Here is a 288358-nt window from a genome sequence, read left to right as displayed (position 1 = left end):
AAGAATATAACTACTATAATACTGCCCCCTATGTGCAAGAATATAACTACTATAATACTGCTCCCTATCTACAAGAATATAACTAATACTGCTCCTATGTACTAGAATATAACTGCTATAATACTGCTCCTATGTACAAGAATATAACTACTATAATACTGCCTCTAAGTACAAGAATATAACTACTATAATACTGCCCCTATGTACAAGAATATAACTACTATGATACTGCCTCTATGTACAAGAATATAGCTACTATAATACAGTCCTCTATGTACAAGAATATAACTACTATAATACTGCCTCTATGTACAAGAATATAACTACTATAATACTGCCCCTATGTACAAGAATATAACTACTATAATACTGTCTCCTATATACCGGAATATAACTACTATAATACTGCTCCCTATGTACAAGAATATAACTACTATAATACTGCCTCTACGTACAAGAATATAACTACTATAATACTGCTCCTATGTACAAGAATATAACTACTATAATACTGCTACTATATACATGAATATAACTACTATAATACTGCCCCTATATACAAGAATATAACTACTATAATACTGCTCCTAAGTACAAGAATATAACTACTATAATACTGCTCCTATGTACAAGAATATAACTACTATAATGCTGCTCCTATGTACAAGAATATAACTACTATAATATTGCTCCTATGTACAAGAATATAACTACTATAATACTGCCCCTATGTACAAGAAAAAAACTACTACAATTCTGCTCCTATGTACAAGAATATAACTACTATAATACTGCCCCTATGTACAAGAATATAAGAACTATAATACTGTCCCCTATATACAAGAATATAACTACTATAATACTGCCTCTATGTACAAGAATATAGCTACTATAATGCAGTCCTCTATGTACAAGAATATAACTACTATAATACTGCCCCTATGTACAAGAATATAACTACTATAATACTGCCTCTATGTACAAGAATATAACTACTATAATACTGCCCCTATGTACAAGAATATAACTACTATAATACTGTCTCCTATATACAGGAATATAACTACTATAATACTGCCCCTATGTACAAGAATATAACTACTATAATACTGCCTCTATGTACAAGAATATAACTACTATAATACTGCCCCCTATGTACAAGAATATAACTACTATAATACTGCTCCTATGTAGAGGAATATAACTACTATAATACTGCTCCTATGTACAAGAATATAACTACTATAATACTGCTCCCTATGTACAAGTATATAACTACTATAATACTGCCCCTATGTACAGGAATATAACAACTATACTGCTGCCCCTATGTACAGGAATATAACTACTATAATACTGCCTCTATGTACAAGAATATAACTACTATAATGCTGCTCCTATGTACAAGAATATAACTACTATAATACTGCCCCTATGTACAGGAATATAACTACTATACTGCTGCCCCTATGTACAGGAATATAACTACTATAATACTGCCTCTATGTACAAGAATATAACTACTATAATACTGCTCCCTATGTACAAGAATATAACTACTATAATACTGCCCCTATGTACCGGAATATAACTACTATACTACTGCCCCTATGTACAGGAATATAACTACTATAATACTGCTCCTTTGTAGAGGAATATAACTACTATAATACCGCCCCTATGTACAAGAATATAACTACTATAATACTGCCTCTATGTACAAGAATATAACTACTATAAAACTGCCCCTATGTACAAGAATATAACTACTATAATACTGCTCCTATGTAGAGGAATATAACTACTATAATACTGCCCCTATGTACAAGAATATAACTACTATAATACTGCTCTTATGTAGAGGAATATAACTACTATAATACTGCTCCTATGTACAAGAATATAACTACTATAATACTGCTCTTATGTAGAGGAATATAACTACTATAACACTGCACCTATGTACAAGAATATAACTACTATAATACTGCTCCCTATGTACAAGAATATAACTACTATAATACTGCTCCTATGTACAGGAATATAACTACTATACTACTGCCCCTATGTACAGGAATATAACTACTATAATACTGCTCCTATGTACAGGAATATAACTACTATACTACTGCCCCTATGTACAAGAATATAACTACTATAATACTGCTCCTATGTACAGGAATATAACTACTATACTACTGCCCCCTATGTACAAGAATATAACTACTATAATACTGCTCCTATGTACAAGAATATAACTACTATAATACTGCTCCTATGTACAGGAATATAACTACTATACTACTGCCCCTATGTACAGGAATATAACTACTATAATACTGCTCCTATGTACAGGAATATAACTACTATACTACTGCCCCTATGTACAAGAATATAACTACTATAATACTGCTCCTATGTACAGGAATATAACTACTATACTACTGCCCCCTATGTACAAGAATATAACTACTATAATACTGCCCCTATGTACAAGAATATAACTACTATACTACTGCCCCTATGTACAGGAATATAACTACTATAATACTGCCCCTATGTACAAGAATATAACTACTATAATACTGCTCCTATGTACAGGAATATAACTACTATACTACTGCCCCTATGTACAGGAATATAACTACTATAATACTGCTCCTATGTACAGGAATATAACTACTATACTACTGCCCCTATGTACAAGAATATAACTACTATAATACTGCTCCTATGTACAGGAATATAACTACTATACTACTGCCCCCTATGTACAAGAATATAACTACTATAATACTGCCCCTATGTACAAGAATATAACTACTATACTACTGCCCCTATGTACAGGAATATAACTACTATAATACTGCCCCTATGTACAAGAATATAACTACTATAATACTGCTCCTATGTACAGGAATATAACTACTATAATACTGCCCCTATGTACAAGAATATAACTACTATAATACTGCTCCTATGTACAGGAATATAACTACTATAATACTGCCCCTATGTACAAGAATATAACTACTATAATACTGCCCCTATGTACAAGAATATAACTACTATACTACTGCCCCTATGTACAGGAATATAACTACTATAATACTGCCCCTATGTACAGGAATATAACTACTATAATACTGCTCCTATGTACAAGAATATAACTACTATAATACTGCCCCCTATGTACAAGAATATAACTACTATAATACTGCCCCTATGTACAAGAATATAACTACTATAATGCTGCTCCTATGTACTAGAATATAACTACTATAATACTGCCCCTATTTACAAGAATATAACTACTATAATACTGCCCCTATTTACAAGAATATAACTACTATAATGCTGCCCCTATGTACAAGAATATAACTAGTATAATACTGCCCCTATGTAGAGGAATATAATTATTACCGAGAGACGTTATCCTGAAGGTTCCGTATGGATCTCTGTGGCTGCAGCTTCACGTCAGCTCTTTATAACAATCATAGACACAATTGCTAAATGTCATTGAATGGAAATTATCCTCTTGGGTCATCAGTGTTTTACTTGGCATCAAATAATTGTAAAATAAGCCGGATCCTGTTGTCGCCGGCCGCTGCTAATTAGTCGGAATTGTAGTGATGTTTAATGATCTTCTCTCACTGGTTTATAAAATAAATGAATATAATTAGCTTTCCCGATATTTGTCTGCCGCTTTCTTCCACCATATTCAGGTCTATAGTGAGATCGGGATTAGATTAGGTTGTAAATAATCGTAGATGCGAGGACCGAGGTCACAGCTTCTGCCCCTTTATTTGCTGCATCTCAGCTACAAAATATCAGCGAGATGAATGATACATGTTACAGCCTGTGCGGGCGACATGACGGACATTGTGTTTCAGGTCATGTTCACTAGGGACTGGGGGCTGGAAAGATATTTTTTGAGCTTTGTGTTTAGTAGTGAGTGACAAGTACTACATCACCTATCATCAGGCAGAATCTCTGGGAATGTAGTTACACTTTACAAAGTCATAATCTGTAAGTGGAGCAACAAGGGGTTTTCTCACGAGGGTCTGTGACTTATACATCCTGTGAGAGACTAAAAATTGCCTGGACCCTCAGACAGAGAAAGACATGGGCATTAAGAGATTTTGATAGTCATATAGATAATAGGTCTATCTATTATCTATCTATCTATCTATTATCTATCTATTATCTATTATCTATCTATCTATTATATATCTATTATCAATCTATCTATCTATTATCTATCTATTATCTATCTATTATCTATTATCTATCTATCTATTATCTATCTATCTATCTATCTATTATCTATCTATCTATTATCTATTATCTATCTATTATATATCTATTATCAATCTATCTATCTATCTATCTATCTATTATCTATCTATTATCTATTATCTATCTATCTATTATCTATCTATTATCTATCTATCTATCTATCTATCTATCTATCTATCTATCTATCTATCTATCTATCTATCTATTATCTATCTATTATATATCTATTATCAATCTATCTATCTATCTATCTATCTATCTATCTATCTATCTATCTATCTATTATCTATCTATTATCTATCTATCTATCTATCTATTATCTATCTATTATCTATTATCTATCTATCTATTATATATTATCAATCTATCTATCTATCTATCTATTATCTATCTATCTATCTATCTATTATCTATCGGTCTATTATCTATCTGTCTATTATCTATCTATCATCTATCTATCTATTATCTATCTATTATCTATCTATCTATTATCTATCTATCATCTATCTATCTAGAATTAAAAAACAGTACCGTATAGATGAATTCAGGGTGCAGGGCCCTCCAAACAAATATCTATTTGTATAAATAAGAAAAAATAAAAAAGGAAGCAGCACTCCAATAAATGATGAAAAAAGTGGACTTTATTAGCCCTTATGGTGTGGTATCTATCTATCTATTATCTATCTATTTATCTATTATCTATCTATCGATCTATCTATTCTCTATCTTATCTATTATCTATCTATTATCTATCATCTATCTAATCTCTATCTATTATCTATCTATTATCTATCACAATATCTGTTATCTATATATGTATTTAATAAATATCTTTCATAGCTTCATAGTGATAAGGTTGATGGAAGACTTAAAGGTGTTTTCTCACAAAGTTAATTTTAAAGTTCATTTTAATCAATGCATCTTGGAATAGTAATTTCCACAACTGGATGTGTTTATATAACATGTTCCTCTGCTGAGATAATCTTATAAATGTGCCCCTGCTGTACTGTGTAATGGTTGTGTCTGACCGTGCAGTACACGGGGCATATTTATAATATCTCAGCACAGAAATATTTTATTTAAGCACATCTAATTGTGGAAATTATTATTATTCCAAGATCTATTGGTTAAAATGAACTTTGTTCATGGGAGAACCCATGTACTGTAAATCAACCATTACAACATCATGTGGCAGAGGGTTCCATAGTCTCACTGCTCTTACAGTAAAGAATCCATAGTCTCACTGCTCTTACAGTAAAGAATCCATAGTCTCACTGCCCTTACAGTAAAGAATCCATAGTCTCACTGCCCTTAACAGTAAAGAATCCATTGTCTCACTGCTCTTACAGTAAAAAATCCATAGTCTCACTGCTCTTACAGTAAAGAATCCATTGTCTCACTGCCCTTACAGTAAAGAATCCATAGTCTCACTGCCCTTACAGTAAAGAATCCATAGTCTCACTGCCCTTACAGTAAAGAATCCATTGTCTCACTGCTCTTACAGTAAAGAATCCATAGTCTCACTGCTCTTACAGTGAAGAATCCATAGTCTCACTGCCCTTACAGTAAAGAATCCATTGTCTCACTGCCCTTACAGTAAAGAATCCATAGTCTCACTGCCCTTACAGTAAAGAATCCATAACCTCACTGATCTTACAGTAAAGAATCCATAGTCTCACTGGTCTTACAGTAAAGAATCCATAGTCTCACTGCTCTTACAGTAAAGAATCCATAACCTCACTGATTTTACAGTAAAGAATCCATAGTCTCACTGCTCTTACATAAAGAACCCATAGTCTCACTGCCCTTACAGTAAAGAATCCACAGTCTCACTGTTCTTACAGTAAATAATCCATAGTCTCACTGCTCTTACAGTAAATAATCCATAGTCTCACTGCTCTTACAGTAAAGAATCCACAGTCTCACTGCTCTTACAGTAAAGAATCCATAGTCTTACTGCTCTTACGGTAAAGAATCCGTAGTCTCACTGCTCTTACAGTGAATAATATATAGGCTAACTGCTCTTACAGTGAATAATCGATAGTCTCACTGCTCTTACAGTAAAGAATCCATAATCTCACTGCTCTTACAGTAAAGAATCCATGGTCTCACTGCTCTTACAGTAAAGAATCCATGGTCTCACTGCTCATACAGTAAAGAATCCATAGTCTCACTGCTCTTACAGTAAATAATCTGTTGTGAACTCTATTTTTGGGCTCCCTCTAGTGGTCACAAGCGGTACTGTGTAGTGTTGTCTTTCTGCAGGTTGGCTGCATCAGCTGGTTCGTTATCCTTGGTTGGTTTCCTATTTAGCTCATCTGGATACTCAGTTCCTTGCCTGCTATCAATGTATTCAGTGCTCTTCAGATTCCTTGTGTCTACCTTGCTCCCAGTCTCTCCAAGACAAGCTAAGTTTTTGTTTGATCATTTTTTGATTATCAGCGTTCATTATGTTTTTAGTCCAGCTCGCTAAAATGTGATTTCCTCGCTTGCTGGTTGCTCTAGGGGACTGAGTTTCTCCCCCCACACCGTTAGTTGGTGTGGGGGTTCTTGAAATCTCAGAGTGGATATTTTGTAAGGGTTTTTTACTGACCGCATAGATTCCCTTTTCTATTTTCTGCTATCTAGTATTAGTGGGCCTCATTTGCTGTATCTGCTTTAACCCCTGTGTATGTGCCTTCCTCTTACCTCACCGTTATTATTTGTTGGGGGCTTCTATATCTTTGGGGATTATTTCTCTGGAGGCAAGAGAGGTCTTTCTTTCTCTCTAGGGGTAGTTAGTTCCTCAGGCTGGCTCGAGACGTCTAGGATTTTTAGGCACGTTCACCGGCTACTTCTAGTGTGTTTGGATAGGTTCAGATTTGCGGTCAGTCCAGTTTGCCACCTCCCTAGAGCTTGTCCTATGTTTGTTACTTAGCTGGAGTAATTTGTGATCTTCAACCACTAAGGATCATAACAATAATCCATAGTGTCACTGCTCTTACAGTAAATAATCCATAGTCTCACTGCTCTGACAGTAAAGAATCCATGGTCTCACTGCTCTGACAGTAAAGAATCCACAGTCTCACTGCTCTGACAGTAAAGAATCCATGGTCTCACTGCTCTGACAGTAATGAATCCGTAGTCTCACTGCTCTGACAGTAAAGAATCCATGGTCTCACTGCTCTGACAGTAAAGAATCCACAGTCTCACTGCTCTGACAGTAAAGAATCCATGGTCTCACTGCTCTGACAGTAAAGAATCCACAGTCTCACTGCTCTGACAGTAAAGAATCCGTAGTCTCACTGCTCTTACAGTAAAGAATCCGTAGTCTCACTGCTCTTACAGTAAAGAATCCATAGTCTCACTGCTCTTACAGTAAAGAATCCACAGTCTCACTGCTCTGACAGTAAAGAATCTGTAGTCTCACTGCTCTTACAGTAAAGAATCCATAGTCTCACTGCTCTTACAGTGAAGAATCCATAGTCTCACTGCTCTTACAGTAAAGAATCTGCGTCTGTGATTATGACTAACCCTTCTTTCCTCTAGAAGTAAAGGATGACCCTCTTATCCCCGTCACAGGTGTAAGTTTCCTCCGGTTTCTTCCCACACACCAAAGACTGATAGATAATGTAGATTGTGAGCCCTAGTGGGGATCTGGAGAATTAATGGCGCTATATAAGCAATGCACAATAAATAATACAGATCATCCAGCATTACATCTCGTCCAGGACACCGCAGAGAAGCCGAAGGGGAAGAATAAGAACAGAAGTGAGGAGCACGTGGGTAGGACATGAACGTGAACGTGAAAGTGAACGTCCCCCCATGAATCTATGTTATTGTCGTCCTCATTGTAGCCGATTGTCACCAGTTTACTTTCGCACAGTTTATTCGGGTTGAAAACTTTGTGCTCTTGTTGGGGTTTATCGAGCCATTAGAGCGGCAGCATCCACCGGGGACCACTGTGGATCACCACCGGCCGCAGGGGACTGCAGAGCAATCCGGAAAATCAATCAGCACAATAGAAATCTATTGATTTGAATGAATGTCTTGTAATATCACATTCTCCCAGTGACTCAGCAGGAAAGTCAGCAGATTATGTGGATGGAGAGCACTTTTCCTCCCCTCCACCATCAATGCATGTCTAAATGTTTTCATAGGTATTTAGGGTCCTAATCCAAAGACTGTGGAACAATGGTTCACCTCAGCTATGACCTAGGGGCCCATTAGGGCCCCAACTGTCCATTCATTAAGAATGCAAGTAAGGAGTATGGGGGGACTCCATTCTAGGACCCTGTATTACCTTTGAGCACAGAGGTGTGGTTAACACTTACCTTCAGCTGGGGCAATGATTTCTTTTTACATCCCGACTCTTGTAAAGCGCTGCGGAATATGTTGGCGCTATATAAATAAAAATTATTATTATTATTATTATTTGCAACCAAATCTTTTCTAGTTTGTAGTTGAGAGAAGGAGAATTTACATTGATCTACGTAGGTTTGCTCACCACTGACCCAACATTAAATTATTTACAAGTGGTGTGAAAACAGCCATAGAAGGAAGGGTTCTTTACAGTAAGAGCAGTGAAATTGTGACTGTAACAAACAGCGATGGCAAAGGAGTAACAGAACTTAAAACATTTTAGACCTTTATCGCATAACAAATGGCATTGTGAGATCTAATTAATAAATGTTGCCATAGGGAAAGGGATCTTTAATGTAAGAGCAGTCAGACTGCGGAATCCAGACAACAAGAAGCAGTGATGGCAGATTCAATATCAGAAATGAAAAACACTTTACACCGGCATCTAAAGGCATTGACATTAGGACCTATACTTTATAAGAAGGTTCTTTCTGGATTGATGGCAAATACACTATCAGAATTAAAAGAAAAAGATTTAGAGCTTATCTCATGACGGTTGATATTGGGATCTATAATTTATAAGGGGGGATAATAAAATGAAAGGGTCTTTAATAATTGAACATAATATATTAGAACTTAGCTACTGTACCGTTTTGTCATTGAGAGCCATACTTTATAAGGAGGGTCTCTTTATAGTAAGAGCAGGCAAACTCTGGAATCCTGTATAAGAAACACTGGTGGAAATGTGTACAACATCAGAATGTAGAAATTGTTCCAGCCCTTTCTGTACGTCATAAATGTAGTGGCCACATCTGTTAAGCCATCTCTTGAGAGGGGATGTGTCTCCCTCATACTGAGCTCTGAAGCATCATTATCATTTGTAAATTCAAAAAGTGCTTACACTCTATTGACCCCTTTGTTCTGTGACCCCCTGTTGTGATCAGGTAATTGAAGAAGGTTATCTGATGGAGAGCAGACATGGAGTCTGCACAGAGAGTAAACCAACAGGCTGTGGGGTGATACTTTTCTCTCTTTGGTAAATAAGTCTTCCTGGTTTTGTTTGACCGGTCTAGGTCCTATAGATATGGAATACTAAATATAATAATAATAATAATTTTATTTATATAGCGCCAACATATTCCGCAGCGCTTTACAACTTATAGAGGGGACTTATACAGACAATAGACATTACAGCATAACAGAAATCACAGTTCAAAACAGATACCAGTAGGAATGAGGGCCCTGCTCGCAAGCTTACAATCTATGAGGAAAAGGGGAGACACGAGAGGTGGATGGTAACAATTGCTTTAGTTATTTGGACCAGCCATAGTGTAAGGCTCGGGTGTTCATGTAAAGCTGCATGAACCAGTTAACTGCCTAAGTATGTAACAGTACAGACACAGAGGCTATTAACTGCATAAAGTGTATGAGAACATGATGGAGGAACGTGATTATGTTTTTTTTTTTTTTTTTTTTTATTAATAGGCCACACAGGGATAATTAGGTTAATGCGTTGAGGCGGTAGGCCAATCTGAACAAATGAGTTTTTAGGGCACGCTTAAAACTGTGGGGATTGGGGATTAATTGTATTAACCTAGGTAGTGCATTCCAAAGAATCGGCGCCGCACGTGTAAAGTCTTGGAGACGGGAGTGGGAGGTTCTGATTATTGAGGATGCTAACCTGAGGTCATTAGCAGAGCGGAGGGCACGGGTAGGTTGGTAGACTGAGACCAGAGAGGAGATGTAGGGTGGTGCTGAGCCATGGAGTGCTTTGTGGATGAGGGTAGTAGTTTTGTACTGGATTCTGGAGTGGATGGGTAGCCAGTGTAATGACTGGCACAAGGTAGAGGCATCGGTGTAACGGTTGGCGAGGAATATGATCCTGGCAGCAGCATTCAGGACAGATTGGAGCGGGGAGAGTCTGGTAAAAGGTAGGCCAATTAGTAGAGAGTTACAATAGTCCAGACGAGAATGAATAAGTGAGACAGTAAGAGTTTTTGCAGAGTCGAAAGTAAGAAAAGGGCGAATTCTGGAAATGTTTTTGAGATGCAGATAAGAAGAGCGAGCCAGTGATCGGATGTGGGGGGTGAATGAAAGCTCGGAATCAAGGATGACTCCAAGGCAGCGGGCATGTTGCTTTGGAGTAATGGTGGAACCGCACACAGAGATGGCAATGTCAGGCAAAGGTAGGTTTGTAGAGGGAGAGAACACGAGGAGTTCAGTTTTTGACAGGTTCAGTTTCAGATAGAGGGAGGACATGATGTTAGAGACAGCGGTAAGACAATCACTGGTGTTTTCTAAAAAGGTCGGCGTGATAACAGGAGAAGAGGTATATAATTGGGTGTCGTCAGCATAGAGATGGTACTGGAAACCAAATCTACTGATTGTTTGTCCAATAGGGGCAGTATACAAAGAGAAGAGGAGGGGGCCTAGGACTGATCCTTGAGGAACCCCAACAGTAAGGGGAAGGTGAGAGGAGGAGGAACCAGCAAAACAAACAGTGAAGGATCGGCCAGAGAGATAGGAGGAGAACCAAGAGAGAACGGTGTCCTTGAGGCCGATGGAGCGGAGCATAGTGAGGAGGAGCTGATGATCCACAGTGTCAAATGCTGCAGAGAGATCCAAGAGAATTAGCATGGAGTAGTGACCATTAGATTTAGCTGTTAGTAGGTCATTAGAGACTTTAGTGAGGGCAGTTTCAGTAGAGTGTAAAGAGCGGAAACCAGATTGAAGAGGGTCGAGAAGAGAATTATCTGAGAGATAGCGGGTAAGACGGGAGTGGACCAGGCGTTCCAGGAGTTTAGAGATGAAGGGAAGATTAGAGACAGGTCTATAATTAGCGGCACAATTTTGATCGAGGGAGGGCTTTTTAAGTAGTGGATGTATGATGGCATGCTTAAATGAGGAGGGAAAAATACCGGAAGTGAGGGAAAGGTTGAATATTTTTGTTAGGTGAGAGGTGACAGCCGGGGAAAGGGACTGGAGGAGATGCGACGGAATGGGGTCGCTGGTGCAAGTGGTCGGGCGAGAAGATGCAAGGAGCCTGCTTACTTCTTCTTCTGTAACTGGTTCAAAGTCAGAGAGTGAACTAGATGCAGTGGGGGAGGGAGGACAGTGCTTGGTATGAAGAGATTGGGAAATGATTTCCTGTCGAATGTGGTCAATTTTTTCTTTGAAGTAATTGGCCAGATCTTCAGCGCGGAGATCTGTGGTTGGGGCCTGCTCTCTTGGGTTGAGTAGGGACCGGAAAGTGTCAAAGAGACGTTTAGGGTTATTGGACAGCGAGGTGATGAGGGTGTTGAAATAGGTTTGTTTGGAGAGGTGAAGGGCAGAGTTGTATGTTTTTAACATGAACTTATAATGGACGAAATCTTCGGGCAGATTAGATTTTCTCCACAGACGTTCGGCGCACCTGGAGCACCGCTGCAGGAAACGTGTTTGCAGCGTGTGCCACGGTTGTCGCTGTCTGTGCCGAGTTGTTCTATGTATAGGAGGTGCAGCTTCTTCCAGGGCACTTTGCAGGGTTTCATTGTAATGCTTCAGAGCAGAATCAGGACAAGAGATGGAGGAGATTGGGGCCAATGAAGACTGCAAGTTCTTCATAAGTTTCTGGGTGTTAATGGCCTGTATGTTTCTATAAGTGTGGAAAGTGGGGGTGACCTGAGCGGGATGGCAGTTCTTGATAGAGAATGAAAGAAGGTTGTGGTCAGAGAGCGGGAGAGGGGAGTTTGTGAAATCATCCAGTGAGCAAAGCCGGGAGACGACCAAATCAAGGGAGTTTCCATCATCATGTGTTGGAGAGTTAGTATGCTGCGAGAGGCCGAAAGAGGAGGTTAGAGATAAAAGGTGTTACAAGGAGATACATATTTTCTGCATCGTCGCCAGGGACGAGGACAATACATTTACTTGTATCACCGTGTGGTTTGTGCATCCACCCAGGAGCGGATTATAATAGGATCAATCTGGGCGGTAGCCCAGGGCCCAGCGGTGTGGGGGGGCCCTCAGCTACCGCTCAGATTGCCCACCGCCAGTCAGGGCATTACTGCCCTGACTGGCGTATAGGCCCGGTGGGCAGAGAGGGGGCCCCTACCGGCGCTGCGGCAGTTTCAGTATTGACGTGCGGGCGCGCGCCCACACGTCAATAGTTAACAACAGCCGCCAGCCAATTGGAGGCTGGCAGCTGAAGTCTGCCGCAGGCGCAGCGCACACGTCGCCGGCGTCTGACGTCATTGTCAGTCGCCGGCGAGTGTGCGCTGCAGGAGGGAGCTCGCCGATGGAGCGCACAGGACAGGTGAGGAGAATTCGTTTTTTTTTTTCTTTGCGAATGGCCAGATTGCTGGACACACTGGGGATGCTGGAGAGAAGACACTGGGGCAGATTGGAGACACTGACTGGGGCAGAATGCTGGACAGACTGGGGGCAGATTGCTGGTGACACTGGGGGCAGATTGCTAGAGACACTGGGGCAGATTGCTGGAGACACTGGGGCAGATTGCTGGAGACACTGGGGATGCTGGAGAGAAGACACTGGGGCAGATTGGAGACACTGACTGGGGCAGAATGCTGGACAGACTGGGGGCAGATTGCTGGTGACACTGGGTGCAGATTGCTAGTGACACTGGGGCAGATTGCTGGAGACACTGGGGCAGATTGCTGGAGACACTGGGGGCAATTGCTGGAGACATTGGGGGCAATAAGCTGGAGACATTGGGGGCAATATGCTGGAGACACTGGGGGTGGGGGCAATATTGGAGACACTGGGGCAATATGCTGGACACACTGGGGCAGATTGCTGGAGACACTGGGGCAGATTGCTGGAGACACTGGGGGCAGATTGCTGGAGACACTGGGGGCAGATTGCTGGAGACACTGGGGGCAATATGCTGGAGACACTGGGGGCAATATTGGAGACACTGGGGCAGATTGCTGGAGACACTGGGGGCAGATTGCTGGAGACACTGGGGGCAGTATGCTGGACACACTGGGGGCAGTATGCTGGACACACTGGGGGCAGTATGCTGGACACATTGGGGGCAGTATGCTGGACACACTGGGGGCAGTATGCTGGATACATTGGGGGCAGTATGCTGGACACATTGGGGGCAGTATGCTGGACACACTGGGGGCAGTATGCTGGACACACTGGGGGCAGTGCTGGACATACTGGGGCAGATTGCTGGACACACTGGGGGCAGTATGCTGGACACACTGGGGGCAGGACTGGAGGCATGGGCAGAATGTAGATATGGGGCATGATTGGAGACATGGGGCAGGATAGGATCATGGGTCAGGATGGATACGATGGGGATAGATGGGGCAGGATGGGGAGATCATATGGGGCAGGATGGATACTCATGAAGGTAGGATGCGAGAACATATGGCTGGAGCCAGGAATGAGACACACGGGGCCAGGATGGGGGATATTATTATCATAGGGGCTAATTAAGGGATATTATTACTGCAGTGATGTATTTATTTTATTTTTTGAGTATACTGTTTTAAATGGTGGGGCGGTCCTATTACTGTGCAGAGTGACACTATGTCGCCTTCTTCATGTGGTGTAATGTAGAAGTTGGGAAAATTAAGTAATGTGTTCTGTAAGCGGAGCTCGAGATAACTGTTATTTCCTGCAGAGACGAGCCCTGGCTGCAAGAAATGATGGCGGTCTGTGCTGGATGAAAGATGAAGGACTTCACCTAGAGACGTCACTGGTGAGTCAGTGTTACCTACACACTGACACTATACACTGTATACTATATACAGAGGTCCTGTGTACAATGTCACCAGTGATCACTGTATTACCTATACACTATATACAGAGCTCCTGTGTATAATGTCACCGTTGATCACTGTATAACCTCTACACAGACACTGCATACTAAGTATAGATCTCCTGTGAATACTGGCACTTATGGTGATAGTATTGTGTTTTTTTGGGGTTTTTTTTATCACTGATCAGTATTGTAGTATTCAGTCACTATGTGGTGGTAACGTGGTCTTGACATGGTGTAGCGGTATTTGTTCCTTGTATGTGATATTATTCAATCACTGTAGTTGTAATATGTGGTCTGGTCATGGTGCGGTGGTATTTGTTCCTTGTATGTGATATTATTGGTCATTTTAAAAATTGAAAAATAAATCAAAATATACCTAAATTATATTGCATATTTTAATAAATATTTAATAGGTTACAGTAGAGTAGGGCCCGGCCAAAAGTGTCTACCGTGTTATGGTGGCAGCTTACAAAATCTTTGTCACATGACCCTCCCGTCACATGACCCCCCCATCACATGACCCCCCCCCCGTCACATGACCCCCCGTCACATGACCCCCCTGTCACATGACCGGGGGGGGCCCACAGTGTCTGAACAGCCCGGGGCCCTAGCTACCCTTAATCCACCCCTGCATCCACCCCAAATTAATATCGGCCAGATGGATAACATTGTATATGCCATGTTTCCTATCTATAGAAAGATAAACTTATGATAGGATATATGGCGCTAAAATCTCCCGCTTGGGACCTACAGGGGGGCAAATATCCTTAAGATCGGGGATCTCCTAATTTTTGATGCCTGAGCCGCATCTCATTTACTGGCCTGGTTACCTGTACCTTGTCCCTGCTAAAAGCCGTATGTGACCTACAACCATTGTTCGGGACAGGGAGACACAGCTCGCTATGGGACTGCACAATTTCCTAATCGGAGTGCTCCCCTCCACCAGATCTACACCATTCCAATGACAACAGTTCAGTTAATTTTTTTGTTAATCCTTTTTATTTTTATGTGACTGTATATCCTGTATTGTCTTGTCACCTTTTGTAATATCTTTTGTATGTTTTTATAAACACTGCCTAATTGTTAGATTAAATATATCAAATTTAATAGCTTTGTTCTTGTTGTTCTATAAACCGCACCCTTGAATCCTCATGAGGCCCCACTGTACCAGTAAAGGGTGTCCAATGTACGAGTATTAAAACGATTGGTGGTGGCAAGTAGTTTTTCTTGGGTTTTTGCAGAGCTTGGTAGTGACTGTCCAGAAGTTTATATACGGTACCTACCCGTGTGTCGGAATCGGATGTGTATACACTGGGAAGCGTCCAATAACTTGCATAGTAGCGAAAGCAACTGTTGCGGCATCCATCAATCGCCAGTCAATTCTGTGATTGTCCTTACAATTGGGGGCTGCTCGTGAGTCATGACAATGTATAATTTATAAAGAAAGGGGTTTTTATAGTAACAGCAGTCAAATTCTGAATTCATGACCCAAAGATGCAGTGATAGGAATACAATATCTGGATTCTAAACTGTTTTAGACTTTTTTTCACATGATTACATGCACTGAAGAGGTAAGTTGGATCTAGAAACGGATCTAACTGCAGTTGTGCTGTCAGGATTCAATGTTTCTACTACAAATAAGTCCTCATTCCAATGTGGATCTTCACAAAATATTGTTAAATTCTGGTAATTGCTTTAAAACTTTAGCAAGTTCACCCATAGCGGCCGGTGGTAGAAAGTGTCACTGTCATCATGGGGGACAAGGAGGTACAAGACCGACATAAAGTCTGCAGCACAAGGATGAAAATGATGGGACAAGTAAACAGATACCGGTCAAATGTGTGGAGCGGATGCAACGAGAATTCAGTGAATGAACCAAAAACTTGAAAACGCTCCAGAAAAATCCCTTTTGTGTACAATTTAAGCTCACGAATGTCTAACAACTGAGTTACAGGTGACCTAATTCCCACATTCCATTAGACGTGGGCTCCATGCCAGCCTCACCCCGAGTAACCCAAACTGGCAAATCTATATGATAAGAATTACTATTCCCTCAATTATAGCTATTAAAAGCACGTGCACAGACATCCCGGCCAGGTAGAAACACAAAACTGTCACGAAAGCTCACTATTACCCTACTGCCGGTCTCCAGATCACATGACACAACTGCAACAAGAACTACAAGTGCTTCCCAAAAAATGTAAATATCATCAAAAAGTTAATTTATTTCCGTTCTTCAATACAATAAGTGAATCTCCTATATTCTATAGAGTCATTACACACAGAGTGATCTATTTCATGTTTATTTCTGTTAATGTTGATGATTATGGCTTACAGCCAATGACAACCCAAAAGTCATTATCTCAGTAAATTAGAATAATTAACAATAAACACCTGTAAAGGCTCCTAAGTGTTTATAAAGTTCCCTTAGTCTGTAATCAGTAGCTCCACAATCATGGGGAAGACTGCTGACTGACAGATGTCCAGAAGGCAGTCACTGACACACTCCACAAGGAGGGGAAGCCACAAAAGGTCATTGGTAAAGAAGCCGGCTGTTCACACAGTGCTGTATCCAAGAATATTAGTGGAAAGTTGAGTGGAAGGAACAAGTGTGGTAGAAAAAGGTGCACAAGCAACCGGGACAACCGCAGCCTGGAAAGGATTGTTAAGAAAAGGCCATTCAGAAATGTGGGGGAGATTCACAAGGAGTGGACTGCTGCTGGAGTCATTGCTTCACCACACACAGAGGTATCCAGGACATGGACTACAAGTGTCACATTCCTTGTGTCAGCCACTCATGACCAGTAGACAACGCCAGAAGCGTCTTACCTGGGCCAAGGAGGAAAAGACCCGGACTGTTGTCAGTGGTCCAAGGTCCCAGAGTCTGGAGGAAGAGTGGAGAGGCCACAATCCAAGCTGCTGGAGGTCTAGTGTGAAGTCTCCACAATCAGTGATGGTTTGGGGGCCATGTCATCTGCTGGTGTAGGTCCACTGTGTTTTATCAAGACCAAAGTCAGCGCAGCCGTCTACCAGGACATTGTAGAGCACTTCATGCTTCCCTCTGCCGACAAGCTTTATGGAGATGGAAATGTCATTCTCCAGCAGGACTTGGCCCCTGTCCACTCCACACTGCCAAAAGTACCAATACCTGGTGTAAAAACAACAGTATCACTGGGCTAGATTGGCAGCAAACTCGCCTGACCTTAACCCTATAGAGAATCTATGGAGTATTGTCAAGAGGAAGATGAGGCACCAGACCCAACAATGCAGACGAGCTGAAGGCTGCTATCAAAGCAACCTGGGCTTCCATAACCCCTCAGCAGTGCCACAGGCTGATCGCCTCCATGCCACGCCGCATTGATGCAGTAATTGATGCAAAAGGACCAAGTACTGAGTGCATTTACTGAACACACATTTCAGTAGGGGAACATTTCGGATTTTTGTAATCATTTATCAACCTGGTGTTATAAAGTATTCTAATTTACTGCGATAATGAGTTTTGGGTTTTCATTGGCTGTAAGCCATAATCATTAACATTAAGAGAAATAAAGACGTGAAATCGGTCACTCTGTGTGTAATGACTGATATAGAATACTGTATATGAGATCCAGTTTTTGTATTGAAGAACTGAAGTAAATTAAGTTTTTGATGATATTCTAATTTAGTGAAGGGGGCAGTATTATAGTAGTTATATTCTTGTACATAGGGTCAGTATTATAGTAGTTATATTCTTGTACATAGGGGCAGTATTATAGTAGTTATATTCTTGTACATAGGAGCAGTATTATAGTAGTTATATTCTTGTACATAGGGGCAGTATTATAGTAGTTATATTCTTGTACATAGGAGCAGTATTATAGTAGTTATATTCTTGTACATAGGAGCAGTATTATAATAGTTATATTCTTGTACATAGGGGCAGTATCATAGTAGTTATATTCTTGTACATAGGAGCAGTATTATAATAGTTATATTCTTGTACATAGGGGCAGTATTATAGTAGTTATATTCTTGTACATAGGGGCAGTATTATAGTAGTTATATTCTTGTACATAGGAGCAGTATTATAATAGTTATATTCTTGTACATAGGGGCAGTATTATAGTAGTTATATTCTTGTACATAGGAGCAGTATTATAGTAGTTATATTCTTGTACATAGGAGCAGTATTATAATAGTTATATTCTTGTACATAGGAGCAGTATTATAATAGCTATATTCTTGTACAGAGGGGCAGTATCATAGTAGTTATATTCTTGTACATAGGAGCAGTATTATAATAGTTATATTCTTGTACATAGGGGCAGTATTATAGTAGTTATAGTCTTGTACATAGGGGCAGTATTATAGTAGTTATATTCTTGTACATAGGAGCAGTATTATAGTAGTTATATTCTTGTACATAGGGGCAGTATTATAGTAGTTATAATCTTGTACATAGGAGCAGTATTATAGTAGTTATATTCTTGTACATAGGGGCAGTATTATAGTAGTTATATTCTTGTACATAGGAGCAGTATTATAGTAGTTATATTCTTGTACATAGGGGCAGTATCATAGTAGTTATATTCTTGTACATAGGAGCAGTATTATAATAGTTATATTCTTGTACATAGGGGCAGTATTATAGTAGTTATAGTCTTGTACATAGGGGCAGTATTATAGTAGTTATATTCTTGTACATAGGAGCAGTATTATAGTAGTTATATTCTTGTACATAGGGGCAGTATTATAGTAGTTATATTCTTGTACATAGGAGCAGTATTATAGTAGTTATATTCTTGTACATAGGGGCAGTATTATAGTAGTTATATTCTTGTACATAGGGGCAGTATTATAGTAGTTATATTCTTGTACATAGGAGCAGTATTATAATAGTTATATTCTTGTACATAGGGGCAGTATTATAGTAGTTATAGTCTTGTACATAGGGGCAGTATTATAGTAGTTATATTCTTGTACATAGGAGCAGTATTATAGTAGTTATATTCTTGTACATAGGGGCAGTATTATAGTAGTTATAGTCTTGTACATAGGAGCAGTATTATAGTAGTTATAGTCTTGTACATAGGGGCAGTATTATAGTAGTTATATTCTTGTACATAGGAGCAGTATTATAGTAGTTATATTCTTGTACATAGGGGCAGTATTATAGTAGTTATAGTCTTGTACATAGGAGCAGTATTATAGTAGTTATATTCTTGTACATAGAGGCAGTATTATAGTAGTTATAGTCTTGTACATAGGGGCAGTATTATAGTAGTTATATTCTTGTACATAGGAGCAGTATTATAGTAGTAATATTCTTTCACATTGGGGCAGTATTATAGTAGTTATATTCTTGTGCATAGGAGCAGTATTATAGTAGTTATATTCTTGTACATAGGAGAAGTATTATAGTAGTTATATTCTTGTATATAGGAGCAATATTATAGTAGTTATATTCTTGTACATAGAGGCAGTATTATAGTAGTTATATTCTTGTACATAAGAGCAGTAATATAGTAGTTATATTCCTGTACATAGGAGCAGTATTATGGTAGTTATATTCTTGTACATAGGGGCAGTATTATAGAAGTTATATTCTTGTACATAGAGGCCATATTATAGTAGTTATATTTTTGTACATAGAGGCAGTATTATAGTAGTTATATTGTTGTACATAGGGAGCAGCATTATAGTAGTTATATTCTTTTACATAGGAGCAGTATTATAGTAGTTATATTCTTTTACATAGAAGCATTATTATAGTAGTCAAATTCCTGTACATAGGGGCAGTATTATAGTAGTTATATTCTTGTACATAGGGGCAGTATTATAGTAGTTCTATTCTTGTACATAGGGGCAGTATTATAGTAGTTATATTCTTGTATATAGGGGGCCGTATTATAGTAGTTATATTCTTGTACATGGGGCAGTATTATAATAGTTATATTCTTGTACATAGGGGGCAGTATTATAGTAGTTATATTCTTGTAAATGGGGCAGTATTATAGCAGTTATATTCTTGTACATAGTGAGCAGTATTATAGTAGTTATATTCTTGTACATAGGGGGCAGTATTATAGTAGTTATATTCTTGTACATAGGGGCAGTATTATAGTAGTTATATTCTTGTACATAGGGGCAGTATTATAGTAGTTATATTCTTGTACAGAGGAGCAGTATCATAGTAGTTATATTCTTGTACATAGGGGCAGTATTATAGTAGTTATATTCTTGTACATAGAGGCAGTATTATAGTAGTTATATTCTTGTACATAGGAGGCAGTATTATAGTAGTTATATTCTTGTACATAGGAGGCAGTATTATAGTAGTTATATTCTTGTATATAGGGAGCAGTATTATAGTAGTTATATTCTTGTACATAGGAGCAGTATTATAGTAGTTATATTCTTGTACATAGGAGGCAGTATTATAGTAGTTATATTCTTGTATATAGGGGGCAGTATTATAGTAGTTATATTCTTGTACATGGGGCAGTATTATAATAGTTATATTCTTGTACATAGGGGGCAGTATTATAGTAGTTATATTCTTGTACATGGGGCAGTATTATAGTAGTTATATTCTTGTACATAGTGAGCAGTATTATAGTAGTTATATTCTTGTACATAGGGGCAGTATTATAGTAGTTATATTCTTGTACATAGGGGCAGTATTATAGTAGTTATATTCTTGTACATAGGGGCAGTATTATAGTAGTTATATTCTTGTACATAGGGGCAGTATTATAGTAGTTATATTCTTGTACATAGGAGCAGTATTATAGTAGTTATATTCTTGTACATACGAGGCAGTATTATAGTAGTTATATTCTTGTACATAGGAGGCAGTATTATAGTAGTTATATTCTTGTACATAGGGAGCAGTATTATAGTAGTTATATTCTTGTACAGAGGAGCAGTATCATAGTAGTTATATTCTTGTACATAGGGACAGTATTATAGTAGTTATATTTTTGTACATAGGGAGCAGTACTATAGTAGTTATATTCTTGTACATAGGGGCAGTATTATAGTAGTTATATTACTGTACATAGGAGCAGTATTATAGTAGTTATATTCTTGTACATAGGGGCAGTATTATAGTAGTTATATTCTTGTACATAGGTGCAGTATTATAGTAGTTATATTCTTGTACATAGGGGCAGTATTATAGTAGTTATATTCTTGTACATACGAGGCAGTATTATAGTAGTTATATTCTTGTACATAGGAGGCAGTATCATAGTAGTTATATTCTTGTACATAGGGACAGTATTATAGTAGTTATATTTTTGTACATAGGGAGCAGTACTATAGTAGTTATATTCTTATACATAGGGGCAGTATTATAGTAGTTATATTCTTGTACATAGGAGGCAGTATTTTAGTAGTCATATTATGCATAGGGTGATGTACAAATACATTGTGGACAAATCAGCTTCGTGGGAACATTTTGGGCAAGGTCCTTTTCTATGCTCAGTGAACAATGTCCTTACATACATGGAATGCAGAGTTTGGTGCAAGGCTACTTTCACACTTCCATCTTCCAAATCTGCACAGGATCCTTCAAGACGTTGAAATGACGGATTCTGTGCAGATTGTGGAAAACGTGTGCACTGGCCCTGTCTTTCTGACGGACCCGTCGAGGCTATGTGCACCTGTTGTGTATGTGTTTTTGCAGCGGTTTTCCGCTGCGAAAACGCATGCACAACACAAACCAGGTTATAAAAAAATAAAAAATTGCAATATTCTCACCTCCCGACGTCCCGCGCAGCGATGCTCCCGGCAGCTAGCGTTCCTAGTACTACATTGCAAAATTTCACGAGAAGTCGCGGTCTTGTGAGACTGCGACTTCTCGTGAGATTTCGCAATGTATTACTAGGAAGTAACACTAGCTGCCGGGAGCATCGGTGACGCTGCGCGGGATGTCGGTAGGTGAGAATATTGCGATTTTTTTTTTTAAATTATTTTTCACATTCTATCTTGTTACTATTGATGCTGCATAGGCAGCATCAATAGTAAAAAGAGAAAGAGAACGAGCCTGACGGGAAATTCTTCCACGCATGCTCTCTTTGAAAAGACGGGACCCGTCGCTGGGTTCCTGCTTTTCACAGGCAGCGACGCATCCTGCGCCCATAGTCTTTTCCATTGTAGCCAGTGACGGACAGCGCAGGATGCGTCGCTGACCGATTTTCCGACGTGCAGAAAAAATGTTCCTCTGAACGTTTTCTCTGCCCGACGGACCGTTTTTTATGCAGGATCTAGTGAAAGATGGATGAAACGGACGGCCATCCGTCACAATCCGTCGCTAATACAAGTCTATGAGAAAATACAGGATCCTGCATTCTCAAAAAACGACGGATTGTGACGGCAGCTGAAAGACGGAAGTGTGAAAGAGGCCTAAGAAACCCCAAAAGTTCTAACCTCAACCCCAGCCGCTACTTTTCTGTTGAACTATGAGATTGTGAGCCCGGTTTCTCCTCCAACATCAGTGTCTGACTTCTCAAATGATAGGCTGGATGTATTTTGCACCTTGAGGAATAACGTTTGTTGTTCTCGTTTGCTGCCTGACATAAAACTGCAATTCAAAAAACATTTAGACAAGAAAATTAAGACCTTTACTTTTTTGAACATCGTAGTTGATAAATGTCTCATCGTCACCTTTTTTGGGCCCAGAGAAGAATCTCAGCCAGAGACCTTCCATAACGAGTGTGATATTGGGGTTAATCGCTCGGCCCGGGTGCTTTTTCCCTGATAATCCCAAGTAAGAGATTTCCTGTTCCAGCTGAAGAAAGTGCAAAATCGTCTTTCAGCTTCTCACACTGAGCAGCGGGAACTCACCAGGGAGGTGAGAAATGGAGTCTGAGAGCTAATAATAAGGTCTGGGCCTCATCTTTCTTCTCTCTTATTCGCCAGACCCTGATCATTTACTTTAGTGCGCAATTAGCCTAAAAGTAACAGTATCTTACTCCATTCAGGCATTAATAGTAACATCATGGGAGTTACATAGGATTATGGATTTTTTTTTAAAGACAATGGTTATGACCCTGTGAGTGGTCGCCTCTGTTTTTAGTACAGAACTGGATGTAAGTGGAGATCCCATAATCCAGACAGGGAACTCTGAGCTCTGTGGTGTTCTATTGTCGTTCTGGATTGTCATATAGGCCCTGGTGGCCCAGTGGTAAAGGAGGCAGGGAGGTGAGTTTAATTAATTAGTGGCAGAGAATGAAGGTTGGCTGTAGACTATATATTGGGGCACCCTAATAGACCAGTAGAAAGCAATACTAGTGCTCGGAGTTGGATAGGTTGCCTATTGTCCCTGGTGTCTCGGTGGCATCAGGGGTATCATCTTTGTCAGTGGCACCTCATTAGCATTGTTGGTAGAGATGAAAGCATGCCTGAAATCTATATTATTGGGATAATAAACCTATAGGGCAAAAAAAACTGAAAAATGTTAAGTCTAAAGGCATATATATTAAAGAAAAAAAAGAAAAAAAAGGTGAATGTGAGACAAAAAACCCCCAAACATATCCTTTATTAAATGTAACAGTAAAAGTCAAAAAGGCACATTATTAAATGCCCCTGACAAAGCCTTAGCGAAACACGTCTCGGGTGTGTTCTCCCCAGGATGGGTATTTTCATCACCTCCTTAGATGGCGCATGACTTGGCCAATATGATTATGTTTTCACTTTGTTGCTTCTGAGTTATCTATCATTCCACTGGTTATACTTTATTGGTTTCCCCTCTTATCGGTCTGTGTATCCTTAGTTACATTCCTCTTATTACTTTACAATTTGTCAACACTTTCTACATTTATTATTACTCCATTATTTTTATGGACTGACATTTTCTCACTTTTTCTCTTTCCTCTGGAGTCCTACCTAACATGGCTTCTTTATACTTTGCACTTTATAGTTAAATTACAGACATATTTTATTATCGTATAATTATCAGATTAAATGATTCAGTTTTGCTTGGCCTTCTCCTTGTCCTAAAATGAATGTAGAGAGCAAAGGTAAAAAATCACAACAATAGTGAAGTTCTGCGATACAGAGCTTCCTTCCGCAAGGTACTTACAAAATATCTATGAAAATCAGAGTGAAAAGCATGAAGTAAACCCCGATTCGAGTTTCACCACTGCGGCTTCTTCTGGGGCACGCTTGCTTTCTTTGGATCTTTTGTAAGAAGAATAAAATACCTTGTGGAAGGAAGCTCTGTATCATAGGTGTCATGCCCTCAGCCGCAGGTCCAGTCTCCGCTGTGCAGGGAGACCGGCGCCTATCACACAGCCTTACTCACCCTGTCCGTGGCTCCAGACGATCAGTGGCTTCTTTCTCTGCTAGGAACCTGCATCCTCTTGGCAGGTATCCTGGAAATGCTCTTAGGAGCCGCGCCCGGCTTCCTGCACATACTTGAAACAGCAGGACACCTGTTCGTTAATAGGGCTGTCTGTGTTGTGATGCTCTGTGTATAAAAAGCACCCTCCCCTTAAGGGAGGTGCCTGGGCAATGTGTTCATTCCATTGTTTGTGGCCTTCTGCTCAGGCCACACTCTGCTGTGCTCTGCTCTGTATAGTTTTAATTTTGGTTGCTAATCCCTCTGTCTCCTCAGTATCCTCCGCTGGCAGTTCTCTATTCTGGATCCTCCTGGACTCTCCGGTTTCCACTTCAGGCTGGCTAAGCTGCTCCTCACTGAATCATCCCGATTTGGCTGCCGGCTGGATCAGCCTTTCCAAAAACTTCACAGAGCTTCCAGGATCCTCTTCATTGACTGAGCCTGAGTTCCACCATCTTGTTTATACGGTCTGTACGGGTCGTCCCTCTGGTCCGGGTACTGCGGCATTTTGGCCATCTGGTGTTGTGACGGGGGAATCCCTGTATAGGGGTACACCTTGCCCGGTGCTCCACTACATGGTTCTGTGTTGTGGTCCAGAGGGTTCTTCTCTCAGGCAGCTATTTCTGTTTGTTTTTCATTTAAATAAATACCTTTGCTTTTTGGAAGCACATTCTCCTGTCTCTTGTGTACCGGGTATACAGCTACCACTGCTCCATCAGTGGTCTAATGAGTCCACTATATTTCCCCACGCCCTGTGGGCGTTACAATAGGACTTCACTATTGTTTGTTTTTGACTCACTTGACTATTGGATCCAAATCTCTGAATCCATTTGTTTTTTTTGCTGCAACTTGGGAAACTTTTCTTATTTTGTTGGACAGATTGGTGGAAAAGAGGTGGAGGAGGTTATAGTTCCTGATGTCTAAGTGGTAATAAGCTGGGGGAGTAAGTTACAGTTCCTGATGGTTAATGGTAGGGAGGTGGAGGGCTAAGATATAATCCCTAATGTCTAGGTGGTAGTGAGGTGGGGGATAAAGTTATACTCCCTGGTATACCAGTATTAGGGAGGTGGGGGAGTAAGTTATAGTTCCTGATGTCTACGTGGTAGGAAGTTGGGGGAGTAAGTTATAGCCCCTGATGTCTAAATGGTAGGGAGGTAGGGGAGTAAGTTATAGTTCCTGATGTCTACGTGGTAGGAAGTTGGGGGAGTAAGTTATAGCCCCTGATGTCTAAATGGTAGGGAGGTAGGGGAGTAAGTTATAGTCCCTGATATTTACATGGTAGGAAGGTGGGGGAGTAAGTTATAGTCCCTGATATTTACATGATAGGAGGGTGGGGGAGTAAGTTATAGTCCCTGATATCTACGTGGTAGGAGGGTGGGGGAGTAAGTTATAGTCCCTGATATCCACATAGTAGGAAGGTGGGGGAGTAAGTTATAGATAGTCCCTGATGTCTACATGGTAGGAAGGTGGGGGAGTAAGTTGTAGTCCCTGATGTCTATGTGGTAGAGAGGTAGAGGAGTAAGTTATAATCCCTGATCTCTACGTGGTAGAGAGGGAGGTGGGGGAGTAGGTTACAGTTCCTGATGTCTATGTGGTAGAGAAGTAGGGGAGTAAGTTATAGTCGCTGATGTCTACATGGTAGGAAGGTGGGGGAGTAAGTTATAGTCCCTGATGTCTACGTGGTAGGAAGGTAGGGTAGTAAGTTATAGTCCCTGATCTCTACGTGGTAGGGAGGGAGGTGGGGGAGTAAGTTACAGTTCCTGATGTCTATGTGGTAGAGAAGTAGGGGAGTAAGTTATAGTCGCTGATGTCTACATGGTAGGAAGGTGGGGGAGTAAGTTATAGTCGCTGATGTCTACGTGGTAGGGAGGTGGGGGAGTAAGTTACAGTTCCTCATGTGGGGAAGTAGGTTATTGTCCTTTGAATCTAGGTAGTAGGAAGTTGGAGGAGTAAGTTGTTGTCCCTGGAGTTTTGTTGGTAAGGAGATAGAAGAGGAGGTTATGATCCCTGCTGTCTAGATGGTAAGGAGGAGAGGTAGCAGGTTTTATATCACTGGTATCTTCTTAGTACTTAGAGGAGGGAGCAGATTATGGTCCGCTGTGACTAGTTGACGATGAAGTGCGAGAATTTGTCATAGTCCCTGGTGATGTAGAGGCAGAGCAGTATTTTTCATAGCCCTGTTATCTAGGAGGTCGGCAGCCGCAGTTTAGTGATAATTTTTAGGAGTAAAGTTAAATGATTTGATTGAGAGAGTCGGGATGTATTGGACCTCACAACCACTGGACATCTGGTAAGAATTATTTGGCTTTTTATTGACTGTCCCTTTATGTAGTAACTGCCATGTTATGGGATTTATGAGTAAAACAATCCCCAGACTCATCTAGAAGCGACCGTGTGACGTTCTTGTGCTGCGTCACCCCCTCGTTACACCAGCACGCGATCTATTCATCTGCTCCTGATCACCATAGGTCACCATTGACCCTTTCGTCACCAGGGACGTGCCTTCGTTCGCACGTCGAGCCTTCTCTGACGGATCAGCGCAGTCTCCCGCCTGGTTCCGGACCTCCCCCCACGTAAAGCTTTATCGCCCTCCGTCTCGCTCTCACCTCTCCTGCGTACTCTGAAATTTACATCATGACAAAATCACCATGGAAACCAGAGTGCGAGCGGCTGCCTGGTAACTCGGATGCTCGCCAGGAATGCGCTTACCACTATCGAGCAAACTTACAGAAAAGAGTCCCCTTAAAGGAGCCATGTTAGGAAAGACGGGCAGACAGTGGATGGAGCGCAGAGGACGGGTTCCTCTATCTCTGAACGTACGTGAATAATTGTTAGAATGTAATTAATTAATCAACAAAGTATACAGATGTGTGGGGTCCCCTGTTATCAGTGCCACATGATGCCCAAATGATATGGTCTCTACTCCTGGGTGTAAGCAAAGACATAGCTATAGAGGGTGCAGAGGTACCCGGGCCCCGGTACTGGGGGTCTGGCAGGGGCCCCTCCCAGACAAGAGAGAAGACCACTATCACATTGAAGACCAGGTTATTCCTCTGGGTAACCACAGGTCAGTACTGAAATTTAATCCGGCCTCATTACCCCCCTGCCCCATGGATGACATGCGGCCTCATTACCCCCCCCCCCCCCCCCGATGTATAACATCCGGCCTCATTACCCCCCCGATGTATAACATCCAGCCTCATTACCCCCCCGATGTATAACATCCGGCCTCATTACCCCCCCGATGTATAACATCCAGCCTCATTACCCCCCCGATGTATAACATCTGGCCTCGTTACCCCCTTGGTGTATAACATCTGTCCTCATTACCCCCCGTGTATAACATCTGGCCTCATTACCCCCCCAGTGCATAACATCCGGCCTCATTACCCCCCGGTGTATAACATTCTGCCTCATTACCCCACTGTATAAAATCTGGCCTCATTACTCCCGATGTATAAAATCCGACCTCATTACCCCCGCTGTATAACATTCTGCCTCATTACCCCCGATGTAAAAAATCCGGCCTCATTACCCCCCACCCATTGTATACCATCCTGCCTCATTACCCCCAGGTGTATAACATCTAGCCGCATTACCCCCCAGTGTATAACATCTGGCCTTGTTAACTCCCCCCTCATGGTGTATAGCATCCAGCCCCATTTGGTGAATATATGTCCTTTTTCCTCCTATGTTCCCCTCTTTTTTCCAAATATCCTTTTGTAAATGTTTTTTGGATATTTCCTTTTTAAATGAATAAGAACAAATCTTGGATTTTATCTGTAACGTATCAGGAGCTGGATCAAATTTTTTTTCTCCTGCCTCAAACTGAGCGCTCGCAGCAGCGCTGATCACGGACTCCAGAACCTGCTGCTGCTGGTGGAGGGAGAGCTGGTTTATTGCCTTGCATTCATGCACAAGCTCCATACAGACATGGAGGGGGGAGAACAAGAGTGGCCTCAAAGACCCCGAACCTTAGCCTCACCTAGACCGAAGATCGTGAGCCCGGCCTCCCCCAACATCAAGATCTGACCTCACAAATGCTTTTCTGGATGAAGGGGCAAGTATTCCCATAGACGCTTCCAAAATCTTGTAGGAATCCTTCTCTGAAGAGCAGAAGCCGTTATAGCTGCCGAGATGAGGAAAGCTATAACGTTGAGCTAATAAAAAGCAGTAGTCGGGTTTGGGTCCTTTTTTTTGTCAGTCCTTGGAACACAAAGTTTGCTGTGGGTTCTGTCCATTGTCCCAATCGGAGTGCTTCCCTCCGCTAAGCTCTGAGCCTTTCTGTGACCAGGTTTATTAGTTTTCTTTCAGTATTCCTTTTTATTTCACGTAATTGTATATATTTATTTTATTCACTTATATAGTACCATTAATTCCACGGGGCTTTAGAGACATTATCATCACTGTCCCCATTGGGGCTCGCAATCTATTTTCCCTATCAGTATGTCTTTGGAATGTGGGAGGAAACCGGAGAACCCGGAGGAAACCCACACAAACATGGGGAGAACACACAAATATATCGTACTGTTTTGTTCCCATTTTGTAACATCTTTGTATATTTTTTATAAACACTGCCTACCTTTCTAGATTAAATATATAATTTAATAGCTCTGTTCCTCTTACTCTGTAAACCGCACCCCTGAAGCCATACGCTACCTGTAACGGACATCCAGTCGGCCTGTATAAACGATTGGTGGTGGCAGTGAGTGGTGTTTCCTTTTCTTTGTGTTATTGTGGAGCTGGCAGTGACCGTATTGGGGTATATATATATATTTTCCATGCTTTGGAATTCGAGGTGTATATACAATACGCTCACTGTTATTTCCCCAATAACCAACCTAGCAGCCACGGGCGCGTCCATCACTCGGCAGCCAATTGTGTATTTGTCTTGATGATTGGAGGCAGCAGAGTGACATAATAGTGACAGCAGTGGGATCTGTGTGACCTCTCCAATGATATCTGTGACAAAGTGGTAACAGTGATTCAATCTGCGTACCCCACCATCCCCCCAGCTGTTTTTCTGCAACATCCATTGGATACACAAGATGACCCTCTCATATAAGATATCTGAATGTTATAGCGAGGGTCTCCTAGTTAGTGTATAGGGGGCGCTATGCAAAAACAAGTTTATGCCAGAGGAGTTGACTAATTTGGGAATGGCGGGTAACTGATGGGGGTTTCAGGTTCAGAACCAGTGGCATCACATAATGTATATCATGGACCCCACCTATCATGTGTCATTTATAATACCATATTTCCCCGAAATTAGGACCTACCTCAAAAATAAACCCTAGCATAATTTTTATAGGAATTTCTAAGTTTGTTTGAAATATAAACCCTACTCCAAAAATAATCCCTAGTTACAGTCAGGACCGATGTTTGGGAGGTTGTGAGGGTGGGCAAACTGGTCAGTTGCTTAAGGCTTCCACTCTCTTAAGGGGTCCCCAGCATTCGTATTACAAAGTTAAAACTGCTTAAAGGGAACAGAGGCGTCAGGAGACAATGTAATCATTTGTGAAATGCATATCAACAGCAGAAAAAGGTAGTGGCATTTATTGCGATACTAAAAAACTGATGACAGGTTCCCTCTAAGGACATTTGGTGACTTAAGAGTGGGTACGGAAAGTATTCAGACCCCTTTAAATTTTTCACTCTTTGTTTCATTGCAGCCATTTGGTAAATTCAGAACAGTTCATTTTTCCCTCATTAATGTATACTCTGCACCCCATCTTCACTGAAAAAAAAAACAGAAATGTAGAAATTTTTGCAAATTTATTAAATAAGAAAATCTGAAATCTCCCATGGCCATAAGTATTCAGCCCCTTTGCTCAGTATTCAGTAGAAGCCCCTTTTGAGCTAGTACAGCCAGGAGTCTTCTTGGGAATGATGCAACAAGTTTTTCACCCCTGGATTTGGGGATCCTCGGCCATTCTTCCTTGCAGATCCTCTCCAGTTCCGTCAGGTTGGATGGTGAACGTTGGTGGACGCCATTTTCAGGTCTCTCCAGAGATGCTCCATTGGGTTTAGGTCAGGACTCTGGCTGGGCCGGTCAAGAATGGTCACAGAGTTGTTCTGAAGCCACTCCTTTGTTATTTTAGCTGTGTGCTTAGGGTCATTGTCTTGTTGGAAGATGAACCTTCGGCCAAGTCTGAGGTCCAGAGCACTCTGGAAGAGGTTTTCATCCAGGATCTCTCTGTAATTGGCCACATTCATGTTTCCTTCAATGACAACAAGTCGCCCTGCCCCTGCAGCTGAAAAACACCCCCATAGCATGATGCTGCCACCACCATGTTTCACTGTTGGGATTGTATTGGGCAGGTGATGAGCAGTGCCTGGTTTTCTCCACACATACCGCTTAGAATTATCACCAAAAAGGTCTATCTTTGTCTCATCAGACCAGAGAATCTTATTTCTCATAGTCTGGGAGTCCTTCATGTGTTTTTTAGCAAACTCTATGCGGCTTTCATATGTCTTGCACTGAGGAGAGGCTTCCGTCTGGCCACTCTGCCATAAAGGCCTGACTGGTGGAGGGCTGCAGTGATAGATGACTTTGTGGGACTTTCTCCCATCTCCCTACTGCATCTCTGGAGCTCAGCCACAGTGATCTTGGGGTTCTTCTTTACCGCTCTCACCAAGGCTCTTCTCCCACGATTACTCAGTTTGGCTGGACGGCCAGGTCTAGGAAGACTTCTGGGGGTCCCAAACTTCTTCCATGTAAGGATTATGGAGGCCACTGTGCTCTTAGGAATCTTGAGTACTGCAGAAATCCTGTTGTAACCTTGGCCAGATCTGTGCCTTGCCACAATTCTGTCTCTGAGCTCCTTGGCCAGTTCCTTTGGCCTCATGATTCTCACATGCACTGTGAGCGGTGAGGTCTTATATAGACAGGTGTGCGCCTTTCCAAAACAAGTCCTATCAGTTTAATTACACACAGCTGGACTCCAATGAATGAGTAGAACCATCTCAGGGAGGATCACAAGGAAATGGGCAGCATGGGACTTACATATGAGTGTCTGAGCAAAGGGTCTGAAGACTTATGACCATGGGATATATCAATTTTTATTTTTTTAATAAATATACAAAAATTTCTACATTTCTGTTTCAGTCAGGATGGGGTGCAGAGTACATTAATGAGAAAAAATGAACTTTTTTGAATTTACCAAATGGCTGCAATGAAACAGAGTGAAAAATGTAAAGAGTCTGAATACTTTCCGCACCCACTGTACATATATGTGTGCAGTGTGTATAAACATGTGTATGTATGTGCAGTCTGTATAAACATGTGTATGTGCAGTGTGTATAAACATGTGTATGTGCAGTGTGTATAAACATGTGTATGTGCAGTGTGTGTAAACATGTGTATGTATGTGCAGAGTGTATAAAGATGTGTATGTGCAGTGTGTATAAACATGTGTATGTGCAGTGTGTATAAACGTGTATGCGCATTGTGCATAAACATGTGTATGTATGTGCAGTGTGTATAAACATGTGTATGTGCAGTGTGTATAAACATGTGTATGTGCAGTGTGTATAAACATGTGTATGTATGTGCAGCGTGTGTATAAACATGTGTATGTGCAGTGTGTATAGACATGTGTATGAGCAGTGTGTATAGACATGTGTATGTGCAGTGTGTATAAACATGTGTATGTATGTGCAGCGTGTGTATAAACATGTGTATGTGCAGTCTGTATATATATATATATGTATGTATGTGCACTGTGTATAAACGTGTATGTATGTGCAGCGTGTGTATAAACATGTGTATGTGCAGTGTGTATAAACATGTGTATGTGCATTTTGTATAAACATGTGTATGTGCAGTGTGTATAAACATGTTTATGTGCAGTGTGTATAAACATGTGTATGTGCAGTGTGTATAAACATGTGTATGTGCAGCGTGTGTATAAACATGTGTATGTGCAATTTGTATAAACATGTGTATGTGCAGTGTGTATAAACATGTTTATGTGCAGTGTGTATAAACATGTGTATGTGCAATTTGTATAAACATGTGTATGTGCAATTTGTATAAACATGTGTATGTGCTGTGTGTATAAACATGTGTATGTGCAGTTTGTATAAACATGTGTATGTGTAGTGTGTATAAACATGTGTATGTGCAGTGTGTATAAGCATGTGTATGTGCAGTGTGTATAAGCATGTGTATGTGCAGTGTGTATAGACATGTGTATGTGCAGTGTGTATAGACATGTGTATGTGCAGTGTGTATAAACATGTGTATGTGCAGTGTGTATAAACATGTGTATGTGCAGTGTGTATAAACATGTGTATGTGGAGTGTGTATAAACATGTGTATGTGTAGTGTGTATAAACATGTGTATGTGCAGTGTGTATAAACATGTGTATGTGTAGTGTGTATAAACATGTGCATGTGCAGTGTGTATAAACATGTGTATGTGCAATTTGTATAAACATGTGTATGTGCAGTGTGTATAAACATGTGTATGTGTAGTGTGTATAAACATGTGTATGTGCAGTGTGTATAAACATGTGCATGTGCAGTGTGTATAAACATGTGTATGTGCAGTGTGTATAAACATGTGTATGTGCAGTGTGTATAAACATGTGTATGTGCAGTGTGTATAAACATGTGTATGTGCAGTGTGTATAAAAATGTGTATGTGTAGTGTGTATAAACATGTGTATGTGCAGTGTGTATAAACATGTGTATGTGCAGTGTGTATAAACTTGTGTATGTGTAGTGTGTATAAACATGTGTATGTGCAGTGTGTATAAACATGTGTATGTGCAGTGTATATAAACATGTGTATGTGCAGTGTGTATAAACATGTGTATGTGCAGTGTGTATAAACATGTGTATGTGTAGTGTGTATAAACATGTGTATGTGCAGTGTGTATAAACATGTGTATGTGTAGTGTGTATAAACATGTGTATGTGCAGTGTGTATAAACTTGTGTATGTGCAGTGTGTATAAACATGTGTATGTGTAGTGTGTATAAACATGTGTATGTGCAGTGTATATAAACATGTGTATGTGCAGTGTGTATAAACATGTGCATGTGCAGTGTGTATAAACATGTGTATGTGCAGTGTGTATAAACATGTGTATGTGTAGTGTGTATAAACATGTGTATGTGCAGTGTGTATAAACATGTGTATGTGCAGTGTGTATAAACATGTGTATGTGCAGTGTGTATAAACATGTGTATGTGCAGTGTGTATAAACATGTGTATGTGTAGTGTGTATAAACATGTGTATGTGCAGTGTATATAAACATGTGTATGTGCAGTGTGTATAAACATGTGTATGTGTAGTGTGTATAAACATGTGTATGTGCAGTGTGTATAAACATGTGTATGTGCAGTGTGTATAAACTTGTGTATGTGCAGTGTGTATAGACATGTGTATGTGCAGTGTGTATAAACATGTGTATGTGCAGTGTGTATAAACATGTGTATGTGCAGTGTGTATAAACATGTGTATGTGCAGTGTATATAAACATGTGTATGTGCAGTGTGTATAAACATGTGTATGTGCAGTGTGTATAAACATGTGTATGTGCAGTGTGTATAAACATGTGTATGTGTAGTGTGTATAAACATGTGTATGTGCAGTGTGTATAAACATGTGTATGTGCAGTGTGTATAAACATGTGTATGTGCAGTGTGTATAAACATGTGTATGTGCAGTGTGTATAAACATGTGTATGTGGAGTGTGTATAGACATGTGTATGTGCAGTGTGTATAAACATGTGTATGTGCAGTGTGTATAAACATGTGTATGTGGAGTGTGTATAAACATGTGTATGTGCAGTGTGTATAAACATGTGTATGTGCAGTGTGTATAAACATGTGTATGTGTAGTGTGTATAAACATGTGTATGTGCAGTGTATATAAACATGTGTATGTGCAGTGCGTATAAACATGTGTATGTGCAGTGTGTATAAACATGTGTATGTGCAGTGTGTATAAACATGTGTATGTGCAGTGTGTATAAACTTGTGTATGTGCAGTGTGTATAGACATGTGTATGTGCAGTGTGTATAAACATGTGTATGTGCAGTGTGTATAAACATGTGTATGTGCAGTGTGTATAAACATGTGTATGTGCAGTGTGTATAAACATGTGTATGTGCAGTGTGTATAAACATGTGTATGTGCAGTGTGTATAAACATGTGTATGTGCAGTGTGTATAAACATGTGTATGTGCAGTGTGTATAAACATGTGTATGTGTAGTGTGTATAAACATGTGTATGTGCAGTGTGTATAAACATGTGTATGTGTAGTGTGTATAAACATGTGTATGTGCAGTGTATATAAACATGTGTATGTGCAGTGTGTATAAACATGTGTATGTGCAGTGTGTATAAACTTGTGTATGTGCAGTGTGTATAAACATGTGTATGTGTAGTGTGTATAAACATGTGTATGTGCAGTGTGTATAAACATGTGTATGTGCAGTGTGTATAAACATGTGCATGTGCAGTGTGTATAAACATGTGTATGTGCAGTGTGTATAAACATGTGTATGTGCAGTGTGTATAAACATGTGTATGTGTAGTGTGTATAAACATGTGTATGTGCAGTGTGTATAAACATGTGTATGTGCAGTGTGTATAAACATGTGTATGTGCAGTGTGTATAAACATGTGTATGTGCAGTGTGTATAAACATGTGTATGTGCAGTGTGTATAAACATGTGTATGTGTAGTGTGTATAAACATGTGTATGTGCAGTGTATATAAACATGTGTATGTGCAGTGTGTATAAACATGTGTATGTGTAGTGTGTATAAACATGTGTATGTGCAGTGTGTATAAACATGTGTATGTGCAGTGTGTATAAACTTGTGTATGTGCAGTGTGTATAGACATGTGTATGTGCAGTGTGTATAAACATGTGTATGTGCAGTGTGTATAAACATGTGTATGTGCAGTGTGTATAAACATGTGTATGTGCAGTGTATATAAACATGTGTATGTGGAGTGTGTATAAACATGTGTATTTGCAGTGTGTATAAACTTGTGTATGTGCAGTGTGTATAAACATGTGTATGTGTAGTGTGTATAAACATGTGTATGTGCAGTGTGTATAAACATGTGTATGTGCAGTGTGTATAAACATGTGTATGTGCAGTGTGTATAAACATGTGTATGTGCAGTGTGTATAAACATGTGTATGTGCAGTGTGTATAAACATGTGTATGTGCAGTGTATATAAACATGTGTATGTGGAGTGTGTATAAACATGTGTATGTGCAGTGTGTATAAACATGTGTATGTGCAGTGTGTATAAACATGTGTATGTGTAGTGTGTATAAACATGTGTATGTGCAGTGTGTATAGACATGTGTATGTGCAGTGTGTATAAACTTGTGTATGTGCAGTGTGTATAAACATGTGTATGTGGAGTGTGTATAAACATGTGTATGTGCAGTGTGTATAAACATGTGTATGTGTAGTGTGTATAAACATGTGTATGTGCAGTGTGTATAGACATGTGTATGTGCAGTGTGTATAAACATGTGTATGTGTAGTGTGTATAAACATGTGTATGTGCAGTGTGTATAAACATGTGTATGTGCAGTGTATATAAACATGTGTATGTGCAGTGTGTATAGACATGTGTATGTGCAGTGTGTATAAACATGTGTATGTGCAGTGTGTATAAACATGTGTATGTGCAGTGTATATAAACATGTGTATGTGGAGTGTGTATAAACATGTGTATGTGCAGTGTGTATAAACATGTGTATGTGCAGTGTGTATAAACTTGTGTATGTGCAGTGTGTATAGACATGTGTATGTGCACTGTGTATAAACATGTGTATGTGCAGTGTGTATAAACATGTGTATGTGAAGTGTGTATAAACATGTGTATGTGGAGTGTGTATAAACATGTGTATGTGCAGTGTGTATAAACATGTGTATGTGTAGTGTGTATAGACATGTGTATGTGCAGTGTGTATAAACATGTGTATGTGCCGTGTGTATAGACATGTGTATGTGCAGTGTGTATATACATGTGTATGTGCAGTGTGTATATACATGTGAATGTGCAGTGTGTATAGACATGTGTATGTGCAGCGTGTATAAACATGTGTATGTGCAGTGTGTATAAACATGTGTATGTGCAGTGTGTATAAACATGTGTATGTGGAGTGTGTATAAACATGTGTATGTGCAGTGTGTATAAACATGTGTATGTGTAGTGTGTATAAACATGTGTATGTGCAGTGTGTATAAACATGTGTATGTGTAGTGTGTATAAACATGTGTATGTGCAGTGTGTATAAACATGTGTATGTGCAATTTGTATAAACATGTGTATGTGTAGTGTATATAAACATGTGCATGTGCAGTGTGTATAAACATGTGCATGTGCAGTGTGTATAAACATGTGTATGTGGAGTGTGTATAAACATGTGTATGTGCAGTGTGTATAAACTTGTGTATGTGCAGTGTGTATAAACATGTGTATGTGCAGTGTGTATAAACATGTGTATGTGCAGTGTGTATAAACATGTGTATGTGCAGTTTGTATAAACATGTGTATGTGCAGTGTGTATAAACATGTGTATGTGCAGTGTGTATAAACATGTGTATGTGCAGTGTATATAAACATGTGTATGTGCAGTGTGTATAAACATGTGTATGTGCAGTGTGTATAAACATGTGTATGTGCAGTGTGTATAAACATGTGTATGTGCAGTGTGTATAAACATGTGTATGTGCAGTGTGTATAAACTTGTGTATGTGCAGTGTGTATAGACATGTGTATGTGCAGTGTGTATAAACATGTGTATGTGCAGTGTGTATAAACTTGTGTATGTGCAGTGTGTATAAACATGTGTATGTGCAGTGTGTATAAACATGTGTATGTGCAGTGTGTATAAACATGTGTATGTGCAGTGTGTATAAACATGTGCATGTGCAGTGTGTATAAACATGTGTATGTGCAGTGTGTATAAACATGTGTATGTGCAGTGTATATAAACATGTGTATGTGCAGTGTGTATAAACATGTGTATGTGCAGTGTGTATAAACATGTGTATGTGCAGTGTGTATAAACATGTGTATGTGCAGTGTGTATAAACATGTGTATGTGTAGTGTGTATAAACATGTGTATGTGCAGTGTATATAAACATGTGTATGTGCAGTGTGTATAAACATGTGTATGTGCAGTGTGTATAAACTTGTGTATGTGCAGTGTGTATAAACATGTGTATGTGTAGTGTGTATAAACATGTGTATGTGCAGTGTATATAAACATGTGTATGTGCAGTGTGTATAAACATGTGCATGTGCAGTGTGTATAAACATGTGTATGTGCAGTGTGTATAAACATGTGTATGTGCAGTGTGTATAAACATGTGTATGTGTAGTGTGTATAAACATGTGTATGTGCAGTGTGTATAAACATGTGTATGTGCAGTGTGTATAAACATGTGTATGTGCAGTGTGTATAAACATGTGTATGTGCAGTGTGTATAAACATGTGTATGTGTAGTGTATAAACATGTGTATGTGCAGTGTATATAAACATGTGTATGTGCAGTGTGTATAAACATGTGTATGTGTAGTGTGTATAAACATGTGTATGTGCAGTGTGTATAAACATGTGTATGTGCAGTGTGTATAAACTTGTGTATGTGCAGTGTGTATAGACATGTGTATGTGCAGTGTGTATAAACATGTGTATGTGCAGTGTGTATAAACATGTGTATGTGCAGTGTGTATAAACATGTGTATGTGTAGTGTGTATAAACATGTGTATGTGCAGTGTGTATAAACATGTGTATGTGCAGTGTGTATAAACATGTGTATGTGCAGTGTGTATAAACATGTGTATGTGCAGTGTGTATAAACATGTGTATGTGCAGTGTGTATAGACATGTGTATGTGCAGTGTGTATAAACATGTGTATGTGCAGTGTGTATAAACATGTGTATGTGCAGTGTGTATAAACATGTGTATGTGCAGTGTGTATAAACATGTGTATGTGCAGTGTATATAAACATGTGTATGTGGAGTGTGTATAAACATGTGTATGTGTAGTGTGTATAAACATGTGTATGTGCAGTGTGTATAGACATGTGTATGGGCAGTGTGTATAAACTTGTGTATGTGCAGTGTGTATAAACATGTGTATGTGCAGTGTGTATAAACATGTGTATGTGCAGTGTGTATAAACATGTGTATGTGTAGTGTGTATTAACATGTGTATGTGCAGTGTGTATAGACATGTGTATGTGCAGTGTGTATAAACATGTGTATGTGTAGTGTGTATAAACATGTGTATGTGCAGTGTGTATAAACATGTGTATGTGCAGTGTGTATAAACATGTGTATGTGGAGTGTGTATAAACATGTGTATGTGCAGTTTGTATAAACATGTGTATGTGCAGTGTGTATAAACATGTGTATGTGGAGTGTGTATAAACATGTGTATGTGCAGTGTATATAAACATGTGTATGTGCAGTGTGTATAAACATGTGTATGTGCAGTGTGTATAAACATGTGTATGTGCAGTGTGTATAAACATGTGTATGTGCAGTGTGTATAAACTTGTGTATGTGCAGTGTGTATAGACATGTGTATGTGCAGTGTGTATAAACATGTGTATGTGCAGTGTGTATAAACTTGTGTATGTGCAGTGTGTATAAACATGTGTATGTGCAGTGTGTATAAACATGTGTATGTGCAGTGTGTATAAACATGTGTATGTGCAGTGTGTATAAACATGTGTATGTGCAGTGTGTATAAACATGTGTATGTGCAGTGTGTATAAACATGTGTATGTGCAGTGTGTATAAACATGTGTATGTGTAGTGTGTATAAACATGTGTATGTGCAGTGTGTATAAACATGTGTATGTGCAGTGTGTATAAACATGTGTATGTGTAGTGTGTATAAACATGTGTATGTGCAGTGTGTATAAACATGTGTATGTGCAGTGTGTATAAACTTGTGTATGTGCAGTGTGTATAGACATGTGTATGTGCAGTGTGTATAAACATGTGTATGTGCAGTGTGTATAAACATGTGTATGTGCAGTGTGTATAAACATGTGTATGTGCAGTGTATATAAACATGTGTATGTGGAGTGTGTATAAACATGTGTATGTGCAGTGTGTATAAACATGTGTATGTGCAGTGTGTATAGACATGTGTATGTGCAGTGTGTATAAACATGTGTATGTGCAGTGTGTATAAACATGTGTATGTGAAGTGTGTATAAACATGTGTATGTGGAGTGTGTATAAACATGTGTATGTACAGTGTGTATAAACATGTGTATGTGTAGTGTGTATATACATGTGTATGTGCCGTGTGTATATACATGTGTATGTGCAGTGTGTATATACATGTGTATGTGCAGTGTGTATAGACATGTGTATGTGCCGTGTGTATAGACATGTGTATGTGCAGTGTGTATAGACATGTGTATGTGCAGTGTGTATAAACATGTGTATGTGCAGTGTGTATAAACATGTGTATGTGGAGTGTGTATAAACATGTGTATGTGCAGTGTGTATAAACATGTGTATGTGTAGTGTGTATAAACATGTGTATGTGCAGTGTGTATAAACATGTGTATGTGTAGTGTGTATAAACATGTGTATGTGCAGTGTGTATAAACATGTGTATGTGCAATTTGTATAAACATGTGTATGTGCAGTGTATATAAACATGTGTATGTGCAGTGTGTATAAACATGTGTATGTGAAGTGTGTATAAACATGTGTATGTGTAGTGTGTATAAACATGTGTATGTGCAGTGTGTATAAACATGTGCATGTGCAGTGTGTATAAACATGTGTATGTGCAGTGTGTATAAACATGTGTATGTGGAGTGTGTATAAACATGTGTATGTGCAGTGTGTATAAACTTGTGTATGTGCAGTGTGTATAAACATGTGTATGTGCAGTGTGTATAAACATGTGTATGTGGAGTGTGTATAAACATGTGTATGTGCAGTGTGTATAAACATTTGTATGTGCAGTGTGTATAAACATGTGTATGTGCAGTGTGTATAAACATGTGTATGTGCAGTGTATATAAACATGTGTATGTGCAGTGTGTATAAACATGTGTATGTGCAGTGTGTATAAACATGTGTATGTGCAGTGTGTATAAACATGTGTATGTGCAGTGTGTATAAACATGTGTATGTGTAGTGTGTATAAACATGTGTATGTGCAGTGTGTATAGACATGTGTATGTGCAGTGTGTATAAACTTGTGTATGTGCAGTGTGTATAAACATGTGTATGTGGAGTGTGTATAAACATGTGTATGTGCAGTGTGTATAAACATGTGTATGTGTAGTGTGTATAAACATGTGTATGTGCAGTGTGTATAGACATGTGTATGTGCAGTGTGTATAAACATGTGTATGTGTAGTGTGTATAAACATGTGTATGTGCAGTGTGTATAAACATGTGTATGTGCAGTGTGTATAAACATGTGTATGTGGAGTGTGTATAAACATGTGTATGTGCAGTTTGTATAAACATGTGTATGTGCAGTGTGTATAAACATGTGTATGTGTAGTGTGTATAAACATGTGTATGTGCAGTGTATATAAACATGTGTATGTGCAGTGTGTATAAACATGTGTATGTGCAGTGTGTATAAACATGTGTATGTGCAGTGTGTATAAACATGTGTATGTGCAGTGTGTATAAACTTGTGTATGTGCAGTGTGTATAAACTTGTGTATGTGCAGTGTGTATAGACATGTGTATGTGCAGTGTGTATAAACATGTGTATGTGCAGTGTGTATAAACATGTGTATGTGCAGTGTATATAAACATGTGTATGTGGAGTGTGTATAAACATGTGTATGTGCAGTGTGTATAAACATGTGTATGTGCAGTGTGTATAAACTTGTGTATGTGCAGTGTGTATAGACATGTGTATGTGCACTGTGTATAAACATGTGTATGTGCAGTGTGTATAAACATGTGTATGTGAAGTGTGTATAAACATGTGTATGTGGAGTGTGTATAAACATGTGTATGTGCAGTGTGTATAAACATGTGTATGTGTAGTGTGTATAGACATGTGTATGTGCAGTGTGTATAAACATGTGTATGTGCCGTGTGTATAGACATGTGTATGTGCAGTGTGTATAGACATGTGTATGTGCCGTGTGTATAGACATGTGAATGTGCAGTGTGTATAGACATGTGTATGTGCAGCGTGTATAAACATGTGTATGTGGAGTGTGTATAAACATGTGTATGTGCAGTGTGTATAAACATGTGTATGTGTAGTGTGTATAAACATGTGTATGTGCAGTGTGTATAAACATGTGTATGTGTAGTGTGTATAAACATGTGTATGTGCAGTGTGTATAAACATGTGTATGTGCAATTTGTATAAACATGTGTATGTGTAGTGTATATAAACATGTGTATGTGCAGTGTGTATAAACATGTGCATGTGCAGTGTGTATAAACATGTGCATGTGCAGTGTGTATAAACATGTGTATGTGGAGTGTGTATAAACATGTGTATGTGCAGTGTGTATAAACTTGTGTATGTGCAGTGTGTATAAACATGTGTATGTGCAGTGTGTATAAACATGTGTATGTGCAGTGTGTATAAACATGTGTATGTGCAGTGTGTATAAACATGTGTATGTGCAGTGTGTATAAACATGTGTATGTGCAGTGTGTATAAACATGTGTATGTGCAGTGTATATAAACATGTGTATGTGCAGTGTGTATAAACATGTGTATGTGCAGTGTGTATAAACATGTGTATGTGCAGTGTGTATAAACATGTGTATGTGCAGTGTGTATAAACATGTGTATGTGCAGTGTGTATAAACTTGTGTATGTGCAGTGTGTATAGACATGTGTATGTGCAGTGTGTATAAACATGTGTATGTGCAGTGTGTATAAACATGTGTATGTGCAGTGTGTATAAACATGTGTATGTGCAGTGTGTATAAACATGTGTATGTGCAGTGTGTATAAACATGTGTATGTGCAGTGTGTATAAACATGTGCATGTGCAGTGTGTATAAACATGTGTATGTGCAGTGTGTATAAACATGTGTATGTGCAGTGTGTATAAACATGTGCATGTGCAGTGTGTATAAACATGTGTATGTGCAGTGTATATAAACATGTGTATGTGCAGTGTGTATAAACATGTGTATGTGCAGTGTGTATAAACATGTGTATGTGTAGTGTGTATAAACATGTGTATGTGCAGTGTGTATAAACATGTGTATGTGTAGTGTGTATAAACATGTGTATGTGCAGTGTGTATAAACATGTGTATGTGTAGTGTGTATAAACATGTGTATGTGCAGTGTGTATAAACATGTGTATGTGCAATTTGTATAAACATGTGTATGTGTAGTGTATATAAACATGTGTATGTGCAGTGTGTATAAACATGTGCATGTGCAGTGTGTATAAACATGTGCATGTGCAGTGTGTATAAACATGTGTATGTGGAGTGTGTATAAACATGTGTATGTGCAGTGTGTATAAACTTGTGTATGTGCAGTGTGTATAAACATGTGTATGTGCAGTGTGTATAAACATGTGTATGTGCAGTGTGTATAAACATGTGTATGTGCAGTGTGTATAAACATGTGTATGTGCAGTGTGTATAAACATGTGTATGTGCAGTGTGTATAAACATGTGTATGTGCAGTGTATATAAACATGTGTATGTGCAGTGTGTATAAACATGTGTATGTGCAGTGTGTATAAACATGTGTATGTGCAGTGTGTATAAACATGTGTATGTGCAGTGTGTATAAACATGTGTATGTGCAGTGTGTATAAACTTGTGTATGTGCAGTGTGTATAGACATGTGTATGTGCAGTGTGTATAAACATGTGTATGTGCAGTGTGTATAAACATGTGTATGTGCAGTGTGTATAAACATGTGTATGTGCAGTGTGTATAAACATGTGTATGTGCAGTGTGTATAAACATGTGTATGTGCAGTGTGTATAAACATGTGCATGTGCAGTGTGTATAAACATGTGTATGTGCAGTGTGTATAAACATGTGTATGTGCAGTGTGTATAAACATGTGCATGTGCAGTGTGTATAAACATGTGTATGTGCAGTGTATATAAACATGTGTATGTGCAGTGTGTATAAACATGTGTATGTGCAGTGTGTATAAACATGTGTATGTGTAGTGTGTATAAACATGTGTATGTGCAGTGTGTATAAACATGTGTATGTGTAGTGTGTATAAACATGTGTATGTGCAGTGTATATAAACATGTGTATGTGCAGTGTGTATAAACATGTGTATGTGCAGTGTGTATAAACTTGTGTATGTGCAGTGTGTATAAACATGTGTATGTGTAGTGTGTATAAACATGTGTATGTGCAGTGTATATAAACATGTGTATGTGCAGTGTGTATAAACATGTGCATGTGCAGTGTGTATAAACATGTGTATGTGCAGTGTGTATAAACATGTGTATGTGCAGTGTGTATAAACATGTGTATGTGTAGTGTGTATAAACATGTGTATGTGCAGTGTGTATAAACATGTGTATGTGCAGTGTGTATAAACATGTGTATGTGCAGTGTGTATAAACATGTGTATGTGCAGTGTGTATAAACATGTGTATGTGTAGTGTATAAACATGTGTATGTGCAGTGTATATAAACATGTGTATGTGCAGTGTGTATAAACATGTGTATGTGTAGTGTGTATAAACATGTGTATGTGCAGTGTGTATAAACATGTGTATGTGCAGTGTGTATAAACTTGTGTATGTGCAGTGTGTATAGACATGTGTATGTGCAGTGTGTATAAACATGTGTATGTGCAGTGTGTATAAACATGTGTATGTGCAGTGTGTATAAACATGTGTATGTGTAGTGTGTATAAACATGTGTATGTGCAGTGTGTATAAACATGTGTATGTGCAGTGTGTATAAACATGTGTATGTGCAGTGTGTATAAACATGTGTATGTGCAGTGTGTATAAACATGTGTATGTGCAGTGTGTATAGACATGTGTATGTGCAGTGTGTATAAACATGTGTATGTGCAGTGTGTATAAACATGTGTATGTGCAGTGTGTATAAACATGTGTATGTGCAGTGTGTATAAACATGTGTATGTGCAGTGTATATAAACATGTGTATGTGGAGTGTGTATAAACATGTGTATGTGTAGTGTGTATAAACATGTGTATGTGCAGTGTGTATAGACATGTGTATGGGCAGTGTGTATAAACTTGTGTATGTGCAGTGTGTATAAACATGTGTATGTGCAGTGTGTATAAACATGTGTATGTGCAGTGTGTATAAACATGTGTATGTGTAGTGTGTATTAACATGTGTATGTGCAGTGTGTATAGACATGTGTATGTGCAGTGTGTATAAACATGTGTATGTGTAGTGTGTATAAACATGTGTATGTGCAGTGTGTATAAACATGTGTATGTGCAGTGTGTATAAACATGTGTATGTGGAGTGTGTATAAACATGTGTATGTGCAGTGTGTATAAACATGTGTATGTGCAGTGTGTATAAACATGTGTATGTGGAGTGTGTATAAACATGTGTATGTGCAGTGTATATAAACATGTGTATGTGCAGTGTGTATAAACATGTGTATGTGCAGTGTGTATAAACATGTGTATGTGCAGTGTGTATAAACATGTGTATGTGCAGTGTGTATAAACTTGTGTATGTGCAGTGTGTATAGACATGTGTATGTGCAGTGTGTATAAACATGTGTATGTGCAGTGTGTATAAACTTGTGTATGTGCAGTGTGTATAAACATGTGTATGTGCAGTGTGTATAAACATGTGTATGTGCAGTGTGTATAAACATGTGTATGTGCAGTGTGTATAAACATGTGTATGTGCAGTGTGTATAAACATGTGTATGTGCAGTGTGTATAAACATGTGTATGTGCAGTGTGTATAAACATGTGTATGTGCAGTGTGTATAAACATGTGTATGTGTAGTGTGTATAAACATGTGTATGTGCAGTGTGTATAAACATGTGTATGTGCAGTGTGTATAAACATGTGTATGTGTAGTGTGTATAAACATGTGTATGTGCAGTGTGTATAAACATGTGTATGTGCAGTGTGTATAAACTTGTGTATGTGCAGTGTGTATAGACATGTGTATGTGCAGTGTGTATAAACATGTGTATGTGCAGTGTGTATAAACATGTGTATGTGCAGTGTGTATAAACATGTGTATGTGCAGTGTATATAAACATGTGTATGTGGAGTGTGTATAAACATGTGTATGTGCAGTGTGTATAAACATGTGTATGTGCAGTGTGTATAGACATGTGTATGTGCAGTGTGTATAAACATGTGTATGTGCAGTGTGTATAAACATGTGTATGTGAAGTGTGTATAAACATGTGTATGTGGAGTGTGTATAAACATGTGTATGTACAGTGTGTATAAACATGTGTATGTGTAGTGTGTATATACATGTGTATGTGCCGTGTGTATATACATGTGTATGTGCAGTGTGTATATACATGTGTATGTGCAGTGTGTATAGACATGTGTATGTGCAGTGTGTATAGACATGTGTATGTGCAGTGTGTATAGACATGTGTATGTGCAGTGTGTATAAACATGTGTATGTGCAGTGTGTATAAACATGTGTATGTGGAGTGTGTATAAACATGTGTATGTGCAGTGTGTATAAACATGTGTATGTGTAGTGTGTATAAACATGTGTATGTGCAGTGTGTATAAACATGTGTATGTGTAGTGTGTATAAACATGTGTATGTGCAGTGTGTATAAACATGTGTATGTGCAATTTGTATAAACATGTGTATGTGCAGTATATATAAAAATGTGTATGTGCAGTGTGTATAAACATGTGTATGTGAAGTGTGTATAAACATGTGTATGTGTAGTGTGTATAAACATGTGTATGTGCAGTGTGTATAAACATGTGCATGTGCAGTGTGTATAAACATGTGTATGTGCAGTGTGTATAAACATGTGTATGTGGAGTGTGTATAAACATGTGTATGTGCAGTGTGTATAAACTTGTGTATGTGCAGTGTGTATAAACATGTGTATGTGCAGTGTGTATAAACATGTGTATGTGCAGTGTGTATAAACATGTGTATGTGCAGTGTATATAAACATGTGTATGTGCAGTGTGTATAAACATGTGTATGTGCAGTGTGTATAAACATGTGTATGTGCAGTGTGTATAAACATGTGTATGTGCAGTGTGTATAAACTTGTGTATGTGCAGTGTGTATAGACATGTGTATGTGCAGTGTGTATAAACATGTGTATGTGCAGTGTGTATAAACATGTGTATGTGCAGTGTGTATAAACATGTGTATGTGGAGTGTGTACAAACATGTGTATGTGCAGTGTGTATAAACATGTGTATGTGCAGTGTCTATATACATGTGTATGTGCAGTGTGTATAAACATGTGTATGTGTAGTGTGTATAAACATGTGTATGTGCAGTGTGTATAAACATGTGTATGTGCAGTGTGTATAGACGTGTATGTGCAGTGTGTATAAACATGTGTATGTGCAGTGTGTATAAACATGCGTATGTGCAGTGTGTATAAACGTGTGTATGTGCAGTGTGTATAAACATGTGTATGTATGTGCAGTGTGTATAAACATGTGTATGTGGAGTGTGTATAAACATGTGTATGTGCAGTGTGTATAAACATGTGTATGTGCAGTGTGTATAAACAAGTGTATGTGTAGTGTGTATAAACATGTGTATGTGCAGTGTGTATAAACATGTGTATGTGCAGTGTGTATAAACGTGTGTATGTGCAGTGTGTATAAACATGTGTATGTATGTGCAGTGTGTATAAACATGTGTATGTGGAGTGTGTATAAACAAGTGTATGTGTAGTGTGTATAAACATGTGTATGTGCAGTGTGTATAAACATGTGTATGTGCAGTGTGTATATACATGTGTTTGTGCAGTGTGTATAAACATGTGTATGTGCAGTGTGTATAAACATGTGTATGTGCAGTGTGTATAAACATGTGTATGTGGAGTGTGTATAAACATGTGTATGTGCAGTGTGTATAAACTTGTGTATGTGCAGTGTGTATAGACATGTGTATGTGCAGTGTGTATAAACATGTGTATGTGCAGTGTGTATATACATGTGTTTGTGCAGTGTGTATAAACATGTGTATGTGCAGTGTGTATAAACATGTGTATGTGCAGTGTGTATAAACATGTGTATGTGGAGTGTGTATAAACATGTGTATGTGCAGTGTGTATAAACTTGTGTATGTGCAGTGTGTATAGACATGTGTATGTGCAGTGTGTATAAACATGTGTATGTGCAGTGTGTATAAACATGTGTATGTGCAGTGTGTATATACATGTGTATGTGCAGTGTGTATAAACATGTGTATGTGCAGTGTGTATAAACATGTGTATGTGCAGTGTGTATAAACATGTGTATGTGCAGTGTGTATAAACATGTGTATGTGCAGTGTGTATAAACTTGTGTATGTGCAGTGTGTATAGACATGTGTATGTGCAGTGTGTATAAACATGTGTATGTGCAGTGTGTATAAACATGTGTATGTGCAGTGTGTATATACATGTGTATGTGCAGTGTGTATAAACATGTGTATGTGGAGTGTGTATAGACATGTGTATGTGCAGTGTGTATAGACATGTGTATGTGTAGTGTGTATAAACATGTGTATGTGCAGTGTGTATAAACATGTGTATGTGCAGTGTGTATAGACATGTGTATGTGTAGTGTGTATAAACATGTGTATGTGCAGTGTGTATAAACATGTGTATGTGCAGTGTGTATAAACATGTGTATGTGGAGTGTGTATAAACATGTGTATGTGCAGTGTGTATAAACATGTGTATGTGCAGTGTGTATAAACATGTGTATGTGTAGTGTGTATAAACATGTGTATGTGCAGTGTATATAAACATGTGTATGTGCAGTGCGTATAAACATGTGTATGTGCAGTGTGTATAAACATGTGTATGTGCAGTGTGTATAAACATGTGTATGTGCAGTGTGTATAAACTTGTGTATGTGCAGTGTGTATAGACATGTGTATGTGCAGTGTGTATAAACATGTGTATGTGCAGTGTGTATAAACATGTGTATGTGCAGTGTGTATAAACATGTGTATGTGCAGTGTATAAACATGTGTATGTGCAGTGTGTATAAACATGTGTATGTGCAGTGTGTATAAACATGTGTATGTGCAGTGTGTATAAACATGTGCATGTGCAGTGTGTATAAACATGTGTATGTGCAGTGTGTATAAACATGTGTATGTGCAGTGTGTATAAACATGTGTATGTGCAGTGTGTATAAACATGTGTATGTGCAGTGTATATAAACATGTGCATGTGCAGTGTACATAAACATGTGTATGTGCAGTGTGTATAAACATGTGTATGTGCAGTGTGTATAAACATGTGTATGTGTAGTGTGTATAAACATGTGTATGTGCAGTGTGTATAAACATGTGTATGTGTAGTGTGTATAAACATGTGTATGTGCAGTGTATATAAACATGTGTATGTGCAGTGTGTATAAACATGTGTATGTGCAGTGTGTATAAACATGTGTATGTGCAGTGTGTATAAACATGTGTATGTGCAGTGTGTATAAACTTGTGTATGTGCAGTGTGTATAGACATGTGTATGTGCAGTGTGTATAAACATGTGTATGTGCAGTGTGTATAAACATGTGTATGTGCAGTGTGTATAAACATGTGTATGTGCAGTGTATATAAACATGTGTATGTGGAGTGTGTATAAACATGTGTATTTGCAGTGTGTATAAACTTGTGTATGTGCAGTGTGTATAAACATCTGTATGTGTAGTGTGTATAAACATGTGTATGTGCAGTGTGTATAAACATGTGTATGTGCAGTGTGTATAAACATGTGTATGTGCAGTGTGTATAGACATGTGTATGTGCAGTGTGTATAAACATGTGTATGTGCAGTGTGTATAAACATGTGTATGTGCAGTGTATATAAACATGTGTATGTGGAGTGTGTATAAACATGTGTATGTGCAGTGTGTATAAACATGTGTATGTGCAGTGTGTATAAACTTGTGTATGTGCAGTGTGTATAGACATGTGTATGTGCACTGTGTATAAACATGTGTATGTGCAGTGTGTATAAACATGTGTATGTGAAGTGTGTATAAACATGTGTATGTGGAGTGTGTATAAACATGTGTATGTGCAGTGTGTATAAACATGTGTATGTGTAGTGTGTATAGACATGTGTATGTGCAGTGTGTATAAACATGTGTATGTGCCGTGTGTATAGACATGTGTATGTGCAGTGTGTATATACATGTGTATGTGCAGTGTGTATATACATGTGAATGTGCAGTGTGTATAGACATGTGTATGTGCAGCGTGTATAAACATGTGTATGTGCAGTGTGTATAAACATGTGTATGTGCAGTGTGTATAAACATGTGTATGTGGAGTGTGTATAAACATGTGTATGTGCAGTGTGTATAAACATGTGTATGTGTAGTGTGTATAAACATGTGTATGTGCAGTGTGTATAAACATGTGTATGTGTAGTGTGTATAAACATGTGTATGTGCAGTGTGTATAAACATGTGTATGTGCAATTTGTATAAACATGTGTATGTGTAGTGTATATAAACATGTGTATGTGCAGTGTGTATAAACATGTGCATGTGCAGTGTGTATAAACATGTGCATGTGCAGTGTGTATAAACATGTGTATGTGGAGTGTGTATAAACATGTGTATGTGCAGTGTGTATAAACTTGTGTATGTGCAGTGTGTATAAACATGTGTATGTGCAGTGTGTATAAACATGTGTATGTGCAGTGTGTATAAACATGTGTATGTGCAGTTTGTATAAACATGTGTATGTGCAGTGTGTATAAACATGTGTATGTGCAGTGTGTATAAACATGTGTATGTGCAGTGTGTATAAACATGTGTATGTGCAGTGTATATAAACATGTGTATGTGCAGTGTGTATAAACATGTGTATGTGCAGTGTGTATAAACATGTGTATGTGCAGTGTGTATAAACATGTGTATGTGCAGTGTGTATAAACTTGTGTATGTGCAGTGTGTATAGACATGTGTATGTGCAGTGTGTATAAACATGTGTATGTGCAGTGTGTATAAACTTGTGTATGTGCAGTGTGTATAAACATGTGTATGTGCAGTGTGTATAAACATGTGTATGTGCAGTGTGTATAAACATGTGTATGTGCAGTGTGTATAAACATGTGCATGTGCAGTGTGTATAAACATGTGTATGTGCAGTGTGTATAAACATGTGTATGTGCAGTGTGTATAAACATGTGCATGTGCAGTGTGTATAAACATGTGTATGTGCAGTGTATATAAACATGTGTATGTGCAGTGTGTATAAACATGTGTATGTGCAGTGTGTATAAACATGTGTATGTGTAGTGTGTATAAACATGTGTATGTGCAGTGTGTATAAACATGTGTATGTGTAGTGTGTATAAACATGTGTATGTGCAGTGTATATAAACATGTGTATGTGCAGTGTGTATAAACATGTGTATGTGCAGTGTGTATAAACTTGTGTATGTGCAGTGTGTATAAACATGTGTATGTGTAGTGTGTATAAACATGTGTATGTGCAGTGTATATAAACATGTGTATGTGCAGTGTGTATAAACATGTGCATGTGCAGTGTGTATAAACATGTGTATGTGCAGTGTGTATAAACATGTGTATGTGCAGTGTGTATAAACATGTGTATGTGTAGTGTGTATAAACATGTGTATGTGCAGTGTGTATAAACATGTGTATGTGCAGTGTGTATAAACATGTGTATGTGCAGTGTGTATAAACATGTGTATGTGCAGTGTGTATAAACATGTGTATGTGTAGTGTATAAACATGTGTATGTGCAGTGTATATAAACATGTGTATGTGCAGTGTGTATAAACATGTGTATGTGTAGTGTGTATAAACATGTGTATGTGCAGTGTGTATAAACATGTGTATGTGCAGTGTGTATAAACTTGTGTATGTGCAGTGTGTATAGACATGTGTATGTGCAGTGTGTATAAACATGTGTATGTGCAGTGTGTATAAACATGTGTATGTGCAGTGTGTATAAACATGTGTATGTGTAGTGTGTATAAACATGTGTATGTGCAGTGTGTATAAACATGTGTATGTGCAGTGTGTATAAACATGTGTATGTGCAGTGTGTATAAACATGTGTATGTGCAGTGTGTATAAACATGTGTATGTGCAGTGTGTATAGACATGTGTATGTGCAGTGTGTATAAACATGTGTATGTGCAGTGTGTATAAACATGTGTATGTGCAGTGTGTATAAACATGTGTATGTGCAGTGTGTATAAACATGTGTATGTGCAGTGTATATAAACATGTGTATGTGGAGTGTGTATAAACATGTGTATGTGTAGTGTGTATAAACATGTGTATGTGCAGTGTGTATAGACATGTGTATGGGCAGTGTGTATAAACTTGTGTATGTGCAGTGTGTATAAACATGTGTATGTGCAGTGTGTATAAACATGTGTATGTGCAGTGTGTATAAACATGTGTATGTGTAGTGTGTATTAACATGTGTATGTGCAGTGTGTATAGACATGTGTATGTGCAGTGTGTATAAACATGTGTATGTGTAGTGTGTATAAACATGTGTATGTGCAGTGTGTATAAACATGTGTATGTGCAGTGTGTATAAACATGTGTATGTGGAGTGTGTATAAACATGTGTATGTGCAGTTTGTATAAACATGTGTATGTGCAGTGTGTATAAACATGTGTATGTGGAGTGTGTATAAACATGTGTATGTGCAGTGTATATAAACATGTGTATGTGCAGTGTGTATAAACATGTGTATGTGCAGTGTGTATAAACATGTGTATGTGCAGTGTGTATAAACATGTGTATGTGCAGTGTGTATAAACTTGTGTATGTGCAGTGTGTATAGACATGTGTATGTGCAGTGTGTATAAACATGTGTATGTGCAGTGTGTATAAACTTGTGTATGTGCAGTGTGTATAAACATGTGTATGTACAGTGTGTATAAACATGTGTATGTGCAGTGTGTATAAACATGTGTATGTGCAGTGTGTATAAACATGTGTATGTGCAGTGTGTATAAACATGTGTATGTGCAGTGTGTATAAACATGTGTATGTGCAGTGTGTATAAACATGTGTATGTGCAGTGTGTATAAACATGTGTATGTGTAGTGTGTATAAACATGTGTATGTGCAGTGTGTATAAACATGTGTATGTGCAGTGTGTATAAACATGTGTATGTGTAGTGTGTATAAACATGTGTATGTGCAGTGTGTATAAACATGTGTATGTGCAGTGTGTATAAACTTGTGTATGTGCAGTGTGTATAGACATGTGTATGTGCAGTGTGTATAAACATGTGTATGTGCAGTGTGTATAAACATGTGTATGTGCAGTGTGTATAAACATGTGTATGTGCAGTGTATATAAACATGTGTATGTGGAGTGTGTATAAACATGTGTATGTGCAGTGTGTATAAACATGTGTATGTGCAGTGTGTATAGACATGTGTATGTGCAGTGTGTATAAACATGTGTATGTGCAGTGTGTATAAACATGTGTATGTGAAGTGTGTATAAACATGTGTATGTGGAGTGTGTATAAACATGTGTATGTACAGTGTGTATAAACATGTGTATGTGTAGTGTGTATATACATGTGTATGTGCCGTGTGTATATACATGTGTATGTGCAGTGTGTATATACATGTGTATGTGCAGTGTGTATAGACATGTGTATGTGCAGTGTGTATAGACATGTGTATGTGCAGTGTGTATAGACATGTGTATGTGCAGTGTGTATAAACATGTGTATGTGCAGTGTGTATAAACATGTGTATGTGGAGTGTGTATAAACATGTGTATGTGCAGTGTGTATAAACATGTGTATGTGTAGTGTGTATAAACATGTGTATGTGCAGTGTGTATAAACATGTGTATGTGTAGTGTGTATAAACATGTGTATGTGCAGTGTGTATAAACATGTGTATGTGCAATTTGTATAAACATGTGTATGTGCAGTGTATATAAACATGTGTATGTGCAGTGTGTATAAACATGTGTATGTGAAGTGTGTATAAACATGTGTATGTGTAGTGTGTATAAACATGTGTATGTGCAGTGTGTATAAACATGTGCATGTGCAGTGTGTATAAACATGTGTATGTGCAGTGTGTATAAACATGTGTATGTGGAGTGTGTATAAACATGTGTATGTGCAGTGTGTATAAACTTGTGTATGTGCAGTGTGTATAAACATGTGTATGTGCAGTGTGTATAAACATGTGTATGTGGAGTGTGTATAAACATGTGTATGTGCAGTGTGTATAAACATTTGTATGTGCAGTGTGTATAAACATGTGTATGTGCAGTGTGTATAAACATGTGTATGTGCAGTGTATATAAACATGTGTATGTGCAGTGTGTATAAACATGTGTATGTGCAGTGTGTATAAACATGTGTATGTGCAGTGTGTATAAACATGTGTATGTGCAGTGTGTATAAACATGTGTATGTGTAGTGTGTATAAACATGTGTATGTGCAGTGTGTATAGACATGTGTATGTGCAGTGTGTATAAACTTGTGTATGTGCAGTGTGTATAAACATGTGTATGTGGAGTGTGTATAAACATGTGTATGTGCAGTGTGTATAAACATGTGTATGTGTAGTGTGTATAAACATGTGTATGTGCAGTGTGTATAGACATGTGTATGTGCAGTGTGTATAAACATGTGTATGTGTAGTGTGTATAAACATGTGTATGTGCAGTGTGTATAAACATGTGTATGTGCAGTGTGTATAAACATGTGTATGTGGAGTGTGTATAAACATGTGTATGTGCAGTTTGTATAAACATGTGTATGTGCAGTGTGTATAAACATGTGTATGTGTAGTGTGTATAAACATGTGTATGTGCAGTGTATATAAACATGTGTATGTGCAGTGTGTATAAACATGTGTATGTGCAGTGTGTATAAACATGTGTATGTGCAGTGTGTATAAACATGTGTATGTGCAGTGTGTATAAACTTGTGTATGTGCAGTGTGTATAAACTTGTGTATGTGCAGTGTGTATATACATGTGTATGTGCAGTGTGTATAAACATGTGTATGTGCAGTGTGTATAAACATGTGTATGTGCAGTGTATATAAACATGTGTATGTGGAGTGTGTATAAACATGTGTATGTGCAGTGTGTATAAACATGTGTATGTGCAGTGTGTATAAACTTGTGTATGTGCAGTGTGTATAGACATGTGTATGTGCACTGTGTATAAACATGTGTATGTGCAGTGTGTATAAACATGTGTATGTGAAGTGTGTATAAACATGTGTATGTGGAGTGTGTATAAACATGTGTATGTGCAGTGTGTATAAACATGTGTATGTGTAGTGTGTATAAACATGTGTATGTGCAGTGTGTATAAACATGTGTATGTGTAGTGTGTATAAACATGTGTATGTGCAGTGTGTATAAACATGTGTAAGTGCAATTTGTATAAACATGTGTATGTGTAGTGTATATAAACATGTGTATGTGCAGTGTGTATAAACATGTGTATGTGCAGTGTATATAAACATGTGTATGTGCAGTGTGTATAAACATGTGTATGTGCAGTGTGTATAAACATGTGTATGTGCAGTGTGTATAAACATGTGTATGTGCAGTGTGTATAAACATGTGTATGTGTAGTGTGTATAAACATGTGTATGTGCAGTGTGTATAGACATGTGTATGTGCAGTGTGTATAAACTTGTGTATGTGCAGTGTGTATAAACATGTGTATGTGGAGTGTGTATAAACATGTGTATGTGCAGTGTGTATAAACATGTGTATGTGTAGTGTGTATAAACATGTGTATGTGCAGTGTGTATAGACATGTGTATGTGCAGTGTGTATAAACATGTGTATGTGTAGTGTGTATAAACATGTGTATGTGCAGTGTGTATAAACATGTGTATGTGCAGTGTGTATAAACATGTGTATGTGGAGTGTGTATAAACATGTGTATGTGCAGTTTGTATAAACATGTGTATGTGCAGTGTGTATAAACATGTGTATGTGTAGTGTGTATAAACATGTGTATGTGCAGTGTATATAAACATGTGTATGTGCAGTGTGTATAAACATGTGTATGTGCAGTGTGTATAAACATGTGTATGTGCAGTGTGTATAAACATGTGTATGTGCAGTGTGTATAAACTTGTGTATGTGCAGTGTGTATAAACTTGTGTATGTGCAGTGTGTATATACATGTGTATGTGCAGTGTGTATAAACATGTGTATGTGCAGTGTGTATAAACATGTGTATGTGCAGTGTATATAAACATGTGTATGTGGAGTGTGTATAAACATGTGTATGTGCAGTGTGTATAAACATGTGTATGTGCAGTGTGTATAAACTTGTGTATGTGCAGTGTGTATAGACATGTGTATGTGCACTGTGTATAAACATGTGTATGTGCAGTGTGTATAAACATGTGTATGTGAAGTGTGTATAAACATGTGTATGTGGAGTGTGTATAAACATGTGTATGTGCAGTGTGTATAAACATGTGTATGTGTAGTGTGTATAAACATGTGTATGTGCAGTGTGTATAAACATGTGTATGTGTAGTGTGTATAAACATGTGTATGTGCAGTGTGTATAAACATGTGTAAGTGCAATTTGTATAAACATGTGTATGTGTAGTGTATATAAACATGTGTATGTGCAGTGTGTATAAACATGTGCATGTGCAGTGTGTATAAACATGTGCATGTGCAGTGTGTATAAACATGTGTATGTGGAGTGTGTATAAACATGTGTATGTGCAGTGTGTATAAACTTGTGTATGTGCAGTGTGTATAAACATGTGTATGTGCAGTGTGTATAAACATGTGTATGTGCAGTGTGTATAAACATGTGTATGTGCAGTTTGTATAAACATGTGTATGTGCAGTGTGTATAAACATGTGTATGTGCAGTGTGTATAAACATGTGTATGTGCAGTGTATATAAACATGTGTATGTGCAGTGTGTATAAACATGTGTATGTGCAGTGTGTATAAACATGTGTATGTGCAGTGTGTATAAACATGTGTATGTGCAGTGTGTATAAACATGTGTATGTGCAGTGTGTATAAACTTGTGTATGTGCAGTGTGTATAGACATGTGTATGTGCAGTGTGTATAAACATGTGTATGTGCAGTGTGTATAAACTTGTGTATGTGCAGTGTGTATAAACATGTGTATGTGCAGTGTGTATAAACATGTGTATGTGCAGTGTGTATAAACATGTGTATGTGCAGTGTGTATAAACATGTGCATGTGCAGTGTGTATAAACATGTGTATGTGCAGTGTGTATAAACATGTGTATGTGCAGTGTGTATAAACATGTGCATGTGCAGTGTGTATAAACATGTGTATGTGCAGTGTATATAAACATGTGTATGTGCAGTGTGCATAAACATGTGTATGTGCAGTGTGTATAAACATGTGTATGTGTAGTGTGTATAAACATGTGTATGTGCAGTGTGTATAAACATGTGTATGTGTAGTGTGTATAAACATGTGTATGTGCAGTGTATATAAACATGTGTATGTGCAGTGTGTATAAACATGTGTATGTGCAGTGTGTATAAACTTGTGTATGTGCAGTGTGTATAAACATGTGTATGTGTAGTGTGTATAAACATGTGTATGTGCAGTGTATATAAACATGTGTATGTGCAGTGTGTATAAACATGTGCATGTGCAGTGTGTATAAACATGTGTATGTGCAGTGTGTATAAACATGTGTATGTGCAGTGTGTATAAACATGTGTATGTGTAGTGTGTATAAACATGTGTATGTGCAGTGTGTATAAACATGTGTATGTGCAGTGTGTATAAACATGTGTATGTGCAGTGTGTATAAACATGTGTATGTGCAGTGTGTATAAACATGTGTATGTGTAGTGTATAAACATGTGTATGTGCAGTGTATATAAACTTGTGTATGTGCAGTGTGTATAAACATGTGTATGTGTAGTGTGTATAAACATGTGTATGTGCAGTGTGTATAAACATGTGTATGTGCAGTGTGTATAAACTTGTGTATGTGCAGTGTGTATAGACATGTGTATGTGCAGTGTGTATAAACATGTGTATGTGCAGTGTGTATAAACATGTGTATGTGCAGTGTGTATAAACATGTGTATGTGTAGTGTGTATAAACATGTGTATGTGCAGTGTGTATAAACATGTGTATGTGCAGTGTGTATAAACATGTGTATGTGCAGTGTGTATAAACATGTGTATGTGCAGTGTGTATAAACATGTGTATGTGCAGTGTGTATAGACATGTGTATGTGCAGTGTGTATAAACATGTGTATGTGCAGTGTGTATAAACATGTGTATGTGCAGTGTGTATAAACATGTGTATGTGCAGTGTGTATAAACATGTGTATGTGCAGTGTGTATAAACTTGTGTATGTGCAGTGTGTATAGACATGTGTATGTGCAGTGTGTATAAACATGTGTATGTGCAGTGTGTATAAACATGTGTATGTGAAGTGTGTATAAACATGTGTATGTGGAGTGTGTATAAACATGTGTATGTGCAGTGTGTATAAACATGTGTATGTGTAGTGTGTATAGACATGTGTATGTGCAGTGTGTATAAACATGTGTATGTGCCGTGTGTATAGACATGTGTATGTGCAGTGTGTATATACATGTGTATGTGCAGTGTGTATATACATGTGAATGTGCAGTGTGTATAGACATGTGTATGTGCAGCGTGTATAAACATGTGTATGTGGAGTGTGTATAAACATGTGTATGTGCAGTGTGTATAAACATGTGTATGTGTAGTGTGTATAAACATGTGTATGTGCAGTGTGTATAAACATGTGTATGTGTAGTGTGTATAAACATGTGTATGTGCAGTGTGTATAAACATGTGTATGTGCAATTTGTATAAACATGTGTATGTGTAGTGTATATAAACATGTGTATGTGCAGTGTGTATAAACATGTGCATGTGCAGTGTGTATAAACATGTGCATGTGCAGTGTGTATAAACATGTGTATGTGGAGTGTGTATAAACATGTGTATGTGCAGTGTGTATAAACTTGTGTATGTGCAGTGTGTATAAACATGTGTATGTGCAGTGTGTATAAACATGTGTATGTGCAGTGTGTATAAACATGTGTATGTGCAGTTTGTATAAACATGTGTATGTGCAGTGTGTATAAACATGTGTATGTGCAGTGTGTATAAACATGTGTATGTGCAGTGTGTATAAACATGTGTATGTGCAGTGTGTATAAACATGTGTATGTGCAGTGTGTATAAACATGTGTATGTGCAGTGTGTATAAACATGTGTATGTGCAGTGTGTATAAACATGTGTATGTGCAGTGTGTATAAACTTGTGTATGTGCAGTGTGTATAGACATGTGTATGTGCAGTGTGTATAAACATGTGTATGTGCAGTGTGTATAAACATGTGTATGTGCAGTGTGTATAAACATGTGTATGTGCAGTGTGTATAAACATGTGTATGTGCAGTGTGTATAAACATGTGTATGTGCAGTGTGTATAAACATGTGCATGTGCAGTGTGTATAAACATGTGTATGTGCAGTGTGTATAAACATGTGCATGTGCAGTGTGTATAAACATGTGCATGTGCAGTGTGTATAAACATGTGTATGTGCAGTGTATATAAACATGTGTATGTGCAGTGTGTATAAACATGTGTATGTGCAGTGTGTATAAACATGTGTATGTGTAGTGTGTATAAACATGTGTATGTGCAGTGTGTATAAACATGTGTATGTGTAGTGTGTATAAACATGTGTATGTGCAGTGTATATAAACATGTGTATGTGCAGTGTGTATAAACATGTGTATGTGCAGTGTGTATAAACTTGTGTATGTGCAGTGTGTATAAACATGTGTATGTGTAGTGTGTATAAACATGTGTATGTGCAGTGTATATAAACATGTGTATGTGCAGTGTGTATAAACATGTGCATGTGCAGTGTGTATAAACATGTGTATGTGCAGTGTGTATAAACATGTGTATGTGCAGTGTGTATAAACATGTGTATGTGTAGTGTGTATAAACATGTGTATGTGCAGTGTGTATAAACATGTGTATGTGCAGTGTGTATAAACATGTGTATGTGCAGTGTGTATAAACATGTGTATGTGCAGTGTGTATAAACATGTGTATGTGTAGTGTATAAACATGTGTATGTGCAGTGTATATAAACATGTGTATGTGCAGTGTGTATAAACATGTGTATGTGTAGTGTGTATAAACATGTGTATGTGCAGTGTGTATAAACATGTGTATGTGCAGTGTGTATAAACTTGTGTATGTGCAGTGTGTATAGACATGTGTATGTGCAGTGTGTATAAACATGTGTATGTGCAGTGTGTATAAACATGTGTATGTGCAGTGTGTATAAACATGTGTATGTGTAGTGTGTATAAACATGTGTATGTGCAGTGTGTATAAACATGTGTATGTGCAGTGTGTATAAACATGTGTATGTGCAGTGTGTATAAACATGTGTATGTGCAGTGTGTATAAACATGTGTATGTGCAGTGTGTATAGACATGTGTATGTGCAGTGTGTATAAACATGTGTATGTGCAGTGTGTATAAACATGTGTATGTGCAGTGTGTATAAACATGTGTATGTGCAGTGTGTATAAACATGTGTATGTGCAGTGTATATAAACATGTGTATGTGGAGTGTGTATAAACATGTGTATGTGTAGTGTGTATAAACATGTGTATGTGCAGTGTGTATAGACATGTGTATGGGCAGTGTGTATAAACTTGTGTATGTGCAGTGTGTATAAACATGTGTATGTGCAGTGTGTATAAACATGTGTATGTGCAGTGTGTATAAACATGTGTATGTGTAGTGTGTATTAACATGTGTATGTGCAGTGTGTATAGACATGTGTATGTGCAGTGTGTATAAACATGTGTATGTGTAGTGTGTATAAACATGTGTATGTGCAGTGTGTATAAACATGTGTATGTGCAGTGTGTATAAACATGTGTATGTGGAGTGTGTATAAACATGTGTATGTGCAGTGTGTATAAACATGTGTATGTGTAGTGTGTATAAACATGTGTATGTGCAGTGTGTATAAACATGTGTATGTGCAGTGTGTATAAACATGTGTATGTGCAGTGTGTATAAACATGTGTATGTGCAGTGTGTATAAACATGTGTATGTGTAGTGTATAAACATGTGTATGTGCAGTGTATATAAACATGTGTATGTGCAGTGTGTATAAACATGTGTATGTGTAGTGTGTATAAACATGTGTATGTGCAGTGTGTATAAACATGTGTATGTGCAGTGTGTATAAACTTGTGTATGTGCAGTGTGTATAGACATGTGTATGTGCAGTGTGTATAAACATGTGTATGTGCAGTGTGTATAAACATGTGTATGTGCAGTGTGTATAAACATGTGTATGTGTAGTGTGTATAAACATGTGTATGTGCAGTGTGTATAAACATGTGTATGTGCAGTGTGTATAAACATGTGTATGTGCAGTGTGTATAAACATGTGTATGTGCAGTGTGTATAAACATGTGTATGTGCAGTGTGTATAGACATGTGTATGTGCAGTGTGTATAAACATGTGTATGTGCAGTGTGTATAAACATGTGTATGTGCAGTGTGTATAAACATGTGTATGTGCAGTGTGTATAAACATGTGTATGTGCAGTGTATATAAACATGTGTATGTGGAGTGTGTATAAACATGTGTATGTGTAGTGTGTATAAACATGTGTATGTGCAGTGTGTATAGACATGTGTATGGGCAGTGTGTATAAACTTGTGTATGTGCAGTGTGTATAAACATGTGTATGTGCAGTGTGTATAAACATGTGTATGTGCAGTGTGTATAAACATGTGTATGTGTAGTGTGTATTAACATGTGTATGTGCAGTGTGTATAGACATGTGTATGTGCAGTGTGTATAAACATGTGTATGTGTAGTGTGTATAAACATGTGTATGTGCAGTGTGTATAAACATGTGTATGTGCAGTGTGTATAAACATGTGTATGTGGAGTGTGTATAAACATGTGTATGTGCAGTGTGTATAAACATGTGTATGTGCAGTGTGTATAAACATGTGTATGTGGAGTGTGTATAAACATGTGTATGTGCAGTGTATATAAACATGTGTATGTGCAGTGTGTATAAACATGTGTATGTGCAGTGTGTATAAACATGTGTATGTGCAGTGTGTATAAACATGTGTATGTGCAGTGTGTATAAACTTGTGTATGTGCAGTGTGTATAGACATGTGTATGTGCAGTGTGTATAAACATGTGTATGTGCAGTGTGTATAAACTTGTGTATGTGCAGTGTGTATAAACATGTGTATGTGCAGTGTGTATAAACATGTGTATGTGCAGTGTGTATAAACATGTGTATGTGCAGTGTGTATAAACATGTGTATGTGCAGTGTGTATAAACATGTGTATGTGCAGTGTGTATAAACATGTGTATGTGCAGTGTGTATAAACATGTGTATGTGCAGTGTGTATAAACATGTGTATGTGTAGTGTGTATAAACATGTGTATGTGCAGTGTGTATAAACATGTGTATGTGCAGTGTGTATAAACATGTGTATGTGTAGTGTGTATAAACATGTGTATGTGCAGTGTGTATAAACATGTGTATGTGCAGTGTGTATAAACTTGTGTATGTGCAGTGTGTATAGACATGTGTATGTGCAGTGTGTATAAACATGTGTATGTGCAGTGTGTATAAACATGTGTATGTGCAGTGTGTATAAACATGTGTATGTGCAGTGTATATAAACATGTGTATGTGGAGTGTGTATAAACATGTGTATGTGCAGTGTGTATAAACATGTGTATGTGCAGTGTGTATAGACATGTGTATGTGCAGTGTGTATAAACATGTGTATGTGCAGTGTGTATAAACATGTGTATGTGAAGTGTGTATAAACATGTGTATGTGGAGTGTGTATAAACATGTGTATGTACAGTGTGTATAAACATGTGTATGTGTAGTGTGTATATACATGTGTATGTGCCGTGTGTATATACATGTGTATGTGCAGTGTGTATATACATGTGTATGTGCAGTGTGTATAGACATGTGTATGTGCAGTGTGTATAGACATGTGTATGTGCAGTGTGTATAGACATGTGTATGTGCAGTGTGTATAAACATGTGTATGTGCAGTGTGTATAAACATGTGTATGTGGAGTGTGTATAAACATGTGTATGTGCAGTGTGTATAAACATGTGTATGTGTAGTGTGTATAAACATGTGTATGTGCAGTGTGTATAAACATGTGTATGTGTAGTGTGTATAAACATGTGTATGTGCAGTGTGTATAAACATGTGTATGTGCAATTTGTATAAACATGTGTATGTGCAGTGTATATAAACATGTGTATGTGCAGTGTGTATAAACATGTGTATGTGAAGTGTGTATAAACATGTGTATGTGTAGTGTGTATAAACATGTGTATGTGCAGTGTGTATAAACATGTGCATGTGCAGTGTGTATAAACATGTGTATGTGCAGTGTGTATAAACATGTGTATGTGGAGTGTGTATAAACATGTGTATGTGCAGTGTGTATAAACTTGTGTATGTGCAGTGTGTATAAACATGTGTATGTGCAGTGTGTATAAACATGTGTATGTGGAGTGTGTATAAACATGTGTATGTGCAGTGTGTATAAACATTTGTATGTGCAGTGTGTATAAACATGTGTATGTGCAGTGTGTATAAACATGTGTATGTGCAGTGTATATAAACATGTGTATGTGCAGTGTGTATAAACATGTGTATGTGCAGTGTGTATAAACATGTGTATGTGCAGTGTGTATAAACATGTGTATGTGCAGTGTGTATAAACTTGTGTATGTGCAGTGTGTATAGACATGTGTATGTGCAGTGTGTATAAACATGTGTATGTGCAGTGTGTATAAACATGTGTATGTGCAGTGTGTATAAACATGTGTATGTGGAGTGTGTACAAACATGTGTATGTGCAGTGTGTATAAACATGTGTATGTGCAGTGTCTATATACATGTGTATGTGCAGTGTGTATAAACATGTGTATGTGTAGTGTGTATAAACATGTGTATGTGCAGTGTGTATAAACATGTGTATGTGCAGTGTGTATAGACATGTGTATGTGCAGTGTGTATAAACATGTGTATGTGCAGTGTGTATAAACATGCGTATGTGCAGTGTGTATAAACGTGTGTATGTGCAGTGTGTATAAACATGTGTATGTATGTGCAGTGTGTATAAACATGTGTATGTGGAGTGTGTATAAACATGTGTATGTGCAGTGTGTATAAACATGTGTATGTGCAGTGTGTATAAACAAGTGTATGTGTAGTGTGTATAAACATGTGTATGTGCAGTGTGTATAAACATGTGTATGTGCAGTGTGTATAAACGTGTGTATGTGCAGTGTGTATAAACATGTGTATGTATGTGCAGTGTGTATAAACATGTGTATGTGGAGTGTGTATAAACAAGTGTATGTGTAGTGTGTATAAACATGTGTATGTGCAGTGTGTATAAACATGTGTATGTGCAGTGTGTATATACATGTGTTTGTGCAGTGTGTATAAACATGTGTATGTGCAGTGTGTATAAACATGTGTATGTGCAGTGTGTATAAACATGTGTATGTGGAGTGTGTATAAACATGTGTATGTGCAGTGTGTATAAACTTGTGTATGTGCAGTGTGTATAGACATGTGTATGTGCAGTGTGTATAAACATGTGTATGTGCAGTGTGTATATACATGTGTTTGTGCAGTGTGTATAAACATGTGTATGTGCAGTGTGTATAAACATGTGTATGTGGAGTGTGTATAAACATGTGTATGTGGAGTGTGTATAAACATGTGTATGTGCAGTGTGTATAAACTTGTGTATGTGCAGTGTGTATAGACATGTGTATGTGCAGTGTGTATAAACATGTGTATGTGCAGTGTGTATAAACATGTGTATGTGCAGTGTGTATATACATGTGTATGTGCAGTGTGTATAAACATGTGTATGTGCAGTGTGTATAAACATGTGTATGTGCAGTGTGTATAAACATGTGTATGTGCAGTGTGTATAAACATGTGTATGTGCAGTGTGTATAAACTTGTGTATGTGCAGTGTGTATAGACATGTGTATGTGCAGTGTGTATAAACATGTGTATGTGCAGTGTGTATAAACATGTGTATGTGCAGTGTGTATATACATGTGTATGTGCAGTGTGTATAAACATGTGTATGTGGAGTGTGTATAGACATGTGTATGTGCAGTGTGTATAGACATGTGTATGTGTAGTGTGTATAAACATGTGTATGTGCAGTGTGTATAAACATGTGTATGTGCAGTGTGTATAGACATGTGTATGTGTAGTGTGTATAAACATGTGTATGTGCAGTGTGTATAAACATGTGTATGTGCAGTGTGTATAAACATGTGTATGTGGAGTGTGTATAAACATGTGTATGTGCAGTGTGTATAAACATGTGTATGTGCAGTGTGTATAAACATGTGTATGTGTAGTGTGTATAAACATGTGTATGTGCAGTGTATATAAACATGTGTATGTGCAGTGCGTATAAACATGTGTATGTGCAGTGTGTATAAACATGTGTATGTGCAGTGTGTATAAACATGTGTATGTGCAGTGTGTATAAACTTGTGTATGTGCAGTGTGTATAGACATGTGTATGTGCAGTGTGTATAAACATGTGTATGTGCAGTGTGTATAAACATGTGTATGTGCAGTGTGTATAAACATGTGTATGTGCAGTGTATAAACATGTGTATGTGCAGTGTGTATAAACATGTGTATGTGCAGTGTGTATAAACATGTGTATGTGCAGTGTGTATAAACATGTGCATGTGCAGTGTGTATAAACATGTGTATGTGCAGTGTGTATAAACATGTGTATGTGCAGTGTGTATAAACATGTGTATGTGCAGTGTGTATAAACATGTGTATGTGCAGTGTATATAAACATGTGCATGTGCAGTGTACATAAACATGTGTATGTGCAGTGTGTATAAACATGTGTATGTGCAGTGTGTATAAACATGTGTATGTGTAGTGTGTATAAACATGTGTATGTGCAGTGTGTATAAACATGTGTATGTGTAGTGTGTATAAACATGTGTATGTGCAGTGTATATAAACATGTGTATGTGCAGTGTGTATAAACATGTGTATGTGCAGTGTGTATAAACTTGTGTATGTGCAGTGTGTATAAACATGTGTATGTGTAGTGTGTATAAACATGTGTATGTGCAGTGTGTATAAACATGTGTATGTGCAGTGTGTATAAACATGTGCATGTGCAGTGTGTATAAACATGTGTATGTGCAGTGTGTATAAACATGTGTATGTGCAGTGTGTATAAACATGTGTATGTGTAGTGTGTATAAACATGTGTATGTGCAGTGTGTATAAACATGTGTATGTGCAGTGTGTATAAACATGTGTATGTGCAGTGTGTATAAACATGTGTATGTGCAGTGTGTATAAACATGTGTATGTGTAGTGTGTATAAACATGTGTATGTGCAGTGTATATAAACATGTGTATGTGCAGTGTGTATAAACATGTGTATGTGCAGTGTGTATAAACATGTGTATGTGCAGTGTGTATAAACATGTGTATGTGCAGTGTGTATAAACTTGTGTATGTGCAGTGTGTATAGACATGTGTATGTGCAGTGTGTATAAACATGTGTATGTGCAGTGTGTATAAACATGTGTATGTGCAGTGTGTATAAACATGTGTATGTGCAGTGTATATAAACATGTGTATGTGGAGTGTGTATAAACATGTGTATTTGCAGTGTGTATAAACTTGTGTATGTGCAGTGTGTATAAACATCTGTATGTGTAGTGTGTATAAACATGTGTATGTGCAGTGTGTATAAACATGTGTATGTGCAGTGTGTATAAACATGTGTATGTGCAGTGTGTATAGACATGTGTATGTGCAGTGTGTATAAACATGTGTATGTGCAGTGTGTATAAACATGTGTATGTGCAGTGTATATAAACATGTGTATGTGGAGTGTGTATAAACATGTGTATGTGCAGTGTGTATAAACATGTGTATGTGCAGTGTGTATAAACTTGTGTATGTGCAGTGTGTATAGACATGTGTATGTGCACTGTGTATAAACATGTGTATGTGCAGTGTGTATAAACATGTGTATGTGAAGTGTGTATAAACATGTGTATGTGGAGTGTGTATAAACATGTGTATGTGCAGTGTGTATAAACATGTGTATGTGTAGTGTGTATAGACATGTGTATGTGCAGTGTGTATAAACATGTGTATGTGCCGTGTGTATAGACATGTGTATGTGCAGTGTGTATATACATGTGTATGTGCAGTGTGTATATACATGTGAATGTGCAGTGTGTATAGACATGTGTATGTGCAGCGTGTATAAACATGTGTATGTGCAGTGTGTATAAACATGTGTATGTGCAGTGTGTATAAACATGTGTATGTGGAGTGTGTATAAACATGTGTATGTGCAGTGTGTATAAACATGTGTATGTGTAGTGTGTATAAACATGTGTATGTGCAGTGTGTATAAACATGTGTATGTGTAGTGTGTATAAACATGTGTATGTGCAGTGTGTATAAACATGTGTATGTGCAATTTGTATAAACATGTGTATGTGTAGTGTATATAAACATGTGTATGTGCAGTGTGTATAAACATGTGCATGTGCAGTGTGTATAAACATGTGCATGTGCAGTGTGTATAAACATGTGTATGTGGAGTGTGTATAAACATGTGTATGTGCAGTGTGTATAAACTTGTGTATGTGCAGTGTGTATAAACATGTGTATGTGCAGTGTGTATAAACATGTGTATGTGCAGTGTGTATAAACATGTGTATGTGCAGTTTGTATAAACATGTGTATGTGCAGTGTGTATAAACATGTGTATGTGCAGTGTGTATAAACATGTGTATGTGCAGTGTATATAAACATGTGTATGTGCAGTGTATATAAACATGTGTATGTGCAGTGTGTATAAACATGTGTATGTGCAGTGTGTATAAACATGTGTATGTGCAGTGTGTATAAACATGTGTATGTGCAGTGTGTATAAACTTGTGTATGTGCAGTGTGTATAGACATGTGTATGTGCAGTGTGTATAAACATGTGTATGTGCAGTGTGTATAAACTTGTGTATGTGCAGTGTGTATAAACATGTGTATGTGCAGTGTGTATAAACATGTGTATGTGCAGTGTGTATAAACATGTGTATGTGCAGTGTGTATAAACATGTGCATGTGCAGTGTGTATAAACATGTGTATGTGCAGTGTGTATAAACATGTGTATGTGCAGTGTGTATAAACATGTGCATGTGCAGTGTGTATAAACATGTGTATGTGCAGTGTATATAAACATGTGTATGTGCAGTGTGTATAAACATGTGTATGTGCAGTGTGTATAAACATGTGTATGTGTAGTGTGTATAAACATGTGTATGTGCAGTGTGTATAAACATGTGTATGTGTAGTGTGTATAAACATGTGTATGTGCAGTGTATATAAACATGTGTATGTGCAGTGTGTATAAACATGTGTATGTGCAGTGTGTATAAACTTGTGTATGTGCAGTGTGTATAAACATGTGTATGTGTAGTGTGTATAAACATGTGTATGTGCAGTGTATATAAACATGTGTATGTGCAGTGTGTATAAACATGTGCATGTGCAGTGTGTATAAACATGTGTATGTGCAGTGTGTATAAACATGTGTATGTGCAGTGTGTATAAACATGTGTATGTGTAGTGTGTATAAACATGTGTATGTGCAGTGTGTATAAACATGTGTATGTGCAGTGTGTATAAACATGTGTATGTGCAGTGTGTATAAACATGTGTATGTGCAGTGTGTATAAACATGTGTATGTGTAGTGTATAAACATGTGTATGTGCAGTGTATATAAACATGTGTATGTGCAGTGTGTATAAACATGTGTATGTGTAGTGTGTATAAACATGTGTATGTGCAGTGTGTATAAACATGTGTATGTGCAGTGTGTATAAACTTGTGTATGTGCAGTGTGTATAGACATGTGTATGTGCAGTGTGTATAAACATGTGTATGTGCAGTGTGTATAAACATGTGTATGTGCAGTGTGTATAAACATGTGTATGTGTAGTGTGTATAAACATGTGTATGTGCAGTGTGTATAAACATGTGTATGTGCAGTGTGTATAAACATGTGTATGTGCAGTGTGTATAAACATGTGTATGTGCAGTGTGTATAAACATGTGTATGTGCAGTGTGTATAGACATGTGTATGTGCAGTGTGTATAAACATGTGTATGTGCAGTGTGTATAAACATGTGTATGTGCAGTGTGTATAAACATGTGTATGTGCAGTGTGTATAAACATGTGTATGTGCAGTGTATATAAACATGTGTATGTGGAGTGTGTATAAACATGTGTATGTGTAGTGTGTATAAACATGTGTATGTGCAGTGTGTATAGACATGTGTATGGGCAGTGTGTATAAACTTGTGTATGTGCAGTGTGTATAAACATGTGTATGTGCAGTGTGTATAAACATGTGTATGTGCAGTGTGTATAAACATGTGTATGTGTAGTGTGTATTAACATGTGTATGTGCAGTGTGTATAGACATGTGTATGTGCAGTGTGTATAAACATGTGTATGTGTAGTGTGTATAAACATGTGTATGTGCAGTGTGTATAAACATGTGTATGTGCAGTGTGTATAAACATGTGTATGTGGAGTGTGTATAAACATGTGTATGTGCAGTTTGTATAAACATGTGTATGTGCAGTGTGTATAAACATGTGTATGTGGAGTGTGTATAAACATGTGTATGTGCAGTGTATATAAACATGTGTATGTGCAGTGTGTATAAACATGTGTATGTGCAGTGTGTATAAACATGTGTATGTGCAGTGTGTATAAACATGTGTATGTGCAGTGTGTATAAACTTGTGTATGTGCAGTGTGTATAGACATGTGTATGTGCAGTGTGTATAAACATGTGTATGTGCAGTGTGTATAAACTTGTGTATGTGCAGTGTGTATAAACATGTGTATGTGCAGTGTGTATAAACATGTGTATGTGCAGTGTGTATAAACATGTGTATGTGCAGTGTGTATAAACATGTGTATGTGCAGTGTGTATAAACATGTGTATGTGCAGTGTGTATAAACATGTGTATGTGCAGTGTGTATAAACATGTGTATGTGCAGTGTGTATAAACATGTGTATGTGTAGTGTGTATAAACATGTGTATGTGCAGTGTGTATAAACATGTGTATGTGCAGTGTGTATAAACATGTGTATGTGTAGTGTGTATAAACATGTGTATGTGCAGTGTGTATAAACATGTGTATGTGCAGTGTGTATAAACTTGTGTATGTGCAGTGTGTATAGACATGTGTATGTGCAGTGTGTATAAACATGTGTATGTGCAGTGTGTATAAACATGTGTATGTGCAGTGTGTATAAACATGTGTATGTGCAGTGTATATAAACATGTGTATGTGGAGTGTGTATAAACATGTGTATGTGCAGTGTGTATAAACATGTGTATGTGCAGTGTGTATAGACATGTGTATGTGCAGTGTGTATAAACATGTGTATGTGCAGTGTGTATAAACATGTGTATGTGAAGTGTGTATAAACATGTGTATGTGGAGTGTGTATAAACATGTGTATGTACAGTGTGTATAAACATGTGTATGTGTAGTGTGTATATACATGTGTATGTGCCGTGTGTATATACATGTGTATGTGCAGTGTGTATATACATGTGTATGTGCAGTGTGTATAGACATGTGTATGTGCAGTGTGTATAGACATGTGTATGTGCAGTGTGTATAGACATGTGTATGTGCAGTGTGTATAAACATGTGTATGTGCAGTGTGTATAAACATGTGTATGTGGAGTGTGTATAAACATGTGTATGTGCAGTGTGTATAAACATGTGTATGTGTAGTGTGTATAAACATGTGTATGTGCAGTGTGTATAAACATGTGTATGTGTAGTGTGTATAAACATGTGTATGTGCAGTGTGTATAAACATGTGTATGTGCAATTTGTATAAACATGTGTATGTGCAGTGTATATAAACATGTGTATGTGCAGTGTGTATAAACATGTGTATGTGAAGTGTGTATAAACATGTGTATGTGTAGTGTGTATAAACATGTGTATGTGCAGTGTGTATAAACATGTGCATGTGCAGTGTGTATAAACATGTGTATGTGCAGTGTGTATAAACATGTGTATGTGGAGTGTGTATAAACATGTGTATGTGCAGTGTGTATAAACTTGTGTATGTGCAGTGTGTATAAACATGTGTATGTGCAGTGTGTATAAACATGTGTATGTGGAGTGTGTATAAACATGTGTATGTGCAGTGTGTATAAACATTTGTATGTGCAGTGTGTATAAACATGTGTATGTGCAGTGTGTATAAACATGTGTATGTGCAGTGTATATAAACATGTGTATGTGCAGTGTGTATAAACATGTGTATGTGCAGTGTGTATAAACATGTGTATGTGCAGTGTGTATAAACATGTGTATGTGCAGTGTGTATAAACATGTGTATGTGTAGTGTGTATAAACATGTGTATGTGCAGTGTGTATAGACATGTGTATGTGCAGTGTGTATAAACTTGTGTATGTGCAGTGTGTATAAACATGTGTATGTGGAGTGTGTATAAACATGTGTATGTGCAGTGTGTATAAACATGTGTATGTGTAGTGTGTATAAACATGTGTATGTGCAGTGTGTATAGACATGTGTATGTGCAGTGTGTATAAACATGTGTATGTGTAGTGTGTATAAACATGTGTATGTGCAGTGTGTATAAACATGTGTATGTGCAGTGTGTATAAACATGTGTATGTGGAGTGTGTATAAACATGTGTATGTGCAGTTTGTATAAACATGTGTATGTGCAGTGTGTATAAACATGTGTATGTGTAGTGTGTATAAACATGTGTATGTGCAGTGTATATAAACATGTGTATGTGCAGTGTGTATAAACATGTGTATGTGCAGTGTGTATAAACATGTGTATGTGCAGTGTGTATAAACATGTGTATGTGCAGTGTGTATAAACTTGTGTATGTGCAGTGTGTATAAACTTGTGTATGTGCAGTGTGTATATACATGTGTATGTGCAGTGTGTATAAACATGTGTATGTGCAGTGTGTATAAACATGTGTATGTGCAGTGTATATAAACATGTGTATGTGGAGTGTGTATAAACATGTGTATGTGCAGTGTGTATAAACATGTGTATGTGCAGTGTGTATAAACTTGTGTATGTGCAGTGTGTATAGACATGTGTATGTGCACTGTGTATAAACATGTGTATGTGCAGTGTGTATAAACATGTGTATGTGAAGTGTGTATAAACATGTGTATGTGGAGTGTGTATAAACATGTGTATGTGCAGTGTGTATAAACATGTGTATGTGTAGTGTGTATAAACATGTGTATGTGCAGTGTGTATAAACATGTGTATGTGTAGTGTGTATAAACATGTGTATGTGCAGTGTGTATAAACATGTGTAAGTGCAATTTGTATAAACATGTGTATGTGTAGTGTATATAAACATGTGTATGTGCAGTGTGTATAAACATGTGCAGTGTGTATAAACATGTGCATGTGCAGTGTGTATAAACATGTGTATGTGGAGTGTGTATAAACATGTGTATGTGCAGTGTGTATAAACTTGTGTATGTGCAGTGTGTATAAACATGTGTATGTGCAGTGTGTATAAACATGTGTATGTGCAGTGTGTATAAACATGTGTATGTGCAGTTTGTATAAACATGTGTATGTGCAGTGTGTATAAACATGTGTATGTGCAGTGTGTATAAACATGTGTATGTGCAGTGTGTATAAACATGTGTATGTGCAGTGTGTATAAACATGTGTATGTGCAGTGTGTATAAACTTGTGTATGTGCAGTGTGTATAGACATGTGTATGTGCAGTGTGTATAAACATGTGTATGTGCAGTGTGTATAAACTTGTGTATGTGCAGTGTGTATAAACATGTGTATGTGCAGTGTGTATAAACATGTGTATGTGCAGTGTGTATAAACATGTGTATGTGCAGTGTGTATAAACATGTGCATGTGCAGTGTGTATAAACATGTGTATGTGCAGTGTGTATAAACATGTGTATGTGCAGTGTGTATAAACATGTGCATGTGCAGTGTGTATAAACATGTGTATGTGCAGTGTATATAAACATGTGTATGTGCAGTGTGCATAAACATGTGTATGTGCAGTGTGTATAAACATGAGTATGTGTAGTGTGTATAAACATGTGTATGTGCAGTGTGTATAAACATGTGTATGTGTAGTGTGTATAAACATGTGTATGTGCAGTGTATATAAACATGTGTATGTGCAGTGTGTATAAACATGTGTATGTGCAGTGTGTATAAACTTGTGTATGTGCAGTGTGTATAAACATGTGTATGTGTAGTGTGTATAAACATGTGTATGTGCAGTGTATATAAACATGTGTATGTGCAGTGTGTATAAACATGTGCATGTGCAGTGTGTATAAACATGTGTATGTGCAGTGTGTATAAACATGTGTATGTGCAGTGTGTATAAACATGTGTATGTGTAGTGTGTATAAACATGTGTATGTGCAGTGTGTATAAACATGTGTATGTGCAGTGTGTATAAACATGTGTATGTGCAGTGTGTATAAACATGTGTATGTGCAGTGTGTATAAACATGTGTATGTGTAGTGTATAAACATGTGTATGTGCAGTGTATATAAACTTGTGTATGTGCAGTGTGTATAAACATGTGTATGTGTAGTGTGTATAAACATGTGTATGTGCAGTGTGTATAAACATGTGTATGTGCAGTGTGTATAAACTTGTGTATGTGCAGTGTGTATAGACATGTGTATGTGCAGTGTGTATAAACATGTGTATGTGCAGTGTGTATAAACATGTGTATGTGCAGTGTGTATAAACATGTGTATGTGTAGTGTGTATAAACATGTGTATGTGCAGTGTGTATAAACATGTGTATGTGCAGTGTGTATAAACATGTGTATGTGCAGTGTGTATAAACATGTGTATGTGCAGTGTGTATAAACATGTGTATGTGCAGTGTGTATAGACATGTGTATGTGCAGTGTGTATAAACATGTGTATGTGCAGTGTGTATAAACATGTGTATGTGCAGTGTGTATAAACATGTGTATGTGCAGTGTGTATAAACATGTGTATGTGCAGTGTATATAAACATGTGTATGTGGAGTGTGTATAAACATGTGTATGTGTAGTGTGTATAAACATGTGTATGTGCAGTGTGTATAAACATGTGTATGTGTAGTGTGTATAAACATGTGTATGTGCAGTGTGTATAAACATGTGTATGTGCAGTGTGTATAAACATGTGTATGTGCAGTGTGTATAAACATGTGTATGTGGAGTGTGTATAAACATGTGTATGTGCAGTTTGTATAAACATGTGTATGTGCAGTGTGTATAAACATGTGTATGTGGAGTGTGTATAAACATGTGTATGTGCAGTGTATATAAACATGTGTATGTGCAGTGTGTATAAACATGTGTATGTGCAGTGTGTATAAACATGTGTATGTGCAGTGTGTATAAACATGTGTATGTGCAGTGTGTATAAACTTGTGTATGTGCAGTGTGTATAGACATGTGTATGTGCAGTGTGTATAAACATGTGTATGTGCAGTGTGTATAAACTTGTGTATGTGCAGTGTGTATAAACATGTGTATGTGCAGTGTGTATAAACATGTGTATGTGCAGTGTGTATAAACATGTGTATGTGCAGTGTGTATAAACATGTGTATGTGCAGTGTGTATAAACATGTGTATGTGCAGTGTGTGTATAAACATGTGTATGTGCAGTGTGTATAAACATGTGTATGTGCAGTGTGTATAAACATGTGTATGTGTAGTGTGTATAAACATGTGTATGTGCAGTGTGTATAAACATGTGTATGTGCAGTGTGTATAAACATGTGTATGTGTAGTGTGTATAAACATGTGTATGTGCAGTGTGTATAAACATGTGTATGTGCAGTGTGTATAAACTTGTGTATGTGCAGTGTGTATAGACATGTGTATGTGCAGTGTGTATAAACATGTGTATGTGCAGTGTGTATAAACATGTGTATGTGCAGTGTGTATAAACATGTGTATGTGCAGTGTATATAAACATGTGTATGTGGAGTGTGTATAAACATGTGTATGTGCAGTGTGTATAAACATGTGTATGTGCAGTGTGTATAGACATGTGTATGTGCAGTGTGTATAAACATGTGTATGTGCAGTGTGTATAAACATGTGTATGTGAAGTGTGTATAAACATGTGTATGTGGAGTGTGTATAAACATGTGTATGTGCCGTGTGTATATACATGTGTATGTGCAGTGTGTATATACATGTGTATGTGCAGTGTGTATAGACATGTGTATGTGCAGTGTGTATAGACATGTGTATGTGCAGTGTGTATAGACATGTGTATGTGCAGTGTGTATAAACATGTGTATGTGCAGTGTGTATAAACATGTGTATGTGGAGTGTGTATAAACATGTGTATGTGCAGTGTGTATAAACATGTGTATGTGTAGTGTGTATAAACATGTGTATGTGCAGTGTGTATAAACATGTGTATGTGTAGTGTGTATAAACATGTGTATGTGCAGTGTGTATAAACATGTGTATGTGCAATTTGTATAAACATGTGTATGTGCAGTGTATATAAACATGTGTATGTGCAGTGTGTATAAACATGTGTATGTGAAGTGTGTATAAACATGTGTATGTGTAGTGTGTATAAACATGTGTATGTGCAGTGTGTATAAACATGTGCATGTGCAGTGTGTATAAACATGTGTATGTGCAGTGTGTATAAACATGTGTATGTGGAGTGTGTATAAACATGTGTATGTGCAGTGTGTATAAACTTGTGTATGTGCAGTGTGTATAAACATGTGTATGTGCAGTGTGTATAAACATGTGTATGTGGAGTGTGTATAAACATGTGTATGTGCAGTGTGTATAAACATTTGTATGTGCAGTGTGTATAAACATGTGTATGTGCAGTGTGTATAAACATGTGTATGTGCAGTGTATATAAACATGTGTATGTGCAGTGTGTATAAACATGTGTATGTGCAGTGTGTATAAACATGTGTATGTGCAGTGTGTATAAACATGTGTATGTGCAGTGTGTATAAACTTGTGTATGTGCAGTGTGTATAGACATGTGTATGTGCAGTGTGTATAAACATGTGTATGTGCAGTGTGTATAAACATGTGTATGTGCAGTGTGTATAAACATGTGTATGTGGAGTGTGTACAAACATGTGTATGTGCAGTGTGTATAAACATGTGTATGTGCAGTGTCTATATACATGTGTATGTGCAGTGTGTATAAACATGTGTATGTGTAGTGTGTATAAACATGTGTATGTGCAGTGTGTATAAACATGTGTATGTGCAGTGTGTATAGACATGTGTATGTGCAGTGTGTATAAACATGTGTATGTGCAGTGTGTATAAACATGCGTATGTGCAGTGTGTATAAACGTGTGTATGTGCAGTGTGTATAAACATGTGTATGTATGTGCAGTGTGTATAAACATGTGTATGTGGAGTGTGTATAAACATGTGTATGTGCAGTGTGTATAAACATGTGTATGTGCAGTGTGTATAAACAAGTGTATGTGTAGTGTGTATAAACATGTGTATGTGCAGTGTGTATAAACATGTGTATGTGCAGTGTGTATAAACGTGTGTATGTGCAGTGTGTATAAACATGTGTATGTATGTGCAGTGTGTATAAACATGTGTATGTGGAGTGTGTATAAACATGTGTATGTGCAGTGTGTATAAACATGTGTATGTGCAGTGTGTATAAACAAGTGTATGTGTAGTGTGTATAAACATGTGTATGTGCAGTGTGTATAAACATGTGTATGTGCAGTGTGTATATACATGTGTTTGTGCAGTGTGTATAAACATGTGTATGTGCAGTGTGTATAAACATGTGTATGTGCAGTGTGTATAAACATGTGTATGTGGAGTGTGTATAAACATGTGTATGTGCAGTGTGTATAAACTTGTGTATGTGCAGTGTGTATAGACATGTGTATGTGCAGTGTGTATAAACATGTGTATGTGCAGTGTGTATAAACATGTGTATGTGCAGTGTGTATATACATGTGTATGTGCAGTGTGTATAAACATGTGTATGTGCAGTGTGTATAAACATGTGTATGTGCAGTGTGTATAAACATGTGTATGTGCAGTGTGTATAAACATGTGTATGTGCAGTGTGTATAAACTTGTGTATGTGCAGTGTGTATAGACATGTGTATGTGCAGTGTGTATAAACATGTGTATGTGCAGTGTGTATAAACATGTGTATGTGCAGTGTGTATAAACATGTGTATGTATGTGCAGTGTGTGTATATATATGTATGTATGTGCACAGTGTATAAACATGTGTATGTATGTACAGCATGTGTATAAACATGTGTATGTGCAGTGTGTATATATATGTATGTATGTGCAGTGTGTGTATATATGTATGTATGTGCAGTGTGTGTATATTCATGTGTATGTATGTGCGGTGTGTATAAACATGTGTATGTATGTGCAGTGTGTGTATATATGTATGTATGTGCGGTGTGTATAAACATGTGTATGTGCAGCGTCTGTATATACAGGTCCTTCTCTAAAAATTAGCATATAGTGGTAAATTTCATTATTTACCATAATGTAATGATTACAATTAAACTTTCATATATTATAGATTCATTATCCACCAACTGAAATTTGTCAGGTCTTTTATTGTTTTAATACTGATGATTTTGGCATACAACTCCTGATAACCCAAAAAACCTGTCTCAATAAATTAGCATATTTCACCCGTCCAATCAAATAAGTGTTTTTTAATAACAAACAAAAAAACCATCAAATAATAATGTTCAGTTATGCACTCAATACTTGGTCGGGAATCCTTTGGCAGAAATGACTGCTTCAATGCGGCGTGGCATGGAGGCAATCAGCCTGTGACACTGCTGAGATGTTATGGAGGCCCAGGATGCTTCAATAGCGGCCTTAAGCTCATCCAGAGTGTTGGGTCTCGCGTCTCTCAACTTTCTCTTCACAATATCCCACAGATTCTCTATGGGGTTCAGGTCAGGAGAGTTGGCAGGCCAATTGAGCACAGTAATACCATGGTCAGTAAACCATTTACCAGTGGTTTTGGCACTGTGAGCAGGTGCCAGGTCGTGCTGAAAAATGAAATCTTCATCTCCATAAAGCATTTCAGCCGATGGAAGCATGAAGTGCTCCAAAATCTCCTGATAGCTAGCTGCATTGACCCTGCCCTTGATGAAACACAGTGGACCAACACCAGCAGCTGACATGGCACCCAACACCATCACTGACTGTGGGTACTTGACACTGGACTTCAGGCATTTTGGCATTTCCTTCTCCCCAGTCTTCCTCCAGACTCTGGCACCTTGATTTCCGAATGACATGCAAAATTTGCTTTCATCAGAAAAAAGTACTTGGGACCACTTAGCAACAGTCCAGTGCTGCTTCTCTGTAGCCCAGGTCAGGCGCTTCTGCCGCTGTTTACCTGGGGAATGCGGCACCTGTAGCCCATTTCCTGCACACGCCTGTGCACGGTGGCTCTGGATGTTTCCACACCAGACTCAGTCCACTGCTTCCTCAGGTTCCCCAAGGTCTGGAATCGGTCCTTCTCCACAATCTTCCTCAGGGTCCGGTCACCTCTTCTCGTTGTACAGCGTTTTCTGCCACATTGTTTCCTTCCAACAGACTTACCATTGAGGTGCCTTGATACAGCACTCTGGGAACAGCCTATTTGTTGAGAAATTTCTTTCTGGGTCTTACCCTCTTGCTTGAGGGTGTCAATGATGGCCTTCTTGACATCTGTCAGGTCGCTAGTCTTACCCATGATGGGGGTTTTGAGTAATGAACCAGGCAGGGAGTTTTTAAAAGCCTCAGGTATCTTTTGCATGTGTTTAGAGTTAATTAGTTGATTCAGAAGATTAGGGTAATAGGTCGTTTAGAGAACCTTTTCTTGATATGCTAATTTATTGAGACAGGTTTTTTGGGTTATCAGGAGTTGTAGGCCAAAATCATCAGTATTAAAACAATAAAAGACCTGACAAATTACAGTTGGTGGATAATGAATCTATAATATATGAAAGTTTAATTGTAATCATTACATTATGGTAAATAATGAAATTTAACACTATATGCTAATTTTTTGAGAAGGACCTGTACATGTGTATGTGCAGTGTGTGTATATATGTATGTATGTGCAGTGTGTGTATATAAATGCATATGTGCAGTCTGCATGTCATGATTATATTTGAATAAATGTTGATTTTTTTTGTTCAAGAATAAATGTGGATTGTTGTTTATGGAAAAAATAAGACATCCCCTGAAAATAAGCCTTAACCCATCTTTTGGAGCAAAAAATAATTTGGCCCTGTCTTATTTTTGGAGAAACATTGGTACTAGTGTTTTCCATGTGCATGGGTGACCAATGGGATCCCTCAAGCACCAAGACCCGGGTGCAACTGTTACCTCTGCAAACTCTGAAATCTTCTCCTATTTTGGATTTGCAGCAGCCGCCCCCTCCTTCCCTCCAGTGTTTGTACTATAAGCCAAATGGCAACAATAAGCTTCTAGGATCCAGTGATACATTGTAACTAGTGTTGAGCATTCCGATGCTGCAAGTATCGGGTATCGGCCGATACTTGCTGTATCGGAATTCCGATACCGGGATTCCGATACTCTTGTGGTATCGGGTATCGGGTATCGGAACAACATTAATGTTAAAATGTGTAAAATAGAGAATTAAAATAAAAAATATCGCTATACTCACCTGTCCGACGCAGCCGGGACCTCAGCGCAGGAACCGGCAGCGTTGTTTGTTTAAAATTCCCGCTTTTACATGGTTACGCGAAGTCCCGGCTTGTGATTGGTCAGGGCGGCCATGTTGCCGGGCCGCGGACCAATCACAGCAAGCCGTGACGAAAATACGTCACGGCTTGCTGTGATTGGTCCGCGTCCCGGCAACATGGCCGCCATTAACCAATCACAAGCCGTGACGTCACGGGAGGCTGGAAACGCGCTCATTTTAAAAAGGGCGCGTGTCCAGCCTCCCGTGACGTCACGGCTTGTGATTGGTTGCGTCGCGGTCAACCAATCACAAGCCGGGAGGCTGGACACGCGCCCATTTCAAAATGAGCGCGTCCAGCCTCCCGGCTTGTGATTGGTTGATCGCGGCGCAACCAATCACAAGCCGTGACGTCACGGGAGGCTGGACACGCGCCCATTTCAAAATGAGCGCGTCCAGCCTCCCGGCTTGTGATTGGTTGATCGCGGCGCAACCAATCACAAGCCGTGACGTCACGGGAGGCTGGACACGCGCCCATTTTAAAATGAGCGCGTGTCCAGCCTCCCGTGACGTCCCGGCTTGTGATTGGTCAGGGCGGCCATATTGCCGGGACGCGGACCAATCACAGCAAGCCGTGACGTAATTTCGTCACGGCTTGCTGTGATTGGTCCGCGTCCCGGCAACATGGCCGACCTGACCAATCACAAGCCGGGAATTCACGTAACCAAGTAATAGCGCGATTTTTAAACAAACAACGCTGCCGGTTCCCTCGCTGAAGTCCCGGCTGCGTTGGACAGGTGAGTATAGCGATATTTTTTATTTTAATTCTTTCTTTTACACATTTATATGGTTCCCAGGGCCTGAAGGAGAGTTTCCTCTCCTTCAGACCCTGGGAACCATCAGGAATACCGTCCGATACATGAGTCCCATTGACTTGTATTGGTATCGGGTATCGGTATCGGATTGGATTCCGATACTGTGACGGTATCGGCCGATACTTTCCGATACCAATACTTTCAAGTATCGGACGGTATCGCTCAACACTAATTGTAACATAACGTAGAGGGGGATTGTTGACACAACACAGGAAGGCAAAGGAGTATAAAATATTTAGGAAATGTGTCAGCTAATGAATATGCATCTACGTAGTAGCAATGTGTACAAGGCTGGATTTGGCAGTAATTTAGGCTGCTATCGGTCCAGAATAAAAGGGAGACATTCTCCTATTTCTACAGTAGCTGTGCTTGTTACTTCTCCCCAGGGTAGGTGCATAGCACAGAACATGCAATCTTTCTTCCTTCTGTGATTTCCCCTCTTTTTGTGAAACTTGTAATCCTTAACCTTCCTGACTTTGTGTCCTTCTCCATATTGCTGTGCCGAAGGGACCTAAACAACCCTGTGCACCATGAAGGGGCAGTCTGCTGTACAGCAGATAGAACTTCATATGTCTACTTCACTGCATGAACACAGAGAAGTCACTCATAGAAGCTTCCCCCTGACAAATTTACATTAAAAGGTATCAACCACTGAGGACTCTCAATTATAAATATTTTTCTATCTACTGGCTAACACGGTACCAAGATATGTATCTTTCCTGTATACACAAATAAGCACTATATTGCCGGTAACAGTAACACGGTTAATACAGTATATTATGACACAGCAATGTGACTAAACACAATATCCATGCGACGTTCTATTACACACACCGTTCTTGTTATCTGGCTGTTTAATGACTGTTAGTGCCTTTATGGCGCAGGGTACGGATCTTCTACAGGTGCAGGGTAGAGATCTTCTGCTGGTACAGGGTACAAATCTTTTACTGGCGCAAGGTACAAATGTTCTACTGGTGCAAGGTACAAATGTTCTACTGGTGCGGGGTACAAATGTTCTACTGGTGCGGGGTACAAATGTTCTACTGGTGCGGGGTACAAATGTTCTAATGGTGCGGGGTACAAATCTTTTACTGGTGCGGGGTACAAATGTTCTAATGGTGCGGGGTACAAATCTTCTACTGGTGCGGGGTACAAATGTTCTAATGGTGCGGGGTACAAATCTTCTACTGGTGCGGGGTACAATTGTTCTACTGGTGCGGGGTACAAATGTTCTACTGGTGCGGGGTACAAATATTCTACTGGCGCGGGGTACAAATGTTCTACTGGAGCGGGGTACAAATGTTCTACTGGAGCGGGGTACAAATGTTCTACTGGCGCGGGGTACAAATGTTCTACTGGCGCGGGGTACAAATGTTCTACTGGTGCGGGGTACAAATGTTCTACTGGCACAGGATACGGATCTTCTACTGGAGCGGGGTACAAATCTTCTGGCACGGGGTACGAATCTTAAACTGGCTTTCATCAGAAAAAAGTACTTGGGACCACTTAGCAACAGTCCAGTGCTGCTTCTCTGTAGCCCAGGTCAGGTACGAATCTTAAACTGGCGCAAGGTAAAAATCTTCTAATGGCACAGGGTATAAATGTTATACTGGTGCGGTGTACGAATTTTCTACTGGTGCAGGTTACGAATCTTCTGGTGCAGGGTGCAAATGTTCTATTGGTGCAGGGTACAGATCTAATAGCACAGGGTACGGATCTTCTACTGGCGCGAGGTACAGATCATCTACTGGCACAGTGTATGGATCCTCTACTGATGTGGGGTACGGATCTTCTAATGGTGCAGGGTACGGATCTTCTTCTGGCGTGGGGTATGGATTTTTTTTACTGATTCTGCTTATGGTCACTGATCTTCCTATCACTCAGGTCAACGATCTCCCGCATAGCTTCCTCTCAGCTCAGCCCTTCTCTGGCATTTGACCACTACTGGGCCCTTCTGTGGCAATGGTGGCTGTAAGCCCACCTACCAACCACACGACCTGTCCTGGTACAGTTTCTGGCGCCAGCTGCCTTTTTTAGCCTGGCCATGCCTTTTATAATTAGCAACTCCGACACAGGTGTCACCTGACCTGGTGTCGTCTTTAAACCCTTCCTATCGGAAAATAGGTTCCAACTATTAGGTTCCTACTGTTGTAATTATTCCTTTACTTTCACTTTTGCCTTTGACCAGCAGATGGTGCTGTTCACTTGCAGTTACTCAGCTTGGCATCAACTATGCTCATCTTCTCTCTTGTCCCCTTCCTTACAAAGGTTCAGAAGGCAGCAGGCAGAGGACTCAGGAGCACTAAAAGTATCAATATCAAGAAACAGGTGTGTGTCTTGGTATGCCTTATTTAGCTCCAGGCAGATGATCATATGGGATCACGCAGGGCTGCCTGCAAAGCCCAATGTGGAACACAATCAAGCCTTCCTCCAGGGAATTACACCACCCCTATAGTATTAAAACAGAATCAAAGACAGAATTGCTGCAGCATCTTCTCCCTCCTCGTGCCTATCTCTATGGACTTCACATTAACAGGCTTCATTTAAGTGCAAGGGAAGTGGATCAAGATCTGGAATATTTGAATGGGCTGACCAGAATTAGAAAAATATACCTACCTTCATGCACAAAAGTGCCCCCACTTGTCCCCAATTTGTGGGTGTTATTGCAGATTTTCACTTCAATAGCACTGAGGCATAAGCAGTAAAAAGCTACAGGTGAAATTTTATTAAGTGAGAATGTATAGGAGGAACAACGCTTGGAAAAATAGATGTAGCAGAGCTGAATTTGTCATTTTCAGTTTCTTTTGAGCACCTTTGTAACTTTTCCTGCAGCTCAATTGAGAGCCTGCAGAAGCAAACTCAGCTCTGCTATGTCATCAGAGTAACCTCATCCAAACAGCAGCCGTCTCCCTTCACTATCACAGTGAAATTTCCATACAGAGATATTCATTATTCACAGCAGCTGATCCTTGTGTTATGGGGATTTTACTGATAAATTACATCCCCGCTATTTCTAATACCCAGCTCATCAACATGACACAAATCAAATATGGACTCATCTTCACTAAACTCCCACATCTCCACCCACACGCTCCTAGAGAAAGGATGCGAGAAAACTCCACGCTCTCCCCACCGTGGGCGCCACAATATTTAGACAGCTTCACTTAATATTTCTAAAGCGTTTCACGGAAGACGCCTGATATTTCATCTGATTATTATCCTGCTATTCCGAAAAGGCAAAAGTTATTTTCAGTGTAAGGAAAACCCTGCTCACATTGTAAAGGAACACAGAATAGAATGTTCTAATAATCTGCAACATTGTAAGATTTGTTATATAAACACAGCAGAGAAGTTACATTGTATCAGCTCCCTGTGTCCAGACACTCCCACCCTCCAGGAAGAAATACATTCATATAATTCCAGTAGCGACTTGTTGCTACATTTTAACAGTTTACAATCACAGGAGACAGAGTTTCCAATAAATAAGTGAGAATTAAAGGGTGCTTGTTTGTCTTTATTTAGGGGGTCTGATATGGGGTGAAAATTTATTTTGAGGGTCCATTCTGGTGTTCATTCCTGTTATGGTTTGTAGCTTGTGTTCATTCAGGGGTTCTGGAGTCTGTGTTTATTTAGGGGGTCTTTATTTTGTATTTAGTGGTTGTAGTCTGGAGTCTTTATTTAGGGGGTCTGCATTTAACTGAAGGGTCAGTATTTTTTATTTAGTGGTTTTAGTCTGAGGTCTTTATTTAGGGCGTCTGTATTCAGGGGCTGGCTGGCAATTTTCAGCCTGGGGGGCAATCACAAGGCAGTGGCCCTCGAGTTGCGGTGGCCCTCCTTTTCCCTGCTTATATCTGGCCACTGCATTAGGGTACTGTCACACAGTGGCACTTTAATCGCTACGACGGTACGATCCGTGACGTTCCAGCGATATCCATATGATATCGCTGTGTCTGACACGCAGCAGCGATCAGGGACCCTGCTGAGAATCGTACGTCGTAGCAGATTGTTTGGAACTTTCTTTCGTCGCTGGATCTCCCGCTGTCATCGCTGGATCGTTGTGTGTGACAGCGATCCAGCGATGCGTTCGCTTGTAACCTGGGTAAACATTGGGTTACTAAGCGCAGGGCCGCGCTTAGTAACCCGATGTTTACCCTGGTTACCAGCGTAAAAGTAAAAAAAAAAAAAAAAAAAGTACATACTCACATTCCGGTGTCCGTCAGGTCCCTTGCCGTCTGCTTCCCGCTCTGACTGACTCCCGGCGGTAAGGCAGTACAGAGCACAGCGGTGACGTCACCGCTGTGATCTGCTTTCACTTTATGGCGGCACTCAGTCAGAGCGGGAAGCAGACGGCAAGGGACCTGAAGGACACCGGAATGTGAGTATGTTTGTTTGTTTTTTACTTTTACGCTAGTAACCAGGGTAAACATCGGGTTACTAAGTGCGACCCTGCGCTTAGTAACCCGATGTTTACCTGGTTACCCGGGGCCTTCGGCATCGTTGGTCGCTGGAGAGCAGTCTGTGTGACAGCTCCCCAGCGACCACACAACGACTTTCCAATGATCACGGCCAGGTCGTATCGCTGGTCGTGATCGTTGGAAAGTTGCAGAGTGTGACAGTACCCTTAAAGTAGCAGAGATAACAGGCTTTAAAAACAGGCTGGTACACAGATATGGGAACTGAACGGAGCTTGCTGCATAGATATGGGAGCAGAATCGAGCTTACTCCAGAGATATGGGAACAGAACGGCGCATACTACAGAGATATGTGAGCAGAACAGAGCTTACTACAGAGATATGGGAGCAGAACCGAGCTTACTCCAGAGATATGGGAGCAAAACCGAGCTTACTACAGAGATATGGGAGCAGAACAGAGCTTATTATAGAGATATGGGAGCAAAACCGAACTTACTAGATTCAGAGATATGGGAGCCGAACCGAGCTTACTGCAAAGATATGGGAGCAGAGCCGAACTTACTACAGAGATATGGGAGCAGAACCAAGCTAAAGGCAAGGATATGGGAGCAGAACCAAGCTTACTGCAGAGATATGGGAGCAGAACGGGGCTTACTACAGAGATATGGCAGCAGAAACGAGCTTACTACAGAGATAAGGGAGCAGAACCAATCTTACTACAGAGATAGGGGAACAGAACCGCGATTACTACAGAGATATGGGAGCAGAAACAAGCTTACTACAGAGATAAGGAAGCAGAAACGAGCTTACTACAGAGATATGGGAACAGAACCGCGCTTACTACAGAGATATGGACGCAGAACCGAGCTTACTGCAAAGATATGGGAGCAGAACCAAGCTTACTACAGAGATATGGGAGCAGAACCGAGCTTAGTGCAGAGAAATGGGAGCAGAACCGAGCTTACTGCAGAGATATGGGAACAGAATCGACCTTACTACAGAGATATGGGAGCAGAACCAAACTTACTACAGAGATATGGGAGCAGAACCTAGCATACTACAGACATAAGGGAGCAGAACCGAGCTTACTAGAGAGATAAGGGAGCAGAACCGAGCTTACTACAGAGATATGGGAGCAGAACCGAGCTTACTGCAGAGAGATGGGAGCAGAACCGAGCTTAATAAGTCTACTACATGGAACCAAGTCCGCTACATAGAAACTGGAGCAGAACTGAGATTACGACATACATACAGTACCATAATCTAGATTACTACATTGATAGAGTACCAGAACCAAGCTTACTGCTTAGATATGGTGCCATAACGGAGCTTACTTACAAACATACACACAATACAGCTACACAGTGCCTAGTACTATCACCACTACAGAGAATACATAATATTATAATATCACCATTACCTCTACATGAAACTACATTCTATACAAAGACCAATGATGCCACCATACACTCCCTGACAGAAGTTATGTCGCTTATCCATGTTATGTAAATAAAAGCTTATAACCTGATGTTACATTCATCCATTGGTTGTATGAGTTATTCTTTTGAAAGCTGGAACCCTCCAAAATGTGATTTAGGTTAAGAAAATAAATTGTTATCAAAGCAGAAATATTGATCAGTTAATGGACACAGAATGGTCAGATTTTGGCAAGACAATTTTTGTTGCCCACAGACAAATAATTAACTTAAAATACAAATATATGTTGCATAACATTGGTGAATGAAGTTGTGGTGCTCATCTAGATTCTTTGGTTTTGTCTTCCAAGCTTCCTCTTTCATCCTTCCCCAAACATGCTCAATGATGTTCATGTCTGGTGACTGGGCTGGCCAGTCCTTGAGCACTTTGATCTTTTTTGCCTGGAGGAACTTTGTGGTAGAGATGGATGTATGAGATGGAGCACCATCCTGCTGCAGAATTTGACCCCTTTTATGATTTGGAATATAAGCGGTAGCTAATACTTCTTGATATTTTAGGCTATTGATATTGCCTTCCACCTTGCAAATGTTTCGCACACCCCCATACTGAATGTAACCCCAGACCATGATCTTTCAACCACCAAATTTAACTGTCTTCTGGGTGTATTTTGGATCCATACTGGCTCCAGTAAGTCTCCTGCAGTGTTTGTGGCAGCTGTGGTGTAATTCTATTGAAGAGAAATCCACCTTCTGCCACTTTTCCAGCGTCCATCTGTTCAGCAGGCTGTGGGAGTTTGCAAATGCCACACGGTTTTTTATTTGCCTTTTGTTTAGTGCTGGCTTCTGGGCACTGATTCGACCATGGAGGCCATTTTGAGACAGAATCCTACAAACTGTTCTAGTTGACACAGGTAAAGGTTTAGGTGTGCACTCAGCCTTAATATGGCGAGGTGCTGGTGTAACGGACCAATGGCCCAGAATAACAGTAAAAGTTAAATTCACTGCACTCTCTCTAGGTTTCTTATGCAAAGTCTGGTATAAATTTATTATACATAAACTGGGAGCGTAACAGAATATTACAGCATCTGTGATTTTTTATATACAATGTTTCGGCTCAACCAGAGCCTTTGTCACGTAATCGCTTGTTCCAGCTAAGATAGTGATATACAGAGAAGGCGGAAAGTCCCAGCGGTGCAATATAAGCTCTATTGTAATCTAAATGTCTGCCTATGGAAGATCCTGTCCAGTAGTGTGGACCTGCAGTGTCTGTTATGACAAGCGGCGCTCCCGCGCCTTGCTAACGATCGGCGTGTCACGTGCGGTGAATTTAACTTTTACTAGTTGACACAGGGACTTGAGGTGACCAGACCTGTTGGAGCTCTGCTGCTGTGGAAGAGGGGCTTGCTTTGGATTTTCTAACCAACAAACATTCCTCCTGAGCAGTTGTCTTGTGGGGTCTGCCGGACCTGGGCTAGTCAAACACATCTCCAGTCTCTTCAAATCTTTTTTTTAATTCTTTGTACTTGACACTGAGACACATTAAAGGTGGCCGCCACCTCTGCAGTGGATCTGGTCTTCAGCCTCTTGATAATCCAGGCTTTGGTCACAGGGTGGATTTTTGGCATGTTGTCAAGAGCTCAAGTTGCAGTTCAAGTGAAGGTCTGGGGTGCTGGGTTTCTTTTTATACACACACACTAAATAACCGATCATTTACTGAGCACAGGTGAGGATGTAAACTAGGATTGGGTGCATTATGTGACCAGGCGACAAAACTTTTGTCTTGCTAAAATCTGACCATTCTGTGTTCATTAACTGATCAATATTTCTGCATTAATGTCAATTTATTTTCTTAACCTAAACCACATTTTGGAAGGTTTCAGCTTTCAAAAGAATAATTTATACAACCAATGGATGAATTTAACCTCAGGTTATAAGCTTTTATTTACATAACATGGATAAGCGACATTACTTCTGTCAGGGAATGTACAACTTTTGCTACTAGTATACTACAATACCGATCATTAATTTTAAAAAAGCACAACACTAAGTGCCATTGTATACAGGAACTCTGTATTTACGGTCAGTGTAAAGATACTACAGTGATCACTGGTGACATTATACACAGGAGATCTGTATAAGGTGTCAGTGTACAGGTAATACAGTGATCACCACTGCCAGTGACATTATACACAGGAGCTTTGTATATAGTATACAGTGTATAGTGTCAGTGTACAGGTAATACACTGACTCACTAGTGACGTCTCTAGCTGAAGTCCTTCATCTTTGCTTTTCATTTTCATCCAGCACAGACTGCCATCACTTCTTCCAGCCAGGACTCGTCTCTGCATAAAATAACAGTTACCTAGAGCACGGCTTCCAGACCACATTCCCCACTTTTTCCCTTTCTTCTACACCATGTTCCAAATTATTATGCAAATTATATTTTTCTCGGATTTTCCTAAATGGTCGGTGCAAATGACAGTCAGTCTAATAAAAGTCATCACCCGTTAGAGTATACATCGAATTTTATTGGAGAAACCTCCCAATGATAACAGTATAATCTCCAAAATGAGTAAAAACTCAAAATGCACTGTTCCAAATTATTAGTCACAGTAGAATTTCTAAACATTTGATCTGTTTTAAAGAACTGAAAATGCTAATTTGTGGAATTTGCAGCATTAGGAGGTCACATTCACTGAACAAAAAAGCTATTTAACTCCAAAACATCCTAACAGGCCAAGTCATATGTTACCATAGGAACCCTTCTTTGTTATCACCTTCACAATTCTCGCCTCCATTGAACTTGTGAGTATTTGGAGAGTTTCTGCTTGTATTTCTTTGCATGAAGTCAGAATCGCCTTCCAGAGCTGCTGTTTTGATGTGAACTGCCTCCCACCCTCATAGATCTTTTGCTTGATGATACTCCAAAGATTCTGTATAGGGTTGAGGTCAGGGGAAGATGGTGGAAACACCATGAGTTTATCTCCTTTTATGCCCATAGCAGCCAATGACTCAGAGGTTTTCTTTGCAGCATGAGATGGCGCATTGACATGCATGAAGATGATTTTGCTCCTGAAGGCACAATTCTGATTTTTATACCATGGAAGAAAGTTGTCAGTCAGAAACTCTATATACTTTGCCGAGGTCATTTTCACACCTTCAGGTACCTTAAAGGGCCCTTCCAGCTGTTTCTCCATGATTCCAGCCCAAAACATTACTCCTCCATCTCCTTGCTGACGTTGCAGCCTTGTTGGGACATGGTGGCCATCCACCAACCATCCATCTGGACCATCCAGGGTTGCTCGACACTTATCAGTAAACAAGACTGTTTGGAAATCAGTCTTCATGTGTGTCTGGGCCCACTGCAACCGTTTCTGCTTGTGAACACTGTTTAGGGGTGGCCGAATAGTAGGTTTATGCACTACAGCAAGCCTTTGAAGGATCCTACACCTTGAGGTTCGAGGGACTCCAGAGGCACCAGCAGCTTCAAATAACTGTTTGCTGCTTTGTAATGGTATTTTGGCAGCTGCTCTCTTTATCCAATGAATTTGTCTGGGAGAAACCTTCCTCATTATGCCTTTATCAGCATGAACTCTGTCTGTGCTCTGTTTCAGTCACAAATCTCTTCACAGTATGATGATCACTCTTAAGTTTTCGTGAAATATCTAATGTTTTCATACTTTGACCAAGGCATTGCACTATTTAATGCTTTTCAGCAGCAGAGAGATCCTTTTTATTTCCCATATTGCTTGAAACCTGTGGTCTGCTTTATAATTTAATTCTTTAATTAGAATCACCTGGAAAACTAATGATCATATGTGTTTAAGATTGATTTCAGTGATCTATTGAGCCCTGAGACACAATACCATCCACGAGTTTATTTGAAAAACAAAACAATTAAATCTTTATGACACTTAAATCCAATTTGCATAATAATTTGGAACATGGTGTACACTAGACATCTGAATACAGAGGTGCACCCACAAACAATATATAATTGGTTATTATGCAACCTCATAGATTGTAAGCTTGCGAGCAGGGCCCTCATTCCTTTTGGTATCTGTTGATCTATGTGTTTATTGTTATGCTTAATGTCCATTGTCTGTACAAGTCCCCTCTAAAATGTAAAGTGTTGGCACTATAGAAATAAAATTATTATAATTATTATTATTAACCGACCATTCCAAATATAAATTATAATCCACCACTGTGCACCCACTAACTATAAATAGCCACTTTCCCCATTTAATATATAAATTAATTAGCACCTGTACTCTTTCCCCCAATTCATTACCAGTCACTTCATCCTCAACGCCCACCACTATGTACCTACCACTCTAACCCTAACCGCGATTCATTATAGTTACATGCCCCTCCCGCCCCAATTCATTGTCATGTCTTTCTCTCTCACCCTCTATTCATTATCAACTGCTCTACCCCACATTCAATACATCATTTACTCCCCCACCCTTAAAATTCATTATTTGTTCTTCCCCTAGATCATCATTTGCTCTCCCCACCCCCTCTTCAATTGATAATTTGCTCTCCCCACCCCCACCTTCAATTAAATTGCTGTCTCCTGTCCCTCACACTGAATTTATCATTTTGCAGTCCCCCCACTTTAATTTGAAGTCCCCTTACACCCCCTCACTTCATCTGCAGTGCCCCTTCATCATTTGCAGCCCCCTATCCCCCTTCCATTTCATCATGAGCAGTCCCACATCAGACACACTTCATCATGTGCAGTCCTGCAGTCCCCTTCTCCCACTTCATCATGTGCAGTCCCCTTACCCCCCCACTTCTTCATGTGCAGTCTCCTTACCCCCCACTTCATCATGTGCAGTCACCCTTACCCCCCACTTCATGTGCAGTCCATCTTACACTCCACTTTATCATGTGCAGTCCCCATTACCCCCCACTTCATGTGCAGATCACCTTACCCCCACTTCATCATGTGCAGTCCCCTTTAACCCCCAATTCATCATGTGCAGTCCCCCTTACCCCCCACTTCATCATGTGCAGTCCCTCTTACCCCCCACTTCATGTGCAGCCCCACTCCCCCTTCATCATGCGCAATCCCCCTTACCCCACATCATCATGTGCTGCCCCATTCCATCATGTACAGCCCCACTCTCCCCACTTCATCATGTGCAGTCTCCTTTATCCACTAAACTATCATGTGCAGCCCCACTCCCCCTTCATCATGTGCAGCCCCACTCCATCATGTACAGCCCCACTCAACCTTCATCATGTGCAGCCCCACTTACCCCTTCACTCCATCATGTGCAGTCTCCTTTAACCCCCAAATTCCATCATGTGCAGCCTCCTTACACCCCCCACTTCATAACTTGCAGTTACCCACCATTACATTTATTTTATAAAGAAAACAAAAAAGTTCTTCATACTTACCTCACCAGTCGCTCCCCTGCAGTGCCTCTCTGCTTCTAGCATCCGGGTCATGTTGGCGTGTGGGTGAGGACACCGTCGCGCATGCCCAACACCTAACCTGGAAGTATAGAGAGCATGAAGGGAGCAGTATCTGTGCAGCCGTCAAGGTGACAGCCAAGCATAGCTCCTGGCCCCAGCGCAGGCGTGTGCGCTGACTGTGATGCGGCTGTGTCTGCTGCCGGCCGCGTCACAGTACAGCAGACATGGCTGCGCACAATTTGCTGTGTGGCTGTAGCCACCACCAGGCAGCCGGCCCTGAACAGCTGCTGGGGGAGCGGCCCGGGGGGCATTTGCCTCTTTGCCACCTGGGCCAGTCAGCCCCTGTCTGTATTTATGGTGGCTGTGGTCCGGGTTCTGTATTCTGTCTAGGGGACTGATATCTTTATTTATTTAGAGGGTCTGGTCGCGGTTCTGTACTTGTTTGGGGTCTATTCTATAGTCTGAATTCAGTGTCGATATATTTTTAAAGGGTCTCTATTTTGTATTTAGCAGGTCTAGCTTGGGGTCTTTGGATTTTTTTTAGTTAGTATGATCTGGGCTCTGTTTTCATTCAGGGCATCTGAATATAATCTATAATTATTTAGGGGTCTGAAGTTTGTATTTGGGGGTCTATTTTGCAGTCTATAGTCTGGCATCTATATTTAATTGTTGGGTTTGGTCTGTGGTATATACTAATTTTCGTGTCTCATGTGCAGTGTCGGCATGCATTGGGGACAGGCAAAGTAGGTATTTGCCTAGGGCTTCAACTCTTCCAGGGGTCCACGGGCAATGGCTTGCTGCTAATAGCGACAGACCACAAAGCTGCTGTGGGGCCTGTGAGTAGGCTGATGTTCCCTCTCCCATCATTCCCAGTCTGCGTGTGACGTCTCAGCCAATGGGCAAAATGACATCACCTCATCGCGAGCCAGTCTGTTCTGGGCAGTAGAGCTACTTAGGAGGCTCGCTGCATAGACCAGAGCAGCGGGGGAACTGGGAGAGGTGAGTATGTTTTTTTTTTAAATCAGTGAGTACGTGTTGGGGCATAATACTGAAGGAATATGGGGGCTGCATTATACTATATGGGGGCTGCATTATATTATATTGGTCTGCATTATATTATATATTATACGGGGTGTGCATTATACTATCTGGGGGTTGCATTATATTATATGGGGCTGCATTATATTATATATTATACAGGGTTTGCATTATACTATATGGAGGCTGCATTATACTATATGAGGGTGGCATTATACCATATGGTGGCTGCATTATACTATATGGAAGCTGCATTATACCATATGGAGGCTGCAGTATACCATATGGAGGCTGCATTATACCATATGGGGCTGGATTCTACTATATGGGGGCTGCATTATACTATATGGGGGCTGCATTATACTATTTGGAGACTGCATTATACTATATGGGGGCTGCATTATATTATATGGGGCTACATTATATTATATGGGGGCTGCATTATACTACATGGGGGCTGCATTATATTATATGGGTGCTATGAAGGACTATGGGGTGTGCATTATACTATATTGAGGAATATAGCATGCATTATACCATGTGGAGCACTATGGGGAGTGCATTATACTATATGGAAGACTATAGGGTGCACATTCTATTATATGGAGGACTGTGATGCACAGTATACTATATGAAGGACTGTGGGGGTGCATTATACTAAATGAGCAAACGGTTGCTGATAACATGATACTGTATGGGGACAGATTGAGCTATTAGTGATTGTTCTGACCCTATCATTGTTCCTCAGCCGGTGTAGAGAGTCCGGTAAACAAGTGTCGAACAACTTCAATATTGTTGATCTCACTCGTCTAACGGCCTGAGATCAGCGGATGTAAATACAAACAAAATGATTCTGTGTGATGGAGCAATATGTGAGCATTTGGGGCCCCACTCTAAACTTTTGCTCAGGGCCCCACTTTAGCAAATACCTTAATTCATTTATTGATGAAAATGATAAAAAACTTACAAATTTTATTATTCCTCAGCATCTATACATCATGGCCTCCTGACGATCCGCTTTGGTGAAACGCGTAGAGGCGTTTAGTCTATCTACTTTTGATAAGTATCGTTTCTGATTCCCTACCCATATAATCGTTATTTTTGCTGTGAAGTCCTCGGCTGAGGGTCACGGTTTTTGAATTGTTGAGTTTCTGTCTTGCCTGCGGTGTATCAGGCACAGGTTGATGGCATTTCCTATTAGCCCATTATCATTAGGGCAATTCTAGGGCGAGCCGTCGGTGAGTGGGGGTGCCATATCCGCTGCACAGTAGGGTGCCAACCCCCACAGTCAGGCAGGATTGATATCAATAGGGGTCAGGTTGAGTGAGAAGTTTTCTTTTTTGAGCACGAGCACATTTTTCTTTTGATTTTTCACTTATTGTCTTAGTCCGTGTCTCTCACCCCATATGTGCAATATATATATTTAATCAGCTCCTCTATTTGTTCTATTATCTTCTTGTCGGTTACATGTGAGAGTGAGCCTGAAGCACTTTATCTAGGGCCATATGCAGGAGTACTAGGGTCAGCCGCCGACGAGCGGGGGCGCCAGTCTCGTTTTTATGTTTAGGGTGCCAACCTCCGCTGTCAGGTAGTGCGTGACATAGAAGCCCCATCGCAGGGTCATAGTAGAGAGCACGGTTATGTGTTATATGTGTTTATCTGTTGTAGTTGTGTCATGGTTTTAACCGAGGAATAATAAAATTTGTAAGTTTTTTATCATTTTCATCAATAAATGAATTAAGGTATTTGCTATACTAGATTTAATTTTTGACCTTTTTGCTGTTTATCAGCAATTGTTTACTCAGGGCCCCACTTTGTCTAATACCGGCCCTGCCCGTGTGCACTGTGGTACATGATATAGCCCCTGTGTGTGTGTCTTAGTACATCGCCTCTCTCCATAGCCCCTTGATGCCGCTCCTCACAAGTTGTCCGGTATAAGGGGAATAAAGGCTTTAGAATGTCCGGGGCAGGAGCGCATGTTGCGCCCTAGAACGCTGATTTTACATTTCTCAGTTCACTTTCATTTACTTTTAAGAGCATGTGAGCGTGACGTGCGGTCGAGTAATTGCTCTATAGACATCTCGGCACAGGTTCAGGGATCGGTAACCCGGTATAACCCCAGCCTTTATATCTCGCTGTTTTCATTACTCCAGCCCTCGATCACATTGCAGCCGCTGCATTTTCGGGCATTTTTCTGACCGCGCCGTCGCTCCAGGGAAAGTTAGAAGATATTAAATGATTGTTTAGGAAGACTGAGATCGGGATAGAAGAACATGAATTATGGTGGAGGGGCGCGGACCCTTCTAAGTACAGGGCACTGATATTACAGAACGGACACTTTACTGTCTTTCTTTTCACATTGCTTTGTCCTGTTTGACCTACAGAAATATCAGGTCTTATTCTTCACCCTCCGGCACCTGCAGAAGGAGCGATCGCCCTCCGGTCCCGGGACCTGACACGAGCGGCACGATGAGGCTTAGGGGCTATAAGTTGCATCAGAATATTAGGGGTCCCTGACACAGACAAACTGTGCAACATGTTTAATGGAACCCAATTACAAAAAAATAATAATTTTAGCCAAAAATAATTGCATGTAAGTAAAATAAATTAAATGTTCTTAAAGGTGTCACAATCTCACTGTAAGAATATTTAGTGTTTAGACTTTCTTTTCTTTGATATTCCTCCATGTTGTTGCCAGATGTGGCTCAGTGGTTAAGGGTCCTGTTTATAAAGCAATAAATGGTAGTCAAGCGAATGCTAAGCTTGGAAAGTATAACATCCCCTCCAATAAAGCCTGTCATGGGAAGTCGTAGCCACTGAGCCATGCTCTGCACAATCACACCAGCCTTGCGTATTCATGAACACTTCTGCCCAATAAATCTCTTCCTTTTCCTTAGTGATGGTGGTTACAGTCCCTCTTGCCATGCGCCTTCATCTTGAGAATTGCTGCTCCTACAGTAATGTGGCCCCGTGACCCGGGTCAGGACGTTATTGGCAGAGTAACCAGTGTTGTAAATCTCGCCAGCAGCTCCATCACAAACCTCTAAGACCTTTTCTTCCATTTTGTCCTTTATGTCCCTCGTGGAAAGAAACCATGAATTGCGCTCCCGTAAATAGCGCCGTCTCCTCAATACCGAGATCCCCTAAAAGTTTATTGCACTTATAAAACACGAGAAAGGAAAAGCTTTCAGGCCCGGATTTACGCCTCCCCCCGGAGCGGCCACAAGATATACACAGCTTATTTGGTAGAGTAGTTTTCTTCGGCACGTTCCAGCTGGTGTTCCCCTTATTGCTTCTGTTTTCCATCATTTCTATCTCTGGTGAAAACTCCGGAGACGTCATTCTACAGACTGAAGCCGGCGCGGTGGTTACATCAGCTCATCCCCGGCCCAGGTCTGTAGTGTCCATATACAAGTGTGACACCCGGCACCGTCACATGGTCACTTTGTATCTGCTCGGGGCTTCCTGTTCTGCTTCTTTATTTCTCTTTATCCCTCCTGCTGCTTCTCTTCTCTAAAGGCTCATTCATATCATAGTTACATAGTTACATAGTTACATAGTTATTAAGGTTGAAGGAAGACTGTAAGTCCATCTCGTTCAACCCATAGCCTAACCTAACATGCCCTAACATGTTGATCCAGAGGAAGGCAAAAAAAACCCATGTGGCAAAGAGTAACTCCACCATGGGGAAAAAAATTCCTTCCCGACCCCACATACGGCAATCAGACTAGTTCCCTGGATCAACGCCCTATCAAGGAATCTAGTGTATATACCCTGTAACATTATACTTTTCCAGAAAGGTATCCAGTCCCCTCTTAAATTTAATTAATGAGTCACTCATTACAACATCATACGGCAGAGAGTTCCATAGTCTCACTGCTCTTACAGTAAAGAACCCGCGTCTGTTATTATGCTTAAACCTTCTTTCCTCCAGACGTAGAGGATGCCCCCTTGTCCCTGTCTCAGGTCTATGATTAAAAAGATCATCAGAAAGGTCTTTGTACTGTCCCCTCATATATTTATACATTAACATAAGATCACCCCTTAGTCTTCGTTTTTCCAAGTGTAATAACCTATCTTGGTATTGCAGACCCCCCAGTCCTCTAATAACCTTGGTCGCTCTTCTCTGCACCCGCTCCAGTTCAGCTATGTCTTTCTTATACACCGGAGACCAGAACTGTGCACAGTATTCTAAGTGTGGTCGCACTAGTGACTTGTATAGAGGTAAAATTATGTTCTCCTCATGAGCATCTATGCCTCTTTTAATACATCCCATTATTTTATTTGCCTTTGTAGCAGCTGCCTGACACTGGCCACTGAATATGAGTTTGTCATCCACCCATACACCCAGGTCTTTTTCATTGACGGTTTTGCCCAGAGTTTTAGAATTAAGCACATAGTTATACATCTTATTACTTCTACCCAAGTGCATGACCTTACATTTATCCCCATTAAAGCTCATTTGCCATTTATCAGCCCAAGCTTCTAGTTTACATAAATCATCCTGTAATATAAAATTGTCCTCCCCTGTATTGATTACCCTGCAGAGTTTAGTGTCATCTGCAAATATTGAAATTCTACTCTGAATGCCCCCTACAAGGTCATTAATAAATATGTTAAAAAGAAGAGGGCCCAATACTGACCCCTGTGGTACCCCACTGCTAACCGTGACCCAGTCCGAGTGTGCTCCATTAATAACCACCCTTTGTTTCCTATCCCTGAGCCAGCTCTCAACCCACTTACACATATTTTCCCCTATCCCCATTACTCTCATTTTATGTAACAACCTTTTGTGTGGCACCGTATCAAAAGCTTTGGAAAAGTCCATATATACTACGTCCACTGGGTTCCCTTGGTCCAGTCCGGAACTTACCTCTTCATAGAAGCTGATCAAATTAGTCTGACATGAGCGGTCCCTAGTAAACCCGTGCTGATACTGGGTCATGAGGTTATTCCTCTTCAGATACTCCAGTATAGCATCCCTTAGAATGCCCTCCAGGATTTTACCCACAGTAGAGGTTAAACTTACTGGCCTATAATTACCGACTTCAGTTTTTGCCCCTTTTTTGAATATTGGCACCACATTTGCTATACGCCAGTCCTGTGGTACAGACCCTGTTATTATGGAGTCTTTAAAGATTAAAAATAATGGTCTATCAATGACTGTACTTAGTTCCTGCAGTACTCGGGGGTGGATCCCATCCGGGCCCGGAGATTTGTCAATTTTAGTTATTTTTAGACACCGCTGTACTTCCTGCTGGGTTAAGCAGGTGACATTTAATGGGGAATTATTATCACTAGTCATATTTGGCTGCCATGGGATTTTCTTTTGTAAATACTGATGAAAAAAAGTCATTTAGCATATTGGCTTTTTCCTCATCCTCATCCACCATTTCACCCAGACTATTTTTAAGGGGGCCAACACTGTCATTTTTTAGTTTCTTACTATTTATATAGTTAAAGAATATTTTGGGATTATTTTTGCTCTCTCTAGCAATGAGTCTCTCTGTCTCAATCTTTGCTGCCTTGATTTGGTTTTTACAGAATTTATTTAATTTTCTGTATTTATTTAATGCCTCCTCACTACCTACTTCCTTTAATTCTCTAAATGCTTTCTTTTTGTCCCTTATTGCCCCTTACAGCTCTATTTAGCCATATTGGTTTCCTCCTATTTCTAGTATGTTTATTCCCATACGGTATATACTGTGCACAGGTCCTATCCAGGATGCTAATAAATGTCTCCCATTTTCTTTGTGTATTTTTGTGTCTCAGGATATCGTCCCAGTTAATTGCACCAAGATCCTCTCTCATCCGTTGGAAATTTGCCCTCCTGAAGTTTAGTGTCCTTGTCACCCCTCTACTACCCATCTTATTAAAGGTTACATGAAAACTTATTATTTTGTGATCACTATTCCCCAAGTGACCCCCAACCCTTATATTTGATATGCGGTCTGGCTTGTTGGTATCAGCGCATTTTTGATCCGAGCGCTGTTTCAGTGTGTGCTGGACAGCACCAGGGCCGCACATGGACAGCACCAGGGCCGCACATGGACAGCACCAGGGCCGCACACGGACAGCACCAGGGCCGCACATGGACAGCACCAGGGCCGCACACGGACAGCACCAGGGCCGCACATGGACAGCACCAGGGCCGCACACTGACAGGATACGGACCTCACACAGAGAGCACACAGACAGCATATGGACAACACATGGACAACACATGGACCGCACACTGACAACACACGGACAGCACATAGACAGCACATGGACCACGCACAGATGACACATGGACAGCACATGGACAACACATGGACAACACACAGACAACATACGGGCAACACACAGACAGCACATGGACAACACATGGACCACACACTGAGAGCACACGGACAGCACATGGACAACACACGGACAGCACACGGACAGCAAGTGGACAACACATGGACCGCACACTGACAACACACGGACAGCACATGGACCACGCATGGATGACACATGGACAACACATGGACAACACACAGACAGCACATGGACAACACATGGACCGCACACTGAGAGCACACGGACAGCACATGGACAGCACATGGACCACGCACGGACAGCACATGGACAACACTCGGACAACACATGAACCACGCACGGACAACACATGGACAACACACAGACAGCACATGGACAACACACGGACAGCACATGGACGACGCACGGACAACACATGGACAACACACGGACAACACATGGACAGCACATGGACAGCACATGGACAGCACACGGACAGCATACGGACATCACACAGACAGCATATGGACAACACACAGACAGCACATGGACAACACACAGACAGCATATGGACAACACACAGACAGCACATGGACAACACATGGACTGCACACTGAGAGCACACGGACAGCACATGGACAACACACGGACAGCACACGGACAGCAAATGGACAACACATGGACCGCACACTGACAACACACGGACAGCACATGGACCACGCATGGATGACACATGGACAACACATGGACAACACACAGACAGCACATGGACAACACACAGACAGCATATGGACAACACACAGACAGCACATGGACAACACATGGACCGCACACTGAGAGCACACGGACAGCACATGGACAGCACATGGACCACGCACGGACAGCACATGGACAACACTCGGACAACACATGAACCACGCACGGACAACACATGGACAACACACAGACAGCACATGGACAACACACGGACAGCACATGGACGACGCACGGACAACACATGGACAACACACGGACAACACATGGACAGCACATGGACAGCACATGGACAGCACACGGACAGCACACGGACAGCACACGGACAACACACAGACAGCATACGGACATCACATGGACCACGCACGGACAGCACATGGACAACACACGGACAGCACATGGACAATACATAGACCGCACACTGAGAGCACATAGACAGCACATGGACCGCACACGGACAGCACATGGACAGCACATGGACAGCACACGGACAACACACAGACAGCACATGGACAGCACACAGACAGCACATGGACAGCACACAGACAGCACATGGACAGCACATAGAAAGCATATGGGCAGCACACAGGCCGCACACAGACAACACATGGACCACGCACGGACAGCACATGGGGCCCAGCACCAGCTGTTTGTGCCCCGGTGCCCAGCATCAGCTGTTTGTGCCCCGGTGCCCAGCACCAGCTGTTTGTGCCCTGGTGCCCAGCATCAGCTGTTTGTGCCCCGATGCCTATCACCAGCTGTTTGTGCCCGGTGCCCAGCACCAGCTGTTTGTGCCCCGATGCCTATCACCAGCTGTTTGTGCCCGGTGCCCAGCACCAGCTGTATGTGCCCCAGTGCCCAGCACCATCTATTCGTGCCCCGGTGCCCAGCACCAGCTGTATTTGCCCCAGTGCCCAGCACCAGCTGTTTGCACACATAGGGCAGATCAATGAAATGATTTGTGATATATTGTATCACTAAACGTTACATGGAGCATGCAGCAGTATTGTCCTCTGACACCTCCAGCTGATGCAAAACCCTGTGCCAGTGAGATCTCCATCTGTGAGCAGCGGACATGTGTGACCGTGTCTGCAGCTGGCGATGCCTCATTTATGCAGGAGGGTTCTGGTCCAGTTTGGAGCCAGTGATAAAAGTAAAAAGCAACATTGATCCAGATGAGGCCAAATGTGTAACCTCACATCAAGATTTACAATTCAATTAGATAAAGGGCTCAGGAGATGAGACTGGTGTCACCTAAGGCCTGGAGGACCACGGGGCGGAGGAGAGGAGGGGGTTTATAGGGCTCATAAAGCTTTGTGCTCCAGACAAGCCACAGATCAGCAGCCAAGACTGGATCTGATAAAAGAGACAAAAGCCGTCAGCCATGACACCGAATATATGAAATATGGAGGGAGATCCAGGATAAAGCTTGGAAGGAGGCAGCGATGGTCACCACCACTCTGTAATGTTGTTCCTTATCTGGGCACTGATGATGATGATTTATCTTCTATCTACAGTTCTATCTGAACTTCCTCGCATCCCCAGTCTCCATTGTAAACTTGGTTCATTTGTAAAATGTACAAACTTCCTGCTGTTTTCAATAAACCAATAAAACAATAATAATAATAAGATGAGTCGCCCGCCAGGGCTGTGGGGTACTCGGTACCGGGTCCTGAGTTCACAGGGGGATGGCACGGTGGCTGCGACCCGGTCCGTGGCCCTGGGCGCCCATGTAAAAGGGAAAGGTCTTTAAAGGGAATAAAGTTTGTGTTCGTGACGCCACCTGTGGTATTCGGTCAGTGGGGACCGGCGCTGCTTTAAGGGGTCCTGTGGGGTGATGTTATGGCTAGATGGTATACCTTTCCACAGGTGAAGTGTGTCCCCAGGGCTCCCGTTGTGTTGATGGAAGATGGTGAATGGCGCAGTGAAGAACGAGGACACAAGGTTGCAGTCTCTTTACCTTTACTGAAGACTTCAGCATCCACAGTCCAGGGCACCAGACCACAGGGCAGGCAGGGTCAGGCCGACTTGAAGGCAAGTTAGGAGTCCCCTTACCCAGGTGGAAATCAAAAGCCTTCCTCTAGCGCCGTGGTGGTTCCTTACTGCTTAAAGCTTCACATAAGGTCCTCACAGATGTTATCTCTCTCTTTCTCTGTCCCCCAGATAGGATAGGACATAACCCGTATGACTGGTGGCTTGAGGCTGTTTATAGGGACTCTAGCACGCCCCGGCCTCGGAGGGGTGCCACCGTGCCTCCTGGGTGTTAGGTCGGACAGGTAACTTAAAGTTCGGCTGTCCTGCCGGTCTCTGATGTAAGTCATAGAGGTCCTTACAACCTCGGTGTTCCGGTTACCGGTCTCTGCGCCTCAGAAGGAGGCAGCCTGCTCGGGGCTGGTCTCCCCCTGGTATTCTCTCCTGTGCTTTGCTCTCCTGCACGTTCGCTGCAATCAATTCGGCCTTCTAAATGTCTCTTTCCAGGAACTGCTGCACTGCAGCGGCACAGCTCCGTAAAACCTTCCTCTGCCTCAGACTGATCCAGTCTGTTTCCTGACTAACTGACTGACTTTCCCTACAGACTACCATATACAGTATATATGGGGAGTCACCTAGTGAATAGGATCAAAAGCTCCCCCTGGTGGCCTGGAGTGTGAATGCGTTGCATGTTTGTGGTACCTGGTTGCAGTTATCCCTTCTTGCCTTCAAGCGTATCATCACTCTCACCGTGAGGAAAGCAATGCTACTGTGACGACCAGGACCCTGGGGCGCCACAAATACTGAGAGTAATAATAATAAAACAAGAACAATGTAACTATTTAAACAAAACTAATATTACAAATGATTTCTCCAAACTCACCACAAAATGACGCTTTTACTGACTCCTGCAGTCACAGGGTTATTCAACCCCTTCATGATCAGTGTCGGAGCAACAGGCCTGCCAGAATTGTTGTGCAAGGCCAGATTAAAGGAGTTCTGATGAATGACCTCAGAGAATCAATACTGTAGGCACTTGTAGTGTCCAGCATAAGATTCCACTTTAATTAAATGCGGGCGGTGTTTATATAACCCTGTTAGAAAGGGCTTTATGCCAACAAACAAAAAACTGCTTTGTGGGATTCAGAGATAGTTCTAGTATCTGGTTCGATCCAGAATGTCAGGGACCTGGAATGTGTAGGGGGAAAGGATTCTGTGTAAAAGTTCTGAGTGATAGATTTACAGCATAAAATGGAGGTAGAGAAGACAAAATTGACTCTGGTTTCCCACACCAGCTTCTTTGCTACTTAGTAGAATCCCACTGGCTGTTATGACCTGGTACACCTCTGGCTGCTATGACTTGCTCTATAAGTGACGCATAGCCAGACATCAGCTTCTGGCAGCATATCTGAATAATCTTTGCCAAATCCTTACTGAGCCCCTGCCATGCTTCACTATAGACACCACTGAGCCCCTGCCATGTTTCACTGTAGACATCACAGAACCCCCACCTTCCTCCCCTGTAGACTTCACCAAGCCCCCACTGTACTTCACTGTAGACATCACCGAGCCCACCGTGCTTCATTGTAGACACCACTGATCCCCCACCATGCTTCACTGTAGACATCACTCAGCCCCTGCCGTGCTTCACTGTAGACATCACTCAGCCCCTGCCGTGCTTCACTGTAGACATCACTCAGCCCCTGCCGTGCTTCACTGTAGACATCACTCAGCCCCTGCCGTGCTTCACTGTAGACATCACTCAGCCCCTGCCGTGCTTCACTGTAGACATCACTCAGCCCCTGCCGTGCTTCACTGTAGACATCACCGAGCCCCTGCCGTGCTTCACTGTAGACATCACTCAGCCCCTGCCGTGCTTTACTGTAGACATCACTCAGCCCCTGCCGTGCTTCACTGTAGACATCACCGAGCCCCTGCCATGCTTCACTGTAGACATCACTCAGCCCCTGCCGTGCTTCACTGTAGACATCACTCAGCCCCTGCCGTGCTTCACTGTAGACATCACTCAGCCCCTGCCGTGCTTCACTGTAGACATCACCGAGCCCCTGCCATGCTTCACTGTAGACATCACTCAGCCCCTGTCGTGCTTCACTGTAGACATCACTCAGCCCCTGCCATGCTTCACTGTAGACATCACTCAGCCCCTGCCGTGCTTCACTGTAGACATCACTCAGCCCCTGCCGTGCTTCACTGTAGACATCACCGAGACCCTGCCATGCTTCACTGTAGACATCACTCAGCCCCTGTCGTGCTTCACTGTAGACATCACTCAGCCCCTGCCATGCTTCACTGTAGACATCACTCAGCCCCTGCCGTGCTTCACTGTAGACATCACCGAGCCCCTGCCGTGCTTCACTGTAGACATCACTCAGCCCCTGCCATGCTTCACTGTAGACATCACCGAGCCATCGCCGTGCTGCACTATAGGCATCACCGAGCCCCTGCTGTGATTCATTGTAGGCATCACCGAGCCCCTGCTGTGCTTCACTGTAGGCATCACCGAGCCCATGCCATGCTTCACTGTAGAATAGACATCACCAGCCCCACCGTGCTTCACTGTAGGCATCACCGAGCCCCCACTGTGCTTCACTGTAGGCATCACCGAGCCCCCGCTGTGCTTCACTGTAGGCATCACCGAGCCCCCGCTGTGCTTCACTGTAGGCATCACCGAGCCCCCGCTGTGCTTCACTGTAGGCATCACCGAGCCCCCGCTGTGCTTTACTGTAGGCATCACTCAGCCCCTGCCTTGCTTCACTGTAGACTAGACATCACTGAGTACTGCCGTATTTCACTGTAGACATCACCGAGCCCCTGCCGTGCTTCACTGTAGACATCACTCAGCCCCCGCCGTGCTTCACTGTAGAGTAGTTGTAGCGCCCCCACTGCCGCAGGGCCGAGGGGTACCCGGTACTGGGCCTCTGAGTCTCTGCTCTGGGGTTGTCACGGTGGCGAGGCTCCGGTCCGTGACCCTGCCGAAGGGCGCACAGTATCTGATAGATGTAGATGGTGGTGGTGGTGCGGTGCAGTAAATAACGAGGACACCAGGTTGCAGTCTCTTTACCTCTTTACTGAAGATCTCTGGGTCCTCAGTCCAGAATACGGTTCACCAGGCTACGCAAGTCCGGCCGGCCCAATGGCACCTCCAGAGTTCTCTTTGCAGGTGGAAATCTGTGCCTTCCCGCTAGCGCTATGTGTTGTGGTCCTCCCCTGCTGTGCTTACGGGATAGTACCCCACAACTGTTGTGTCTGTTTCTGATGTTCCCTCACAACTCGTTCGGATGATGTTCTTCTCCTCCGTCCCTCCCTGATGTTCTGGTTAGGACGGCACCCGTATGACGAGTAGGCTCGGAGCTCTTCCGGGACCCTAGAGTCGCCCCTCTCCTAGTGCGCCCCCCATGTCTTCATAGGGGTCCTGCCGTTGGTTTGAAGTATTGCTTGGAGCTAGATATATAAATACTTCCTCGGCGTTCCGGCCGCCGGTTGTGCGCCTCAGTAGGATGTTGCCTCGGTCTTACAGAACGACTCCTACTGGTATTCTCCTTCTTGCTTTGATCTCGTTTCTCACTCAGCACAATATATCTCGCTTCTGTTCCTTTCTTAGGGCACCGCCGCTATACTGAGCAGGCACGGTCCCGTGACGTTCTTTCTTGTAGCCAGGCCTCTGTCAGGGTCCCAAACCTGACAGGGACCCTACCGAATCTTCCCCCACAACACCCTCTGCCACAAGGTGTTGCCTGGTTCCAACCCAGTCAGCTTCTCTCTAACTTCCTGCCTGACCCCCAGTTTACCCACACGGTGAGGAGTGGCCTAATGAATAGAACCCTTAGCTCCCCCTGGAGGCCGACTGTGAAATGTATTGGTGTATGTGATACCTGGTCAGATGAACTCCTTCAGTGCCATCAGACGTACCATAGCCCCCCTTAGCGGCGGAGCCACAGTACTGCAACGACCAGGACTCTGGGGCGTTGCACTCCCCCCCGGTTAAATCCAGTACTCCGGGACTGGGAAGAAAACAACAATACATGTCAGCAAAAAGACATACAATTTCTGTGAGTGCAATAACAATAAGCATATTTAAACAGAGCTTCCCTTTATGGGAGGTGAGGACACTTAAACGTTACAAACATGGTTAAATATTATAGCAACATGCTATAACTAACTTTCCTTTACCCAACCGGGTATTCTACTAAGTGCAAAATTGTTGAACAATAATTTAACATTGCCTTTAAGGATGTACACTCTAAATCCACTAAAGACCTTCTTATAACACATTATAAGGCAATTAACTTCATACTCCTTCTTTAAATCTGCAGGACCGCCTGTCCGAGATGCTCCAGACCTGCTGCCTCTCCTTTCTTTACAGGACCGCCCTTTTCAGCCCGGGCCTACTGTCCTTCCACTACTATACACAGTATAGAACATAACATTTACTTTCAGTTTGAAATCACTGAGCCATCCCTACATGACTCCTAAGAGGACTCACTGATTAACCCCATATGGGTTCACTTTCTGTCCTCATTTTTCGTTCAACATTATTGAACCTTTCTTACAATTAACTAGTTAGTTACATTTAACTCTTACATATCAGCATTATTACTTTCTCTTTTCAAGACATTATTGCCACCCAACTGTCTTAAGGCAATGCGGTTCATCAGCGCAATACGTGAACATCCCCTTTAAGAGGGGATCAAGTCTCTATGAGGTAGCACATCTTCTCAAGCTACCAGTCCGTACTCAGCAAAGGCTCCGGTGCGGTATCTTCGCAAAGAGTCTTTCTTTAAGTAAAACCAGTAGGGAGCACCTTTAAGAAGGTGCAAACTATTTACAAGCAGTTCGTATCATGTACTGTTCATGATCCCAGCAGTTCTTGATAATGGAATGAAAAGGTAGAAAAACAAAACCAAACAGAAACAATAGGGATCCCGGGTCAACAAAGGGATCCCTTTAAGAGTTAACCCTGGATGGGTTTTAGCAGCAAAACAGCAGGAAACAAACAGTTAACTATTTACAGTTTCAGGTTTCCGAGGTTTAGTTGGACGGCTTCCAGGGCTGCACCTGGCACTTAACCCCTCTTGGCCCGGGAAGGGTGGAGTCCAGGGTTGCACCCAGTGCTGGAGAAACGCCGTTAATCCGTCTTTCATGTACGGTTAGGTCATGCACAGCGATGGAGGTCTGCGCAGCTTGAGTAGGGGCATTTGCTGCAGCAGAGGTAGCGGCTGCTGCAAGATCAGTCACTGGAACGGAGTCAGCAGCTGTGGCACTAGCAGTCGCGGGAGTGGTGTCAGTCATCAGGGCAGGGTCGTCCTTCATACCTGCTTCAGATGCGGTCCCTCCGGTGCCGGTCTGCTCTGCCTCCGCTGGGGTCTGGAATGCTGGCTGCAGGGCCTCGTGCTGCGACGTTGTCATCTCTGCTCGCAGCATCTCGCTTTCCGGCAGGGCCTTGCTTTCTGGCTTTGGAGCACTGGAACTTCTTTCTTGCTCCGGACCAGACGAGACTGCCGACAGATGTCTGGTGAGGCTCCCGATGATGGTCTTCTTCCACCCGGCCTCAGTGCTCAGCTGCGTCTGCGGGAGTTGGTGGATCAGCTCGTCCGCTCCGGTCTGCAGGAGGTTAGCGTCAACTATGGAGGTCTGGCTGCGGTGCCTCTCCGGGTAGCTGGGGGAGTCCTCGGCTCCGACCCCACGCTCCGGCTCCGGGCGGCTGGCCATGGCGTCCTCCATGTCGCTGAATTCTTCTTCCTGGTCCTTTTCCCGCTCTCTCCTTCGTGGGCGGTTTCGCTTTCGTTGTCTCCGCCCCCCATTGAGGATCAGTAGGCGGATCTCGGCTGCTGACGGACACGTCCTCAAGGGGCAGAAATATTTAGACTGGGCGGCCATTGTCTTTCACGCTCTCCAGCTTCTTCACGCCCACTTCCACGCCCTTCGTCTTCTCCTGCGCTCTCCTTAGCGCTGTAATGGCGGCGGTTTTGGCAGGAACTTTTGGCGGCAAGTGGCAATCCACAGTCTTTGCAATAAGTCACAGTCCAAGCACAATAAATGACAGTTCCAAGGCACACATGACCCGATTCCTCAGGCTTAAGTAGATCCTGTTCGTGACGCCAAGTTGTAGCACCCCCACTGCCGCAGGGCCGAGGGGTACCCGGTACCGGGCCTCTGAGTCTCTGCTCTGGGGTTGTCACGGTGGCGAGGCCCCGGTCCGTGACCCTGCTGAAGGGCGCACAGTATCTGATAGATGTAGATGGTGGTGGTGGTGCGGTGCAGTAAATAACGAGGACACCAGGTTGCAGTCTCTTTACCTCTTTACTGAAGATCTCTGGGTCCTCAGTCCGGAATACGGTTCACCAGGCTACGCAAGTCCGGCCGGCCCATGGCACCTCCAGAGTTCTCTTTGCAGGTGGAAATCTGTACCTTCCCGCTAGCGCTATGTGTTGTGGTCCTCCCCTGCTGTGCTTACGGGATAGTACCCCACAACTGTTGTGTCTGTTTCTGATGTTCCCTCACAACTCGTTCGGATGATGTTCTTCTCCTCCGTCCCTCCCTGATGTTCTGGTTAGGACGGCACCCGTATGACGAGTAGGCTCGGAGCTCTTCCGGGACCCTAGAGTCGCCCCTCTCCTAGTGCGCCCCCCATGTCTTCATAGGTGATGTATGTGAGACAGCCCGCCTGAGACTGACTGTCCTGCCGTTGGTTTGAAGTATTGCTTGGAGCTAGATATCTAAATACTTCCTCGGTGTTCCGGCCGCCGGTTGTGCGCCTCAGTAGGATGTTGCCTCGGTCTTACAGCACGACTCCTACTGGTATTTCTCCTCTTGCTTTGATCTCGTTTCTCACTCAGCACAATATATCTCGCTTCTGTTCCTTTCTTAGGGCACCGCCGCTATGCTGAGCAGGCACGGTCCCGTGACGTTCTCTCTTGTAGCCAGGCCTCTGTCAGGGTCCCAAACCTGACAGGGACCCTACCGAATCTTCCCCCACAACACCCCCTGCCAGAAGGTGTTGCCTGGTTCCAACCCAGTCAGCTTCTCTCTAACTTCCTGCCTAACCCCCAGTTTTACCAGATTGTGAGGAGTGGCCTAATACATAGCACCCTTAGCTCCCCCTGGAGGCCAGACTGTGAAATGTATTGGTGTCTGTGATACCTGGTCAGATGAACTCCTTCAGTGCCATCAGACGTACCATAGCCCCCCTTAGCGGCGGAGCCGCAGTACTGCTAGTATTTTAATGTGCCTGCGTAATGTTTGGTATAATTCATTGGTTGTATTGTAGGATGTACTCACTGTTAGATGTATATCAATTACTGTGGCCACTCTAGATACAATCAGGTGAAGGTGTTATAGCATGTTGCCAGCCACAATGCCTTTGATCATTTAACCACCCCCTGGTGTGCTGGCCCCAGCTGCCAAATTATCCCCACCCTGGTCCCATAATCCATCTCTTCTGACCCATCACTGGACTATAAATGTAGAACCATCCTTAGGGGGGCACGCTAGTGGGGGTGCACGCGTCACATAAGCAAAGCGTCACGGAAGATAAGCGTCGTGATACCGCAGTTATTCCATGGCAGTTAGTCAGGGCAGGAGTCAGGTAACCCACACTCTGTTTTCCCTTCTCACCATGTGCTTTATTCCTATCCTCCTATGCTCCCTTGCAATCCACATTCACCGCCCAATCCCCCCTCCACCACGACTCATACACATCAGCTCCTCACTGCTTCCATCTCCCATGTACAGCTCCCATGCACTTCTCACCTTCCTGAAAAACCTCAGCCCATCTTACCCAAACACACTGCACAAAAAAACTACAAACACTTCAAAAAACTACTTGCTTTTTATCTTGTTACTCCTACTGATTTCAGGGGACATATCCCCCAACCCCGGTCCCCCATCCCCCAACCTCAACTGCTACCCTATCTCATATCAAAACCATACTAACCTTATTAATATTACTTGCACTCCCTCACCTCTCCTTTTCAATTGTGCCCTTTGGAATCCACGGTCTGTATGTAACAAGCTCCCTTTCCTGCACAACTACTTTCTGAACAACTCTCTCAATCTGTTGGCCCTCACTGAAACCTGGATCCAAGACTCTGACACTGTCTCCCCTGCTGCCATTTCCCATGGTGGCTTACAATTCTCCCATTCCCCAAGACCCACTAACAGACCTGGTGGTGGAGTCGGCATACTCTTGTCCCCCCAATGCACGTTCCAGGTTATACCCCCAGTTGTTTCACTTTCATTCCCTTCTTTTGAGGTCCACACCGTCAGGCTCTTCCGTCCCCTCTCCCTCAGAGTAGCGGTCATATACCGGCCCCCAGGCTCACCCACCCACTTCCTGGACGACTTCTCAGCCTGGCTGCCGCACTTCATGTCCTCAGAACTCCCAACCCTTATCCTGGGAGACTTCAACATTCCCATTAACAGCCCCACTTCCACATCTGCATCCCAGCTTCTATCACTAACCACTTCTCTCGGCCTCTCACAGCTCTCAACCTCTGAAACACACAAAGACAGTAACACCCTGGACCTGGTCTTTGTCCGGCTCTGTTCAATTCCCCACCTCGATAACTCACCGCTTCCCCTCTCTGACCACAACATTCTCTCCTTCACACTCACAATTCCTCGCCCACCCCAGCACTCTCCTACCTACCACACATTCAGAAATCTACATGCTATTAATCCTCACACACTTTCAGACTCCTTACACTCATCACTGTCCCCAGTCTCCTCTTGTCCCTGTCCTGATCTGGCTGTACATTACTTCAATGACACTCTTAGAAGCACCCTAGACCAAGTAGCTCCCCTCACCCTCAGAACCTCCAAACACAGAGTGAAACAGCCCTGGCTCACATCGCAAACCCGATTTCTCCAGCGATGCTCTAGGTGTGCTGAACGCTTATGGAGGAAAACTCGCACACCAGAAGACTTCTTGCACTTCAAATTTATGTTAAGGACCTATAACTCTGCCCTTCACCTTGCCAAACAGACCTACTTCACCACCCTGATCTCCTCACTATCCAACAACCCCAAGAAACTTTTTGACACATTTCACTCCCTCCTCAGGCCAAAAGCACAAGACCCTATCACAGACATTTGTGCTGATGACCTGGCCTCCCACTTTATAGAGAAAATAGATAACATCCGTCAGGAAATCCGCTCCCAGACACCAAGTGCAATGACTCCCATTCCTCCCTGCATCTCCCCTGGCTCACTCTCCACATTCGATCCCATCACAGAAGAAGAAGTCTCCAAGCTCCTCTCCTCTTCTCGTCCGACTACATGCACCACCGACCCCATTCCCTCACACCTCCTCCAGTCTCTCTCTCCAGTCGTCACAACTCACCTAACTGCAATCTTTAATCTCTCCCTCTCCTCTGGCATTTTCCCCTCCTCCTTCAAACACTCTATCATTACTCCATTACTAAAAAAACCCACCCTTGACCCATCATGTGCAAACAACTACAGACCGGTCTCCAATCTACCCTTCATCTCAAAACTCCTGGAGCGCCTAGTCTACTCCCGCCTTACCCGTTACCTTTCCACTCATTCCCTCCTAGACCCTTCACAGTCCGGTTTCCGCCCCCTACATTCAACAGAAACTGCACTCATCAAGGTGACCAATGACCTTCTGACAGCAAAATGTAACGGTGACCACTCTCTGCTCATTCTCCTCGACCTTTCTGCAGCTTTCGACACTGTTGACCACCCTCTCCTACTCTCTAGGCTCCAGTCTCTAGGCATTAAGAACACTGCTCTCTCCTGGTTCTCTTCCTATCTTTCTGAACGCTCCTTCAGTGTTCTGTTCTCCGGCTCCACTTCATCTCCTCTTCCTCTCACTGTCGGGGTACCTCAGGGCTCAGTCCTTGGCCCCCTTCTCTTCTCCCTCTACACGGCCCCAATTGGACAGACCATCAGCAGATTTGGCTTTCAGTACCATCTTTATGCTGATGACACACAACTATACACATCAGCCCCTGACCTTACCCCCGCTGTACTACAGAACGCCACTGACTGTCTGTCTGCAGTCTCTAACATCATGTCCGCTCTCTATCTGAAGCTCAACCTCTCCAAAACTGAACTTCTTCTGCTCCCGCCTTCTACTAACCTCTCTAAATCTGACATTTCCCTCTCCGTGGGTGGCACCATAATAACACCCCGGCAGCAGGCACGCTGTCTGGGTGTCATGTTTGACTCCGATCTCTCCTTCACCTCCCACATACAATCTCTTGCCCGCTCGTGCCGCTTACACCTAAAGAACATCTCTAGAATCCGCCCTTTTCTCACCATGGAGACAACAAAAACTCTCACTGTCGCCCTAATCCACTCCCGTCTGGACTACTGTAACTCTCTTTTAATTGGCCTCCCCCTCACGCGACTTTCCCCTCTCCAGTCTATCCTTAATGCAGCAGCCAGGGTCGTCCATCTGGCTAATCGTTACTCGGACGTGTCCGCTCTTCGCCAGTCATTACACTGGCTGCCCATTCATTACAGGATACAATTCAAAGTACTTGTTCTCACCCACAAAGCTCTCCACAGTGCGGCACCCCCTTACATCTCCTCCCTCATTTCTGTCTATCGGCCTAACCGACCTCTGCGCTCTGCAAACGACTTTCGACTAACCTCTGCACTAATCCGTACCTCCCACTCCCGACTCCAAGACTTCTCCCGTGCTGCACCAATCCTCTGGAATGCTCTACCCCAAGATATTAGGACCATCCACAACTTGCATAGCTTTAGGCGCTCACTCAAAACTCATTTGTTCAGAGCGGCCTATCACGTTCCCTAATCAGTCATTTTATGTTTGTGTGTGTGTAGCCCATTCGCTATCTCCATCTACCCCCCACCCCCTGAAGATGGCTGGACCATCATTGTAAATACATCATTGTAAATACACACCTGTACTTTGTATCTCCCCACCTCATTGTAGATTGTAAGCTCTCACGAGCAGGGTCGTCTTATTTTGCTTTATTGCTGTATTGTTAACATTGTTACCTATGACTGTTGTGTTTGAAACTGTTAAACTGTAAAGCGCTGCGGAATATGTTGGCGCTATATAAATAAAGATTATTATTATTATTATTATTATTACTGCAACGACCAGGACTCTGGGGTGCTGCATAGACATCACTCAGCCCCCGCCGTGCTTCACTGTGGAGTAGACATCACTGAGCCCCCACCATGCTTCACTGTAGAGTAGACATACCTGAGCACTGCCGTATTTCACTTTAGACATCACCCAGCCACCAGCTGTCTGGCCTCAGCCTCTAGTGAATGAGACATAAAAGTCAGAGAATTGAGGAAGTGCGAGTCCTGATGTGAGAAGAGGGAAAGTTCATTTACATCTATCTACTATATCTACATGAGTTGGTCGCAGAGTGAAGACAAAGCAGCTGACAAGTGTTCAGACTCAACACCTCTGGGAACTCCTTCACGACTGCTGGAGCCATTCCAGGTGATGACATGATGAAGCTGCTGGAGAGAACCCAAGGGGGTGTAAAGCCGTCATCAGAGTAACAGAGGGGGCACCAGGAGGAGTCTAAGGTGTAACACACAATGTGTCACTCAGTGGGATGATCCCTTGTCCCTGCGGTCTCGGGCCACCGGACTAGAGCACCCACTGACTCCCTGTGTCTCCACAACTGGTTACACAGGATTGGCTACATTGGACTGGTTACACAGGACTGGTTACACAGGACCAGTTACATAAGACTGGTTACACAAGGCTAGTTACATAGGACTGGAATACAGGAGTGGTTACACAGGGATGGTTAAATAAGACTGATACATGGGACTGGTTGCACAGGACTGATTACACATGATCAGTTACATAAGACTGGTTATATAGGACTGGTTGTTATATAACCGGTTACATAGGACTCGTTATACAGGGCCAGTTACATAGGAATGGTTACTTAGGACTTTTTACGTAGTTCTAGTTAATAGGTCTGGTTACTAGAAGATTGGTTAGGACTGGCATAGGATAGGCATAGGACTGATTCATAGGACTGGTGACATAGAACCTGCTAGCTAGGACTGGTTGTTATGTAACCGGTTACATAGGACTTGTTGTTACACAGGACTGCACGGACACCTGCTGAAAGTGTAGATGACACAGTGTAACGCCAGACTCAGCTCTGCTACATCAGTAATGTACTCCGCAGCCGCCCGTGTGTGTAATCTCAGGCAGTCATTGCACTAGATAGTGTTGGTGTTTGCGGCTCCATCTCCCCGGGGCCGTCATTTCCACGCTCCTTGCAGGCGTCATGTACACCCAGAAGGCTTTTGTTATGTCTGAGACAACCTGCACACGAGTGGTTAATTATCGATGTCTCCTCCGTCAGATCACATCCATTCACTGACTACACAAAGCTTCTGTGTAAGAATAGCGAGAGGGACGGATAACACAAGATCTGTGCCGCCACAAAGTGCTGTCAGGTGGAGGGATGTGTAATAATGGCTACGAAGGGTCTGGTTATTCCTCTCCTCCTTTAGGAACCAAGTATTAAGAGATCCGGTGCCGGGTGACCAATTAGGCACCAGCCTATGGACCATGCCGCTTTTGGGGGCTTCGAGCAATGGATGAAAAACAATGTTGATTGGACATTGAAAACATTTTTACAATAAGTATTTTGGCTGGCTGACATTGGAGGCGAGCTGGAGAACGTATGTATAGGCCTACACCCGAGGTCCACAAGTATATATAGGCCTACACCCGAGGTTCACAAGTGCATATAGGCCTACACCCGAGGTCCACAAGTGCATATAGGCCTACACCCAAGGTCCACAAGTATATACAGGCCTACGCCTGAGGTCCACAAGTGCATAGAGGCCTACACCCGAGGTCCACAAGTGTATGTAGACCTACACCCAAGGTCCACAGGTGCATATAGGCCTACACCAGAGGTCCACAAGTATATATAGGCCTATACCCAAGATTCCTCCAGTATATATAGGCCTACACCCGAGGTCCACAAGTATATATTCACCTACACCCGAGGTCCACAAGTGTATATAGGCCTACACCCGAGGTCCACAAGTATATATAATCACTTACACTCGAGGTCCATATTAGTTAAAGGGAATCTGTCACCTCATTTTTCGCATATAAGCTGCGGCCACCACCATCGGGGCTTATCTACAGCATTCTGTAATGCATTCTGTAATTCTGTAGATAAGCCACCGATGTAACCTGAAATAAGAAAAACAGGTTATATTATACTCACCCAGTGGTGGTCCCAGTGCGGTCCGGTCCGATGGGCGTTGCGGTCCAGGTCCGGCGCCTCCCATCTTCATACAATGGCGTCCTCTTCTTTTCTTCCTGCCGCTGCTCCGGCGCAGGCATACTTTATCTGTCCTGTTGAGGGCAGAGCACAGTACTGCAGTGCGCAGGCGCCGGGAAAGGTCAGAGAGGCCCGGCACCTGCGCACTGCAGTACTTCGCCCTCACCAGGGCAAATAAAGTACGCCTGCGCCGGAGCAGCGGCAGGAAGAAAAGAAGAGGACGCCATTGTATGAAGATGGGAGGCCCCGGACCGCGACGCCCATCGGACCGGACCGGCCCTGGGTGGGTATAATCTATCCTGTTTTTCTTATCTTTCAGGATACATTGGGGGTTATCTACAGCATTACAGAATGCATTACAGAATGCTGGAGATAAGCCCCTGATGGTGGTGGCCGCAGCTTATATACGAAAAATGAGGTGACAGATTCCCTTTAATTGTCTTTTCTGGGTTATAATGAATTTGTGTAACTTAATTTTTGATGTCACAGGTACAAGTGGTGATGCCACAGGTAGAGGTGGTGATGTCGCAGGTACAAGAGATGATGTCACAGGCACACGTGGTGATGTCACAGGTACACGTGGTGATGTCACAGGTACACGTGGTGATGTCACAGGTACAGCTGGAGATGTCACAGGTACACGTGATGTCACAGGTACACGTGGTGATGTCACAGGTACACGTGGTGATGTCACAGGTACACGTGGTGATGTCACAGGTGCACGTGGTGATGTCACAGGTGCACGTGGTGATGTCACAGGTACACGTGGTGATGTCACAGGTGCACGTGGTGATGTCACAGGTGCATGTGGTGATGTCACAGGAACAGGACGTGATGTCACGGGTACAGGAGATGATTTCATAGATGCAGGAGATGATGTCACAGGTACAGGTGGTGATGCCACAGGTACAGGTCATGATGTCACAGGTACAAGAGATGATGTTACATGTACAGATGATGTCACAGCTACAGGTGGTGATGTCACAGGTACAGATGATGATATCACAGGTACAGCTGGTGATGTCACAGCTACAGGAGGTGATATACATGTGATAATGTCACAGGTCCTAAAACTTACTAATAGTTCTCTGTTTGCGGTCAGTGAATTTGAACACTCTTGTTTGTATTATCAGCAAGTAGAGATCTTGAAAATAGTGCAAAATGGAAACAAAGATGATTAGAAAGTTGTAGCGCTTTTAATTATGTGATTAAGCTTCATTTAGGTGAAAACCAGGTTAGAGTTCACTTTTAGGAACATTGTAACTGAAGCTTCCATATAATTCATGAGCCTCTTCCCCTGAGTGGAGAATTTCCAGCTCTCTATATGGTGACAAGTGACTAATTATATAGATCGAGGTGCTGATAACAACCTGATGCAAGGAGAAGGTAGCGAAGACCATGATGCAACTTCTGTGAAAGGCAGCTCCCGCCACCTCTGAGGGGCACCAGGTGGCATCAGAGCCATGTTGGGTTTTTCTTCCTTCTTTTTCTTTTATGAAACCTCTGTACAATTCTTTTCAGGATATTTCTATTTCACATGAGTAATGGTTACACCTAGATTTTGCAGTGTCCATTTTCAGCAAAAGTCTGCATTGAAGTGACTGATGTTCCCTATTACACCTTGCTTCTGTTTTTGGCTCAGTTTGTCCCTTCAGACATAAAGTAATAGCTGTAATAATGTGTCATCCATTGATCCTTACTATATAGGATATCGCTGCATCTCTTCGGTATTCTTATTGTCAGTCAGCAGGGTTGTAGTTGCCATTGCTGGACCCAGGCATGTACATATAAATCATGGGCCTCATAGAAGAAATTTTAATTGCATACCTCTCCCCTCCAAAAAACCCCCAAAAAACTAATAATATTCGGTGGGCTCACACAAGAGCCCTCCATATTGTATAATGGCCCCCACATAGCCATCCAAACAGTATAATGTCCCCCATATAGCCATCCAATTATTAGAATTGTACCCACATAACTCTTTGAATATTATAATGGCCCCCCTATACCCATCCAAATAGTATAATGGTGCCTACATAGCCTTCCATATAGTATAGTGGACCCCACACAGCTTTCCATATAGTAAAGTGAGCACAACATAGCCTCCAATATAGTATAAAGGTCCCTACTAGTGTTGAGCGATACCTTCCGATATCAAGAAGTATCGGTATCGGATTGGATCGGCCGATATCCAAAAAATATCGGATATTGCCGATACCGATACCCGATACCAATGCAAGTCAATGGGACACAAATATCGGAATGTAAATAAGCCCTTTCTGTCCTTCTACATCCTGTTCCGGAGGGGGGAAGAGTGTGGGCGGTGCGTGGGTGGACACTGTGCGTGTCTATGTGTGCGGGCGGGGTCTGTTCGGCCTGCCGGGGATCTGTACGGGCGTCTCGGGGGTCTGTGCGTGCCTGCCGGGGCTCTGTGCGTGCCTGTCGGGGCTCTGTGCGTGCCTGTCGGGGCTCTGTGCGGCGTGCCGGGGCTCTATGCGGCGTGCCGGGGCTCTGTGCGGCGTGCCAGGGCTCTATGCGGCGTGCCGGGGCTCTGTGCGGCGTGCCGGGGCTCTGTGCAGCGTGCCGGGGCTCTGTGCATCGTGTCGGGACTCTGTGCGGCGTGTCGGGGCTCTGTGCGGGGCTCTGTGCGGCGTGCCGGGGCTCTGTGCGGCGAGTCGGGGCTCTGTGTGGGGCTCTGTGCGGCGTGCCGGGGCTCTGTGCGGCATGCCGGGGCTCTGCGCGGCATGTCGGGGCTCTGTGTGGCATGTCGGGGCTCTGTGCGGCGTCCTGGGCTCTGTGCGGGGCTCTGTGCGGTGTGCCGGGGCTCTGTGCGACGTGCCAGGGCTCTGTGCAGCGTGCCGGGGCTCTGTGCGTGTGTGCAGGCATCGTCCGATGGGACTTGTAGTCCCATCGGACGATGCCTGCAACAGTGACAGTGATTGACACATTAGCCAATGATGGGACAGTAGTAGTCCCATCATCCGGCTAATGTGTTGAATGTAAAAAAAACCAAAAACATACATACTACATACATACTACATACATACATATTACATACAATACATTCATGCATTACATACAATTCATACATACAGACATACAGTACATTAAACATAGAGTACATACTCACCATTACTTGTCACTTTGTTGCCCGAAGCCAGTGCCATCTGTAAAAAAGATTAAAGTAACAAACAACCAATATACTCCCTGTCCGCAGAAATCCACGAGTGTCCCATGACGATCTCCCATGGAGAAGGGCAGCATCAGCTGATGCGACCGATCTCTAGGGGCTTCAGGAATACAATGACGGGAGGAATGTATTCCTCCGCCGCTGAAAAAAAATAGTCCCTAGTCTCACTTTTGGCATTGCTGTGTGTCAATAAGACGCCTATCCATTATTAATCCAATAGTAAGAAAGGGTTAATAAAACACACACACACATTAGAAAAAAGTATTTTAATATTCTACATTTAACCATACTTACCATACTTCAGCGCCTGCAAAAAACATAAAATAATAAACCGTATACTACCTGTCCTCCATAGTCCAATTAATAACGAGTGTCCCACGACAATCTCCCCTATAGAACAGTGACATCGGGTGATGTCACTGCTCTATAGGACCCTCAGTGACACACTGACAGGAGACAATGGCTCCTGCAGTGCATCACTGAGAGGTCACCTTAGGACAAAGTCTCACTTTATGGCAATTGCTGCCTGGGAAAATTTCTCACACAGCAATGCCAAAAGTGAGACTAGGGACTATTTGTTTTACAGCGGCGGAGGAATACAGTGCGGAAGGATACCTTCCTCCCGTCATTGTATTCCTCGAGCCCCTAGAGAGCGGTCGCATCAGCTGATGCTGCCGTTCTCCACGGGAGATCGTCGTGGGACACTCGTGGATTTCTGCGGACAGGGAGTATATTGGTTGTTTGTTATTTTAATCTTTTTTACAGATGACACTGGCTTCGGGGAACAAAGTGACAAGTGATGGTGAGTATGAAATCTACAGTATGTTTAATGTACTGTATGTCTATATGTATGTATTGTATGTAATGTATGAATGTATTGTATGTATGTAGTATGTATGTAATATGTATGTAGTATGTATGTCGTATGTATGTAGTATGTATGTATGTAGTATGTATGTATGTAGTATGTATGTATGTAGTATGTATGTAGTATGTATGTATGTAGTATGTATGTTGTATGTATGTAGTATGTATTTAGTATGTATGTAGTATGTATGTATGTATGTAGTATGTATGAAGTATGTATGTAGTATGTATGTAGTATGAATGTATGTATATAGTATGTAGTATGTATGTAGTATGTATCTATATAGTATGTAGTACGTATGTAGTATGTATGTATGTAGTATGTGTGTAGTATTTTTTTTTTACATTCAACACATTAGCCGGATGATGGGACTACTACTGTCCCATTGGACGATGCCTGCACACACGCACAGAGCCCCGGCAGCCTGCACAGAGCCCCGGCACGCCGCACAGAGCCCTGGCACGCCACACAGACCCCCGCACAGATCCCCGGCATGCCGCACAGAGCCCCGGAACGCTGCACAGAGCCCTGACACGCCGCACAGAGCCCCGGCACGCCGCACAGAGCCCCGGCACGCCGCACAGAGCCCCGACACGCCGCACAGAGCCCTGGAAGGCCGCACAGAGCCCAGGCACACCGCACAGAGCCCCGGCAGGCCGTACAGAGCCCCGGCAGGCCCGCACAGAGTCCCTGCAGGCCGCACAGAGCCCCGGCAGGCACGCACAGACCCCGCCTGCACACACACGCAGTCTCCGCCCACGCACCGCCCACACTCCATTATAGTGCATAATTGCACTATGGGAACTTCCGATTCCGGTATCCGATATCGCAAAAATATTGGAACTCAGTATCGGAATTCCGATACAGCGAATATCGGCCGATACCCGATATTTGCAGTATCGGAATGCTCAACACTAGTCCGTACATAAACTTCCATATAGTATAATGGCCCCCACATAGCCCTCCATATAGTAAAATGGCCCCCACATAGGCCTCCATATAGTATAATGGGCACAATATAGCCTTCATATAGTATGGTGACCCCCACATTGCCTGCCATATAGTATAATACACCCCTATAATAGGACTCTATATAGTATATTGGCTCCCACATAACCTTCCACATAATATAATGGCCCACAGATGCACAAAGAGGACTCAAAAATCCTCCAGAAAATTGACAAAAAAAAAATCACAGAGAAAAAAGCAGAGATGGTTACCTGCTGAAGCCTCCAAACAAATGCACCAGCAGGGCGCATCGGACCCGATAAATGATGGCAACAACACAGGTGCAAAAAATACCGATGAAACAACCACTTTCAATCCAGTATTGGTTGTTTGGCATTAGTGCACAAAAGGATAAACGATAATAGTCTGTATGTGGCATTGTTCACACAGGCAATGCAGAGCAATCTGGTCTACAGCCTATTACTGACGCACATACAGGCGGGCTGCCCAGTGCTACAAAATGCATGCTGTGTGAATAGAGGCCTACAGTTTCCAGAGCCATCTTGGTCCGACTGCGCCCTGCAAGATAATTTATCGGGTCCGCTGCGCCCTGCTGGTGCATTTGTTTGGAGGCTTCAGCAGGTAACCATCTCTGCTTTTTTCTCTGTGATTTTTTTTTTGTAAATTTTCTGGAGGATTTTTAAGTCCTCTTTGTGCGTCTGTGAGCTTTTACTCAATGTTTAGTGTTAGGACCGGCAAAAATGTAAGGACCCTTGACGTGGGTTGCCGGCTTACGTATTGAGGCCCCAATATAAACTAATACCTTACATACATTGATATGTGGTTTTTTTTGCACTTTATCTTGCAGGGCGCAGTCGGACCAAGATGGCTCTGTAAACTGTAGGCCTCTATTCACACAGCATGCATTTTGTAGCACTGGGCGGCCCGCCTGTATGTGCGTTAGTAATAGGCTGTAGACCAGATGCTCTGCATTGCCTGTGTGAACAATGCCACATACAGACTATTATCGTTTATCTTTTTGTGCACTAATGCCAAACAACCAATACTGGATTGAAAGTGGTTGTTTCATCGGTATTTTTTGCACCTGTGTTGTTGCCATCATTTATCGGGTCCGATGCGCCCTGCTGGTGCATTTGTTTGGAGGCTTCAGCAGGTAATCATCTCTGCTTTTTTCTCTGTGATAATATAATGGCCCCCAACATAACCTTCCATATAATATAATGCACCCCTCCACACACCTAACCCTCCAAACAGTACAATGGCCCCCACAATGCAAGTGCAATGCTGGGTGGGAGGGTCGATGTCTGCACTAGAACTGGGTCCCCCTCAACTCACTGGCCCCATGGCAGCTGAGTAGTCTGATGCTATTGGCGGTACACCACTAGCTGGGCACAGGTTCAGATGCAAAATGGGTGTGAATGTTCCTGGAGAGTCAATCACCTTCTGCTAGTGCAGCAGTCTGCATTTTGTTGCTTTCCAGCTACACTGCATTCTGAGAGTAATAGTTTTGCAGCAACTGGGGAGCCCTAGGTTGGTGACTATTGAGCCTGGGAAATTTAGTCTTACATTTAGTAATATGGGCCAAAGATGAAAAATTTGCAAAACCATTTTCCTCAACACACTTCAGCATGATAGTAAAGGGTGCCTGTCATTTCAGGTGACTGTTCAGAATGAGCTGACCTATGTGTGTGCACGAGGAATATCACTATTTCTTGCCCTTGTAAGACTTATATCCGTAATTTTTACCAGTTTTCTCCTCTGTGTATTCTATCCCCAATTTTCAGTTGACTCTTAGCTAGTGGGTGTAGACTTACTGCTATGATGCTTCCCATTCACAGTACATACAGACATGTGGGATTCCTGCTCTCCTGTTTCTGTGTAGTAAATGTTCAGAAAGAGCAGCACCATGGAGGACATTACAAACCAGTGCTCCAAAACGTGAGACCAAAGATGAAGTCAAGATACAAGACAGAAGTCAAAGCCGGTCGGGGAACGAGGTATCAGAGACGGAAAGCAAGACGTGGGGTTCAGAGATCAGGCTGGGTCAGGGATAGGGAATGGGTCTCACACAAATATGGGATGTCAGAGGCTGAAGGATCACCAGGGTATACGGGTCAGCTGCTCTTGCCGGGAAGCATGAACTATCACTGTCGCTGGCCAGCAGACTGCAGAGGACTGAAAAAGCACAGCTAGCTCCAAAACAAGGCAGAGGGGGGTTAACCCCTGCATGACCAGTCCAGAGAGAGGATAGCAGAAAACAAACTCAGGACTGGATCATGACACCTATCTTTCCTGTTTCGATAGACTTTAATAGGCAGCTTTAATCTGATCTCTCAGATACATCTTTAAAAATCATACACTATGAGGGTAGAATAAGTACCCTGAAATTTGTCACCAAATTTTTCATTTTGAACTGGACACGAGATGTAAAAGTGGTTGTAGAGCAGAATGAAACTTGTATTTACTGTTGCAGTTAACTTTTGTTGAGTCCAAGTGGGTATTATCTGAATCTTTTCACTTAGGCTGTGGCCTTTTTCTCCCAGTACGAATGGACCAATTATAAGCAGGCAACAACACAGCAGAAAAAGTCACGCCCCCAACATAGATTAAGTCTCTCAGCATGTGAGATGAAAATATACAGAGCTGATCTCCTGGTTTCACCTCCTGTAGAATTAGAATGTGACTCACACTTTGTAGATAAGGTCACTGTTGGGGAAGGGGCAGCACAGCTGAGTTTAGCTATGTCACATTACGAACCAGTCTATCAGCTCTCCTCATAGCACTGTCAGCTCTGCTGTACTGCTCCCACACTGCCTGTCCGGAGATGAGTCGCACTTATGTCTGTTGGTCTAAGGGCAAGTTCTAATAACTTCAGTGAGACAAACTGCTCCTAAGTGAGATGTAATTTGTAATGTTTGTTTGTAATGTTACACAGCTAAGCTCAGCTGCACTGTCTAACCATGCAGGAAGTGAGGCCAGGAGATAAGCTCTGTATCTTTACTTCTCACACACTGATAAACCTAAGCTATGGTGGGGGCATGTTCTTTTTCTGCTGGTTTGCTGCCTGCTTATGATTGATCACCATCATACAAGGAGGAAATGTAGACGCCCAAGTGAAAAATATCTAACAAAAGTTAACTTATTAGATTCCAAATACTTGGATTGCCAATATTTATCTCTGCTGCCACTGCCGCTCTGCAGCCACTTCTGCATCTTGTGTCCAGTTCAACATGAACATTTTGGTGAAAGGTCCTCTTTAATGCACTTCAGTCAAAGCAACTTAAACTCCATTAATGGTGATAAATTTCAGCGAGGTTAGATAACGAGCTAGATGCACAACAAGTGGCACAGAAATACCAAAGCTTGCTGCAGCCACTTGATGCTGAGTATACAAGGAGGAAGAGATGTTCTTTGGGCTCTTCGGTGATACAACGGAATACAAATCTTTTATTCGTTAGAGCAAGTTTTACAAAAGAGAAGGTGGAAATCTGTAATTCACTTTGTAATAACGCCCCGCAGGTCCCTTCACATGAATACTTAATATGTAATAAAATGCAAGAGGCGGGAGAACGGAGGGCATCTCAGGATCTCTGGCTAAGGATGACTCGGAAATGCAAATCCAATTCTCTAATTATTGGGAGAATGAGCAGTCAGTGCTGCTACAGTGTCTCACATCAAGTGATGTAAGACCAGACATCTCTTCAGATGGAAACTCTCCAGGAACATTAAACTTTGCCCAGATTTAACAAACAGATAGGTTTTCTTTACCATCCATTTTGACTCCATATAGTCTGGGGTGTGTTTGGCATGAGATAATTAGCCTCGAAAAAATAACAGATTTTGTGATATTCTGTCTGGAGATGTTTATGTTGTATGTATCATTATGTGGCCATCTAGTGATTGTGCTGCAAATTACATTTCGGTCACTGAATGAGGCCCATCCAACAACTGTGCTCAATAAAGAGAGTTCCTGTAGAAGTGAAGTAGAAATTGTATGTACCAACCATGGCTATCTGCAAGTATGGCCGTGCAGTAAGTTTTATGTGTATGGTCCAGGGCACATGGAAGATAAGACATTCTGATGCTTGTTTAATTATTACTAGTGATGGGCGAGCACTAAAATGCTCAGGTGCTCGCTGCTTGGGTTGAGCAGATTGGAATACTTGGGTACTCAGCCAGAACAACGAGCCCAATGGAAGTCTATGGGAGACCCGAGTATTTTTACCGCGATCCCCCCCGGGGGCCCTTTTAAGGTCTAAAAACATCTGAAAATGATGGAAACACAGCCCAAATGACACGGGAACATCATAGGGATCGCCCCTGACTCCTAGGTCACAGCTTTAATCATTTTTTCTGAGATTCATGCCATTTTTTCCGATGCCGCAAAAAACACATTAAAAAGAAACGAAAACGGGTTTTGCTTGGAAATATGTCACGGTCCATCCTTTGCAGGTTAATGACTTGCCTGTAAGGCCAAATATTTAACCCCAGACCGAAAATTTCCTCTCCCCCTTAGGCTTAGTTCAGACGCAGCGTTTTTGAAGCGTTTTTCAACTTTAACATTGCTTTCAACCACTACAAATGCATTCACTGGGAAATGTCATTGTAACATGTAACCCCCCTAGCTGGCCATGAGGTGTGTGACACATAAGCAGACCCATCTTGTTTCATTTACGAAGGAGGGACTCTTAAAGTCACAGAGCCTACTTTTACTGGTGCATCAGGCGGCATTAATCTCCTTAAAGGGCTATTATGAAACTGTGGGTCTCCTAAGATGTTGTAGCCGATGCTGTGAGTGGATGGGCTGCCAAGAGTTACGATGCACCACAATACCCCTGTCATAAGATGTCCAGGGGGGACTCCTGAAAAAGTGTTGCATTGAATGCAAGGCCTGCCCTGCTACCAATTCATATGCACCGCAATAAGCCTTGGAACCCACATACTGGATGGGCCCATGAAAATCCACTTCACAATATGCATTGTGTACTCCGTACGCCTTTGTTTTATACATTGGCAGGAAGGCGAGCCCTGCTGCATAGTCATATGCACCCCATTAGGCCTTGGAACCCACATACTGGATAGGCCCATGAAAATCCACTCGTATTTTGTAATGGTATGATGGTTCCTTCTTTGCACAATTATTTACAGGAGAATTTTGCAATTTTATTTGACATGTTTTTAACACTAAGGATCAGATACGGCTTTAAAAAAGGCAAATACTTGCAATACAAGGCAATTTTATTGCTAACAACAAAATTAAAGGAATAGTATGATTGAATAGTGTTAGTGCGTACACTTTTGTATATGCTAACATACAAAGGTTAATAAATACATATAAGGATTAAATAAATATAGTGATTACGTATATATGAAGATTAACTACATACAGTATAGTTAGATCATCCACAAGAGGCTTTTAAACATCATCCATCTGGAATATCAGAGAAGCAACACCAAGACAGAGAACCCCTGGGAGATTACCTACACTGCATGGGCATCCCCAATTATGCAGGTATCAGCACACTGTACATGTACAGGTACCCCGGTTTTGGCATCTGTCTTAGTCATGTTTCTCTGGTCTTATATAGTGATTTACACTATGCAGTAACTCTAGTTTCACCCAGACCTTCAAGTGGCCACTTTTCAAGGTTGGATTAAACTGAGATATCATGGAGTCATCAGACAAGGGGCCATAAACCCCTAGAAAATAAAAGCCACAAGGATTTAGATCAAACCACCACCGGCAAAGTTTCAGCAAACCTTAATGTTTTACAATGACAAACAGCAAACATATAGAGGCTTAGAACGGTTTGTGATGTGAATAAACAAAAATTTATCAAGATTGTGTCACTATGAGCATTGTCTGTCACATCTGCAGGGGCGGGCTAGGCCGGGTGGCAGGAATGCATATGCCCCCCAGGCCGGTGCCTAAGCAGCTGGTGAGGGCTGCTGGAGGACCTGCAGTGCAGTGTGTGATGAGCAGGAACGGGGGGGCGGGACACGCAGTGTGCACCTGTGGCCGGAGCCATAGCCGGCTTCAGTGATGTGCAGGCTGTGGTGAGAGGGGGCAGCTCCTGGCACACAAGAAGAGGAGGGTGCAATACTTACATAGTGATCCCATGCAGCCTCCTCCTCTTCTGTGTGCAGATCTGTCTCCATGTCCAATCAGCCAGGACCTGGAGGGAGAGGAGCTACAGTGTGCAAAGCAGCAGCACAGGACAGCAGCACAAGATGAGAGGTAGGCAGCTCTGTGTGCCCACTGCCCAGCACATTCCAGCTAACCTCTCCAGCTGCCCATTTCAAGGTTTGCTGTGCTAAGTAGCAGGGGGAGGGGGGCATTTGATAAATTAAATATGGCAGGTTAGAGTATGTGGGGTTTTTTCTGAGTACGTGTGGTTTCCTATGTGTGTGTGTGTGTGTGTGTGTGTGTGTGTGTGTGTGTGCAGGGGTGTAACTACCCCAGTTGCAGCGGTCGCCACTGCGACCGGGCCTGGCAGGTCAGGGGCCCGGCACGTCAGAGGCACCCGACTCCCCCAGCCGCTGCTGCCGCATTGAACTATACTGGTGTCTATGACGCTGGTACAGTTCAAAGCAATGATGGAGGAGAGAGCGTCAGCTGATGCTCCCTCTCCCATCATTCCCCTCTGCCTCTGACACTGCAGGTGCGCGATGACGTCACTTCATCGCGCACCCGCTGAGTGCGGGGCCCAGGCAGAGCCTGTGGCGGCTGCTGGGACCGGGAACAGGCAGCTCCAGGGCTGGCGGGTGGCGCATGGACCGAGTCGCCCAGGAGGGGGATGCCGCAGCAGCTCAGCCATGTGGAGGATCCGGGGATGAACATGGAGGTGTATGGGACTGGTCCCCAGATTCAGGTCATTGTGCTCCTCCGGGCTCCCGAACACGCCTTGTCCCTCCTCCCCTGGTCCCCTAATAATAATGATAATTTGAAACTTTCACCCTAATCAATTTTCTGAGTCTTAACATTTAAATATAATTCACTGATATTTTACGCTTAAACCTTTAATTTATAGTGAGGTGTGAATTGATTCCTATATAGGAAATGTTTAATTATGAAATATTTACTTTGAAAAAAATGGTTGGACTGTGAACCAAAATATTGGCATGTGAGCCAATAAAGTCCTATAATTTAGCACTTTACATACAGCATGATTGAAAGTGTTGTCACCCTTGAAATTGTTAAAGAAAATGAGGTCTTTCTTCGTGAAAATTATTACAATTACACATGTTTTGTTATATACATGTTTATTACTTTTGTGCACATTGGAACAACACAGAAAAAAAAACAGAAAAAAAGGAAAATTGGACATAATTTGTGGGTAAACAGCTTTGTTTCAAGCATGTGATGCTCGTTCACACTCTCCTGTGGCAAGTAACAGGTGTGGACAATATGAAAATCCCACCTGATACCAGATAAAAAGGGGAGAAGTTGACTAAATCTTTGCATTGTGTGTCTGTGTGTGCCACACTAAGCATGGAGAACAGAAAGAAGAGAAGAGAATCAGAACTTGAGAAACAACACTGTTAAACAATATTAACAATCTCAAGTTTACAAGTCCATCTTCAGAGATCTGGATGTTCCTTTGTCCACGGTGCGCAACATAAAGTTTATAACCCATGGCACTGTAGCTAATCTCCCTGAATGTGGACGGCAGAGAAAAATTGATGAAAGGTTGCAACACAGGATAGTCTGGATGGTGGATAAGCAGTCCCAATGAAGGTCCAAAGAAATGTAAGCTGCCCTGCAGGCTCAGGGGGCATCAATGTCAGTACCAAATATCTGTCCACATGTGAATGAAATGAAATGTTATGGCAAGAGACCCAGGAGGACCCCACTGCTGACACAGAGACATAAAAAAGCTGGACTGCAGTTTCCTAAAATGTATGTGAGTAAGCCAAAATCCTTCTGGGAAAGTGTCTTTTGGACAGATGAGACCAGGATGGAGCTTTTTGGTAAAGCACATCATTCGACTGTTTACTGAAAATGAAATGAGGCCTACAAATAAAAGAGCACAGTACCTACAGTCAAATATAGTGGAGGTTCAAAGATGTTTAACGGTTGTTTTGCTGCCTCTGGCACTGGGTGCCTTGACTGTGTGCAAGGCATCATAAAATCTGAAGCTTACCAAAGGATTTCAGGTGGTAATGTATTTCCCTGTGTCAGACAGTTGGGTTTGCGTCCTGGGTCATGGGTCTTCCAGCAGAACAATGACCCAAAACATACTTCAAGAATCTCCCAGAAATGGATGGAAAAAAAGCGCTTGAGAGTTTTGAAATGACAGCAATGAGTCCAGATCTAATCCCATTGATCGCCTGTGGAGAGATTGTAAAATTGCTGTTGGGAGAAGACATCTTAAGATATGAGAGACCTGAAGCAGTCTGCAAAGAAGAGTCATCCGAAATTCCAGCTGAGAGGTGACAGAAGCTTGTGGATGGTTATAGGAAGCGATTGATTGCAGTTATTTACTCCAAAGGGTGTGCAACTAAATATAAAGTTGAGGGTGCCAACAATTTTGTCATGCTCATTTTGGGGGTTTTGTGTGAAATTATATCCAATTTGCGTTTTTCAGTTTTTTTGCGTTGTTCCAGTACACACAAAGTAATAAACATGTGTATAGCAAAACGTGGAATTGTAATAATTTTATAGGAGATATACTTCATTTTCTGGAATAATTTAAAAGGTGCCAACACTTTTGGCCATGACTATATACCCTGTAGATAGACAGATGATCGACATATAGATAATAGATATAAGATAGATAGATAATAGATGATAGATAGATATAAGATAGATAGATAATAGATGATAGATAATAGATAGATAATAGATATAAGATAGATAGATAATAGATGATAGATAGATAGATAGATAGATAGATAGATAATAGTCAAATAATGGAAAGATAATAGGTAGATAAAGTAGATAATAGATAGATAATAGATATATAATAGACTAGATGGTGGCCCGATTCTAACGTATCGGGTATTCTAGAATATGTAGGTAGTATACAGTATAGCACAGGCTACATACTATATTGCACAGTGACGTAGTATATAACACAACCGACGTATATAACATAGCTACGTAGTATATAACAGAGCTACGTAGTATGTAACACAGCGTACGTAGTATATAGCAGAGCAACATAGTATATAACACAGCCATGTAGTATATAACATAGCCACGTAATGTATTGCACAGGTATGTAGTATATTGGTCAGCCACGTAGTATATAACATAGCCACATAGTATGTTGCACAGGCACATAGTATATTGCATAGCCATGTAGTATATAGCACAGTCACGTAGTATGTAACACAGCCACGTAGTGTATTGCACAGCTATGTAGTATATTAGTCAGCGATGTAGTATATAACAGAGCCACGTAGTATATAACAGAGCCACGTAGTATATTGCACAGTCGACGTAGTATATAACAGAACCGACACAGCCACATATTATATTGCACAGCTATGTAGTATATAACACAGAGCACGTAGTATATTGCACAGCCAGGTAGTATATTGGACAGTCACATTGTATATTGCACAGTCATGTTGTATATTGCCCAGCTACATAGTATATAGCACAGAGATGTAGTATATAACAGAGCCCATGCAGTTTGTAACACAGCCCACGTAGTATATAGCAATGTAGGCACTATATGCATGGTTAAAAAAGACCTAAAATAAAAAATAAACATATACTCACCTTCCGAAGGCCCCATGAAGTCCTGGCGCCTGTGTGCGGTGCACGCAGCAGCTTCCGGTCCCAGGGTTGGTATGAGCGCAGGACCTGTGATGACATCGCGGTCACATAACTGTGACGTCATGGCAGGTCCTTCTCGCATAGCATTCTTGGCACCGGAACCTGCCGCTTGCACTGCTGAGGACAGCGCGCAACGTCGGAAAGGGGAGAATAACCTTTTTTTATTATTATTATTATTATTATTATTACTATTTGTATTATTAGATCTTTTTACTATTGATGCTGCATATGCTGCATCAATAGTAAAAAGTTGGTCACACAGGGTTAATAGCAGCGTTAACGGAGTGCGTTACACCGCGGTCCGTTAACGCTGGCATTAACCCTGTGTGAGCGCTCAGCGCTGACTGCAGGGCAGTAAAGCAGCGGCCATTTCGCTGCCAGACTTTGGCCGTCGCTGATTGGTTGTGGCAATGGTCGTGGGTGTTTTGCCACGACCAATCAGTGACTTGGATTTCCATGACAGACAGAGGCCGCGACCAATGAATATCCGTGACAGACAGACAGACGGAAAGACGGAAGTGACCCTTAGACAATAATATAGTAGATAATAGATAGATAAAAAAATAGACAATAAATAGATAATAAATAGATAATAGATAGATAATAGATAAAAGATAGATAATACATAGATAATAGATATATAGATGATAGATGACAGATAGATAATAGATAGATAATAGATTATGGATAGATAATAGATAGATGATAGATAGATAGATAGATAGATAGATAGATAGATAGATAGATAGATAGATAGATAGACAGAAAGGGATGTATTTTATATTTCCCTGTAGATGCAGTGAAGTTCGATCACTGGACACCAGAATAGAGCAGGTTTTCAGGAAGTGAATCTGTCAGGAATCGGATGATTAATCTATTAATTGATCCTGAATCCCCCATGTTCACAGTTATGGGAAGTTGTTGCTGGGGGTCTGCAGTGCTCATTTGTTACATATATCATTAAGTAAGTAAATGTAAGGAATGATTTCCATGTTATTAAGGCTTCTTCGGACAAGAGGAGAACCATGACTAAAGTCGGTGCTACCAAATCTCTGCTTGAGGACCTAGCCAGTGTACATGAAACCTCTCCTAGAACTTTGGGTTATACTCAGTTCTTACCTTAGATGAGGTCAGTTTTAAAAATGTACAAACTAGGTTAAAAATAATTCCTCAAGGTCAAGTAAATTTTTAAGAATTTTCCAATTTGCTATCTAGACAAAGAATCAATGACAAATGTATCCATGCAGCTCTGATTAGTAACATTCCCCAAAACGTGCATTTGTATCGTTTTACTTGTCACTTCCTGATCTGAGGATTCATTGTGACATCTACTCTGATCACATCCATAGATGTATGCTGTAGTGTATCAACTCAAAACCTACGGTAACTTAGAAAAAATGATATTTTTCCCTAAATTTATAGCCTCAGTGCTAAGGGGAACCAGCAGAATTTTGTACATTGTTTGGTGCTTTGGATATGACTGGAGTATAAAGACATTAGTAGAATAATATCACAGAAAGAAGAACAATTGAATTATCTACATGATTTGAGGAACCGTTTAACTCTTCTTTTTTCCTTCCTGCTCCTCGTGCAGGTTTTGCCTCTTTTACTATTGCAGTCTTGTATACTGCCCATGTTGCTATTTTGAAGTAAGTTTGCTGCTTGACATCTGATGCACCAGTAATCACAGATAACACTGGAGTGATGCTCTCCACTTAGTGATGATTGTGGCCCCTGGGGACCGGAGAAGCATCTGCTGAGCTCTCACACGTCCTTTCCAGACTGTCTAATGCTTGTGCTCCACGTTATTGGTCTATGAGGCTCCAGGAGTTGTAATCACATCTCGAGGGAATGGTCTTGCTCTTCTGAAAAGGCATGTAGTAGCCATAAAGAATAAAAGAAGAGAGAGCAGAAACATTGGTATTAAAGGGAATTATCGTCATGCATATGAATGACATAGGAAGAAATGAAATTCCAGGTGTTATACTAGACACTAAAGATCATGCAATAAACTGGCATTTCCTACTTTTCAGTTTTGCTGATTAGACTGGGACAGAAACCACAGAGTCGCCTCACGCTGTTATTTTTATTAGCAGGTGGCATCAGTAGAGTCATCTCATCATTTTTAGTCAAAGGAGTCAACCGAGTCATTTCATTATCATTAGAGGATGGGGTTGGCAAAGTCATCTCATTACTATTAGAGAGCAGAGTCATCTCAGTATTGTTTGGGTGCACAATTATCAGTCATCTCATTATCGTTAAAGGGTGGAGTCTGCGATGTAATTCAGTATAATTAGGGGGCCGGTCAGTAGTCATCTCATTATCATTATATCATCTCATGAACATTATTTTGTGCAGTCAACAGTCATCTGTTTATCATTAGAGGGGTAGGTCATCTCATCATTGTAAGGGCTCGTTCACATGACCATATTTTTGGTCCACATGCTTTCCGCAAAAAAAAGAGTGCACTCAGTCCAATGTTATACAATGGGGCAGTGAAGAGCAATTTTTTTCACTGACCGAATCTGCGTGTGGACAAAAAAAAATCACAGCATGCACAAGTTTCTTCCGTAACTCAGGTTGGACTCCCCCCCATTCAAGTCTATGGATGTGCAAAAAAAAATCAGATGCCACTTGAAGCCACTGTCATAAGTTCCTTCTCCGGTATCACACAATCAACAGAGCGAGAGAATAGTGAACAATTCCAGAACCTTTATTTAGGCAAAACACGAAAGGTCCATATAACCCACCACACTGAGGATACAACAGTCCAACAATCCAGCACAGAGGATAACAGTCCATATTCCCATCTTTCTCTCTCTGACCTGCTGTCTTCACATCATGGGTCCACACAGGATTTAAATTCCCCCCAGCTCCTGTCCTCTCCTTATGTCCAGGAGTAGTCAGACAGGTTGGGGTGGTTTTCAGGCCTCCCACACCTGACAAAGGTGCCTGGTGGATTAAGGCACTACAGGGGGTAATTCTTTCAACAAGCTAGTTCAATATGTCATTAGCATATTAGCAAACAGGTTTATTCACTGACCCTGTGGAGAGATAACAGTACAGGAATGTGGGGGCTGATGTCAGATGGCAAATAACAGCCATTCATCAATTGGCAAATAACTCATACTACAAGAGAACACCATGATAATCAGTAAAATATAACTATACACAAAATGATACCCACATAACATATCACACCATCACAGCCACCATATAGCATCCATTTTTAATGGATACAATGCAATTCTGTTACATAGTAACCTGTAAATTATTAATGACTGCTGCGCTAAAAAATGGATTGTACATAGATGATAAACGAGTGAAAAAATAGTTTCCGTTTTCTGGATAAAACTCTGACTGATTTTTCATACGCTCGTATAACGACTTGGCATGGGTGAATTATTCTCAATTATACCAGACATAGTGTTCCTTTGTTCAATAAGTCAAGATACCTAAGCCATTGTTTCATGTAAGACTGTCCAACGATTCTTTTCATGTTAATTTGTGGAATGCCTGCTGATTACGGATGGCATCAGCTCCCCCATGTTGTACTAACCTGCTGCTCTACTTTAAGGACAATTATGCAGTCTAATTGAACAACTTAATTTGAAGGGTATAAAAGGGCTCTGCTCCACTGCCCAACACTGAGCCCACAAAGTCGTTTGGATAACCCAGGTTGGAACAATCAGGTCACCTGCCAACATATCTAGCTGTGCTTGGTCAGCTCACTAAGCTTGATGCTACCTACTCTCTGTGGGTGCCCAACAAAAGTGGGATGATGCTGGTTGGCGTAGTTGCCCTGGATGCTCCGAAGTCACGGAGGTTTTAATCCCTGGTGAGCCAGCAGAACGGTGAAACTTAAAACTGTTGGTGACCCAATAAATTCTTACTGGAGTGTGGTACACTCTCTGTGTTGCCTGAGTAGTGTTCTGCCTACGGGGAAGGAGTACAAGCGTTTAGTGGGATGAGCCCTGGTGGTCTTTCTAAAGGCAGCCAGACCAGCGGACGAGAGCGCACATTGACCCTTGTGTCTCCACAATTGGTGGCAGCAACGGGATTCTACTCAGCCCAGCTGATCTGAGGGAGCTGCTGGGGACTGGTGTATGTAGACAATGTCCAAGAGCTCCACAAACTGGGAGGCTATAGGCATCCCCAGCAGGCCATAGATTAAGCATACAGAGCAGGTTTTGTACACCACCATGTCCAAGCCTACCTGCTTGGCCCTGGGAAGAGGACTGGAGTTGATATACAGCCGCAACAGGGAATGGCAACTACAGATGATGTGCCAGTTTCGACGGATCGAATGCTGGGCCACGGACAATCGGTCGAATTTGATCCAGAAATTGGTCCTTTGGGAAGCGCTGATCGCCATAGAGAATGACAAAAATGATGCAGAGGTAGATACAGAGGAATTAAACTGCTTGCTAAATCAAGGATCCAGTGACAGTCTAGAATCAACATCCCAGTCCCAAGCAGCCCGAATCCAGAAGTTGTTGGTCGCATTGGGGCCTGGAGCCTCAAGCGAAGAGAGGGCTTGTGTTAAGGAATCAGTTCTGAGAGTCCAAGTTTCCCCCCTACCACAAGCTCCAGTACCTACCTCCATAATGGCACACCGCCAAAGAAATCATCACAGCTACAGAGACAGTCTTTAATTAGCCCAATTGTTGATGAAAACCTGCAAAGTTTTGAGACCTGATGCTAATGCACCAAGTGCCCTCAGTTGATAAGGCCAAATTACCTGTGGAGTAGTTTGACTGGCCAGGCATCTTGTTGACCCTTTTTACCATCATCCTCAAAAGATATTGCACCGAGTTCTAAATGCTGTCTTGCCAGGTGGCTCCTAGGTAGAATTTGGCAGTTAACTCAACCAGCACTGCAACCATGGCTCAATGGACAGGCTGCCCACTCCACTGCTGCCCTGCAGATCGTGAACATGGCTGAACAAATTATGGAGAATATGGCTCCTGAAATATGAGAGTGGGTAGCCAAAGGGAAGCCCAACACTCCAGAGCAAGCAGCCCAATTGGCCGCCGAGTTTACAGCCAATCGACCCTGCAGGAGACTCGATATGCCCACCAAGGAGACTTCTCAACAAAGGACTCGAGCGGCCACTAGCCACTCGAGCAGGACTATCCCGCTACCCAGCAGAAGCCTTCCCATGACAAAGGTTTAGAAACAGAGCCTGTGATTGGCCCAATCCACGGCACTATTATATGTTTGGGCACCTTGGGCACATGGCCAAAGATTGCCACCAGGGTCAGTGCCCCATGACTGGGTGCCGCCAGTCATCGTCTACCGAGATGAGCCATCAGGGTCTGAGAGACATTATTCCCGGTATACACCAGCAGCAGAGGTAGTAATGTCCGCACTCTACGGCAGGTTGGCCACTATACACTAGCCAACCTTCATCGCAACGTCGAGCCCGTCAAAATCGGTGACATCCAGTCACAGGGACTTCACTACAGTGGGTCTTCTGGCACCATGGTCAGCCCAGATATTGTCCTCCCAGAAAACCATTTACCAGGCCACCAAGTGGCCATCTCCCTGGCAGGAGGTTAGCACCCAGACATTCCTTTGGCACATGTACAGCTGGACTGGGGGGCTGATCAGTGAGTGGGAATCACGGATGGCTTCCCCACACCTGTTATTTTGAGAAACGACGTAGGACAAGGGCTGTACAGTCAGTTTGTCACAGTCATCACTGGCAACCAAGCCAAGCTGCACCCTGATACAGATCCTTCTACAATCCCTTCCGAGGATTACCCACACTCCAAGCCTCCATCATCCTCCTCTGAGTGATGCTGACCAGACTGTGGCAATTGACTGGGGGAGATAGATAATGAGTTTAGGGAAGCCCAACTCATGGACACCACCTTAGAGCTTGTCTGCAGTACGGCTGTTTGACCTAGGGAAACAAATCAGTGGGAGGTTTATAGATGGGGCTCTTATATTGCATCCTGCCTAGAGAAACTCTGGATATATATCCATCAGCTTGTGGTACCCCAACAGTACCAACACCATCTTCTGCGCTTGGCCCATGATGACCCTGCAGCTGGGCACATGGGGGTCAAAAGTATCCAAGACCATATGATGCATAGTTTCTTTTGTTCGAGGGTCACTCAAGAGGTGCAGAAATACCGAGTCTCTTGTCCGGTATGGGGAGCACCCTGTCATGCCTTTGATAGAGCCATTACAGAGGTTTGCCATTGATTTAGTATACTCCTAAGCCAACCCCTGTTGCAGAGAAAGAGGTTTATCCTCACCCTGGTCAATTTTGCTACCTTGTACCCAGAGGTCGTTGCCCTGTCACCCATAGATGCGGTGCACATGGCTCAAGCACTATTGGACATCTTAGGTGAGTAGGGTTTCCGCAGAAAGTATTGACTGACCAGGGGGCCCAGTTCCAAAGTGAGCTGATTCAGACCTTTTGGGAGAAACATGGTGTCTGCCCCATGCGCACCACCTCCTACCACTCTGAAACTAATAGGTTGTGTGAGCGCTTCAACGGAATGCTCAAACAGCAAATTAGCCAGTATGTGGAGTTTGAGGGGGGGACTGGAAGAAAAACCTGCAGCAGCATCTCTTCACCTACCGGGAGATACCGCAGGATTCTATTGTGTTCTCTCACTTCAAATTACTGTACGGCCAAAAAGTACGAGGGCCCATGAAGCTGCTATGAGAGAGTTGGGAGCGCAGCTTCCCCACAGAAGAAGTTCCCAATCTAGATTATGGCCAGTAGTTTAGGGAAAAGATGAGGTATCTTATAGTCTTAGCACACAGTCATTTATAAGTAGCTCAGGAAAGGCAGCAACATGATACAATTGTGCTGTCAGATTCAAAGAATTTGCCTGTGGACAGAAGGTTATAGTACTGGTACCAGTACACAAAAACAAACCGCAAGCCTTTGTCACGGGGAGACTAGGTGAGCGAGAGCTAATAACCCGGGCCCCTGCAATTTCCCTCAGACTAGGGAAATCCTGACTGACCCTCTACCTGGAGTTTACACTGATGGTGTGCATGTCCAGGCCTCGAACCTCGCCCTGCCTCCTGTTTCAACCCTAGGCTGAAACCTCCACCCACCACCCAGTGAATGCAATACACCAATACCCACAGTTAGCACAGACAAGGATAAAGGAAAATATACACCACGCCGCAGTTACTCAGGAATTCACTATAAATGTGCAGGGCAAAATAAATACAAATATAGGAAGGAGTAAATAAGACAAAGGAATATACACCACCAGCAACGAATCTCCAACAACCAGCTCTCCTCACCAGACCGAGATAACAACGCACAAGACAGAAGCTATAATCGGCGACGCCCAATGATCAGGAGAACTATTTAAAGGCAGTGGGCATGGCCCAGCTTCCAATCTGAGGATCAGGTAAATTAACCCCAGAACAGCTAGATAAAATCTAGCCGACGCCAATGAGCAAATAGTGGTCAAAAGCGGAACTACCGCTGTCTGTCGGACGACCTGGTCTGAACAGCGTCCGACATGACAGCCTTGTGGTCGGGTCCTTTCTTCATTACCAGGAAATGCAGGAATACTGACTACACCGTGGCCTTGGATTGGCAGGTGTTCATGAACGGACCTATCATGTCAACAGTCTAAAAGCTTATGAGGAAAGGGAGGTCAACAACTTAGCAGTTTGTTGTCCTCCTTTAGATGACCCAGATATGGACCAGATCTTGGACTTATTGGTGGAATCCAAAAGAGGAATGGGGGTAAAAGATATCCCACTGGGGGACCGGCTGTAACAGTTAACAGACCTGCTCAGAACATATGGACCTCTTTTCATGTGAAAACAGAGGTAGCCACTCTCTCTCAGACAACCCCCCTACTAGTTGATACCTTCAATGTTTGAAACGATGAAGGCTGAGGTGGATGACAAGTTAAAAATGGGGGTCATAGTTCCTTCACATAGCCCATGGGCTGCCAATGTAGTGTTTGTGCCCAAGAAAGACAAGAGCGCTCACTTCTTTGTGGACTATAGGCAACTCAATGGGGTCACCATTACAGATGCCTACCCTATGCCTCAGGTGGATGAACTACTGGACAGGTTAGGAGGGTCTCGGCTCATATCTACCCCCAATCTGAGCAAGGTATACTGGCAGACCCAAATCACGAAATAGGCTCAAGTGAAGTCCATGTTCATCAATTCCTCTGGCATGTATGAGTTCACCAGCATGCCACTCATAGTGAAGAACTCCACAGCTACCTTCCAAAGGATGGTGGACCAGTTACAAGAGGGATGTCAGAGGTATGCCCGGCCCGACTTGTATGATGTCACTATCTGAAAAGAGCATCTTCAGCATATGTCCCAGGTACTGCAGAGGGTAGCAAAAGCTCAGCTCACCATCCAACTCGACAAGTGCCAGATAGGGTTGGTCGAGGTGCTATACCTGGGACATCGGGTGTGCATTGGGTACATTCATACAGAAGCCGCAAAAGTAGAAGCCATGGCATAATCCAGTGAACCAAAAACTGGTCAGCGCAATTTTAGGGACCGCTATTTATCATTGAAAATTATCCCCAATTACAGTACAGTACCCAAGTCCCTCACTGACCTCACCACTAAAAGATTTGCCTGCAACCTCATCTGGACCCTAGAGTACGAGTCCACATTTTAATAGTTAAAAACCCAGCTAGTACAGAGCCCAGCCCTGACTGCTCCAAACTTCTGCCGCCAGTTCATTATACATATAGATGCATCAGATAGAGGACTGGGAACCATACTCCACCAATTGGGTGACGACGTTGAGGAACACCTGATAGCCTGTGTCTCCCGGAAGCTGCTTGACCATGAGAGGGAATATGCACAATAGAAAAAGAATACCTGACCATATTTTGAGTCCTGAAACTATTGCAGTCGTACCTCTACAGCAAGGAGTTCACTGGCATAAGCGACCACAATCCCTTAAGTTGGCTAAATCAGACTGCCGGAGACAGCAGATGTTTACTAAGATGGAGTTTGAACTTACAGTCGTATAATTTTTCTATCTCACATAAAAAGGGCAAGACCATGGAAATGCCGACTATCCCAACAAGTGGAGAGGGATGATCAGAAGCCTATCACATCTGGCAACCCCGTGAACAAGGACCCACGACAGGATCCAAAAGTCTCCAGGACTAATTAAAAAGGGGGAGGAATGTGACAACTCAGCATCTGGCCACTTATGCAGGGGTGAATAATTCTTAGTTATGCCAGATATCCTATTCCTTTGTTCAGAAAGCCATGGAACACAAACTGTTGTTTCATGTGAGATTTTCCTATGACTCTTTTTGTATGTTAATTTGTTGAATGCCTGCTGATTACAGATTGCATGAACTCCTTGCTTTGTACTAGTCTACACCACTTGGAGGACAATTATGCAGTCTAATTGAACAATTGAACAATGAAGGAACAGCCATGACTACTCCCCCCCAATCCTGTGGGACAATGCCCTGAAATGGAAGCTGAGGATTACAGAAATGCTCCACTGCCCAACACTGAGCCCACAAAGTCATTTGGATAACCCAGGTTGGGACAATCAGGTCACTTGTCCATATACCTTGCTGTGCTCAGTCAGTTTCCTAAGCTTGCCGATACCTCCTCTCAGTGGGTGCCTGACAAAAGTGGAGTGCTGCTGGTTGGGAGCCAGGGAAAAGACTGTCATTGTCTGAGTAGTGTTCTGCCCACGGGGAAGGGGTTCAGGTGTTCACTGAGCTCCACTCCCTTCCGTCTTTCAAAAGACAGCTGGACCAGCGGACGAGAGCACCCACTGACCCTTCTGTCTCCACAGCAGGTGTGAACCTGGCTTTGTACTTAGATTAGCATCGTCTCATTTTCATTTTGACCACAGTCAAAAGGTCATATAAATCGGGCCGAGATCAGAACATAGTGCACAGACTGGCTGGCGGATCCTCTGACCCAAGCGTAACAGCTACAAAGAAATACATGAAACAGAAGGAGAGGTGCACAGAAGTTGTAATCTTGATTAGCTCTGCACTATGTGGAGAAGGAAGTATAGTAAGAACATAAAACAAAGAAGTCTGCCTTCTCAGAGAATAGAAGTACTACCAATTGTGAAGATCATTTTTTTTATCGCTTTACTGTGTAGAACTTGCTCTAGGAATTTAATTACCACCTTTTCCTATTAATTACTGTTTTTCCTTACAGCAATTTTGAAAACAAAAGTCAAATACAAGAAATCCTCTTCACGATAAAATACGGAATGATTATGATAATGCCAATCTCCCACTGATAGATATGTATGATGGGGCCGGAGGTGGACAAATTAGTCGAGGTTTGTGTCACTGAAACATTGGCAGCAATTGGGGAGTTCTAGCGCAGCAGCTGGCGGATTGTCAGCTTGTATCGGCAGATTTTACTGCCTGACAAGGAAAGCATTTCCCTCTCCGTCATTGATCGTTCTCCATGTGGCCTATGTGACGATATGGACCAAGAGTTCTATGTGGGAAGATTCCACTTGCAAAACGTATCAAGCACATTCTCTTAGAACTTCATTTTGCTACATTGTAAATGAAAATGAAAAATGTTTCACATTTCAGTTTTACTTAGGATCATTTCATGATTATTCTACAGAGGATAGTACATGGACATTTCTATGAAGTTTCATTATACCGAATTTTGTACATTCACATACTAGATAGAAAAAGATTACACAGCACAAAAACATCCATAGTATCTATAATATATATCTCTATGTACACAGTGCAAAAATATAGAAAGCAAGACTTAAAAATAAAAGGAGCATGCACAAAAACCAACAACATTACAGAGAACTAAACTAATCAACAGTACAAAACAGATCACTATACAAGGAATGACATGCTGAATTATACTACTTATGTTCTTGAACATAGGAGAAGCTTTATATTAATTATATTCTTGCACATAGGGGCAGTATTATAGTAGTTATATTCTTGTACATAGGGGCAGTATTATAGTAGTTATATTCTTGTACATAGGAGCAGTATTATAGTAGTTATATTCTTGTACATAGGGGCAGTATTATAGTAGTTATATTCTTGTACACAGGGGCAGTATTATAGTAGTTATATTCTTGTATATAGGAGCAGTATTATAGTAGTTATATTCTTGTACATAGGGACAGTATTATAGTAGTTATATTCTTGTATATAGGAGCAGTATTATAGTAGTTATATTCTTGTACATAGGGGCAGTATTATAGAAGTTATATTCTTGTACATAGGGGCAGTATTATAGTAGTTATATTCTTGTACATAGGGGCAGTATTATAGAAGTTATATTCTTGTACATAGGGACAGTATTATAGTAGTTATATTCTTGCACATAGGGGCAGTATTATAGTAGTTATATTCCTGTACATAGGGGGCAGTATTATAGTAGTTATATTCTTGTACATAGGTGCAGTATTATAGTAGTTATATTCTTGTACATAGGAGCAGTATTATAGTAGTTATATTCTTGTACATAGGGGCAGTATTATAGTAGTTATATTCTTGTACATAGGGGCAGTATTATAGTAGTTATATTCTTGTACATAGGGGCAGTATTATAGTAGTTATATTCTTGTACATAGGAGCAGTATTATAGTAGTTATATTCTTGTACATAGGGGCAGTATTATAGAAGTTATATTCTTGTACATAGGGGCAGTATTATAGTAGTTATATTCTTCTACATAGGAGCAGTATTATAGTAGTTATATTCTTGTACCTAGGGGGCAGTATTATAGTAGTTATATTCTTGTACCTAGGGGGGAGGAATTAAATTAGTAGTTATATTCTTGTACATAGGAGCAGTATTATAGTAGTTATATTCTTGTACATAGGGGCAGTATTATAGTAGTTATATTCTTGTACATAGGAGCAGTATTATAGTAGTTATATTCTTGTACATAGGGGCAGTATTATAGAAGTTATATTCTTGTACATAGGGGCAGTATTATAGTAGTTATATTCTTCTACATAGGAGCAGTATTATAGTAGTTATATTCTTGTACCTAGGGGGCAGTATTATAGTAGTTATATTCTTGTACCTAGGGGGCAGTATTATAGTAGTTATATTCTTGTACATAGGATCAGTATTATAGTAGTTATATTCTTGTACATAGGAGGCAGTATTATAGTAGTTATATTCTTTTACCTAGGGGGCAGTATTATAGTAGTTATATTCTTGTACCTAGGGGGCAGTATTATAGTAGTTATATTCTTCTACATAGGAGCAGTATTATAGTAGTTATATTCTTGTACCTAGGGGGCAGTATTATAGTAGTTATATTCTTGTACCTAGGGGGCAGTATTATAGTAGTTATATTCTTGTACATAGGAGCAGTATTATAGTAGTTATATTCTTGTACCTAGGGGGCAGTATTATAGTAGTTATATTCTTGTACATAGGAGCAGTATTATAGTAGTTATATTCTTGTACATAGGAGGCAGTATTATAGTAGTTATATTCTTTTACCTAGGGGGCAGTATTATAGTAGTTATATTCTTGTACCTAGGGGGCAGTATTATAGTAGTTATATTCTTCTACATAGGAGCAGTATTATAGTAGTTATATTCTTGTACCTAGGGGGCAGTATTATAGTAGTTATATTCTTGTACCTAGGGGGCAGTATTATAGTAGTTATATTCTTGTACATAGGGAGCAGTTTTATAGTAGTTATATTCTTGTACATAGGAGCAGTATTATAGTAGTTATATTCTTGTACATAGGGGCAGTATTATAGTAGTTATATTCTTTTACATAGGGGCAGTATTATAGTAGTTATATTCTTGTACATAGGAGCAGTATTATAGTAGTTATATTCTTGTACATAGGAGCAGTATAATAGTAGTAATATTCTTTTACATAGGGGCAGTATTATAGTAGTTATATTCTTGTACATAGGAGCAGTATTATAATAGTTATATTCTTGTACATAGGGAGCAGTTTTATAGTAGTTATATTCTTGTACATAGGAGCAGTGTTATAGTAGTTATATTCTTGTACATAGGAGCAGTATTATAGTACTAATATTCTTTTACATAGGGGCAGTATTATAGTAGTTATATTCTTGTACATAGGAGCAGTATTATAGTAGTAATATTCTTTTACATAGGGGCAGTATTATAGTAGTTATATTCTTGTACATAGGAGTAGTATTATAATAGTTATATTCTTGTACATAGGAGCAGTATTATAGTAGTTATATTCTTGTACATAGGAGCAGTATTATAGTAGTAATATTCTTTTACATAGGAGCAGTATTATAATAGTTATATTCTTGTACATAGGGAGCAGTTTTATAGTAGTTATATTCTTGTACATAGGAGCAGTACTATAGTAGTTATATTCTTGTACATGGGAGCAGTATTATAGTAGTAATATTCTTTTACATAGGGGCAGTATTATAGTAGTTATATTCTTGTACATAGGAGTAGTATTATAATAGTTATATTCTTGTACATAGGAGCAGTATTATAGTAGTTATATTCTTGTACATAGGAGCAGTATTATAGTAGTTATAGTCTTGTACATAGGGGGCAGTATTATAGTAGTTATATTCTTGTACATAGGGGGCAGTATTTTAGTAGATATATTCTTGTACATAGGAGCAGTACTATAGTAGTTATATTCTTGTACATGGGAGCAGTATTATAGTAGTAATATTCTTTTACATAGGAGCAGTATTATAGTAGTTATATTCTTGTACATAAGAGCAGTATTATAATAGTTATATTCTTGTACATAGGGAGCAGTTTTATAGTAGTTATATTCTTGTACATAGGGGCAGTATTATAGTAGTTATAGTCTTGCACATAGGGGGCAGTATTATAGTAGTTATATTCTTGTACATAGGGGGCAGTATTTTAGTAGTTATATTCTTGTACATAGGAGCAGTATTATAGTAGTTATATTCTTGTACATGGGGGCAGTATTATAGTAGTTATATTCTTGTACATAGGAGCAGTATTATAGTGGTTATATTCTTGTACATAGGGGCAGTATTATAGTAGTTATATTCTTGTACATAGGAGCAGTATTATAGTAGTAATATTCTTTTACATAGGGGCAGTATTATAGTAGTTATATTCTTGTACATAGGAGTAGTATTATAATAGTTATATTCTTGTACATAGGAGCAGTATTATAGTAGTTATATTCTTGTACATAGGAGCAGTTTTATAGTAGTAATATTCTTTTACATAGGAGCAGTATTATAATAGTTATATTCTTGTACATAGGGAGCAGTTTTATAGTAGTTATATTCTTGTACATAGGAGCAGTACTATAGTAGTTATATTCTTGTACATGGGAGCAGTATTATAGTAGTAATATTCTTTTACATAGGGGCAGTATTATAGTAGTTATATTCTTGTACATAGGAGTAGTATTATAATAGTTATATTCTTGTACATAGGAGCAGTATTATAGTAGTTATATTCTTGTACATAGGAGCAGTATTATAGTAGTTATAGTCTTGTACATAGGGGGCAGTATTATAGTAGTTATATTCTTGTACATAGGGGGCAGTATTTTAGTAGTTATATTCTTGTACATAGGAGCAGTACTATAGTAGTTATATTCTTGTACATGGGAGCAGTATTATAGTAGTAATATTCTTTTACATAGGAGCAGTATTATAGTAGTTATATTCTTGTACATAGGAGCAGTATTATAATAGTAATATTCTTGTACATAGGGAGCAGTTTTATAGTAGTTATATTCTTGTACATAGGGGCAGTATTATAGTAGTTATAGTCTTGTACATAGGGGGCAGTATTATAGTAGTTATATTCTTGTACATAGGGGGCAGTATTTTAGTAGTTATATTCTTGTACATAGGAGCAGTATTATAGTAGTTATATTCTTGTACATGGGGGCAGTATTATAGTAGTTATATTCTTGTACATAGGAGCAGTATTATAGTGGTTATATTCTTGTACATAGGAGCAGTATTATAGTAGTTATATTCTTGTTCATAGGGGCAGTGTTATATTAGCTACAGTATATTCTTGTACATAGGGGCAGTGTTATAGTAGATATATTCTTGTACATAGGAGAAGTAGTATAGTAGTTACATTTTTGTACATAGAGGGCAGTATTATAGTAGTTATATTCTTGTACATAGGAGAAGTAATATAGTAGTTATATTCTTGTACATAGAGGGCAGTGTTATAGTAGTTATATTCATGAACACAGGAGCAGTATTATAGTAGTTATAGTCTTGTACATAGGGGCGGTATTATAGTAGTTATATTCATGTACACAGGAGCAGTATTATAGTAGTTATATTCTTGTGCATACTGGCAGTATTATAGTAGTTATATTCTTGTACATAGGAGAAGTAGTATAGTAGTTATATTCGTATACACAGGAGCAGTATTATAGTAGTTATAGTCTTGTACATAGGGGCGGTATTATAGTAGTTATATTCTTGTACACAGGAGCAGTATTATAGTAGTTATATTCTTGTGCATACTGGCAGTATTATAGTAGTTATATTCTTGTACATAGGGACAGTATTATAGTAGTTATATTTGTGTACACAGGAGCAGTATTATAGTAGTTATAGTCTTGTACATAGGGGCGGTATTATAGTAGTTATATTCTTGTACATAGGGGGCAGTATTACAGTAATTATATGTTATGATCCTAGTGGCAAGGATCGCAGGTCGGACTAGCTAAGTAACTGAACAGACTACTAGCTCTGGGGAAGTGGTAACTAGATTGACCGCAACCTGATCCTATCCGCAAACAGCTATAGGCAGCCGTGGAACGTTACCTAAAAATCCTAGATGTCTCGTCACGGCCTGAGAAACTGACTATTCCTGGAGGGAAAGTAAGTCCTCACTTGCCTCAGTGGAATGACCCCAAATATATAGAATAGCCCCCCACAAATATTAACGGTGAGTTAAGGGGAAAGCACAAATGCAGAGATGAAATCAGATTTAGCAAATGAGGCCCGCTAATACTAGATAGCAGAAAATAGGAAGGAAACTGTGCGGTCAATAAAAAACCCTATTCAAAATATCCACGCAGAGATTGCTCGAGCCCCCGCACCAACTAACGGTGCGGGGGAAGCAACTCCGTACCCCAGAGCTTACCAGCAAAAAGAAATCACATATTAGCAAGCTGGACTAGACTCATCATACACAGAAATCATATTGCAGGCAGATGAGCAAAAAATATTCAAACAGAACTTAGCTTATCCTGAAGAGGCAGAAAACGAGATAATCAGGAGTAATCAGAATAGCACTGAATACATTGACAGCCGGCAACAAGTGGAAGTGAAGCAGAGCTAAATAGGAGCCTCCCTGGTGAATAACGAGGCAGCTGATCCAGCAGACCCGCAGGATAATAAACCAAACCACCAGGGGGAGCCAAAAAACCAAAGTCACAAAATACCATCTGTGACCACAAGAGGGAGCCTGAAAACGGAGTTCACAACAGTTATATTCGTGTACACAGGAGCAGTATTATAGTAGTTATATTCTTGTGCATAGTGGCAGTATTATAGTAGTTATATTCTTATACATAAGGGAAAGTATTATAGTAGTTATATTCTTGTATATAGGGAGCAGTATTATAGTAGTTATATTTGTGTACATAGGGGCAGTATTTTAGTAGTTATAGTCTTGTGCATAGGAGGCAGTATTATAGTAGTTATATTCTTGTACATAGGAGCAGTATTATAATAGTCATATTCTTGTACATAGGAGCAGTATTGTAGTAGTTATAATCTTGTACATAGGAGCAGTATTATAGTAGTTATATTCTTGTACATAGGGGCAGTATTATAGTAGTTATAATCTAGTACATAGGAGCAGTATTATAGTAGTTATATTCTTGTACATAGGAGCAGTATTATAATAGTCATATTCTTGTACATAGGAGCAGTATTGTAGTAGTTATATTCTTGTACATAGGGGCTGTATTATAGTAGTTATATTCTTGTACATAGGAGCAGTATTATAGTAGTTATATTCTTGTACATAGGGGCTGTATTATAGTAGTTATATTCTTGTACATAGGAGCAGTATTATAGTAGTTATATTCTTGTACATAGGAGCAGTATTATAGTAGTTATATTCTTGTACATAGGAGCAGTATTATAGTAGTTATATTCTTGTACATAGGGGCTGTATTATAGTAGTTATATTCTTGTACATAGGGGCAGTATTATAGTAGTTATATTCTTGTACATAGGTGCAGTATTATAGTAGTTATATTCTTGTACATAGAGGTCGATATTATAGTAGTTATGTTTGTGTACATAGGGGCAGTATTATAGTAGTTATATTCTTGTACATAGGGGCTGTATTATAGTAGTTATATTCTTGTACATAGGAGGCAGTATTATAGTAGTTATATTCTTGTACATAGGAGCAGTATTATAGTAGTTATATTCTTGTACATAGGGACAGTATTATAGTAGTTATATTTGTGTACACAGGAGCAGTATTATAGTAGTTATAGTCTTGTACATAGGGGCGGTATTATAGTAGTTATATTCTTGTACATAGGGGGCAGTATTACAGTAATTATATGTTATGATCCTAGTGGCAAGGATCGCAGGTCGGACTAGCTAAGTAACTGAACAGACTACTAGCTCTGGGGAAGTGGTAACTAGATTGACCGCAACCTGATCCTATCCGCAAACAGCTATAGGCAGCCGTGGAACGTTACCTAAAAATCCTAGATGTCTCGTCACGGCCTGAGAAACTGACTATTCCTGGAGGGAAAGTAAGTCCTCACTTGCCTCAGTGGAATGACCCCAAAGATATAGAATAGCCCCCCACAAATATTAACGGTGAGTTAAGGGGAAAGCACAAATGCAGAGATGAAATCAGATTTAGCAAATGAGGCCCGCTAATACTAGATAGCAGAAAATAGGAAGGAAACTGTGCGGTCAATAAAAAACCCTATTCAAAATATCCACGCAGAGATTGCTCGAGCCCCCGCACCAACTAACGGTGCGGGGGAAGCAACTCCGTACCCCAGAGCTTACCAGCAAAAAGAAATCACATATTAGCAAGCTGGACTAGACTCATCATACACAGAAATCATATTGCAGGCAGATGAGCAAAAAATATTCAAACAGAACTTAGCTTATCCTGAAGAGGCAGAAAACGAGATAATCAGGAGTAATCAGAATAGCACTGAATATATTGACAGCCGGCAACAAGTGGAAGTGAAGCAGAGCTAAATATTAGCCTCCCTGGTGAATAACGAGGCAGCTGATCCAGCAGACCCGTAGGATAATAAACCAAACCACCAGGGGAGCCAAAAAACCAAAGTCACACAATACCATCTGTGACCACAAGAGGGAGCCTGAAAACGGAGTTCACAAGAGTACCCCCCCCTTAAGGAGGGGTCATCGAACCCTCATCAAAACCCCCAGGGCGATCAGGGTGAGCCACATGGAAGGCACGAACCAAATCGGCCGCATGAACATCAGAGGCGACAACCCAGGAATTATCCTCCTGACCATAGCCTTTCCACTTAACCAAATACTGAAGCCTCCATCTAGAAATACGAGAATCCAAGATCTTCTCCACCACGTATTCCAATTCTCCCTCAACCAGCACAGGGGCAGGAGGCTCAACCGAAGGAACCACAGGCACCACATACCTCCGCAACAACGACCGATGGAACACATTATGAATAGCAAACGATGCCGGGAGGTCCAAACGAAATGACACAGGGTTAAGGACTTTCAAAATCTTATAAGGACCGATAAACCAAGGCTTAAACTTAGGAGAGGAGACCTTCATAGGAACAAAGCGAGAAGACAACCACACCAAATCCCCAACGCGAAGTCGGGGACCCACACAGCGACGGCGGTTGGCAAAGCGCTGAGCCTTCTTTTGTGACAGCTTCAAATTGTCCACCACATGATTCCAAATCTGATGCAACCTATCCACCACAACATCCACTCCAGGACAGTCAGAAGACTCCACCTGACCCGAGGAAAAACGAGGATGAAACCCTGAATTACAAAAAAAAGGCGAAACCAAAGTAGCAGAACTAGCCCGATTATTAAGGGCAAACTCGGCCAATGGCAAAAAAGTCACCCAGTCGTCCTGATCAACAGAAACAAAACATCTTAAATAGGTTTCCAAAGTCTAATTAGTGCGCTCGGTTTGGCCATTCGTCTGAGGATGGAAGGCCGACGAAAAAGACAAATTAATGCCCATCTTAGCACAAAAGGTCCGCCAAAATCTAGACACAAACTGGGATCCTCTGTCGGAAACAATATTTTTAGGGATCCCGTGCAAACGAACCACATTTTGAAAAAACAGAGGAACCAACTCGGAGGAGGAAGGCAAATTAGGCAAGGGCACCAAATGGACCATTTTAGAAATTTCTGGCAGTACACCTCTGCATCATCTTGCCCCTGAGAGAGGGCCAACAACGCTTTTTCAGCCTGGTTCTCCAGATTAGGTTCCTCATAGAGCAATCCAAGGGCCAGAAAAAACGCATCCACACTGAGCAATGCAGGATCCCCTGGAGCCAATGCGAAAGCCCAATCTTGAGGATCGCCACGCAAGAAAGAAATAATAATCTTAACTTGCTGAACAGAATCCCCAGAGGAACGAGGTTTCAAAGAAAGAAACAACTTGCAATTGTTCTTAAAATTCAGGAACCTAGATCTATCTCCAGAAAACAACCGGAATAGGTATTCTAGGCTCTGACATAGGACTGTGCACAACAAAATCCTGAATACTTTGTACCCTTGCAGCAAGATGATCCACACTGGAGGCTAAACTCTGGATATCCATATCAGCAGCGGAACTCAGAGCCACACCAAGATTAAGAGGAGAGAAGCCAGACACACAGCAGCTAGACACACGGCAGCAAAAAAAAAAAATATCTCCAAGCTTCTTTTCTCCTGCTTCTGCCATGCAATTAACACTTTATAGGCCGGCTGTACTGTTATGATCCTAGTGGCAAGGATCGCAGGTCGGACTAGCTAAGTAACTGAACAGACTACTAGCTCTGGGGAAGTGGTAACTAGATTGACCGCAACCTGATCCTATCCGCAAACAACTATAGGCAGCCGTGGAACGTTACCTAAAAATCCTAGACGTCTCGTCACGGCCTGAGAAACTGACTATTCCTGGAGGGAAAGAAAGTCCTCTCTTGCCTCAGTGGAATGACCCCAAAGATATAGAATAGCCCCCCACAAATATTAACGGTGAGTTAAGGGGAAAGCACAAATGCAGAGATGAAATCAGATTTAGCAAATGAGGCCCGCTAATACTAGATAGCAGAAAATAGGAAGGGAACTGTGCGGTCAATAAAAAACCCTATTCAAAATATCCACGCAGAGATTGCTCGAGCCCCTGCACCAACTAACGGTGCGGGGGAAGCAACTCCGTACCCCAGAGCTTACCAGCAAAAAGAAATCACATATTAGCAAGCTGGACTAGACTCATCATACACAGAAATCATATTGCAGGCAGATGAGCAAAAAATATTCAAACAGAACTTAGCTTATCCTGAAGAGGCAGAAAACGAGATAATCAGGAGTAATCAGAATAGCACTGAATACATTGACAGCCGGCAACAAGTGGAAGTGAAGCAGAGCTAAATAGGAGCCTCCCTGGTGAATAACGAGGCAGCTGATCCAGCAGACCCGCAGGATAATAAACCAAACCACCAGGGGGAGCCAAAAAACCAAAGTCACAAAATACCATCTGTGACCACAAGAGGGAGCCTGAAAACGGAGTTCACAACAGTTATATTCGTGTACACAGGAGCAGTATTATAGTAGTTATATTCTTGTGCATAGTGGCAGTATTATAGTAGTTATATTCTTGTACATAGGGGCAGTATTATAGCAGTTATATTGTTGTACATAGGGGCAGTATTATAGTAGTTATATTCTTATACATAAGGGAAAGTATTATAGTAGTTATATTCTTGTATATAGGGAGCAGTATTATAGTAGTTATATTTGTGTACATAGGGGCAGTATTTTAGTAGTTATAGTCTTGTGCATAGGAGGCAGTATTATAGTAGTTATATTCTTGTACATAGGAGCAGTATTATAATAGTCATATTCTTATACATAGGAGCAGTATTGTAGTAGTTATAATCTTGTACATAGGAGCAGTATTATAGTAGTTATATTCTTGTACATAGGGGCAGTATTATAGTAGTTATAATCTAGTACATAGGAGCAGTATTATAGTAGTTATATTCTTGTACATAGGAGCAGTATTATAATAGTCATATTCTTGTACATAGGAGCAGTATTGTAGTAGTTATATTCTTGTACATAGGGGCTGTATTATAGTAGTTATATTCTTGTACATAGGAGCAGTATTATAGTAGTTATATTCTTGTACATAGGGGCTGTATTATAGTAGTTATATTCTTGTACATAGGAGCAGTATTATAGTAGTTATATTCTTGTACATAGGAGCAGTATTATAGTAGTTATATTCTTGTACATAGGGGCTGTATTATAGTAGTTATATTCTTGTACATGGGGGCAGTATTATAGTAGTTATATTCTTGTACATAGGTGCAGTATTATAGTAGTTATATTCTTGTACATAGAGGTCGATATTATAGTAGTTATGTTTGTGTACATAGGGGCAGTATTATAGTAGTTATATTCTTGTACATAGGGGCTGTATTATAGTAGTTATATTCTTGTACATAGGAGGCAGTATTATAGTAGTTATATTCTTGTACATAGGAGCAGTATTGTAGTAGTTATATTCTTGTACATAGGGGAGAGTATTATAATAGTTATATTCTTGTACATAGGAGGCAATATTGTAGTTATATTCTTGTACATAGGAGGCAGTAATATAGTAGTTATATTCTTGTACATAGGGGCAGTATTATAGTAGTTATATTCTTGTACATAGGGGGCAGTATATAGTAGTTATATTCTTGTACATAGGAGCAGTATTATAGTAGTTATATTCTTGTGCATAGGGGGCAGTATTATAGTAGTTATATTCTTGTACATAGGAGCAGTATTATAGTAGTTATGTTCTTGTGCATAGGAGGCAGTATTATAGTAGTTATGCTCTTCTACATAGGGGACAGTATTATAATAGTTATATTCTTGTACATAGGGGGCAGTATTATAGTAGTTATATTCTTGCACATAGGAGCAGTATTATAGTAGTTATATTCTTGTACATAGGAGCAGTATTATAGTAGTTATATTCTTGTACATAGGGGCAGTATTATAGTAGTTATATTCTTGTACATAGGGGGCAGTATATAGTAGTTATATTCTTGTACATAGGAGCAGTATTATAGTAGTTATATTCTTGTGCATAGGGGGCAGTATTATAGTAGTTATATTCTTGTACATAGGAGCAGTATTATAGTAGTTATGTTCTTGTGCATAGGAGGCAGTATTATAGTAGTTATGCTCTTCTACATAGGGGACAGTATTATAATAGTTATATTCTTGTACATAGGGGGCAGTATTATAGTAGTTATATTTTTGTACATAGGAGCAGTATTATAGTAGTTATATTCTTGTACATAGGAGCAGTATTATAGCAGTTATATTCTTATACATAGGAGCAGTATTATAGTAGTTATATTTTTGTACATAGGGGCACTTTTGATTATACAAAGGGGTTGCAGGGTCGTCGTTCTTATGATCTTAAAGGTGAAGGGCATAGTTTATAAGCAAAACACTGGTTCCCTTTAACAGTACTGTGCAGTGTAGACATCAATCCAGTATGGGATTGAGATAAAACACTTACCAGAAATCAGTAGCATGTAGGTCATTATATAACAATTCTGAGTAGCTGGTAATCTAGTGAGATAAAACATCACTGTAATGTAACAGATGCAGTGGGAATACTATTCAACTGAGAATTGTAGCTGTGAGCCCAGCTCTGGAGTTAGATAAAAACACTGGAAAGATGCAATGCAATCTGTATGTGTCTCTCTTATGTTGCTTTTACACTTCCATAGATTTCAACGGCAGCAGTAATGATAATAACCCTCCTTGACCGTTCTTTTTTAATCAGAAGGTGTTTAACATTTTTTTCAGAGTGAATAATGAGTTTACAAGTTGTAAGAAGGAAAAAGCCCGTAAGTTGAGAAAGAAGTCTATTACTCTGATACAATTTTCACTTTTACTATTGCTCTGTAAAATGTATTCAAAAGACAGTGAACATATAATTGAAAACATTTTGCAAAACTAATACCGACATGAAAAGGAGATAAAACACTTACTAAAAAAAGCAGATGTGCCAACTCTGTAACTGTAGCTCATTTATCATCACTTTCTCCCTCACTTTTTTGTATTTTTGTAAAACAGTGCCACTCTTGTACAGAGGTCGAGTCTGTTATTGCATTATTCACATATATTTATCTTAACTGCAATACCATACTCAACGTATAGACAAGAGTGTAGACATTTTTGCTTTGCACTTCTTAGGGTACCGTCACACAGTGCCATTTTGATCGCTACGACGGTACGATTCGTGACGTTCTAGCGATATCGTTACGATATCGCAGTGTCTGACACGCAGCAGCGATCAGGGACCCTGCTGAGAATCGTACGTCGTAGCAGATCGTATGGAACTTTCTTTCGTCGCTTGATCACCCGCTGACATCGCTGGATCGTTGTGTGTGACAGCGATCCAGCGATGTGTTCGCTTGTAACCAGGGTAAACATCGGGTAACTAAGCGCAGGGCCGCGCTTAGTAACCCGATGTTTACCCTGGTTACCAGCGTAAACGTAAAAAAAACAAACAGTACATACTCACATTCCGGTGTCAGTCCTCCGGCGTCTCAGCTTCTCTCCACTTTGTGAGCGCCAGCCGGCCGGCCGGAAAGCGAGCACAGCGGTGACGTCTGACGTCACCGCTGTGCTTTCCGGCTATGGCGCTTACACAGTGGAGAGAAGCAGAACGCCGGGGGACAGACACCGGAATGTAAGTATGTACTGTTTGTTTTTTTTACGTTAACGCTGGTAACCAGGGTAAACATCGGGTTACTAAGCGCGGCCCTGCGCTTAGTTACCCGATGTTTACCGTGGTTACCCGGGGACTTCGCTCCAACGCCGTGATTGCAACGTGTGACCGCAGTCTACGACGCTGGAGCGATAATCATACGATCGCTGCGACGTCATGGATCACGGATCGTGCCATCGTAGCGATTAAAATGGTACTGTGTGACGGTACCCTTACATATATTTACTAATTTTCTGAACATAGAAACATTGTATCTCAGATCTTATGTGGTCCTTTTCTCAGATTAGGAATTACAACCCTCTATTGTACTCATTGCAATGAATCGTCTGCTGAACGTCAGAGACCTACTGAAGCAAAAAATAAATGCAATCTCCTGATGACACAGAGTAGGTCCAGCAATTAGGCAGCCGCCCTTCAACCTTTTGTTATTGCTGTCATAGAAAGCTATTGATTCACCTGTAAACAAGTCTAGCAGGAGCCGAAATGTCAGCGAAGGCTTCACTAATCTCGCACACAGCCCCCTGCACCTCTGCAGCCCATAAAACAAGTCCCCTTTCACACTAGTTGCTAGGAGACTTTTTGGAAGACGGAGGACACTGGCTGCGACTGAGGGATGACTATAGCCGAAATGTCTCCTGATATAACCCGCATCACTGTGGGATCTCTATTATTTACTCTCTGCATACATACAATAGATAATGGCTGACTTCACACACCATCCCTTTAATGATTCACCCTCCTCATATAAAGACTAGGGATGAGCGAACCTCTCAAGGGTCAGTTCAGTTCGAATCGCTGAACGTTTAGACGTTCGACAAAAATGTTCACCTAATGTTCGACGAACGTAACCAAACCCCATTAGATTCAATGGGAGGCAAAATCAAACGTAACTATACACAACACCTTAAGGCTATGTGCACACGTTCAGGATTTCTTGCAGAAATTTCCAGAGCAAAACCGGACATTTTCTGCAAGAAATCTGCATGCGTTTTTATTGCGTTTTTACCGCGTTTTTGCATGCGTTTTTGGTGCGGTTTTTTTGCGGATTTTTCCGGAGGTTCCCAATGCAATAATATAGTGGGAAATCCACAAAAAATCTGCAAAATTAATGAACATGCTGCGTTTTTTACCGCGATGCGTTTTTTTTTTGCGGAAAAAAACGCATCATGTGCACAAAAATTGCAGAATGCATTCTAAATGATGGGATGCTTAATGTATGCGCTTTTTTCATGTTTTTATAGCGAAAAAACATGAAAAAAATGCGAAAAATCTGCAACGTGTGCACACAGCCTAAAGGGTGACAGAAAGCATCCCAACCAGCAGACACCATAAAAAATGGCATCAATCGACCCACAGTAGGAATTTGCAGCATTCAGCCATGGGCCATGCATGAGGTATCAGCACCTGATGGTTAAGGGAGTGGTCTAAGCCTTCTTAGCTGGGAGATGTGATGATACCTCATGTAACACCTCCAATTTGTAATTTTTATTCCAATGTGGCAAAGAAGGAAGGCAAAGACCGGGTTTCTCAATGTATCCTCGCTGACCACACACGATGGAAATATTCTTGAAAACTTTATAGTGCCGACGCGTTTTGTGGCAATCTGCCACTTCCTCAGGGACAAAGATTTACTCAAACTCAAACAAAATCTTTGGCCCTGAGGAAGTGGCAGATTGCAATAAAGTTTTCAAGAATATTTCCATTGTGTGTGGTCAGCGTGGATACATTGAGAAACCCGGTCTTCGCCTTCCTTCTTTGTCACATTGTTGTCCACGGGAGTCTGCAACGACCACTGTTTCTTCTCACATTCTGCAAGGGGTTGTGACTTTTCGCAACCTCTACAGGTGAGTGCACCTACCGTGTATTGTCATCCAAATCATCACTTTTATCGCCCTATGTGCGCTCTCTCTCCTTAATTTCTAATTTTTATTCCAGCCACACTCAGATGGCACAAACATCAGTTTCATACAGTACTATCAGTAGCGTAGCTACTGGGGGGGCAGAGGGGGCCATCGCCCCGGGCCCTGTCACATGAAGGGGCCCCCCGGGAGCCAGGGCCACTTCTGTGAGGAGGCAGAACACCGCATAGGAGCAGAGCAGTATAATGTCTGCTCCCGTCTGACGGAGACTCTGCACGCTGCTCGCACAGTGGCGGCTGCAGTCTCCCCCCTGCAGTGAATGGTTTCGCCCGTCTGACCTGATGGTGAAGCTTTTCCTGGCTGCAGTTTTCTTCCCTCTGTGCACGCTGGGATTGGCTCAGGCACGCTGGGTCCTAGTGCCCACCTGCATTTCACTTACACTTCCTGGTCCTGCAGTGCGAGCTTTATCAGTAAGTGGGGATGGGACATTTTAGGTTTATTAAATTCAGGTATGTCACTGTGAGACCGTTGGGGTATTGTGGGGGCTGAAAGTGAGTGAGGGGGGACAGGGTACTGGGGGGTAAATGTGAGACCATGGGGGTATTGGTGGGGGAGGGGAGACAGCACTGGGGGATGAATGTAAGACCATGGGGGTATTGTGGGGGAGGGGGGACAGGGTACTGAGGGGTGACTGTGAGACCATTTGGGATGCTGTGAGGGCAGAAGGTGGGTGAGGGGGGACAGGTCACTGAGGTGGTGGATGTGAGATGATGGGGGTATTGGGGCTGAAGTGGGGGAGGGGGGACAGGTCACTGGGGGCTGAATATTATAATGTTTTGTTATAACATTATATGTGCTCCATCATGTAATATTTGCTGTCTGGGGAGGCTGGAGATGGGGGGTCGGGGGCTTTTGATACGTACCACCTGGGTCTTTATGAGTATTAGTATAAGGAGCCCGCATACAGTAACCAGGAGCTGCCTCACATTTACAGCACCACTCCAGCATTATTTTTTATTTCATTGCTGGAGCGGTGCTGACAATCCCCGTCCCCTGCCCCCTGTCTGATCCTCACCTTCTGGCGTTTTCATCTGTTTTAGTCTCCGCTCGGCTCCGTCTCCTGCAGTTTGTGGCCTGTCCGAGGATCCAGTGTTTCATGGAGCAGCGCAGAGGTCACTAATCAGTGTGAGTCTGTGGAGCCTCGTTCTGGCCTCGTTCTCACTCTCAGGCTGTGTGCACACGGTGCGGATTGGCTGCTGCGGATTCGCATCAGTTTTCCATCTGGTTTACAGTACCATGTAAACCTATGGAAAACCAAATCCGCATTGCCCATGATGCAGAAAAAACTGCGCGGAAACGCTGCTATGGAATTTTCCGCAGCATGTCAATTTTGTGCGGATTCTGCAGCGTTTTGCACCTCCTCCTGTATAGGAATCCGCAGGTGGTAAAACGCAGGTGAAATCAGCACAAAAAACACAGGAAATCTGTGATAAATCCACAACAAGTGCACATAGCCTCATAGTCTTACATTGAGCGCTTGTGACATAGCTTCTCACTTCTGGCCTGTCAGAAGCTGTGCTCACAAGTTTGAGCCGCAGGACTGCAGCAGTGCCACAAAATAGTGATTACGCCGGAGGATGAGTAAATGACCGGGGCATCCAAACCATGACAGGGAGCTGTGGGCCCATCATACTCTGTATAAGGGAGCTGTGAGTCCATCATACTGTGTATAAGGGAGCAGCGGGTCCATCATACTGTGTATAAGGGAGCTGCGGGCCCATCATACTGTGTATAAGGGAGCAGCGGGCCCATCATACTGTGTATAAGGGAGCTGCGGGCCCATCATACTATGTATAAGGGAGCTGCGGGCCCATCATGCTGTGTATAAGGAAGCTGTGGGCCCATCATACTGTGTATATGGGAGCTGTGGGCCCATCATACTATGTATAAGGGAGCTGCGGGCCCATCATGCTGTGTATAAGGGAGCTGTTGGCCCATCATACTGTGTATAAGGGAGCTGTTGGCCCATCATACTGTGTATAAGGGAGCTGTGGGTCCATCATACTGTGTATAAGGGAGCTGCGGGCCCATCATACTGTGTATAAGGGAGCTGTTGGCCCATCATACTGTGTATAAGGGAGCTGCAACCCCATCATACTGTGTTTACGGGAGCTGTGGGCCCATCATACTGTGTATAAGGGAGCTGCGGGCCCATCATACTGTGTATAAGGGAGCTGCGGGTCCATCATACTGTGTATAAGGGAGCTGTGGGCCCATCATACTATGTATAAGGGAGCTGCGGGCCCATCATACTATGTATAAGGGAGCTGCGGGCCCATCATACTGTGTATAAGGGAGCTGCGGTCCCATCATACTGTGTATAATGGAGCTGCGGGTCCATCATACTGTGTATAAGGGAGCTGTGGGCCCATCATACTATGTATAAGGGAGCTGCGGGCCCATCATACTATGTATAAGGGAGCTGCGGCCAATCATACTGTCTATAAGGGAGCTGCGGTCCCATCATACTGTGTATAATGGAGCTGTGGGCCCATCATACTATGTATAAGAGAGCTGCGGGCCCATCATACTATGTATAAGGGAGCTGCGGGCCCATCATACTGTCTATAAGGGAGCTGCGGTCCCATCATACTGTGTATAAGGGAGCTGTGAGTCCATCATACTGTGTATATGGGAGCTGCGGGCCCATCATACTGTGTATAAGGGAGCTGCGGGCCCATCATACTGTGTATAAGGGAGCTGCGGGTCCATCATACTGTGTATATGGGAGCTGCGGGCCCATCATACTGTGTATACGGGAGCTGCGGGCCCATCATACTGTGTATAAGGGAGCTGCGGGTCCATCATACTGTGTATAAGGGAGCTGCGGGCCCATCATACTGTGTATAAGGGAGCTGCGGGCCCATCATACTGTGTATAAGGGAGCTGCGGGCCCATCACACTATGTATAAGGGAGCTGCGGGTCCATCATACTGTGTATAAGGGAGCTGCGGGTCCATCATACTGTGTATAAGGGAGCTGCGGGTCCATCATACTGTGTATAAGGAAGCTGCGGGCCCATCATACTGTGTATAAGGAAGCTGCGGGCCCATCATACTGTGTATAAGGGAGCTGCGGGCCCATCATACTGTGTATAAGGGAGCTGCGGGCCCATCATACTGTGTATAAGGGAGCTGCAGGTCCATCATACTGTGTATATGGGAGCTGCGGGCCCATCATACTGTGTATAAGGGAGCTGCGGGTCCATCATACTGTGTATAAGGAAGCTGCGGGCCCATCATACTGTGTATAAGGGAGCTGCGGGCCCATCATACTGTGTATAAGGGAGCTGCGGGTCCATCATACTGTGTATATGGGAGCTGCGGGCCCATCATACTGTGTATAAGGGAGCTGCGGGCCCATCATACTGTGTATAAGGGAGCTGCGGGCCCATCATACTGTGTATAAGGGAGCTGTGAGTCCATCATACTGTGTATAAGGGAGCTGTGGGCCAATCATACTGTGTATACGGGAGCTGCGGGCCCATCATACTGTGTATAAGGGAGCTGTGGGCCAATCATACTGTGTATAAGGGAGCTGCGGGCCCATCATACTGTGTATACGGGAGTTGCGGGCCCATCATACTGTGTATAAGGGAGCTGCGGGCCCATCACACTGTGTATACGGGAGTTGCGGGCCCATCATACTGTGTATAAGGGAGCTGCGGGCCCATCACACTGTGTATAAGAGAGCTGCGGGCCCATCATACTGTGTATAAGAGAGCTGCGGGCCCATCATACTGTGTATAAGGGAGCTGCGGGCCCATCATACTGTGTATAAGGGAGCTGCGGGCCCATCATACTGTGTATAAGGGAGCTAGCTGCGGGCCCATCATACTGTGTATATGGGAGCTGCGGGCCCATCATACTGTGTATACGGGAGCTGCGGGCCCATCATACTGTGTATAAGGGAGCTGCGGGTCCATCATACTGTGTATATGGGAGCTGCGGGTCCATCATACTGTGTATATGGGAGCTGCGGGTCCATCATACTGTGTATATGGGAGCTGCGGGCCCATCATACTGTGTATACGGGAGCTGCGGGCCCATCATACTGTGTATAAGGGAGCTGCGGGCCCATCATATTGTGTATAAGGGAGCTGTGAGCCCATCATACTATGTATACGGGAGCTGCGGGTCCATCATACTGTGTATATGGGAGCTGCGGGTCCATCATACTGTGTATAGGGGAGCTGCGGGTCCATCATACTGTGTATAAGGAAGCTGGGGGCCCATCATACTGTGTATAAGGGAGCTGCGGGCCCATCATACTATGTATACGGGAGCTGCGGGTCCATCATACTGTGTATATGGGAGCTGCGGGTCCATCATACTGTGTATAGGGGAGCTGCGGGTCCATCATACTGTGTATAGGGGAGCTGCGGGCCCATCATACTGTGTATAAGGAAGCTGGGGGCCCATCATACTGTGTATAAGGGAGCTGCGGGCTCATCATACTGTGTATAAGGGAGCTGTGGGCCCATCATACTGTGTATAAGGGAGCTGTGGGCCCATCATACTGTGTATAAGGGAGCTGTGCACACATCATACTGTGTATAAGGGAGCTGTGGGCCCATCATACTGTGTATAAGGGAGCTGTGCACACATCATACTGTGTATACGGGAGCTGCGGGCCCATCATACTGTGTATAAGGGAGCTGCGGGCTCATCATACTGTGTATAAGGGAGCTGTGAGTCCATCATACTGTGTATAAGGGAGCTGCGGGCCCATCATACTGTGTATAAGGGAGCTGCAAGCCCATCATACTGTGTATAAGGGAGCTGCGGGCCCATCATACTGTGTATACGGGAGCTGCGGGCTAATCACACTGTGTATAAGGGAGCTGCGGGCCCATCATACTGTGTATAAGGGAGCTGTGGGCCCATCATACTGTGTATAAGGGAGCTGCGGGTCCATCATACTGTGTATAAGGGAGCTGCGGGTTCATCATACTGTGTATAAGGGAGCTGTGGGCCCATCATACTGTGTATAAGGGAGCTGCGGGCCCATCATACTGTGTATAAGGGAGCTGTGAGTCCATCATACTGTGTATAAGGGAGCTGCGGGCCCATCATACTGTGTATAAGGGAGCTGTGGGCCCATCATACTGTGTATAAGGAAGCTGTGGGTCCATCATACTGTGTACAGGGGAGCTGCGGGCCCATCATACTGTGTATAGGGGAGTTGTGACGGCATATTGTGCATATGGGAGCTGTTGGCCCATTACACTGTATATAGGGGAGCTCTGGGGGGCATTATACTTTCTATAGTGGAGTTCTGTCAGCATTATACTGTGTATAGGGGAGCATTGGATCATACTATCTATAGGGGAGCAGTGGGATCATACTGTCTAGAGGGGAGTTATAGAATCATCATACGGTGTATTGGGGAGTTATAGAATCATCATACTGTGTATAGGGGAGCTGTGGGAGCCTTAGACTGTGTATAGGGAAACTTTAAGATCACGATACTGTGTATAATGGAGGAGTACATGGGGGAACTTAGGGGACATTATTATTGTGCATATGGTCCAATATGGCGGTAACGTCAATGTTCGTTTTTGTATATAGATTTATTTTCAATAACAGTAGGGTCATATTCTGAGGTTCCCCTATATTCACAATAAGAGTTCGCCACCGTAGCTGTAATCAGGGTTAGCTGGTTAGGGGCCCACTCAGATGTTTCGCCCCCCCCTAAGTTGAAACCCTAGCTACGCCTCTGAGTACTATTGGTAGAAAAATGTAAGGAAAGTAACACAGGTAGCTGAGTGAAAGTAAGTGCAGGCCCGCCTGTCTAGGAGACCTACTTACACAGGCAGCACAGCAGATGGAGTCTCCACATTTCAAAAAATAATTGTCACACACCTCTAAAGTGGCATCAATTTCCATAGAGTAGAAATATTATAATAGGCCTCTGACACAACTTCCACCACAGGCAACCCACCAGATGGAGTCTCCACATTTCAAAAACTTGTTTGTAACATCAGCAGCAGTAGCAACAGCAGGCACAGAAGACAACACAAAGATGGCACAGACTGCAATAACACGAGATCAATGCATGACAGTGAAAACTGTTGTGAATTAGACTTTTTGGCTCCCTCTTGTGGTTACTAGTGATATGACTCTGGGATTTTCTTCCCTCAGTTTGCACCCACCTGGGTCGTTAGTCCAGGGGTGTTGCTATATAAACTCCCTGGATCCTTAGTCCAGTGCCTGGCATCGTTGTAATCAGATCCTTTCTGTTTGCTCCTATCTGCTGGTCCTGGTTCGTGCAAAATTAAGCTAAGTCTTGCTTCTTTGTTTTTTGGGTTATTTGCTTGCTCTCATTTTTGTCCAGCTTGTACTAAATGTGATTCCTGACCTTGCTGGAAGCTCTAGGGGGCTGGTGTTCTCCCCCCGGGCCGTTAGACGGTTCGGGGGTTCTTGAATTTCCAGCGTGGATATTTTTGATAGGGTTTTTGCTGACCATATAAGTTATCTTACTATATTCTGCTATTAGCTAGTGGGCCTCTCTTTGCTAAATACCTAGCTCATTCTTACGTTTGTCTTTTCCTCTTACCTCACCGTTATTATTTGTTGGGGGCTTGTATCCAACTTTTGGGGTCTTTTCTCTGGAGGCAAGAAAGGTCTTTCTTTTCCCTTCTAGGGTTAGTTAGTTCTCCGGCTGGCGCGAGACGTCTAGAATCAACGTAGGCACGTTCCCCGGCTGCTGTTATTTGTGGTGCTAGGTTTAGATATATGGTCAGCCCAATTACCACTGCCCTATGAGCTTTTTTTTGTGTTTGCAGACTTAGTAATTATTTCTGAGACCCTCTGCCATTGGGGTCATAACAGAAAACTACACCATCACCTAATCTGCCCAGTCTGTGACTGGGGTGCAAAAGTTATTGGAGATCCATGATCTGTTCATTTTGATGAAACTTAGGCAGTTTACATGCAGCACCCAAGGTGGCCGGTTGCTGCAGTGACGTTGCTTTTCCTTTGTGGAAAGGTAATGTCATACTCAGAGGCAATGGAGTTCTCTTCACCAGGTAAGGCACACACATGCAGCACATTCTGGGTCCAGGCCAGGAGGGGGAGCTCAGCACCCAGATTCAGGGGAGCTTCCCTATGCTTTATGTATCCTGACCTGGAGGAGGAGCTAGAACAGTTGTTGAGAGACACAGAAGTAGAAGGAAGTCTGGAACTGAGAGCAGACAAAGAGGCCTAGCAGCCGTGAGGGAGCTGCAGCCTCTGGAAGGAGGAAGAACCTGAAGGGTTGGATGTGGAGTAGCCAGAAGGGAAGGAGCACAGGAGAGGAACAGAGCTCAGAGGGGAACTGTGGCAGGGCACCCTCAGAGTTGAAGCGCAGTATCCAGGTACTGGGAACCCGAGGCTTTTGTGGGACTCTAGGACACAGAGCAGAACCGGAGGGCATGACACTACACGTTACCTGCCTGCACCATGCCTGAGACGCAGCAGCACCTGAGGAGCCCTGGGCATGTTAGAGTCCCTGTAAAAAGGCTCAAGCTGCTCGTCGTGCAGGTACCTGTCCCAGGACAGGGGAAACTGGAGGACCCTGTAGGAAGCTTCAGGCAGCAGGGACCTCAGCTTTAATGGCTCTAGATAGAAAGGCTCACAGACCTCTACTGGAGAAGGGAACCTCTATTGCCTCTGAGCCGGCCGCACCACCATCACCCGTGCCTGGTACCCTGGACTGTGGCCAGCAACCTGCAGTTAGCCAGGTAAAGACTTACAACTGTCTCCTCTATTCACCGGCACATATCATCTTAGCCACACACCATCGGACCCCTGGGGACTCCGCTTCACCTGTGGGAAGTGTACCATCTGTGCTGCAATAACATCCCCCAGGGAACCCCTTCAATGCAGCGTCGGTCCTACTACTGACCAAACTCCACAGGTGGCGTCACGACAAACATTGAACATTAACCCCTTTAACATTGAGGCCCAGGGCCATGGACCGGGTCGCAGACACTGTGACATCCCCCTTGCGACCGCACCCGGTACCGAGTACCCCACTGCCCTGTGGGCGACTCACGCACAATCAGGGAACCGCCAGATGTGCTTATCTGTCAGGACACCTGCAGCAGTGAAGACACGTTGTGAGAGAACGCTGGCTGCAGGGAATGACAAAATCTCCAAGGCATGACAGGTGAGCTGGGGCTACTCTGCCATTTTTGAAGACCAAAATGCAAAAGGGTCCAAATCCCCCCTGATGGCATTGATATTGAGCTCCAGAAACCCCTGCACCATCCTTTCCAGTTTTTCACAACGTGTCAGACTTGTACTCTGTTGTGCTGGTGCACGGACTGGTCTAAAAAATGTGTGAAACTACTCAAAGAAATTGCTTATGCCACTTACACTGCTGCTGCTTCTAATGGTTTTGTGATGATGCCTTAACTAGTGATGGGCGAGCACTAAAATGCTCAGGTGCTCGATGCTTGGGTTGAGCAAATTGGAATACTCGGGTACTTGGCCAGAACAATGTAAGTTTATGGGACCGCGATCCCCCCGGGGGTCCTTTTAAAGGGAACCTGTCAGCCCCCCCCAGTCGTTTGAAACTAAAAGAGCCACCTTGTGCAGTAGTAATGCTGCATTCTGACAAGGTGGCTCTTTTAGTTCTGGGTGCTGTAACTGCAGAAATAATCCGTTTTGTAATTTGTGAAAAAATACCTTTCTTCAGTCAAGGAGGCCGGCCTTCCCCCCCCCCCCTGCTGCAGACGCCACACAGCCGTCACTCACATCTTCTGGGTGCCGTGTGCTGCCTCCTCAGCGCTGTTTTAAAATGATCCGGCGCCTGCGCTCTTTTCTCCTGCCTTGGGCAGGCGCAGTGAGCGCTGCCCGTCTGTCCTCATATGCAGTCTAGCTGACTGCGCCTGTGCGGCCGCCCTGCCTGTGAATCCCAGCCCCGCAGTGTCTTATTTATTCACATTGCAGGGCGGGGATTCACAGGCAGGGCGGCCGCACAGGCGCCGTCAGCTGGACTGCATATGAGGACAGAGGACGGGCAGCGCTCACTGCACCTGCCCAAGGCAGGAGAAAAGAGTGCAGGCGCCGGATCATTTCAAAACAGCGCTGAGGAGGCAGCGCCAAGAAGATGTGAGTGACGGCTGTGTGGCGTCTGCAGCAGGGGGGAAACGCCGGCCTCCTTGACTGAAGAAAGGTATTTTCTGACAAATTACAAAACGGATTATTTCTGCAGTTACAGCACCCAGAACTAAAAGAGCCACCTTGTCAGAATGCAGCATTACTACTGCACAAGGTGGCAATTTTAGTTTCAAACGACTGGGGGGGGCTGACAGGTTCCCTTTATGGTCTTAAAACGTCTGAAAATGATGGAAACACTGCTCAAAAGACACAGGGACCTCCTGGGCATCGCCCCTGGAAGCATTCCTGACTCCTAGGTCACAGCTTTAATCATTTTTTTCTGAGATTCATGCCATTTTTCCCGGTGCCACAAAAAACACATGAAAACGAAACTAAAACGTGTTTTGCTTGGAAATATGTCAAGGAAGGTCCATCCTTTGCAGGTTAGTGACTTGCCTGTAAGGCCAAATATTTAACCCCAGACTGAAAATGTCCTCTTCCACTTAGGCTTAATTCAGACGCTGCGTTTTTGAAGCGTTTTTCAACTTTAACATTGCTTTCAACCACTACAAATGCATTCACTGGGAAATGTCATTGTAACCTGTAACCCCCCTAGCTGGCCATGTGGTGTGTGACACATAAGCAGACCCATCTTGTTTCATGTACGAAGGAGGGACTCTTAAAAGTCACAGGGCCTATTTTTACTGGTGCATCAGGGGGCATTAATCTTCTTAAAGGGCCATTATGAAACAGTGGGTCTCCTAAGCTGTTGTAGCCTATGCTGTGACTGGATGGGCTGCCAAGAATTACGACGCACCACAATACCTCTGTCATAAGATGTCCAGAGGGGACCCCTGAAAAAATGTTGCCTTGAATGCAAGGCCTGCCCTGCTACCAATTCATATGTCCCCCCTTACACCTTGGAACCCACAAACTCTATGGGCCCATGAAAATCCACTTCACAATAAGCATTTTGTCCTTTGTTTTATACATTGGCAGGAAGGCGAGCCCTGCTGCATAGTCATATGCACCCCATTAGGCCTTGGAACCCACATACTGGATGGGCCCAGAAAAATTCACTCGTATTTTTTAATGATGGTTCCTTCTTTGCACAATTATTTACAGGAGAATTTGGCAATTTGATTTGATATGTGTTTAACACTAAGGTTCAGATACGGCTTTAAAAAAGGCTAATACTTGCAATACAAGGCAATTTTATTGCAAACTACAAACTTCAAGGAATAGTATAATTGAATAGTGTGAGTGCGTACACTTTTGTATGTGTTAACATACACAGGTTAATAAGTTCATATAAGGATTAAATAAATGTGATATTACGTATATATAAAGATTAACTATGTACAGTATAGTTAGATCATCACCAAGAGGCTTTTAAACATCATCCGTCTGGAATATCGGAGACACAACACCAAGACAGAGAACCCCTGGGAGATTACCTACACTGCATGGGCATCCCCAATTATGCAGGTATCAGCACACTGTACATGTACAGGTACCCCAGTTTTGACATCTGTCTTAGTCATGTTTCTCTGGTCTTATATAGTTAATAACACTATGTATTAACTTTAGTTTCACCCACACCTTCAAGTGGCCACTTTTCAAGGTTGGATGAAACTGAAATATCATTGAGTCATCAGACGAGGGGCCATAAACCCCTAGAAAATAAAAGCCACAGTGATTTAGATCAAACCACCACCGGCATAGTTTCAGTAAACCTTAATGTTTTACAATGACAGACAGCAAACATATAGAGGCTTAGAACTGTTTGTGAAGTGAATAAACAAACATTTATCAAGATTGTGTCACTATGAGCATTGTCTGTCACATCTCTAAATGTTTTACAAGAAATGCAGCTATGTGATTGTCTGAATGCATTCGGTATACAGTATTTCAATCTTGTTTACAAATCGCCTTTTGTATATTCTCCATTTGTGCATTTGAGGCAGACAAAGTTAAGGCTCGCAAGGAGAGAAACTAATATAGTGGAAAAATCTATATTTTTAATGAACTACTGAGGCAAAGTAACAGCAGTGCTTTATCAAATTTATATGAAGTGTATTGTGTCCAATGATAGCAACCAGGCAACACAAAAAGGAGCTTTTCAAGTGAGCTCTTTAAGGTACACAAATGTTATGAAGTGTTTGCCAGCAAGAATGTGGTTTCACCAATGTGGGGTACATTTTTGTAAAATTAGACTAGTGCCATCACAACCCCTCTTGACCAAACTTCACCGGCCTATAACAGTACAAAGCACGTTCACCCTGGTGATCTAGTGGCAGTTAAACAAGAGACATTGCAGGAGACAGAGTTAAGAAGTAGGCCCAATGGAATGCCATGCCCAATTCCCCAATGTGGGGTCCTTTTTGGACTGAATAAAATAGTGCCATCACATCCCCCTAGCCTAAATGCACTGTACAGATCACGTTCACCCTGGTGATCTACTGGAAGGAACAGGACAGATTGCAGGAGACCGAGTTAAGAAGTAGGCCCAAAGAAATGTCATGCCCAATTCCCCAATGTGTTGTCCTTTTTGGACTTAAAAATATAGTGCCATCACAGCCCACTTGCCCAAAATTCACTGGCTTATAACAGTACAGACCACGTTCACCCTGGTGGTACAGGACACATTGCAGGAGACCGAGTTAAGAAGTAGGCCCAAAGAAATGTCATGCCCAATTCCCCAATGTGTTGTCCTTTTTGGACTTAAAAATATAGTGCCACCACAGCCCACTTGCCCAAAATTCACTCGTTTATAACAGTACAGACCACGTTCACCCTGGTGGTCTAGTGGCAGGTACAGGACACATTGCAGGAGACCAAGTTAAGAAGTAGGCCCAAACAAATGTCATGCCCAATTCCCCAATGTGTTGTCCTTTTTGGACTTAAAAATATAGTGCCATCACAGCCCACTTGCCCAAAATTCACCGGCCTATAACAGTACTGAGCACGTGCACCCTGTTCATCTAGTGGCAGTTAAAGCACACATTGCAGGAGACAGACTTAAGAAGTAGGCCCAATGTAATGTAATGCCCAATTCCCCAATGTGGGGTCCTGTTTTTACAAAATAAAATAGTGCCTTCACAGCCCCCGTGCCCAAAAATCACCGGCCTATAACAGTACAGAGTACGTTCACCCTGGTCATCTAGTGGTTCTGGATGATGAGGAAGAGGATAAGGAGGAGGAGAACAACAAACAGACCCAATATGGAAGCGTATACCCATGTGTGGTTGTGAAGAGGTGCATGAGAATACACCACCCCAAAAAAGAGAATGTATTTGAGGTTATGTTTCGCTGGTTTCACTTGGTGGTGTAGAGAAGTCTTTCCCAATCCAGGCCTTGTTCATTTTTGTAAGAGTCAGCCTCTCAGCATTTTCAGTTGACAGGTGGATGCGCTTATCTGTGATAATTCCACCAGCGGCACTAAAAACCCGCTCTGACAGAAAGCTAGCAGCAGGGCAGGCCAGGACCTCCAAGGTGGAGAGAGCCAGTTCATGCCACGTGTCCAGCTTGGATACCCAATAATTAAAAGGCACAGAGGAACAATGGAGGACGTTTGTACGATCTGCAAGGTACTCCCTCACCATCTTCACAAACGTTGCACTTCTTGTGACAGTACCCCTTGCCTCTGCCGCCACGATGGGAGGGTCTGAGAAAACTGTCCCAGAACTTGGCCATTGTTCCCCTGCCTGAGCTGGATTGTACTTCTGTTTCTCTCGCTTGGACTCCTTGGTTGTACAACAAACTCTGATGTCTGTTGCCAGCATTCTCACATCGGAATTTTCTAAGTATTTCCGCTACAAGGGCCCTCTGGTACTGCAACATTTTAGTACACCTCTCTGCCTCAGGCAGAAGAGATTGAAAGTTCTCCTTGTAGCATGGGTCTAGAAGTGTCATCAACCAGTAATGGGTGTCACCCAAAATTTTGATAATCCGAGGGTCACTTGAAATGCAGCGCAACATAAAGTCAGCCATGCGTGCCAGACTGCTAACAGGCAAGACTTCCGTGTCCTCACCAACAGGACGACTGACCATGCTGTCCTCCTCCTCCCTGTCCTCAGGCCATCCCCGCTGAACAGAAGCTAATACAGATGTGTTTGTAGTACCATCTATAGCACATGAAAGTAGCTCCTGTTCTTCCTCCTTTTCCTTCTCCTCCTTGCCTACCAATCCACGTTGAGAAGACATGAGGCTGGGCTGAGTGTAATCCCCCTGTATGTTTCCTTGCTCCATGTCCTTGTGCTCCGCCTGCAATGCATTCTCTTTGATTGTGAGCAGAGAGGTTTTCAGAATGCTGAGAAGCGGGATGATGGTGATGCTAATTATGGCGTCATTGCCACTCCCCATCTTGGTGCAGTCCTCAAAGTTTTGGAGGACGTTACATATGTCTGACATCCATGTCCACTCCTGAGGTCTTATGTGTGTAGTCTGACCTGAAATTCGACGGGCTTGTTGATGTTGGTAGTCAACAACGGCCCTCTTCTGCTCACAAATCCTTTCCAACATATGCAGCATAGAGTTCCCGCGCGTGGGGACATCACACAACAGTCGGTGAGCTGAAAGCTAAAAATGCTGCTGAAGCACGGCAAGGGCGGCTGAAGCTGTAGCTGACTTTCTAAAATGGGCAGACAGACGGTGTACTTTCACTAGCAAATCCGGCAGCTCCGGGTAGCTTTTCAGAAAACGTTGAACCACGAGGTTAAGCACATGGGCCAAGCAAGGTACATGTGTGAGCTCACCTTGCCTCAGAGCCGCCACCAGGTTATGGCCATTGTCACACTCGACCATGCCTGGCTGTAGGTTCAGCGTTGTCATCCAAACATCTGACTGCTCTTTTAGCGCTGTCCACAACTCTTCTGCATTGTGCGGTTTGTCACCTAGGCAGATTAGCTTCAGCACAGCCTGTTGCCGCTTGGCTGAGGCAGTGCTGCAGTGCTTCCAGCTTCTGACTGATGTGTTGATTTCAGAGATGGAGGATGAAGAGGAGGAGGAGGTGGTGCAGGAGCTGTAGACTGTGGGGGCAACCCTGATTGACGTAGGGCCAGCAATCCTCGGCGTGGGGAGGATGTGTTCCATCCCAAGGTCCGACTGGGTCCCGGCTTCCACTATGTTATCCCAGTGTGCCATCATTGAGATGTACCATCCCTGACCACAAGCACTTGTTCACATGTCCGTGGTTAGGTGGACTTTCCCTGTAACAGCATTGTTGAGGGCACGGGTAATGTTGTGGGACACATGCTGGTGTAATGCCGGTACGGCACACCGGGAGAAATAGTGGTGACTGGGGACGGAGTACCTTGGGATGGCCGCCGCCATCAAGTTGTGGAAAGCTTCCATCTCAACAAGCCTAAAAGGCAGCATTTCTAGGACTGTGGCCTGTGGGGCGTTAGCGGGGTATTTCCGCTTGCGTTCCTTGGTTATAGACAACTGAACACTGTGCTGGGACAAGGACGTAGACGGGCTTGCTGATGGTGCTGCTTGACTGTGGGCCACAATAGGTGCAGTGTCATGGTTCCCAATGGCAAGGGAACGTCAGAGAACTTAAACAACAGACTAGCTCTTGGGTGATGGAATCTCGAGCTGACCGTGAGCTAAACCTACCACACAACTAACAGTGGCCGGGTGGCGTACCTACGTTTTATCCCTAGACGCCTAGCGCCAGCCGGAGGACTAACTAACCCTAATAGAGGAAAAGACAGACCTGGCTTACCTCTAGGGAAATTCCCCCAAAAAGAAGACAGAAGCCCCCCACATATATTGACGGTGAGGTCAGAGGAAAAGACATACGCAGTATGAAGGTAGGTTCAGCAAAGCGAGGTCCGCTTACTAGATAGCAAGAAGATACAATAGGGAACTTCACGGTCAGCTGAAAACCCTATTAAAATACCATCCCGAAATTACTTTAAGACTCATGTGTCAACTCATGACACCGGAGTGGCAATTTCGGCCCACAAGAGCTTCCAGCTACAGAAAAATAACATAACTGTGAACTGGAACAAAAATGCAAAACAAACTCAGGACTAAGAGTCCAACTTAGCTGATAGTAGTCTAGAAGCAGGAACATGCAACAGAAAGGCTCTGGTTACATTGATGGCCGGCACTAGAATAACTGAGCAGCAAGGCTAAATAGGATACACCCATATCCTGATGGAAACAGGTGAACAGAGAAAGTGAAGCACACAAGTCCAGTACCACCAGTGACCACCGGGGGAGCCCAAAAACCAAATTCACAACAGTACCCCCCCCTCAAGGAGGGGGCACCGAACCCTCACAAGAACCACCAGGGCGATCAGGATGAGCCCTATGAAAGGCACGGACCAAATCAGAGGCATGAACATCAGAGGCTGTCACCCAAGAATTATCCTCCTGACCGTAGCCCTTCCACTTGACCAGATACTGAAGTTTCCGTCTGGAAACACGGGAGTCCAAGATCTTCTCCACAACGTACTCCAATTCACCCTCAACCAACACCGGAGCGGGAGGCTCAACGGAAGGCACAACCGGTACCTCATACCTGCGCAATAATGACCGATGGAAGACATTGTGGATAGAAAAAGATGCTGGGAGGTCCAATCGAAAGGACACGGGGTTAAGAATCTCCAAAATCTTATACGGGCCGATGAACCGAGGCTTAAACTTAGGAGAAGAAACCCTCATAGGGACAAAACGAGAAGACAACCACACCAAGTCCCCAACACGAAGACGAGGACCAACACGACGACGGCGGTTAGCAAAATGCCGAGTCTTCTCCTGGGACAACTCCAAATTGTCCACCACCTGTCCCCAAATCCGATGCAACTTATCCACCACAGTATCCACTCCAGGACAATCCGAAGACTCCACCTGACCGGAAGAAAAACGAGGATGAAACCCCGAATTGCAAAAGAAAGGAGAAACCAAAGTGGCAGAACTAGCCCGATTATTGAGGGCAAACTCCGCCAACGGCAAAAAGGCAACCCAGTCATCCTGATCCGCAGACACAAAACACCTCAAATAAGTCTCCAAGGTCTGATTAGTTCGCTCAGTCTGGCCATTAGTCTGAGGATGGAACGCAGACGAAAAAGACAATTCAATGCCCATCCTAGCACAGAACGCCCGCCAAAATCTAGACACGAACTGGGTCCCCCTGTCAGAAACGATATATTCCAGAATACCATGCAAGCGAACCACATTTTGAAAAAACAGAGGAACCAACTCGGATGAGGAAGGCAACTTAGGCAAGGGCACCAAATGGACCATCTTTGAAAAACGGTCACACACCACCCAGATGACAGACATTTTCTGAGAAACAGGGAGATCAGAAATAAAATCCATAGAGATGTGAGTCCAAGGCCTCTTCGGAATAGGCAAAGATAACAACAATCCGCTGGCCCGAGAACAACAAGGTTTGGCCCGAGCACAAACATCACAAGACTGCACAAAAACTCGTACATCTCGAGACAGGGAAGGCCACCAGAAGGACCTAGCCACCAAATCCCTGGTACCAAAGATCTCGGGATGACCTGCCAACACAGAAGAATGAACCTCCGAGATGACTCTACTGGTCCAATCATCAGGAACAAACAGTCTACCAGGCGGGCAACGATCAGGTCTATCCGCCTGAAACTCCTGCAAAGCCCGTCGCAGGTCTGGGGAAACAGCAGATAATATCACCCCATCCTTAAGGATACCTGTAGGTTCAGAATCACCAGGGGAATCAGGCTCAAAACTCCTAGAAAGGGCATCCGCCTTCACATTTTTAAAACCTGGTAAGTATGAGACCACAAAATTAAACCGAGATAAAAACAACGACCAGCGCGCCTGTCTAGGATTCAGGCGCCTGGCAGACTCAAGATAAATCAAATTCTTGTGATCGGTCAATACCACCACCTGATGTCTAGCCCCCTCAAGCAAATGACGCCACTCCTCAAAAGCCCACTTCATAGCCAAAAGCTCCCGATTACCAATATCATAATTTCGCTCGGCGGGCGAAAATTTTCGAGAAAAGAACGCACAAGGTCTCATCACGGAGCAGTCGGAACTTTTCTGCGACAAGACCGCCCCAGCTCCGATCTCGGAAGCATCGACCTCAACCTGAAAAGGAAGAGTAACATCAGGCTGACGCAACACAGGGGCGGAAGAAAAGCGGCGCTTAAGCTCCCGAAAGGCCTCCACAGCAGCAGGGGACCAATCAGCAACATCAGCACCCTTTTTGGTCAAATCAGTCAAAGGTTTAGCAACATCAGAAAAACCAGTTATAAATCGACGATAAAAATTAGCAAAGCCCAAAAATTTCTGAAGGCTCTTAAGAGAAGAAGGTTGCGTCCAATCACAAATAGCCCGAACCTTGACAGGATCCATCTCAATGGAAGAGGGGGAAAAAATGTACCCCAAAAAAGAAATCTTTTGAACCCCAAAAATACACTTAGAACCCTTCACACACAAGGAATTAGCCCGCAAAACCTGAAAAACCCTCCTGACCTGTTGGACATGAGAATCCCAGTCATCCGAAAAAATCAAAATATCATCCAGATACACGATCATAAATTTATCCAAATATTCACGGAAAATGTCATGCATAAAGGACTGAAAGACTGAAGGGGCATTTGAAAGACCAAAAGGCATTACTAAATACTCAAAATGGCCCTCGGGCGTATTAAATGCGGTTTTCCACTCATCCCCCTGCTTAATTCGCACCAAATTATACGCCCCACGGAGATCAATCTTAGAGAACCACTTAGCCCCCTTTATTCGAGCAAACAAATCAGTCAGCAGTGGCAGAGGATACTGATATTTGACTGTAATTTTATTCAAGAGTCGATAATCAATACACGGCCTCAAAGAGCCATCTTTTTTAGATACAAAGAAAAAAACGGCTCCTAAGGGAGATGAAGAAAAACAAATATGTCCCTTTTCCAGGGACTCCTTAATATATTCTCGCATAGCAGCATGTTCAGGTACAGATAGATTAAATAAACGACCCTTTGGAAATTTACTGCCCGGAATCAGATCTATGGTACAATCGCAATCTCTGTGAGGAGGTAGTGAACCAAGCTTAGGCTCCTCAAAAACATCACGATAATCAGATAAAAATTCCGGAATCTCAGAGGGAATAGATGACGAAATGGAAACCAAAGGTACGTCCCCATGAGCCCCCTGACATCCCCAGCTTAACACAGACATTGCTTTCCAGTCAAGAACTGGGTTATGAGATTGTAACCATGGTAATCCGAGCACCAAAACGTCATGTAGATTGTACAACACAAGGAAGCGAATCATCTCCTGATGGTCTGGATTCATACGCATAGTCACTTGTGTCCAGTATTGTGGTTTATTACTAGCCAATGGTGTAGAGTCAATACCCTTCAGAGGTATAGGAACTTCCAGAGGCTCTAGATCAAACCCACAGCGCCTGGCAAAGGACCAATCCATTAGACTCAAAGCGGCGCCAGAGTCGACATAGGCATCCGCGGTAATTGACGATAATGAACAAATCAAGGTCACAGACAGAATAAACTTAGACTGTAAAGTGCAAATTGAAATAGACTTATCAACCTTTTTTGTACGTTTAGAGCATGCTGATATAACATGAGTTGAATCACCACAATAGAAGCACAACCCATTCTTTCACCTAAAATTCTGCCGTTCGCTTCTGGACAGAATTCTATCACATTGCATATTTTCTGGAGCCTTCTCAGAAGACACCGCCAAATGGTGCACAGGTTTGCGCTCCCGCAAACGCCGATCAATCTGAATAGCCATTGTCATGGACTCATTCAGACCTGTAGGTGCAGGGAACCCCACCATAACATCTTTAATGGCATCAGAGAGACCCTCTCTGAAATTCGCCGCCAGGGCGCACTCATTCCACTGAGTAAGCACAGACCATTTACGAAATTTTTGGCAGTATATTTCAGCTTCATCTTGCCCTTGAGATAGGGCCATCAAGGCTTTTTCAGCCTGAATCTCTAAGTTAGGTTCCTGATAAAGCAACCCCAAAGCCAGAAAAAACGCATCCACATTGAGCAACGCAGGATCCCCGGGTGCCAATGCAAATGCCCAGTTTTGAGGGTCACCCCGCAGCAAGGAAATTACTATCTTAACCTGCTGTGCGGGATCTCCAGCGGAGCGAGATCTCAGGGAAAGAAATAATTTACAATTATTTTTGAAATTCAGGAAACGAGATCTATCCCCGGAGAAAAATTCTGGTATAGGAATTCTAGGTTCAGATATAGGAGCATGAATAACAAAATCCTGTAAATTTTGAACCTTCGTAGCAAGATTATTCAAACCTGTAGCCAAACTCTGAGGATCCATTTTAATCAGGTGAGATCAGAGCCATTCAAGGATTAGAAGGAGAGAGAGAGACAAAGGCTGCAATTAGAGCAGAAATGCAACTGAGTCAACTAAAAAGCAAGCTCAGAAGAAAAAAAAAAAAATCTGCAGACTTCTTTTTCTCTCCTTTCTTCTGCCAACGGTTTTAACCCTTGGCCGGCCATACTGTCATGGTTCCCAATGGCAAGGGAACGTCAGAGAACTTAAATAACAGACTAGCTCTTGGGTGATGGAATCTCGAGCTGACCGTGAGCTAAACCTACCACACAACTAACAGTGGCCGGGTGGCGTACCTACGTTTTATCCCTAGACGCCTAGCGCCAGCCGGAGGACTAACTAACCCTAATAGAGGAAAAGACAGACCTGGCTTACCTCTAGGGAAATTCCCCCAAAAAGGAGACAGAAGCCCCCCACATATATTGACGGTGAGTTCAGAGGAAAAGACATACGCAGTATGAAGGTAGGTTCAGCAAAGCGAGGTCCGCTTACTAGATAGCAAGAAGATACAATAGGGAACTTCACGGTCAGCTGAAAACCCTATTAAAATACCATCCCGAAATTACTTTAAGACTCATGTGTCAACTCATGACACCGGAGTGGCAATTTCGGCCCACAAGAGCTTCCAGCTACAGAAAAATAACATAACTGTGAACTGGAACAAAAATGCAAAACAAACTCAGGACTAAGAGTCCAACTTAGCTGATAGTAGTCTAGAAGCAGGAACATGCAACAGAAAGGCTCTGGTTACATTGATGGCCGGCACTAGAATAACTGAGCAGCAAGGCTAAATAGGATACACCCATATCCTGATGGAAACAGGTGAACAGAGAAAGTGAAGCACACAAGTCCAGTACCACCAGTGACCACCGGGGGAGCCCAAAAACCAAATTCACAACAGTGCAGGGCTAGAGGCATCTTCACATGCACGGTGTACTGGGGATTAGCTTCTACGCAAAACAGTGGAAGAAGCAGTGGTGTGACCAGCAGGCAGTGGTCCTGTAGCCTGGGGTTCGGCCCACAAAGTCGGGTGCTTTGCTTGCATGTGCCTGATCATGCTGGTGGTGGTCAGGCTGGGTGTTTTGCTACCCCTGCTGATGCGGGCAACGCAGGTGCTGCAAATGGCCTGTTTGGGGTTATTGGCAGAGTCTTTAAAAAATAACCAGAATCGGGAAGACCTAAAAGTTGGAATGGCAACTTCCCTCATGTTGGTTTTACTGGGAACAGATGCACGCCTTCTGTCTGTGGCCACCACAGTGCTTCTTCCTGCCTGTTGGGGGGATATGCCTTCTTCCCCATTTGTGCTGCTGTCCTCACTATGTATGTCCTCCTGCCAGGTTGGGTCAGTCACTATGCCATCCACCACCTCATCTTCCACATCCGCACCCTCCTCCTCCTGACTAACTGGCCATTGCGACTCATCATCGTCCACCTCTTGTGACACTTTCCCACCATCGCCTTCGTGCTGGTCAAATCTTTGGGCAATCTACATGCGATCTCATCTTTCCCCACTTCAAGCTGACCAGCAGAGATTTCTGAATCTTGAAATGGAAAACTGAACAGCTCTTCAGAGTGTCCAAGTGTGGGATCAGTTGTCTTAGGGCACTCGGCATGGTAGGAGGAAGGAGAATCAGGGTGAGGAATATCCTGGCCACACTCACGGCTACTCAGACTTGACCGTGTGGAAGACAAGGTGGTGGTGGTGTCTAAGTGACTGGAAGCATTATCCGTTATCCAACCAACAACCGTTTCACACTGCTCTGGCTTCAATAGTGGTGTGCTGCGATCCCCTATAGAAACTGGGACAGGAAGGTCGAGCGAGAACATGTGGGTCTTTGTTGTTGTCCACTTTCACCTTGGCCACGGCCTCGTCGTCTGGATGCACCATCAGCATCACGTCCACTTCCCCGTCCCTTGCCTTAACCATTTTAAATGGACTATTGCACTATTTCAAATGCTCAACACAAATTTCTTTATTAGTAGCGAAATAATATCTGATCAGTATGCCTGCAAATCTACGATTTTTCAAACCCAAACACCAGGCAGGCCTCAGCCTGACCTAACAGACTGTATTCAATTTTTCGGGTTTTTTTTTTTCAGTTAATTTATGCAAAATAGTGCTCTATATAATTTGAGTATAAGACATCCAAAAAATAAGTACACCAGCCTAAAATGCCCAAACTTGGAGCAGAGATATATGACGGCTCTCACGGAAATATCACACTGGCAAATATGTGGCCTTGTAATATTTTTTAAGGCAAAATAGTGCTGTATATAATTTCAGTAACACACAACAAAAAAAGGGGTCCTCCGGCCTACAATGACCAAACTTGGAGCACGCAGATATATGAGGGCTCTCACAGAAATACCACACTGGCAAATATGTGGCCTGTTTATATTATTGTATGCTAAATAGTGCTGTATATAATTTCAGTAACACACAACAAAAAAAGGGGTCCTCCGGCCTACAATGACCAAACTTGGAGCACGCAGATATATGAGGGCTCTCACAGAAATACCACACTGGCAAATATGTGGCCTGTTTATATTATTGTATGCTAAATAGTGCTGTATATAATTTCAGTAACACACAGCAAAAAAAGTGGTCCTCCGGCCTACATTGACCAAACTTGGAGCATGCAGATATGACAGCTGACATGGAAATACCACACTGGCAAATCTGTGGCCTTTTAATTTTTTTATGCTAAATAGTGCTGTATAGAATTTGAGTATCAGACAGCCCAAAAATAAGTACACCGGCCTACAATGCCCAAACTTATTTGCCACCAGAATATGCAAATAAAATGATAAAAAAAACAGACAATGTGATTTTCTGGATTTTTTTTTCTCAGTTTGTCTCCCATAGTTGAGGTCTACCTATGATGTCAATTACAGACGCCTCTCATCTTTTTAAGTGGTGGAACTTGCACTATTGCTGACTGACTAAATACTTTTTTGCCCCACTGTATATGAGGGCTCTCATGGAAATACCACACTGGCAAATCTGTGTCCTTAGAATTTGTTTTTTTGCTAAATAGCGCTGTATAAAATTTAACTATCAGACAGCCCCAAAATAAGTACACCGACCTCCAATGCCCAAACTTGGAGCACAGAGATACATGAGGCCTTTTTCGGTGAATTTAAAACACCAAAAAAAAAAAAAGTGGCATAAGGGTAGCACACACAACTATGCTAAGGTATGCCTGACAAACTATGCCTTTTCAACAGCCCCCTCAGTCTGACAGAACAGACTATATTTTTTCGGGGGGGGGGGTCAATTTTTGGGAAAAAGAAAATAGGTATATAGTAAATTAGCTGCAGCAGCAGCAAGCAGTTATGGAGCTTTGGGAAGGATGCAGTGGGAGCAATGTACGCACATACAGTGCCTGCAGGCCTTGCACTGATGTGGATAGGCCGTGCCCTGCCTGCCTAGCGCTGCAATATCGGGACCCATGAATTAGCCCTAAAAAGGACTTTTGGTTTCTGAGGAGTTGTGGATGTAAGAGTTGCAGACCTACACTACCTCTAAAACCACGATTCTGACCCTATCTCTGCAGCAGCTCTCCCTACTCTCGCTGAAACAGGAACAGAATGTGGCGAGCAGGGCGGCGCCAGGTCTCTTATACTCGGGATGATGCTGTGTGGCCCAGCCAACCACTGCACGACCACAACAAAGATGGCTGCGGAGTTTCATGGCCTGGCAGACAATCCCTGCACCTTGATTGGGTCTCTAAAGTCCGCCAAAACTGCTGGGTGGAGACTGCAATTCCCGCCGAATAATCCCGGAAATGCTCGCTGCTCAGCAAGTACCCCGATACTCGGGCGAGTAACGAGCAGTGGCGAGCACGTTCGCTCATCACTAGCCTTGACGCTCCTGAGGTTGGATGTCTAGAACTAGGATGCACACTGTGTATCTCACTGCTGTGTTGGAGAAAACCACTCTTAAGATTGTGTACAAGTGTGTTTTGATACTCCAGCATGCGTGTGTCCCTTTCCAGGGGGGAAACATCTGGCTAAATTCATTCTTGTAATGTGGATCTAACAGAGTGGTGTGGCACCCCAGGAGTCCGGTTGCCACAATGGCATTTCCTACTTCCCGGGGGGGTGATGTCATGCCTGGCGGTAAGAAGGGATCCACTTAGCAGGTAACACAAACATACAACACCTTCCTGATTCCAGGCCAGAAGGGGGAGCTCTAAACCCGGGTTCAGGGGAGCTTCCCTATAAGTTCTGGTCTGGAGGCGGGGTTAGTGAGTTCAGTGTGAGACAGTGAAGGGATAGGAAGCGTGTGAGGAGAGAGATTAGGAATGGAGCTATAACTGAGCTCTTCCCAGGATTAAGCGCAGAAAAAACAGGACACCGGAGTCCGTGGTTGCACGGGTACTCAAGGCCCAGCAACTAGAACTGGAGGGCAGAAGATTGCAGGTCTCCTGGCCCATCTGACACCTGGAGGCACCACAGCAAGTCAGGAGCCTGGGGCTGCCAGTGAGAAGACAATGCCCATGTAAGGCTCATGCTGTCAACCATACGGGTTAGAAGAAACAGACACTAAGAGGAACTTGTGTAAAGCTTCAGGCAGAAAGGGACAGAAAGCACATTGCATAAGGAAGGCTTCCGAACCCACCTAGCTAGGTGGATCCCAAGGTACTCTCAGGCTCCCCGGACCCCATCAACACCTGTAACCTGTGTCCCAGACTGCACCTGCAATTCACCAGTAAAAGGTAAAGGAAACTGCAATACCTGTGTCCTCCAATTATTTCCTGCACTCCACCATTTATCATCCCTTAGCAACTGTACCGGTAGCTCTAGGGACTAAGCTCTACCTGTGGGAAGCTATACCAACTGTGCTGCAACACCATCTTCCCCATTGGTGCCCTTTAAGCAGCGTCGGCCATCCCTGGCCAAGTACCACAGGTGGCGTCATGAACATTTATCCATAGACTTTATTTGCCACTACACTTCATCCCCTTTATTTGGACGCCCAGGGCCACGGACCCCACGGGCCTAGTGGGAGCTCCAGTGGCAACCCAGTAGTCAACACTATTTCTAACCCTAAGAATACAGGCATCATGTTGAAGATAGTGCAGCAAGAAGGTGCTTATGTGTCAGCACTTCCATGAGGTCCAAGTCCATGGTGTGCTGGTGGCGGTGTAACATTCAAGCTTGCTTCCTCCATCCCCTTCCATCAACCACAGACAACAGAGAGGCGATCATTACCCTTTTCATCTCCTGACTGTTGCATGTCAATCACCTCATCCTCCTCCATTTGTTCCTTGGCTCCTGCACCTTCATTAACAGTATGTCTGGTACCATTAGTCCCCCTCGATCGCGGTAAGCCACTCTCCCATGGCACCCGCCTGTGCGAAGACAGTATGGAAATTTGAGATATTATTATCCCTTCCGCATCCTCCTCTGCTTCCACCTCTTCCTCTGGGACCACCAACTCCTCATGTAGACTATTCAAAGTGTGCTCCAGCATGTAGATGACCGGAATAGTGTTGCTGATGAAGGCATCATCAGCAATATCCATCTTAGTAGCCATTTCAAAACTGTGCAGAAGGGTGCAGAGGTCCTTCAACTGTGCCCACTCTGCATGATTTGCACCATGTCCATACTGCGTTGGCGCAGTCTATGCAAAAGTACATACTGCACCAGTGTTCGTCACTGCTGCCACAGTCACAACAACATGTGCAGAGTGAAAATCCACTGTCGGAGCATTGCAAATCAAACAGTTAACCGGGAGGCAGGAAGACCTCTGCAAGTTGATGACCTATGGGGTGCGCTCATCAGAATTGAGCACACAGCGACCGTGTTTTCTGAAGCAGCATATCCAGGCCGGGATAAGGGTGGAGAAATTGCTGTACCACCAGGTTGAGTATGTGAGCCATGCAAGGCATGTGTGTGAGGTTGCCCTGGCGTAGAGCAACCCCCAGGTTTGCACCGTTATCGCACATGTCCTTCCCTGGCTCCAGGTTCAGTGGAGACAGTCATTGATCTAACTCGGCCTGGATACCTGTCCACAACTCCAGACTGCGATATCCAAGGTGTATTAATTTGAACACTGCCTGGTTGCGGTGAGCCCTGGCTGCGCAGTACGGAGGTGGGAGGATTCTTTCTGCACTGTTGGAACGCGTGTCTGATTAAGGGAGAGGTTGAAGGCACAGGTCAAGGCCCTAGTGAAGGCGGAGATGCCAGAAGCAGTGGAGGAAGTGTTAGATACAGAGGTTTGTTCCGCAAGCCTTCGGGATTCAAAGACCCTTGACCGCCTGCACCCACAGCTACCAAAGTCATCCAGTGCCCATTCAGTGAGATGTAATGCCTCTGCCCATGTTTGCTCATCCAGGCATCAGTGGTGAAATGCGATCTTGTAGACATAGTCCTTTTCAGGGAACGGGTGATGTCGGCATCTTGCTGGTGTAGCGCAGGCACAGCTTTGTTAGAGAAGTAATAGCGACTGAGCAACTGATACTGAGGGACTGCAACGGCCATCAATTTCTATGAAACCATCTGTATCCACCAGGTAGAAAAGCAGCATTTCCATGGCCAACAAATTGGAGATGGTGGAGGTTCAACCTCTTAGCTTTGACATGTGTAGCAGGAAACATTCTTTTATGTGACCACAACTGCAGGATCAAGGGCTGGTTGCTGGGCTGAGAGAGGGTGGAGTACGGAGAGCAGGACAAATTGCTGGACTGTGAGTCAGGTTTAGGATTGAATATTATGGCGGATTGAGAAAAATGTGTTGTGCTAGGTGACACAAAAATAGCAGTCATGACCACTACCATACCAGTTGATGGGCTCTCACTCACCCCGACTGTAGGGGGTAAACAAGTTTCTGCAGATGGAGACCTGTGGGAGTAGACTTGGCATGGTGACAGAGGAGGAAGAAGTAGCAGATGTGGTTGATGGGCCTGCCGGAGGTTGGTGAGACCCACTATGCAGCAATTTTGTGCAGTAAGATTCCCAGACTAAGGCATCTTGATCGCACATGTGCCGATTCATGCATGTAGTTATCAAATTATTGCAATTTTTGCCTCTACTGAGTTTTTTTTGCAAATTTGGCAGATAGTATGAGTTGAGTCATCCTTTGCTGTCTCAAAAAAGGCTCAGGCTAGGCATCCCTTGCTGCCCCTGTGAACTACACAGTTGTGACCGGTGCTGACCACAGTCAGAGTTGGGGCTGAGGATGCAGTGTTTGTCGTGGTTGCATCACTTTGTGTCTGTGTAGGAATCCGCAACGTAACCTCCTAGTCTTCCTCCACCTCCTCTGCTGAGCTACTCAGCTGCGAACCTCTGGGTTCACACCAAGTGGGATCTACAACCTCATCATCATCCTCTCTGCTCTCACACTTCTCACTCTGAGAGTCACCCTCCTCCTCTTCCTGTCTGACATCACAGTACACTCCTCATGCGCCTCTGGTATCTGAGTCCCATCAGGATCACCTCCATCCTTGGTGGTTAGCGTCTGGTGATGAGAGTCTGGATTTTATTTGGATCCTACTTCTCTCCAGATCCAACATGAAAAGATTTTGGGCATCGGTGCAGAAGCTTTCTACCTCTTCATACTATAAATCTTTGGAGCCGACCTCTGGTGCCCATGGAATAGAATGTGTTAACAGCTCTGCACAATGGCCCATCTGTCATTCCTCACAGCCAGTTGGGCGTTTGGAAATTTATGACTCGGGGGAGGGGGGGGGGGAACAAGGGTGATTGAGGTGCCACCTCTGAGGATTGTGCTGTATGTGATGTTAAGGTGGAGGAAGAGGAGGAGAGGCCACTTGATGCAGTGCTTTCCATCCTCTGGATCGCATGCTTTTTCTGAGCTTCATCTATAAGGCGTACCGCTGTGCGGTTACCAAAGAAAGGGGGCCGAGTAACCCGTCCAGTAACAGATTTTGTCTGGACACTCTGGATATCATTGTTATTATGGGGAGCACTGTGGATATGACTGTTATTATGGGGGCATTGTGGATATCACTGTTATTATGGGGACACTGTGGATATCGCTGTTATTATGGGGGCACTGTGGATATCACTGTTATTATGGGGCACTGTGGATATCGCTGTTATTATGGGGGCACTGTGGATATCACTGTTATTATGGGGCACTGTGGATATCGCTGTTATTATGGGGGCACTGTGGATATCACTGTTATTATGGGGCACTGTGGATATGACTGTTATTATGGGGGCATTGTGGATATCACTGTTATTATGGGGACACTGTGGATATCGCTGTTATTATGGGGGCACTGTGGATATCACTGTTATTATGGGGCACTGTGGATATCGCTGTTATTATGGGGGCACTGTGGCTATCGCTGTTATTATGGGGCACTGTGGATGTCGCTGTTATTATGGGGCACTGTGGATATCACTGTTATTATGGGGGCACTGTGGATATCACTGTTATTATGGGGGCACTGTGGATATCACTGTTATTATGGGGCATTGTGGATATCACTGTTATTATGGGGACACTGTGGATATCACTGTTATTATGGGGCATTGTGGATATCACTGTTATTATGGGGGCACTGTGGATATCACTGTTATTATGGGGGCACTGTGGATATCACTGTTATTATGGGGACACTGTGGATATCACTGTTATTATGGGGGCACTGTGGATATCACTGTTATTATGGGGACACTGTGGATATCACTGTTATTATGGGGCACTGTGGATATCACTGTTATTATGGGGGCACTGTGGATATCACTGTTATTATGGGAACACTGTGGATATCACTGTTATTATGGGGACACTGTGGATATCACTGTTATTATGGGGGCACTGTGGATATCACTGTTATTATGGGGACACTGTGGATATCACTGTTATTATGGGGCATTGTGGATATCACTGTTATTATGGGGCACTGTGGATATCACTGTTATTATGGGGGCACTGTGGATATCACTGTTATTATGGGGACACTGTGGATATCGCTGTTATTATGGGGGCACTGTGGATATCACTGTTATTATGGGGGCACTGTGGATATCACTGTTATTATGGGGGCACTGTGGATATCACTGTTATTATGGGGCACTGTGGATATCACTGTTATTATGGGGCACTGTGGATATCACTGTTATTATGGGGCACTGTGGATATTACTGTTATTATGGGGCACTGTGGATATCACTGTTATTATGGAGCACTGTGGATATCACTGTTATTATGGGGCACTGTGGATATCACTGTTATTATGGGGACACTGTGGATATCGCTGTTATTATGGGGGCACTGTGGATATCACTGTTATTATGGGGGCACTGTGGATATCACTGTTATTATGGGGGCACTGTGGATATCACTGTTATTATGGGGCACTGTGGATATCACTGTTATTATGGGGCACTGTGGATATCACTGTTATTATGGGGCACTGTGGATATCACTGTTATTATGGGGCACTGTGGATATCACTGTTATTATGGGGGCACTGTGGATATTACTGTTATTATGGGGCACTGTGGATATCACTGTTATTATGGGGCATTGTGGATATCACTGTTATTATGGGGGCACTGTGGATATCACTGTTATTATGGGGGCACTGTGGATATCACTGTTATTATGGGGGCACTGTGGATATCACTGTTATGATGGGGGCACTGTGGATATCACTGTTATTATGGGGGCACTGTGGATATCACTGTTATGATGGGGGCACTGTGGATATCACTATTATTATGGGGGCACTGTGGATATCACTGTTATTATGGGGGCACTATGGATATCACTGTTATTATGGGGACACTGTGGATATCGCTGTTATTATGGGGGCACTGTGGCTATCACTGTTATTATGGGGACACTGTGGATATCACTGTTATTATGGGGACACTGTGGATATCACTGTTATTATGGGGCACTGTGGATATTACTGTTATTATGGGGCACTCTGGATATCACTGTTATTATGGGGCACTGTAGATATCACTGTTATTATGGGGGCACTGTGGATATCACTGTTATTATGGGGACACTGTGGATATCACTGTTATTATGGGGCACTGTGGATATCACTGTTATTATGGGGACACTGTGGATATCACTGTTATTATGGGGGCACTGTGGATATCACTGTTATTATGGGGCACTGTGGATATCACTGTTATTATGGGGCACTGTGGATATCACTGTTATTATGGGGCACTGTGGATATCACTGTTATTATGGGGCACTGTGGATATCGCTGTTATTATGGGGGACACTGTGGATATCACTGTTATTATGGGGCACTGTGGATATCACTGTTATTATGGGGACACTGTGGATATCACTGTTATTATGGGGCACTGTGGATATCACTGTTATTATGGGGCACTATGGATATCACTGTTATTATGGGGGCATTGTGGATATCAGTGTTATTATGGGGCACTGTGGATATCACTGTTATTATGGGGGCACTGTGGATATCTCTGTTATTATGGGGGCACTGTGGATATTACTGTTATTATGGGGCACTCTGGATATCACTGTTATTATGGGGCACTGTAGATATCACTGTTATTATGGGGCACTGTGGATATCACTATTATTATGGGAGCACTGTGGATATCACTGTTATTATGGGGGCACTGTGGATATCACTGTTATTATGGGGGCACTGTGGATATCACTGTTATTATGGGGCACTCTGAATATCACTGTTATTATGGGAGCACTGTGGATATCACTATTATTATGGGGGCACTGTGGATATCACTGTTATTATGGGGGCACTGTGGATATCGCTGTTATTATGGGGCACTGTGGATATCACTGTTATTATGGGGGCACTGTGGATATCACTGTTATTATGGGGGCACTGTGGATATCACTGTTATTATGGGGGCACTGTGGATATCACTGTTATTATGGGGCACTGTGGATATCACTATTATTATGGGAGCACTGTGGATATCACTGTTATTATGGGGGCACTGTGGATATCACTGTTATTATGGGGGCACTGTGGATATCACTGTTATTATGGGGACACTGTGGATATCACTGTTATTATGGGGGCACTGTGGATATCACTGTTATTATGGGAGCACTGTGGATATCACTATTATTATGGGGGCACTGTGGATATCACTGTTATTATGGGGGCACTGTGGATATCGCTGTTATTATGGGGCACTGTGGATATCACTGTTATTATGGGGGCACTGTGGATATCACTGTTATTATGGGGGCACTGTGGATATCACTGTTATTATGGGGGCACTGTGGATATCGCTGTTATTATGGGGCACTGTGGATATCACTGTTATTATGGGGGCACTGTGGATATCACTGTTATTATGGGGCACTGTGGATATCACTGTTATTATGGGGCACTGTGGATATCACTGTTATTATGGGACACTGTGGATATCACTGTTATTATGGGGGCACTGTGGATATCACTGTTATTATGGGGGCACTCTGGATACTACTGTTATTATGTGGGCACTGTGGATGTCACTGTTATTATGGGGCACTGTGGATATCACTGTTATTATGGGGGCACTGTGGATATCTCTGTTATTATGGGTCACTGTGGATATCACTGTTATTATGGGGGCACTCTGGATACTACTGTTATTATGTGGGCACTGTGGATATCACTGTTATTATGGGGGCACTGTGGATATCACTGTTATTATGGGGACACTGTGGATATCACTGTTATTATGGGGCACTGTGGATATCACTGTTATTATGGGGCACTGTGGATATCACTGTTATTATGGGGCACTGTGGATATCACTGTTATTATGGGGGCACTGTGGATATCACTGTTATTATGGGGACACTGTGGATATCACTGTTATTATGGGGCACTGTGGATATCGCTGTTATTATGGGGGCACTGTGGATATCACTATTATTATGGGGGCACTGTGAATATCACTGTTATTATGGGGCACTGTGGATATCACTGTTATTATGGGGGCACTGTGGATATCGCTGTTATTATGGGGGCACTGTGGATATCACTGTTATTATGGGGCACTGTGGATATCACTGTTATTATGGGGCACTCTGGATATCACTGTTATTATGGGGCACTGTAGATATCACTGTTATTATGGGGGCACTGTGGATATCACTGTTATTATGGGGGCACTGTGGATATCACTGTTATTATGGGGGCACTCTGGATACTACTGTTATTATGTGGGCACTGTGGATATCACTGTTATTATGGGGCACTGTGGATATCACTGTTATTATGGGGCACTGTGGATATCACTGTTATTATGGGGCACTGTGGATATCACTGTTATTATGGGGGCACTGTGGATATCTCTGTTATTATGGGGGCACTGTGGATATTACTGTTATTATGGGGCACTCTGGATATCACTGTTATTATGGGGCACTGTAGATATCACTGTTATTATGGGGGCACTCTGGATATCACTGTTATTATGGGGGCACTGTGGATATTACTGTTATTATGGGGCACTCTGGATATCACTGTTATTATGGGGCACTGTAGATATCACTGTTATTATGGGGGCACTGTGGATATCACTGTTATTATGGGGCACTGTGGATATCACTGTTATTGTGGGAGCACTGTGGATATCACTGTTATTATGGGGCACTGTGGATATCACTGTTATTATGGGGGCACTGTGGATATCACTGTTATTATGGGGACACTGTGGATATCACTGTTATTATGGGGCACTGTGGATATCACTGTTATTATGGGGCACTGTGGATATCACTGTTATTATGGGGCACTGTGGATATCTCTGTTATTATGGGGACACTGTGGATATCACTGTTATTATGGGGGCACTGTGGATATCACTGTTATTATGGGGGCACTGTGGATATCTCTGTTATTATGGGGACACTGTGGATATCACTGTTATTATGGGGACACTGTGGATATCACTGTTATTATGAGGGCACTGTGGATATCACTGTTATTATGAGGGCACTGTGGATATCACTGTTATTATGGGGACACTGTGGATATCACTTATTATGGGGAGCACTGTGGATGTCACTGTTATTATGGGGCACTGTGGATATCACTGTTATTATGGGGCACTGGGGATATCACTGTTATTATGGGGCACTGTGGATATCACTTATTATGGGGAGCACTGTGGATATCACTGTTATTATGGGGCACTGTGGATATCAGTGTTATTATGGGGCACTGTGGATATCGCTGTTATTATGGGGGCACTGTGGATGTCACTGTTATTATGGGGCACTGTGGATATCAGTGTTATTATGGGGGCACTGTGGATATCACTGTTATTATGGGGACACTGTGGATATCGCTGTTATTATGGGGCACTGTGGATATCACTGTTATTATGGGGCACTGTGGATATCACTGTTATTATGGGGCACTGTGGATATCACTGTTATTATGGGGCACTGTGGATATCGCTGTTATTATGGGGGTACTCTGGATTCTGTCATACTGGGATCACTTTTACTGTGGTCTCTTTGGATGTCATTGGTCAGTGACTGCGGTGACCACATATAGTACCGCTCTGCACCATGTTTTACTGCCACTCTTAAAATTTGGGATTGAAGAGGTGAAAATAACAATTGTCAGAAACACTAATGGAAGGACAATCAGTTGTTTTCATGTCTCCGTTCCCTGGGACACTTCCTGCCATTATCCCTATTATTAAAGCTTTCGGATTTTGCATCGTCATAAAACTTAATTCATCTTCTATTAACGGGGTGTGAGCACTTCTGCAGGAAATTCCATTTCCACATGTGCATTAGACACTTCCGACACTACAGGCCACAATGATTTATTTAGAGGGATCCTCGGCTTTTATTATATTCTGATGTGTCCTTTACAATATACGTGAATATTTGTGAAAGAACATTGAGAATGGCGCATCTGATTCATGGATTTTGCACAAAATAAAACAATAATCTTTATTTTTGTCTTTTACCGGCAAGAAAAATGGCAACATTTTTGTGCATCTTAGTTTTCCAATAAATTGCACTGGTCTGAGGACTTGTACCCCAAATTATGATTTTATTTTAACCCCTTCCTCATGGGGCAGTTTTAATTTGGACCAACAGTTTTCAGATCTCTGGCCAAATTAACAAGAATGAGCCCAAATTGATTTTCAGGAGATTCACCCATCTCTACTTAGAATCCAAATCCACAGATGGTGATCCCTTCTAAATGCTGAATCCTGCTGCAAAAGTATTAGCATCCTGTTTTTATAAAAAAAATCGATTATACCGGCTGACTCGCCAATATTCTTGCATTTTCAAAAATCTTGAGATTGCCTATCTTGTAACATTTAACAATGCTGCACTGAAATTCCAAGTATTTCATGGCATATTTCCATGCAGTCCCATGCAAATGTAGCTTCAACGTGGACATTATTCTTCCAAGCCTATATAGTGACACGTACTGTACAGTGTGGCTCAAGGGACAGATGAATTAAGCTCCAGATCAATGCTTGTGGCTGATGGACTCCAGCTCTTGCATCTGCTATTTTTCTGTAAAGCTTTATGGCCATCCTGCCCCTCCCCCACCACTATTACCATGTTTCATTATAACCGGAGTTATAATTGATGTATTAGTGACTGTGCAGAGTCTGATCAGCCATGTCTAATCCATTTGCCCCAAGTGCTGAGCACGTCCTCTCTTACTTTAGCCCCCAGAGACCCCCAGGTGAAGCAGTCATACAACAGAATCACAATACTCAGAATATTGAGATCCATGTCCAATCTGCATTGTTTGCAGCTGAGAGAGAAGACTAAACTTTCAAAGCTATTGCTGCCTGTGATAGAAAGATACAATGACTCTTCTCATGTGATACACTGTTTTCTTTTAGATTTCTTGGGCACTTTTTGATATCCTTCGGTGCCTCTAGAGAAGTTCTGGTTACTTGGTGTTGTTGGATTATTACAGTTGTGTTTTCCAGACTTGTTTTTTGTTATATTGGACCTGCCGGTTCAGTGCTCAGTGGGCCTTCCCTGTAAAGATTCTCTCTCCCCATCCTCTTTTCTCAAAGTTCTAGCTTGTGTCTCCTGCCTCCTCCCTCTCTCATTTATGTGTTCTGGCTAACCTATTCGCTTATATCTTTACAGTTTTACTTTATTCTTTTCAAGACTTACTTTTTCATATATTGATGTTCAGAGAGCTGCAAGTTCAGTGCTCAGTGGGCTTTACCTGTAAAACTTCTCCCCATCCAGTTTTATAAATGTTCTTGTTGTGTCTCCTGTCTCCCCTCGCTCACAAAAGTATTCTGCTTACTTTCTGTTTGTTTTTATATAAAATTTTATATAAAAAAGACCAAGTATGGGATTGTCAAGACTACGGTTAGGTGGATTCATAACTGGCTCAGTGATCGTACTCAAAGAGTGGTGATAAATGGTTGCACATCCAATTGAAAGAGTGTTTCCAGTGGGAACCACAAGGCTCTGTCCTGGCCCCAGTGTTTTTCAACATTTTTATGAATGATCTAGATAAGGGAACTAAAGGTAAACTGATTAAATTTGCAGATGATGCAAAGTTAGGAGGGATAGCTAACACAAGAGAAGACAGAGAAAGGATTCAGAAGGATCTAGATAATCTTGAACAATGGGCAGCGACTAATAGAATGGTATTTAACAGGGAGAAATGCAATATTCTACAACTGGGCAAGAAAAAGGAAAACTACTTGTACAGAATGGGAGGAATAGAACTAAGCAACAGCACATTTGAGAAAGACTTGGGTATACTAATAGATCACAGACTGCACAGGAGTCAACAGTGTGATGCAGCAGCAAAAAAGGCAAAAACAGTTCTAGGATGTATTAAGGGAAGCATAGAGTCTAGATCACGTGAATTATCCTCCTCTACTCCCCCTTGGTCAGGCCTCATCTGGAATACTGTGTCCAGTTCTGGGCACCACATTTTAACAAAGACATCAACAAACTGAAGCAAGTTCAGAGAAGAGCAACCAAAATGGTGAGTGGACTGCAGAGTATGTCCTATGAGGAACAATTAAAGGATCTGGGAATGTTTAGCTTGCCAAAAATAAGGTTAAGAGGAGACTTAATAGCTGTCTACAAATATCTGAAGGGCTGTCTCAGTGTAGAGGGATCAGCATTAGGCTAGGTTCACATTGCGTTAGGGCAATCCGTTTAGCGCTAGCGCTAGCGGATTGCGCTAATGCAATGTTTATTTAGGGGCCACGTTCAGGGGTCGCGTTAACGTCCCCGCTCTTGCAGATCCCCGATCTGTGAGAGCGGGGAACGGACCTCGGGCGCGCCGCGGACGCTGCAAGCAGCGTCCGAGGCGCGTCACAGAAGAACGGCACATCACTAGCGCGAGCTGAAAAAGGCACGCGCTAGTGATGCGCTGCAGGCGAAATTTACATTGCTGTCAATGGGTGCGCTAACGGACCCGTTACATGGCGTTAATTGCAACATTTTCACCGTGCAACGCTGTCCGTTAGCGATCACCCACTAACGCAATGTGAACCTAGCCTTATTCTCATTCGCACATGGAAACACCAGAAGCAATGGGATGAAACTGAAAGGGAGAAGATACAGATTAGATATTAGAAAAAAGATTTTGATGGTGAACGTGATCAATGAGTGGAACAGGCGGCCACGAGAGGTGGTGAGTTCTCCGTCAATGGAAGTCTTCAAACAGAGGCTGGACAGACATCTGCTGGAGATGTTTTATTGAATCCTGCACTGATGGGTGGGTTATACATGATTACTCTGGAGGTTCCTTCCTGATCTAACATTCTATGATTCTATTATTTTTTAGACCTACTTGTGTATCTGTCGGTTTCAGTGCTCAGTGGAATGTCTCTATAAAGCTTCTCTCTCTCCTCATCCTGTTTTTTCGATGCTCTAGCTTGAGTCCTCTCCTCTCTCTCTATAAGGCTACGTTCACATTTGCGTTGTGCGCCGCAGCGTCGGCGCCGCAGCGCACAACGCAAACAAAAACGCGGCAAAACGCACGCTAAAACGCTGCGTTTTGCGCCGCATGCGTCCTTTTTGGCCGAAAGTTGGACGCAAAAAAAATGCAACTTGATGCGTTTCTTGCGTCCAACGCTTGCGGCCATGCGGCGCAAAACGCAGCACAACGCATGTCCATGCGCCCCCATGTTAAATATAGGGGCGCATGACGCATGCGGCGCCGCTGCGGCGCCCGACGCTGCGGCGCTGACCGCAAATGTGAACGTAGTCTTACAGATGTATTCTGTCTACTCTGTAATGTTGTATCATTAAAGTTTTGCATTTATTCTTTTCCAGACCTAATTTTTCACATATTGATGTTTCGGGAGCTGCAGTTTCCGTGCTCAGTGGGCTCTGCCTGTAAAGCTTCTCTCTCTTCCCATCCTCTGTTCTCATTGTACTATCATATGTCTCCTGCCTTCTCTCTCTCTCTCTCTCTCTCACAAATATGTTCTGACTAACCTATTCTTTTGCGTTATTACAGTTTTTCATTTATTCTTTTCCAGACCTAATTTTTCACCTTTTGATGTTTAGAGAGCTGCAGGTTTAGTTCTCAGTGGGTTTTCATTTCCTTGTAAAGCTTATCTCTCCCCATTCTGTTTTCTAAATGTTGCGGTTCTGTCTCCTGTGTCCTCACTCTCTTAAGAAAGTATTCTGGTTCTCTGAGATGTTGAATCATTACAGTTTTTTTTTTTTATCATTATTATTTTCCATGCCTGATTTTTCTCACATTGCTGCTTGTGGAGCTGCATGTTTAGTGCTCACTGGGCCTTCCCTTTAATGCTTCTCTCTCCCCATCCTGTTTTCTCAATGTTCTGCCTTGTGTTTCATGCCTCCTCTCTCCTCCCTTCATATATTCTGGTTGCTCTGTTGTCTCACTATTTTTTTTTTGCATTTATTTTATCTTTTCCAGACTTACTCTTTCACATACTAATGTTTAGAGAGCTGAAGGTTTACTGCTTAGTCACTTTTCCCTGCTTTCTCTTAATATTTTAGCTTATGTCTCCTACCCCGTCTCTCTCACACGCGTATAGCTATGCAACAACACAACTTATAAGTTTCCCCAAAATGTATGGAACTGACCTGCTATGAAAATAAACTCCTTGATATTACCTAGGACTGTTTTTCACCCAGTGTTCTTATGCAGGATGATGCTATAGAACACCATTTGCATAAACATAGGTGCACATAGGAGCTGTGTAACCAAACAGTAGGAGTTTTATAATCTTTCTGCAATTAGTATGATTATTATGCTCACTAGGGTTGAGCGAAACGGATCGGAAAAATTAAAAAATCGCCGACTTTCTGCAAAGTCGGGTTTCATGAAACCCGACCTGATCCCAGTGTGGGATCGGCCATGCGGTCGGCGATCTTCGCGCTAATGTCGCATTTCGTATGACGCTTTCAGCGCCATTTCTCAGCCAATGAAGGAGGACGCAGAGTGCGGGCAGCGTGATGACATAGGTCTCGGTCCCCACCATCTTAGAGAAGGGCATGACAGTGATTGGCTTGCTTTCTGCGGCGTCACAGGGGCTATAAAGTGGTGTGCACGCCGACCGCCATCTTACTGCTGCCGATCTCAGCATAGGGAGAGGTTGCTGCAGCTTCGTCAGAAGAATGGATATAGTTAGGGAGGGAAGATTAACCCCCACACCGCTTGAGCTGTAGCGATTTCCACTGTCCCACACCACCTTTTCTTTGCAGGGACAGTGGAGGCTAGATTTCTGTGCATCAGCTCTGTAGCTTATAAGGCTCCCTGATAGCTGCATTGCTGTTTGCACGCTGCTGTGCAAACCAACTGCTTTTTTAAAAGCAAAAATCCTGTTGCTCCTTTCTGCAGTTATCTTGTTTATTTGTCCACACTTTTGTGTTCAGCAGTCCTTTTTGTTGCTGCCATACTTGTCCTGAGATCATTGTAGGGAGATTGAAATTGTACTACAGTCCTTGGATTTTTCCAGATATCTTCCAGCCACGTTCTGCCACTTACATTGTGTTGTGTTATACACTGGGCCTGAGTTGTGGTGCTGTCTCCCCCCCCAAAAAAAGTTAGATTGAAATTCTCACAAAGTGGATATACTTCAGTCCTGTTAGTTTGTCGTATATCAGCCAGCCACGTTCTGCCAGTTACATTGTGTTGTGTTATGCACAGGACCTGAGTTTTGGTTCAGTCTCCCCCAAAAAAAGGGAGAATTAAATTCTCAACAAGTTTATATACACCTTCTACCTTGTTTTACAGTACCATATAACGGTTGTTATTTTGGTTAAATTTTCCCAAAAATGAGGAAGTCTGGTGGAAGAGGCCGTGGGCGGTCGTTGCCAGCTGGTACTGATGGTGGTGGTGGTGGTGGTGGTGCATCTGGTGGTAGTGGGAAAAGCAAAATAGCAGCTAAGGCTGGAGGTGTTGAGCCAGCGTCATCGTCTGGCTACACAAGGCCTCGAAGGCTCCCTTATCTGGGAGTAGGAAAACCGCTTTTAAAGCCGGAGCAGCAGGAAAAAGTTTTGGCTTTCCTTGCTGACTCAGCCTCTAGCTCTTTCGCCTCCTCTTCAGAAAGTTCCAAATTTAAAAGCAGCGAGTCATCAGTAGATGCTCCCGGTCAGGAACAAGTCGCTTCCTTGTGTCCTTCGCCCAAACCAACAGTGAAGGATGCATCAGGCGACACAACAGGTTACTCCATGGAGCTCTTTACACATACCGTGCCTGGGTTAGAAAGGGATATTGGTAACAGCCCATTACAAGATGAATCGGACATGGAGTGCACTGATGCACAGCCATAGCTAGATTATTATGCTGTTCCATTGACTCAGATCACTACATTGCCCTCGCAGTGTACTGAGCCAGAAATTGACCCTGATGAGACTATGGTGCCCCGTCCCGAACGCTATAGCACCTTACACGGTGACACAGAGAAAGGTGCACATGACATTGAAGAGGAGGTGATAGATGACCCAGTTGTTGACCCAGATTGGCAGCCATTGGGGGAACAGGGTGCCGCTGACAGTAGCTCAGAAGTGGAGGAGGATGATCCACAGCAGGCATCAACATCGCAACAGCTTTCATCTGGCAGGCCCGTCTCTGGCCAAAAATGCTCAAGGACCTTTAGCAGAGGGAAGAATCCCCAAAATTTAAATACAACGTGCATGCGTAGACATTTAACCAGCATGCACTTGCAAGCCTGGACTAAGTACCAAACGTCCCGTACCTTTGGTGCACGTGCTCAGAATGAAGGTAGTCAGCAATGCTACATTGCTTTCCTCACTGTAAGCCCATCGGTTAGGACACCACCAGCAGCAAATGTGGAGGTATCGTCGCAAGGCCAAAGCAGTCAGGGAATCACAAGGTTTTTGGTAGGAAACACTGTATGTAGGTCAACATCAAGAATACCATCACCAACCCTCTCTCAGTCTGCCATGTCCACCACAACCGCTAGTTCCACCATATGCAGCTCTCCAGTCCAGCTCACCCTACAAGAGACTCTCGTTAGGACAAGAAAGTACTCATCCTCTCATCCGCGTACACAGGGTTTGAACGGCCTCATTGCTAGACTAATCTCGTTAGAGATGATGCCCTACCGGTTGGTTGAAAGCGAAGCTTTCAAAGACCTGATGGCCTACGCAGTACCACGCTATGACCTACCCAGTCGGCACTTCTTTGCGAGAACAGCCATCCCAGCCCTCCACAAGCATGTCAAAGACTGCATTGTCCATGCACTGAGGCAATCAGTCAGTGGAAAGGTGCACCTCACAACAGATGCATGGACCAGTAGGCATGGCCAGGGACGTTACGTGTCCATCACGGCGCACTGGGTTAATGTGGTGGATACAGGGTCCACAGGGGACAGCCATAGTGGGACAGTTCTGCTTAGCCCACAGTCTAGGAAACAGTTGGCTGTAGGCGTTCGCCACCCCTCCTCCTCCTCCTCCAGAAGCGAGAGCTCGTCCACAGAGCTCAGTCGCATGACCACTCCATCCGCAGCTGTCAGTGTTGCACACGAGTTATCCCATTATCGAACAGCTAGTGGTAAGCGTCCGCAGGCTGTGTTGCAAATGAAGTGTTTGGGCGACAACAGACACACCGCGGAAGTTCTGGCTGAGTACTTGCAGTAAGAAACTCAGCCATGGCTGGGCAGTGTACATCTTGAGGCAGGCAAGGTAGTCAGTGATAACAGAAGAAATTTTATGGCTGCCATAGCTGTCAAGGTTCTCAATGGCAAGAGAACGTAATAAAGCATACAAAAGGACTAGCTCTTGGAAGATGGGAACTCGAGCTGACCATGAGCTAAACCTACCGCACAACTAACAGTGGCCGGGTAGCGTGCCTACGTTTTATCCCTAGACGCCCAGCGCCAGCCGGAGAACTGACTGACCCTAGCAGAGGAAAATACAGACCTGGCTTACCTCTAGAGAAATTTTCCCCAAAAGGCAGACAGTAGCCCCCACATATATTGGCGGTGATTTTAGAGGAAATTGACATACGAAGTATGAAGATAGGTTTAGCAAATTGAGGTCCGCTTACTAGATAGCAGGAAGACAGAAAAGAGAACTTCACGGTCAGCTGAAAACCCTTTCAAAATACCATCCTGAAATTACTTTAAGACTCTAATATCAACTCATGACACCAGAGTGGCAATTTCAGCTCACAAGAGCTTCCAGCCTCAGAAATATTCAATCACAGAGAACTGGAACAAAAATGCAAAACAAACTTAGGACAACAAGTCCAACTTAGCTGATAGTTGTCTAGGAGCAGGAACATGCAACAGAAAGGCTTCTGGTAACATTGTTGGCCGGCATAGAAATGACTGAGGAGCAAGGCTAAATAGACAACTCCCACATCCTGATGGAAACAGGTGAACAGAGGAGATGAAGCACACAAGTGCAGTACCACCAGAAACCACCGGGGGAGCCCAGAAACCAAATTCACAACAGTACCCCCCCCTCAAGGAGGGGGCACCGAACCCTCACCAGAACCACCAGGGCGATCAGGATGAGCCCTATGAAAGGCACGGACCAAATCGGAGGCATGAACATCAGAGGCTGTCACCCAAGAGTTGTCCTCCTGACCGTAGCCCTTCCACTTGACCAGATACTGAAGTCTCCGTCTGGAAACACGGGAGTCCAAGATCTTCTCGACAACGTACTCCAACTCACCCTCAACCAACACCGGAGCAGGAGGCTCAACGGAAGGCACAACCGGTACCTCATACCTGCGCAACAACGACCGATGGAAGACATTATGAATAGAAAAAGATGCAGGGAGGTCCAAACGAAAGGACACAGGGTTAAGAATCTCCAATATCTTGTACGGGCCGATGAACCGAGGCTTAAACTTAGGAGAAGAGACCTTCATAGGGACAAAACGAGAAGATAACCACACCAAGTCCCCAACACAAAGACGAGGACCAACACGACGACGGCGGTTGGCAAAATGCTGAGTCTTCTCCTGGGACAACTTCAAATTGTCCACCACATGCCCCCAAATCTGATGCAACCTCTCCACCACAGCATCCACTCCAGGACAATCCGAAGACTCCACCTGACCGGAAGAGAAACGAGGATGAAACCCCGAATTACAGAAGAAAGGAGAAACCAAGGTGGCAGAACTAGCCCGATTATTGAGGGCAAACTCCGCCAAGGGCAAAAAGGCAACCCAATCATCCTGATCCGCAGACACAAAACACCTCAAATAAGTCTCCAAGGTCTGATTAGTTCGCTCGGTCTGGCCATTAGTCTGAGGATGGAAAGCAGACGAAAAAGACAAATCAATGCCCATCCTAGCACAGAACGCTCGCCAAAATCTAGACACGAATTGGGTTCCCCTGTCAGAAACGATATTCTCCGGAATACCATGCAAGCGCACCACATTTTGAAAAAACAGAGGAACCAGCTCGGATGAGGAAGGCAATTTGGGCAAGGGAACCAAATGGACCATCTTAGAGAAACGGTCACACACCACCCAGATGACAGACATCTTCTGAGAAACAGGGAGATCAGAAATAAAATCCATGGAGATGTGAGTCCAAGGCCTCTTCGGAATAGGCAAGGATAACAACAATCCACTAGCCCGAGAACAACAAGGCTTGGCCCGAGCACAAACATCACAAGACTGCACAAAACCTCGCACATCTCGCGACAGGGAAGGCCACCAGAAGGACCTAGCCACCAAATCCCTGGTACCAAAGATTCCAGGATGACCTGCTAACGCAGAAGAATGGACCTCCGAGATGACTCTACTGGTCCAATCATCAGGAACAAACATTCTACCAGGCGGGCAACGATCAGGTCTATTCGCCTGAAACTCCTGCAAGACCCGTCGCAAGTCTGGGGAAACAGCAGATAATATCACTCCATCCTTAAGGATACCTGTAGGTTCAGAATTACCAGGGGAATCAGGCTCAAAACTCCTAGAAAGGGCATCCGCCTTCACATTTTTAGAACCTGGTAGGTAAGAAACCACAAAATTAAACCGAGAGAAAAATAACGACCAGCGCGCCTGTCTAGGATTCAGGCGCCTGGCAGACTCAAGATAAATCAAATTCTTGTGGTCGGTCAATACCACCACCTGATGTCTAGCCCCCTCAAGCCAATGACGCCACTCCTCAAAAGCCCACTTCATAGCCAAGAGCTCCCGATTACCAATATCATAATTTCGCTCAGCGGGCGAAAATTTACGGGAAAAGAACGCACAAGGTCTCATCACGGAGCAGTCGGAACTTTTCTGCGACAAAACCGCCCCAGCTCCGATTTCTGAAGCGTCAACCTCAACCTGAAAAGGAAGAGTAACATCAGGCTGATGCAATACAGGGGCGGAAGAAAAGCGGCGCATAAGCTCCCGAAAGGCCTCCACAGCAGCAGGGGACCAATCAGCAACATCAGCACCCTTCTTAGTCAAATCAGTCAACGGTTTAGCAACATCAGAAAAACCAGTTATAAATCGACGATAAAAATTAGCAAAGCCCAAAAACTTCTGAAGGCTCTTAAGAGAAGAGGGTTGCGTCCAATCACAAATAGCCTGAACCTTGACAGGGTCCATCTCAATGGAAGAGGGGGAAAAAATGTACCCCAAAAACGAAATCTTTTGAACCCCAAAAACACACTTAGAACCCTTTACACACAAGGAACTAGAGCGCAAAACCTGAAAACCCTCCTGACCTGCTGAACATGAGACTCCCAGTCATCAGAAAAAATCAAAATATCATCAAGATACACAATCAAAAATGTATCCAAATAATCACGGAAAATGTCATGCATAAAGGACTGAAAGACTGAAGGGGCATTTGAAAGACCAAAAGGCATTACTAAATACTCAAAATGGCCCTCAGGCGTATTAAATGCGGTTTTCCACTCATCCCCCTGCTTAATTCGCACCAAATTATACGCCCCACGAAGATCAATCTTAGAGAACCACTTGGCCCCCTTTATTCGAGCAAACAAATCAGTAAGCAGTGGCAAAGGATACTGATATTTAACCGTGATTTTATTCAAAAGCCGATAATCAATACACGGCCTCAAAGAGCCATCTTTTTTAGATACAAAGAAAAAACCGGCTCCTAAGGGAGATGACGAAGGACGAATATGTCCCTTTTCCAAGGACTCCTTAATATATTCCCGCATAGCAGCATGTTCAGGCACAGATAGATTAAATAAACGACCCTTTGGAAACTTACTGCCCGGAATCAGATCTATAGTACAATCGCAATCTCTGTGCAGAGGTAGTGAACCAAGTTTAGGCTCCTCAAAAACGTCACGATAATCAGATAAAAATTCCGGAATCTCAGAGGGAATAGACGACGAAATGGAAACCAAAGGTACGTCCCCATGAGTCCCCTGACATCCCCAGCTTAACACAGACATAGCTTTCCAGTCGAGGACTGGGTTATGAGATTGCAGCCATGGCAATCCAAGCACCAACACATCATGTAGATTATACAACACAAGGAAGCGAATAATCTCCTGGTGATCCGGATTAATACGCATAGTTACTTGTGTCCAGTATTGTGGTTTGTTACTAGCCAATGGCGTGGAGTCAATACCCTTCAGAGGTATAAGAACTTCCAGAGGCTCTAAATCAAACCCACAGCGTTTGGCAAAGGACCAATCCATAAGACTCAAAGCGGCGCCAGAGTCGACATAGGCGTCCGCGGTAATAGACGATAAAGAGCAAATCAGGGTCACAGATAGAATAAACTTAGACTGTAAAGTGCCAATTGAAACAGACTTATCAACCTTCTTAGTACGTTTAGAGCATGCTGATATAACATGAGTTGAATCACCACAATAGAAGCATAACCCATTTTTTCGCCTAAAATTCTGTCGTTCGCTTCTGGACAGAATTCTATCACATTGCATAATCTCTGGCGTCTTCTCAGTAGACACCGCCAAATGGTGCACAGGTTTGCGCTCCCGCAAACGCTGATCAATCTGAATAGCCATTGTCATGGACTCATTCAGACCTGTAGGCACAGGGAACCCCACCATAACATCTTTAATGGCATCAGAGAGACCCTCTCTGAATTTCGCCGCCAGGGCGCACTCATTCCACTGAGTAAGCACAGACCACTTACGAAATTTTTGGCAGTATATTTCAGCCTCATCTTGCCCTTGAGACAGGGCCATTAAGGCTTTTTCAGCCTGAATTTCTAAATGAGGTTCCTCATAAAGCAACCCCAAAGCCAGGAAAAACGCATCCACATTGAGCAACGCAGGATCCCCTGGTGCCAAAGCAAATGCCCAATCCTGAGGGTCGCCCCGGAGCAAGGAAATTACAATCCTGACCTGCTGTGCAGGATCTCCAGCGGAGCGAGATCTCAGAGACAAAAATACTTTACAATTATGTTTGAAATTCTGGAAGCGAGATCTATCCCCAGAGAAAAATTCAGGTAAAGGAATTCTAGGTTCAGATGTAGGAGCATGAATAACGAAATCCTGTAAGCTTTGAACCTTCATAGCGAGATTATTCAAACCTGTAGCTAAACTCTGAGGATCCATATTAATCAGGTGAAATCAGAACCATTCAAGGATTAGAAGGAGAGAAAGACGAAGGCTGCAGTAAGCAGAGATGCTAGTGAATCAACTAATGAGCAAACTCAGAAAAAAAAAAAAAAAATTCTCTGCAGACTTCTTTTCTCTCCTTTCTTCTGCCAATTATTTTAACCCTTGGCCGGCCAAACTGTCATGGTTCTCAATGGCAAGAGAACGTAATAAAGCATACAAAAGGACTAGCTCTTGGAAGATGGGAACTCGAGCTGACCATGAGCTAAACCTACCGCACAACTAACAGTGGCCGGGTAGCGTGCCTACGTTTTATCCCTAGACGCCCAGCGCCAGCCGGAGAACTGACTGACCCTAGCAGAGGAAAATACAGACCTGGCTTACCTCTAGAGAAATTTTCCCCAAAAGGCAGACAGTAGCCCCCACATATATTGGCGGTGATTTTAGAGGAAATTGACATACGAAGTATGAAGATAGGTTTAGCAAATTGAGGTCCGCTTACTAGATAGTAGGAAGACAGAAAAGGGAACTTCACGGTCAGCTGAAAACCCTTTCAAAATACCATCCTGAAATTACTTTAAGACTCTAATATCAACTCATGACACCAGAGTGGCAATTTCAGCTCACAAGAGCTTCCAGCCTCAGAAATATTCAATCACAGAGAACTGGAACAAAAATGCAAAACAAACTTAGGACAACAAGTCCAACTTAGCTGATAGTTGTCTAGGAGCAGGAACATGCAACAGAAAGGCTTCTGGTAACATTGTTGGCCGGCATAGAAATGACTGAGGAGCAAGGCTAAATAGAAAACTCCCACATCCAGATGTAAAACAGGTGAACAAAGGAAATGAAGCACACAAGTGCAGTACCACCAGAAACCACCGGGGGAGCCCAGAAACCAAATTCACAACACATAGCCCTTTCAGAACTGAAACGCATACCTTGCCTGGCTCACACCTTGAACCTGGTGGTGCAGTGCTTCCTGAAAAATTATCCGGGGTTACCAGCCCTGCTCCTCAAGGTGCGAAGACTTTGCTCGCACATCCGCTGGTCGCCCGTACACTCGAACTGTATGCTGAACCATCAGCAATCTTTGAAGCTTCCCCAGCACCGCCTAATAATCGACGTTGCAACAAGGTGGAACTGCACACTGCACATGCTTCAGACGCTGTGTGAACAGAGGCGTGCTGTCATTTATTTGTGGGAGGATACACATACACGGGCAGGCAGTTGGATGGCAGACATGGAGTTGTCTGGTGTGCAGTGGTCGAAGCTACGAGACCTCTGTCAAGTCCTTTAGTGTTTTGAGGAATGCACACGGCTGGTAAGTGCAGATGACGCCATCATAAGCATGAGCATCCCCCTAATGCGTCTGCTGATGCAAAGTTTGACGCACATTAAGGAGCAGGCGTCTGCAGCCGAGGATGAGGGAAGCCTTGATGACAGTCAGCCATTGTCTGTTCAGGGAACTCTCCTGGATGAGGTGGCGGACGAAGAGGAGGAGGAGGAGGATGATGGGGATGAATATTTATGGGAGGAGGATGCTTCTCAGGGGGCAATAGAAACTGGTGGCGTTGCAAGGTCAGGTACAGGGTTTTTGCGGGACACAAGTGATGTTGATTTGCCAGAAAGTGCTCCTCAACCCAGCACAAGCAGTGAATTGACACCTGGAACATTGACCCACATGGCTGAGTATGCCTTGCGTATCCTAAAAAGGGACCCCTGCATTATCAAAATGATGACCGATGACGATTACTGGTTGGCCTGCCTCCTGGATCCATGATATAAAGGAAAATTACAAAATATCATGCCACATGAGAACCTTGAGCAAATATTGGCTACCAAACAAGCAACTCTTGTAGACCGTTTGGTTCAGGCATTCCCAGCACACAGCGGTGGTGATGGTTCTCACACGAGCTGCAGGGGGCAACATGGCAGAGGTGTTAGAGGTGCACAAATCAGAAGTGGCGTTGGACAGAGGGGTTTTATGACCAGGTTGTGGAGTAATTTCGCAATGACCGCTGACACAACAGGTACTGCTGCATCGATTCAAAGTGACAGGAGACAACATTTGTCCAGTATGGTTACTATTTTTCCTCCCTTATCGATGTTCTCCCTCACACGTCATTCCCCTTTGATTATTGGGCATCTAAAATAGACACCTGGCCTGAATTGGCAGAATATGCATTACAGGAGTTCGCTTGCCCTGCTGCTAGTGTGCTATCAGAAAGATTCAATGCTGCTGGTTCAATACTGACCGAAAAAAGGACACGTCTGGCTACCCAAAATGTCGATGACCTAACCTTAATTAAAATGAACCAATCATGGATTTCCAATAATTTGGCCCACCTTCCCCTGCTGACACGTAGCTTGCCTGAAAAATGTCTTGCTTTTGGCCTCCTCTTACTGACTTCTCCAATTCCTCCATTTGCAGCTGCTGAATGTCCACCATAGGCCATTTTTATACCTCCCTAAATGGGCTGACTCCCCCCACAGGGCCGTGGTCACCACCTGGAGCAAGCACCTGTGCGAGTGACATTTGCCTGGACAGGTGGGTGTGCCCACTTTTGGGCGACGGCACTGGCACAGGGTCCCTCATAGTACAATGAAGTGTCTCTGACGGTGGTGGTGCACAACCAACGTCAGACACACCGTCATAATATGAGGGGCCCTGGGCCAGTACCGCCGACCACGAGAGAGTCTTCCCCCCAGCTCGAACAGTGCTCTACCACTTGCAATACTTACCTCTCACTGCTCCACCACTGTGTAGTCTATGCTGTTAAATCCTTCAATGGCCCTGCCAATACAAATTTGTTGAAATGATAGATGATAGTTAAAATATACAGGGGCCCTGGCCCCCATTTAGACCAGTTAAAACCTTGCGCCAACTACCCCTGTCTGCTACTCAGCAGGGGAGCCCACCCCTGTACCTAGCTATGCCACCTGGTTCTTTCTGAAAAAAATTTTGGCAGACATTTAGCCTACTTTATTATTTGGGCCTACTCACTGCGTCAGCCACTCCTTACAATTGTCCTCCGCTGAACAAAGCAACGCCACCAGTTTAGTCCTGTTACCAATTTTGAACTGCTTTTAGCCTACTTAATTATTTGGGCCTACTCACTGTGTCAGCCACTCCTTACAATTGTCCTCCGCTTAACAAAGCAATGCCGCCTGGTTATTCCTGTTAACAATTTTTAACTGCATTTAGCCTACTTACTTTTTTGGGCCTACTAAGTGTGTCAGCCTCCCATTATAGTTGTCCTCCACTGCACAAAGCTATGCCCCCTGTTTTGTCCTTTTACCAGTTTTGAACTGCATTTAGCCTACTTATTTGGGCCTACTAACTGTGTCTGCCTCCCATTACAGTTGTCCTCCACTGAACAAAGCAGTGCTGCCTGTTTTGTCCTTTTACCAGTTTTGAACTGCATTTAGCCTACTTATTTGGGCCTACTAACTGTGTCTGCCTCCCATTACAGTTGTCCTCCATTGAACAAAGCAGTGCTGCCTGTTTACTCCTGTTACCAATTTTGAACTGCATTTAGCCTACTTTATTCTTTGGGCCTATATCTGTGTTTCCTCCTCATCCTGCCCATTGCCCAGTAACTGCTAGATGAGTCTGCCGGTAGATTGACCCAGACCACTACATTCCCCTTGCACTCTACATAGTCAGTATCTGACCCTGCAGAAAGTCTGGTTCCCATTTCCGCATACTATACCACCTTACACGGGGACAAAGAGGAAGGTGCAGATGAAAGTGCAGGTTCCTTCATCAGGTGGGGGGGGCATACTCGTTGGCGACGTCACTGGCACAGGGCCCCTCATAGTATGCAAAAGTGTCTCTGCCGGTGGGAGGCGCCCCCGCCGTCAAACACACCGCCGTACTATGAGGGGCCCTGTGCAAGTGCCAATGCCAACGAGTGTGCCCCCCTGCTTGCTCAGGATCACAGCACTTGCAAAGTTGAAATACTGACCTCTCCCTGCTCCACCGCCGTGACGTATTCCACGTTTCCTGGGCCAACGAAAATCTTGAGCCAGCCCTACCCCCCCACAACTTTAGCCAAATGACCCCCAATTTTCAATGCCTAACTATTATTATAAAGTAAATTAAGATTGACAAGCTTAAGTAATAAGATTTGATGTTTTTGGCATTAAAATGGGCACTGTAGGTGTTTTCCTGTCCTCCACTCACTGCCAACTTTGTTTCCCCATTGACTTGCATTGGGTTTCGTGTTTCAGTCGGCCCCCGACTTTTCGCAATAATCGGCCGATTTCACCCAACCCGACTTTTCAGAAAGTCGGGTTTCGCGAAACCCGACTCGATCCAAAAAAAGTAAAAGTCGCTCAACTCTACTGGGGACAAACAGACTAATCTAGAAAACAGGATTAGAATCTTTCTGTCCACATTCAAGAGGGCAATCGGCCTCCAGTTCTTGATGTCACTCGGCTCTTTACCTTTAGACAGCAGAATCAACGAGGACACTCTCATGGATGGAGGCATCAGGTGATTTTCTAGACAACTTCTATACACATACCTCAAGGTGACCGGATGACCGGACGGGACTTTTACACTTCATATTTATGGGTAAATATCCTGATTGACTTACATTCATTTGTTTTGGACTTATGCGCACAGAGGCATAGAGCGATGAAGGGAATAACTGTTTATATTGATGCACTGTTTGTAAGGATCGCTATTTATTAAGTGCAGCGCCCCAGAGTCCTGGTTGCTGCAGTAATATTGCTCTTCCACCAGGGGGAGTGATATTACGTCTGATGGTAATAAAGGAGTTCACCTGACCAGGTATCACAAAACAGACACCACACTTCACACTCCAATCCACCAGGGGGAGCCTTGCTCCTATCTATTAGGACACTCCTCATAGAAGGGTAAAACTGGTGGGCTGGATAGAAAGTCAGGGAGAAGCTGGCTGGGCTCAGCCCAGGCAACACCTGTCAGGCAGACAGGGGGAAAGGAGGAACATCGGAGCTGCAGACAGAGGGCCCTTGTCAGGGGTGGGATCCTGTCAGAGGCCTAGCGGGATAGAAAGCTACGGAGCTGCGCCTGCCCCACGTGCAGCAGCATCCTAAGGAAGGACAAGAAAGGAATTGTGTTGCAGGGAGTGAGAAACGAAGTCACAGCACAAGGAGAAAACACCAGAAGGAGTTCTGTCCTGTAAGAGGCTGCCTCCTTCTGAGGCACGTAGCTGGTGGCCGGAACACCAAGGGAGTAATTGACTCTACGCATTACTTCAGAGACCGGCAGGACAGTCAATTCCAAGTTGGCTGCCTGACCTTAATACCTAGGAGACACGGTGGCAAATTGTGGGGGTCGGGGCGTCTCTAGGGTCCCTATAAACAAGCCCCAGGCCATCAGTCATACGGGTTTGTCCTATCCCTACCATCTGGGGGACAGAGAGGAAGAAATAACATCTAGAAGATCTACAAAGGTTGTGAGGACCTTACCGAGAAGCTCAGCAGGGAGGTACTACAACACACAGGCGCTAGTAGGAAGGCTACTGATTTCCACCTGGATAAGGGGACTCTGGATTTGCCTTCAGACCGGCCGGACTCTGCCTACCCTGTGATCGGTACCCTGGACTGTGGATGCTGAAGTTTTCAGTAAAAGGTAAAGAGACTGCAACCTTGTGTCCTCGTTATTCATCGTGTCTTAATTCGTCCACCATCACCATCTACACTCTGGGAAGCCCTGGGGACATACTTCACCTGTGGGAAGGTATAACATCTAGCTGCCACTCCATCACCCCAGCGGACCCCTAAGCAGCATCGGTCGCCCTGACCAAATACCACAGGTGGCGTCACGAACACTTCCCCTTTTACTACGGACGTCCCTAGGGCCACGGACCGGGTCAGCCACCGTGACATCCCCATCGAGAACCAAAGGGCCCGGTACCGAGTTCCCCTAGCCCTGGGGGGCGCTCCATTAAGCACATGCACTTTATATTATCATGGTCATCATGCCTTATTGCCTGATCCTTTGAACCTGCTGTGGGTATTACATGTCCCGTTCTGCATTCTTGGGTCATTTTCTGCATCTATGGATGTAGTCACATTTATGATAAAATCCATATACTTCTAGTTTTTGTTATTTTTTTAATTGTTTATGTGTAAATTTCAATTTGATTGTTTGGATAAATATTATTACTTTTTTTAAAATAATTGGCAGTATTTTTGGACTCTTATCTCCTGTGTTGATATTGTAGATGAGTCGCCATTGGATATATGTATATGGGAATTTATGACTGGTATTATTTTTTTCCAATATTGTATTAGGTTCTCGGTCCATTCCTTTTTTTCCCATACTAATAATTAATATTCATATATCTGCACATATATACAGTATGTTGTAGTGACATGTGAGGACTTTACGTTTCCTCTGCTCCTTCGCTCAGATATTTGTTATCTGATCTAGACCTCTCGGGAAAACCATTGATTAAATTCGCAAGGAAAGACCCATATACTTAATTTATCTCACATCCACTTTTATAACAATGATTTCAGCGGGTTCCTGCATGGGGCTGTCTCCGGGACTTCACCCCTATATCTTACTAGCCTTCTAATTAAAAATATCCCTCGCAGCTCCGTCCATTAGTAGCTAAACAGAAATGGATTGATGAGCTCAGCCTCCGAGTTCTTGTCCTCCTGGGAGATGATATCATTAGATAGTCGCTAATTAATTTATATCTGGCACTGGTGACCCGGGTGAGAGTATTGCCAGGACATCTCAATCCACCGGTTCCATGATATTTATCTTTTACTCCTCAGACGCCTGTCGTGGCCATGAATGACTGTAAATGTGATGTCACTGGAGGTTTTGCAACCCAAAGTCCTAATCTCTGTATCTTCTGACCTATAGTGACCCCTAAAGACTCCCTTGTTCTTGTCATAGGACATGACTTAGGCCGCTGCCATATCTCTGATCGGTGGAGGTGTCGGGTGTCAAAACTTCATGGATCTGATAATGACTTATATTAAAGCAGGTCCTGTGATTAAGATGATAAAGGAGCGATGAACAAATGGTCACCAGTGATGGATCACACTTCAGATTACATCCACTGATGATCGGCAATGGCTGCACAGAACAGCGGCAGAATGCAATCAGAGCAGATCATTGGCTGAGAATTCCAACACTTGGTTCTGCAGAAATGTGGCAATTGTTTGGTATAGACGAGATCGCCCGTCTCCATCAACTATAATCAAATGTAAAGACAGAGGAAAAGAGCAAAGGACAGAGGAAAAGAGCAAAAGACAGAGGAAACGAATGAAGAACACAGGAAAAGAACGAAGGACAGAGGAAAAGAGCAAAAGACAGAGGAAAAGAACGAAGGACAGAGGAAAAGAACGAAGGACAGAGAAAACGAAGAAAGAACAGAAGGAAGAAGGGAAAAAGTCTGGAAAGTGAGAAGGAAAAGAAAGAAAGAAGAAAATGAAAGAAAGAAGAAAAAAAGGAAAAAGACAGAAAGAAAAAGAACAAACTAAGAAGGAAAAGAAAGAAGAAAGAAAAAGAATTCAAGAAGGGAAAGAAAGAAGAAAAAGAAAGAAGGGAGGAAAATAAAGAATGGAGGAAAAGTAAGAATGGAGGAAACAAATGAAGTGAAGAAAATGAAAGAAAGAAAGAAGGAAATTAAAGAAAGAAGAAAGGGAAATAAAGAAGGAAAAGAGAGTATGAAAAGAAAGAAGGAAAAAGAAAAGGAAGAAAGGAGGAAAGGGACAAAGGAAGAAACAAGGGGGAAGTAAGCAAACAAGGAGAAAAGGAGGTAAGGAATGAGGGGAGGAAGTAGATAAGAAAGGAAGAAATGAATGATGGAAGGGAAAAAGGAAGGAAAGAAAGTGAGAGAATGAAGGGAAAGAGGGAAGCAAGGAAGGAAAGAGGGAAGGAAGAATGGAGGGATGCAAGAAGGGAAACAATAAGGGAGGGATTGAGAGATGAAGGGAAGGAAAAGAAGAAAGGAAAGGAGGAATGGACAGGAAACGTAAGATGAAAAGACAGGAAAGGGAAGGAGGAAGTGAGAGAGAGAGAAATAGAGCAAACCAGCAAGTGAAGGGAAAGGTCTGAAAAACGACACAAAATGTTACAATGTTAATGTTAATACATTATGAGTTTTCTGTGATTTGGGCGATGTTCTCTGTATAGAAAGGTGTCATTAATATCATTTCAGCTTCCGTCCTTCCTTCGATGTCTGTAGTTTGTGCTCGTTCAGGCGGTGAACCATTCACGATCAATCTTTTCGGAGGACGTCGCGGCTTCCACTTAGATCTCAGGAGCGGATGACGCCATCTCTCCATCTGAGATTTCCACCCAAAGTCACAAATCCAATTAGTTCCCTGCGATAAGCGGCATTAAGGGGTCTGGTGCTGAGCCGTAGCGCAGGTGTCGCAGAGCTGGGCTGGCCAGGACTGAGGATTAGGAGCCCACGAGTGACAGGACTATCCAGTGTAAGAGATCTGTATAAATAGGATATAAAGGGGATTACCGGAGATGGGAGGATAAAGTGCACTCATCCATCCTGGACGATACCGCCCAATGTCTGCAGGTATGACAGGTAAGGGGTCAATGCAGGACCGCACATCTGGATGATGGAAACCACAACATTCAGCTTTCTGGCAGTTTTTCCTGCAGACTCTACAGCAACTTTCTTTTTGCTGACATTTACATCCCGTGCGGACATCCCCTTTAAGGATTTGTCTCATAAAGTCGGCCCCCGACGTCTGCATGTCATCTGCAGGATAAGGGGTCTGCACTCCTATATAAGACACCCAGGACAGGGACTGTTCTACCTGTCATCAACTTTATTGCCAATCAAAAGAGGAATCTCCGTCTTATGAGACATTTATCAATATATAATAAGAAGCAATTAGACCGTCGCTCATTAAATTAGGAGCATCAATATTAAATTCCCGAGCAGACGGACGGTAATTGCTTTACTGCAGATTAACACTATGTTACCTGCCATAATTACCTGCAATATCTTTAATCAAGCTGATTGGTGAGGAGCAGTGATGCCAGTAGTGGAGAGGCACCGGGGAATCCCTGCACTGGTTATTATTTCATTTTCATTAACAATTTATTTCTCAATTTTTACTTTCTTTGAAGGAAAATTTAAAAAAAACCCAATGTTCTACATCTGATCTGAGTGATCCCTGCTGAAGATATTGGGAATTATGGAGGATACAGACTCAGCTTACTGTACTTACACAAGACCAATGTGCCAGATGGTGCCCCTAGTGGTCACAATAAAAAGCACCAGTGCTGCCACTAAAAATAGAGGAGGAGGTGAGCTATGACATCATTGATTGTGAATGGTGGATCCTGTGTTATCTACTATATATAGAGGAATTATCAGTCATTGTACAGGAGGAGGAGGAGGTGAGCTGTGACATCACCTATTGTAAATGGTGGATCCTGTGTTATATACTGTATATAGAGGTGTTATCAGTCACTGTACAGGAGGAGGAGGTGAGCTGTGACATCACCTATTGTGAATGGTGGATCCTGTGTTATCTACTGTATATAGAGGTGTTATCAGTCATTGTACAGGAGGAGGAGGTGAGCTGTGACATCACCTATTGTGAATGGTGGATCCTGTGCTATCTACTGTATATAGAGGTGTTATCAGTCATTGTACAGGAGGAGGAGGTGAGCTGTGACATCACCTATTGTGAATGGTGGATCCTGTGTTATCTACTGTATATAGAGGAGTTATCAGTCATTGTACAGGAGGAGGAGGTGAGCTGTGACATCACCTATTGTGAATGGTGGATCCTGTGTTATCTACTGTATATAGAGGTGTTATCAGTCATTGTACAGGAGGAGGAGGTGAGCTGTAACATCACCTATTGTGAATGGTGAATCCTGTGTTATCTACTGCATATAGAGGTGTTATCAGTCATTGTACAGGAGGAGGAGGTGAGCTGTGACATCACCTATTGTGAATGGTGGATCCTGTGTTATCTACTGTATATAGAGGTGTTATCAGTCATTGTACAGGAGGAGGAGGTGAGCTGTGACATCACCTATTGTGAATGGTGGATCCTGTGTTATCTACTGTATATAGAGGTGTTATTAATCATTGTACAGGAGGAGGAGGTGAGCTGTGACATCACCTATTGTGAATGGTGGATCCTGTGTTACCTACTGTATATAGAGCTGTTATCAGTCATTGTACAGGAGGAGGAGGTGAGCTGTGATATCATCTATTGTGAATGGTGGATCCTGTGTTATCTACTGTATATAGAGGTGTTATCAGTCATTGTACAGGAGGAGGAGGTGAGCTGTGATATCATCTATTGTGAATGGTGGATCCTGTGTTATCTACTGTATATAGAGGTGTTATCAGTCATTGTACAGGAGGAGGAGGTGAGCTGTGACATCACCTATTGTGAATGGTGGATCCTGTGTTATCTACTGTATATAGAGGTGTTATCAGTCATTGTACAGGAGGAGGAGGTGAGCTGTGACATCACCTATTGTGAATGGTGGATCCTGTGTTATATACTGTATATAGAGATGTTATCAGTCATTGTACAGGAGGAGGAGGTGAGCTGTGACATCACCTATTGTGAATGGTGGATCCTGTGTTATCTACTGTATATAGAGGTGTTATCAGTCATTGTACAGGAGGAGGAGATGTAGCATAGTACAAGGATCATGCGGCAGGATTACCACTAATATTGGACTCTATAACAGTTTCCACTATTTGTCAATACAAATCTCTTCTCGCTGGGTTGCTGTGTATCTCGGCAAAGACCTGGTGACTCCAATGAGAAAGATGCGGCAATCGCTATATCAGCTGTCATTCAACTAACAAGGACAACGTAAACGAGTCAACAAGACTTCCTATAGGTGAGAAGAAATGCAAAGATTTATATAAATCCACATTAACTGGACTAATTTACGTTTCTCTAACTGCTCAGATTTTTCCTTCAATGATATTTCAAAAATGTTATTACATGTCCCAATAGTCACATTGGCAACTAAGATACGGCGTGTATACCTCCAATAACCATAGGAAGTGACTACAAAGGTCCTATTATAATCTGTGACACTGGCATCCGTCCACAGCGTAAATTCCAAGAGCAATCTGTAAGGTAAATGTAGAGAGGGAACGTTCTGTAATTGGGCACTGGAAAACTGGTGTAAATTGGGACCAAGCCAGGTAAAGACCTCAGCAGCCAATTAGACATGATATATTATCCTAATGAGATAGATAATCAAATATCACACACATCAGAGAATACACATCAGTAATTTACATTACCTGTGAGACTTTAAATGTTACTCTTGCTTATAAAATAAATTATATTAACTTCACATCTTATTGACCAATTACTAAACAAATGACCACTATATACTGAACTATATAAACTGTAACCTATCCTCAGTGTGCAAGAATATAACTACTATAATACTGCCCCTATGTACAAGAATATAACTACTATAATACTGCCCTTATGTACAAGAATATAACTACTATAATACTGCTCCTATATACAAGAATATAACTACTGTAATACTGCCCCTATGTACAAGAATATAACTACTATAATACTGCTCCTCTATACAAGAATATAACTACTATAATACTGCCCCTATGTACAAGAATATAACTACCATAATACTGCTCCCTATATACAAGAATATATCTACTATAATACTGCTCCTATGTATAAGAATATAACTACTATAATACTGCTCCTATGTACAAGAATATAACTACTATAATACTGCTCCTATGTACAAGAATATAAAAACTATAATACTGCCCCCTATGTACAAGAATATAACTACTATAGTACTGCCCCTATGTACAAGAATATATCTACTATAATACTGCTCCTATGTACAAGAATATAACTACTATAATACTGCCCCTATGTACAAGAATATATCTACTATAATACTGCTCCTATGTACAAGAATATAACTACTATAATACTGCCCCTATGTACAAGAATATATCTACTATAATACTGCTCCCATATACAAGAATATAACTACTATAATACTGCTCTTATGTACAAGAATATAACTACTATAATACTGCTCCTATGTACAAGAATATAACCACTATAATACTGCCACTATGTACAAGAATATAACTACTATAATACTGCTCCTATGTACAAGAATATAACTACTATAATACTGCCCCTATGTACATGAATATAACTACTATAATACTGCCCCTAGGTACATGAATATAACTACTATAATACTGCTCTTATGTACAAGAATATAACTACTATAATACTGCCCCTGTGTACACGAATATAACTACTATAATACTGCCGCTATGTACAAGAATATAACTACTATAATACTGCTCCTATGTACAAGAATATAACTGCTATAATACTGCTCCTATGTACAAGAATATAACTACTATAATTCTGCTTCTAATTACAAGAATATAACTACTATAATACTGCCCCTGTGTACACGAATATAACTACTATAATACTGCCGCTATGTACAAGAATATAACTACTATAATACTGCTCCTATATACAAGTATATAACTACTATAATACTGGTCCTATGTACAAGAATATAACTACTATAATACTGCCCTAATGTACAAGAATATAACTACTATAATACTGCCCCTATGTACAAGAATATAACTGCTATAATACTGCCCCTATGTACAAGAATATAACTACTATAATACTGCCGTCTATATACAATAATATAACTACTATAGTACTGCTCCAATGTACAGGAATGTAACTACTATAATACTGCTCCTATGTACAAGAATAAAATTACTTCAAATGCATGTACACAGTGATTCCACCAGCAGAATAGTGAGTGCAGCTCTGGGGTATAATACAGGATGTAACTCAGGATCAGTAATGTAATGTATGTACACAGTGACTGCACCAGCAGAATAGTGAGTGCAGCTCTGGGGTATAATATAGGATGTAACTCAGGATCAGAAATGTAATGTATGTACACAGTGACTACACCAGCAGAATAGTGAGTGCAGCTCTGGTTTATAATACAGGATGTAACTCAGGATCAGTAATGTAATGTATGTACACAGTGACCGCACCAGCAGAATAGTGAGTGCAGCTCTGTGGTATAATACAGGATGTAACTCAGGATCAGTAATGTATGTACACAGTGACTGCACCAGCAGAATAGTGAGTGCAGCTCTGGGGTATAATACAGGAAGAGGTGGAGCCTGCTTGCCGTGTGCTCTGTGTGCTGCCTAGAGAGAGCTCCTGGGAAGGGAGGTAAAGTTTTTCATCCAGGACTTTTTGTCTGCCCCCTTCCCAGGAAAGAAGGTTCATTTTGAGACTGGCCTCCGGGGCTGGGCCCCCGGCTCCCACCTCCTGGTCCAAGCCGGCGGGGGGTGGGAGGACTTCAACTCCAGCTAGGGCCACAAGATCTGGCAAGGGATCCAGTATGAAGACCCGTAGGACCCCTAAGGCCGCAGCGGCTCCTTCCCCCGGAGGTAGGCCTAGTACGAGCAGGGGTGCTGCAGCGGTGCCCCTTGGTTGGGGTTCTAAGGCGGCTAGAGAATCCGCCGTCGTCTATGGTTCACGCATCCATGCGCACCTCTGCGAGTATGAGGACGCCTCAAGGAAGCTAAAATCCCTCTGGGGGAGTTGAGGGTAGCTAAGGAGAGGTCTGACAGGGCCTCCGGCAATAAGAAGGCCGAGCTATCCACCGCGGTCAAGAAGATAAAAAAATCCATACAAGACCTGGAAAGCCGGAGGTGTGAGATCCTGGATGGCAGCCGGCCCTTCCGTGGAGAACGACGACCGGTTCAGAGCCATGACCGGTGGGGCTCCGGAGGGGTCACGGTGCTCCGGCCAGGTGGTGGAGGAGGATAATGAGGAAGAGGAATGCGAGGAGGAGGTTGCGCCCTACCCACCGCCTGGTGGCCTGGTAAGAGATCTCCAGGCGTCGCATAGCGGGATAGCCCCCGAGCAGGTGGCTCTCCCGTCAGATTCTGGCCCTTCAGGGGACAGCGGGAGCGAGGGGGAGGATGAGGATGGTGGTAGTAGCAGCGAGGGGGGCTGCATCGTCATGCAGCAGATCCGGCAGATCGAGTCCCCGGTCCGTTTTAACCAGCTGAGGTTCGGGGATGAGATCTGTGAGGACGAGGCAACCAGGAGGGGGATGAAGAGAAAGGCAAAGAAAAGTAAGAAGAAGAAAACATCTACTGTGGAGAAATATGTGTATGTCCCCCTCTCTGGGGCCCCCCGATCCCGCTGTGCGGCACCCGCTACCCACCCCGGCTCGGGCTCTGTTGTGGGTCCGCAGCGAGGGAGCGGGGAGATTACAGGCCATGACACGCAGGGCGCTGCCTCTGTTTGTGGTAACGGAGGGGGTAGTGATGTGTCTGATATGGAGCATGGTGTGGAAGGTGGCCCAGAGGTGGGCAAGAGAGTGGCAGCCGGGACCGCATCTCCGGCGGTGAGCGCTGGGGTGTCCGGGTCCCCCACTTACGGATCCGATAAAGCTGGATCGCTTCTGGGGACTCAGGCACCTAGTAAAGTAAAGGGGGCGGGGCCTGCAGCTCCAGCAGAACCGGCTCATAAAAAGAAAATGGTGGGGCCTCCCCTGGCAGGGTCTGCGATTAAGTCGGGGTCTCCTGCATTGGGGGCACCGCCGCTGGTGGATGCTGAGGGGGAGTGGCCTAGCCTGGGGCCGGCTGCTGGAGTTGCTGTGGCCAGGCTGTTTGTTGCCCAGGGTGTGGTGGTGGGGGGCGCTGTGCCTCAGGGGACTGGTACCGCCGGGGGGATTCCTGGGGGTGGATCCAGCTCTGGGTCAGCTCTGGGGGTCCCGCTGCGACCGGTCTCAGGGGGCGTGGCCTCCTCGGCACCTGCTGCCCATGTAGGAGCAGCTTTGGATAGCGGTGCTGTGCAGCTGGAGGCTGGGGGCGTGGCTTCCCAAAGAAAAGGAAAAAAAATGGTCTTAGCCAGCAATGGAGCAGGGACTGCAGCAGATAGCAGCAAGGGCGCCTGCCTGGTGGGGTCCCCTGAGTCTGGGGGCTTACCTGCGGTGGGGGCTCCGGTGACAAGGCAGGATGGAGCTGGAGGTGGGTCTGCTCCTGGCTTCCTACCTGCCAGTGAGGGAGGAGACTCTGTGCCTGCTGTGGTGGAAAGTCAGGCTGTGCTGCTTAAGTCCCATGGCAGCGAGACCCTTAAAGGGACACAAGTGCTGTGTGTGCCAAACCCCCCAGCAGGGAAGATGCCACCAGTAGGTGGCGGTAGCAGAGGGGAAACAAAACCTGTAAATACCCAAAAGGTGAGGCAAAATAATACTGACCCCAGTGTGCATGTGAGTGAGAGTGGGGTGACTGATGGAGTGGATGAGGAGGGTGCAGGTATGGAAGTGTCTATGGTTGAGGATGCGAGTGGCAGTGCGTCTAAGGTGGCAAGTGTGAGTACGGTGTCTGATGGTAGTGGGAGAAGGGGGGAGGGGGCCGGTCCATCTGCCCCCCCAGCCACAGGTTCTCTGAGTTATTCAGGGGTGGTGGCTGGAGCCTCGGGGTCTAGTCAGGGGGTTTCCTCGCCTCTGGACCTCAGGGATAGCGTCTTGCGGCGCCGCTTCCTGGAGGCCCTCAAAAAAGGGAGAACGGACGATCGAAGTAGAGGGAAGAGTGGTGGACTTGGCCTTTTGGCTGGATAGACACGGCAGGCTGCCTTCCAAGATAAAAGGGAAGGGGAAATGGTTTGGTCCCTCCCGACAGCCGGGCAGGGGGTGGCCAGGCGGAATTTGGTCCATCTTCGGTGGAGGGGCAGTGAAGCGTGCCCGCCAAGGGCGAGGGTTGTGGAGCTCCTTCTGAAGATGGACTTCAGGGCGACGGACATCTTTGCCCTTACTCATCCGTTTGGCACCTCCTTCTTCGATGTCAGTTTTGTTCGGCCAGAGGGCTTGGAGCTTTTCTGGTCGAATTTCGAACTGGCAAAGGGGGGCCCGGCTGGCGAGACTTTGCCGTGCAGGCGGTGTCTCACCAAAATAGTGTAAAGAGGGTGACCGTTCTGACAAGTAACGAGTCCCTCTCTGGGGTCGACATAATGACGTGGCTTTCCCGTTATGGGGAAGTCACCGAGGTCCCTAAAAAAAATAGGGACGAGTTTGGCATTTGGTCAGGGGGCTGGACCTTCATGGTAAAGTTGAAGGTTTCAGGAGGTACGGTCACCCACATCCCCTCCTCAGCATTTCTGGGGAGGGACAGAATCCAGATCTTCTACCAGGGGCAACCGAAGGTCTGCCACAGGTGCGGTGATCCCCACCACTTCAGCGCAGGCTGCAAGGTGCAGAAATGTGCCTTGTGTGGCGGGGTAGGCCATCTTGCCGCGGCCTGTGGTGACATTAGGTGTCACCTGTGTGGTGACCTAGGTCACCCGTATAGCCGCTGCCCCCGTTCCTTTTCCAGCACCATCTCTGGCCCGGCAGGGGGGAGCCAAGGGGGGGTCCCCGGTGGTGCAACTTCTGCTGGGGCTGAGGGTGGAGGCGTGAGGGGAGCTGAGGGGTCAGTGAGGAAAGGCGAGGCTGGTACATCTGCCCACCAGTGGCAACAGGTGAGGAGCTGTAAGGGCAGGGGGCAGGATAAGCCTCAGGCAACTGGGGTGATGACTGCCCCCACCCTGGAGGCGGCAGCCAAAGCCTCTGAGGCCCTGGGGGAAAAGGCGGTGAGCGAGGAGATCCGGAGGATGGAGAGGGAGGAGTTGGCTGCTTGTGATAACTCTTCCCAGTATGAAAGTCTGGATGAAGAGGTGGTGGAGCAGCCTAAAAAAATGGGTGACAATCGTACCGGTAAGAGTCGGAAGAAGAGGAAAAACAAGGCTAAAAAATCTAAGCCCCTCCTGGCCACTAGGGTGCCTACGGAAGGGCTCACCGACTCCCCTCTGATCCCCCTCTCCAATCGGTTCCAAGCCCTCGATGACTCTGCTGTGTCGGAGGTCGGGGGTGAGGGGCCGGACGCAACATCTGGGGTGCCTTCGGGGAGTGGTGAGGTCTGTCCTCCGGGGGGGGATTCACACTCCTCTGGAGGGGGGACTACCTCGGGGTCCAGGGGCGAGGAATCTATTTCTGGGAAGTCCAGTGCTTTAAAGGAGGATATGGACACCTCGATGTCTTTAAAGAGGAGGGGTGAGTCGGGCTCCTCCTCAGAGGGGGAGAGGAAATCAGGGGGTATGGTTAAAAAACAGGCCATCTAACTCAATCACCCATGATGGCGGAACCTACCCCGTTGACTCTGGCGTTGATTAATGTCGCAAGCATAAAGTCAGATACGGCTAGATTTACGGCCTTTGATTTTTTCACCTGGGTTGAGGCTATTTTATTTTTGCAGGAGACCAAACTAACGGACCTGGGGTCCATCTACAAAGCAAAGAGGGAATGGAGGAGTGGGCCCTCATACTGGTCTCTTGCGGCCGAGCCGTATAGCGGGGTAGCGGTCCTTTTTAAGACCGCGGAGGTGGAATGCAGACGGGTGATCGAGGTAGAAATGGGGAGATGTTTGGTCCTTGACGTCTTCATGAGGGGACAGGAGCTTTGGCTCATCAATATCTATGGCCCGCAATCTAAGTGGGACCGTAAATGTCTCTTCCTGAGGATCAAGCCCTATCTTTTTACGAGCCGGCAGGTGGTCTTCGGTGGGGATTTTAATACTGTAACCAGACTCCGTGATAGGGGAGGCCCCGGAGACCGGCTGGCTTATGATAGCGTAGCCTTGAATAGCATAGTAAGCGAAGCTCGCCTGGTGGATGTCCACATCCGGCACACCCCAGGTCACGGGGGTTTCACCTTTTTTAGGGGAAGCAGTAGGTCTAGGATAGATAGGTTTTTTTTAAAGGAGGAAGCCGTCTCTTCTGCAGTGTCCGCTGTTGAGGTGGAGTTCTCCGATCACTGTTTCATTTTCTTTACTTTGAATGTTACAGAGACCCCCTGGATGGGGAGAGGCCTATGGAAGCTGAATTCGTCCCTTCTGGAAGAGGCGGAAGTAAGACAGTCTTTTGAGGAATTTCTTCAGAGCCAGGTACCTCTCTTGGGTCTTTGTAGCAGTAAGTCTGAGTGGTGGGAGATCTTCAAAAGAAGGGTTGCGAGGTTCTTCCGTCAGCTCTCGAGCCTCAGGGGCCTGAACAGGTACCGCCTGTATCGGGAGCTGGGGAGGAAACTCGAGCAGCTCGTCTCGACTGGAGGGGACCGAGAGGAAATCTCCAGGCACACATCCTTGGTTTTTGAGAGGGATTTCGGGAGGTACCGCTCGCCCGACCCTTACAGAAACTGCAGGTTGTCAGTGAATTTTAAGATGGTGAGAGGACTGATTGACAGTACGGGGTCCCTGAACAGATCCAAGTCAGGGATCCTGGAGGTGGTCAGATCCTTCTACTTGCACCTCTTGGGGAGGAGGGATCCTGATTGGGATGAGATGTCGGCTTTCCTGACTGAAACCATCCCTGAGCCAGGGGATGACCCCTCTCTTCATGTTTTGGCAGAAGCAATCAGGGAAGTGAGACGGGCGATTGATGGGCTCCGGCCCAAAAAGTCACCCGGTCCGGATGGCTTAACATCCGAGTTCTACAAGACTTTTAGGGACTCTTTGGTCCCCCTCTTGACTGAGGTGTTTAATGAGTGCCTCTTCTCGGACATTCTGCCCAGTTCAATGAGGAAGTCAGCCCTGTTGTGAAATTGGATTTTGGGCTCCCCCGGTGGCCACTGGTGGAATTGAACTGGTGTGCATCATCCTCTCTGTTCACCTGTTTCCATCAGGATGTGGGAGTCGCTATTTAGCCTTGCTCCTCTGTCACTTCCATGCCGGTCAACATTGTAATCAGAAGCCTTTCTGTGCATGTTCCTGCTGCTAGACAACTCCCAGCTAAGTTGGACTTAGTCCTTGTTTGTTTTTGCATTTTGTTCCAGTTCACAGCTGTAGTTTCGTTTCTGTGTCTGGAAAGCTCTTGTGATCTGAAATTGCCACTCTGATGTTATGAGTTAATACTAGAGTCTTAAAGTAATTTCAGGATGGTATTTTGATAGGGTTTTCAGCTGACCATGAAAGTGCCCTTTCTGTCTTCCTGCTATCTAGTAAGCGGACCTCAATTTTGCTAAACCTATTTTCATACTACGTTTGTCATTTCATCTAAAATCACCGCCAATATTTGTGGGGGCCTCTGTCTGCCTTTCGGGGAAATTTCTCTAGAGGTGAGCCAGGACTATATTTTCCTCTGCCAGGATTAGTTAGTCCTCCGGCCGGCGCTGGGCGTCTAGGGATAAAACGCAGGCTACGCTACCCGGCTACTGTTAGTTGTGCGGCAGGTTTAGTTCATGGTCAGTTTAGTTTCCATCCTTCCAAGAGCTAGTTCTTATGTTTGCTGGGCTATGTTCTCTTGCCATTGAGAACCATAACACAGCCCTGATTATCCTGTCAATGGGTAAAGACTCGTCCTGTATTGAGAATTGGCGTCCCATAGCGCTTCTCAATACGGACCGAAAGGTTCTGGCAAAGGTGCTTTTTAATCGGTTGGTGCAGTTTGCGCCCCGGCTCCTTTCAGGGGCCCAGCACTGCTCTGTTCCAGGCCGCAGTACATTTAGTGCTGTGCTCGGTGTCCGGGAGGCAGTGGAGCAGGGCAGGGCAGGTCACTGGAAGGGGTACTTGCTGTCCTTAGACCAGGCGAAGGCCTTTGACCGGGTTAACTATGAGTACCTCTGGTCCGTCCTTCTGAGGTATGGTCTGCCTGGGAGGTTTGTTGATTGGTTGAGAGTTTTATACAATGGGGCAGAGACTTTTCCGCTCATGAACGGTTGGGTCGGACACCCTTTTGAGGTGAGGTCTGGTGTCCGCCAGGGCTGTCCTCTGAGCCCACTGTTATACGTGTTTGCGATCGACCCCCTTTTAAGGAGGGTGGAGCGTGGACCGTTGGTGGGAGTCAGGATGGACCAGGTGGAGCCAGAGGCCGCCTTGAGGGTAGTGGCGTACGCTGACGATGTTTCCCTTTTTGTATCCACGAGAGAGGAGGCAGATTGGGTGATGTCTGAGGTTGAACGCTACTCGGTGGCATCCGGGTCCAAGATCAACCGGGACAAGTGTGAGAGTCTCTGGCTGGGAGGGGGAGATCCAAGTTTTGATCTCCCGGACACCCTTCCAGGGCCTCAGGCCACAGCAAAAATATTAGGCATCAGTTTCGGCCCGGGGGACTATCCCCAGCAAAACTGGGAGGGCAGACTTAAGATTGCCGCCCAGAAGGTGGATCAGTGGAAGGGTTGGTCTTTGACCCTAAAGGAAAGGGTTAGTCTTGCCAAGGGCTATTTGCTTCCTTTGCTAATATATTTGGGCAGCGTTTGCATCTATTTGGGTCTACAGCCTGTTTTTCCAATTATTATGGGGAAATAGGCTGAACCTAATCAAGAGGGAGGTCACGTACCGCACGAGGAGACTAGGAGGGTTGGGTATGGTCAACCCAGTGGTGTTTCTAGTAAACACCTTTCTTAAGGCAAACATCGCCAACCTCTGGTTAGAGAGGGCTCCTCTGTGGGTATTCTCCTGTAGGGGGTGGTTTCGGCCTTTCTTCCAGGAATGGGAGACAGGAGGGCAGGTAAAGGACCTTCGTACACCTCATGGGCATCTTCCGGCTTATGCTACCCCGGTTCTGAAGGTGATCCGTCGGTGGGGTCTGGGAGTGTGGGAGATCAGGACCATGTCGAGAAGGTTTCTTGACAATAGGGTCCTGTTGACCCACTTTCAGAAGCCCCTGGCGCTCAGGGATTGCCCAAGCCGGGATCTGGAGGTGGGGCTCGGGTTATTGAACTCTAAGCGGATCCCCTTGAAGTTTTGGGACTTGGCTTGGCACTGCTTCCATGGGAAGCTGTATGTGAGGGACAACCTGAAGTGCAGATGCTCTGATGACCGGGATTGTCCCCGCGAGGAGTGTGGTGGTATACTTGAAAGCATGGAGCATTTCCTGCTTCGGTGTCCCTTTAATACAGAGGTCTACAGCAGGTTGGGTGCTTCCATTGGCTGGCCCAGGCTGGCAGGCCTTTCCTATGCGGAGTGGGCCTATGGGGCATTCAGGTCCCTTGGTGGCCGAGATCGGGGCACTGTTTTCTTAGTTTAGTAACTAGGTTCCACACGTGGAATGCACGGTGTCTAGTGTCTACTCAGCGGAAAGTCCTCCCCAGGGAAGAGGTGATTAGGAACATCCTGGGTGACCTGGCAAAAGTGCGCTTGCTGGAGTTTGAGAGGCTGGGTGCAGGGATGGCCTCTCTTCTTTGGAGGGGTTTCTCCTTTAATGTGCCCTAGGGAGAGTTAGGTTCTTGTGCCTGTGATAGGGTTGAGTTAGTCTTATTTATCATTTTATCTTTATTTTGTAGGGTCAGATAGATGTGTAGGGACAGATAGGGACAGTCTTTAGGGACAGGTAGTTAGTATTAGGTTGGTAGTGAGGGTCAGTGAGGGACAGGTAGGGGCAGGTAGGGAGAGATTGGTAGGGCTATAGGGACAGGATTTTCTCTTTTGTGTTGTTAGGGAGGGTCAGGGTGATGTGCGGTAGATTAGGGTGAGAGCCTCTATGGTCTCCAGTTCCTGGTGGTGGGCTGTAACCCTCACTTATAGATTTTTGTTTTGTAATTGGTAACCCGGGTATAGGGCTTGCAAGCATTGAACTTGGGCCTGTTCTTTGGTCATGGTTAAGGTGTGTATTGGTTATTATTATGTTATTATTGATTATATGTTATTATAAGGTTGTATATATATGTTACATGTGTACTATGATGCGTTTAGGGGGGATTTAGTTTAGGTGGGGTGGGGGGTTTCTTGGGGGGTGGGGGGATGGGTTTTGGAGAATGGACGTCCGGCGGGATGCCAAGAAGGAAAAAAAAAAAAAGGCTATAAACTTTTGTGGACCTTGCTGTGTAGGAAAGGCCACAAACTTTTGTGGGACCTGGTGTGATAGGCCACAAACTCTCGTGGGACCTGGTGTGATAGGCCACAAACTTTCGTGGTACCTTTGGGGGAATGGTGGTGGTTTAGTTTAGGAGGAAAAATAAATAAAAAAAAATTAAAAAAATATAAAATAAAAAATATATATAAAAATATATGATTAAGTTTCGGCCAGGTGGCCTATTTACTTTCTGTAGGGCAGATGGCCGACTTTTTGTTTATTTTTCTAGGGATGAATGCATGGGTATGTGTGTATGAGGGGAAAAAGGAACAAAGGAAGGGAAAAAAAAGGATATACAGTGGGGCAAAAAGGTATTTAGTCAGTCAGCAATAGTGCAAGTTCCACCACTTAAAAAGATGAGAGGCGTCTGTAATTTACATCATAGGTAGACCTCAACTATGGGAGACAAACTGAGAAAAAAAAATCCAGAAAATCACATTGTCTGTTTTTTTTAATCATTTTATTTGCATATTCTGGTGGAAAATAAGTATTTGGTCAGAAACAAACAATCAAGATTTCTGGCTCTCACAGACCTGTAACTTCTTCTTTAAGAGTCTCCTCTTTCCTCCCCTCATTACCTGTAGTAATGGCACCTGTTTAAACTTGTTATCAGTATAAAAAGACACCTGTGCACACCCTCAAACAGTCTGACTCCAAACTCCACTATGGTGAAGACCAAAGAGCTGTCAAAGGACACCAGAAACAAAATTGTAGCCCTGCACCAGGCTGGGAAGACTGAATCTGCAATAGCCAACCAGCTTGGAGTGAAGAAATCAACAGTGGGAGCAATAATTAGAAAATGGAAGACATTCAAGACCACTGATAATCTCCCTCGATCTGGGGCTCCACGCAAAATCCCACCCCGTGGGGTCAGAATGATCACAAGAACGGTGAGCAAAAATCCCAGAACCACGCGGGGGGACCTAGTGAATAAACTGCAGAGAGCTGGGACCAATGTAACAAGGCCTACCATAAGTAACACACTACGCCACCATGGACTCAGATCCTGCAGTGCCAGACGTGTCCCACTGCTTAAGCCAGTACATGTCCGGGCCCGTCTGAAGTTTGCTAGAGAGCATTTGGATGATCCAGGTGAGTTTTGGGAGAATGTCCTATGGTCTGATGAAACCAAACTGGAACTGTTTGGTAGAAACACAACTTGTCGTGTTTGGACGAAAAAGAATACTGAGTTGCATCCATCAAACACCATACCTACTGTAAAGCATGGTGGTGGAAACATCATGCTTTGGGGCTGTTTCTCTGCAAAGGGGCCAGGACGACTGATCCGGGTACATGAAAGAATGAATGGGGCCATGTATCGTGAGATTTTGAGTGCAAACCTCCTTCCATCAGCAAGGGCATTGAAGATGAAACGTGGCTGGGTCTTTCAACATGACAATGATCCAAAGCACACCGCCAGGGCAACGAAGGAGTGGCTTCGTAAGAAGCATTTCAAGGTCCTGGAGTGGCCTAGCCAGTCTCCAGATCTCAACCCTATAGAAAACCTTTGGAGGGAGTTGAAAGTCCGTGTTGCCAAGCGAAAAGCCAAAAACATCACTGCTCTAGAGGAGATCTGCATGGAGGAATGGGCCAACATACCAACAACAGTGTGTGGCAACCTTGTGAAGACTTACAGAAAACGTTTGACCTCTGTCATTGCCAACAAAGGATAGATTACAAAGTATTGAGATGAAATTTTGTTTCTGACCAAATACTTGTTTTCCACCAGAATATGCAAATAAAATGATAAAAAAACAGACAATGTGATTTTCTGGATTTTTTTTTCTCAGTTTGTCTCCTATAGTTGAGGTCTACCTATGATGTAAATTACAGACCCCTCTCATCTTTTTAAGTGGTGGAACTTGCACTATTGCTGACTGACTAAATACTTTTTTGCCCCACTGTAGGTTGAGGTCTCTTCCTTTGCTGGGGGGTATTAATGAAATGGAGGAACATTTTGTTTGTATAAATCTGCTGGACATTGGACTTTTGGGGATTGTGAATAATTTGTTTTGTTATTGAGTTTGTCTGTAAGCTTTGCCTGTAAGTTTTGTTTTGTACTTTTATAATAAAAGAGATACAGGAGGTAACTCAGGATCAGTAATGTAATATATGTACACAGTGACTGTACCAGCAGAATAGTGAGTGCAGCTCTAGGGTATAATACAGGATGTAACTCAGGATCAGTAATGTAATGTATGTACACAGTGACTGCACCAGCAGAATAGTGAGTGCAGCTCTGGAGTATAATACAGGAGTTAACTCAGGATCAGTAATGTAATGTATGTACACAGTGACTGCACCAGCAGAATAGTGAGTGCAGCTCTGGAGTATAATACAGGATGTAACTCAGGATCAGTAATGTAATGTATGTACACAGTGACTGCACCAGCAGAATAGTGAGTGCAGCTCTGGAGTATAATACAGGAGGTAACTCAGGATCAGTAATGTAATGTATGTACACAGTGACTGCACCAGCAGAATAGTGAGTGCAGCTCTAGGGTATAATACAGGATGTAACTCAGGATCAGTAATGTAATGAATGTACACAGTGACTGCACCAGCAGAATAGTGAGTGCAGCTCTGGAGTATAATACAGGAGGTAACTCAGGATCAGTAATGTAATATATGTACACAGTGACTGTACCAGCAGAATAGTGAGTGCAGCTCTAGGGTATAATACAGGATGTAACTCAGGATCAGTAATGTAATGTATGTACACAGTGACTGTACCAGCAGAATAGTGAGTGCAGCTCTAGGGTATAATACAGGATGTAACTCAGGATCAGTAATGTAATGTATGTACACAGTGACTGCACCAGCAGAATAGTGAGTGCAGCTCTGGAGTATAATACAGGAGTTAACTCAGGATCAGTAATGTAATGTATGTACACAGTGACTGCACCAGCAGAATAGTGAGTGCAGCTCTGGAGTATAATACAGGATGTAACTCAGGATCAGTAATGTAATGTATGTACACAGTGACTGCACCAGCAGAATAGTGAGTGCAGCTCTGGAGTATAATACAGGAGGTAACTCAGGATCAGTAATGTAATGTATGTACACAGTGACTGCACCAGCAGAATAGTGAGTGCAGCTCTAGGGTATAATACAGGATGTAACTCAGGATCAGTAATGTAATGAATGTACACAGTGACTGCACCAGCAGAATAGTGAGTGCAGCTCTGGAGTATAATACAGGATGTAACTCAGGATCAGTAATGTAATGAATGTACACAGTGACTGCACCAGCAGAATAGTGAGTGCAGCTCTGGAGTATAATACAGGAGGTAACTCAGGATCAGTAATGTAATGTATGTACACAGTGACTGCACCAGCAGAATAGTGAGTGCAGCTCTGGAATATAATACAGGATGTAACTCAGGATCAGTAATGTAATGTATGTACACAGTGACTGCACCAGCAGAATAGTGAGTGCAGCTCTGGAGTATAATACAGGATGTAACTCAGGATCAGTAATGTAATGTATGTACACAGTGACTGCACCAGCAGAACAGTGAGTGCAGCTCTGGGTTATAACACAGAATGTAACTCAGGATCAGTAATGTAATGTATGTGTGGCGCCCCAGGGTCCTGGTCATCACAGTAGCATTGCTTTCCTCATGGGGAGAGTGATGTTACATTTGGAAGCGATGAAGGAGATCTTTTATCAGGTAACCACAAAGCATACAACATGTTCACTCTCCAGACCAGAAGGGGGAGCTCTAAGCCTAGTTTAGGGTGAACTCCCCTATTAATACATCCTGATCTGGAGGGAAAGAGTTCAGTTTCAGTTCAGATAGTGAGAGACACAGAAGAGAACAGACCGACATAGAGTGTCAGAAGGTCTGAAGGGGCCTGTAGTCTAAAGTACTGCAGCCCCTGGAGGAAGAGACATACAGAAAGCCAAACATTGTTCAGTGAGTGTGCAGGAGAGCGAAGCACAGGAGAGGAGACATCAGGGCAGACCAGCTAAGATCAGGCTGCCTCCTTCTGAAGCACAGTTAACCGGTAGCCGGACCACCGAGGTTGTAAGGACTCTACGACTTACAGCAGAAACCGACAGGACATCTGAATTGCAAGTTATCTGTCCCCACGCACACCTGAAGACGCGGTGACACCTTTAGAGCCTGGGGCGTGCTAGGGTCCCTGTAAACAGACTCAAGTCACCAGTCATACGGGTCTTGTCCTATCCTATATGGGGGACAGAGAGAACAACTGTGAGGACCTTATCTGAAGCCATAGGCAGTAAGGGACTACAACACCACCGCGCTAGAGGAAGGCTTTTAACTCCACTTGGTAAAGGGGACTCTGGACTCACTTCCAAGCCGTCCGGACCCTGCCTGTGCCTGTGATCTGGTGCCCTGGACTGTGGCTGCCTGAAGTCTTCAGTAAACCAGGTAAAGAGACTGCAACCTGTGTCCTTGTTCTTCACTGCACCAGTCACCATCTTCCATCTACACAGTGGAAGCCCTGGGGATACACTTCACCTGTGGGAAGTTATACCATCTTGCTGCCATAACATCACCCCAGAGGACCCCTTAAAGCAGCGTCGGTCACCACTGACCGAATACCACAGGTGTCATCACAAACATAAACTTTATTCCCTTTAAAGACCTTCCCCTTTTACATGGGACCGGGTCGCCATTGTGACATCCCCCTGTGAACTCAGGACCTAGTACCGAGTACCCCACGGCCCTGGCGGGGTGACTCATTTCTTGGCGTCACAAACAGGATGGACTGACCCAGCAAATCGTGTCATGTGCGCCTAAGAGACCGTGCCTAACTGTGATTTATTAAGAGACTGCAGTGTGAATTGAGGTCAAAACTGCCGCCATTGCCGCGCCGCGTGGAGCACGAGGAGGAGAGGACATACTTTCGTGGGCGGAGCCAGCCGGAAAGAGCGCGGTGAAGGAAATGGGTGCCGCACTGCGAGAAGAACGCCGGAAGTGAAGACGCCGTACAGCGGAGCCAGAAGTGAGGACGCTGCAAAGTGCCGAACGACGCACCGGAGGAACCGCTACAACCTACGGAGGAGAGACACTGGCCCCTTTAAGGTTAGCAAGGGGGAGAAGCTATGTCAGATCAGGGGGAAGAAATGGCGGCGGACGCAACCGCAGCCCCTGTGATGCCTCAAGACTTTGGGGTGGACGCAGCTGCCGGACTCCCGGCACCCCCAGGCCCCAGAGCTTCTACCAACAGGCCAGACCCCGCTGCAGCTACAGTGCCCATCATACCGCTGTCCATGCCCTATATACCAGGAGCGGCCTGGCTGCCACAGTATTCCGGGGAGTCCCATACATTAAGTGACTTTAGGGAAAGACTCTGCAGCCTATTTGAGGTATATACCCTGACCGAGCATCAACAGGTCAGCATCTTAATTGGACAATTGATAAGCGCAGCCCTAAGAGAAGTGAAATCCTGGTCAAATATGGAAAAAGGAACTGTGCAGCACATATTTGCTAAACTTAAAACCACCTTTGACACCCGCACCGCTGCAGAAATCAAAATAAAGTTCTTTGGGTGCAAGCAGAGAGCACAGGAAAGCATATGGGACTATGCCCTTAATCTCCAGGAGGCACTGCGGGCTTTCAAACAGGTTGACCCTAACAGCATGCAGGATGGATACAAACTCTTAAAGGAACAGTTCATTGAGGGTCTCCTGTCCAGCAACCTCAGGACACAGCTGGCCTTGCAAAACCCTGACCTGGACTTTGCGCAATTTAAGGACAGAGCCATCCGGGTGCTGCATGACCCTCAGCCCAGCCGCACAGTGCCCCATAGGCGTCCAGCTCTCACGTACCACCAGGAGGTGGCATCATATCATCAGGTCCCAGTTGAGGCCGATGCACAGATCCTGGATGATGACTCTCCCACAGGACTACGCCTCCAGGTCCAGGAACTGAATTAAAGTGTAGCTGCACTAGCCAAAACTGTGCAGTCCCTGCAGGAGTCACCGAAAGAAAAGATCAAGCTGGCTTCCAGACCGGAGGATGCCCCCTGGCAACGACAGAAGAGGATCCCGCCGACCGGAGGGAGAGACGACGATCGCGATCATCAGGATGGACGACCCATCTGCCGCCGCTGCGACCAGACCGGACACATCGCAAGGTACTGTCATTTAAATGAGTGACCCCTGGGGCAGAGGGCCAACCCCCAGGAATAGGATGACCAGGCCCACAAAACTGGCGAGCCAAGTACATTGAAGGACGACCTGTGCTTCCCATTGTGATCGACGTCATCCCGATGAATGCTTTATTGGACACCGGTTCTCAGGTGACAATTATGCTTTACATTCTATATAAACGGTATTGTGCTGACACAGATATTAATCGTGGCCCAGATGATGATTTGACATTAGTAGCCAGTAACGGTCAGCCGTTGCCACAGGTGGGGTACAAAGAGGTCACCATTAAGGTGGGGTGGGTAGAATTGAAGGCCCAAGGAATGGTGATTGTTGATATTGATCGATGTGAACGTAACCCCATGATGACCATTGGTACTAATGTCATAGAAAATTGTCTTGCAGAGGTTATTGTCTTATTACAACAGATGGCTGAAACTGCTGGTTCCAGTGAACAGCGTGTCCTGCAGAAAGAAATCAGAGCTCTGGTGCAGAGACAGCAGGTAGAACTGACTGGTGGAGAAATTGGCCGTGTCACCGTGAGTGATTCAATCCCCCTTGCAATACCTCCAGGAGTGAAATGTTAATATGGTGTCGGGCAGCAATAGGCCTCAGAGGTAAAGACTACCAGGCCCTGGTAGAACCTGTGTATTCAGACAGTAGGCCCACAATCCTGACAGCCAGAGGGGTGGTCGAAGTCCGCAAGGAGAGGGTACCAGTACGTGTCCTTAACTGTGGAGAAAAAGACGTCCACTTACCCAGATATGCCACACTTGCCAAACTGTTTACTGTTAATAATAATGTAATACAGGCAACAGAACCCTTGGTCCTGTCCAACCAGGCGGAGGACAATGGCTCTGCAGGACAAATGGAGGATTGGTGTCAGAAATTACACGTGGGCACTGACTCTACACCATCACACCAAAAACAAGGGGCTTACCGAGTTGTCCATGAGTATGAGTGAGTATTCAGCAAACACCCACTAGATTTTGGGCAGTTAAAAGGGGTTCAACATCATATCCCCACTGGAGATCATTCGCCCATTAAGGAGAGATACCAGCCTGTTCCTTCAGCTCATTATCAGTGCGCCAAAGACATGTTACGAGAGGCGAAAGAGGCTGAGGTAATCAGAGATAGTTGTAGCCCCTGGGCAGCTCCACTAGTCCTCATCAGGAAAAAGGACGGCACCATGAGAATGTGTGTAGATTATAGGCAGATAAACCGCATTACACACAAAGATGCATACCCATTGCCTAGAATAGAAGAGTCATTAGCTGCTTTAAAATCTGCTTACTACTTTTCCACCTTGGATCTCACCAGTGGGTACTGGCAGGTTCCCATAGCAGAGGCGGATAAGGAAAAGACGGCCTTCACGACGCCGATGGGTCTCTGTGAATTCAACTAAATGCCGTTCGGACTGTGCAACGCCCCAGGAACGTTACAGAGGATGATGGAGTGCTGTCTCGGACACAAGAACTTCGAAACCGTCTTACTGTACCTGGACAATGTAATTGTCTTCTCCAAGACTTATGAAGACCACCTGAAGCACCTAGCTGAGGTGTTCGAAGCTCTGTCCAATTTTGATCTAAAGGTAAAACTATCCAAATGCCATCTGTTAAAGCCCAAAATGCAGTACCTGGGCCATGTGGTGAGCGCCGAAGGAGTAGCTCCAGACCCTGACAAGGTCACCGTGATCAAGAACTGGTCAAAGCCCAGCAACCTCCATGAAGTCCGGCAGTTCCTCGGGTTGGTAGGCTACTACAGAAGATTTATTAAAGACTTCACCAAGATAGCTGCACCACTATAAGACCTGTTAGTGGGCCAATCTAAGAAAACCAAGGGTAAGAATACCCCATTTGACTGGGACAACGTGCTGGAGAGATCTTTCACTCGATTGAAGTTGGCTCTCACAGGAGATGAAGTACTGGCTTACCCTGAATATGACCAACCATTCGTGCTGTACACAGATGCCATCAACATGGGACTGGGAGCCGTGTTGTCCCATGTATACAAAGGCAAAGAAAGGGTAATTGCCTATGCCAGCAGGAAACTTCACCCCACTGAAAGGAACCCCGAGAACTATAGTTCCTTTAAGCTGGAGTTCCTTGCTATCGTGTGGGCGATGACAGAGAGGTTCAAACACTATCTGGCCTCTGCAAGCTTCACCGTCTTCATGGACAATAATCCGCTGACACACCTGGAGACAGCAAAACTAGGTGCTTTGGAGCAGCGATGGATGGCTCAGTTGTCCAATTACGAGTTCACCATCAAGTACCATGCGGGACACAAGAATTCAAATGCCGATGCCTTGTCCAGGATACCCAACTTGCCAGAGATGGGAGAAGATTCAGAAACACTCGAAGAAATAGAGTTGCCAGCTTTCCATCACCCTAAGGCGACTCAGTATTCTTATCATGTGAGGAAGAGGCACATAAACAAGCAAGAAGCCACGCTGAACCCATTGCCCCACCATGGGTGGGTAGAGACACAGGACAATGATCCCGCGGTCCGTCTGGTCAAGGAGCTGCTGACGCAAGCCAATTCGCACCCTGGTCCAGATGCTCCACTAGAGACTCAACAGCTGTGGAAAGAGAAAGGCAAACTGTTTATGTACAATGGTAAGCTGTGTCGGAAGAGTATTGACCCACGCACTCACGAGCCGGTCTGGCAGATAGTGGTCCCAAGACAAGATGCGCCAATGGTTCTGGAAGCATACCACGATGGAGCAGTACACTTCGGATGGAAGAAGTTAGAGACCCTACTTCGTGGAAGGTTCTACTGGATTGGCATGAGGAAAACCATAGAAAAGTGATGCCAAGAGTGTGACCCATGTAGCTTGCGCAGAAAGGACCATGACAGCCAGAGGGCTCCCCTACAGCCCATAGTCACCAAATAGCCTCTTGAACTAGTGGCCTTAGACCATGTGAAGCTAACGCCAAGCTGGTCAGGCTATGTCTACACTTTGACTATAGTGGATCACTACTCCAGATTCCTGGTAGTCTTACCTGTCAAGGATCAGACAGCAAAGACGGCAGCCAGAGCCTTCCCACAGCACTTCTGTAGACCACATGGATATCCTGAGAAGGTACTTACTGATCAAGGCCCAGCCTTCGAAGCGGAAGTGTTTCAGGAATTTTGCAACCTCTATGGATGTAAAAAGATCAGAACCACACCGTACCACCCACAAACCAACGGGATGTGTGAAAAGATTAACCAAGTAGTGATTGACTTACTGAAGACCTTGCCTTTACATGAAAGGAACTTATGGCCAGAAAAGTTACCAGACTTAGTAGACTTGTACCACCACATTCCAGTGAATTCCACCAACTGTACTCCAGCATACCTGATGAGAGAAAGATCCAGCAAACTACCCGTTGATCTAGAAATGGGAGTCCTAACCCCAGAAAATACCTCATCTGATGCTCATCTGATCTGAGGATTTTAACTCCACTTGGTAAAGTCTTCAGTAAACAAGGTAAAGAGACTGCAAACCTGTGTCCTTGTTCTTCACTGCACTATTCACCATCTTCCATCTACACACCGGGAGCCCTGGTGATATCCTTCACCTGTGGGAAGTTATGCCATCTAGCTGCCATAACATCACCCCAGAGGACCCCTTACATATTTCACATATACATGTGTGTGTCATCTGTTTGTGAGTTTATGATGCTAAAAATGAATTATACCTTGTCCGCCATAGGATAAATTGGTCCTTGATTTTATATATGGTTTATTAATTAATTTTTTTTTTAAAACCTTATTATTGTTGTTCGGATACGTGCACAATTTTATTATATGCTGTTCTATTGTCTTTAATAATATGAGATGAAATAAAATATATTTTTATTGTTTATTATCCTCTGCTTTTGATGGTTCTTGGTCGCATCTAGTTCGGAGTTTGGTTTAACACTTATCCCCTTGAGTGGATTCAACTCATTTGGTTGCACATCACGGTGACTAGATGGTATTAGAATTATTTTTCACATATATATACATTTTTTGGTGAATTAATTATTAGTAGTATATAATAGCATAGGCTGCCATTGTTGTGTTTGTTTAATATGCCAATAATGAAGCCGACATTATAAATTCTGTTGTTAAGGAATTTCAAACATCCACATTGCTATATGTTATTATGTATCTCTCTTTGCATATTGGTTTCCTCTTGTAGAGGATGTTAAAGTCTTCTTGGGTCATTAGTAGATTTGGTACAGGTTGGGCATTGGATAGCTGCAGCACCTCCAATACAGGGCAGTAGCGTTTTGCCCCAATTTGCCCATTTATTTACATGTATTACCAATAAAACTCCAGTAAGTAGCGGCAATCCTCCTCTCTTGGAGATACTGTATAGGAGCAGTTTCAGCACCACGGACAGAGACGTGCTCCCTATATTGTATTTCTGGATTGCTGTATATCCCTGACCCTCATCTGTTTTATGGAGAATAACGGAGTGACAATCAGTTATTACTAATCCTGCAGGTTTTCCCAAAATCTACCCAGCGACCCTGTGGGAGCAGAAGAGGAGTCAGGGCAGAGTCATTGTAGGCAGATATTCCATCCCGGGGAAAGTCATCGTCCGGTTTGATCAATACTTTGCACCAGGTTTTCTGGAATATTGAAGTGTCCATAGTTCCCTTTCACTGCCCTCTGCAGTAATCTCTGTGCTCCAAACGATTCCCTTGTGCGGATAACAAAAAAGATGCCCCTTGAGGAAGGTACAACGCGCGTCGGGGTGGGCAGGTGTTTCCTGGAGATCATTCCATCATCCACAAGATATAGTTTGTATACTACTATGTAATTTATTTTGACCATGGGAATGGACATGTTTTATTAACTGCTGCACTTTAACCACATGGTGATACATACTTATCTGTGTGCATACTGTGTCCGCTATAAATTCATATGTCTTGTATCCAGGGATATACCCAACCTTGGGCATTTTTTGATGCCGGGAACATCATGTTGCCATCTTTTAGCCCTATGTGTCCGTTTGTCTGTATGATCTTTTTTGCAACATATGTTTAATAAAGGAGATGATGTTTATGGATTCTATGACTGTTTGGTTCTTTTATATGCAATAGCACGTTGTTTGCAGCTGTCCACATTGTGTCCATGTTGTGGTGGTGGATTAATATACCTAATACGGTGATTTTTGTGATAAAATTCCCCAAGATGTAAAATATGGTTAAAAAAAATGTAAAAAAGTAAATGTTACATATTAAAAATAAATCTAAAACTTTAAATCATCCATCATTTCCCAATGCTATATTAAATGCATTTAAGTATGTAACATATCTGGTATCTCTACATGCATAAAAGTCCAATCATCACAATATAAAACTCTCAAAAATACACCAGAAATAAAAACTATTGAAACTACAGAATTGTTGATGGGAAGAAAGCTTTTGATCACCGCACCCAAATAAAAATCCTATCAAGATCAATCAAAATGTCATATGTATCCCAAAATGGTAGCAATTAAAACTGCAACTCCATTGATGGAAAATTTAGAAGATTAAAGTTCTCATAAAATGGCAAAACAAATTTCTTTAATCAAATCTTTGAAAACTAGTGAAAAAAATAAATATATGTAATGTATATGATTTCACCCCATGTTTAATTTCCTTTCTGTTTTTATCACATTATATGGTAAAAAGAACGGTGTTATTTAAAAATACTCCTTGTCCCACAAAAAAGCGAGTCCTCATACAGTATGGGTATGTCGAAGGGAATAAGAAAGAGCGCTAAGAAGTAGAGATGAGCCAACCCCAGATTACGAGTTCAGGGTTTTGTACCGGACATTTAGTGCTAAGTCCGCTGCAGGAAGAGAGAGAGAGGATTTTCCAGCTCAAAAGTTCAGGTCGCCATTGTTTTTAATGGGGTTTGGGTTCTGGTTCAAGTTTGGGTACAGTTTTGGTACCTGAACCAAATTTTCGACAAAACTTCAAGTTGGGTACCAGAACCTGAACTTTCACGGGTCTGCTCATCCCTGCTTAAAAGGAGGGGAGGAAAAGCGAAAGCTCAGAAATTAAAACTAGTTTTAATGGGAAGTGTTTCACTCAATTTTCAGTTTTTTCCTTTCCGTCTTCCAAAAGTCATAACTTTTTTATTTTTTCGTCACCACTCCCATACGGTGGCTTCTTTTTTGTGGAACAAGTTGTAGTTCTGAATAATTTATTTTACTGTAGATTGTAATGACAAAAAATATTCCCAGTGGAATAAAATGGTGAAAAATATACAATTCCGAAAAAAAAATTATATGCTAACAAAAATTCAGAAGTTTGTAAAAAAAAAAAAAAAAAAAATAGTTTGCTATCGTTTTTTTCGTTTTTACTTTTCCTTCCATGGAGCTGTGTGAGGGCTTACCTTTAGGTGGCAAACTGACATTTTCCTTGATTTTATTTTAGGCTCCATAAGATGTTTTGATCGCTTTTCATTCTATTTTTTAAGGAGGTATAGTAATAGTAAACTAAAAACTGTAATTCTGATACTTTGATATTTTTTTCTTGTATCAGCGTCTTCTGTACGGATTCATTGTTTTTAGATTTTGATAAATTGGACTTAACGATACTATAGAACGAAACTATGTTTATTGTATTTTTATTTTATTTCTTTATTATGAATGGGGAAAACGACATTGATTCGAATATTTTTTATATTTTTTTAAATTTTGAAAACTTTGTACTTTATTTTTGAGTCCCCATGGGGGACTTGAACCTGCAATTGTTTGATCGCTTATACTATATGCTGTAAAACCAGAGTGTTGCAGCATATAGTGTAAATTGCAGTCTCCTTTAATGCTCCGCCTTTAGTTGAGCTCCACTGGAGGACCAAGATGGCAGTACCAGGGGCCTTCAGCTGGCCCCTGGCTGTCACAAGAAGTCTGTCATGATCCAGTCCGGGGTTTGTTTCTCATTATTCTCTCCCCGGGATGGTCATGCGGGGGTTAATCTTCCTTGCCTCGTTTTGGGATCTGTCTGGCTATTTTAGTCCGCTGTTACCTGCTAGCAGTGTCAGTTATAGTTCCTGTCTCTAGCTTGAGCAGCTGACCCCGTTATACCCTGATTTGACCTCTGCCTGTGTACCTAGGTCCCGTTCCTGTGTTCCCTTGTGACTTTGCTCATTGTAGTACTTGCTCTCTGTGTTGTGACCCCTTGGTATTTAACTCTGCTTGTCCTCTGACCTGTTTGACTGTCTCTGGCTTTCCTGCTCCCGATCGGCTCTGACTTCTTTGGCTTGTTTCTGACCACGTGTATTGCTGTGACCTCTGTTACTTCATTCCCTCTCTGTTGCTGACCCGGCTTCTTCTGACTACTCTTTCGCCACCTAGTGGCTTGTGCCTGCTGCTCTGTGATCTCACTGTGAGTGTGCCTGTTTTCCTTCACCCGCACCCCCTGGTGGAGGTTGGGTGCTACTGCGTTGCAGCAGGCATTAGAGACAATGAGAGGTGTTCGGAGCTCAGCAGGGATGGATGCCAGACTTCAGCTATATGTGGCGAGACCTCCACTCCTGAGCCCCCTCGACTCACAGTCACCCCAGGTCAGGACGTAGAGTTACACCCATATGCAAGAAGGAGTATATGAATCCCATCATAGTGTTTCTAAGCTCTGAGGGAATAATGTATCATAACATAAGACTAAGTTCTTCAGGCTGACAAACCATGTCGAAATCAGACACTAAAAGCTGCTCCATCTGTGCTCCTATCAGTTCCTGCACTACTCATATCATGTCTTTCCGGCATCACTGGGGATAAGTGTTTGTCATCTCTTCCTCTATACTGTGACATGGTTTCGGTGTTATCACAGGTGAGACGGTCACTTCCCTGGGACATCCTTATTAATGAGAAGCCTGGATTCTGCAGCCTCTTCTCATCTCCTAAATTCATTAGTGACCGTAATTGGCATTTATTAATGTCGCTACTTCTTCACCGCGATCATAGTTTGACAAACCACGGAGGACAAGGCTGGCAGCGGTGTAATTACTGCATGCGCTGCAGAAATGTGACAGTAATGACAGATCCCGAGACAGCTGGAGGAAGCCTCTCTTTTCCCAGGTGATCGATGTGTCCCTGACAATAAGGGCAGAGGGTTGGGTATCCACCTGGAAGCCAGCGCTAGATGACCCCCATAATAACCCGGGCAGAAGCCAACGGCCGTGAAAGTTGGAACAAGCCCAATTGTATGGGTATTCCAAGTATTGCATTTCTGCATGTAAAGAATATTGAAAAGTGATGAGATGAGATCATCTCCCGAAATTCCTTTCAGACACATTTATAGTATTCAGTTGGCAGATTTTTATAAAATTGGAAATGAAATTGCCCCGAATATCATGCTCTGAGGTCTCCAAAATATAACAAATGTATGAAAAAATGTATGTATAAAAAAAAAGCATTCAACTCACCTGCCCTTACTCCTCACCTGAGTCCTCCCCCCCCCCCCCCCGCACCTTCACAATCCTCTTCGTGGGTGTTCATTTTTTCCATCAATGATGTCCACATAGATAAAAGGGGGCAATAGCATCAGAAGAAACAAAGACCCATGGGGACTTCGGGGACCAGTAACGGTGGAGTGAGAGGACGTAAGGAGGAGTGAGAGGACGTAAGGAGGGGTGGGGGCATAGGTAGGTGAGCGTCAGGGGTTTTTTATTTAAACCCTTTCCTGACCACAAAAAAGTCCAATGAAATAGAAGCTGTCTGGATGAAATTTTAAGACAAAAGAGCACAGTAAAACCAAAAACACTCCGTTACAAAAATCACAGTAAACAGCAAGTGCTAGTAAAAAGATTTTTTTTGCAAAAAATGTATACTAAACTGCTTCACCAAACGTCAAGGTATACCCATATAGAGCAGTCCTAACTGATGTATATAATCCCTATCTGATGTATTTAAAAACCTACTCATCTGTATATTACCTGTATGAGCAGGGTTCAGAGAGGAAATGTCCATGTGGACACGCTGAATGGAACAGCTTTTGTGCAGATAGCCCACAAGGAGTGGTGGATAACTCCCTAGTCTTGTAGACACAAGAGAACAATTATGGGAACAGAAACACATGGGCTACTTGCACAGTGAACAAGTCTGTAGGAACATGTTCACACACCACCAAGAAACTTGAAGACACAAAAGAGTACAGTAAAACCAAAAACACTCCGTTGCAAAAAAATCACAGTAATCAGCAAGTGCTAGTAAAAAGATGTGAAAAACAGGGTATTTGGTTGATACTTTTTTTGCAAAAAATGTATACTAAGCTGCTCCACCAAACGTCAAGGTATACTCATATAGAGCAGGCCTAACTGATGTATGTAATATACAGATGAGTAGGTTTTTAAATACATCAGATAGGGATTATATACATCAGTTAGGACTGCTCTATATGGGTATACCTTGACGTTTGCAAAAAAACGTATCAACCAAATACCCTGTTTTTTACATCATTTTACTAGCACTTGCTGATTACCTGATACCCCAATACTGAGCCACTGCTGCCATATGTGTCCCTATTACTGCACCTGATACCCCAAAACTGAGCTGCTGCTGCCATATGTGTCCCTATTACTGCCCCTGATACCCCAATACTGAGCCGCTGCTGCCGTATGTGTCCCTATTACTGCCCCTGACACCCCAATACTAAGCCACTGCTGCCATATGTGTCCCTATTACTGCCCCTGATACCCCAATACTGAGCCGCTGCGGCCATGTGTCCCTATTACTGCACCTGATACCCCAATACTGAGCCGCTACTGCCGTATGTGTCCCTATTACTGCACCTAATACCCCAATACTGAGCCGCTGCTGCCGTATGTGTCCCTATTACTGCACCTGCTGTGTGGTTCTCTGTGCCCTCTATATTTTAAAGCAACCCTCTATAATATAGTAATGCCGGGCACAAGTGCCCTAGAAAACAGTGCCAACATTGTGTCCCCTAAAAAGTAATAATGCTCTGTGTGCCCCTTTGATAATCACAGTAACCCGAGTTCCCCTATAACAATAAATGCCCACTTTACATTTAATAATGTCCCAAGTGTCCCCTCTGTACAGCTCCTCTATACAGAGTATGATGCTCTTATACACAGTATAATGCCCCCTCATTGTATAGTACCACCCACACAGTATACTGGCCCTTAAGTAGCCCCCAAACTGTTTAATAGCTCCAACACAGTATAATGCCCCCTCATTGTAATCCCCACACTGTACGATGGCCCCCTCACGGTAATCTCCACACTGTATGATGGCCCCCTAGATAGCCTCCATATAGTATAATGCACCAGATCGTCCTAAATATAGTATAAAGCACTCCCCATAGGCCTACTCTATATTGTATAATGCACCCCATAGGCAGACTCTATAGCATGACAGCACCCTATAGACAGACCTTGTAGTATAAGGCAGCACCCCATAGGCAGACTCTGTAGTATAAGGCAGCACCCCTATAGGCAGACCCTTTAGTATAAGGCATCACCCCATAGGAAGACCCTGTAGTATAAGGCAGCACCCTATAGACAGACCTTGTAGTATAAGGCAGCACCCCATAGGCAGACTCTGTAGTATAAGGCAGCACCCCTATAGGCAGACCCTGTAGTATAAGGCAGCACCCCATAGGCAGACCCTGTAGTGTAAGGCAGAACCCCATAGGCAGAACCTATAGTATAAGGCAGCACCCCCATAGGCAGACCCTCTAGTATAAGGCAGCAGCCCTATAGGCAGACCCTGTAGTATAAGGCAGCACCCCCATAGGCAGACCTTGCATTATAAGGCAGCAACCCTATAGGCAGACCCTGCAGTATAAGGCAGCACCCCATAGGCAGACTTTGTAGTATAAGGCAGCATCCCTATAGGCAGACCCTGTAGTATAAGACAGCACCCCATAGGCAGACTCTGTAGTATAAGGCAGCACCCCTATAGGCAGACCCTGTAGTATAAGGCAAAACCCCATAGGCAGACCCTGTAGTATAAGGCAGCACTTCCATAGGCAGACCCTGTAGTATAAGGCAGCACGCCCATAGGCAGACCCTGTAGTATAAGGCAGCACCCTATAGACAGACCTTGTAATATAAGACAGCACCCCATAGGCAGACTCTGTAGTATAATGCAACACCCTATAGACAGACCTTGTAGTATAAGGCAGCACCCCATAGGCAGACCCTGCAGTATAAGGCAGCACCCCCATAGGCAGATCCTGTAGTATAAGGCAGCACCCCATAAGCAGATCCTGTAGTATAAGGCAGCACTCCCATAGGCAGATCCTGTAGTATAAGGCAGCACCCCCATAGGCAGACCCTGTAGTATAAGGCAGCCCCCATAAAAAATAAATAAATACTCACCTCTCTTCCTCCTTGTTCCAGTGGTGCTCCGAGCTCCCGCTCATCTCCTGACAGCGGGCGCCGGGTGGTGATGTCATCGCGCCCACTGTCAGTGTTGGCGTGGGTGATGTCAGACGCTGACAGGGGGATGATGGGAGAAGGAGCATGGCACTCCCTCCCTCACCAATGCGGTCAGGTGTATCGGCTACATGCTGAAACAGCTGACCTTGCGGTGATGGGTGGGGGGCCCACTGCTGGCACGGTCCCCCCCCCCCGCCTGATCAGGGGCCCCATAGTGTGGGGGGCGGCAGAGCAGGGAGATTGATTTTCCCTACTCTGCTGCAGAATGTAACTATATCGGCGCCGATACAGTTAAAGTAGCGTAGCTCCGGGTGGTCCCCCTATGAGCTCCAGGCCTGCGGTAATGGCCCCCTCTGCCCCCCCGGGAGCTACGCTACTGACTACATTATATCAGCCCATGAAAGCATCTGTAAACCAAACAGGGCAACAGGACAAATCTCTGCCAGGCAGTATTGTTAGCTTGTTACAATGTATCAGTGCAGAGACAATGTATCTGGAGCCCTGGGCTGAATACAAAGGGTTCTATAGACTATATACATTTGTAACAAATCCTGGCACATGGAGATATATAAAATGGTGGGAATTTAAACACAGAGGAGCCAGTTCAGCAAGTTAGAAAAAAACTTGAAAAAGTCATAATTTTTTGTGCAAAATTTTTCTGACTTTTGGCATTTTTATTCCAGCTACACAAACTTTATCCATGGGTCACATAGCCTGACAGATAGACTTACACCTGAAAAGTGAGTCATCTGAACTTGGCCCATCTTACTCTAATGGACAGTGAATCACGGCGGGAGAATAATGCCGGAAATTGGTGAATTCGCCCAAAGTACATAAGAAAGTTGCAGAACACTTTATTGCACAAACTGCCGCAGAGCGTCACTGCCGTCTCATAGAATTTGGGCCTTAAAATGAGCAAAACAAAAAAAATATTTTCAACCCTTCATTTTACAAAAGGGAACCTGGGTCCTTCCTAAATAAATGAGGAATATGACTTACATGAGAAATAGACAGTATTTCCTGCCTGCGGTAATGATCGTGTGCACGGCGTCTAATAAGAAAGGGACAAGTTGCCTTTAAGGAGAGTCGCACCGCTGGGAAAATGTCCATCTTGTATCATTTTAATTGAAATGCGTGCTGAGTTTAATTGTACAACCAGGAACCGTGCAGAGCGACACTAACCCTGTGTCATCTATAACCGGGGCGTCTCACACAGGAAAATAATTACACAGGCATCTTCTAATTGCCACAATGAAAGGACCTAATAGTATCTACTGTAATAGAACAACAGATACCCAGGTTATACCAGCATGTTCTATTCCACTATATACAAGAAGATGTATAACGTATGCCAGCTGTACATATATAATAAAATGCCCAGGTTATACTGGCTGTACATATATAATTATATACAGAAGATACCCAGGTTATACCAGCTGTACATATATAATTATATACAGGAGATACCCAGGTTATACCAGCTGTACCTATATAATTATATACAGGAGATGCCCAGGTTATACCAGCTGTACCTATATAATTATATACAGAAGATACCCAGGTTATACCAGCTGTACATATATAATTATATACAGAAGATACCCAGGTTATACCAGCTGTATATATATAATTATATACAGGAGATGTCCAGGTTATACCGGCTGTACATATATAATTATATACAGGAAATGCCCAGGTTATACCGGCTGTACATATATAATTATATACAGAAGATACCCAGGTTATACCAGCTGTACATATATAATTATATACAGAAGATACCCAGGTTATACCAGCTGTACATATATAATTATATACAGGAGATGCCCAGGTTATACAGGCTGTACATATATAATTATATACAGTAGACACCCAGGTTATATCAGCTGTACATATATAATTATATACAGGAGATGCCCAGGTTATACCAGCTGTGCATATATAATTATATACAGGAAATACCCAGGTTATACCGGCTGTACATATATAATTATATACAGAACATACCCAGGTTATACCAGCTGTACATATATAATTATATACAGGAGATGCCCAGGTTATACCATCTGTATATATATAATTATATACAGAAGATACCCAGGTTATACAAGCTGTACATATATATAATTATATACAGGAGATACCCAGGTTATACCAGCTGTACATATATAATTATATACAGGAGATGCCCAGGTTATACCAGCTGTGCATATATAATTATATACAGGATATACCCAGGTTATACTGGCTGTACATATATAATTATATACAGAAGATAACCAGGTTATACCAGCTGTACATATATAATTATATACAGGAAATACCCAGGTTATACCAGCTGTACATACATAATTATATACAGGAGGTGCCCAGGTTATACCAGCTGTACATATATAATTATATACAGGAGATGCCCAGGTTATACCGGCTGTACATATATAATTATATACAGGAGATATCCAGGTAATACTAGCTGTACATATATAATTATATACAGAAGATACCCAGGTTATACCAGCTGTACATATATAATTATATACAGGAGGTGCCCAGGTTATACTGGCTGTACATATATAATTATATACAGGAGATACCCAGGTTATACCAGCTGTACCTATATAATTATATACAGGAGATGCCCTGGTTATACCAGCTGTACCTATATAATTATATACAGGAGATTCCCAGGTTATACCAGCTGTGCATATATAATTATATACAGGAGATGCCCAGGTTATACCAGCTGTGCATATATAATTATATACAGGAGATGCCCAGGTTATACTGGCTGTACATATATAATTATATACAGGAGATGCCCAGGTTATACCAGCTGTACATATATAATTATATACAGAAGATACTCAGGTTATACCAGCTGTACATATATAATTATATACAGAAGATACTCAGGTTATACCAGCTGTACATATATAATTATATACAGAAGATACTCAGGTTATACCAGCTGTACCTATATAATTATATACAGGAGATGTCCAGGTTATACCAGCTGTACATATATAATTATATACAGGAGATGCCCAGGTTATACCAGCTGTATATGTATAATTATATACAGAAGATGTACAGGTTATACCAGCTGTACATATATCATTATATACAGGAGATGCCCAGGTTATACCGGCTGTACATATATAATTATGTTCAGGAAATTAATTATCTCTCTTTTTATACATCCTAAAATCTTGTTTGCTTTTGCGGCTGCTGCCTGACATTGAGTGCTGCTGCTCAGCTTACTTGTAACCAGAATCCCTCATCCTTCTCCTGTTCTGTATTCCCAAATATTCTCCCTTCTAATGCAGCTATAGGTTTACTCCATCCTCAGAGCATTACTCTACATTTATAAAGTCCAGATAAATCACAACAGCCGCATTACCTACATCCAGACTTGAACTCACCTCCTTATTGAAACCCAACATGTTAGCTAGACATGACATATCTTTCATGAATCTGTGCTGGTTGTCAGTTACTATTCTCTGCAACATAATTCTGCAGGTCATCTTTTATAATGCTCTCAAAAATTTTGTACACTGCTGATGTCAGTCTTACCAGACAATAGTAACCTGGATCCACCTTCTTACCTATCTTAAGTATTGGTACCACATCAGCCTCCTGCAATTCTGTGGCACCGTCCCTGTTACAAGTGAGTCTAAGAATCTGAGATACAGCGGTCTGTCAATTACGGAGCTCAGCTCCCTCAGTATCCATGGATGAATGCCATCTGGGCTGGGGATTTGTCAATGTTTAATTTGCTCAGACGCAGGGGTAATTCTTCTTGTGTTACACTATTTATATCAGGTGGTGAACTTTGATTTTTGCCTTGTGGAACGATCCCTGGAACAGTTAGTTCATTGGTGATCACGGATGAGACATGCCTGTTTAATATCTCAGCCTTTTTTTGTACTCTATAATTATCTTGTTAGTGTCATTTTTAAGGGACCTATACCATCTATTTTTTTTTCTTTTTGGCATGGATGTAAAAAATTTTGGAATTTATTTTATTGTCACTGGCGCTTTGTTTCTCTGTAAATAACTTTGCCAGCTTGATTTCTTTTTTATTCTTTTTTACATTTCTTACTTTGAGCTTTATACTTCTGAAATGCTATTTCTGTATTCTCAGCCTTCAGGATTTTGAATGAACATATAAACATGTATCAAGTGGGTATCTTCAAACAAGATATTCTAAGATATTTCAGAGCTGCTTCAGAGCTGAAATATATGAGCATGAGATAAGTAAAGGATTCACAAAATGACATCACTTTTCTTGTAAAAAAAAAAGATCTATGTCTAAAGTGTTTTGTGCTACTTGTGCTCATATTTTGCCTTTATTTCTCTTGATACATTTTGATCTTTTCACAGTTTCTCGGCGTTCTGGAGGAGGGAAGGATTGGATTTGCAGGATCCCTTATTTTCCAGGGAGACAATATTAAATCTGTTTTTGCACCCGAAGGTGTGTCATCCAGTATTCATAATATTCATATGGAGGTCAAATACTAATTAAAGAAAAATGTCGCCTGTGGGCCTCACGCGATACTGACGGATATAAACTGGAATGGAGATTGGCATTTACGGAACTGTTATAATTAAACTTCTGAAATGAAACACGCTGTCAGCAGAGGATTTAATTACAACGCGCGTTTCACAATGACTATCCTGTCACTTGTTGACGAGCGTTTTATTTCCAACCGCGGAGAGACAAGGCTCTTAGGTAACAGGAGAGGTGTAGTATAATACTGGTATAACCTGGGAATCGTCTGTATAGAATTATACACTGAGAATGCAACACCTAAAAGGAAAATTCGTGGAATTCTGTAAATCACAGGATGAAGACAAATTACTGATCTGCAAATGATGAAAAAATTTAGAAGCCGGCAAATTACAAAATTACTTGTACTCGGCTAAATCCATGACTTGGATCATGATACAGAAAATATGCAGAATTCAGTCCTAATCATTCATAATTAGTAATTTTGTATAACCAAATGGCACATGTAAACCCAACCCTACATATTGACTGGCACCATAAAGAAGATCTCACCATAATAACCACAAGACAATAATATGGACTGGGTGACTTTTCTTGGATCCACTCCATATCTATCAGTAAACATCTGACCTTAGGCAAAGAAATGTCACCAGTCTTTATTTTGATGATTCATTTTGTTCCATTGAGAATTCACTTGATAAATTCACGTAAGTTGCAAATATTTCCTCTGCATCCAGGTATATAAGAAGATCTATCTCATTCAAGGCTACATTTTCATATTTAAGGAGCCCCTCCACACCCTATAATGAGTGCCCCCATAAACACTGCTGCCTGCTGAGCGCTGCCGACCCTCACCACTAGGGGGAGCTCACTACTGTGAGCAGTGGCTGTAATCACCCCCAACACTTTGATTGACAGATCATTCCGCAGCGTGTATACACATGACGGGTTGTCTTTAAAGGGGTTTTACAGTTTCAGTAAACAGCTAAACATAAAATGTACTTTAGTCCCCCTTCCTGGGTCCAGAGCTGAGTGTCCGCTGTTGCTCCCGGAGTCTGGTATTTTCTGCAGCACTGACATCACGTGGACAATGTTGCAGCCAATTACTGTGCACTGATGGCATGAGTCACTCAGACCTGCTGAGCTCACTGATTGGCAGCAGCGCTTGTCGATGTTACATCAGCGCTGCAGCCAATAACACACACCAGGAAGTTTTTGTAAGCCAACTGGGGTCAGGGCTTTTCTGAAACTGTAAAACCCCTTTAAAGTAAATGGGAACAACATATATTTAGATACAGCAAGTTCCCCCTCAGGACACCAGCATAAAGTGAGTACAGTCACACGGCACGGCTGACAGACTGCAGACCACATCAGAACCTCTGGGTGGTGAAACATCATGTAGCGTAAACATCTCCTTACAGAACATCAAGAAATCATTTTTTTTTCTCCAAAATGTAAGAATAGATGAAAATCCATCTGTAAGTATTTAGGAGAACTTGAGGCTATAACAGAATTTCCTGATTAAAGCACCAACAAGGGTCTCTGTGTGTTTGAGCCTCTTTCTCTCATCCTACTTCCCCTCCCTTCTTCATACATTTCCATAGGCAACTGTAATATGAGCCATGGGCAGACATACAACCCGTTCAACCAGAGCGGCTGCACCGGGGCCCCTGCAGGGTGGCTAATAATAAGGGCAATCTGGCCAGTTTATCCGGCCCCGAGGCTCCAGGGGGCCCTGGCCAGATTGCCCTCATGTGCGATGGGCAGGGAGCAATCCCTGCAGCTCCGCTGCCTGCAAGAGATATTGGCAGCGGAGCAAAGCTGCAGGGAATGGATCTGTCCTGCTTCCTGCCCGCGCTTCCTCTCTCACACAGCAGCTGCTGAATTACATCATCATTCAGCGTCGCGGCTGTGCAAAGAGAGGTGAATGGTGCTGTGTGTGTGCAGAGAGGTGAATGGTGCTGTGTGTTTGTAATGGAAGAGAGGGCAATGATGGGGGTGAAGGGGCAGAAGGCAATGATTGGGTTGACGGAGAGGGCAATGATGGAGATAGTGGGGGAGGAGGCAATGATGGAGGTGGTGGAATGGGTAATGATGGGGGTGGTGGGGAGGAGGAAATGATGGAGGTGGTGTAATGGGCAATGGTGGGGTGGTGGGGGAGAAGGCAATGATGGTGGCAGTGGAAAGGACAATGATGGGGTGATGGGGAGGAGGACATAATGAGGTGGTGGAATGCGCAAAGATGGGGTGGTGGGGGAGAAGACAATGATGGTGGCAGTGGAAAGGACAATGATGGGGGTGGTGTGGAGGAGGACATGATGGAGGTGGTGGAATGGGCAATAATGGGGTGGTGAAGAGAAAGCAATAATGGAGGTGGTGAAGAGGACAATGATGGGGTGGGGGAGAGGACAATAATGGGATGCGGAGGGGAGGAGGACAATGAGGGGTGTGGGGGATTGGGATGGGAGAAAGGGGGATTTATAATGGATTTAAGAACAGGGGGAGATGAAGGAACACGTTATTATCGATTATTATGTCTAACATAGTCCCTTAGTATAAAGTGTACTTACTTATGTATAGCACAGTCCCTTAGTGTGTGTGTATATATACTGTATATATATTTGTCACCTTAAAAGGAGGGGGGCCAGAGACATTTCCTACACAGGGGCCACAAGCTGTCTGTGTCCTCCCCTGATAAGACCACTCAGTGAGATGTAACTCTGTCTTGTTACAGTGGCTCATGAGATTCAAAAGTGGCTCATAAGTGGACAAAGATGCCGATTTATCTGATAAGATGTGTTATAATGCTCCTTTTATTCACTTATACTATTGCTTTTTAGAAAGGTTTATGAAACCCCAGTGAACATTTAATGACAGGGGTGTTTCGTCTTCATTCACTTCTGCATTGCATGTGTAATGAATTAAGTGCATGGTAAAAGTCAATTGCGCACATATCCTGCCGGGTATCTGTAGAGGTGATATCACCTGCGCCACTCATCTCCTGATGAGGAAGAGAAACAAAATTTGAAGAAAGGTAAGGGAGGACACATCTGGAAAGGTAAGTGAGGGCACATCTGGAAAGGAAGGGAGGACACATCTGGAAAGGAAGGGAGGACACATCTGGAAAGGAAGGGAGGGCACATCTGGAAAGGAAGGGAGGACACATCTGGAAAGGAAGGGAGGACACATCTGGAAAGGAAGGGAGGACACATCTGGAAAGGAAGGGAGGACACATCTGGAAAGGAAGGGAGGACACATCTGGAAAGGAAGGGAGGACACATCTGGAAAGGAAGGGAGGGCGCATCCGGAAAGGAAGGGAGGACGCATCTGGGAATGTAAGGGAGGGCGCATCTGGAATGGTAAGGGAGGGCACATGTGGAATGGCAAGGAGGGCACATCTGGAAAGGTAAAGGAGGGCGCATCTGGAAAAGTAAGGGAGGACACATCTGGAAAGGTAAGGGAGGACGCATCTGGAAAGGTAAGGTAGGACACGTGGAAAAGTAAGGGAGGGCACATCTGGAAAGGTAAGTGAGGACACATGTGGAAAGGTAAAGGAAGGACACATCTGGAAAGGTAAGGGAGGGCACATCTGGAAAGGTAAGTGAGGACACATGTGGAAAGGTAAGTGAGGACACATGTGGAAAGGTAAGTGAGGACACATGTGGAAAGGTAAGTGAGGGAACATCTAGAAAGGTAAGGGAGGACACATCTGGAAAGGTAAGGGAGGACACATGTGGAAAGGTAAGAGAGGGCACATCAGGAAAGGTAAGGGAGGACACATGTGGAAAGGTAAGAGAGGGCACATCTGGAAGGGTAAGAGAGGGAACATTTGGAAAGGTAAAGGAGGGCACATCTGTATGTTACAGTGCAATAAGTCTATATGGACGAGATCTCAGAACATATATTCCGCATTGAAGAATTATGTGCAATCTGTATCCAATGAATTCTCTGAAGAATAAGAGGAATTTGGGAAAATTCTTGTTTGTACACAGGAGCGGTCACTCACAAGTTTCACCATCCATTGTAGGACCGAGATCATATAATCCATCTTCAGGTGTCAGCAAACGTCACTAAGATGCGAGAACTTTGACCTCTAATGTAAATTTTCCATTGGTCCCGAAGATGCGATTATAATAACATTGGAAAGGTTCATTTGCTTCAAATTTGTCCTTCTCCTCCTTGTAGACATATGAAAAAGAATATCATTAACTAATGAAATCTCTTGTGGAGGAAACAGAGGCAACAAATGTCCAATGCAACAGAAGAACAGGAACACAAAAAATATAAAAAGGTGCAAAACGGAGCAATGCCGAGGATGATAAATGACCGGACCTTTGATATAGGAGACGCTTAGTCAGCTACGAGACCAAATGACATCTGACCCCATAAATTCACTAAATTGAAACTGTCTGACATAGGTAGGATGAATCCATAAGAGATGCTTGTCACCGAATCCATCATTGATATCTGCAGTAGTTCTCCACAAGACGGAAAATCAGCTTTTTTCACATAGTTTATAACCCTAGACATGGGATGATGAAGTTGAGCATGACGGTAATTGCAGGGTGACGGATGAGGAGGTTTTCCTGACTAAAGTGTAACATTTGGGGCGTTTCATGCAGGTATACAGGACAAGGACATGTAGTCAATGAAGTAGACGCTAAGAAAGAACCTGGCTTTGTGAGACATCACCTATAAGGTCTAACCCCAAAAAGTCTTATAATAAAGGTACAACGGCAGTGAGTTTCACCCCATCCAGATTATACTCACAAGACGTACATGTACACAATATGGAGAAATGTACCGGGCCACACGTCTCAGTCGTTGCATTCCAGTTTCATATTTGATCCCTTTGCCCCTGGGGTATAACCTCCTCTGGATTAAGGGAGAAAAATTCCACAGACACCTACAAATTCTTGCAGAAATCCTCGATAAAATAGCGGGAGCTGTGATATGTGCAGACTCCATATTAATGAGCAGCTCTACATGTCCGTGGGTCCAGGGTCAAGGGAACGCACCAGATTGTGGAAGTGATTCAATGATATGGAAGATGACCAGACAATTAGGAAGTTATTCATCATAAGAGCCGCACTTTTATGAGTCGGTTTCTTGTGACTGCGCTGACATTATTTGTGACAACTTTATGGCACAATGTTGCACAACATTAAATAAATGTGTTACATCTTTAGACATAAAACTTTAGTCTAGAGCTTATTTCCCGCTTTTATGTCACCCCCTACTGAGTTTGCAAGCTTTATAAAACGTTGCAATTAATAAATTTCGGCTTAAATCTCATTTCCATACCTAGAAACCTAAACAACGGGATCTGTCAAAAAGCAAAACTCACCTAAGTTGCAGCAAATAGAGTTGGTCTGGAGAAGCAGCGAGGCGTCGTGCGCAGACTAAGGGCGCAGCAGAAGAGATTCGGACTCGCCAATCAAATGAGTCCAAGTCAAAGGTGGCCCTGGATTCACAGGACTGGATTTACTTTTCAATATTCTTTTGCAAATCCAACCCAAGTGCAAACTGCAACAACTTCTTACATTGCGAAAAAAAAAATGTTGTGCAACAAAATGTTCGAATATTTTTACAGCAAAAAACTTTCACAAAACTCTTGATAAATTCCCACTTTGCATTTTACAAGAAGATCTCAGGAGGGCCATAAATGAAACTCAGGTTATTGGGTTCAAGATGGACACCCCGACTTCAAACTGTGAAATAAGTCCCTAGTCTCAAGAATTACCACCAGGAAGATGATGAGAAAATCAGTGAAGTGTAGCACAAACTTAGCCGAGGACAGACGGATGTATTTCATGGTCAATACACAAACTGTAATGTCAGAACTGACCGCAAGTCTCCCGACCAGAACATGCAGTCTCATAGGTGTCTATAAAATGGGGTGACGCTACCCATGGTCAGTCCAGCCATTACAGTCATTATAGGGGCTACGAAATGCGCCAGTCTGAACCCAACCCCTATGGTCACAGCACCATTAATTCAGACACCGCAAAAACCACAATGACACACGAGTGACAGTCTCAGATATGCCACAATGTCCCCATCTTCATTGGTGATGAACAATTACTGACACAGTGTGTCTAGTCTGTAAATATATCTCATAAAGATGGAAATGTTAATAAACTATTCATTCTAGTTATTCATTATTACAAGTTAAAATGTCTTTTTCTAATCAACTCAATATGCAAATATTAACAAAATCTTCTCGTATCTTGGAATCAGTCTGTAAAACCAAATATACTACTAGAAAAAAAATGTGAAGATTAAATGTAAACCATCACTTGAAGGAAAAAAATATCCTAATCAAGAAGATTTCAAGGAACAATCAACATATTTAAAGAATTAACACGCTTTAACCTTACATAATTTTAGCAAAACTTGAGCTGCAAGATACAAAACAAAATGTACAAAACTGCTCTCTGCATTCATCAGTAAACCCTCAAATATAGAATACCTTTAGGTACAATAAAAAAAAACTAGAATAGTATTTCCCTAGGTACAAGAATATAACTACTATAATACTGCCCCTATGTACAAGAATATAACTACTATAATACTGCTCCCTATGAACAAGAATGTAACTACTGTAATACTGACCCTATGTACAAGAATATAACTATATAACTACTATAATACTGTTCCCTATGTACAAGAATATAACTACTATAATACTGCCCCTATGTACAAGAATATAACTACTATAATACTGCCCCTATGTACAAGAATATAACTACTGTAATACTGTTCCCTATGTACAAGAATATAATTACTATAATACTGCTCCTATGTACAAGAATATAACTACTACAATACTGCTCCTATGTACAAGAATATAGCTACTATAATACTGCCCCTATGTACAAGAATATAACTACTATAATACTGCCTCCTATGTACACAAATATAACTACTATTATACTGCTCCTATGTACAAGAATATAGCTACTATAATACTGCCCCTATGTACAAGAATATAGCTACTATAATACTGCCCCTATGTACAAGAATATAACTACTACAATACTGCTCCTATGTACAAGAATATAACTACTATAATACTGCCCCTATGTACAAGAATATAACTACTATAATACTGCTCCCTATGTACAAGAATATAACTACTATAATACTGCCCCTATGAACAAGAATATAACTACTATAATACTGCTCCTATGTACAAGAATATAGCTACTATAATACTGCCCCTATGTACAAGAATATAACTACTATAATACTGCCTCCTATGTACACAAATATAACTACTATTATACTGCTCCTATGTACAAGAATATAACTACTATAATACTGCCCCCTATGTACAAGAATATAACTACTATAATACTGCCCCCTATGTACAAGAATATAACTACTATAATACTGCTCCAATGTACAAGAATATAACTACTATAATACTGCCCCTATGTACAGGAATATAACTACTATAATACTGCCCCCTATATACAAGACTATAACTACTATAATACTGCCCCTATGTACAAGAATGTAACTACTATAATACTGTCCCCTATGTACAAGAATATAACTACTATAATACTGTCCTTATGTACAAGAATATAACTACTATAATACTGCTCCTATGTACAATAATATAACTACTATAATACTGCCACTATGTACAAGAATATAACTACTATAATACTGTCCTTATGTACAAGAATATAACTACTATAATACTGCCCCCTATGTACAAGAAAATAACTACTGTAATACTGCTCCTATGTACAAGAATATAACTACTATAATACTGCCCCCTATGTACAAGAATATAACTACTATAATACTGTCCTTATGTACAAGAATATAACGACTATAATACTGCCCCCTATGTACAAGAAAATAACTACTGTAATACTGCTCCTATGTACAAGAATATAACTACTATAATACTGCCCCTATGTACAAGAATATAACTACTATAATACTGCTCCTATGTACAATAATATAACTACTATAATACTGTCCTTATGTACAAGAATATAACTAATATAATACTGCTCCTATGTACAAGAATATAACTACTATAATACTGTCCTTATGTACAAGAATATAACTACTATAATACTGCCCCCTATGTACAAGAAAATAACTACTGTAATACTGCTCCTATGTACAAGAATATAACTACTATAATACTGCTCCTATGTACAAGAATGTAACTACTGTAATACTGCTCCTATGTACAAGAATATAACTACTATAATACTGCCCCTATGTACAAGAATATAACTACTATAATACTGTCCTTATGTACAAGAATATAACTACTATAATACTGCCCCCTATGTACAAGAAAATAACTACTGTAATACTGCTCCTATGTACAAGAATATAACTACTATAATACTGCCCCTATGTACAAAAATATAACTACTATAATACTGCTCCTATGTACAAGAATATAACTACTATAATACTGTCCTTATGTACAAGAATATAACTACTATAATACTGCCCCTATGTACAAGAATATAAGTACTATAATACTGCCCCTATGTACAAGAATATATCTACTATAATACTGCTCCTATGTACAAGAAAATAACTACTATAATACTGCCCCTATGTACAAGAATATAACTACTATAATACTGCCCCCTATGTACAAGAATATAACTACTATAATACTGTCCTTATGTACAAGAATATAACTAATATAATACTGCTCCTATGTACAAGAATATAACTACTATAATACTGTCCTTATGTACAAGAATATAACTAATATAATACTGCTCCTATGTACAAGAATATAACTACTATAATACTGTCCTTATGTACAAGAATATATCTACTATAATACTGCTCCTATGTACAAGAAAATAACTACTATAATACTGCTCCTATGTACAAGAATATAACTACTATAATACTGCCCCCTATGTACAAAAATATAACTACTATAATACTGCCCCTATATACAAGAATATAACTACTATAATACTGCCCCCATGTACAAATATCTACTATAATACTGCCCCTATGTACAAATATCTACTATAATACTGCCCCTATGTACAAATATCTACTATAATACTGCCCCTATGTACAAATATCTACTATAATACTGCCCCTATGTACAAGAATATAACTACTATAATACTGCCCCTATGTACAAGAATATAACTACTATAATACTGCTCCTATGTACAAGAATATAACTACTATAATACTGCTCCTATGTACAAGAATATAACTACTATAATACTGCTCCTATGTACAAGAATATAACTACTATAATACTGCCCCTATGTACAAGAATATAACTACTATAATACTGCTCCTATGTACAAGAATATAACTACTATAATACTGCTCCTATGTACAAGAATATAACTACTATAATACTGCTCCTATACACAAGAATATAACTACTATAATACTGCCCCTATGTACAAGAATATAACTACTATAATACTGCTCCTATGTACAAGATTATATCTACTATAATACTGCCCGTATACACTAGAACACTTATTTTCTGCCAGTGCTGTACTGATTTTTATTCTTTCCTTTCTTTCGTCATTATTCTGCAGGTTAGATGCTGTTGCGCTGTCTGTCTTTATTAGGGGATGTGTAGGACATACTGTCAGGCTGCTTTCTTCTTTCTATATAATGGTGACTTCTTTTTCTCTTGATCCTAAATCTTCCTGCACAGTTTTATATTTCAGATTTCTACTGTCTTCTCCCTCATCGTTTTTTGCTGCCTGCATACTAATACATGCTCCTCTGCTTCGCTCTCTTCTCTGCTGTTTTGGCTTATTTTTATCTGCAGACTGTATTGTTCTATAAGATATTGGCGCGTTTCTTCATCTGCTTTACTGACACAGAAGAACGGTGCCCTAAATAAATGTTATACATTGACGTTTCTGACGTCTTTAGATCTGTAGGGGCTCAAAGTTTCATTTTCTGGATTTGTACTATGTTCAGGGAAGAAAAAGTCGAATCATTGTTCCATTTTGATCTTTTAAGCTCTTTGAGGATAAAATATGTAATGGGGATGTGGATTTTTTCCATATTACACAGTTGTTGCTTTATTTTTTTGTGCTGATCCAATACACAGAAAGGAAATAAACATGTGTATAGCAAAACATGGGGAATTGTAATAATTTTCTGGGAGAAATACTTCATTTTCTGGAACAATTTCAAGGATGCAAATACTTTATATACCGTATTTTTTTCGGACTATAAGACGCACTGGACCATAAGACGCATCACAAATTTTCAGGAGGAAAATAGGGCAAAAAAGTGTCAAATGTGTCTTACAGTCCAAACTCAGCTTACCGGCGGTGGTGGAGAGGAGTCATAAGAGATGTTCAGAGGTGTGATGCAGCGGGGTGATGCTGTGAGTCCCATCCCAGGCTGGTAGAAAGGGGTGTTCGATGGTACTCGCAGTGTGTCATTTTGTGAAAGCCTGCACTTACATGCTTTCAATGCAGTACTCTGGGAAAATGGCCATCGGACGAAGAGACCCTCCACGCTCCTCGAGCACCTCCAAACACCACCTCCTGCCTGGCTGAGACTTGCAGCATCACACTGCAGCGTTGCACCTCTGAACACCCCCTCCTCCCAGCCAGGGGCCCTCAGCATTGCCGGCAGTATAGCCTGACTCCTGCCGCTGACGCGCCCCCCGTAAGCTACATTCAGACTATAAGACGCACACCCATTTTCCCCAAAAATTCAAGGGCAAAAAAGTGCATCTTAAAGTCCAAGATACACGGTAGTACTAGTAGTATTAGCCGGCTTTGCACCGGTGTATTTGGTTTAACTGTTTGTTGCTCTTGAAAGTGGTTAATAACTTTATTTGCTACTGACAAGAAGATGACATTTCCCAGTTGTTATGCAAAGAAATGTAACGTCTCTCCAAAATTAATATTTCCTTTTATATTTCCTATAACAAAAAAAAATATAGAGATGGAAACCAGTGACAAGCCTTCCGAAGTTCCTGACTTACCTATGTGGCAAATTTGGAGCATATTGGTCCAGTCGTTTGGCTTACTGTATGTTCATATTTGCTTTTGTATTCATCCTTTGTGACTATGTAGAAAATAGTAGGTGGTAGTAAGCGAAACCCTGGCTACAACCTTCAGAAGATCCTGATTTACCTATTTGGGGCAGATTGGTCCAGTCATTTTCTATAACTTAATGTTTGCTTTCGGATTCCGTTTTTGGGCGAGTATCTCATAAACACTTGTATACTTTTTTTCTTGTGAATGTATTGATAAAGTAAGTCTTCGAGAGCTGAATCCTGGGGGTAAAACCTTCCTCAGTACCCAATTTACGCACATGAAAAATTTGGGTCAGATTGGTCCAGTTGTTTGTAAAATAATATTTGTGTTTGTATTCCATTATTTTGGCAAATACTTCAAGAACCAGAGATCTTAAATGCTGATTCCTAGTGTTAAATGTTTAGAAGCTCCTGAATTTTGTGTGTCAAATTCGTAGTTGTTCGGCCGTAAATTAATATTTTCTTGAGTTCTTTCTTAAGTGAACATCTCAAGAACACTATTGCATTCCATGTTTTGGGGAATATCTCAACAATGGTGGAGCCTAGAGAGCTGAAACCCAGTGTAAAATTTCCTAAGTACTTGATTGACCTATGTGGACATTTTGGGGCAAATCAGTCCAGTTACTTGGTTGTCAATTAATCCTTTTTTGTGTCCCTGTTATTTGGGAAATATCTTGAGAAATGTAGGTCTTAGAGAGCTGAAACCCTTCTAAAACTTCAGAAGTACCTGATTTACATATGCGCCAGGTTTGGTGCCGATTGGTCCAGTCGTTTGGCCGTAAATTAATATTTGCTCTCGTATTGTTTTTTTTTTTTATTTCTTTGTGACAATCTTGAGAACAGTCGTCCAAGACTGTACAGTTGTGTGAAAAAGTGTTTGCCCCTTCCTGTTTTCCTTTCCAATCCACACGGGCAAAGAAATCACCAAAGATGTCCATAAATTTAGTTATGTGTAATAATGTTAAATGACGCAGAGAGAAGGTTTTGAACACATGAAGAAAAAGAAGAGGAAAAAGCCCTGGAAAGTCATGACATCAGCTGAAATCTAGTAGTAATTAGAAAGCAATCCTGCCACTTAGTGACAAATAATATCAACTCCTTCATCTGATGGCCTATAATAAGGGTCTCATTACCAAGTTGGCACACAAGAAACATCACATGATGGGGAAAACCAGTGAACTGTCTCCAAACCTTCACAACCTTATTGTTGCAAAACAGACTGTTGGCATTGACAGAAGAATTTCTAAATTACTGAAGGTTTCAGTGAGTGCTGTTGGGGCCATAATCTGGAAGTGGAAAGAACATAATTTCACTAAAAAAACAGCCACAACTAGGTGTTCCCAGCAAGATTTCAGACAGAGGAGTGAAAAGAATGATCAGAAGAGTTGTCCTAGAGCCAAGGACCACCTGTGGAGAGTCAAGGACCACCTGTGGAGAGCTACAGAAAGACTTGGGATAAGCAGGTACAATTGTTTCACAGAAAGTTATAAGTAATGCACTTAACAACCAAGGCCTGTATGCACGCTCACCACGCAAGACTCCTTTGCTGAACAAAAAGCATGTTTAACTGCATTTAAAGTTTGCTCAACAGCATTTGGACAAGCTTGTGATATACTGGGAGAATATAGTCTAGTCAGATGAGACCAAAATTGAACTCTTTGGATGCAATATTACACACCATATTTAGAGGCCAAAAGACACTGCATATCACCCCAAAAACACCACACCAACAATGAAGTGCGGAGGCAGAACATCATGTTGTTGTGCTGTTTTACACCTTCCGGCACTGGCAAACTTCATTTAATTGAAGGAACAATGATTGGACAATGTACCGAGACATTCTTGACAAAAATCTGCTGCAATCTACCAGGATGATGAAGATGAAATGAGGGTGGACATTTCATCAAGACATTGATCCCAAACACACAGCCATGGAAACTCTCAATTTGTTTCAGGGAAAGAAAATAAAGCTGCTAGAATGACTGAGCCGATCACAGGACCTGAATCCAACAGAAAATGTACGGAAGAAACTAAAGCCCAGAGTTCATAGAAGGAGCCCATACGACATTCATGATTTAAAAAGTGTTTATGTGGAAGAATGGGCCAAAATCATACCTGAGCAATGCCTGCAACTAGTTTCCCCATACAGGAAGTGTATTGAAGCTTCATCAACAACAAAGGCTTTTGTACGAAGTATTACATAAATTTTAGTAACATTTTCAATACTATTTTGCTGTGTCATCTCTCATTATCACACATCATTTATGGACATCTATGATTTGATTTATTTGCCTGTGTGGATTGGATGGGCTGCTATAACAATAATTATCGACATCTGGTGAGAACTTCATGTCAGCAGCACCTTTACAAATATATTTACTTTGAAAATTGGTGACATATTCAAAGCACATTTCACTCTCTGTCAATAACATTCAGTCCTATAAAGCTATGAAACCTTGAAAAATGGTTACCTGTGTGACAAATTTGGGGTAAATTGGTCCTATCTATAATATTTGCATTCAGATTTTGGATTTTTAGCACAAAAAAATCAATAACGGTAGAACTAGAGAGCTGACACCCAGTCTAAAACCTGACAAATTTGGTGCCGATTGGTCCAGTCGTTTGGCTGTAAATTAATATTTGCTCTTGAACTCTGTTTATTTTTTACTAATTTCTTAAGAATTCTAGGTCCTAGAGAGCAGAAGCCTGGTCTAAAATCGTCCAAGGAGCCTGATTTACCTGTGCGCCAAATTTGAAGCATATTTGTTCAATGTTTTGGCTCTACATAAAGAATGGATATCAGACAACAGAAATTATTTTTTTAATATATAAGATATTTGGTGTTATGACTCTGTTTTGCCACAATCACACCTTTTTATATCAGGCATTGTCATAGATGTAATTGCAAAATCTATAAAGCCATCTCATAGTTACCATAGTAAACACTGAAGCAAGGCTAGCCCTCTGTTAACCTCAACATGACCCTATATGGAGCTGGAACCCCCTGCTGCAAGCAGGTAATTAAAGTTGGCTATTTGATGGATCGCAGACATGAATTCTATGCACGGCTAGCAGAAGAATGTGGGAGGCAGCAGATTTATGGCCTGTGGATATGTCCTATGGCCTTTGTATCTCTATGTCACAGAACTGCAAGTAGACTGTTGTGAGCTCCTCTGTTCCCTTCCAAATTATGAATATTGGGGGTGTTTTTATAAACAACAAAGGTCCTACAGTTTCCAGCATTGTCATGACAAAATGGTGAACATAACCCATTGACTGACATCACTGGGCGGTCGCCGCATTAAGTCTCAAATTAACATCTGACAGATGGACGACACTATATATGCCATGTTTCCCATCAATGGAAAGCTAAAATTATAATAGGAAATATGGCATTAATATCTCCCACATGGGACCTCCAGGGACAAAGATATTTGGAAAGTTCTTAATTTTTGGGACCCTAGCCACATCCCATGACCAGCCCCCATATGAGCTTACCAAGGAGAGCTATGTGGGCATGGTTTTTATCCAATAAAAGCAGGTTTTGAGTTTTTGTCTTTGTCAGTTTCGATAGACCCAGTTTGCTGTGGCTCTGTACTATTTCACTAAAAGGAGTGCTTCCCTCCACTATGATCTGCTCCATTTCCGTGACCCAGGTTTAGTACTTTTCTTTTGTTATTCCTTCTATTTTATATGATTGTATATGCTGTATTGTTGTCCATTTTGTATCATCTTTGTATATTTTTATTAACACTGCCTACTTTTCAAATAAAATATGTAACATTTTGTAGATTCATACTCTTGCTTTATAAACCGCATCCCTGAAGCAATACGCTATCTGTAAAGGATGTCCAATTGGCCTGTATAAATGATTGGTGGTGGCAGCAAGTTCATTTTGTTGAGAAGTTTGGCAGTGACCGTACCTGGGGACGGGTATATATACATAATATATGTATATATATAATCCATGCATTGAAATCGAATGTGTATATCCTGTATATTCAAAGTGAGTTCCTCAAAAACTGGCCTATTAGTGAAAATAGCCGCAGCCTCGTCCATAACTTGTCAGTCAATTGCGTAATTTTCCTGACTATTGAAGGCAGTGGACTGCATGCTCTTAACAGGTGAAAATTAAACTTTCTGTTTTAATTGCAGCAATTATTTCACCAAAAGAATTTTATCTGGTGTGTTACAATCTGGCTTCACTGTCCACTTCTGTTGAGCATAATGCAAGTTTGAGGAAAGTCAGTAAGCCACTAGCGAGTTCCCATTGTGGATCTAGAAGAACACAACTTGTCCTTAGTTTGCTGGAAATAGCACAAATGAGAAACTATTTCCTGTATGAAAACAGTTTTTTCTGCAGAAGCGGGGCACCGCAATGGGGTCCAACACAGCCTCAGCATATGCTAACATGTGCATGGCCTGCTTTGAGCACAAATGTATACAATTCTCCTGTTTTATAAAAACATTTTGTTACATTTTGAGCCTGTGATATCCATTGGTGTCACTGTGGAGGTCACGGTTATGTGGTTGCTTTAGCTGTCACTGGTATGGGATAGGGTGCACTGTGGTTGTAACTGTTATGAAAGCAATTACTGTCACTGTGACTTTTATGGAGGTCATGTAGATATCATTGATGTGAGGACACTGTGGTTGTCATTGACATATAGACACTGTGGTAGTCACTGGTATGGGAGCACTGTGGCTATTAAAGGTTATATGATCCTGTGACTGTCACTGTTATGGAAGCATTATGGCTATGGCTGTTATAGAGCTTATGTGGCAGCTATGGTTACAGGATCCTATTATTGACTTTGTTGTGTGTCACTGTTGCTGTCACTTTCATGCAAGCACTGGGCTGGTGCTGTTATGGTGAAACTATGGCTTCTACTATCATAGAACCCAATAATTGTAAGTATCCCCATATCTGTACCTGTTGCGCAGGCACTGTGGATGTCACTCTTATGGAAGTGCTGTGGCTGTAACTGTTATGGAATCTTGTGGTTGTCATTGTGATGGGGGCACTGTGACTGTCACCGATATGGGTTGTTGTGGTCTTTGCTTCATATTGTACATTTGGTCTCATTCAAAATTCCCCTTCTTACTGCCACAGATTTAACATTCATCATGGTCCAAGTGCAATATTTTTTATTTGCAATATATACAGAACATTACTCTCTAGAGAGAGGAGCTCATGCAGAGTTATACTCCTCTCTCCTGCACTAGGACTCCTATCATTGGTGCCTGTCTATGTCCTGGGTGATCTATCTCCTGTTACTTCCATCCCGACACATTCTCTTCTCATATCAGCCTTGTCACACTCTGCGCTTCCTGTCGTCTCCTTGACTAATGTTATACATATAATGGCCCCTTTCATATTTGCTCCCACTTGGACATCTGTCTTTGCCCAAAACACAGATCGTCCTTATCAGTCACCAGCAGAGAGACTGGAGCGAATGTCATCTGTCACTTACTGGTCTCATATTCAATGATGCCAGAGTCTGCACTGATACGTGACGCACTCCATAGACTCACCGAACATCTACACAGGAGCAGGCACCTGCACAGGGTCAACATGGAGGAGAACAAGTCCATAAACTCAAATCTTCAGGTCTTCAAACCAAAATTTACATAACCAAATTTTACATGTACATACATACCTAAATTTCCAAGCCTAGATACCTCAATCTGCAGGTCCACAGACCCAATTCTGTAGGTCCAGAGACGTACGTCTGCACAGGAGCATGCACCTGTACAGGATTAACATTAACATGATTAAGAACAAGTCCAAAATCTACAGTCCTAGACACCCCATTCTGCAGATTTACAAACCCAAATCTGCAAGTCCAGAGACCCCAATCTGCAGATCTGCAATCTACAAGTCTACAGACCCCAATCTAAAGGTCCACCGGCCCAAATCTACAGGTCCAAATAACCTAATCTACAGATACACAGGACCTAGTCTACATGTTCACATACCTAAATCTCCAGGTCAACAGAACCCAATCTGAAAGTCCAAGACCCCAATCTACATTTCTAGACACTCCATTCTGCAGGTTTACAAACCCAAATCTGCAGGTCCACAGACCCCATTCTGCAGATCTACAGTCTGCAATCTACAAGTCTGCAGGCCGAAATCTACGGGTCCATTCTGCAGGTTTACAAACCCAAATCTGCAAGTCCAGAGACCCCAATCTGCAGATCTGCAGTCTGCAATCTACAAGTCTACAGACCACAATCTACAGGTCCACAGGCCCAAATCTACAGTACAAAATAACCTAATCTACAGGTCCACAGGACCTAACCTACATGTTCACAGACCTAAATCTCCAGGTCAACAGATCCCAGTCTGCAGGTCCATAGACCAAAATCTACAGTCCTAGACACCCCATTCTGCAGGTTTACAAACCCAAATCTGCAGGTCCACAGACCCCATTCTGCAGATCTACAGTCTGCAATCTACAAGTCTACAGGCCCAAATCTACGGGTCTAAATAACCTAATCTACAGGTCCACAGAACCTAATCTACATGTTCACATACCTAAATCTCCAGGTCAAGAGAACCCAATCTGCAAGGCCAAGACCCCAATCTACAGTCCTAGACTCCCCAATCTGTGGGTCTACAGACCCAAATCTACAGGCTCACAGAACCCAATCTGAATATCTACAGACCCAAATTTGCATGTCCACAGTCCCAAATATGATATGTGCCGGAAAAAGTGCAGGCTCATCACTGGAGCCCGCAGAAAACAGAGTGAGGACACCTTAGACCTAACTATACGTCTAAGGTGGTAAAGGGGTTAAATTGGGGAACCTCACAAAAAATATGATGTTGATTTCCCTGTATTTTTGATAGCAGCCAGGCAAACTGACAGCTGTGGGCTGCAACCCTCAGCTGTCAGCTCCAGCCATGATTTCTATGTACGTCCCTGCTATGGGGATCTGTGAGAATAGGAAAACCGACTTTGTACTTCAGTGTCCATCCAAGTTTCATTGAGTTGTAAATCATACGTTGCTATAAGTTCTACCAGCTTCAGTGACAAAAAGGGAAGAAAAAACACTGATGCTACTAGGAGGCAACTAAGATGATAGCTCTGCCCCGCTGAGGAGCACCTGACATAATAATACTAATATAAAGGGACGCCTCTACAGCCGCGGAGCCATTACACATAAGGGTGTCAGCGATAGATTCCATAAAATCCCCATCTCTGACTACAATCCATCTGCATTACCCTGCATTACTCTCACGTGTATAGCAATATCGCGCCTTTCTCTCCGTAATGAAGTCAGTCCCCAGACACCGGCGATGATCTCCCTCCTGCAACCACCATGAGCTCAGCATTTGTCATTATGTGCCGGGCGAGGACACAAAGTGATAGCACTATAGGATAATATGGTGTCTGGGAATAAACAGCTATCGACCCAGAGAGCGGCAGAAAACACGAGAAGTGAGGCTGATACAATGTATCATTACCGGAATCAATTCAGATTGGATTAAATACATGACATCAACTCACAGGCTGAAATACTGGTGGATCCTCCCGATCGGAGAGAAATGAGAGCTGTTATTATTATTATTATTATTAATAATAATTATCATCACTATTGTTATATGACATTATTATGATTATTATTTCTTTAAGTACTAGTTTTTCACATTTATATTGCTATTATTATTTACTATTAATATTGTCATATTACATCAAAATTTTGTTACGATTGTTATTATTATCTAGTGTTGATACTATTATTGTTGTTATTACTTTTAGAAGTAGTAGTTTATTACATTAATACTATCATTATTATATGCTATCACTGTTTTTATATTACATCACTATAATAGCTACTATTGTTATTATTAGTAGCAGTGGTGGTCTAGTACATTATTATAATACTACTACTATTATTAGTACATAATTATTATAAACAATCACTATTATTTTATTACATCATGGTATCATTAATATTTATAACATGGTAATATCACACCATTTATATTATTTTTATTATTATTATTTTATTATATTACATCATTATTAATGAAGCACTAGTCTGCTATAACTCGATGACAGATCTGTCATGATCTCTGCAGGCAGAGATCATAGCAAGCCTATAGAGGGACAAGCTCTCGGAAGATGGAACTATACTGACCATGAACTAAGCCTGCCGCGCAACTAGAAATAGCCAGGTAGCATTTCCTATTTATAGCTAGATGCCCAGCTCTGGCCTAAGACCTAAATAGCTAGCAGAGGGAAATATAAGACCTGGCTCACCTCTAGAGAAATATTCCAAAGAAGACACTAGCCCCCCACATATAATGACTGTGAGTTCAGATGAAACAACAAACGCAGCAGGAAAATAGTCTTAGCAAATTTGAGGTCCGCTTACTAGATAGCAGAAGACAGATAGTATACTTTCATGGTCAGCAGAAAAACACTAACAAAACACCATCCAGAGATTACCTTAAACTCTGGCATTAACTCATAACGCCAGAGTAGCAATCCCTGATCAACGAGAGCTTTCCAGACACAGTAACAAAACTTCAGCTGTGAACTGGAACAAATAGGCAAAACAAAACATGGACAAAAGTCCAACTTATCTAGTAGTTGTCTAGAAGCAGGAACAAGCACTGAGAGGCATCAGATAACATTGTTGACCGGCAAGAAACCACCAGAGAAATGAGCTTAAATAGCGACACCCACTACTGATGGAACCAGGTGAAACAGGAAAGAGGATGACAAGTCCAATTCCACAAGCGGCCACCGGGGGAGCCCAGAATCCAAATTCACAACAGTACCCCCCCCTCAAGGAGGGGGCACCGAACCCTCACCAGATCCACCAGGGCGACCAGGATGAGCCCTATGGAAGGCACGAACAAGATCAGAAGCATGAACATCAGATGCATTGACCCAAGAATTATCCTCCTGGCCGTAACCCTTCCAGTTGACCAGATACTGGAGTCTCCGTCTGGAAACACGAGAGTCCAGAATTTTCTCCACAACGTACTCCAACTCACCCTCAACCAACACCGGAGCAGGAGGCTCAACTGAAGGCACAACAGGTACCTCATACCTGCGCAATAACGACCGATGAAAAACGTTATGAATGGAAAAGGACGCAGGGAGGTCCAAACGGAAAGAAACAGGATTAAGAATCTCCAATATTCTATAAGGGCCGATGAACCGAGGTTTAAACTTAGGAGAAGAGACCCTCATAGGGACAAAACGAGAAGACAACCACACCAAATCTCCAACACAAAGCCGAGAACCAACACGACGATGACGGTTGGCAAAACGCTGAGTCTTCTCCTGGGACAACTTCAAATTGTCCATAACCTGCCCCCAGATGTGATGCAATCTCTCCACCACCGCATCCACTCCAGGACAATCCGAGGATTCCAACTGACCGGAGGAAAATCGAGGGTGAAACCCCGAATTACAGAAAAACGGGGACACCAAGGTGGAAGAGCTGGCCCGATTATTGAGGGCGAACTCTGCCAATGGCAAAAAAGCAACCCAATCATCCTGGTCGGCAGAGACGAAACACCTCAGATATGTCTCCAGGGTCTGATTAGTCCGCTCGGTCTGGCCATTAGTCTGAGGGTGAAAAGCAGATGAAAAAGACAAATCTATGCCCATCCTAGCACAGAATGCCCGCCAAAATCTAGACACAAATTGGGTACCTCTGTCAGAAACGATATTCTCAGGAATACCGTGCAATCGGACAACATTCTGAAAAAACAGAGGAACCAACTCAGAAGAAGAAGGCAACTTGGGCAGAGGAACCAAATGGACCATTTTAGAGAAACGGTCACAGACCACCCAGATGACAGACATCTTCTGGGAAACAGGCAGATCTGAAATAAAATCCATCGAGATGTGTGTCCAAGGCCTCTTAGGAATAGGCAAGGGCAACAGCAGTCCGCTAGCCCGAGAACTACAAGACTTGGCCCGAGCACAAATGTCACATGACTGCACAAAGACTCGCACATCTCGTGACAGGGAAGGCCACCAGAAGGATCTTGCCACCAAATCCCTGGTACCAAAAATTCCGGGATGACCTGCCAATGCAGAAGAATGTACCTCAGAGATGACTCTACTGGTCCAATCATCCGGAACAAACAGTCTATCAGGCGGACAACGATCCGGTCTATCCGCCTGAAACTCTTGCAAGGACCGCCGCAGATCAGGAGAAACGGCCGACAAAATTACTCCCTCCTTAAGGATACCTGTGGGTTCAGAATTACCAGGAGAGTCCGGGTCAAAACTCCTAGAAAGGGCATCTGCCTTAACATTCTTAGAACCCGGTAGGTATGACACCACAAAATTAAAGCGAGAAAAAAATAAAGACCAGCGCGCCTGTCTAGGATTCAGGCGCCTGGCAGTCTCAAGATAAATCAAATTTTTGTGGTCAGTCAATACCACCACCTGATGCCTAGCCCCCTCGAGCCAATGGCGCCACTCCTCAAACGCCCACTTCATGGCCAAAAGCTCCCGATTCCCAACATCATAATTCCGCTCTGCGGGCGAAAATTTGCGAGAAAAGAAGGCACAAGGCCTAATGACGGAGCAGTCGGAACCTTTCTGCGACAACACTGCCCCAGCTCCGATCTCCGAAGCGTCAACCTCAACCTGAAAAGGCAGATTCACATCAGGCTGACGCAACACAGGGGCAGAGGCAAAACGGCGCTTAAGCTCCTGAAAGGCCTCTACAGCATGAGGGGACCAATTAGCAACATCAGCGCCTTGTCTGGTCAAATCAGTCAGTGGTTTAACGACATCCGAAAAACCAGCAATAAATCGGCGGTAAAAATTGGCAAAGCCCAAAAATCTCTGAAGACCCTTAAGAGAGGAGGGCTGAGTCCAGTCACAAATAGCTTGCACCTTGACGGGATCCATCTCAATGGAAGAGGGAGAAAAAATATACCCCAAAAAGGAAATTTTCTGGACCCCAAAAACGCACTTAGACCCCTTCACACATAAAGAATTAGACCGCAGAACCTGAAAAACTCTCCTGACCTGCTGGACATGAGAGTCCCAGTCATCAGAAAAAATCAGAATATCATCCAGATATATTATCATAAATTTATCCAGAAAATCGCGGAAAATATCATGCATAAAAGACTGGAAAACTGAAGGGGCATTAGAAAGACCAAAAGGCATGACCAAATACTCAAAGTGGCCCTCGGGCGTATTAAATGCGGTCTTCCACTCATCCCCCTGCCTGATCCGCACCAAATTATACGCCCCACGAAGATCAATTTTAGAGAACCACTTAGCCCCCTCTATACGAGCAAACAAATCAGTAAGCAATGGCAATGGGTATTGATACTTAACAGTGATCTTATTCAGAAGCCGATAATCAATACATGGTCTCAAAGAGCCGTCTTTTTTTGAGACAAAGAAAAACCCAGCTCCCAAGGGAGAAGAAGATGGACGAATATGTCCCTTTTCCAAAGACTCCTTTATATATTCCCGCATAGCAGCATGTTCCGGCACAGACAGATTAAACAAACGACCCTTTGGATATTTACAACCCGGTATCAAATCTATGGCACAATCGCACTCACGGTGCGGAGGTAACGACCCAAGCTTGGGTTCGTCAAAGACGTCTTGATAATCAGAGAGGAACTCAGGGACTTCAGAGGGAATGGACGAAGAAATAGAAACCAAAGGTAAGTCCCCATGAATACCCTTACATCCCCAGCTCAACACAGACATTGCTCTCCAGTCCAAGACTGGATTGTGAGACTGCAACCATGGCAATCCCAGTACCAAATCGTCATGTAAATTATACAGCACCAGGAAACGAATAATCTCCTGGTGATCCGGATTGACACGCATGGTTACTTGTGTCCAGTATTGTGGTTTATTATTAGCCAATGGGGTGGAGTCAGTCCCCTTCAGAGGAATAAGAGTCTCCAAAGGCTCTAAATCAAAACCACAACGATTGGCAAAGGACCAATCCATAAGACTCAGAGCGGCGCCAGAGTCAACATAGGCGTCCGTAGCAATGGATGACAAAGAGCAAATCAGGGTTACAGACAAAATAAACTTAGACTGAATGGTGCCAATGGAAACAGACTTATCAAGCTTCTTTGTACGCCTAGAGCATGCTGATATAACATGAGTAGAATCCCCCTCATATATAATGACTGTGAGTTCAGATGAAACAACAAACGCAGCAGGAAAATAGTCTTAGCAAATTTGAGGTCCGCTTACTAGATAGCAGAAGACAGATAGTATACTTTCATGGTCAGCAGAAAAACACTAACAAAACACCATCCAGAGATTACCTTAAACTCTGGCATTAACTCATAACGCCAGAGTAGCAATCCCTGATCAACGAGAGCTTTCCAGACACAGTAACAAAACTTCAGCTGTGAACTGGAACAAATAGGCAAAACAAAACATGGACAAAAGTCCAACTTATCTAGTAGTTGTCTAGAAGCAGGAACAAGCACTGAGAGGCATCAGATAACATTGTTGACCGGCAAGAAACCACCAGAGAAATGAGCTTAAATAGCGACACCCACTACTGATGGAACCAGGTGAAACAGGAAAGAGGATGACAAGTCCAATTCCACAAGCGGCCACCGGGGGAGCCCAGAATCCAAATTCACAACACAGATCCACATGAATTTGATCAGAAAATTTGATTTGCAAACAATTTATGTAATCGAAATCGAATCTCTGTCTGACGTTTCTCCAGAACTTAGAGCATAATAAATGTAGGTTATTAAAAAATTGTGCTCTCCTGACCTTAACCCCTCGCCCGCTGCCTCCCGGCATTTTTGACCCCGTCCGCAATAACTAGATATCAAGTCAAAACACATCACGACTAGGACTAAAAATGACTTTTGAAGCCCAATCAGTATGGATGGGCCGAAGATGCCGAAACGCGTAAGATTCCTGAAGGCCGTAATGGAGGAGGAGAGTCGTGGCAAGGTGAGCATAGGTTTTCCAAACATTTTTAACCTTTTAATGTCTTTTGGAGTCAAACACAATGGCAGGAAGCTGGATTTGTGCAAACTTCGAACTTGATTAATTAAGAATCAATTCACTAATTGCTCATATCATTATTAATCTTGGCTATTATGACTACTATAAGTATTATATTGCTGCTCTCAGCATTTTCCTTCATGACTGTATTAACAGCAATCTTTGGGGGCCTGACTACCCCTTCATTCTCCGGGCACAAAATCTTGGATGCTCATGATCAGAAGTGAGTGATGTCCCGGTCAGAAGTCAGTGATGTCCCGGTCAGAAGTCAGTGATGTCCCGGTCAGAAGTCAGTGATGTCCCGATCAGAAGTCAGTGATGTCCCGATCAGAAGTCAGTGATGTCCCGGTCAGAAGTCAGTGATGTCCCGGTCAGAAGTCAGTGATGTCCCGGTCAGAAGTCAGTGATGTCCCGATCAGAAGTCAGTGATGTCCCGGTCAGAAGTGAGTGATGTCCCGGTCAGAAGTGATTGATGTCCCAGTCAGAAGTGAGTGATGTCCCGATCAGAAGTGAGTGATGTCCCGGTCAGAAGTGAGTGATGTCCCGGTCAGAAGTCAGTGATGTCCCGGTCAGAAGTCAGTGATGTCCCGGTCAGAAGTCAGTGATGTCCCGGTCAGAAGTCAGTGATGTCCCGGTCAGAAGTCAGTGATGTCCCGGTCAGAAGTCAGTGATGTCTGTCATGATTCTCAATGGCGAGAGAACATAGCCCAGCATATATGAGAACTAGCTCTTGGAAGATGGAAACTATACTGACCATGAACTAAACCTGCCGCACAACTAGAAGTGGCCGGGTAGCATGCCTACGTTTTTTATCCCTAGATGCCCAGCGCCAGCCGGAGAACTACCTAATCCTAGCAGAGGAAAAGACAGTCCTGGCTCACCTCCAGAGAAATTTTCCCAAAAGGCAGACAGAGGCCCCCACATATATTGGCGGTGATTTTAGATGAAATGACAAACGTAGTATGAAAATAGGTTTAGCAAAATCGAGGTCCGCTTACTAGATAGCATGAAGACAGAAAGGGCACTTTCATGGTCAGCAGAAAACCCTCTCAAAACACCATCCAGAAATTACTTTAAGACTCTAGCATTAACTCATAACACCAGAGTGGCAATTTCCGCTCACAAGAGCTTTCCAGACACAGTAACGAAACAGCAGCTGTGAACAGGAACAAAATGCAAAAACACACAAGGACAAAAGTCCAACTTAGCTAGGAGTTGTCTAGTAGCAGGAACATGCACAGAAGGCTTCTGATTACATTGTTGACCGGCATGAAACTGACAGAGGAGCAAGGTTATATAGCGACTCCCACATCCAGATAGGAGCAGGTGAACAGAGGGTATGATGCACACAAGTACAATTCCACAAGTGGCCACCGGGGGAGCCCAGAATCCAATTTCACAACAGTACCCCCCCCTCAAGGAGGGGGCACCGAACCCTCACCAGAACCACCAGGGCGATCAGGATGAGCCCTATGAAAGGCACGGACAAGATCGGAGGCATGAACATCAGAGGCAGTGACCCAAGAATTATCCTCCTGACCGTATCCCTTCCATTTAACCAGATACTGGAGTTTCCGTCTGGAAACACGAGAGTCTAAGATCTTTTCCACAACGTACTCCAACTCACCCTCAACCAACACCGGAGCAGGAGGCTCAACGGAAGGCACAGCCGGTACCTCATACCTGCGCAACAATGACCGATGAAAAACATTATGAATCGAAAAGGATGCAGGGAGGTCCAAACGGAAGGACACAGGGTTAAGAATCTCCAATATCTTGTACGGGCCGATGAACCGAGGCTTAAACTTAGGAGAAGAAACCCTCATAGGGACAAAACGAGAAGACAACCACACCAAGTCCCCAACACAAAGCCGAGGACCAACACGACGACGGCGGTTGGCAAAAAGCTGAGTCTTCTCCTGGGACAACTTCAAATTGTCCACCACCTGCCCCCAAATCTGATGCAACCTCTCCACCACAGCATCCACTCCAGGACAATCCGAAGATTCCACTTGACCGGAGGAAAATCGAGGATGAAACCCCGAATTACAGAAAAACGGGGACACCAAGGTGGCAGAGCTGGCCCGATTATTGAGGGCGAACTCCGCCAAAGGCAAAAAAGCAACCCAATCATCCTGATCCGCAGACACAAAACACCTCAAATATGTCTCCAAGGTCTGATTAGTCCGCTCGGTCTGGCCATTAGTCTGAGGATGGAAAGCAGATGAAAAAGACAAATCTATGCCCATCCTAGCACAGAATGCCCGCCAAAATCTAGACACGAATTGGGTCCCTCTGTCAGAAACGATATTCTCCGGAATACCATGCAAACGAACAACATTTTGAAAAAACAGAGGAACCAACTCGGAAGAAGAAGGCAACTTAGGCAAGGGAACCAGATGGACCATCTTAGAGAAACGGTCACACACCACCCAGATGACAGACATCTTCTGAGAAACAGGCAGATCCGAAATAAAATCCATCGAGATGTGCGTCCAAGGCCTCTTCGGGATAGGCAAGGGTAACAACAATCCACTAGCCCGAGAACAACAAGGCTTGGCCCGAACACAAACGTCACAAGACTGCACAAAGCCTCGCACATCTCGTGACAGGGAAGGCCACCAGAAGGACCTTGCCACCAAATCCCTGGTACCAAAGATTCCAGGATGACCTGCCAACGCAGAAGAATGAACCTCAGAGATGACTCTACTGGTCCAATCATCAGGAACAAACAGTCTACCAGGTGGGCAACGATCAGGTCTATCCGCCTGAAACTCCTGCAAGGCCCGCCGCAGGTCTGGAGAAACGGCAGACAATATCACTCCATCTTTAAGGATACCTGTGGGCTCAGAATTACCAGGGGAGTCAGGCTCAAAACTCCTAGAAAGGGCATCCGCCTTAACATTCTTAGAACCCGGTAGGTAAGACACCACAAAATTAAACCGAGAGAAAAACAACGACCAGCGCGCCTGTCTAGGATTCAGGCGCCTGGCAGACTCAAGGTAAATTAAATTTTTGTGGTCAGTCAATACCACCACCTGATGTCTGGCCCCCTCAAGCCAGTGACGCCACTCCTCAAAAGCCCACTTCATGGCCAAAAGCTCCCGATTCCCAATATCATAATTCCGCTCGGCGGGCGAAAATTTACGGGAAAAAAAGGCACAAGGTCTCATCACGGAGCAGTCGGAACTTCTCTGCGACAACACCGCCCCAGCTCCGATTTCAGAAGCGTCGACCTCAACCTGAAAAGGAAGAGCAACATCAGGCTGACGCAACACTGGGGCGGAAGAAAAGCGGCGCTTGAGCTCCCGAAAGGCCTCCACAGCATCAGGGGACCAATCAGCAACATCAGCACCCTTCTTAGTCAAATCAGTCAATGGTTTTACAACATCAGAAAAACCAGCAATAAATCGACGATAAAAGTTAGCAAAGCCCAAAAATTTCTGAAGACTCTTAAGAGAAGAGGGTTGCGTCCAATCACCAATAGCCTGAACCTTGACAGGATCCATCTCGATGGAAGAGGGGGAAAAAATGTATCCCAAGAAGGAAATCTTTTGAACCCCAAAAACACACTTAGAACCCTTCACACACAAGGAATTAGACCGCAAAACCTGAAAAACCCTCCTGACCTGCTGGACATGAGAGTCCCAGTCATCCGAAAAAATCAGAATATCATCCAGATACACAATCATAAATTTATCCAAATAATCGCGGAAAATGTCATGCATAAAGGACTGGAAGACTGAAGGGGCATTTGAAAGACCAAAAGGCATCACCAAATACTCAAAATGGCCCTCGGGCGTATTAAATGCGGTTTTCCACTCATCCCCCTGCTTGATTCGCACCAAATTATACGCCCCACGGAGATCAATCTTAGAGAACCACTTGGCCCCCTTTATACGAGCAAACAAATCAGTAAGCAGTGGTAACGGATATTGATATTTAACCGTGATTTTATTCAAAAGTCGATAATCAATACACGGCCTCAAAGAGCCGTCTTTCTTAGACACAAAGAAAAAACCGGCTCCTAAGGGAGATGACGAAGGACGAATATGTCCCTTTTCCAAGGACTCCTTTATATATTCTCGCATAGCCGCGTGTTCAGGCACAGACAGATTAAATAAACGACCCTTAGGGTATTTACTACCCGGGATCAAGTCTATGGCACAATCGCACTCCCGGTGCGGAGGTAGTGAACCAACCTTGGGTTCTTCAAAAACGTCACGAAAGTCAGACAAGAATTCAGGAATCTCAGAGGGAATAGATGATGAAATGGAAACCAAAGGTACGTCCCCATGAGTTCCTTTACACCCCCAGCTTAACACAGACATAGCTCTCCAGTCGAGGACTGGGTTATGAGATTGCAGCCATGGCAATCCCAGCACCAAAACATCATGTAGATTATACAGCACCAGAAAGCGAATAACCTCCTGGTGATCCGGATTAACACGCATAGTCACTTGTGTCCAGTATTGTGGTTTATTACTAGCCAATGGGGTGGAGTCAATCCCTTTCAGAGGTATCGGAGCCTCCAATGGCTCCAAATCATACCCACAGCGTTTGGCAAAGGACCAATCCATAAGACTCAAAGCAGCGCCAGAGTCGACATAGGCGTCCGCGGTAATAGATGACAAAGAACAAATCAGGGTCACAGATAGAATAAACTTAGACTGTAAAGTGCTAATTGAAACAGACTTGTCAGGCTTCTTAGTACGCTTAAAGCATGCTGATATAACATGAGTTGAATCACCACAATAGAAGCACAACCCATTTTTTCGTCTAAAATTCTGCCGCTCGCTTCTGGACAGAATTCTATCACATTGCATATTTTCTGGCGTTTTCTCAGTAGACACCGCCAAATGGTGCACAGGTTTGCGCTCCCGCAGACGCCTATCGATCTGAATAGCCATCGTCATGGACTCATTCAGACTCGCAGGCACAGGGAACCCCACCATAACATCCTTAATGGCATCAGAGAGACCTTCTCTGAAAATCGCCGCCAGGGCGCACTCATTCCACTGAGTAAGCACAGACCATTTGCGGAATTTTTGGCAGTATATTTCAGCTTCATCTTGCCCCTGAGACAAGGACATCAAGGCCTTTTCCGCCTGAAGCTCTAAATGAGGTTCCTCATAAAGCAACCCCAAGGCCAGAAAAAACGCATCCACATTGAGCAACGCAGGATCCCCTGGTGCCAATGCAAAAGCCCAGTCCTGAGGGTCGCCCCGGAGCAAGGAAATTACAATCCTGACCTGCTGTGCAGGGTCTCCGGCAGAGCGAGACTTCAGGGACAAAAACAATTTGCAATTATTTTTAAAATTTTGAAAGTGAGATCTATTCCCCGAGAAGAATTCAGGCAAAGGAATTCTAGGCTCAGACATAGGTGCATGAACAACAAAATCTTGCAAATTTTGTACCTTTGTGGCGAGATTATTCAAACCTGTAGCTACACTCTGAAGATCCATTTGAAACAGGTGAACACAGAGCCATTCAAGGATTAGAAGGAGAGAAAGAGAGGAAGGCTGCAGCATAGGCAAACTAGCAAGTGATTCAATTAAGAGCACACTCAGAACTAGAGGGAAAAAAAAAAAATAAATAAATTGTAGCAGACTTCTTTTTTCTCTCCTTTCTCAGCCAGTAATTTAACCCTTTTTTGGGCCAGTCAAACTGTCATGATTCTCAATGGCGAGAGAACATAGCCCAGCATATATGAGAACTAGCTCTTGGAAGATGGAAACTATACTGACCATGAACTAAACCTGCCGCACAACTAGAAGTGGCCGGGTAGCATGCCTACGTTTTTTATCCCTAGATGCCCAGCGCCAGCCGGAGAACTACCTAATCCTAGCAGAGGAAAAGACAGTCCTGGCTCACCTCCAGAGAAATTTTCCCAAAAGGCAGACAGAGGCCCCCACATATATTGGCGGTGATTTTAGATGAAATGACAAACGTAGTATGAAAATAGGTTTAGCAAAATCGAGGTCCGCTTACTAGATAGCATGAAGACAGAAAGGGCACTTTCATGGTCAGCAGAAAACCCTCTCAAAACACCATCCAGAAATTACTTTAAGACTCTAGCATTAACTCATAACACCAGAGTGGCAATTTCCGCTCACAAGAGCTTTCCAGACACAGTAACGAAACAGCAGCTGTGAACAGGAACAAAATGCAAAAACACACAAGGACAAAAGTCCAACTTAGCTAGGAGTTGTCTAGTAGCAGGAACATGCACAGAAGGCTTCTGATTACATTGTTGACCGGCATGAAACTGACAGAGGAGCAAGGTTATATAGCGACTCCCACATCCAGATAGGAGCAGGTGAACAGAGGGGATGATGCACACAAGTACAATTCCACAAGTGGCCACCGGGGGAGCCCAGAATCCAATTTCACAACAGATGTCCCGGTCAGAAGTCAGTGATGTCCCGGTCAGAAGTCAGTGATGTCCCGATCAGAAGTCAGTGATGTCCCGATCAGAAGTGAGTGATGTCCCGGTCAGAAGTGAGTGATGTCCCGGTCAGAAGTCAGTGATGTCCCGGTCAGAAGTGAGTGATGTCCCGGTCAGAAGTGAGTGATGTCCCGGTCAGAAGTCAGTGATGTCCCGGTCAGAAGTCAGTGATGTCCCGGTCAGAAGTCAGTGATGTCCCGGTCAGAAGTCAGTGATGTCCCGGTCAGAAGTCAGTGATGTCCCGATCAGAAGTCAGTGATGTCCCGATCAGAAGTGAGTGATGTCCCGGTCAGAAGTCAGTGATGTCCCGGTCAGAAGTCAGTGATGTCCCGGTCAGAAGTCAGTGATGTCCCGGTCAGAAGTCAGTGATGTCCCAATCAGAAGTCAGTGATGTCCCGGTCAGAAGTCAGTGATGTCCCAGTCAGAAGTGAGTGATGTCCCGGTCAGAAGTCAGTGATGTCCCGGTCAGAAGTCAGTGATGTCCCGGTCAGAAGTCAGTGATGTCCCGGTCAGAAGTGAGTGATGTCCCGGTCAGAAGTGAGTGATGTCCCGGGCAGAAGTCAGTGATGTCCCGATCAGAAGTCAGTGATGTCCCGGTCAGAAGTGAGTGATGTCCCGGTCAGAAGTGATTGATGTCCCGGTCAGAAGTGAGTGATGTCCCGATCAGAAGGGAGTGATGTCCCGGTCAGAAGTCAGTGATGTCCCGGTCAGAAGTGAGTGATATCCCGGTCAGAAGTCAGTGATGTCCCGGTCAGAAGTCAGTGATGTCCCGGTCAGAAGTGAGTGATGTCCCAATCAGAAGTCAGTGATGTCCCGATCAGAAGTGAGTGAAGTCCCGGTCAGAAGTCAGTGATGTCCCGGTCAGAAGTCAGTGATGTCCCGGTCAGAAGTCAGTGATGTCCCGGTCAGAAGTCAGTGATGTCCCGGTCAGAAGTCAGTGATGTCCCGGTCAGAAGTCAGTGATGTCCCGGTCAGAAGTCAGTGATGTCCCGGTCAGAAGTCAGTGATGTCCCGGGCAGAAGTCAGTGATGTCCCGGGCAGAAGTCAGTGATGTCCCGGTCAGAAGTCAGTGATGTCCCGGGCAGAAGTCAGTGATGTCCCGGGCAGAAGTCAGTGATGTCCCGGGCAGAAGTCAGTGATGTCCCAGTCAGAAGTGAGTGATGTCCCGGGCAGAAGTCAGTGATGTCCCAGTCAGAAGTGAGTGATGTTCCGGTCAGAAGTCAGTGATGTCCCGGTCAGAAGTCAGTGATGTCCCGGTCAGAAGTGAGTGATGTCCCGGTCAGAAGTCAGTGATGTCCCGGTCAGAAGACAGTGATGTCCCGGGCAGAAGACAGTGATGTCCCGGTCAGAAGTGAGTGATGTCCCGGTCAGAAGTCAGTGATGTCCCGGTCAGAAGTCAGTGATGTCCCAGTCAGAAGTCAGTGATGTCCCGGTCAGAAGTCAGTGATGTCCCGGTCAGAAGTCAGTGATGTCCCGGTCAGAAGTCAGTGATGTCCCGGTCAGAAGTGAGTGATGTCCCGGTCAGAAGTGAGTGATGTTCCGGTCAGAAGTCAGTGATGTCCCGGTCAGAAGTCAGTGATGTCCCGGTCAGAAGTGAGTGATGTCCCGGTCAGAAGTCAGTGATGTCCCGGTCAGAAGACAGTGATGTCCCGGGCAGAAGACAGTGATGTCCCGGTCAGAAGTGAGTGATGTCCCGGTCAGAAGTCAGTGATGTCCCGGTCAGAAGTCAGTGATGTCCCAGTCAGAAGTCAGTGATGTCCCGGTCAGAAGTCAGTGATGTCCTGGTCAGAAGTCAGTGATGTCCCGGGCAGAAGTCAGTGATGTTCCGGGCAGAAGTCAGTGATGTCCCAGGCAGAAGTCAGTGATGTCCCGGGCAGAAGTCAGTGATGTCCCGGGCAGAAGTCAGTGATGTCCCAGTCAGAAGTGAGTGATGTCCCGGGCAGAAGTCAGTGATGTCCCAGTCAGAAGTGAGTGATGTTCCGGTCAGAAGTCAGTGATGTCCCGGTCAGAAGTCAGTGATGTCCCGGTCAGAAGTGAGTGATGTCCCGGTCAGAAGTCAGTGATGTCCCGGTCAGAAGACAGTGATGTCCCGGGCAGAAGACAGTGATGTCTCGGTCAGAAGTGAGTGATGTCCCGGTCAGAAGACAGTGATGTCCCGGTCAGAAGTGAGTGATGTCCCGGTCAGAAGTCAGTGATGTCCCGGTCAGAAGTCAGTGATGTCCCAGTCAGAAGTCAGTGATGTCCCGGTCAGAAGTCAGTGATGTCCCAGTCAGAAGTCAGTGATGTCCCGGTCAGAAGTCAGTGATGTCCCGGTCAGAAGTCAGTGATGTCCCAGTCAGAAGTCATTGATGTCCCGGTCAGAAGTCAGTGATGTCCCGGTCAGAAGTCAGTGATGTCCCAGTCAGAAGTCAGTGATGTCCCGGTCAGAAGTCAGTGATGTCCCAGTCAGAAGTCAGTGATGTCCCGGTCAGAAGTCAGTGATGTCCCGGGCAGAAGACAGTGATGTCCCGGTCAGAAGTCAGTGATGTCCCGGTCAGAAGTCAGTGATGTCCCGGTCAGAAGTCAGTGATGTCCCAGTCAGAAGTGAGTGATGTTCCGGTCAGAAGTCAGTGATGTCCCGGTCAGAAGTCAGTGATGTCCCGGTCAGAAGTGAGTGATGTCCCGGTCAGAAGTCAGTGATGTCCCGGGCAGAGCATTGTCCAGACTGGATACAATCGTATCCGCATCTCAGCACCACAAACCATGGACAAGTTTACCAGCTCTGACCGACAACCAGAGTGTTCTCAGTCACTGTCAACAAGCGGACATCTTAAAAAATGGTGAAATATTGCAAAGTCACGCATATTATAAGGTTGTAAAGCTTTTCTTTATGATGCAGTTACATTGGCTGGATAAGTGCAGATTTTCCAGTGGCAAATTCACAACATAATCCAGTGCTAGAAATGTAACAAATCTCATCTACACGTTACTCCCAAATTGACATGTAATGTGGATTTCCAAATCTGCTGCCGAGAGATTAGAAGATAAAACCAGCCGGGATCTGAATTTCATCCGATCTCGTCCATGAGGCTGCAGGAAACCAGTGCAGAGTTTATTCTATAGTGCTGAAGGATAAGGTTCCTTGACAGTCAGTATTGGAGGTTAATAAGGGGTTAAACGTACGCCTACTAGAGGAATCGTGAATGTTGCCACTTCCTCGCGTTGTGAGCAATTCCAATGTCAATATCTTTCAGCCAATTCCTAACTGCGCAGCCTCCTTTCTACCCCCTCTCGGTCGGTGTCCGCACTTCCCGCTGTTTGCTGTGTGATCAAACCAAATTCTGATTTATGTTACTGAACTCCATTCTCATTTTGCAGGGTAATTACATTACGTGATCGGGATTATATCTGTAAAAGATATCACTGATTTCCTTCCCAGGTAGATTCATCACTGGGGAGCCCTTACTGGTTTTATGTCTACAGAAATGTAGAAAGAGTCAGTAATTCACCAGATCGTGGGGGTCACCCTGAATTACCCGTCCGCTGCTTTACACCGCACCCTGGAGCCTCACTGTAGGGACATCAAAACCATTACAATGTGTTATTGCTTATTAGTCTTCACATTTTTAGTTGTTTCTTTCTGTTTTTATTACTTTTACCTATTTATTTTGTTGGCGTAATTAGAGCAATGTTCATACATTTAGGATCCGATTCATCATTTGCTTAACATTTTAAGTCATTTGTTTTTTTCTGACTTGAATTCGTTAACTTTTTTTTGTTTGTTTCACATTCTTCAAAATTTGGATCATAAAGTTTGTGCAAAATCAAAATTGATTTAATTTTTAGGCCTTTGACTTTTTTTGCAGTTTTTCAGTTAAAAAAAGTCACAGGTTCACAAATGTCACAACATTTGTGTGAAAATAATTGCAACTTTTTAAAAAGTCGCAGTTGACAGATGGGCAGAAAGCATTCAGAAATCCCAATTGTCACCTCATATGACTAACTTAAAAAAAAAAGAAAAAAACATGTGACTGCATATTTCATACTTCTATCTTTTTAAAGACTTTAAATAAAAGAAAAAAAGGTGAAAAAATGCCAAATACTAGAGAAAAATATCATCAGAAATGCAATAATGCATAAGGCCTTAACACTAGAACTACTGGTGTAGTCATTTTGACTATTTTCATTTTTTATTTGTCTTCTGTGGCTACATTTTTCGGAATTCTGGCTTGAGACTCGATAACTTTTCCTAAAATAGGATGTTAAAAAAGATTTTGTGACAATAAATAATTTTGGTGAAAAAATTGCGCGTTTTTTTCACAATTTACCTTAACTACTAAAGGTAGTCATTTTGACTACCTACTATATTTTGCTGTCCTTTTGTCACTAAATGTTGCTATAAAGTTTTGTGCATAATTTATTCACTGTATCTTATTTACCCTGATGTTCATATAGATGAAGTTCAATTCAGATGGCAACTTTTCCTTGTGTTAGGGTACTTTCACACTAGCGTCGGTACAGACCCGTCGCAGTGCGTCGGGCCGACGTACCGACGCATCCTGTGAAATCAAATCACAATGGGGGCAGCGGATGTGTGAAAGTAGCCTTATCCAACGTCACCTACCATAGCACTGACCTCAGAGAGAAGAGGTGTAGTGTAAAGCATGGGAAACATAATCCAATTTGGTTATAATCCAATCCCTGTGTCATGCATACTGTGTAATGCTGAACTGAAAAGAGTTTGTTTGAAATACTGAAGGCTCTTATGCTAAAGAAGGGGGTTGTTTTTCTCTGGTCCTAGCAGTAGACAGTAGTCTGGATAGTAAGTTTACTTTCAGTTCAGCTGAAGAAACAAAGTGAACACATGCAGACATAAGAGCTCAAAAAACTCCTACAAGTATATAGCAGATACAACATTTTATTGTCATATTATTCAATTATTTTGTACTGTATAGTGTGAAGCAGCAATTTTTTTGGGGGAAAAACTATATTTGCATATAGCTTGATGTTATTAGTTATAGTTTACAGCTAGAAAGAATATTTTTGTATCTGCAAATGGGAAATATTCATGAATATAGCAATAATGCAATGTAATGGTTTATGATGCAAAAACGATAAAAATTATGTGGGGTTTTTTTTCATTTTTCTTTTGTTTATGATCAACCATGTTCACATACAGTATAATTCTGTGACAAAATGTATAAATGAGCTAAAACATCAAGACTTTTATAGGTCCAGTCAAAAATGAACTAACATTATACGTCTATTATTATTGTTTTACTTAGTTAACTTTTGTTATTTCCTGTAGAAAAATATGAAAAATCAGAAAAAAAACATTCCAAAGCATTACTGTTGGATCTCACAATAATAATACATTAAACGTATTAATAAATAACCACAAATGAAACTCTAAAAATAAGCAAAAACAAGTCAGTAGTCAAAATGACTACATTCAGTAGTTCTTGTCGCGCCACGGGTTCAGTAGTTCTAGTGTTAATTTTTGCTTCATGTCTGTCGCATGTTCCCAAACAGTGGACCATTCCCTATTATTACAGACGCTCTCATCCCTTGGCATCACAGACTTGGCCCTATCCTGGATCTCGTCATACCTAACAGACCGGACATTCAGCGTCTCCCACTCACACACCACCTCCTCACCTCGCCCCCTATCTCTCGGAGTCCCACAAGGTTCAGTCCTAGGGCCCCTGCTCTTCTCCGTTTACACCTTTGGCCTGGGACAGCTCATAGAATCTCATGGCTTCCAGTATCACCTCTATGCTGATGACACACAGATCTACATCTCTGGACCAGATATCACCTCCCTACTAACCAGAATCCCTCAATGTCTGTCCACTATTTCATCCTTCTTCTCCGCTAGATTTCTAAAACATAACATGGACAAAACAGAATTCATCATCTTTCCCCCATCTCACTCTATCTCTCCCCAGTCCCACAAGCTCACTGCCTCGGGGTAATCCCTGACACTGATCCCTCCTGCAAACCACATATCCAAGCCCTTTCCACTTCCTGCTGACTCCAACTCAAAAATATTTCCCAGATTAGCATATTACACAACCAAGAATCTACAAAAACCCTAGTCCCTGCCCTCATCATCTCCCGCCTTGACTACTGTAACCTCCTGCTCTGTGGCCTCCCCTCTAACACTCTTGTGACCCTTTAATCTATCCTAAACTCTGCTGCCCGACTAATCCACCTGTCCCCCCGCTATGCCCCGGCTTCTTCCCTCTGTCAATTCTTGCAGTGGCTCCCCATTACCCAGAGACTCCAGTACAAAACCCTTACTATGACGTACAAAGCCATCCACAACCTGTCTCCTCCATACATCTGTGACCTCGTCTCCCGGTACTCACCTGCACGCAACCTCCGATCCTCACAAGATCTCCTTCTCTACTCCCCTCTTATCTCTTCTTCCCACAATCGTATACAAGATTTCTCTCGCGTATCACCCCTACTCTGGAACTCTCTACCACAACACATCAGACTCTCACCTACCTTCGATATCTTCAAAAAGAGCCTGAAGACCCACCTCTTCCGACAAGCCTACAACCTGCAGTAACCACCGATCCACCAAACCGCTGCACGACCAGCTCTGCCCGCACCTACTGTATCCTCACCCATCCCTTGTAAACAGGCAACAGTAAGGAAAAATACTGAATACATACTGACATGTAAATAAGCCCTTAAGGAAAGTTTCCAAATTACATTGTATTCATTTTTTAATAGTCCTACACCATTAACTAAAAGTAACAGAGGGCACAGTAGGATACCCCTCAGATTTCCAAACTGTACTGGAGAATTCATCCAAAGTTGTCACTTTCCATACACACATACATATGCACTACTCGCACTTAGGTCCTGTCTAGCCAAGAGAGGAAAACCAGAGTTGGAATCCAGCATCCATTCTCCAATATTTTTAATGATACATTGAAGATGTTGAAAGAGGAGAAACCAGGGAACATCTCAAAAATCAAAACTTTCAAAAATCAATTGCACTTACTTGAGATGCATTCACAGTGACAACACAACTGCAACCTAGGATTGGTGACTTATCGCTACTACTATTGGAGTTTTACAAGGAACCTTGAAAATGTAGCTGGAGAAGTAAGTACAGTTTTTTAAATATTTGCTGTCATTTTCCATATGAAAGCCATACTGTACAAAAGTTTCACTTTTTGCATTGTTCTGCTACAAAAAGTCTTTTTTTTTTTAAGGGCCTCACTCATGAGCCATGGCGACTTGATGGATGAACGCTCTGTAGGAAGATCAATATTGTGCAGCCTAGATAGATCCACCAGGGTCTTCTCCGCCATTGTTTTGATTGTATCAAACCACCAGGTTGCTGGTCTTCCTCTTCCTCCTGTTCTTCCAATCATGATGATCCAATGATTGCTCTCTGCATATGATGTGTCCAAAGTAGGCAAGTCATAACTTGGTGATCCTTGCTTCCAGTAACATGTCATTAAATTAGATGTGGATGCGGGTTTTTTAGTAGTGGAAAACAGCAATATATACAGTATTGAGCATATAAATATTGCTTTACTTACCAATGATAAACACTAGATGTAGAGAGCTGAATGAGTGCGCTTGGCTGCAGCTGTGGATGCATTAATCTATGGGTTCTAAATGTTTTAGGATTTGGAATAATATAATTGCATTTAATGTATCTGCCACTAGAGGGAGCTTGCTTAAATGAAAACACATTGAGCTCCCTGCTGCTGGTGTGTGTAGGTTCCTTAATGGCACACCATGTGGCCTGGCATGGTATTGCAAGTACAACTTTTATAAAAGTTTTTTTTTTATTTAAGAGCTGTGACAAATCAGAGTTTTTGATCTAATATACTGTAAAAAAAAATGATAGACTGAAGAATAGTATATTGTTTTCATAATATTAGACTTGACAACTCTCAAACTGTTGTACAACAGATGCATGTATTAGGACTATAAATAATGTAATATAATATAAAAAATTCCCAGGAACACTAGAATAAGATTGTAACCTATAAATCAAACTGAATGGAAGGGAAAAAAAATCACAATTTTGCTTCATTATATAGAAGTTTTGTAAAGCCATATAATGGTTTGCCAGGTCACGCTGTTACTTTTGTCACTAGAAGTAACATATTTTATCACTGTCAGAGAGACACTAATGCATCCGCTCTCCCATATCTGAGAGACAATATTTATCTCTGACATACAGTGGGGCAAAATTATGAAAAGTGTCTAAGTTTTCATTGTCTTTCTAAAGCTTAGACTTATAAGACCCGATGTATCATTACTATTTATTTTTTATCACTTTTCTTTTTTTGTCTCGTGCTATTCATTGATTTTTTTGCTCCAAATTAATAAAAATGGTGCAAGTGATTCATTAATTTTGCGCAAAGCAAAAAATGGTCTTTTTTTTTGTTTTTAATCATTTTTGCAATTTTTTTTTATAGAGAGTAAGAAGACTGTGAAAGCCAAAGATATCTCTGAGGAATAAAAGGGCTTCTGCACAAAATAGATAAGATACCTTATTGGTTTTTCCAGGCTTCCATACTAGCAGTGACGTCATTGGAACAGAGCGAGTTGTGGACTAAGAAAGGGGCGCTCTCACCTGATCACCGCTTGCAGCCAACGACTTGTTTTCCAATAACAGGGTAGAAAATGCCAAAATGAGGTTCTTGGAACAGCCTCCTTCAGTTGGCAAAGCTTTTATGAGTTGCTTTGTGAGGCCCAGTTTCATGTGCAGAGGTGAGAATATAATGTTCTCTCTGTCGACAAGTAGCTCATGGGGAATGTTTAGATCACCAGGTTTGAGGTCAGATCTTGGAGGCCAATTCCTCTCCATCCAATGCTTTTCACGAGCTCTGCTGTCGATCATGCACAGGAAACAAGTATGCTGACCAAGAAGTAAGCATACCATGTTAAGGTCAGCACAGGTGATCCAATTGTGTTTGTAATTTTACAAAAGTTATAAATGAAAAGTCCTAACACTCATACGGGGATGAGCAAACCAGGGGAGATGTTCAACCTGCACACCACAGGATCGTATACAGACCAAGCAATCCCTAACCTGACCCTGATTTGTCCCTGCCTGACCGCGGAGGTTGGCACCCTAAAATTACATAATGGTGCCCCCAACTCAAACTCAGCTGACCCTGAGGGTCCTTAACTGAAGCCTCAACTATACACAGAGTGTAACCCAAAACCACGACAACAGAAGGAAGCGCACAAAGACAGTGAGAAACAGGGCTAAAGATATGTTCACACAGTCTGTATACATGAAAACCCCTGGACCCCAAATAGGAAAAGAGCTAAGAATTGGAATACACAAACAAACAGCAGGAAAAGCAATAGATAAAACCTCTGCAAGATAATTATTCACTGGGGAGCTGGGACTCCAAACATCCATCTAACTTGGAATGTAGCCAGCAAAGACTGCATGTGCCAGGAGAGTACACATAGTCCTTCCCAAGAAGTGGTAGGACAAACCAAAGGAAGTGAAAACACCTGCATAGGATTAACACAGCAAAGCGAAGACAAGAGCATTATAAGCAGTTGGACAGAGACAACACAGGCTGTGGTCAACCAGAGAGGGAAATCGATCCACAGCCAGAGATCACCGGCTCGACTCACGGAGGTGATCCATGACGACAACAACAACTCAATGACTCTTTATGTCTCCATATTCTTCACATATAGCCAATTGGGACTGCCTCAAATAAATTGAGGCGCACAAAATTTAAGCTTCTCTTTGAGCTACCAAATTCCCAGTTCCTCAATTAAACCATGTTATGGTAATGCTCAAAGCCACTGTCACTTCTAAAGTACTGCAGAAATGCACTTTTTCTGGATGGAAAGTAGGATACCTTTTACTCCTTTTTCAAGCTATTTTTTCTCATGCAGTATTGATGCCAGTAATTCTAATGCTTTTTTGATAGTCCCAAATCTTTTGCCAAATCATTCATCTCATGCTGGTCAGATCCCTTGTTAACTGAGACATCTTCAATCTCCAAATCTTCATCATTGCGGTCACTTTGTTCTTTACCATAATGCTATTCTTGAAAAGTTTAAGGAAAAGTAGCCCTGGGATTTCAGCTGAACGAGGCACTGGACACATCCCTCATGGTAGACTAACATACTCTATTTTATATTTATTTTTCTTATTATATCCTGAAGTTTTCACTTTACAAAAGTAACAGTCACCGGAATGATCTCTTGGCTCTCGACAAACCATAGGTATACCAAATGGCATCTTATCACGTGTTCCCTTTGTCCACATCCGTAAACTTTTGACACACCACTCTCACCTTGTGGGGCCCAAAACTTATCTCAATTACCAAATTTTACTTTGAAATATGCACAACAGACTTGTGTGACAAATGTGCTGATATTCGTCCTGTGACTGGGAATGGCGAAACTGCCACAGAACAAAGGGAATCAGGGCTGTCTAGGCATTTACCACAAGAAATAGCAGAGACAGACATGATCTGAAAGAAACGAAAAAAGTAAATAAATTCTGCTTACCCCTTGTATACAGACTTTCAGAATACATTTCACGACCTCTTGTCACTGACTGAACAGCCCAGAAAAACAACAACCCACTGCTGGTCACTGAGGTCGTCCTCCACCCTCCCCACTCAAGAACAGATCGCACTAGTGTTACCCTCAATCTGCCTAGTGCTACCCCCGAGCTACCTAGTGCTGCCCTCAATCTACCTAGTGCTAGTCCTGCCCGATCTACTTAGTGCTAGTGCTGCCCTCGATTTAGCTAGTGCTAGTCCTGCCCTCAATCCACCTAGTGCTAGTGCTGCCCCGATCACCTTGTGTTAGTGCTGCCCTCGATCTACCTAGTGCTAGTGCTGCCCTCGATCTATCTAGTGCAGCCCTCGATCTACCTAGTGCTAGTGCTGCCCTCGATCTACCTAGTGCTAGTGCTGCCCTCGATCCACCTATTGCTAGTGCTGCCTTCGATCTACCTAGTGCTAGTGCTGCCCTCGATCCACCTTGTGTTAGTGCTGCCCCGATCTACCTAGTGCTAGTGCTGCCCTCGATCCACCTTGTTTTAGTGCTGCCCCGATTGATGTAGTGCTACCCTTGATCCACCTTGTTATTGCTGCCCTGATCTTCCTAGTGCTGCCCTCAATCCACCTTGTGTAGTGCTACTTTCGATCCACCTTGTGTTACTGCTGCCCTCGATCTACGTAGTGCTTATGCTGCCCTCGATCTACCTAGTGCTAGTGCTGCCCTCAATCTACCTAGTGCTAGTGCTGCCCTTGATCTACCTAGTTCTAGTGCTGCCCTCAATCTACCTAGTTCTAGTGCTACCCTCGATCTACCTAGTGATAGTGCTGCCCTCAATCCACCTAGTGTTAGTGCTGCCCTCAGTCTACCTAGTGCTAGTGCTGCCCTCGATCTACCTAGTGCTAGTGCTACCCTCGATCTACCTAGTTCTAGTGCTACCCTCGATCTACCTAGTGCTAGTGCTGCCCTCGATCTATGTAGTACTAGTGCTGCTCTCGATCCACCTAGTGCTAGTGCTGCCCTTGATCTACCTAGTGCTATCCTCGATCTACTTAGTGCTAGTGCTGCCCTCGATCTACCTAGTGCTAGTGCTACCCTCGATCTATGTAGTACTAGTGCTGCTCTCGATCCACCTAGTGCTAGTGCTGCCCTTGATCTACCTAGTGCTATCCTCGATCTACTTAGTGCTAGTGCTGCCCACGATCTACCTAATGCTAGCGCTGCACTCGATCTACCTAATACTCCCCTTTATATACCTTGTGCTAGTGCTGCTCTCGATTTACCTAGTGCTTTTGCTGCTCTCAATGCACCTAGTGCTGCCCTTGATCTACCTAGTGCTGCCCTCAATCCGCGTAGTGCTAGTGCTGCCTTCGATCTACCTAGTGCTAGTGCTGCCCTTGAAAGTAAGAGGCAATTATACAAAATATAAATAAATGAAGAAATTAATAAAGTGCTTATCCCAAAAAATCTTAGGTAATTATTACCGTAGGTACATGGTTAACACAGAAATGTATCTCATTTAACTATTAGAGCACTAGCTGAGGAAAAATATATATATATAAACCATGTGTCTAGTGTGGACAAAGTGAGGGGTGTGTAGATGTGTACAAAATTGATAATGATAATGAATAAATAAATCCCAAGTGGCTGATAACTTACAGTGACACTGTGGATCCCTGGCACCTGAATGGCGTCCCCCTCAACGCGCGTTTCGGCATGCTGCTGTGCATATCACCCTGGCACTTTCTTTACCCAGTGCTTCTGTTGTTTACTCTCCTGGGTGTGCGTCCCTGTTCTTATGTAATTTTACCATATTTTAATCATTGATATTTCTTCTGTTATTTTATCTGCTTAATTTAATAAATTGTAGTTTTTCACCATAATGCTTTGGACTATATGGTCGGCTTTCTTTTGTTCTCTTTTGTCTTTTCCATAATTTCCGACTGTCCACACACCACTACTTTGATCCGACTTCTTGGTCGCAGGGATATTACTTTTACTTGTTTTATATTGCAATTATATTC

The sequence above is a fragment of the Ranitomeya variabilis genome, chromosome 3, assembly GCF_051348905.1.
Source record: "Ranitomeya variabilis isolate aRanVar5 chromosome 3, aRanVar5.hap1, whole genome shotgun sequence".
Classification (NCBI taxonomy): domain Eukaryota; kingdom Metazoa; phylum Chordata; class Amphibia; order Anura; family Dendrobatidae; genus Ranitomeya; species Ranitomeya variabilis.
This window is presented reverse-complemented; position numbering follows the sequence as displayed.